This window comes from Eubalaena glacialis, chromosome 8, assembly GCF_028564815.1.
Source record: "Eubalaena glacialis isolate mEubGla1 chromosome 8, mEubGla1.1.hap2.+ XY, whole genome shotgun sequence".
Classification (NCBI taxonomy): Eukaryota; Metazoa; Chordata; class Mammalia; order Artiodactyla; family Balaenidae; genus Eubalaena; species Eubalaena glacialis.
Genome location: NC_083723.1, coordinates 95,976,724 through 96,265,081, shown reverse-complemented (window position 1 = coordinate 96,265,081; position 288,358 = coordinate 95,976,724). Strand labels below are relative to the sequence as shown.

Here is a 288,358-nt window from a genome sequence, read left to right as displayed (position 1 = left end):
TTATGGTAGTGATTCAATTCTAAACTCACAGCACTGTATACTTAAAATGGGTGCATTTTATCGTATGTGAAAATAAAGTTGAAAAAAACAAAACAAAACAACACAAACAAAAAAACAAAACAAAGCAAAAAAACAATGTATATATATATGTGTATATATATATATATGTATAACTGAATCGCTTTGCTGTACAGCAGAAATTAACACAATATTGTAAATCAACTATACTTCAATAAAAAGTAATAAATTAATTAAAAATAGAACTACTGTGTGTTCCAGCAATTCCACTTCTGGGTATGTATCTGAAGGAAATGAAAACACTAACTCAAAAAGATATCTGCACCTCCATGTTCATTGCAGCATTATTTACAATAGCTGGAAGTAACCTAAGTGCCCATCAATGGGTGAATGGATCAAGAAAATGTGGTATATACAAACAATGGAATATCATTCATCCATAAAAAAGAAAGAAATCTTGCCATTTGTGACAACATAGATGGATCTTGAGGGCATTATGTTAGATGAAATAAGTCAGAGAAGACAAATATTGTACACTGTCATTATATATATGTGGAATCTAAAAAATCAAGCTCACAGAAACAGACAAAAGATTGGTAGTTGCCAGATACAAGGGATGGGGGCTTGGGGAAATGAGTGAAGGGGGTAAAAAGGTACAAACTTCCAGTTATAATATAAATAGGCCCTGGGCATGTATTGGATTGGCCAAAAAGTTCGTTCGGTTAATGAATATGTTGTTAAGTTCTTGGTGAAAATGAAAAATGTCTTTTATTTTTACTTAAAACTGAACAAACTTTTTGGCCAACCCAACAATATACAGCATGGTACTATAGTTAACAATACTGTATTGTATATTTGAAAGTCACTAAGAGAGTAGCAACTTAAAAGTTCTTACACACACACAATGTAACTACGGAGGTGATGAATACGCTAACTAAACTTACTGTGGTAACTGTTTCACAATACATACATATATCAAATCATTGTGTTGACAATAAACTTATACAATATTGTTTGTCAATTATATCTCAAGATAGCTGGAAAAAAATCAACTCAACATTTTTTGAATATAGAAGAAAAATCATAGGATCTTCTTAATAGATTTAGAAAAGCATCTGAAAAAATTTAACACCTACTCATGACAGAAACTCTCAGGAGACAAGGAATAGAGGGAATTACCTCAACCTGTTAAAGGACATCTAGGAAAAACCTACAGCCAATATCATATTTAATGGTGAAAGACTTCATGTATTCCCCGAAAATCAAGAGAAGGCAAGGATACTCTTACCACTTTTACTGAAAATAGTCACACACAAAACAAAGGTCTACATATTGGGATGGAAGAAGTTAAACTATCATTATTTGCAGATGACATGATCATATACATAGAAAATCCTAAGGACTCTACAAAAAAGCTTCTAGAACTAATAAGTGAATTTAGTAAGGTCCAAGATATAAGGTCGGTATACAAAAATCAATTGTATTTTTATATTCTACCAATAAACAGTTGGAAAACAATGTCATTTGCCATAGCATCAAATATATGAAATATAGGAATAACTGTAACAAAATAAGTATAAATCCTATGCTGAATAATATAAAATATTGCTAAATAAACGTAGAGACACAGCATGTTAGTGGCTAGGAGCACTTAAAGTTGAGTCAATTTGTCCCAAATCTACAGATTTAGTGCAATTCTAACAAAAATCCCAGCAAAAAAAAAAAAAAAAAAAAATTAAGAAGTTGACAAGCTCTTTGAAACAGCATATCTTCCCCTTTAATCTGGAAAGTTCTGGTGTATCTGCTTGGCCCTCTGACCTAGAAACAGCACACAGATATTCAAGTCACTCTGGCTTAGAGCTGAATTCCTTCTACAATAACTGCCATTGATTTGGGGCATTTTCTCCTCTTTAGAAAGGAAAAACAGGCTGATTAAATTCACCTGGCTTCTGGGTCTCTGTGCCAAGGGGCCTAAACAATCAATGTTCTATTTTCTTCCTGACAAATCCTTCAAGGAGTGTTCAAGTCAAAATATAATAATATTTTAGCTAAAATATTTTTAAAAAGCAAAAGCAGCATGAGTTGGTCTTGTCAAACCAGTCTGTTGTTCAGATATTTCTGACAACTCCTTCACTTTAGCCTGGAACTTTCAAGACTGGCCGTGTAATGAAATAGGAACTAGTATAATATGTAGCATTTGTGTGGTATAATTTGAGAGGTGAGGCAAGCTTTGCCTGCCTTTCTCTTTCCCATTTCTAAACTGCCTTAAGATGTGATATATATTGTGTCATTTTGTGCTTTGGTCAAGAGAGCACAGGAACTGAAGTAATAAAATTTCCTGTTCTACCCTTGAGTGATCTGTGTCATCGACCTTGTGACACTTAACTTTCCTGGGCCTAGGTTTTTGATTTGGAAAGAAAGTACCTTCTAACTCCAGAAATCTTTGCTTCTATAATTTATCAAGTACCTCAAGTAACCTCAGGTTAGCTTTTTTTCTTTAATTTCTCTCAGCTGAACACTGAAGGATGGCACCAGAATCCCTGCATTTAGTTAGAAGGAAGCCATCAGATAGGATAAAGGACATGGGTCCCTCAACATCAAGTGATGCCCCAGGTGCGTGGTGCTGGAAGGGAAACAGTGAAAGACACCGTGCTGGTACAGGAAGGGAGTGAGGAGCAGAAAATCCAAGAGGAAAATACACAGAAGCTAGAAAAGTAGGTAATGAAAAAGAAACACAGGCGGAAGATTGGTGTTTTGGTGGAGAGATATTTCATCCAGCTAGTCCTAGCTGAGTCCAGGAACTCTGAATGAAAATAAAATATTGTGCCAAATATTAACACCAACCAAACACAAGGTTCTCTATCAGCTACTTGGAGGCAAAGGTCATTCATGCCTTCCTCGCTTCTTTTTACCTGTAATACTTAGTACTACCCTACAGTAGAACAATAATAGATATATAAATATTTGACAAGAACTGATAAAAATATGATGGTGATATGATGGTAGTGTCCTAGACTAACCAGGAACCCAAGTTCAGTTCAAGTTCCTCTTAAGAAAAGTTCTAAGGGCTTCTCGCCTTCGCCCTCACCTCCTCCACCACAGTAGATAACTACATGTCTTTCATTTAGGGTGTTAGAGCTCCTGTGATTGTATGCATTAGATTGATAACAGCAGGGCAAAAACCACAGAATAAGAACTGGCAGGTGGAAAATGTGAACCATCAGCTTGTAAACACCCCATCCATCCAGGTTCCTGAGCATCCAAATGGGACCTCTTGCAGTGGGCTCTTTCCTCTAGCCACTGGCTTCTCTTTCCAACCATGTTTCCTAATGAACGCCCAGTTCTTTAGACCCTGGGTTCCCCGACCCCTTCTTTGGTCTTCCTTCCCTACTTCCATCATTTCCTGCCCACCCAAGTTCTTTTCCCTTGCAGAAGAGAAGTCCTTAGTTTACTTCACAGAATTTTCATGGCCAATTAGTTTAAACTCAAAAGCTAAAAAGTATCCATCTAAAATGGCAAAGAAAAAAAGAAAAGATTATTTATCTACTAAATTAGATAATGTTTATTGATCTAAATATATTTATGCCAGCTACTGTGTTAAGTGTTACCTCATGCATTATCTCACCTAATATATTGAGAAATAGTATCATACTGTTTTGTATCATATAGTTTGCCATATGAGTTTTGGCTATGTAGACAGACTTGAGTTTGAGTAACAGCTCCTTCATTTACTAGCTGAGAATGACCTTGGGGAAATTACATACATTTCTGACTCCAAGTTCCTTATCTGAATAATGGAGATAATATTCGTACTACTTCATAGGGTTTTTATAAAGATGAATTGATGAAAAGTAAATACCACTGAGAACCTATTATATGGTCAACACATTAGAAAGTGTGATCTCTAAAATCTAGACAAATGCAGATGAGCAAACTTCTGTGGTTAAACAGATAAAATTTTATTTGCACAGATAAAATTTTTAATTATTAAACCTTAAGGGTCAATGGAGAGAACAGGGGATTCATCAGAACTTGAGAGAGATTTAATAGAGGACCTTGATTAATCCTTGGAACAATTAAATCAAGTGTCTAGGGAAGGACAGTAAAAAATTAAAGGACTATATAGATAACATTGAAAGTTTCTTTCAACCCTGACCTACCTAACTCTGTGACTCAAGGCTGTGATTTAAGTTTTTTGATGTTTTTGAAGATGGATATTGTGGACAGAAAAAAGCTATTTGGGTGATTTCATGTTTTGAAGTCTTATTTTCTATTTATATATCTAGTACATTTTAATAATCATTTTTATAAGGACCATTAACTAATTTGGGGCCTGTTACAAATTTTTTTTAACATCTTTATTGGAGTATAATTGCTTTACAATGGTGTGTTAGTTTCTGCTTTATAACAAAGTGAATCAGCTATACATATACATATATCCCCATATCTCCTCCCTCTTGTGTCTCCCTCCCACCCTTCCTATCCCACCCCTCTAGGTGGTCACAAAGCACCGAGCTGATCTCCTTGTGCTATGCGGCTGCTTCCCACTAGCTATCTATTTTACTTTTGGTAGTGTATATATGTCCATGCCACTCTCTCACTTCATCCCAGCTTACCCATCCCCCTCCCCATGTCCTCAAGTCCATTCTCTACGTCTGTGTCTTTATTCCTGTCCTGCCCCTAGGTTCTTCAGAACCATTTTTTTTTTTTTAGATTCCATATCTATGTGTTAGCATACGGTATTTGTTTTTCTCTTTCTAACTTACTTCACTCTGTATGACAGACTCTAGGTCCATGTACCTCAGTACAAATAACTCAATTTCGTTTCTTTTTATGGCTGAGTAATATCCCATTGTATATATGTGTGGGGCCTGTTATAAATTGGTCATGCACAACTCTTAGGTCCTTTTTGGTAAATACTGATAGCCACCTAAAATTATAGGTGGGTAAAGGATAACTACTTCCCTCAACTTCACTGTCAGGTGATTATGAAAGCAAGAATCTCAGATCAAATTCTGCCTCATATTCACATGTTTTTAAAAACCTTCATTAGAAATAGACACCAAGCAGTTCTCATAACTTTTTTTAAAGAAGTTTGATGAAGTCTTGGCTTTCTATCCCTTTCAGATGATCTAACATCTTGCATGAAAAGATGTCAGAATACAAGGATGTGGAACTCACCTCCTGCCACAAATACATCAAAAATACTTTTACAGATGGAACAATTCTCACAGAACACCTACTGAACACTAGCAGAAGACCTCAAACACCTGAAAGGACAAGAAAGATCTCCATATAACCAGGCTGAAAGAAAAAAAAAAGAAGAAGCAGGATAGGACCTGTGTCCCTGGGAGGGAGCTGAAAAACAGGAAAGGTTCCCGCATGCTGGGAAGCCCTCTCACTGGCAGGGAGATCAGTTGGGACAGGAAGGGAATTTCAGAGGCTCAGAGGACAGCACAACAACTGGTTTGTGGCAGGCAGAAGAGAGAGAGAGAGAGAGAGACCTGCGCAGATGATCCCTGCCACTGCCCTGCGAGCCCCAGCCTGAGACATGCATGTCCACTGGTAGGGGCCAGGGCTGGGTGCTGAGATTCATTGTTTTGAGGACAGATCCAGAGAGAGGACTGCTGTTGGATGGGCAGAGACAGCCAGAAGGGGCTGGAGCGTGGTATGGCCACAACCTGGGGTGTTCACAGCAGAAGCCCTGATCCGCCATAGAAGCGAAGAGCCATTGTTAAGTGGTGCACAAAGGGAGGGGCGGGGCTGCCATTACAGCCTCTTTCTCCATGCACCGGCCACCACCTCTGTGGGCTCCAGGAGAACACGCCCCAGCCACCGCCTGGGGGCTCCTGTCTCCATGGGCTCTCGTGCCCCAGCTGCCACCTCAGCCAGCTCAAGGAGCAGAAGCCAGTGGGCTGCCCACTCACAGAGGTGGGGCTGAAACCACAGCTGAGCCCCAGGGGCCACATGACTTAGGAAGCGGGACTGAAATCTCTCCCCACGGCTGCGCAAGCCGCAGACTTACACTTCCACTAGCAGCTTTGTAGATTCAGCGCCTGCAGGACATCTGAGTGGACAATGGGGGTTCCCACAGCTAGGATGGGTTGGGCCTTAGCAGCTGTGGGCTTTGTGGGCATGTGCACATGGGGACTGGGCCGGGTCAAAGTCTGAACTGCCTCTATAGCTCTCATAGTGGGTCCAGGTGCACAATTACTACAGTCCTGGGACCTGATTTCAGTGGATCTGTGCTGGTGGACTTGTAAAAACAATGCCTGAGGGACACCAGGGCCAACTGTTGGCATTCCCAAGGTTGACAGGGGGCCAAGGGCAGTGCCAACAACAGTGTACTTTGTGTGCCTGCACAATGGGTGACAGGTGACACAACAGAGCACACTCACTGGTGAACAGCTCTGGTAGAGAAATACTCAGTGGCTCCTCTCCCAGTGGGAGTGCTCTAATCCATCTACCTTGCACCACAGCTCAAAAACAGATCTGGGGGCTTCTACTCCAACAGGTAGGGAACAGAGCCAGCCCCTTACAGGGCAGTGGCAACCACAGAGCAAAGAGGAGGTCCTGCTCAATATCCAGTGCAGGCTCTGGTCACCACAACATCAGTGGTGTCTCCTATCAAGGGGATACTGGTCAGCATACACTGAGGAAAGAGGCAGCAGGCAAGCACACTAAAAAACAGCACTCACACCCAAAAACATTAAACCCACACAGGCTACACAGGGACGCTCCCACATAGAAATAGCCCTCCAAGACCACAGTAGAAAATTGTTTCTCCTAAAGTCATAGAGAAAGAGAGATAAGTAAAATGAAGAAGCAAAGGAACCACTCCCAATTAAAAGATCAAGAGAATTCCCCTGAAAGAACAAACAATGAAACAGACCTCTTCAGTCTAATAGACTGAGTTCAAAAAGGAGATAATGAAAATACTGAAGGAACTAAGAAAGGCTATCAACAGAAATGCAGATTGCTGTAAAAAGGAACTAGGAACTATAAAGAGAAACCAAGAAAAATTAGAACCTTCATTCACTGAGACGAAAGCTGAGCTAAAAGCAACGAATAGCAGAATGAATAATGCAGAAGAATGAATAAGTGACCTGGAAGATAGAATAATGGAAATCACTCAATCAGAACAGCAGACAGAAAGCCAAATGAAAAAAATGAAAGCAATATAAGAGACCTATGGGATAATATAAAGCACGCCAATCTATGCATAATAGGGATCCCAGAAGGAGAAGAAAGAGAAAAGGGGATTGAAAATGTATTTGAAGAAATTATGGCTGAAAACTTCCCAAACCTACAGAAGGAAACAGACATCCCAAACAATATAAACCCAAACAGACCTACACCAAGACATATTATAATAAAAATGGCAAAAGTTAAAGACAAAGAGAGAATTCTAAAGGCAGGAAGAGAAAAACAAATAGTTTATTACAAGGGAACCCCCATAAGGCCATCAGCTGATTTATCTACAGAAACGTTGCAGGCCAGAAGGAGTGGCAAGATATATGCAAAGTCCTGAAAGGGAAAAAATCTGCAACCTAGGGTACTCTAACCAGCAAGATTATCATTTAGAGTAGAGAGAGAGAAAGAGTTTCTCAGACAAGCAAAAACTAAAAGAATAAAGCAATAATAACCTATCCTAAAGGAAATACTGAAAGGTTTTCTCTAAATAGAAAATATGTAAGAATCTATAGGAAAGAGAAAAGCACAGTTGGAAAGTAATCACTTAAATAAGCCAGTACACAGATTAAAAAATAATCAAAAAATTCCTGTGAAAGCAGTGATAACCACAATCAACAGCAAAAGGATGAACATGAAGATATAAAAGAGGACATCAAAATCATAAAATATGGGAGAGGAGAGTAAGAAAATGTAGATTTTTTTTTTTCCCTAGCATGTGTTTGAGACTATATGACTACCAGTCTAAGGCAAGTAGATATAGGAAGGGGTTAATATACCTGAGAAACAGGGTAACCACAAATCAAAAACATACAGTAGATTCACAAAAACCAGAAAGAAGAGAACATAAACATAATACAAAAGAAAATCATCAAACCACAAAAGGAAAAACAAAAAGAAAAAGAAAGGGACAAAAGAAGAAATACAAAATCAATGGGAAAACAAGGTTTAAAATGGCAATAAATAAATATCTATCAATAATTACCTAAATGTCAATGGACTAAATGCTCCAATCAAAAAACATGGAGTGGCAGATTGGATAAAAAAACAAGAGCCTACAATATGCTGCCTAAAAGAGACCCACTTTAGGGCAAAGGAAACACATAGATGGAAAGTGAGGGGATGGAAAAAGATATTTCATGCAAACAGAAATGACGAGAAAGCAGAGGTCACAATACTCATATCAGACAAAATAGACTTTAAAACAAAGGTTATAAAGAAAGATAAAAAAGGACACTATATAATGATAAAAGGATCAATACAAGGAGAGGATATTACACTCGTCAACACATATACACCCAATACAGAAGCACCCAAATACATAAAACAAATACTAACAGACATAAAGGGAGAAATTGACAGGAATACAATAATAGTAGGAGACTTTAACACCCCACTCACATCAATGGACAGATCTTTGAGACAGAAAATCAATAAGGCAACAGAGATACTAAATGATACAACAGAACAGTTAGACTTGATATTTTCAGGACATTACATCAAAAAATAGCAGAATACACATTCTTTTCAAGTGCACATGGAACATCCTCTAGGATTGACCACATGCTAGGGCACAAAACAAGCCTCAACAAATTTCAGAGTACAGATATTATTTCAAGCACCTCTTCCGACCACAATGGCATAAAACTAGAAATCAACCACAGAAAAAGAAACAAGAAAAAAAACCAATTACATGGAGATTAAACAACATGCTACTAAAAAACCAATTGGTCAATGATGAAATCAAAGAAGAAATTTTAACATACCTTGAGACAAATGACAATGAAAACACAACCATACAAGATCTATGGGAGGCAGCAAAAGCAGTTCTTAGAGGGAAGTTCATAGTGATACAGGCCTTTTTTAAGAAACAAGAAAAATCTCAAATCAATAACCTAACCCACCACCTAAAAGAATTAGAAAAAGAAGAACAAACAAAACCTGAAGTCAAGAGAAGGAAGGAGATACTAAAGATCAGAGAGGAAATAAATAAAATAGAGATTAAAAAACAAGAGAAAAATATCAATAAAACCAAGAGCTGGTTCTTTGAAAGGGTAGACAATATTGACAAACCTCTGGCCAAGCTCACCAGGAAGAAAAGAGAGAAGTCCCAAGTAAAGAAAATAAGAAATGAAAGAGGAGAAATCACTAGATACTGCAGAAATACAAAAAACCATAAGAGAATACTATGAACAATTATATGCCAACAAATTTGAAAACCTAGAAGAAATGGACAACTTTCTAGAAACATACAGCCCACGAAAACTGAATCAAAAAGAGATAGATGGGGCTTCCCTGGTGGCACAGTGGTTGAGAATCTGCCTGCCAATGCAGGGGACACGGGTTCGAGCCCTGGTCTGGGAAGATCCCACATGCCGCGGAGCGGCTGGACCCGTGAGCCACAACTACTGAGCCTGCGCATCTGGAGCCTGTGCTCCACAGCAAGAGAGGCCACGATAGTGAGAGGCCTGCGCATTGCAATGAAGAGTGGCCCCCGCTTGTCACAACTAGAGAAAGCCCTCGCACAGAAATGAAGACCCAACACAGCCAAAAATAAATAAATAATAAATTAAAAAAAAAAAAGAGAGATAGATGATTTGAACAGACCAATCATTAAAAGCAAAATAGAATATGTAATTCAAAAACTCCCTACAAACAAAAGTCCAGGACCAGATGGCTTCACAGGCAAATTCTACCAAACATACAAAGAAGAACTTATACCGATGCCTCTCAAACTCTTCCAAAACACTGAAGAGGAGGGAACACTCCCAAAGACATTCTATGAAGCCACCATCACCCTGATACCAAAACCAGATAACGACACTACCAAAAAAGAAAATTACAGGCCAATATCTTTGATGAATATAGATGCAAAAATTCTCAACAAAATATTAGCAAACTCGAATCAAACAACACATAAAAAAAAAATCATACACCAGGACGAAGTTGGATTCATCCTAGGGTCACAAGGATGGTAATACATACACAAATCAGTCAATGTGATACACCACATCAAAAAAAGAAAACACAAAAACTACATGATCATCTCAATAGATGCAGAAAAACATTCGATAAAATTCAACATCCATTCATGATAAAAACTCTTACCAAAGTGGGTATAGAGGGAACATATCTCAACATAATAAAAGCTATCTATGACAAACCCACAGCCAATGTAATACTCAACAGTGAAAAGCTGAAAACCTTCCCATTAAAATCTGGAACAAGAGAAGGATGCCCACTCTTACCACTTCTCTTCAACATAGTATTAGAAGTCCTAGCCACAGCAATCATACAAGAAAAAGAAATAAACGGTATCCAAGTCAGAAGGGAAGAAGTAAAATTGTCATTATATGCAGATGACATGATACTATATATAGAAAACCTTAAAGACTCCACAAAAAAATTGCTAAAACTGACAAATGAATTCAGCAAGGTAGCAGGATACAAGATTAACATACAGAAATCGGTTGCATTTCTTTACTAATAATGAAATATCAGAAAGGGAATGCAAACAGACAATCCTTTTAAAATTGAACCCCCCAAAATAAAATACTTAGGAATAAACCTGACAAAGGAGGTGAAAGACTTATATGCTGAGAACTACAAAACATTAATAAAGGAAACTGAAGATGATTCAAAGAAATGGAAAGCTAGCCTATGTTCTTGGATTGGAAGAATTAATATTGTTGAAATGGCCATACTACCCAAAGCAATCTACAGATTTAATGTGATCCCTATAAAATTACCCATGACATTTTTCACTGAAATAGAACAAATAATTCTAAAATTTATATGGAACCATAAAAGACCCAGAATTGCCAAAGCAATCCTGAGGAGAAAGAACAAAGCAGGACGCATAACCCTCCCAGACTTCAGACAATACTACAAAGCTACAGTAATCAAAACAGCATGGTATTGGCACAAAAACAGACATATGGACCAATGGAACAGAATAGAGAGCCCAGAATTAAACCCACACACTTATGGACAATTAATCTTTGACAAACGAAGGAAGAATATACAATGGAGAAAAGACAGTCTCTTCAGCAAGTGGTGTTGGGAAAGTTGGACAGCCACATGTAAATCAATGACTTTAGAACACACCCTCACACCATACACAAAAATAAACTCAAAATCACTTAAAGACTTAAATATAAGACATGACACCATAAAGCTCCTAGAAGAGACAATAGGCAAAACATTCTCTGACACAAATCATACCAATATTTTCTTAGGTCACTCTCCCACGGCAATATAGATAAAAGCAAAAAAATAAACAAATGGGGCCTAATCAAACTCATAAGCTTTTGCACAGCAAAGGAAACCATAAACAAAACAAAAAGACAACCTACAGACTGGGAGAAAATATTTGGAAATGACGTGACCGACAAGGGATTAATTTACAAAATACACAAACAGCTCATACAACTCAATAACAAAGAAACAAAGAACCCAATCAAAAAATGAGCAGAAGATCTAAGTAGACATTTCTTTAAAGAAGACATACAGATGGCCAACAGGCACATGAAAAGATGCTCATCATTGCTAATTATCAGAGAAATGTAAATCAAAACTACAACGAGGTACCACCACACATGGGTTAGAATGGCCATCATTAAAAAGTCTACAACTATCAAATGCTGGAGAGGGTGTGGAGAAAAGGGAACCCTCTTACACTGTTGGTGGGAATGTAAATTGGTGTAGCCATTACGGAAAACAGTATGGAGGTTCCTCAAAAAACTAAAACTAGAATTACCATATGATCCAGCAATCCCACTCCTGGGCATATATCAAGACAAAACTCTAATTCAAAAAGATACATGCACCCCCATGTTCATAGCAGCACTATTCACAATAGCCAAGACATGGAAACAACCTAAGTGTCCATCAACAGATGAATGGATAAAGAAGATGTGGTACATATATACAATGGAATATTACTTAGCCATAAAAAAGACAGAAATAATGCCATTTGCAGCAACATGGATGGACCTAGAGATTATCATACTAAGCGAAGTAAGTCAGAAAGAGAAAGACAAATACCAATATGATATCACTTATATGTGGAATCTAAAATATGACACAAATGAACATATTTATGAAACAGAAACAGACTCACAGACAGAGAACAGACTTGTTGGGCTGCCAAGCAGGAGTGGAGGTAGGGGAGGGAAGGATTGGGAGTTTGGGATTAGCATATGCAAACTAGTATATATAGGATGAGTAAACACAAGGTCCTACTATATAGCACAGGGAACTATATTCAATATCCTGTGACAAACCATAATGGAAAAAATATGAAAAAGAACATATCAATATATATGTATAACCGAGTCACTTGGCTGCACAGGAGAAATTAACACAGCATTGTAAATCAACTATACTTCAATTAAAAAAAAAGTTTGCTTGAGGCAGATATATTCTTAAGGCAGATTGATTTATGTTATAGTCAGAATTGGTCAACCAGAAAAACCCTTAACCAATGACTGGATCTGGGAGCACTTAAGAGATCAAGCACTGTCCTCGAGGTGCTAGAATTTCCAAGCTGCCTATAATTTATTCTCTGTAAAGAATGTCTCCAAAATATTCTAGCCAGGTCATAAAACTTGAATACTCATTTAACCAACAAGATATTTCTAACATTCATTTAGCTAATTGACAAGTCACTAATTTCATCAGTGAAAACTTATTTCAGACATGTATTACACTAACTAGCCAAGGATCTAATGTTGATCAATGGTGAAGTTAGAAAAGGGCTTGTAGTATCTGCTTCTGTTGCCTGAGCTTCCTCTTTAGAATGCTGGCCAACCACCCCTGGGGTATGGATTTCTGGTTAGGAAAACAGCCTGAACTAAAGTGATAAAGAGAAAATCTTAAAAACAGTCAGAGAAATACAGACAAAGATAAGAACTTCCGCAGACTTATCAGAAACTATAAAAGCCAGAAGAAAATCAAATGATATTTCTAAAGTGCTAAAAAAAGTAACACTATCAACCTATGGTTTCTATATCCAGTGAAAAATTATCTTCTGAAGGTTAAAATACAGGAGAAAAAATATTGATATATAACCATTTCAATACAGGCAGAAAAACACATTAGACAAAATTCAACACCCATTCATGATAAGAACTCTCAGCTGACAAGGAAGAGAAGAGACTTCACCTGAAAAAGAGCATCTACAAAAAACAAAAACAAAACAACATGGAAGCCTTCTAAAATGGTGACACAGGAGGCTACTGAACTCCCCCCTCTTCCCATGGATGCACTGAATGAACAACTACACATGGAACAATTTCCTCCGAAAGAAATCCAGAAATTGGCTGAGCGATTCCTATACATAGGAAAACAAGAAGAAAACCCACATGGAAGTGGGTAGAGGAGGAGCCACACTCCTGCCATTAACCCCACCTCAGCACAGTGCCATACAATTGGGAGGGAACCCTCAACTCCCAGCTTCTCCGTGAGGAGCAAAGGGTTTGGACCCCAGTCTAGCACTCCAACTTTTAAGAATCCCACATGAGGGATGGGCCTCACCTACCTCTGAAAGCTAACAAAGGTTGGGTCCACAAGACCCACAAGACTCTAACGGCACAAACATTCATTGACGCTATCACCAGGGTTCGACTCAGAGCAGGCAAAAAATGCCCATTTCCCAGTCTTCCCCTGAATAAAATCTATTTGCATCCTTTAAAAGCTACTGCCTCAGGGTCAAAATTGTAATTTAGCATACACCTAGGGGCTGACTGCAATCCTTCCCAGAGATGAGAGAAGCCCGCAGACACCTCACCCACCATCTCCTCCCTGCGTGCCCCCAAGTAGCCAGTATTTTCCTGGAGGGAGCTGGTACACACATCTATACCCCACTTTTACAGCTGCCACCTAAAAGGTGGGTGCCCAGGTTACCTTAGCTCTGATCACCAATGGGGTTTCCATTCAGGAGTCCCACAGGACTGTAGGAAACAAAAACTTAAGTTTTTACTGGTTCACCTTACCCCAGCTATACACTCTGACCCCAGCACAGAGGAAGAAAATTAAAACCACAATGAGATATCACTTCACATCTGTTACAATGGCTATATTATCAAAAAGTCAAGTAAAAACAAATGTTGGAGAGGGTGTGGAGAAAAGGGAACCCTTGTGTACTGCTGGTGGGAATGTAAATTGGTGCAGCCACTATGGAAAACAGTATGAAGGTTCCTCAAAAAATTAAAAATAGAATTATCATATGATTCAGCAATTCCACTTTGGGAATCTTAAAAGAACAAATAAAATTCATGGATACAGCAAACAGATTGGTGGTTGCCAGAGGTACGGGGTAGGGCATGGGTGGGTGAAGTGGGTGAAATGGGTGAAGGTGGTCAAGAGGTACAGATTTCCAGTTACAAAACAAGTCAGTCCTGGGGATGTAATCTACAGCACAGTTACTATAATTAATAATACTTTACTATATGTCTGAAATTTACTAATAGAATAGTTCTTAAAAGTTCTCACCGAAGGAAAAGAAATCACCATCTCAAAAAGTTATCTGCACCCCCATGTTCATTGAATTATTATTTACAATAGCCAAGATAGGGAAACAACCTAAGTGACCATCAGTGAATCAATGGATAAAGAAAATGTGGCATAGATACACAATGGCATATTATTCAGCCATAAAAAAGAAGGAAATCTGCCATTTGTGACAACATGGATGGACCTTGAGGGGATTATGCTAAATGAAATAAGTCAAATAAAGAAAGACAAATACCGTATGATCTCATGTATGTGTGGGATCGTAAAAAAAACCAAAAACAAAAAACTTCCCATCAATACAGCAAACAGATTGGTGGTTGTCAGAAGCAGGGCAGGGGAGTAAAATGGGTGAAGGTGGTCAAAAGGTGGAAAATTCCAGTTATAAATTAAGCAAGCCCAGGGAATGTAATGTAGAGCATGGTGACTATAATAATTAATAATACTCTATTATATATTTATAAGTTACTAATACAATAGTTCTTAAAAGTTCTCATCAAAAGAAAAAAGGTAATTACACGTGGTGATGGGTGTTACCTAAATTTGTGGTGATCATTTCACAATATACATATACATGTATCGAATCATTATGTTGTACACCTAAAAACTAACACAATGTCAATTATATTTCAATTTTGAAAAAAAGAAAAGAGAAAAATCACTAGGAATTTCATACAGTAGCAAACGGAAATTTTAAGATACCTTATTTATAATATCAGCAAAATTAAGAAAAAGTTAGAAATACCTTCAGTAAAATAAGTATGTAAGACATGTACACTGAAAACTGTAAAACAATGTGGGAAAAAAAAAGACTCAGAAAAATGGAGAGATATACTGTGCCAGTGGATGAAGAGAGCTAGTATTTTTTAGATATCCGTTCTTCCCAAAATGACCCATAGATTCAAAGCAACCCCCGTTAAACTCCCTGCACTTTTTAAAGAAATTTACAAGCTGAATCTAAAATTTATATGGAAATAGAAAAGACAAAAAATAGCCAAACCAATTTTGAAAAGAAATTCAATGGGGAAAGGATAATCTTTACAATAAATGGTACTGACACAATTGTATATCAATATGTAAAAAACAAAAAGAAAAAAAAACCCCTCAATCCTTACTTTCATCATATATAAAAATCAACTCAAGTGGGGGTATAGACCTAAATATAAGAGCTAAAAGTATGCAACTTCTAAAAGAAACCATACGCAAAAACCCTTAACTTCAGATTAGGCACAGATTTCTCAGGATGTAAAAAGCACTAACCATTGAATCTGACTGTTGGCTACTTTCAAGCTCCACCACTCCCCTTTCCCCTTACCCACATCTGGGCAAGCTGATAAGAAAACTTGGATTCTCCTTCCTTTAGCACTGGTGAGAAGTTCAAATCATATAAGCCTCACCCATACAAAGGAATCATTACCCCAGCCCTACCACCTAACCACCATATAACCCCAAGTCCTCCCTGATTGAAGTCCACTTTTGGACTTGCGTGGGAGCCCACCCTGCTTTGTCTAGAAGACCTCATTATATAAGTAATAAAGCTTTCATACCTTTTTGGTGGGGTGTGTGTGCTCATCAGTTTTGATATCTGAACCAAATATCGGGTGGAGGGTTCCTACTCCCTCTGTGGGGTGACCACAACATCATCTTCCTTCCCTCCCTTTGAGGTGCTAATATTAATTTATACCTCACTTAATCCTGTAAATACTTATAAAGTACTTCACCTTTAAACCTAATACTTACCCAAAGTACTTGAAGAGCATTACTGTACCAACTAATCCTTCATACAAGGTTCATGACTGGGCACTCATGCCAGTCACGGAAATCTTGTGGTACATATGTACGTACGTATTTCAGTATAAGCCCAACATCCTGTTAAGCTCACATCTGCCAACTTCCCCATTCACTGGAGCATTTGCATTGCCAAGATGGACCATTATTTTGCTCCTTCTCACACCTTCCTTGACAGATGTACTTCATAACCACTTTAGACTTTTCAAAAACGTGGCCCAGATTCATGGAAGCATATACTTTGGGGTAGACCTGAGATTGAATGCCTGCTTTTTAATTTCAGATAGAGCTACATTTCCCCCTGGGAATAGTCAACCTGTAAATTGCGGAATCTGACTAGTATAGTGTCTTTAAAGAGACATCAACAGACTTATGCTTCAGGGGACACAATTTACATTGAATTCCACGCGAACGGTGCCTCCTTTGGATGTCCACCTGCCCAGAGTATCTGCCATTCATGTCCAAGCTGAGAAAAAGCCTATCCTAAATTAAAGATGTGTTGCTTTGAAGCCCCACGAGTGACTCATCTATACCAAAGCAAAAGCCAAGATGTATGTTGCCAATATAACAGACAGATGAAACGTATGAGTTTTGTTGGAATTTCTAAAAGAGTCATAATTCCTGACTTTTAATTGATATCTGAGTCTCAGTCATCTGTGGGGCACTCAAGTATTTGCATTTTTATTGAAAACTTATTTTAAAAAGTCCTTTATCACCCAAAGCTAGAACCTCTAGTTGAGAAAATTAATTCGTGTGCTACACCCAAGCATGAAGAATTTGTCTCCTCCACACCAAGGTCTTTCCCAGCTGCTCTCAATCACACCCTGAGCTAGCCTAGCTGCCAAGTTGACTATTGGTCTTGGCTCTCATCAAATATCTTAAGACCTTTCTTTTGGGCTTACTCTTTTCTCCAGCTCAATTCTGTAGTTCCTAACTTGTGATGATAGCTCCATTTTTTAAAAAAAAGCATATCAGAAGGTTCATTTATGCTAGCAACCTGACTCTATCTCGTTTTTTCTAACTGGTCCCTGCTACTTCCAAGAATTCATTCATTCTCTAAGCAACACCACAAGGCTTGATGTAAACATACAGAAAGTACTGGAAGCAACTTGATATCCAGTATGACTTCTAAATCATAAGGGATTAAACTTCTTTAAACAGACTGGAGAGTTCAACAATGAGTTAGAAACCTTGCACTCTTCTAGTTAATATTCAGTATCAAAGACAGCACACAACCTCATGACTCCAGGCAGAACCGTGCTTGCTATGGGATATATTCCATGAAAGTCATTGTACTGATTTTTATCAAAGAAACTCGGGGCTAGTCATGCCTATTTAATGCCAAAATATCTAGCCAATTCATCACTGAAATAGAATTTTAAACAGAGACCTTTAAGGACTACTTATGCAAGTCTGTAATTTTACAAAATTTGGAACCAATGTCTACAGGGTAAGTGATTTGTTCCAGGTAATAAAACTACTTAGTGGCAAATAAGACTAAAACCCAGATTTTATGACTCATACTGCAGCAGTCTTTAATCATGATCCTTTCTTTTTACTGGCCCCAAAGCCATCCCTTTGACCGCTTCGTCTGGTAACGCACCCAATTTTCCTTGGGAAACAATTCCTCCCCTTTTCTGTCAAGTGGACCAGACACAGCTGACTCCCTCTCCAATGCCAGAAGTTGGCATGTGACCCAGTTCAGGCCAATCAGAGCCAAAGACACTCAATTCTAGGACTACGTTTCTGGTTCACATAGAGGTATTCTCCCCACCACTAAGGTTGTTGAGAGGATAGATTGTACGTCTGGAGCTGCTGGCAGCCACCTTGCCACCTTAAGGAGCAAGCCTGCCTTAGAATGGAGTCAACCAAGAAAAGCAGAGGGCACAAGACTGAACCTTGGTGATAGTGTTTGAGCATCTAATCTGGCAGTACCTAAGAACCCTGGGTTCACATGAGCCAATAAATTCCCATTTTGCTTAAGCCAGTGTGAGTCAGACTTCTGTCTCTTGTGATTGGAAATTCTAAGTAATATAACTTCCAACTATACCATGCCATACATGATCACGTTTTGTAAAAAAGGAAAGAAAGCCTATCTAAAACTAATCAGACATCCTCTAATCATAGCACAGATCTCTTTTCCTTCTCAATGTTATGCTTTGATATTATGTAGAGTGCTAAAAGATATATTTTGTTCTGCCTTAATTTTGAAGTAAATGGTACATTTAGTCATGGGTGCTAATCCAACTGGAGTGCAGAGAACAGAACCCAGTGTCTGTTTCTCCACACCAAGGGACTGAAACAGGGAAATCCAAGCCAGAGAATATATTAAAAAAATTTTTTTAAATCTTCTTACAGAGCGCTATATATTTTAAAAAACCGAAAAACCAATAACTGTGAAGAGACAGAGAGTAGATTAGCAGTTGCTTAGGCCTAGGGGAGATAGAGGGGTTGAGGGAGGTGATAGCTAAAGGTGTAGGGTTTCTTTTTGAGGTGATAAAAATATCTCAAATTGATTTTTGTTATGGTTGCATAATTCTGAATACACTAAAAACCATTGAATTGTAGTGGTTTCAAATGGAAGAATTGTACGCTATCCTACCTATATATGAATTATATCTCAGTAAAGTTGTTACCAAAATAAAATAAAATAAAAAGTTGCAGTCTAAGGATTGTACTCTTTTAGGGACCACACGGAATTGTTTTCCTTTTAATGTGGCAATGATGTTGTAAAAATTTCTATAGAAAAACATAGAAAGATAATTCAGTCTCGACTCTAGCAGAGTTTTTCAAACTTTAATTATTGGTGCTTCTGGCTGTGGGCAGGATGGGCCAGATGGTCATATAGGCTAAGTCACAGTGGTCTGGCTCAGAGAGCAAAGCAGTGACTCATTCAGGTTCTTCTCCTTGGGCCAAAAACAGGATTTGATCCTGGATGAGGTCTACCAGGATCCTGGATGAGGTCTACTGGTCTGGGGTCATCAAAGCTTCTGGATAACGACACTATATCTCTTATCACATGCTATGGCTATTGTATTATCCTGCAACCACTGAGGAGAATATTTGGAGGTTTGGAATGGGTCAGTATAAGAGAACATCCATGAACTTAAGCTTCATGGTAAATTCCTTTGGCATATTTCTAACCCTAAGCCTGGAACTAGCCATTTACCTAAATTATAAAAGTCTCTAAGAGTGAGTCAGAGGAAGGGGAAAGGAAGAGGACCCAGCTACCAAGGTTTATGTTATGATGAAGTTCAGGGACCAACTTGGACATAATCCACCAATGGGCTTCAGTGGTCTATAAATTGGTCATTTTGAGACATTGACCAAGTAATCCTTTTATCACACATTATAGGTGAAAATAAGGTTGTCTAAAGGTAGGATGTCAGCCCAATGTCACAAGTAACCGAGCAGTCACAAGCAAACTTGAGAGGTGGTTGAATATTATGTGAACTTCCTACAACCATGGGTCAATTATCCATGTCTTAGATGTTTGTCAAGGCAGCATGGAAAGTGTTTGGCCTTTCCATGCTTATCTACCTGGCACTTAACACAATGAAAAGGATGGTTGTAAGCTGTTTGGAAAATATTTTGAGAAGGATTGTCAAATTCTGGTTCTAGAGGATTATTGGATCAAAGATGCAATCACTTGTTGAAATGGAGCTCTGAATGGCCTTTGTGTTCAGACCCAGATAGCCAGAGACTCTGCAGATTGAAAGCTAAAAAAGTGAGAACCTTAAATCCAAGGAGGGGCAGCTCACCTCCCCAACCCTCAAAGAATAAAATAAAGTGCAAAGAAAACACTTAGACCTATGGAGAATTAAAAAAAGAGTTTTCATATGTGTTGGAGTAGACTCTCACATGGAAGGTTCTACCACATCTAAGATAGAAGAGCAAGCCTCCCTCAGAGTCCTTTTCTCAGCTACTCTAAGGTCCTATCCAACTGCATCTTCCTTTCCTTTATGACATTAAGTTTCCAGCCTTTTCGCCAACACTAACAAACTCCACTTTTCTGAAGTAGCAACAGCCCAGCTTGCTACGTGGGAGGAAAATAGATCTTAATAACCTTAAAAGTAGATAATGTTAATACAAAAGGATTATTCAAATAAATCCACTCTGTTCTGTTGACCTTGTCAAAGTTTCCTCAAAGAAGATGTCTTTTCTTCTGAAGGAACGGAACCCTGAGAGACCAATGGTAGCTACATGACAAGCAGAAATTGGAGCTGAAATCTCGGTCCTCAGAGTTTACCTCTAAATAGAGAGCAAAATATTAACCTTCCGAAAAGATGAAAAATCACTAGTTATGAAACATCTAAGTACTGGTTATCTGAGTAAACCACCAGAAAATTCTCTTGGAGGGGCTTATCACATTGGCAAGGGCTCTATGACTTTAATTTCATTCATAACTGTTTACTGATATTTCTGTATGACATTGTGAAGCCTGGAGTGAATTAATCAAGTGTGAAGAGTCTTAAACATGTTTTCTTGACTGCAGTCTACTGTGTAGCATTAACAGTGAAGATAATGTGGCTGGGCATAGCTAGTTGATGGACTGTATTAAGCTTCATCTGAAGAACTTAGCAATAGCACTGAATAACCTCCATTCTGTACAGTAAGTACATTTCCCTCCATTCTGTAGAGTAAGTACATTCTGTACAGCAATTCATTTTTACCTTATAAGGTAGAGGCCCTGACTATACAATATTATACTTGTATCTTCCAGTAGTTTTTATCCCAAGTTACTGAGAAGACAGAAGAGGCTTATTACTGAGGGGGAAATTTTTTAAATGGTTCCACATATTATGACTAGCTGGAGTCTCAAACGTTTGGAAATGAACAAAAGGGTCCAAGTGAAGAAATGCTATAGACTGAATTTGTGTCTCCTCAAATTCTTACGTTGAAACCTAATCCCCAATGTGATGGTTTTAGGAGGTAGGGACTTAAGGAGGTGATTAGGTCATGAAGGTAGGTTTCTCCTGAATGGGATTAGTGCCCATATAAAAGAGACCACAGAGTGCTCCTTTGCCCCTTCTGCCATGTGAGGACACAGGGGAAAAAACAGTTGTCTATGAACCAGGCCCTCACCAGACATGATTCTGCCAGTGACTTGATCTTGGACTCAGCAGGCTCCAGAACTGTGAGAAATAAATTTCTGTTGTTTATAAACCACCCACTCTATGGTATTTTTGTTTTAGCAGCCCAAACAGACTAATATTCAACATTCAGGGTTAGCTTATTTACTGGTTAAGGTGAATTAGATAATATAGCGGGACTACCTCCCTCCTTTCCTCTCCAAACCCAGACCTTGACCGATTTACAGACTCATTGGCAGGTAAGATAACTAAGTGAATAACTAAGACCCTGCACCAAGACTACTACGTACCAAGTATATGTAGTTTCCTGCCCACAAAGTTATCACTGCCTAGTAGAGGGAAATACCTTGGTGCAATATGGCATGGTGCAAATGTGCAAAATTTGAAAATGTGCAGGAAGTACAAAATGCAGTAGCATCTGTTAAGCTTGGGAAATAGGGGAGAGATCCCCAAAAGCTTGTGGAGCATATGAACAACAGATTTACCCAACTGTGTTTGAAATTGGGCATATGAGACACTAGATTTAAAGAGTGACTGAGCAGTTGATTAGCAATCTAGACATGAGGCGGTCACCATTTGGCCCGGATCAAGGTCCTGAATTAGAAGATTACAAATGGGGAGAAGGGTCAGCACCTGGTGCTATTTTTAGACATTGAAGATAATAACCCTGCCACAACTCTATCCACTCTATGAGTCCAAACCCAAAGCCACCTCCACAAAGGCTTTCTTGACCTACCTACCCTCCCTACTATCTCCTGTCCAGGTGGCTCTATACCTCTTCTGAAATCCCGTAGACTTTATTTGTACCTCTCTTACGCCACCTATCATAGCCTCCCTTGTTCAAAGTTACACATTCTTTGAGGGCAGAAAACCATGTTTACATCTCCCTCTGTGTTGTATACATAGCAAGTGATATATGTATACATATATATATATATATATGTATGTATATGTATATATTTGCATTTAATTAAATGAGGGGTAACTTACTAATAACTTAAAAAGTCTCAATGTGAGTCTGCCTTGGAACCAGGGATGACATTACCAGTAAAGGGATCAGTCACAAGATCGTCTTTCTCTATTCTTACTACATTCCCTCGGGAGGAAAGCACATTTGTGCCCTGTTAGTACCACTACACATCACAGTCTTTCCATTCTCAGTGATACCTTGTGTGGCACAAAATCATTTATCTTCTCAGTTTCTGCTGTTCCAAACCTTCATCACACAAGTCCCTTCCCCAATTCTGTTCTCTCCTCTTTTTTCATTTTAGCCAGATTAAAACGTAAAGCTCCATACTTCAAAGAAAAATGAGGCTGCCAGCTGAGACTTCCCTTATCTTCCTGTTCTCATTTCTTGACATCCAAATACAGCCACAGTTGTATCAACATTTTACCATGAAAATGCACTACCCAGATTTCCTGCTGCAGCAAGCAGAATCCCTGAGGACTCCAGCTGCTGCCCCTAGGGGTCCACCCCTTCCTTGGTTTGAGGCCACACCACTGCCCATATGCTGCCCCTCAGCCAGGGAGTGAGCATGGAAGGGATACTGACCGGCCCATTCCTATGAGACATAGAACTTCTTTAACTAGAGACTTTGACATTCCATAGGCCTGGCCAAAACTTCCTTGGAACTGTGTTAGAGATGAGATACTTCCTGCCTAATCCTCCTTTCTTCCCCTTTCTTTCACAGGTGTCAGATCTCCACCGAAGTCTGAAAGCTCTCCCTACTTTCACTTGCGCCTTCTTATCCTTCACAAGTGTTTTCCCCAGTGACTCTTACACAGCCAATCACATCTTGGTGTCTGCTTCTTGGAGAACCCAAACTAACATACTTCTTATCACAAAATGAGGTTTTCCCTTTCACCTGCACAACTGCCCAGGACCTAGCTCCTTCAGTGACCTGTTTGGTCTCCTTTATCTTCCCTCATTGTAGTTCTTTCCCTTAAGCCCACATGTAAGCTCAAAAAGCCCTCATTAAAAAATGAAAAGGACCACCTCTAGCAACTGACATCTCTTCCCATGTCTTCTCAACCAGCCTTTTCCTCCCCTCCTTTATTCTTTAATCAACTAAAATGGGCTCTGTGTTCATTCTATTAGTGGAACTGCTATCCCTAAAATCACCCATGACCTTCTAACTTCCAGAACCAATGGGCAGTTCTTAAGCCTTGAGTTACTACATTTCCATGCTGTATTTGGCAATATTGATCATGCCTCTCCTTCCCCTCCTGCCTCCACCACCACGACAAAGGCTTTCTCCTTCCATGGTCCCCCCAGAACACCAAGCTCTTTCAGTCTTCTTTCTACTCCAGTGGCTGCTTCTCAGCTTCCCTCACTGGAACCTCTATCTGTTCAACTCAAAAGTTCAAGCACAACCTCCCTTTGCATTTGTTTTTCTGCTCACTAAACTTTTCCTGAAGAATCTTATCCACTCCCACGGTGTTAACAACCTATGTGCTAATGATTACCAAAAATTCATATCTGTACTGTGAGTTGTAAATACTTAGATCTGTTTGTGAAACGATGACAATTGCCTTGAAGTTGACATGGCCACATCTGAACCTACTCCTTCTTTACCTTCACATGCTTTTATTCTTGTTCCTTATCTCAGGTGTCAGGAGCATAAAGACACAAACCTGCAAGTCACCCTTACTTTTTCCCTCCAGTTAGAAACAACATGGATGATAGTTTCTAGCATAAAATGCTGAGCAGGATAGCTAGAGTGTCCTGTATATAAAAGATAGGAAGCCCAGAAAGAAGATGACAAGAGCAAAGCAGAAAAATAAAGTTGAAGACAATAAAAATTAAAATTGGAAGGGCTACCTGTTCACTTCTCTGCTTTTAGACAAATAGGGAAATAATCTTATCCCCAATTTACCAATGAATAGCTTAGACCCCGAGTGATTAACCCAAGGTCACCCAGCAAGCCTGTTGTAAAAGGGAAACTAAGACCCAGGGTTCTGGTGTATTAGTTCAGTGCACCTCATGCTACAAGATGGTGGCTGAAGGGTGACAGGGAATAAATGTACTGGAGGCCAGGTCTTTCAGCCGAGGCTGCCCTACAACAATGGGACACAGACATCTTTCAGAGAAAGCTCGCTCTCCTCACTCCATGCATCTCTGAACACAAAGCTTAACCTCAAACACTTTCTGGCAGACAATATAGCATCTGTAGAAACAGATCAAAAGGCAATTTCATCTCCTCTACTTGTTACCTGAAAAAAAAAATCAGTGTTGTCTCCTGATGATAACCCACCCCACTACCACCAAGTCTGAGAAGCCACTTGGGCAAGTCAGTCTCCTAAAATCCATGGATATCTGGGAACATCATTTCATCAGAGCAATTTCACTGGCTGCAAGAAAATCATGGTGGAGGGAGTTCTGGCTGCCCTAAACCTGACAAAACAAATTTCAGAGAATTACACACTATCTGACCAAACATGATCATTGATTTCATTGAGATGTTGGAGAACATGCTGAAGTTATTACAAATTCAATTTTTAAAAGTGTACCAAATCACAATATTGTAGAGTGGGTTCACAGCAGAGTGTAGAATTAGGACTTTTTAATGAACATTTTGCCCAGCCATGCAAATAAGCACACTAAATTCACCAATCCTTAGAAAAAGAACTTTTACACATGGGTAATAATATTGTGTACTGACATTCAACACAGGAGGCCCTGTGAACATTTCACTTGAATTAATCTTCTACAATTCTGTGAGGGTTATTACTTTTTTGCATTTGAAGAAAAGAAAGGCTGGAATTATAATTCGGGCATTTCTAACCTCAAACATCTTGCTCTTCCACTGTGTTCCAAGACTGGCTATAAAAGAATGATCCTTTGGTCAATGATCCAATCCGAGGCTTACGTTTAATTATAGCTGACCACAACCATATCCTCTTCATCTCTCACCTCCTTACACACGCACACAAAGTGCAGAAGTGACATGGGAGCTACTTTCCTCACTTAGCCAGCCCAAATATTTACCTAGCTCAGCTCTGTTGACAAATTTGTATTGTCACATTTTGGCTAGATAGCAGCTTGAGGCTAAGGCTACTATAGGATTCTAGATTAGGTACAATCCTCTCCAAATTCATCCCTATGTAAACACTATCTTTATTTTCTTCATTTGCTTACACAAACCTACTCAAATGTAGACAGGTTTTTTAGGGGTGTAATTTTTCAACTTTATTGAGAAATGACTTATGTAAAATGAACTACATTCAAAGTACAATTCCGTGAGTTTTAACGGTTGTATATACCCATGAAACCATCACTATAATTAAGACACAAAACATTTCCATCACCACACAATGGGTTTTTTAAAATCATTTTAGATTGTTATATAGTATTACACTTTCTACTTACATATTATTTCTGTAGGCCAGTCTACTACTCAAAATAATGTATTGTGGACATTTTTCTAAGTCAAATACAGATCCAACACATTCTTTTTAATAGTGGCATAGAAGTCCATCTTATATATGTACCATAATTTATTCATCCATTTCCCTGTTGATGGGCTTTATTCAGATTGTTTCAGGGTTTCTTTTTCCCCCTCATATTAAATCCTGTATTTTATCTCCTGCTGTTTGCACTAAAATCATTGGTAAGATGTGACTTTTTTTTTTTTTGGCTGCATTGGGTCTTCATTGCTGTGCACGGGCTTCTCATTTTGGTGGCTTCTCTTGGTGTGGAGTGCGGGCTCTAGGCATGCGGGCTTCAGTAGTTGCGGCCCGCGGGCTCTAGAGCGCAGGCTCAGTAGTTGTGGCACACGCGCTTAGTTGCTCCGTGGCATGTGGGATCTTCCCGGACCAGGGATCAAATCCATGTCTCCTGCATTGGCAGGCGGATTCTTAACCACTGCGCCACCAGGGAAGTCCAAGATGTGACTTCTTTTTCTTTAAAAGAAACTTGGGGTTTGAGTCATGGGTGTATTTCCCCCCACTTACTTTCTTAGGTTGCATACAAGGAAAGCATTATCATTCAATTGTTCATTTAATCATCTAATCCACAGTATTACCAGCAATCAGAACAGATTTGTAATTCATGAGCAAAGAAGAGAGATCTCGCTTCACTGAGAAAATAGACAATTTTGTGAAACATTAGCCATTTATCTGTCAAAGTGGGTCATTATACATTGAACCACAGTGAGAAGCCACTATGCAGCTTCAATTCTTTTCATTTGTGCTTTAATAAAGCTTTTTTGTTATCAGGTGTAAGTTTGATCCAAATTTTGCTATATTTCAATTTGCTTTTGACAAAACTCAGTATATGAAAATATTAATCAGGAGAATTAAAAGAATGAAGTTAGAATGCACAGTCAGCCCCAATTTTTTTAATTAAAAAAATCAATAATTGAGAAAACAGTGAAGGAGATTGTTTCAGTTTTTTGAATGTTGTTTCTACTATTATAATCAATGGCACAGTAAAATCTTTATACTCTGTATTTAAATATTAATAATTTTGTTTCTATAGGACAGATTCCTGGAAATGGTCTTGCTGTGTGAAAGGCATAGATGTTTTAGAGTTAGTTGTAATCCTTTGCAGAGGGACGTCCTCTAAATGATCATATCTCACAAACTGGTCACTCCTTCCTCTTACATTGAGGAATGCTGTGCCTTACAATGGCAGTGGGAGCCCACGTGCCACAAACAGTGACTTCAGGGGCCAGGGACAGTATCCTGTTCCTGGAAGGCAGCCACAGAGCCTCGTGTCCCCTCTGGTACTCTGAAGAAGCTCAGGAAATGAAGACAGGACCCACAGGGGCCCACCTGACGCTGCCCTGCCTCTTTCCCTTTGATTGCTACGGTGCATCTGATGGCTTCAGAGGCTGGAATCATCAAGGTTCTAGCTGTCCTTTCTTTCCTTCAACACACTGGACTTAAGGCTTTCCAATTTCTGTTCCCTCAAGGTTTTTAGAAGGCCAGCCACTTCTGGTCATTCATGTATGAGCTAAGACGTCACCCTCCTCAGGGAGACCTTGCCTGGTTACTAGCAGCCTAACAGAATTACCTTCCTGCACACCCTTCCTCTCCTTCATGCCAAGTTTACCTCACAGCACTTTTCACTATCTGAATCCCATTGGCTCTGTAGTCAAAATCCCTCCCAAACCTGAGCCCCTTTCCACCCATTACTCACACAATAGCCAAGGGAGGGGGGACTTTCCTGGTGGCGCAGTGGTAAAGAATCCGCCTGCCAATGCAGGGGACACGGGTTCAATCCCTGGCCCGGGAAAATCCCACATGCCGCAGAGCAACTAAGCCTGTGCACCACAACTACTGAGCCTGCGCTCTAGAGCCCGCGAGCCACAACTACTGAGCCCATGTACCACAACTACTGAAGCCCACACACCTAGAGCCCGTGCTCCGCAACAAGAGAAGCCACGACAATAAGTCCGTGCACCGCAACGAAGAGTAGCCCCCGCTCGCCCCAACTAGAGAAAGCCCACGCGCAGCAACAAAGACCCAACAGAGCCAAAAAAAAAAAAAAAAAAATAGCCAAGGGGGTTCCCTATCAAATCCAAGTAAATTCAAATTACTCTCCTGCTCAAAACCCTCAGACTGCTTTCCAGAGGTTTAGAGCCATAGTATCTTTCGGTGGTTTACTAGGCTCTATCTGAGCCCCAGGCTACTACTGCTCAATCCCTTTCTTTCCATTCCTTCCTGGTTGACTCCACAGTGGCCTCCTGCTGTTTCTAAATGTACCAGGAGCTTCCTTTACCTCCAGTCCCTCCCACTAGAACACTGAACTTAGACATTCAGGAGACTCATGTCCTGGCTTCCTTCAGGCTCAGAACAAAAGAACGCCCTGCACCACTTTGCCCTGCCTTTTATTTCTTCATGGCATTTATCACTAGCTAAAATTATTTTGCTTCCTTAATTTATGAATTGTTTTTCTACCAATGGAAAGTAAGTTCTATGAGGGCATGGACTTTTGCTCTTTCTTCCCCTTCTTCATCCTCAGTGACCAGCACATAGTCAGTTCTCAATATATATTGCCTGTGAGCCCAGTGAAATTATACTTGTATATCTCTCCCCCAACTAGAATGTAAGCTCCTTGAAAACAGGGACCTCGTGTCTCTGGTTCTTCACTGTCTCCCTAGTGCCCACCACTGTCTGTGGCATCTGACAGACTCTCAATAAGTATTTGTTAAATGAATGGAAGTGTGGCACTTGGGAATGTGATGGTGATTATTTCTGTCTAGGTATTTGTTTGAACCACATTTAGTTTAAAAGGATTTAGCATATTGAGAAGAATATCTTCAAGACTACTTGTACTGAGTTGAATAGTGTCTGCCCAAAATTCACTTGAACTTGCGAGTGTGACCTTATTTGGAAATAGGGTCTTGGCAGAAGTGATCACATTAAGTTGAGGATGAAGGTGGTGGCACTTAATCCAGTGCCCGGTGCCCTTATAAGAGGGAAATGCCGATACACAAAGATACGAAGGGAGAACGGCATGTGATAAAGGAGACAGAGACTAGAATGATGCATTTACAAGCTGAGAACACCAAGGATTGCTGGCACCTACCAGAAGCTAGGAAGAAGCAAGGAAGGTCCTCCCCTACAGCCTTCAGAAAACATGGCTCTGCCAACACCTTGATCTTGGACTTCTAGAACTTCTAGAACTGTGAGAGAGTAAGTTTCTGTTGTTTTAATCCACCCAGTTTGTGTTACTTTGTTTTAGCATCCCTAGGAAACTTATAATACACCATCTCTCTTTTTTAAAAAAATGTTATTAATCAAAAGATATAATGGTGTCAATATCAAAAAACAGTTAAGAGCTTGATAGTGGTTTAGAAGTTCCTCCATTTTGAATGTTGGAGATTCTACAAAAGACAAGATTGTTCAAGGTGAGAAACTAATGACGAACTGGCTTGGCCTGTTAAACATTTGCCTGAAGAAATGAGAAGCTATTTCCAGGGAAATCAGTGCTCAGTGTAACAGCTGGTGAGGTGAGCAAACACACATTGCTATTAGCTTTACTGACAGAAAGTCAAGAACACAGAAGTAGTTGAGTCATATGACTATATCCTGAGGCAGCCTCTAGGAAAGCCAAGATTTATGTAACATGTAACACACCTAGACAGCTACACACTCATTAAACAGCAGCAGTATGTAAGGAACGATGCTTACTTGGCCTACACTCATTGGGTAAAACAATCTTAACTGAAATCATCAGTTGAGGTTATAGATATATATCACTAACAATACCTGAAGGAGTTCCTTCACCCAAGTCATTAAAAAACATTGAGAAAATTAAACCTATCCTATGGAAAAATAACTCTATATATGTAGAGAAAAACACCCCCATGTCTGTCCCCACACTCCCTCTGCCCCAGCAAACATACGAGGCTTAATTAGGAGAGAAAGTTAAGGTCCATCTGGATGGAGAAGTCTGGATCCCAGGAGAGAGCAGGCATAATATTGAAGTCTCATGGGATACGTCACGATATTGTGTGACACTGCAGAGAATGAGGAAGGAAAAAACAATTCCTTGTCTCTCCTGGGAACAAAGCAAGCTTTACTCCTTACTGGGAATTTCTGCTCAAGCATATGAGAAAGGAAAAAGTGGAAATGGTCACAGTACCTCTTAGAGAAGTTTCTGATTCTCTTGTGTTAAATAATATGAAATTGTTCTTTTTGTCGGGCAAAAATGGTCAATATCAGCAATATCATATGGTTCAACTTAATGCATTCCACCTGGATTTGGGGGGGAGGTGCCTTTCTTCTCTGATCCTTTGGGTGGGAGGATTAACTTCCACATTGAAAAGTGAGGATTTTCCCAGGGTGCATCACACTATTAAACAAGTCCCCTGATGCAGAGCCTGGGCGTTTAACTCTTTCACCTTTCTATGCCACATTAGCAAAGCTCAATAATCCTTAATTTCAGGAAAAAGGATGCTTAAGTCAAACCTAGAAGATGGCATTTCTTTATATTTTTTCCCTCTAACTTGTGTATCATTTTTTTTTTTTAACATAAATTGCCAGTGCATGGTAGTATTTTAATTACAACAACCATTTGGGTTTTAAAAGTACATGAAAATAGACTCTTTATTCTCTCTGAGCTCTTCTCCAACTAAAGCCAAGTCTGAAGAGGTGTCACAGTCTACCTGGGGCTGCATTCCAAAGAGAGGCAGCCTGCCTAGGGACAGCTGATGGTCTCATATGTGCTGTTGGCCACGCTAACGTAATGTAGTGATGCACAGTCACACTGGCCATCACTGTTCATTAGAGGAAATAAAACTGGTCACTTAAGTAAGGCTGTTTTTATTATTTTTGTCTTCATAGCAAAAAAGCTTGAAAACAATAACCCATTTGTCCTGAGGGAGAGATAGAAGACAACCTCCTAGGCTCTGAGAGGATGCACTGAACAGCACCAGATGGAAATCATAAGGTAAATACCAACCAAGAAGTACCTGCAGGAGAGTTGCTTATTTCACATTTATTAAGAACATTCTGCCAACCCCTCAGCTTGGTATCAGTTAGTCCCTGAGGTACTACTTGACATGGTTACTCTAAAGAAAAACCCATCCACTATGAGAGACTGTGCACAGGCCAACTTACCTTTTCCCCGCTGCTTCCCAGATGCAAAGATCTCACTGGATCCAGGCAATAATGTTTCAAGAAGATCCATCACACATTCCTTCGGGGCCTCTTGTGTTTGTCATGGGTTCTTATAACCTAGACAGCAAGAGCCATAAAAAGAAAGTGTGGTGGGAGCTGACAAGATAATTTAATGGAAGTTTTTCCAACAAATAAGATGTGTGTTCAAATAAAAGGAAAAGAACCAAGCCCTCCGAAAACTACATGAACAACAATATAAAAGGTAAGGTCAGAAGCAGAGCCAAAAGAAAGTTTTTAAAAAATGCTGAGAAGATAAACAAAATGCCAGCTGGTTGTGTTGATTTGTCTTCCTTCATAAGGGTTTTCTCTCTTCTTGATTCAATATAAGCATTGTTCTAACCCTTTCCAAATCCAAAGAGAAAAGTAAAATGTAATCATCATGCTTTATGTGTCTTTCCTGGAGCTGTATTCAAGATTTGTGTAGAGCATGTTATTGAAATATTGGCTTTTTTCTTTACCTTAATAGACTATTATAATAAAAGACTTGGTATTGATAAACGTTAAAAAAAAAAAAACTCCTCCAAAACAAATGCAGAAAATACAAATGAAAGCCCTAAATGCCTTTTCAACTGAAATGAATTTTCATTCACTTTTTAAAAAGAGTTCAGATTTCTCAAAGGATGAAAAATAAGAGTATTTCTTACAGTTACATTGGTCTTTGCATGAGAAGCTTTCTGCAAAAATTAGCAATGATCCTTGATGCCCAGGGAACTGAGTAGTGATCATCCCTTTTCTCAACAGATTTGTCTTAAAAATTTGTAAAGACCCTTACAGTATATTCACATTATCAAGTCCTAAACCCTTTCAATGTCAGTGAACTGAAAACTTTGGCAAAATAAATTTTGTTTCCTGGCTTTGGTTAGCTTTGGTAGGTGCTGCTGGTTAATTTACTTACAGAGTTAATGACATCAGGTTGAACTTGAACCACACGTTGCTTCACTCCGAAGACAAACAACACCCAAACCTTCCTTCCATCATCTCTAACTCAGGGCCCTGAAGCCCAGGCAGAGCCCTGGCTATGAAAGTGATTGTTTACATCAAGAGGTAATTGCATTCGACTTGGAATAGCTGACTACACAAGCAACATGAGTTCACGTCATCCATGTCATCTTTGGGGTTGAAGAACAGCATTTGGACTTTCTTCTTAGACTTGCTATCCATTTATTTTGATAATGCTGTTGATTGGGTCTGAGTCAATGCCGGATACACTGAAAACCCTGCTGCAGGTAGTTAAAAATTTACCTCTGCACAGAGGCATGGGCCAGAGAAACCTTTAGGATTGCCTGGAATTCCCGTACATACAGTCGGAGAATCTTTACCACTAAAGTGTGGGAGATTGGTATCTAAACTGTCTGCTTTCTAAAAAGTGAAAATCCTGGAATGGCTTTCACTTATTCAACCTTGATCACTCAGGAGGAAATGAGAACTGAGTGCAGCAACTATGGCAACCATCGTTAAGGTCATTATATGGAGTCTATTTGAACAGCATAAAAGAAACTTATTTGGCCATAGAACCACACAAGAAAACCATTCTACATCTGTCACTGAGTCAGGCGGTGGGTATGAGCACATGCAGACAGATGGGGGAATTTCTGTGATTAATGGAAAGACCAGAGGGAGATATCAGAATCCAGTCTGGGGAGGTGAGAGGATTACCTTGCACATTTTGTTCTGTGACCAGCTGCAGGAGGAGGCTCTGAAGCCTCCAGCTGCTGTCAGGTCATGGACCCCTATTGAGGGTGATGACTCGAATGAACTCATTCCCGCCTGCGTTGTCATGGGCCATGAGTAAAGCCCAAAGCTGTTACCTGAGCCATGGTTAACTGAAGCAAGGATTAAGGCCCCTTTGGCAATGGGTGATCAACTCCCAAGAAAATGCACATAGGAACAGACTCTCATTTGGGCATATAATTCCAGGGGGGTTTGTGGAACCCCAAAGCCTCAGGTCAAAACTCCCCGATGCTAGAGAAGCTGACCTTCAAAGAGGTGAACTTTGGGGAACCATTTCTAGTTGGGGGGGCCTCACAGTGAAAAGCTGAAAGCTGACTCAGACCCTGTGGTGGGAGGGGAACAAAGAGAAGACAGTACCTCTCTTCCCTCTGATTACAGGTGAGAAATCTGTTGTGCTTCCTCATCCCAGCTCTGAGGCTCTTGGACCAGGAGGAATTGTGTAGCCAATGAGGAAATTTCCCATCCTACCCTAAGTTCTCACATATTCTGACAATAAAATCCCATCAAAGAAGGTGATATGTTATGTATAAGATTCCTTCTTGTGACCTTGAAAAGCCCAACTAATACACCTACCAAGATGTGAGGTGGGATGTTGCAGTAGGATTACTCAATTGCCTGCTGGAAGGCTGGCTTCTCTCTTCCCCACTACTTCCCTGTAGCATCACAGCCAAGATGGGACCACCCCACATGCCGGCCCTTATCCTAGATACTGATTGTCTTTATTGTTTGTCTCTTATTGTGGGCTTAGAAGAAAGTTTCTGGGTAGTTGAACTCTGAAATGAGAAATCTGGTAACTTGGAAAACAAGTGCTAACAAAAGTTGCCCAATAAAATGCTGTGAGGGAGGGGAATTGCTCCTCATTAGAATTTGGACAGACTCCTAGAATTTCCTAGCTGTCCTTCAGTGTTTTTGAGAAGAACATTAGTCAAGGTGAGTTACACCCAATGTCACCAGGACACAGGAATTGGAAACACCATGGAAGTCCACAGAGATCAGGTCTAAAGAGCATTCAGGACGCCACCACTCCCATCCTGGCAACACACACACACACACACACACACACTCACATACACTGGTATACACCCGCCCTCACCTCCAGAGCAAAGGCTCACGTCCTCATACGGAACACTAAGATGGAATGAGGGCTGCTAAAGATTTGGATCAATGTTCAAATCAGAAGGGAGACTCAAGAGGCTTTAAAAAGAGTCTTGAAGAAAATGGATCATCACTTTTCTAGAATGAATTATCTTAAGGCAGGGAATTAGACGAGATTCATTTCTCATTTCTGGAATTGATAATTGAGGAAATTTTCAAGAAAGGGTTAAGGGAAGGCCAAGCAGCTTTCTCAGCTAGATTATGAGAAAATAATTTGTCTTAGGAAAAAAATACGTTATCTGAAAAGTGACATTAGATAACCTGTAGCTGCTTAGGTAGAAAATTCTGAACGAATTTTCAGAATTGTTGTTGCTCACCAATAATCATAACAGCAGCAGTAATAGCAATACCCATCACTTCATCACCTGAACTCTCATGCCCATCACTCTACATACCCCCAATCTGATCTCATCTCTCAGATTTCCCAAACTCCCAACTCCTCAAATCGTCACATTGTACCCTCTGGAATCACAGCCCTCTCAGCAAAATCTCCTGCATCTTCAAACATGGCCAACTGTTTCTTTTTCCAAATGGTTTTAATGAAAATCTGGCTCTCTCTGAGCACAACGCTTTTCCTGGTGCCCTCAAGTGGATTGCTCTCCTTTCCACACATCTTGTACCACTAGACCCAGAGGTGGAGGATGATGGCCTCTCCGACCTCCTTATCCCACCAACACATTGTACCTCCCTCCTCCACAAATGCCCTTCTTTGAAGTTCTGACATCAGACTCTATCAGCAGACAATAGTGGCTCTTTTTCATGGTCACATATCTTTCTTTAGAGTTACTCTCCCTCACTTGTTGAAGATTTTATCTCCAGGTGCTCTGTTACCATCAGCTGGTATCACTTTTGGTGATTTTAAAATCAATGTAAATTATTCCTCTGATACCCTGACCTCTCAGCTCATCAACCTCTTCTCCTCCACCTTTCTTCAGCTACCACTCTCATGCAGTACCTTGGCTTCGTCATTACCAATATCTGCATCCCATCCATGATCAAGCATTCCGTTCTTTGATCATCTCCTTCCCTTTGGTATCCCAATTCCAAAAACCTTGAGACCCCACATAATTCACAGTCCAGTCAACCATTCACCTTTTCAATATTCCTCACCCATTCAGTGTCCTGGTCTCCCTCCTCACCTAGTTTATATTACCTGCTCCAAACTTAAGTCATTCCTTTGCATTCTCCTCAACTCCCTCATCCCCTCTCTCTTCCTGTTGTATTTGCTTGGCATAACTCCAAACCTACTTAAATCCAGTTCTCCACCTACTGTATGACTGACTATACCTGTGTAGCTGAAGATGGTTAAAAAACATACAAACATCCTGACCAGTCTCTCTTCAAATTCATGAACTCTACGGCACATGGATCCTTTCACGATACCTTGCTATCTCTTTACTCTGGTCCATTCATTCCCATATCTTTCTCCAAAGCCACACGGCAAACAGAACCAGGATGCCAGGAGATATTACTTTTGTTACCCATGTGAACATCTAGGTAGGACCTATGGCAAGCAGAAGACCTGAGCCAGTTGGCTCCTACCCCAATAAACTTGTCCAGAGCTCCAAATGCCCTCATAAATACCCAAGTGTGCCACCCAAATATTCTTACGGTTTTATGTGTGCCATGACTTTAAAAGATTAGGGAAAGTATTTTAGATAATAGTTCATACTTCCTTCTCCTTGAATCCCCAATATTTCCTTCCCAATTCTCATGCTCAACTTACGGCTTTCTCCCTATTTAATTGACAAAATTGAGTCAATCAAGAGAAAACTTTCGTAATTTCCACCCCCACATTTATCAACCTGCTTTTTCTCCATTCCTGTAAATAACATCCATCCTCTTCACTAAAGGTGATCCCTCCTCTTGTGTCCTAGGACCCTTCACTCTCTCCTACTCAAGGTATCTGGGACAACTCCCCTCTCCTCTTAGCTGCTTATTCCCACATTCAGTATACCAATAGGATGTTATTTCTCTTATCTTAAAAACAAACAAAAAACTTGACCTCACTTTCCCATCCACTTACAACCCATCTCTCTCCTTTCCTTTTAAGCAAAACTCAAAGTCTATACTTACTGTCTCTAATTGCTCTCTCCCCAGTCTCTTGAACCCTCAGCCCTTCTTTTCTATATTGATTCAGACCCCAGGTCATCTAATCCTAAAGCATCCTCAAACTTTAAAGTGCCTTAAAATCACCTGGGGATCATGGTAAAATGCCAATATCCTTTCAATAGTTCTGGGGTAGGGTCTGAGACTCTGCATTCCTAACAAGCTCCTAGGTAATGTTAATGCTGCAAGGAGCAATGATCTAGTTCACTCTCATGGCATGAAAGACAATCTACATTTTGATGACTTTCATATTTCTGGCTCTACTCTGGACCTCTCTCCTGAACTTCAGACTCATATTCAACTGCTCACTTGCCATTCCACTTGGATGTCTCAAACTTAATATATCTAAAACAAGCCCTGAATCCTGCTGTCCCTCAACCAGCTTCTCCTTCAGTCTTCCCAATCTCAGTAACTGACAATTTCATCCTTAAAACTTCTCAGACCAAAAACTTTAGCACCATCCTTGAGTACTATCCTTCTTTCCCACCTATATCCAATTCATCATCAAATTGTGTTGTTTCTTTCTTCAAGATACATGCAGAGTCCAACCACCTCTCAGCTACACCATTGTTGCCACCTCGGCCCAAGCTGTTGTGGTCTTTCACTGGGACCATGTCAACAGACTCCTAACTGGTCTCTCTGCCTTTATGTTCTTACCTCTTTCAGTCTAGTCTCAACACAGCAGCAGAGTGATGCTGCTAGAATATAACTCCAATCACTTCACTTATCACTCCAATGGTTTCCCTTACCACTTGGGGTAAAAGCCAGTGTTCTTACAGAAGACCATATCATCTCCCCTCCTACCACCCTTATCCCTATGATTCTATTTCTCTCTCTAATCTTAATAAGACACCTCATTGTTGTTCCTCCAACTTAATGAGCATCATTTTGCCTTTGCTTTTGCTCTTCCATTTGCCTCAATGACTCTTCTTCAAGACACCCACATGGCTTACTTCCCTTTAAATCTCTAGTTAGTTTTTCTCCTTAATCTACTATATTACATAGTTTAACCAATTGTTTATTTCTGTCCCCACCCAATAGAATGTAAGCTGTATGAGACTGAAGACTTTGCCTTTTTCGTTGCTGCTCTATCACTATCACCTAGAACACAGAGCTGACACTTGATAATTTGTTGAACATCTAGTTAAGAATTCTCATTTGCTGTCACTTTTTCATAAATGCTTCTGTAGTACCCTCAGGTGCCAGGCATCACGTTACTGTTCTTGTCCTAAGTTGACAAGCTTCGGTCTCCCCAGTCACTGCTGTTGTGTTCCACTGGTCTCCTAAGCATCCCAGCTCTTTCAGCCTGCTTGATTGCCCAAGCTACAGGGTCAATGGTTCTCAGCTGGCTGCACATTAGAATCACTTGTGGAGCCTTTGAGCTATCAATAACCTAACTCCATTCTCCCAAGATTCTTCTTTAATTGGTTTGAAATGGGGCTTTGTCTCCATGTTTCCTCAAGTTCTCCAGATTTTCCTAATGTTCATCCAGGTTTCACAACCACTGCTCTGATATTTATCACTCTTAGTTCAGGCTCTACAAAAAAAAATACCACCACAACAGCAATTTATTTCTTACATTTCTGGAGGCTGGGAAGTCTAAGATCAAGGTGCCGGCAGATCCGGGGTCTGGTGAGAGCGAGCTCCTCGTTCATATGCAGCCATCTTCTCACTGCGTCCTCACCGGAAAAGGACCAGAGAGCATCCTGGGATCTCTTTTATAAGGGTACTAATTCTCTTCATGAAGGCTCCACCCTCATGACCTCATCACCTCCCAAAGGCTCCACCTCCTAATACCATCACACTGAGATTAGGGTTTCAACATATGAATTTTGGGGGAATACAAACGTTCAGACCATAGCAATCATTTTGACCTTGAAAGAATAGTGTGTTTTAAAAACTTTAATGTGAATAAGAGTCACCTGGAGGGCTTGTTAAAACAGCTTCCTGGGCAAACCGCCAGTGATTCTCATCCAGTAGGTTCGGGGAGGGGTACATGCGTTTCTATATCTAATAAGTTTATAGGTAATGCATGATGCTACAGGCCTCAGGACCACACTCTGAGGACCACTGGTCTAGTCCTTTCAGGTTACTATCTCTGTGGAGAAAGTTCCAGTAGCCTTGCAGGGACTGGGTTTAGGAGCTCTCAGCAGGATAGCACTTTCTGCAATCCTGGTCATACCCTCTAGGCACCCACACCTGGGTGCCAGCAGCAAAGCCTCTTTCATTCTCTCTCTCCTCAGAGTGACTTCCCTCCCCAACAGTGAGGGCAGAACTAATTTTCCTTTTTTGGGGGAATCTTGACTTTGAATTGTGCATTGACTTGGTATTTATTTAAAGTATTTATTGGGACTTCCCTGGTGGTCCAGTGGTAAAAAAAATCTGCCTTCCAATGCAGGGGACACGGGTTCAATCCCTGGTCGGGGAACTGAGATCCCACATGCCGTGGGGCAACTAAGCCCGTACGCCACAACTACTGAGCTCGCGTGCCTCAATGAGAGAGCCCGCGCGCCCTGGAGCCCATGCACCACACTAGAGAGAAAAAACTCGCATGCCATAAGGAAGAGCCCGCGTGCCGCAATGAAAGATCCCACATGCCTCAACGAAGATCCCGTGTGCTGCAACTAAGACCTGACGCAGCCAAAAAAATAAAGAAAACAAATAAAATTAAAAAGAAAATAATTTATTAAACTCCTATTATGCACAATACACCATGCTTGCCACTGGAGGATACAGCAGGGTGTTCTCGCCATAGCAAAGTTAACCACTGGCCCCAAAGTGTTTTTCTGCATTTCTTCCAAGGGTCAACAGGTAGCCTGGGAGGTTATTCCAGAGTTCTCCAGACAGAAATGCAGATTCGGCTTCAATAGGGAGTTGGATGTGCCCTCACAGACCCTTGCAGCAACTGAACGGTTTGCGCATGTGCTCTCCCTTTAAGAGACAAAAAGTAGGTGCTCTCATCCAAAAACTAACCCTAAAGGATGGCTGGTGGAAACAGTGTTAATACGCAAATATTTTCCAGCCATTGGTAAGGATTTCCCATGCCCTTGCCTTGCTGAATAAGTGTTTTAGGCCAACCATCCTCCACACAGAATGTAAGTAGCACAAGGAAATAGAGTTGCACAGCCAAATAAGATGGGAAACATTGCACATGATATTCCACTCTTAGAGAGTTGAAAACGCACCTTTGCAAATTAAAGGCTCTGAAAAGTCCTTCAGTAACATACAACATCCCCCTAAAAGACTGAGAAACTATTGACACAGGTCCATCCAAGCCCCTTGTTAGTATACCTTTACAGACTTTGCGTTATATTAGATAGAATCACTTCAGCATTAGTAAAGACTGTTACAAATCAACAACAAAGCCGCAAACCTGAATCTTGGCAGTGCTGGGAAACATGAGCTTTCTCCAGCTGTGAGCATTCTGCTTTTCTGAAGAGATTTTCTGCAGTTTGAGACCCAGTGGGAGGGTAGAGCAGGGCTGGTAGGCTCTCTACAGAGGAAAGCATAACTAGAAAGTGGTTCTCTCTTTGTGTGGTAAACAGTCAGGTGACTTGCCTCTGATTAGAAATAAGTCTAAACTTCCAGTGGCTCAAAATCCAGGAGTCAGATGTGATTTCTGGAAAGACCTGTGACCTCTGAGCCTCACAGCTCTCTGAACATCCTTCAACAGGGATTGTGTGAGGAACAAAATGAGAACCATATATAAAAAGCACCTGGCACAAACTCAGTGGAAAAAAAAAAGAGTTAACCAGGGGGTGAAAGATCAGAAAAACTGAAAACCACAGGAATTAGTATTAAGCTGGAAGACACCTTCCAGAACCAGCAGGTGAGGAACTTGTGGACCTGCTCCCCAGTGAAACAATGGTTACTGGTAAAAATCATCAAACAACCGTTTAAAGTCTCCGGACTAAAGGCATACAGTAAATGAAGAAACATTTATTCAAGAAAATATAGTAAATCTATTAACAGCAAAAGTCCATAGCAATTCAGCCATAACCTGCTCCCATATCTCTTCCCTAGCTTGGTAGGAAAGAAGCTCTACTCTGGGATGTTGTGGCCAAGAAGATGGGGTTCCTTTTCCCCCCGTTCACAGTCTGGGACTACAGGATCTCCCTAGGGGTGCAGGCCAGCAGCATTTCGCATTCCCCCAGCCTGCAGCTCTGTGTCACAGAGGCTAAATTACAGACGAGTGCAATGGAGAGGACAGGGGCCCCCCGCCTCCCCCCAGTCCCCACTGTAGGGCGGAGGCTCATCCCAGGTGTGGCAGCCGAGAACCCTTGGGCCCTGATTGCTCTCACACTAGCTCATTCAAAGGGCAGAAGTTTTATGTCAGGAGATGCAAGCTTAGAAGACCAGACTCCACCACCCCAACTCAATACCTTGCTATAAAACTGGGGTGTCCTCCAAGGGCAGTGGGAAACTGCTTGCCCCCAGTTCTGGAACAGTGGCTCAGAGATTTTGCCCAGGTGGAGAGGCACATCATCGGGACAGAGAACTCTCCCCAAAGGAAAGGACTTTATTGGGAACAGAGTGTGGGGGAAGCTCAAGCCTGAAGGCACTTTCAGAAACAATGGAGATTTAGGTGGGAAGCAATTGAGAGCAGGCTGGTAGCTCCAGAAGAACAAGGTAGCTACAGTGCTTTGTGACCACCTAGAGGGGTGGGAGAGGGAGGGTAGGAGGGAGACGCAAGAGGGAGGAGATGTGGGGATATATATATATGTATAGCTGATTCACTTTGTTGTAAAGCAGAAACTAACACACCACTGTAAAGCAATTATACTCCAATAAAGATGTTAAAAAAAAAAAAAAAAGAACAACGAGCTAAACCAGTAGGCCGGCTAGTTTACCAGAGAGAACCAGGAAAAAAGACAGCTAAGAAAAAATAAAATAAAACAAAGGAACCTAAATGTGTCTCAAGCAGGCAGCTTAATCACACAGAAAGGAATTATTCCAAATGACTTTAAAGCACGGAAATTTTCCTGCATCTCTGGTAGAATATACCCTAAAGATTAAAAAAAAAAAATGCAAGGGAAACAGAGGAAAAGGAAATTAAACATTTTTCAGTAATCGTAGTGTTGGTATAGTATTGTACTATTATTTTGAAACTGTGAGCCAGAGAGTAATTACATAATACCCTAATTTTTATCACTGCTAGTGTTTTGAGGACTGGAATTCTTGGCATGGGAGAAAGAAAAATGCAGATAGAAGACAGAAGAAAGGTAAGTAAAAACCCTATAGTCCTGAATTTGGATTGAAAGTGATGGTATGACCTTATGACATATTTTCACTATAGTATAGAAATAGGTAGAGATATAGACATAGACATAAACATAGAAATAGACATATATAGAGATGTACCTCTTTGCTCAGTTCAAATCCATTATATATTTTATCTATATCTACTTCTTAGCTCGATCCACTGAGAAGACCATTGCAATGACCAATTCAATAGTAAGGAGCAACTCTAGTGACCAAATTTTGGTCTTCAAATACCATTTCCCACTGAGAGGAACCTGGGCTCCTTGGAGAAGTGGTGAGTTCCATGTCTGCAAGTAAGCTTAGAATATGTACAAGTAAGCTGAGATACCAAGATGCAAAGAAACTATCAAAACCTACTAGGGTGTTTCAAAAGGGTTCAACTAGAAACCTTTGGATCTAACCACTAATTAACAGGAAATAGGGAGTACAGAAACTTGTTAAACAACTCTAGGGAGAAGAAAATAGCAAAATCCAGACTGTGGAAAACTGCAAAGGAGAAAAAACCCAGTTTCTCCAACCAGTAAATTGCATGAAAAAAAGAAAGAAAAGAAAATGGAGGGAGAATCTATAAAGGAACTTAAGAGATATATAAACCAATTACAATATGTAAACCTTAATTGGATCTTGATTCAAACAAATTAGGCAGGCCTGTTTTATACCATTCAGATATGAATAAATATCTGTTACAACAGTTTAGTTAAATGATACCAGTCCCTCGGCAACATGGTTCAAATTTCAGTTGACACAGTATACTGATTGTGAATAATTGCATAAAATACAAACCTCACTACTAGCCCTTCTGTCCGTGACTCTGTGTCATCCCTCAGTATCCACAGGGACTGGTTCCAGGAGCCCCCATGGATACCAAAATCCGTGGATGCTCAAGTCCCTTATATAAAATGGCATAGTACAATGAATACAGTCGACCCTCCATGTCTGCAGGTTTTGCATCAGGCTCAGTGACCAATCATGTCACTTCTTTCAAAGTCTGTTGGTGACTGGTCTCTGTGCAACCGTTACTCAGTACACTCAAAAACAGTACGGCGGGGTGGGAGAGAGACGCAAGAGGGAGGAGATATGGGGATATATGTATATGTATAGCTGATTCACTTTGTTATACAGCAGAAATGAACATACCATTGTAAAGCAATTATACTCCAATAAGGATGTTAAAAAAAGAAACAAAACAGTACAGTGTGTGGAGTGTGTGGTGGCGGGCCTCCTGGTCTCACAGTGATAAACCCACATACTAGTTTACAAAAATGGAAAACCAAGAGGGAATTGGCCAACAAAGAGGAAAATGCAGCAGCGACAAAAAGTGATAATGCTGGAAGTGAAATTCAAATAGTATGTAAATGGAGTTATGGAAGAAACAGCTGACCATGGGAATGTTGAGCAGCTATTTAAGAGATTCTAGATATGCAGCCAGAGGGACCTGATGAAGGCAAACTTAGTGACATAAGCGAGGAAAGCGGTTGTGACAAAAAGACAAAGATGTCCCAGAGGAAGTGACATCAGCCAAAGTCTTTACATTAAACAGACTCTTGGAGATATTCCACAACATTGGAGGCACTAAGGATAAAATGTTGGAAGCTGATCCAAACAGAAAGAAGTATGACAACTTGCCAAGACATGCTCTCTTCACATCGTGAGTTACATGCCCAGAAGAAAAGCATTGCTCAAACTATTCTTGACGAGTATTTATAAAGAAATAAAACACTTTAATTCTAAATGTTTTAGAGTGTACTAAATATTAGTTTTACCAGATATTTCATTTCCTTATTTATAACCAGCAGTTTGAGAGGTTTTAATGTCCAATTGTTTAATATTTTTAAAGGTCATGGAACAATCATATTTTTCCCATTAATTATTTAAATTAATTTTGTATGGTACTTTAACATTCCTACACTATTGTGCAAAGGGAGGACTACCTATGTTTGGAAAAAAATGAGACAATGGCACTTGTACATGGAATGGATATTTCAGGATATTAGGGACTTCTTTCTTTTTAGTTGTTGCAGTGGCATTGTGGATATGGTTTTTTTTCTTTCTTTTTTTTTTTAAAACAAAAGGATAAGAGAGGAAGTCCTTGCCTTTTAGAGATACACACAGCTAAAGTTGTATGATGTCTGGGATTTGCTGAAAATTATGTAGGAGGGAAATTCAAGGGAGAACAGATGAAATAAGATTGGCTATGTGTTGATACCTATTGAAGCTCAGCAACAGGGATGTGAAGTTTATTATATTATATGCCTACTTTTATATATATTTGAAATTTCCAAAATTTTCTAAATATGCTAATTGACCAGATAATGTAAAAAGATCATCATCCAATGTTTAATTTTACTTTGTGGATCCCTGGCCACAGAATAGCCAGGCAACATTGCAAAGTTCAAGTGCAAAGCCTGGTGTGGGCTCCCAAGTAGGAAGGAAGCTTAGTCTGTGCAAGGACACTCTAGTGCCTGCTTTGCCTCCTCAAGGGCACTGGAGCATCCAAACTAAATGGGTGACAAGAGGAAATAAAAATAAAGATTTCTTCCTCACAAGAGGATTGCCTATGATCATAAGTTTGTTTATACGTTTCCGTAGAATATTAGTAAGCCCCTGGTACCTGTTGCCAGTGAAGAGGCAGAGGGGAAGAGAGATGGTTGTTTAGAAAATTGTCTTGTTTTTGTTAGCTTATAGAACTCGGACAAAAATGATGGTCAGGCAATCAACTGTGGCCAACTATTTTTTTTTACCACTGAATTTAATTTCCAGCTTTATTGAGATATAATTTACATATAGCCCTGTGTAAATTTAATGTGTTGATTTGATATACTTATGTATTACAAAATGATGACCACCATAGTGTTAGCTAATATCTCCAACACATCACATAATCACCACTTCTTTTCTGTGGTGAGAATATTAAGATGTCCTCTCTTGGCAACTTTCAAGTATATAACACAGATCATTAACTATAATCAACATGCTGCACATTACATCCCCAGACTTATTCATCTTAATGACTGGAAGTTTGTATCCTTTGACTGAAGTTTGTATCCTTTGACATCTCCCTATTTCCCTTGGCCCCTGGCAACCACCATTTTACTCTGTATTTTTTTAAAAAATAAAACAGAGAAAGCCTATTCTTTACATTATAATTTTAGGTAAATTACAACTTTAATTTCTTAGGAGTTAATTGCAAGATGGATTTCTGTATTTTTTTAGCATTTGTGTCAATTCTTGTCAATCAAAATACAATTCAGCTTTAGTTCCATTTATCAGCACATCTGTCATTGCTGTTGAAGATCATTCCTTCTATTATTCCATCAGTGCCAAAGGTGAATGGGGAAGAACATAGTTAGAGTTGTTTATACACAAAAATTATTTAAGCTTAAATTCCAATATTTACAATGGCTTCAGGAGAAAATGTATTAGAGATTCATTTAAATTAGCGTGTGAGTCTGAGTTCACTTCAGTAATTGGCATATGCGTTTTTTTGGGGAAAAGCAGTTATCCTAACAATAGAACCAAATCTCTACAAGGCAGCACTATTTGAAGGTCAATCTGTACTTTCTGTACTGATTTTGTACTTTGATGAATGGAAGATGTAAATTGTGTCAACTTTTGATCCAAGTAAATATTTATCATTGCTGCTGCATTAATTCATTTTGCTACATGAAATTAAAGGCCAGCATTAGCATATTTGCTTAAACAAAAATTTTGACCACATTTCCCAATGCGCTATATCATTTTACAGTTAGAGAAACTGAGTTATTAAAAAAGCAACTGAGTGGTCCCACTATAATGAATTAAGGATAAAGCCTAAACTTCTGCCAAGAAGTCTCCCTTCTCAGAAGGTACATAGATACTGATTCCCCAGTTTCCTGTCAACAGACAGAAAGTGACTGGGGTCTGTTTGGCTCTACACACTGGGAGCAGCTAATAATTCACCATTTATTGATTTGGAGTTCTCATGCCCAAGGCATTTGTCTTGAATTTATGGGTTTTTCTCATTGTATCTTTTAATAGGGAATTGTGATTGTCTGCACCTGTTTTAACAGGTCAAACAGGTTTTTATATTGAGCTTTTTAAACTTCATTCTACATTGTCTTCCACATAATATTTGAGGGTTCTTTCTTTAGCAAACTACTAAAATATTTACATTGGGGGTTTTATTAACCTTTCACTCTGATACACTGCAATTTCCCAACCCTGGAAGGTTCTCAGTTACTGGAAGGAAATGTACTTGTTTCAAGCCTTAGCATTTTTCTCGTAATGAGGAAGAATAAAGTGAAAGGTCTGAGAAATAAATGAAAAAAGTATGAGTCAGATGAGAGTGGGTGTAGACTGAGACAAGTAGAACCCAAAACTCCAGACTTAAATATAGAAAATAAATAGATAAAAGTAGAAGGCCTGTGGCCAGAATAATGTATTTTGAAAATGAAAAAAAAAGAGTGGAGAAAATCTGATGTGAAGAAAAGCCAAGTGGTATGATGAGCAGTGGAGCGTGGGTGAACAACGTTGACTTTCCCTTCTTGTTTCAGCGTTTTCCTTCTTAAAGTGAACTTTAGAATTAGGGTTTCTTTTGTCACATTTAGTTTGCATTTGACTCCTTCTACCTTTGCAAAGTTTTGTTTGTTTGTTTTTTACTCAGAAAGAACTAGAAAGGCTTCTGGTTTCAGATCCGGTATGTAAGGAAATTAGAAGTTGCCACTCCAACCTAACAATAAATAAAAAGTTGAACAAACTGAAAGATCAGCAACTCTTCTTAGATCTGTCAGAGAAGTAGAGTCACAGGACAAACTGCTGCTGAAGCAGGGGCTGAGACTGGGGCTAGATGAGGGTGTTCCTGGCTGCCCAGCCTTCTGTCGAGAACCTTTCCTGGGATCAGAGCTGCTGTTGCCAGGGAAAAGTGTTGTCTCCCTTGCCCCTCTAATGGGCCCCATGGTGTGATGCTGTGTCTGTGTATTCTATACAAAGGTACTTGTCCTTTACCTTTGTAAACTACATTTGACATAGATTAAACCCGTATAAACAGCTTTAACAAATTGGAGACAGACAGGTGTATACAGAGAATCACAACTTACCTGTAGAAACTACCAAGGAGAAATCTCCGTAGGAACCAGTGCTGGGATAGGACAACCTGAACTGTAACTGATGAGCTTCTAGAGGCTCAGTGTAGGCAAGCCTGAGAGATGAAAACTCCGAGGGGATGCAGTCATCAGGGGAGAGGGACCCACACCTTCATGAGTTTTACCTCCCAAAGCTCTAACAGGGTCTCACAAGAAAGATGGATGAAAATTCCCTTTTGCTTCCAGCAGAGGGAACAGAAAGGTAATCGTTTTGAAAAATACCAGAGAATTCTGTTTTTCTTATCAAGGCCTGAACTCAGAAAAAACTATTTTACCAGAGCCTAACCTATCTGGGGAAGGGAAGTACCCAATTCCAACCCACTCTAGCAATCCGGCTCCACTTAAGAGGGGCGAAAAAAGCTGAGAAGCATTGGTGAAGTTCACAGTCCAGGGGCACAGGATCACCAGAAGACTGAGACCTAGTCATAGGAGTACAGAACTCCTGTTTCCCCCAACGTATTACTACTACATAACTAACAGCCTATTTACCACAGCTCCTTTTCCCCAAAAGGAAATTTTTCACAAAAAATTTACAAGGGGCATACAAAAAGGTAAAAAACCCAGTTTAAAGAGATTGAACAAGTATCAGAACTAGAGTCAGATATGCCAGGAATTATCAGACCAGGAATGCATAAAAACTATTAATATCCTAAGGGATCTAAAAGAAAAAATAGACAAGATACAAGAACAGATAGATAATGTAAGCAAAAAGATAGAAATTCTAAGAAAGAATCAAAAAGAAATGTAGAGATCAAAAACACTGTAATAGAAATGAAGAATACCTTTGATGAGCTCATTAGTAGACTGAACATGGCTGAGGAAAGAATCTCTGAGCTTGACGATATGACAATAGAAACCTGCCAGACTGAAAAACATAGAGGAAAAAAACCTGACTATTCAAGAACTATGGGACAACTACATAAGGTGTAATATATCTGTAATAGGAATACCAGAAGAAAAAGAAAGAAATAAACAAAAGAAATATTTGAAGCAATAATGACTGAGAACTTCCCCCAAAGTAATGTCAGACACCAAACTGCAGATCCAGGAAGCTCAGTGAACACCAAGCAAGATTAATGGCCCCCCAAAGCCCCACACCTAGGCATTATATTCAAACTGCAGAAAATCAAACATAGAGAAAAAATCTTGAACGAAGAAGAAAAAATACACTATACCTATGAGGAGAAAAGACAAGAATTACATTTGACTACTGCTCAAAAACCATGCAGGCAAGAAGAGTGGGGTGAAATATTTAAAGTGTTGACAGAAAAACCCCAAAACCTAGAATTCAGTACCCTGTAAAATTATCATTCAAAAGTAAAGGAGAAATAAAGACAGTGTGAAACAAACAAAAATTGAGGGAATTTGTTGCCAGTAGACCTACCTTGAAAGAAACATTAAAAGAAGTTCTTCAGAGAGAAGGAAAATTATATAGGTCAGAAACTCAGCTTTCCATGAAAAAAGGAAGAGCATCAAAGAATGAATAAGTAAAGGTAAAATAAAATTTTTTATTTTTATTATTCTTAAATGATCTAAAATATTATAGCTTGTTCAATAAATAATAGAAACATATTTGGTTACATATAGCATGCATATAAATATGCTTACATAATAAATAAAATGAATGCCAGCAATGATATAAGAAACAGGAGAGAGGTATTAGGAATATTTTGTTATTATGAGGTACCTGTACTACTCCTGCAGTGCCATGGTGTTATTTAAAGGTTACTTAGATTAGTTGTAAATATATATTGTCAACTCTATGGCAACCACTAAAAAAGTTTGAAAAAAAAGTTTAATTGATGTGCTAAGAAAGGAGAAAAAATGGCATCATAAAATGCTCAGTTAAAGTCATAAAAGGGAGAAAAAGTGACGAGGACAAAAATAGGAACAAAGAACAAGGGCAATAAATAGAAAATAATAACAAGTATGGTAGGTATTAATTGAACTATATCAATAATCACTTTAAATTTTAATGGTCTAAACACTAGTTAAAAGAGAGAGACTGTCAGAGTGAATCAAAAAAATTAGGCCCAACTTTAAAAATGAAAAGTATGGAAAATGTTATACCATGCTAACATTAATCAAAAGAAAGTGGGAGTACCTATATTAATTCCAGACAGAGCTGACTTCACAGCAAAGAAAGTTATTAGGGATAGAGAGGGGCATTACATAATTATAAAGAGGTCAATACTACAAGAAGCCTTAACAATCCTTAATGTGTATGTGCCTAACAACTGAGGTGTGTGTACACACAAAATACATGAGGCAAAAACTGACAGAATTGCAAGGAGAAATTGCAATAGATGAATCCACTATTACGGTTGAGAGACTCTATGAATGACAGATTCAGCAGGCAGAAAATCAGTGTGGACATAGTTGAACTCAACAGCACCATTAATCACCTGGATATAACTGACATCTACAGACTTCATCCAACAACAGAAAAATACCCACTCTTTTCAACCTTGCATGGAAAATCACACTGTGGGCCATAAAAACCCTTAACAAATTTAAAAGAATGGAAATCGCATGATGTCTGCTCTCAGACCACAGTGGAATTAAACTAGAAATCAGTAACAGAAGGATAGCTGGAAAATCCCAGAATACTTGGAGATTAAACATTACATTTCTAAAGAACACAAGTCAAAGAAGCAATCTCAACATAGATAAAAATATTTTGAACTAAATGAACATAAAAAAGCAACTTATCAAAATTTGTGGCATGCAGCAAAAATCGTGCTTAGACAAAAATTTATAGCATTGAATGCATATATTAGAAAAGAAGAAAGACCTAAATTCAATCATCTAAGCTTCCACCTTAGAAATCAATAAAGAAAAGCATATTAAATCCAAATTAGGCAAAGAAAAGAAATAATAAAGAATTAAAGCAGTAATCAATGAAATTTAAAACAGGAGGTCATTCGAGAAAATAAACAAAACAAAAACTTGGTTCTTTGAAAAGATCAACAAAATAGACAAATCTCTAGCCAGGCTAGCTAAGAAAATGAAAGAGAGGACATAAATTACTAATATCAGAAATGAAAGAGGGAAAATCACTACTGATCCTATGGGCATTAAAAAGACAATAAAAGAATAATATGTAAAACTCTATGCCCATAAATTTGATAACCTAGAGGAGATGGAACCATTCCCGAAAGACACAGTCTGCTAAATCTCAGACAAGAAGAAATAGGCAATTTGAATAGACCTTTTAAAGAAATTGAAACAATAATTAATAACCTTCTGAAACAAAGCACCAGGCCCAGATGGGTTCACTGGTGAATTCTATCAAACATTTAAGGAAGAAATTCTACCAATTCTCTGCAATCTCTTTCAGAAGATAGACACAGAAGAGATACTTTCTAACTCATTCTTTGAAGCCAGCATTACCCTAATAATAAATCTGACAAAGGCTTTACAAGAAAACAAAAGACCAATATCTCTCAGGAACATAGATGCAAAATGCTGAATAAAATATTAGCAAGTCAAATACAGCAATGTGTAAAAAGAATTATACACCATGACCAAGTGGGATTATTCCTTGGTACACCAGGCTGGTTCAGCATTTGAAATCAGTTCACGTAATTCATCACAATGACAGGATAAATAAGAAAAATCACATGATCATAACAATATATGCGGAAAAAGCATTTGACAAAATCCAACACCAATTCCTGATAAAAACTCTCAGCAAAGTAGGATTAGAGGGGAACATTCTCAACTTGATAAAGAACATCTACAGAAACCCTCCAGCTAACCTACTTAATGGTGAGAAATTTGAAGCTTTCCCACTAAGATCAAGAACCCGGCAAGGATGTACCCTCTCACCACTGCTTTCAGCACCTTACCGGAAGTTCTAGCTAATTCAAAAAGAAGAGAAAATAAAATCATACAAATTGTGAAGGAAAAAATAAAACTGTCTTTGCTCATAATCACGTATGTAGAAAATCCAAAAGAATTGACAAAAAAAAAAATACACTTGAAGCTCGTAAGTGATTATTGCAAGGATGCAAGGTACAAGGTAAATATACAAAATACAATTACTTTCCTATTTCTAGTAATGAACAAGTAAAATTTGAAATTAAAAACACATTACCGGGCTTCCCTGGTGGCGCAGTGGTTGAGAATCTGCCTGCCAATGCAGGGGACACGGGTTCGAGCCCTGGTCTGGGAAGATCCCACATGCCACAGAGCAACTGGGCCTGTGAGCCACAATTACTGAGCCTGCGCATCTGGAGCCTGTGCTCCGCAACAAGAGAGGCCGTGATAGTTAGAGGCCCGCGCACCGCGATGAAGAGTGGTCCCCGCTTGCCACAACTAGAGAAAGCCCTCGCACACAAACGAAGACCCAACATAGCCATAAATAAATTAAAAAAAAAAAAACAAAACACATTACCATTTACATTAGCATCCTTCCCAAAATGAAATACTTAGGTATAAATCTAACACAATATTTCCTCTATGTGAGGAAAACTATAAAACTTGGATGAATGAAATAAAAAAGGAACTAAATAGATATTCCATATTCATGGGTAGGAAGACTCAATATTGTCAAGATATTGGTTCTTCCCAACTTATCTACAGATTCAACACAATCCCTATCAGAATCCCAACAAGTTATTTTATAGATATCAACAAACTGATTCTAAAGTTTATATGAAGAGAATAAAGACCCAAAATATCCAACTCAGTAATGAAAGAGAAGAACAAAGTCCAAGAACTGACACTACCCAACTTCAAGTTTTTCTACAAAGCTTCAAGAGACTATAGTACTGGCAAAAGAATACACAAATAGTTCAATGAAGCAGAGTAGAGAGCCCAGAAACAGACCCACATAAATATAGTCAACTTAACTGTGACAATGAGGAAAGGCAATACAATGGAGAAAAGACAGTCTTTTCAACAAATGGTGCTAGAACACCTGGACATCCTCACACCAGAAATGACTCTAGACACAGACCGTACACTTTTCACAAAACCTAACTCAAAATGGATCACAGACCTAAATATAAAATACAGAACCATAAAACTTATAGAAGATAACATAGAAAACCTACATGACCTTTGGTATGGCGATGACTTTTTATATACAACACCAAAGGGCACGATTAACGAAAGAAAAATTGATAAGTTGGACTTCATTAAAATTAAAAACCTCTGCTCTGCCTAAGGCATTGTCAGGAGCATAAGACAAGCCACACTTGCAAAAGACACATTTGATAAAGGACTGTTACCCACAATATACAAAGAACTCTTAAAACTCACCAATAAGAGAATGAACAACCCAATTAAAAAATGTGCAAAAGACCTGAACAGACATCCCATCAAAGAAGATATACAGATGGCAAATAAGCATATGAAAAGTGTTCAACATCACGTCATCAGGGAAATGCGAATTAAAACAACAATGAGATAAGAGTACACACCTATTAGAATGGCCAAATTCCCAGACACTGACACCACCAAATGCTGGTGAGGATTCAAACAGGAATTCTCATTCATTGCTGGCGGGAATGCAAAATGGTACAGTCACTTTGGAAAACAGTTTGAAGGTTTCTTACAAAATTAAATATATTCTTACCACAAGATCCTTGGTATTTACCCAAAGGATTTGAAAACTTATGTCCACACAAAAAGCTGCACAGGAATGTTTATTCATAATTGCCAGAAGTTGGACACAACCAAAATGTCCTTCAGTAGGTGAATGGATAAACAGTGGTACATCCAGACAATGGAATATTATTCTATACCAAAATGAAATGAGATAGCAAGCCATGAGAAGACAGGGCTTTCCTATCTGAAGGAGGAAACAAATGCAAATTATCAATACTAAGTAAGAGAAGTCAATCTGAAAAGGCTACTACATACTGTATGATTCCAACTACGTGACATTCCAGAAAAGGCAAAACTATGGAAACAGTAAAAAGATCTGTGGTTACCGGGGCTTAGGAAGGAGGAAGGTATGAATAAGGGTTCACCAAGAATGAAACTTAATGTAAACATTGGATTTTGGGTGATAATGATGTGTTGATCATAACAAATGTACCACTCTCGTGCGGGATGTTGAGAGTGGGGGAGGTTAGGGAGGGCTGGGATGGGGGGTGGGTTACAGGAACTCTCTTACTTTCTGCTCAGTTTTGCTGTGAACTTAAAACTGCCCTAAAAAATAAAGTTTATTAATTTAAAAACTTGAACTGGGATAACTAGAATAGAGCATGCTCTGAGACTGCCCTCTCGGGGTCACATGTGAAAATAAAAAATTTTTTCTCCCAATAAGAAAAGGGAGTGGGAGGCCTTGGCACTCAGTTGGGATCTACTGTCCATCTACCACACAATGGCACCTGCATATTTTATGAAGAAACTCTGCAAAGAAGAAAAGGGGTCCCAAGAAGCCTCATCAATTAAAAACAGGGATTTGGACAAAGAAATCCACCCAGGTTCTAGTGTAGAAATACTATTTCCCTTGATGAGATTTGCTCACTTGTCAAGATAGTGATAAAAAATAGCTACTGCTCTTTGAATAAGCTTTCAAATAAATAAATGAACCCTTGTGGAATATATATCTTTTTTATTCTATAAGTCTCCATTTTAAAATAGAAATAAGCTCAAAAGTGTCCTCATTCGTGAAAGTGGGGACACAAATAGTTATTTGTACAACCATGTTCATAAAAGCATCATCCAACATAGTCAAAAGGTGGAAGCAACCTAAGTCGTCCACTGACAAATGAATGGAGAATCAAAATGTCATATATATGTACCTGCCATGGAATATCATTCAGCCTTAAAAAGAAAATTCTGACATATGCTACAATATGATGAACCCTGAAGACATTATTAAGTGAAATAAGCCAGTCACAAAAGGACAAATACTATATGATTCCACTCATATGAGGTACACAGAGTAGTTAAATTCATAGAGACTGAAGATAGAATGGTAGTTGCCAGGAGCTGGGGGAAAGGATAAATAGGGAGTTTTATTTAATGGTTTCAGAGTTTCAGTTTTGCAAGATGAAAAAATTTCTGTGGATGGATTGTGATGATGATTATACAACAATGTGAACGTACTTAAAGCCACTGAACTGTACATTTAGAAATGGTTAAAATAGTAAATTTTAGGTTATGTATATTTTACCACAATTTAAAAAAAGAAATAATTTTTAGAGTGTCTTAATTCACATGGGATTCTCAAGAAGCTATATCTAAAGGAAAGATTCATGTTTTGTGTACCATGTTCCTTAGCGACTGAAGTAAGAGATCAATGAGACACGATTAATGAACACATCTGAAAACAGCTAAGTTTCACACAAATATATGGATTTTATTGACACACGATATTTTCCTACAGTAATAAATAGAATGCAATCTTAAGGGTTAGTTTGGAGTTGAGAAGGCAGTGTATCCTTGATAGGGGTGGTCAGATTTTGTGGTACCATTTTCTTTAGAACTGCATCTAAGAGGGAACCAGTGTACTGGCCGGGAATCACACAGGTGTATGCAACATCTGTGTGGGCCCTAATGTTTCTCTCCACACCAACAACATAATTCATAGACCCTGGCTAATATCCCCCAAGGTTTCCCCCCTCCCAGTTTTAACATATCATAAAAATAGCTAGTGCCATAAAAAGTCAACATTTCAAATATAAAAATTCTTTTATACAAATATAATTCATAATATAATCATTCTTAAAATACAGCCATTTATATGAGTTTGAAACATTATTAAAATAAATATTTCCTAGAGAAAATTTCATTTGCATCACAAAATTATAAAACAGAAGCATATAAAACTAATTCATGATTGACTCTACTTCAGTGTGTCCATTATCTCTCCTGCTCTGTATATACAGTATGAAGTGCACATAGGTAGCCTGAAAACACACCACATCACCCTCTCTATACCTAGATCTTTGAATTTCATGTATATCTACCTGGAGCGCCCACAGCCTATCTGCCTACACACTCTCTACCTGGAGCTTCTGTGTGATGAAGGGTTTTCCTGCACCAATTTGCATTAAAGCGTTTTTCCAGCCAGCCTTCAGTTCAGAAGTCTTATGAGCTTGTTACTTTCTGGAAGCAGACATCTTCACTTCCAAATCAAGGGAGCTACATCCTTGTTCCCTACATGGGACTGTAACAGCCCGTTTCCCAGATAAGGGATGTTTTCTGATTTATTTGCATTTGGGTATTGCTGAATGGTACTAACCCTGATTTCCAAGATCGGGAAGTTCTGTCTCCTGACTGATACTTAGGTGTTGTGTGGTGCACGTTTTGATGGGCTGTCTTGTGACTCTCACAGCATTCCATTACTTGCTTGGAAACGGGTGGTCTGAATCCTTAACAGACAATATAGCTGTGTTTTTAAATATCGTGGAGAAAGTGGAGAAAAAGGTATATAAACATATATAAGCTACTAAAGTTTCCAGTTATCATTACTTAATTGTATCTCTAAGTAGTATGATTACAGTTCTTCTTCAATAATACAAATGAGTAAGTTTCACTAAACAATAAGTTGAAGAATTAAGCTGGCTGACGTTTATAGCCACCTTTCCAATGACGACCAAAGGAAAAAGTTTTCAGGAAAAGCTGGCTTGCGATTACAAGTGGTAAACCTTCAAGGATTTGAAGTACCTGTCACACGGTTTGACCATTGCCAGGAAGCCATTCATCCACGGGAACATCCTTAATTCCTCTTACCCGAAGTTTTCCTTTTTTTTAAAAAACATCATTCATCCTTGTTTTCTGAGGCAGAAACTCCTTTTTTTTTCTTCAACTCCACGCGTGAATGTCCCAGGCAAACCTCTGTTCTGCTCTCTAAAGCCTTGTTTCCTGTACCTCTTCTTCCGTCTCCTCCTTCAGGGCAGCGATTTTGGACCGAGACCTCTGCTTGCTCGAGTTCCGGTGGGGGAAGAGCTTCAAGCGGACGGCGGGGCTGATCGCCTGCCGGAAGAGGCTCTTCTCGCTCAGCAGCCTCTGGATGGAGTCGTACTGCCGCACTCTATTCTCCTCTATGACCTAGGGAAGTGGCCGTTAGTGAGATCTCGGACAAGGAGGCAGGGCGGACCAAAGCAGGGCAAGAAGGGCACAGGCTCAGAGGATGAGGAAAGCCAGAAAGAACACACAGCGTCCGTCCAGAGGCTTGCAGTCTGAACAGTCAGGGGGAGCTCGTTTCACTGCTGAGTCCTCGTGCTTTACGGAGCTTCTACCATTGGTGAAATTAGCTGTAAGTTTTTACTTAGAAGCTGGGAGATTGTTTTTTTTTAAAGTGGTATAGTACTGAATGAACAATGTGCTTCTTCAGAGAACTTTAGAGGAACTAAGGGGGCTTTGAAAACAAGAACTATTCATGTTAGATCCCTTATGTATTAACCTTACAAATGAGTGTAAGTCCACAGCACCATAAAGAGTTGAACTGCGTCAACAGTGGATTTGAAGCTTAACAATTTCAAATTGGTCAGGATGTGCCTGAGTTACTGTGCCTCCTTCACATGTTCAAGCTGAGCCTGACCGTAGCTGGGCAAGAGGTTGTGAGTCGGCCCCTAACTTGTCACTCGAAGCTTAGTAATAATAATGGTAATAACAATCTTTCAGTAAGGAAAGCATTTACCTCCAGGAGCCTGAAAAGCCTTAACAGAAATGATGTGATACATCATCCTCAGGATTTCCTTGTGGCTGAACTCAAAGGAATTTGTAAACATCACTTGAGAGAATCTGTGACAGTTTTGAAACCACAATGAGAAGGTGGTTGGGAGACGCACTAAGCTGAGTTCCAAATAATAGCTAGAAAAATGAAATAAACCTTTCAACTACTGCATTAAAACCATACATCAGGTTGCAAGACAATCCAGGCCTGTCCTGGACCCCATCCATGGGAGATTTAGTTACTGAAAGCAACAGGACTTAGTCTTTTTCATGACTTGATCCTCAAATAAAAGAAGCAAAAAGTATAGATGTTCCAATTTATTAATGTAATTTAGTAATAAGCTGCTATTTTAGATTTGCTGAAATCCAACCTCAACTTGTTGCACACATCAAAGTGAGAAACTTGGGCAGGTATTTTGAGTAAAGCTGGATAGCTGTGAGCTTGTACATTGCTGTGACTTGCAGGAACCAGCACATATCAGAGTGTTATCAAGAATCAAAGGAGAGATGAGATCTTGGGTAAATTAGAAACACTCACCAAAAATCGTTGACATTCCAACATTGCCTCTATCCTGTGTTCAGAGAGGATTACTGTGCAATCAGCAAATGCTTGTTTTAGGGTTCTTCGAACGATCTGGTATGTTCTAGCAAAGGAAAAAATACCACATATAACATCACAGAACATTAATAATCTGTCTCTATCCTTGATAACATACCTATTCTTCTGTCAATTTAATTCCTTAAATTACTTATCTTTCCTTGAATCCTTTTAACAGAATGTTGCAATAGAGTCAGCCACAATCAGCTTTCCAACCACAGGGCAGATTCCAAGTTTTCATAAATAAATAGGACAAATATTTGGGAAAAAATTTCACAGTTTGAAAAAAGTTTCCCAAATAAGTATATTTTTCATTATGTAGCATCAATAATAGTTCTTTATTTTGTGCTATAAATACTTCCTATGTTATAAATGGGATAGTAAGGAAAACTCTAAGGACCCAAGTATGCCTATGTAACTAAATATTTTATCACATGTCAATAAGGGGGAAGAGTTTGTATGAAATTGCAAAATTACACTTAGAAGAGAGCACACAGCTCTTATACTAGGAAATAAGCACTTGTGCTCATGTCAAATAGTAACTGGGCAATTATTTCAAATGTAGAAGGTAGTCTTCTGCTTGCAGACATGACAGCCTGATGGAAATTTGTGTCAATATGAAGTATGTCTCAATGATTCTTTTCCCCCTGTGTTATTAAATAGCAGGAATTCTGAAACTCACATTGGATCCAAATGAGCACTGGGTTCATCAAGCAGCAGGATCTTTGCTTTACTGAGAACGGATCTGGCCAAGCACATCAGCTGCTTGTGGCCGTGGCTTAGGACACAACCCCCATCCACAAGGACAAAATCAAGCTTCCCAGGAAACTGCTCTATCACAGCTCTGAGTCCAACCTGCAGAAAAGAAAGAGGGAAAACACTGGGCTTAGGAGGGGTAGTTCACATACTACAGGGTTAAAAACGCTTAAGCGGCTGATAATCTGAAAAGACAGGAGTTCTAAAAGTTTAAATTTCATAACAACCTCCCACCATTCCTGTTATTTGGCTTTCGCTGAACAAAACACTATGTATAATCTTGGCAGCTCTAAAGCATCAGTCTACAGACTGTTTCAGCTCTGTACTTTTCCTTTCATGAGGTTTTCAGTGAGTGCCTATTCTATGCCAGGTGTCCTCCAATAGGGATTAAAGAGATGATAAATGGCCCATGGGCCCTGCAAAGCTCAGGGTTTATAAAGACATACACAGATACTTATAACACATTTGAATACATGCTAGAAAAGATAATATGTATAGAATGCAGTTACTTACTCTATCATGACAGATTCTTTTATGCTACCTTCCATTCTCTACTCTGTAATAATAGAGCATGAAGGGTAGCAATAAAAATCAACTGAGGAGCCATTTAAAACCACATATGGCAATGCACTACTCATCTCTTTAATTCATAAAAACTGACTTTAAGAAAGTCATGAAACTATGAAGTAAAAATAACTGGAGTTAAAACAGTGGTGTATTACTGGAGATTTAAAGGTGCTTAAATATTGGGGTGGAATATGAGAGTTATGTTAGGGTCAATGGCTTATTTTTTAAGCTAGATAGGAAAAATAAATAGATTGAAAAAGTAAATGAGATAGAGAAACCCATTCTTTCGAAATAAGATAAAAAATGAAACCTTGCCTCATATCACTTATTCAAATAAATGTGCATTGACATATATATTTTTGCCAAGTGTTGCTGAGTGTTTGAGACCTAAAGAGATACACAGATGATTATATCCTGCCCTTGGGAAGTCTGGGATTTAGTACTGGGAGGTAAGATATGTTCCCACCTACCTGTAATACAGGCAGAATGAGATAATGGCCTTAAGACAGACTCTCATGAGTTCAGTGATGAATTTGGAGATGGCCCACATCACTGTGTTTGTTCAATAAATATTAACTGTGCCCAGGATATGTATTGCAGCCAATACTCCTTTCCTTGAGTGGATTTCTCATTAAAGCAACCTCACTTTGTGGGAATTCATTAATGTTTGAAAAGAGTTTCTGAGATGGTAGGGAAAGTAAACATATTAGACAAGGGGGACTATTCTCATGTATCCTGGAAGACTCAAACATAAAACTAATTTTGGATCTAACCAGCTAAGAATGTGAATAAGGGCTATTGGGTGAAGAACTGGAGGACTTGTGTTCTTTCTCTCTTCAACTTTCGCTTTTTATTGGCTTCAGCCTGTGAACCTGCTACATCTCTCCCCTCTTAAAACAAAAACCCCTCACTTGCCTCCAGGTTCTCCTTTAGCTATTATTTATTTATTTAACAGATCTTTATTGGAGTATAATTGCTTCACAATACTGTGTTAGTTTCTGTTGTTCAACAAAGTGAATCAGCCATATGCATATATATGTCCCCATATCCCCTCCCTCTTGAGCCTCCCTCCCACCCTCCCTATCCCACCCCTCTAGGTCATCGCAAAGCACTGAGCTGATCTCCCTGTGCTATGCTGCTGCTTCCCACTAGCTAACCATTTTAAATTCGGTAGTGCATATATGTCGATGCTACTCTCACTTCGCTCCAGCTTCCCCCTCCCATCCCGTGTCCTCAAGTCCATTTTCTATGTCTACGTCTTTATTCCTGCCCTGCCACGAGGTTCGTCAGTACCATCTTTTTTTTTAAGAGTCCATATATATGCGTTAGCATACGGTATTTTCTCTTTCTGACTTATTTCACTCTGTATGACAGACTCTAGGTTCATCCACCTCACTACAAATAACTCAATTTCGTTTCTTCTTACGGCTGAGTAATATTCCATTGTATATATGTGCCACGTCTTTATCCATTCATCTGTCGATGGACACTTAGGTTGCTTCCATGTCCTGGCTATTGTAAATAGTGCTGCAATGAACATTGTGGTATATGTCGCTTTTTTATGGTTTTCTCAGGGTATATGCCCAGTAGTGGGATTGCTGGGTTGTATGGTAGTTCTATTTTTAGTTTTTTAAGGAACCTCCATACTGTTCTCCATAGTGGCTGTATCAATTTACATTCCCACCAACAGTGCAAGAGGATTCCCTTTTCTCCACACCCTCTCCAGCATTTGTTGTTTGTAGATTTTTTGATGATGGCCATTCTGACTGGTGTGAGGTGATACCTCATTGTAGTTTTGATTTGCATTTCTCTAATAATTAGAGATGTTGAGCATCCTTTCATGTGCTTCTTGGCCATCTGTATGTCTTCTTTGGTGAAATGTCTATTTAGGTCTTCTGCCCATTTTTTAATTGGATTGTTTGTCTTTTTGATATTGAGCTCCATGAGCTGTTTGTATATTTTGGAGATTGATCCTTTGTCCATTGCTTCATTTGCAAATATATTCTCCCATTCTGAGGGTTGTCTTTTTGTCTTGTTTATGGTTTCCTTTGCTGTGCAAAAGCTTTTAAGTTTAATTAGGTCCCATTGGTTTATTGTTGTTTTTATTTTCATTATAGGAGGTGGGTCAAAAAAGATCTTGCTGTGGTTTACATCAAAGAGTGTTTTTCCTATGTTTTCCTCTAAGAGTTTTATAGTGTCTGGTCTTACATTTAGGTCTTTAATCCATTTGGAGTTTATTTTTGTGTATGGTGTTAGGGAGTGTTCTAATTTCATTCTTTTACATGTAGCTGCCCAGTTTTTCCAGCACCACTTATTGAAGAGGCTGCCTTTTCTCCATTGTATGTTCTTGCCTCCTTTGTTGTAAATTAGGTGACCATATGTGCGCGGGTTTATCTCTGGGTTTTCTATCCTGTGCCATTGATCTATATTTCTGTTTTTGTGCCAGTACCGTACTGTCTTGATTACTGTAGCTTTGTAGTATAGTTTGACATCAGGGAGCCTGATTCCTCTAGCTCCGTTTTTCTTTCTCAAGATTGCTTTGGCTATTCGGGGTCTTTTGTATTTCCATACGAACTGTAAAATTTTTTGTTCTAATTCTGTGAAGAATGACATTGGTAGTTTGATAGGGTTGCATTGAATCTGTAGATTGCTTTGGGTAGTATAGTCATTTTCACAATATTGATTCTTCCAATCCAAGAACATGGTATATTTCTCCATCTGTTTATGTCATCTTTGATTTCTTTCATCAGTGTTTTATAGTTTTCTGAGTACAGGTCTTTCACCTCCTTAGGCAGGTTTATTCCTGGGTATTTTATTCTTTTTGCTGTGATGGTAAATGGGATTGTTTCCTTAATTTTTCTTTTTGATTTTTCGTTGTTAGTGTATAGGAATGCCAGAGATTTCTGTGCATTAATTTTGTATCCTGCAACCTTACCAAATTCATTGATTAGTTCTAGTAGTTTTCTGGTGGCATCTTTAGGATTTTCTATGTATAGTGTCATGTCATCTGCAAACAGTGACAGTTTTACTTCTTCTTTCCCAATTTGTATTCCTTTTATTTCTTTTTCTTCTCTGATTGCCGTGGCCAGGACTTCCAAAACTATGTTGAATAAGAGTGGTGAGAGTGGACATCCTTGTCTTGTTCCCGATCTTAGTGGAAATGCTTTCAGTTTTTCACCATTGAGTATGATGTTTGCTGTCGGTTTGTCATATATGGCCTTTATTATGTTGAGGTAGGTTCCCTCTATGCCCACTTTCTGGAGAGTTTTTATCGTAAATGGGTGTCGAATTTTGTCAAAAGCTTTTTCTGCATCTATTGAGATGATCATATGGTTTTTATTCCTTAATTCATTAATACGGTGTATCACATTGATTGATTTGCGTATATTGAAGAATCCTTGCATCCCGGGGATAAATCCCACTTGGTCATGGTGTATGATCGTTTTAATATGTTGTTGGATTCTGTTTGCTAGTATTTTGTTCAGGATTTTTGCATCTATGTTCATCAGTGATACTGGTCTATAATTTTCTTTTTTTGTGATATCTTTTTCTGGTTTTGGTATCAGGGTGATGGTGGCTTCATAGAATGAACTTGGGAGTGTTCCTTCCTCTGCAACTTTTTGGAAGAGTTGGAGAAGGATCGGTGTTAGCTCTTCTCTAAATGTTTGAATAGAAATCACCTGTGAAGCCATCTGGTCCTGGACTTTTGTTTGTTGGAAGACTTTAAATTACAGTTTCAATTTCATTACTTCTGCGCATGGGCTTTTTCTAGACGCAGCCAGTGGGGGCTACTCTTTATTTCAGTGCACGGGCTTCTCATTGCAGTGGCTTCTCTTGTTGCAGAGCATGGGCTCTAGGTGCACTGGCTTCAGTAGTTGTGGCATGCAGGCTCCATAGTTGTGGCTCACGGGCTTAGCTGCTCCGCGGCGTGTGGGATCTTCCCAGACCAGGGCTCAAACCCGTGTCCCCTGCATTGGCACACACATTCTTAACCACTGTGCCACCAGGGAAGCCCTAGCTATTATTTAATGTCTCCCCCTTTTCTCATCTAGAAATCTTAAATAATGAGTGTGTATCTGTTGTCTCTACTGCCTGAGACCATAGAACATTTTGTTCCCTTCTTCAAACATCTATTCCTTGCCTTATGAGAAACCACACCCTCTATGGACATTTCTTCTTATTATCACATGTAGGTAATTCTCCCTCTTCCTGTCCCTTGAATATTAGTTTTCCTCATTGCCAACTCTCCAAATGCTCCTTCTGAGATCTCATTCATGCTCAGAGTATCGACTACCACTGATAAGCGAACGATTTTTCATCTTTATCTCCAGCCCTGGACCTCTTCCAAATACTTCTTAATCTTCCATCTCCGTGCTAGCCCTATTACAACAACCCTAGGCCAGGCCATTATTATCTCTTAAGCTTCATACTGTAATCTCAAGTTGATTTGTCACCCGACAACCTCACAGGGATCCTTCTAAAGTATAGGTTTGACCCCATCATTCCTCTGTTTTAAATCCTATGGTGGCTCTCCTGCTGACAGAATAACTGAACTCTCTCACATGGCAGATAAGGCATCCAGAATCGAGCCCCCTCCACTTTTACTTCCAGCAGCACTAAACACTCAGCTTGTAGTTGCCTATACACCTTGACCTTCTCAGGTTTGTGCCATTGCTTAGCCGGGAGCACCATTCCAAATACTCCTGATCATCCTCTGGGGCAGTCAGGCACATAGTCACAGAAGCACGGGTGCAAGTTCCCCTGTTAGACTGTTGGCTTCCTGAGGGTAAAGACATGTGCTCTTTAGCTCAGTACCAATGCCAGACACACTGTCAGCCTCAACACATCCATTCATTTGTTCAACAAATGTGTACCGAGCCCCTGGAATGCTGGCCAAACAAAACAAACACAGTTTTGATGAATGACAAATAAATCCAATTTAAGGAAGAACGACAAATGGTAAATGAATGAGTGCTGGTTTTAGCTCCCCCAGTATGGAGTGTGATCTAAAACCAGTCACTTCACCTGTTGGTGTGCCTCCATTTTCTCATCTTTAAGACTCTATAAAACCCCTTAAAAACAAATTATAAAATAAGAAGTTCTTTAACACTGATAGGTCAGTATTTCCTTTCAGATCAATCAGAAATACTTGAGAATTTTTCTTAAGTCAAATTAAGCATCAAGAAAAGTACTGATGAAAGACTGGAGCTATGAAGTCACACAGAAGTGGCTTTCAGTCTGCACTCCACCACTCGTTGGCTGATGCTGTCAGATGTGTTACTGGAAGTCTCACTTAGCTCACTGGAAAAAAATGGAGAAAATCCTAGGATAGACTTAAAAGGCTTGTAATGGGGATTAAATGGGATAATTTGTGGAAAGAGCTTGCCACAGAGTGTAGCTTGTGGTAAGCACCTAATCCACCCTAACTATTAGTATTGTTAGAGCCTGGGAAATCCCAAGACATGGGCCTGGCCACTGAAACACTTCCCTGGTATGACAGTATGATTTGTAAGATTTTCCCTTTACAAGTTACCTTGGAATGCAAGTTAGCAGGAAGTGTCACGATACTAGTAATTTACATCATGCTTAGTAACAAGGTTGAGACTTTGGTAAGAATGTTGCAGCATGTAGTCTCCCTTTAGATTGCCACCAATCATACCCTAGTTTCCTAAGGCCATACGGGGAAAGCTACTTTAGTGTGTTATACTTTGTACTTTCTTGTGATAGAGAGCTGAGCAAAGCATGTGGTTCTTACCCAAATGAAACTATTTCTTAACACAAGTAAATAAGTACCTAAATATATAGCACTGTCAATATTTAGAGAAGAAAACTGTATAAAATGAGTGACAGAGACACAGACCAATCTAGGGTGCATTTTGCCACATTCCTATCTCAACTGTTTTACTCACTATCAAGTATAGTAAAAATCTTTTAAAATCATATTCACTAGAGAAAGGTCAACATAAGTTAGGAAAACTTTAAATTTGAAGTCAGTGAATATTTAACAAATGTATTAATTACCTATTTTCTGCCAGATATTGTGATAGGCTTTGGAGAGAAAATGGGAAGCAAGATAGACTAGTAATTGGTTTTTAAAATATATAAAGTTCTTGTTACCAACTCCATGTGCTGATAAGAATGGCTTAAATTAACCTCGTGATTGTTTGGGTGCTTAGTCATGTATTCCTTAATAGACTCTTAGTGAGAGTTTATTAAATTCTAGGCACTACGGCAGACCTGGGAATTCAAAGATGAATAACACAAGGCTCTGCCTTGAAGGAACTCATGGCTCAGACAGGGAGAAAAATAATAAGTGGGAAATTACTGTTAAAAGAGAAAAGAGCTATGGGGGGGGGAAAAAGACTTAAAGGGAACTTGCTACAGAGATCATCTAATTTAGTGATCTTTAACAGCAGAATTCTTTAAAAATAAATATATACATGTATATACACACATATACATATATATTCCCAATATAATGTTATTTACACTATTGTCACAAACCACTTTTCAACAGATTAAAAAAAAATACAAACTTTAGATTAGCTCTATCCAAACTAAGGTGAATTTTAATTACTGGAATCTAAACATTTCTAAGTATTTTCGTTCCAACTTAGCATTACAAATAAATCAAAGCATCAAAAGTTTGTGGATATAAAGAACTTTGGGAAGAAAGAATTTGCCAGCTCTATGAGTTTGAGCTAATAAATCATATGTATTTCCAAACTGCTATTTACAAAGAAGAAATTTTATTTTGTGACATATCAAACTAAAAAAATGTATTACAGTCTGTAAAGGACCAGGCATTTTCTTCAAAGTGTTGACTTTTGCTATTGCTGCACTCTGGAATGTTATTATAGAGCAAGAGTTTGCTCTTGTGATAAGGAAACATGAAAAAAAAAAATCAGAGAAGTGAACTGTGGTTGGACTGGGCAGTTATAAAAATAGACTCTGTCAACTACTTTAGACACTCCTTTTGCTATTCTACAGGTTTTCCAGGGCAAATTTTCACCTTAAAAGATCACTATTTCTGTTATTTTGTTTGCCCTCTAAAATAGCTTACCTGACTATCGATGTGTAAAGAAGGAAACTATTTTCTAAGTAATCTAAAAAGCAAACAATTACCAAAAAGTCTTCCTTCTAAAAGCATTCTAAACCATTCTAGAACCAACAGATGTGCTGCTTGGATGACACTGGGTAACACAGACCGTGGTGAAGGAGCCTGAGATTATGGACAACACTGGGAAAGCTCACTGTGGCGAAAGAGCCTGTGAACCAGAAATCAAGGGAGACAGCTGTTTCTGCGCCCACCACCCATCTCAGCCAAGTCCCTCAGATGTCTCAGGGCTCAGTGTCCTCATTGCTAATGGTGATACCCGTTGTGTGTCAATCACAAGGCTACCTGCATGATACATTACACATGAACCATTAATTTATTCATTTAAATAAATGAATCAGATCATTCATTCATTCATTCATCCAATCAATGTTTACTGAACACCATCCACATGCCCAACACTACTCTAAGCAAAGAAATACCACAGTGAATATCTCTGCCCTCAAGGAACTTACAAGCCGGTGGCAGACATGGACAAGTTAAGAGGTAAGTCTCTCTCCCGTGTGAAGAAAGATGTGAAACGTGTGGAGGTATAGTAGACACGTAGGAGGGGCTCCTCCCTCACACCTGGAGCATCAGGGCAGGTTTCTGGGAAGAAGCGATGTGTAAGGAGAGGCCTGGATGAGGAGGAGGAGCAGGCAGTGAAGGACTGGGGGGGGGGGGTGCCCCAGGCACAGAGCGTGTGAAGAAACCTCTGCAGAACAGAGAGCACGCTGTGCCTTAGAGGAACCAAAGGAATTCAGTGTAGCTGGATCCTGGTAAGCAGAGGCAGCTGGGGAGGGAGTTTAGAGAGGCAGGCAAAGATGAAATCATGAAGGACGTTACAAGCCACCTTGAGCAGTGTGGACTTCGTCCAATGGGCAATAAGGAGCCTTAAGAAGGGGAGAAACAAGTGCTCAGATGCAAGGTTGCAAAGAACAGAGTGAACTGCAGGCAGCCAGTACGAGAGACACCGGACAGGAGCCTGTTTCTAAAATCCACATGAGAATTAGTAGTGGTGTGAGATGGGGATGGAGAAAAGTGAGTACATTCTAGATTTTTACAGGAGACAGTCTTGACAGGGCTTGATATGTGAAGACAGGTGGAGAAATTGGGAGTCAAGGATGAGACCCAGGTCTTGGCTTTGGGCAACGAGAAGCTGGTGATGCCATCCACTGGAATTGGAAATGCAGGACACTTGTGTGGGTGGGGCAGCTAAGAGACTCACTTATGGACATGGACATACCTGTCCATGCTGAGATGTCAGGTAGGGAGCTCTGGAGACAGGCAGGTTTGGGAGTCATCAGCACAGAAGTATTAGTTAGAGCTAAGAGGATGCATGATATTTCCCAGGAAGAGTAAGTAAAGTAAGACAACAATTAGGATTCTGGCAAGCAACAACATTTAAGAGACGGCCAGGTAAAGACCTCATGAAAACATGATTATAATAGCTAACATTTACTTACTACCTATTATGTGCCAGGCCTTAGGCTGGGCCCATTATACATATTAGCCTGAAAATGTACAGCAATGCTACCAATTTATTAGACCACAATGTTAGGGTCAACTTTTTGTTTCCTCAAGATTCAGCCTCCTTTGAAATTCTCTTTGGTCTACACAGCTGGTAAAGTCAGTGCTCCTGTGGAGAAGCTATCTGGTCCTGAGTGGTTTGGGAAGGGGAAAATGAGATCTTTGTAGTTCTGGGTCTTAGAAACTCTTTCCCTCCCTTGGACTTGCTTTAAATTCATCCATAGAATTATAAGGCATACAGTGCCAAGATGAAGGTATGGGCCTAGGGCACAAAGGGTAAGGAAGCTGCTTTGGCCAGTTTTGCTTCCAAGTCTTAGAGCTTGTAACTAAGCATGTTCCTCATGGCTTCACACAATTCAGTCCAGATCTGCAAAGATAAGGTTTCACACTGGAGTGCGGGGTCCAATCCAAGGTAGGAATAGAGTGTTTCTTGGCCTGACATTGTCATCGTGCACACTTTTGATTTCCATTTCAGGGAAAGGGGAATTACAAAGAATTGGGATAAGATTCAAGTGTTTGGCTCTCTGCTGTTATTCAATTCATTTCCCTCTAGAGAAACAAGTCATACCAAGGTCACAGAGAGGACTAGATGAAATGAAATTCAATCCCAGTTTGCCCTGGCCAATCCTGGTTTACACCTTTTGTCCCATTATCCTGTCCAGGTGAGAAATTGACCCCTCCCCAAATGGTCCTGTTTGGGCAAAGTATATGATCAACCATATAGGACTGAAGTCCAGACCCCACCACTTGTAAAACAATGCCTTTTCTGCTTCTCTGGGATGTTGCTTTTTTGTCTTTGCTCCATTCTCAGGCCTCCTCAACAAAAATTTATCACTACTACTCAAACACATGACATTACTGTAAGGACAGCAGCCCATCTCTGTTTTTGAACAGCAAATTATTTTTAAAAGGATCAGTAAAAAGATACACCTAAGTATGAGTTGATCAAATAAAAATCTAAACAGGTAAAATTTCTGCATATATTGGCATTTAAAATCTTAACCATGTCTTCTAAAATTTTAGATTATTTTTATGATCCTGATTTCCTGTAAACTTTATTGTGACTTGGCAATACTTGCAGATTTTATAAAGTCTAATGTCTTCCTTTCAAAGTTTCTCTCCCACCACATTGTGTTCCTATAGTTCATTCTCTGAAGTCACATCAAAGACCTTAAAATGTGTCACTTGCAATTTAGTTAATGTTTTCTTTAAAACCCCTGTTTGTTCGGTAATAAGGAAACTTTGATAATGAAGACGGTTAATCTAAGTGCATTTTATTAGGGGCATGTTAAGGTTAGACACTCAATGGGTAAGTGTTTAACACTGACAGGCATTTCAAAGCTTCTGGCAAGATCCACTCTGAAGGGAGGAAGCAAAGGAAAGAACATTTGGGATAAACAGAATTGGGCTTTACAACAAGGACCAAATATGTCAGAGATAGTGGAATAAAGCTGTTCCCTGAGAAGACCTTTGCATCTCAACGTTCTTAGGTCCCACAATTGTACTCTGCCACCACCCAGAGCTTTGGACATAAACCTCAAGTTTAGTAAACTGGAACAATTTATGTTCTCCTTTTCTTAAATATAATGCCTGTATTTCAAGAATTATCAGTTAACACCTAGGGTGTCTGTTAAGGGAACAAAGAATCCCACTCTAGTTCTCCCCCAACCCTAAATTCCTCCATATAATGCCTTCAGTTATAATGAACCACCTGGTGGGTAAATACAGGGTATGATTTAGGAATTTAGATTCCATTTTAATCCATGTATTTCCTATGATGTCCTAATGACCTCAAGGAATAGAGTCTGCCACATCTAGGTCATGTGGTATTTTGGCTGGAGGTGCTCATAGCCAAAGCCTCTGAAGGCAGTTGATTTCTGGTGACTTCCAGAGAAGACTGTAGCCATCTGCAGGTGTTCTAGGATGATCATTAACCTTTTGTGCTAAACCTATGCTTCCCAGAGAAGTATATCATCTCAAACCAAAGCCTCCTTCTTGTGCTGGGAAAGTTTCAGAACCCAGACAGGGAGTAGATGAGAAGGTGTGGACAGATGCTCCTCTGTATCGGGAATAATCCTGGTGTGCTGTAGGTGTCTGGGTCTCTCCTAGTTCATGTCTCAGTGATGCGCATTTGGGAAGAAGGCCAAAGTATACTATCTCTGGGGCCTGATAGTTGGAGACTTACTACTGAGGAAAAGGCTAGGTCTAATCCAAAAAACTTGGTGCTCGAGGTATATTAGAGTTTTCCATTTTAAAGTTATCCACACACACATGCACATACATGCACAAAGTGTATAAAATTCTCTCAGCTGTGATAACCACTCTTGTGTGTTATGAGCAACCTTTTTCAAAATTACTTCAGTGAGCATACTTACTTCATCAGCAACTTTCCATATTTCTTGATCACTCCACTGCCCATAAGGATCCAAGTTTTTTCTAAATGTTCCATAAAAGATGAATACTTTCTATAGCAATAAAAAAAAGAGGAAAGCATGAATAACCTACACAACTTTGTATATTTCCCTCATTTTATTGTGAAATATTCCACACAGAAAAAAATATTTAAAAAAATAGCACAACAAACATCCATGCACTTACCATCCAGTTTTCTTAAATTTTTATCATATTTGCTTTGTATCTTTTTTAAGAAATAAAATATTACAGCTACATTTGAAGCCTCTTGTTAACACTTATCTAATCACAATGTCCTTAGAATAAAGAAATTGAGATCACTATAAGTTGTGGGAAATTAAAATTTTTTTATTCCTAGTAATATTCCTTACTATGAACAAATATAATATAAAATTAAAGTTAAAAATTATAAGTTTATGAGTTATAATTAACTTGTTAGAAGAAATTCCTATTTTGTTCATGTATTTTCCTTGGATTTCTTTTATGAGCCTAGCTTCCTCAGGGATTCTGAAACTATGAATTTACAGACACTCAAACACATATGTTTATATGGTCTATAAACCAAGGCACACTTCTACTTATACAACCAGACAGACACAGGAGAGTGTCACGACTTAGAAATCAGTGAAAGAACGAAAATCAAATATTTGTTTAACTGAATGCATGTCACAGAAGGGAAGGGAGGCAGATGAGCTGGATCCTGCTGAGGTGGCAAAATGACAATCAAATTTCCTGTAAGGAGCATTGCACAGCTATCACCCCTACTTGCTACATCACTGTCTACTTAGGTCTGCCTATATGAATAAAAAAAAATTTTTAAAGAAAATCAGTCTCACTGGGAAATGCTGATGCAACAATAAAAATAATATTTAGGTCTCTCTCTCTCTCTCTCTCTCTCTCTCTCTCTCTCTGTACACATGGGTGAACTGAAAAATAATTTTGACGTAACATTCAGAAAATTTTTTTCTTTACTATTTTTCTTTTGCCTTTGGTTAATAACATCCAGTCAGGAGAATTGAGAACTAAATTCTTTGAAGTTTTAGTTTTCACTAATTGCCTTAGACTAAGAGAGAATGCTCAGTGCCCAACTGGTCTGTGAGGAACTGCACAAGGTAAGTCAGCCCCAGATGAATGGTGTCTGTGCCTCTCAGGCAGAAGGAGAGTATCCTCACCATGGCAGCCAAGTTCAAGGAGAGTCACATTAGAAACCTCATTCCCCGGGGCATAATTTATGGCTTAAAGAACAAAGTTGTGGCCAGATATCACAGGAACCCTCCGGAGAAGGCAACAAGACTTATGCTGGTATTTCTTAATCTGCATCAAATCACGTTCCTAAGGGATGCTTCCATTGTTTTACAGAAGTGAACGTAAGGGCTTCCCTGGTGGCGCAGTGGTTGAGAATCTGCCTGCCAATGCAGGGGACACGGATGCGAGCCCCAGTCTGGGAGGATTCCACATGCCGCGGAGCAACTAGGCCCGTGAGCCACAACTACTGAGCCTGCGCGTCTGGAGCCTGTGCTCCGCAACAAGAGAGGCCGCGATAGTGAGAGGCCCCCGCACCGCGGTGAAGAGTGGCCCCCGCTTGCCGCAACTGGAGAAAGCCCTCGCACAGAAACGAAGACCAAACACAGCCATAAATAAATAAATAAATAAATTTTTTTTTAAAAAAGTGAATATAAGAGACAAATATATGACTCATAAGAGATGATGGATATATTTGTACATCCTCCTCCAAGCTTCCAAGTAAATGAAAGTAATGTCTAAATAAGCTAAAGTGAGCAAAGTGTGCTATCGGGAGATTCTGATAAACTAAAGAGAATTAAATAAGAAGTGGCTCTGAGAACGCCAATGTATTATTGAAGCAATTAGGTTTATTTAGTATCTAAAGTTCAAAGGCTTGCCAATGGAATTTTGCCATTTACTGTTTTTCACATGTTTTCTTTTAATATTATGTTTCTTTATATAAAAGCTTCTAGCATTATTGAGAAACATAGGAAATAACAACTGTGAGGGTTTACCAAGTATAAGCCAATGTCTTACTTCAGTCACTAAAGTTATCTCCACCGGGAACTCAGAGGCCAGAACACAGAGCTCCGGTCTATGGCAGGCTTACCATGTGCCAGGTAAGGCTCTTTACATGTGTTCTCTCTTTCTATCTTCATATCAACTTAATGAAATAGATCTTATTGTACATGAAGAAATCACAGCTGGGAGAAGTTAAGTGACTTGCCCAGGGTTACTTAGCTAGTAGTTATAGAGCTGGAATTCAAACCTAAGAGTGTTTGTCTCCAAACCTGTGCTCCTCATAACCATAGCAAAATGCCTCAAGTCCTGGGCAGACCAGTTTTTATTCCAATCTGGAGCGCAAGAAAGATTAAAGGTTGAGCAGGTGCAGCCCATTGGGTCCATAAAGAGCCCATCAGTGCTCAGCAGCATCGTCATAATCCAAGCTATCCATCCCTCTGGTCACAGGCTCAGTTCCTGCACTGGGAGTGGAGATTTTAGCTTCCTGTTCCTATTCAGGACCTGACTTGAAGGCTTTTATATGGGTTACAGTGACCTTGTAACTTTCAAAGAGACTTAACACAGCCAATGGAAGAGCACAATAGGAAATTTTACTTTGGCCAAATGGAAAAGGCCATTATTCTGAAGGACTGTGTAGAGGCCAAAGGTGTCATAACATCAAAGCAGACACAGAAGTTATAAAGGCAAGGTGCCTTGCTAAGATGCTGTGGCAATGCAGCTCTGGCCTGGTAGGTATACCTACGAACAGGAACCCAATCTCTTTGAGCCTTAGTGTTATTGTAAAATGGGGAGACGCTACCTTTCTTCTCAAATCTGCTCTAACTTTGGGCTTTCCCATTTTGATAGATGGCACCTTCGTTTTATCAATCCACAAACTTTGGAGTCATCCATGACTTATCTTTCTTCCTGATCCTCCTAAAAGGAACCAATCATCAGTCCTGTGGATTGTTTTCCCCAATATATCTCAAATCCATTTGTTTCTCTATCTCTACGGCCACCACATAGTTCAAGCCACCAGTATCTTTCTCTGAACACTGTAAGAACCTCCTCATTGGTTTCCTTCCTTTCACTCTTGCCTCCCTCCCAGTCCACTCTCATTTAGCAACCAAAGCAATCACCACAAGTGTAAGTTGCATCATGTCACTAACCTTTTAAAAAACTGTCAGTGGCCTTCCATTACATTCAGAGCAAAATGTAAAACCCTTAAGATGGCCTACAGACCCTGCACAATGCAGCCGCTTCCACTTCGCCTGTCTCATTTAGTGCCCTTGGCTACTCCACTCCCTTTTTCACTCCAGCCTCCAGCCACCTGGGTTTCTTTTACTTCCTCAGTTCACTTCACACATTCTATCCTCCCTGCCTGGGAATCTCATCCCCTACCTTCTTCCTATGGCCAACTACATCCTTCAGGTCTCAAGTTCAATGTCACTTCCTCAGAGAATCTCTCTTGATTCTTAACACGGAATAAGGTCGTCCAGTAGGATACGGCTTATAGTGAATATTAAAATTACATATGCATTTATGAGCATTTTGTTTTTAATGTCTATCTCCTCTCCTAGACCATAACTTTGCTGTGTACCCTGTCATTAGCACACAGGCTTTACATAGTATATGCTCAGTAAACGCTGCCTGAATAAATAAATGGGCTGATGTGAACATAAGAAGTAAAACTATGAAACATCATAGCCACAGTTCAGCACATACTATTTTTCTTCCTTTTGAAAGAATAGCTACCACAACCCAGAGTGTTTAAATGAATAGTACTAACAGCCCATTAAAACTTTGATGTTTGTAATTGCTTGAGAAATGGTATGCCTAACTTTTTTCACAGTAGCCTGATAATTTATACATAATAAATGTATGGCAATATACTATATATTACTCTTATTTAAAATAGATATATATTCAAAATTACAAAGGAAGAAAGTTTTTGTTGAAACTAGACATCCAAATTTTTAGATGTAGTGGATTTGATACCATTCAGAAATTCTGTAGGTCTTTTGTTTACAGTTTATTGTCTAGCATTAAAATAATACTTTAATTTTAACTTTAAAGAAAAATTAAGTGAACGAACTGGTTCAGTTAAAATTCAGTTACATACAATTAATCAAACATTCCATTCTTGTCTGACAAATAGTATCTGGCACTCATTTGCTTTGAGGGGTGCCAGTGGGTGTCCCATTGTTTTCTATACTATTGGAAGCAGTGTTTCTACAAACTCATCTCTAAAGCTGAGAGGTCCTTGGAGGTCACCTATGTCCTTTTCCTGGTGTACGATGAAACAGCCAGGGTCCTAAGAAGTTACATGGTTTGGCCAAGGAGGTACAGTCTGATTGTGCAGCAAAAAATACACTGGAAATTATATATCACAATGATCTTCTACCTCTCTTTCAAGAAACTGTTCACCGGTAGGAAAATTAGGATGTGCAAATATTTGATATTTATGTAATGTCATCATGTATGTACGCTACAAAGAACAATTCTTGGGGCTCAAGGAAGAACAAAGAGAGCACCATTGTTCGCCACCTGACTCATCTCTTCCCTGAAGCTGACTCCTCAACCGCTCAGCTCAGTGGCGATGGCTGAGCCTGTGTGGGGCGTTCAGGGCTGGCCACGCATCACAGCAAAAGGTATTATGCTTTAGCCTTGGAGGTCAGATGAAAAACAAAAAAGCATTTGTCTTCTGTGGTTATTGAGTGTAGTATAAATTAAACAAGTGGGAGGAATGACTCCTTATCCTTAAGTATATAGTGTTGTTTTGTTTTGGCTCAGAAGGGGGGAAAAATATATATATATATACACACACATATATACACAATATGTATATATATACACATACAATGTATAGTTTTATTAAAATGTGGCCCAAATGTTTATAAGCATCAAAGTGTCTGTGATCTTGCCTTTTGGCAATGTTTGCAAAACTTTATTATACATTGAATTTGTACAATAAAAATTCATCCAATATGAACAAATCGAGATCCTAAGGTTGGATTACAGAATGTCTAAAAATAAATGCTGCTTTGCTTTTAGGAACATCTAGGAACAAAAACAAGGTGAATTTTATTAGTCAAAAATGTTTAAGGTTGATAGCAACTTGAGAATAACTTTAAAATTCTGATGTACATAGCATTTATTTGTATGTAAATGACTGCATGTAACGTGTTCAGATTATTGTTTCTGTAAAGTCATTTAATGTTTCACAACCTTTTACACTACGTTTTAATACACACTTTTTCAGAAATAGCATTAAAAAATGATTTTCAGATCTGGCCAAATTATCACAAATTTCAAATGGTTAGGCTCAGAAATAGTACAATTGTGTTGCACGAATGTCCATACTAGTTATTTTTCTTTTCTCCCTTGAATTCTGCACTCCACGCCCAATGCCCACTGTCCTCTGCACTTTAGTCCAGGCTCTTACCATATCACAGCTAGAGAGTGTCTGAGCCCATCTCCCTGCTTCCCATCCTGCCTGCTCCACTGTCCACACACAGCCAGCCGCAGCATGCTCTTCGGCTGCCCTTTTACCACCCTCCTCCCAGCTCAAGAAGACTCAACCCACTCCTTGACCACTTTAGTACTAGTGAAGTCTTTCCCTCTTTCTCCTAACGCTCCCTAACAGGCGGCCTCCTCTGCCCATTTTGCCCCCACAGCTCTTTCTAGTTCCACCTCTGTAGCTATTTACAACATCCGTGTCTAGGATCCTGGAGTATCCTCTCCACAACTCCCTGCCCCCAACCCTTCTAAAACCTACACATTTTACGACCCTTTAAGGCCCACCTTCATCATCATCTTCTTTGTGAAACTGTCAATACTCATTTGTTCATTTCCAATCCAATACAAAGATGAAAGAGACATGCTTCTCTATCCTTAAGGAACTCTAAAAAATAGTAACAACCAGCATAACACAGTGTGTTGTAATTGCTACATGCCAGGGAGTAGTTTAAGTACTTCGAGTTATTTATTCCTTTACTCATTTAATCCTCATAAAACCCCAATGAAGTAGTTACTACTATTATACACATTTTACAGACAAGGAAATTGAGGCTCAGATAAATTAAATAAATTGCATAAGGTTATACGGCAAGAAAACCCAGACACTGGTAGAACCACAGCCTCTTGTAAAAGAGAGCAAGCATTTAGTGACTCAGCAGAAAAATATACATCTTGAATTCCTACCATGTAACCTACTGTATGTGCTATATAAGAGATAGAAAAATCAGTAAGGGGAAAAAAAATCTATGTTTAATTTAGCATTGCTACTCTATTCTTCTTGCTAGATTTCTTTGATTGTTGCTGATTTTGTCTTTACGTCTTGCTTCCTTAACTAGTATGTCTACAAAGTGTTTACAATACTGAGTGGAAATTAAACAAATACACAGATAATTCCAATATAAGACATAGAGAAGTACCAGGAGAGATTTGTAAACAAAGTTCTAGATCCCATCCGGGATTGGGATGTGGGAGTGGAGAGCTGGGGTTAGAGTCAGGGTTAACAGGGAAAGGGAGGGAGTCAGAAAAGGCCATCTGGCAGAATTTAACATCTGAGATGCCAAAGTGACTCCAGTGAAGGAAGATCATCTCAGACAGAGGAAGTGCGCGGACAGAGGAAATGAGTGAGAAAAGTGAGGTATATCTCACGGCACAGTAAGTCCAGCTTGACTGAAACTTAAAGGTGCCCAGGTATGAAGAGTGGTGGATCTGACTGGGCAGGTTGGGTTGGGACCAGATTATCAGGGACCTAAACCACAAATGGAAGAATCTGGATGTTATTCAGTGAAGAAAGGGGTCTCCTAGAAGGTTTTTGACTTGGCAAATCACAGAGTTGGAATGCTACTGTAAAAAGTTTAATCTGTGTGCAACATGTAATAGAGAGTTCCAAAGAATAAGGTGAGAAAAGCACAGCAGTGGGAGTAAAAGAAGGAAGGCTACAGTTCTGTGGTGGAAGTAGCAATGACAGAGCTTGGAGGTGGATTCTTGCTCATCATTACCCACGGCACTCCATCACTATACTTAATTACCTATGCTTAATTTATTATCTTGGCTTCTTCCTCTGATCTCTGACTTAAGGCAATGAGTTCCCACTGAAAGCTCATGGGTGGGATTGGGACCTCAGTATCTTTTACGTAAGTATGGAACCTATGGTACTTATTATCATTTAAAGCATATGGAAGTAGTTTAATAACTAATTATTAAATTGTTAATTATTATGAAATTGACTGTGAACTGCTGCACTCACAGTTTCATTGTTCAGCTCTACAGATACATGATTTGGCCTTATCTGATATCCCTGATAGCAAAAGATGCTCCAGCTCTGGTGGAAGTCGTATGCAGGTATGGATTATTTTCAGATCATAAAGTCTTATTACAGGAATAGGCCTAGTCATTCCCCAATTATAGTTTGCAGCCTTTCAGATTTGTAATTGAGGCTTTAAAATAAATTTAAACTTATTTTTCTGTTTTTCATGAATTAAGTGATTAACAAGATTCAAGGCGAATGAACAATTTTAAGTCTTGGTGTTCAACTGCCTAAGCCAATGGGACGCTGACTATAGGCCTCACTGTCTTCTCCACGCTCTCAGAGCTTAGAGGTAAAGTAGATCAAATTAAAGAAGGCTCCACCTTGAAATGTACACAATGTCCTGTTTTCCACGCTGGTACCTTCTCTAAGATTGCTTTCTAGCTGCAGGAGGGAAGAACACACAAACACACACACACACTGCAAGAATTTGCCGAAACTAATGACATCTTGTGATTCCACAGCTGACGTCTCGGGATCACTATGAGGGAGAGGGAAGTTTCTTGTTCAAAGTTCCTGTTTCATGTGTCTGAAAACAAGTGACTAATTGACCTAGAGATCTCTGTTATCTCAATGTCAGAGGTCTTGGGGGAACCTCTTGTAAGGTCAGAAAGATGGAAGGGAAAAAAAAAAGATGGAAAAGCAAACAAAAATAGTTCCTGGATTTTTAATTTCTTCTTTCTGCTTTTTAAAGATCAAACTCCAGGAAAGGAAAAAAATTACTTAATTTGAACTTTCAAAGGAAAGTTGGGAAAATAAAAGCAACTCTTGGTTTGGATGTTAAAAAGGTCTGAGGAGTTTACCCTCTTTCTCTCTTTCTTGGGCATTCACTTAACGTTCTCAAGATGTCACTGTACAAGAAATAGTACCTTCTGTCTATAGACATCCTTGTGATACCGGAAGACAGTCCCAGAAACCAGGGTCATAAGCATGTACAATGAGAAGCATTTTTATTAGCACGATTACACAGTTTTAAAGGCGTAGCTCAAAGTATTTCTTGTTTAGTTTATAAAAAACTTGATGCCATAGAAGAGGGAAAAGGCAAGTTTGGAAGATTCATGTTGGCAGAGAGGCAAGATAAAGAATTTTCATAATTCTAGCCCACTTGGTTTTCCTCTATGTTTTGCATATTTGGGTTCCTAAATAGAACATACAATAAAACAAAAATCTTTTCATCACATGGCAGATAAACTAAAGGATTCTCAATGAAACTGAAATTATTTCTTAGAGCTTTGCTTATTCTAATGGGCAAATTTGTATAAACAAGAACAACAAAAAAGAACAAAAGTTTCACTACTGTAGTTTAAAATGGGATCAGGAAACAGAGTCAACTGAACGGCAATGCTTCTCGGAAAACCAAATTCTATCCCATGCTCTTCAACATTGTTATCTTGCCTAATGCTGTCACCTTGGGATACTTGTATTCCCAGTGTTTCTTTATCTTCAGACCCTCTGACAATCCCTTTTTTCTTTCTGAAGAAACAATACTGTTTTTCAAAAGTTCAACCAAAGCTGAACTTTTGAAAAAGCTTTTGATGAAGCTTCTGGCAACATGACAAAGTTTAGACAAATGAATTAAAAGCATCAGTCTAGCAGTTACAATATTTAGTGCCTCATTAGATGAAAGGAGCAAATGTTCCACAGAGGTAATCTATTAAGAAATACAAGCTGTTTTCTCAGGCTAGATTTGCAGCCTGTAGCATCTACCTGGAGATGCTCCTGGCATTTAAATTTTGTGTTAAAAGTAGAGAATTGTTAGCACCATGGTAGTAGAAAGGATTCAGTGCCCATTAGTACAAGGGGAACAAAGATATTAAAACAGCAACTATATCCATAGAGATGAGAACGAACACCAGTAGATATACAGCCCATGCCTTTCAGATTTGGTCCTAGTAAAGACATTCCTTGGTTTCCATTAAGATCATTTAAAAATGGAACTGTTGGGCTTCCCTGGTGGCACAGTGGTTGAGAATCTGCCTGCCAATGCAGGGGACACGGGTTCGAGCCCTGGTCTGGGAGGATCCCACATACCGCGGAGCAACTAGGCCCGTGAGCCACAACTACTGAGCCTGCGCGTCTGGAGCCTGTGCTCCGCAACAAGAGAGGCCGCGATAGTGAGAGGCCCACGCACCGCAATGAAGAGTGGCCCCCGCTTGCCACAACTAGAGGAAGCCCTTGCACAGAAACGAAGACCCAACACAGCCATAAAAATAAAAAAATAAAAATAAAAATAAATAAAAAGGAGGCACCTGATGTGTTAAAATTAAAAAAAAAAAATGGAACTGTTGCTATTTCTCTCATAATTATAAAGTCCTCTTGCACAATAACACAGATAGAATATACTAAGCCAGTGAGGCTGAAGATCCTTTGTGACCCAAATAAAAGAGTGACATTAAAAAAAAAAAAAAAAAAAGCTACAGATTACTCTGACATGGTTCATTCTATTCAAAGAACAAAAAAAAAACAATCATTACACTTTTTATTTTCAATTCCACTACTTCATGCTTCCAAGTGTTTGTTATTTCAGCAGCATCTTTTATATCTTGCAAAGCATTTCTCAACCTGCTGTGATTGCTAACTTGGAGCTCAGACCACTGAAGCAGAAAATAAAAAGTTGATAAAAACAAAAGCCCCATGCTCCTGCTGTGGTTTATGTCTTCTGGAAAAAGCTATCAAAACTATTAATAGTTCAATAACTGTATGTCAGAGAATTCCAAACTTCTAGAGGTAGTTTTTCTCCCTTTGAAAAGGCTGCATTGCAGAAAAAAAAGACAGTGATACATAGGGAATATATTTTGCAGGGAAATGTGAATTTGAGTGCAAGTGGCAAATAAAGGGAAAAATGTACTTAGTCATTTTTTTACTAGCTAAGTCTTTCTGGCTTACCTGTGGTATGACTCCAAAGGCTTTCCTCCACTGTTGCAAAGTTACTGAATCCCAAGACACACCATCTATTTGGATTTCTCCTTTGGTGTTCAGCAGTCTCAAAAAAGCCAGTAACAAAGTGCTCTTCCCTGATCCAGTTCTTCCCAAGAGGCCCACCTAGAATATAAGTGATGGAATTACTCGTGTGACAGACAGATACAATACCATAAATGTAATCTGGTATTAAACGTTAATAAAAAACCCCAGTGGAACCATTTTCTTGTTGCTGTTGTTGTTGTTGTTTGTTTTTTAAATCATCACCAGGGGAAGTTTCACTTATTCATTCAAACCTTTTTGCACACTTCAAATTCTGACCAAAATTGATCTGGAACAGAGCAACCCTGGAAGACAATATAGAAACTGGCCATAACGAATTGGACCCCTGATGCTGGGTTCATTTATCACTGACCTTTACTAATGGCAAAAAGGTTGAAAATGCCCATTTTGCATCGAAGAAAACAAAGATAGAGTGTCATAATGCACATAATTTTTGAGAATGGGCTCAAGCCAGAAGCAGAGACCTATAGCTTGATCTAGTTCCAAACATGAATATGAGTTTGAAAATTAATAAATCTGCAACAGTTCTAATATTTAGATACTGCCATAATAAAATAAGCGAGCATCAAGTTTAGGCCTAAAATAAAGAATAAGTTCACATTCTCACGGAAGGCAGGTTCGGCCTCGCCACTCCTCAGTGGATAAACACGTGGACAGTTGTCAAATCAACTTCTTATATCCATTCTGATTGGCAAGAAGAGAATTTTAGGAAGCAAAAGGGATATTAAGGAAAAGAAAAAACTATTCTTGTTCCTTAAAGACTGTAAGAACACAGCATGGAAGTGAGAAGGCTGTGTACTGCAAGGAGAGGACAGGTGCCTCATGTGCCCCACAGGGAGCTGACTCTGTGTTCTGATGCCAGCTCAGACCCAGCTCTTAGAGGAAGATGCTGTGAGTGGGTCAGAACATTTCTGCAGTCATTAACTAAACCCTGAATAAACTGCTCGACATTTAGTGGCACTGAATGTTTCTTTCTTTGCCCTTACATTATTGTTATTTCTTTTTTATCATTTAGCCTTTTTACAAGAGAGCTGAACAAATGGTCTTGTAAATCGTGCTTTTTACACTATTTGTGGTAAAGGACCGTTTTGCTTTGTGTTTTAGTTTCCAATCCACCACCAGTACTTTAAAAAGTAGAAAATAAAAATGAATTTCGAAATGCTTACTCTCAATTTCTATACTTATTACAGACTAGTAACAGTTTCTAAACCGGAACTAGTTACAGACCACAATAAATGCTTGAGAGCGTACAGAAACCCACAATAATAATAACTTATTGAATACTGATTAGGAACCTGGTAGTAAACTAGGCCTTTAGGTAAGCTGATAAACAAAAGTGACACAATTGTCTTTCTGTCTATCATAAGAGCCCTATAATGGGACTTTCACACGTTTGTTTTCTGAGACAACTGAGAAAAATCAGATAAACAACATGTTATACATAACACCCTGTTGAGGTTCTTCATACTACTAATCACAATTGGTAATTATTTTATTTATTCTTTCCTTGATTATTGCTTGTATTCACCCAAAGAATATAAGTTCAAAAAGGTCAGGGTAATCTATCTTGTTTTCCACTGAATTCTCAGCACCTGGCATAGTGGTTGGCTCACATAAATACTCAATAAAAACTTATTTGGATTGACTGAGAGACAGTCAGATGGAAGGATGAATGGATGGATGGACAGACAGACAGGTGGGTGAGCAGGTGGGTAGATAGATGGAAGGAAGGAAGGAAGGAAGGAAGGGAGGAAGGGAGGGAGGGCAGATGAATGAATAAACTTATTTAGTAGATCTAATAAATAAATGGATATAGTCAATTTTGGTCAATTACCAGATCAACTCTTAATTTAAAAATCTTGTGGAATTTCATATGCACACTTCTATTTCTGAATGAGCCCATGTTGTACAAACACATTCACCATACATCATGATTTTCCAAACATAACAGTAAGGCTTTGTATAAGCAATCTGAGTATGCCCTGTGTAGATGAGGCATGAGGAAAGAGAAGCGAAGGCAAGTTCAGGAGCAGGAAGTGATCTGCTCTAAAGTCATATCAAGCACTTTTGATGAAAAGTTCCTTGAGTTTCAGACTCTTAAATCATTAGCCAGGATTCTAATGATTAGGATAAATAACTACATTCCCTTTCCTTAAGAAGCAAACATTGAATGTTTAGAGAACACAGGTTTTATGTTGGGATAAAACTGGATTAAGACGCAATTTGTAAATCTTTAGCTTTAAAGTTTTTAGCTATCACTCTGGTTTCCTTATATTGTTGAACTGCTGGCATTGCATTATGTCACACACGGTTTTCAACAGCACGGAATCTAATTGGTTCATACATAACAAAGTCTTCTGTTGTTTATATAATTGGCACATAATAATTCTTTTCCAGGATTTGTTTTTCCAGGCTTCTCAGTGATCTGTTGAATAAGGCCAGAGTACTTCCCGCAAATAAGCTTTTAAGATAGATCTTAATTCCAAGTCAATGTTTTCTAGTAACTTCAGTGTACCTCCTCTTTGAGAACTTTGGATCAAGATAAATCAAAATGTTATGTGGAAAGTTAAACAGTGTTGAGTTTGGTGCTAGCTGTAATTGCATTGTACCATGACTAGAACAGTCTCAGTACATTCTTTTCAGAGTGTCTTATTCGCCATTTTAATACTGCAACAGATTGAAACCTGTTGTAATTATTTTTCACCCCCTTTAGTCTCCAGAAATCAAGATGCCAAATCAAATGAAATTTGGATCCCCAGAGTTATACTAATTGTAACTTTTATATGTTGATTATTAATCTGTTTATTATTAATAAAACATAATTCCTAACATAATAAGTTCTTGAGACTATGCTCCTTATAAAACCAGTATAAGACAGAATTCCATATGTGTTTAACAAATCAAATAGATACTAGGCACTTATGCTGCTATGATCTGAGCCCCTGATATTGTGTGAATTGTTTGTGGCATCTTAGTATTTTAAAGAGACTACACATGGAGAAAGCAGATAAGCTCACCCAAAAGAACAGACCTTGAAGTCTGATTCAATATCTATTTAATCAGAGGACTGTCCAGTACTGTAATATATACAATATATCATCTGAGGCATTTTGTTAAATCTAGGTTTATCATGAAAGACTTAGCTCCAAATTAAAATCACAGCCTGTATTTTGAGAGGTAAGAGAAAAGGAAAAAAAGGAAGAGATATTCTAGTTAGGGGAAGGTGATGTTAAAAATTTAGGCAAAAATCAAAAGCTTTTAAGAAAAAACTATTTGAGACTGAAAAGAAAAATAAGTTTTTTTTTAAGTTACTGTTTTTAAGTTAAAGTTATGAAATACTTGCTACATTTCTCATGCGTTGAAAATAAAATTTAAAGCACAGGTTCTGTGAAGTAAAGGCCTAAATTAAGAGCCCAGAAAGTAATAGGACATCTCTTCACTAAAGTAATTTCTGTGAACAAAGTGTTTTAATATGAAGATTGAATCATTTTTCTGCACAAAATATTGATTTTTTCATATTTTCACCATGCTATAGGCTGAATATTTGTGTCTCTCCTAAATTCATATGTTGAAATTCTAACCCTCAATGTGACAGTATTAGGAGGTAGGGCCATTGGGAGGTGATTTGGTCACGAAGGTGGAGCCTTCATGAATGGGATTAGTGCCCTTATAAAAGACGCCCCAGAGAAATCCCTTGTCCCTTCCACCATGTGAGGTTACAGTGAGAAGACAGACACCTATGATGAAGTGGGCTCTCATCAGACACTGAACCTGTGGTGCCATGATCTTGGACTTCCCAGACTCCAGAATTGTGAGAAATAAATTTCTGTTGTTTATAAGTCACGAAGCCTATGATATTTTGTTATAGCACCCTGAATGGACTCAGACACACCATAGAACCAAGAATACCGAAATTCATTAAAAATTAAACAAGAAATGCCCATTTAAGTCCTTTTCAAATGTTTTCTCTCTCTCTTTTAAGAAGATGAATTAGACCACAGTTAAGCTTGCAGGATTTTTGGATAATAGAAATAATATACAGATGGTCCCTGACTTAAGATGGTTTGACTTACAATTTTCTGACTTTACAATGATGTGAAAGCAATATGCATTCAGTAGAAACTGTACTTTGAATTTTGATCTTTTCCTGGGCTAGTGATATGTGGTACGATACTCTCTCATGATGCTGGATAGCAGCAGTGAGCTGCAGCTCCCAGTCAGCCATGCGATTATGAGGGTAAACAACTAATACACTCACAACCTTTCCATAACCATACAACCATTCTGTTTTCACTCAGTATAATATTCAATAAATTACATGAGATATTAAACACATTATTATAAAATAGGCTTTGTGTAAGATAACTTTGCCCAACTGTAGGCTAACGTAAGTGTTCTGAGCTTGTTTAAGGTAGGCCAGGCTAAGCTATGATGTTCAGTAGATTAAGTGTATTAAATGCATTTTTGACTTAATATTTTCAACTTATGATGGGTTCAACAGGACATAACCCCATCATAAGTCAAGGAAGATCCATACTAAACTTGAGCCTACTTCTTAATCACCATGCAAGAAGTTTTTTGGGGGGCATCTTGTTACAGTTTGCAAGATGTTGTTAAAGGTTCTAAGGGCAAAGCAGTAGAAATTACATTCTTAAGAGAGTTGCTCAGAATAACATTTTAAGAATCAATTCCTACTGTAATCAATCATATGACCTAGAAGTAGGTATAATCCATTCATTCATTCATGCATTTAACATATAGTAAGCTAGGCAATGTGCCAGGCAAAGGGACCAAAAAATTGAAAAACAAGACTTCTAGTTTCTGGTCCAGCATATAAGGAATTTGGGTGTCATCACTCTATCTTAACAACAAGTGAAAAGCTGAGCAAACTGAAAATCAAAACTCTTCTTAGATCCTTCAGAAAATGAAGTCACAGGGCAAATCATTGCCACCACAAGTGGAGAGACGGACAGAATCACAACTTACTGGAGCAGAAACCCATGATCAGAAACCTCCATAGCAACTTGAGCAAGGGTAGAGAAATCTAAACTGTAACCAACAAATTGCTGGAGGCTCAGTGTGGTCAAGTCTGAGAGTAAAAACGTCCCAGGGAAGTCATTCATAGAGAGGTCCCCACACTTTTGTAAGTATTACCTCCAGGAGCTCAATCACAGTTCATCTCACAGTGAAGTACACAGAAATACCCTCTGGTGCATCCAGCAGGAAGATGTGGGAAACCACAATTTCATAATATTACAGAACATTCTGTTTTTCTTAACAAGGCCTCCTTCAAGAGAAACTATTTTACCAGAACCTAACCTACTGGGTTTTTTATTAGAACCTAACTGATCGAAGAAAGGAGAATACTCAACTCCAGCCCACACAAGTGTACTGTTGCACCTAAGGGGGAGAAGAATCTGAGAAGCACTTGTGAAGTTCACTGCTCAAGGGCACAGTCTCAATAAAAGACTGAGACTTAATTATAGAACAATAGAACACTTCCCTTTTCCCCAGACCTTACACCACTAAAGGTCTAATTATCAGTTTCTTTTATCCAGTAAATCATGCCCACCTTTCAACAAAAAATCACAAAGTAGGGAATTCCCTGGCGGTCCAGTGGTTAAGACTTCACCTTCCAATGCAGGGGGTACAGGTTCGATCCCTGGTGAGGGAGCTAAGATCCCATATGCCTCGTGGCCAAAAAACCAAAACACAAAACAGAAGCAATATTGTAACAAATTCAATAAAGACTTTAAAAATGGTCCATGTCAAAACAAAAAAATCTTTAAAAAAAAATTACAAGGTACACTAAAGGCAAAAAACACAGTATGAAGAGATTGAGCAAGCATCAGAACCAGAGTCAGATATGCCAGAAATGTTGGTATTATCAGTCTAGGAATTTAAACCAACTATGAATAATATGCTAAGAGCTCTAATGGAAAAAGTAGAAAACATGCAAGAACAGATAGTGTAAGCAGAGAGAATGAAATTTTAATAAAATTAAAAAAGAAATGCAAGAGATAAAAAACAACAACAACACTTTAACAGAAATGAAGAATGGCTATGATGGGCACAGCAGACTGAACATGGCTAAGAAAAAAAACCTGTGAGCTTGAGGCTATGACAACAGAAACCTCCAAACCAAAAAACAAAGAGAAAAAGACTAAACAAAAAAAACCCCCAGAATATCCAAGAACTGTGGGACAATTACAAAAGGTATAATATACCACTAATGGAAATACCAGAAGGAGAAGAAAGAGAGAAAGGAACAAAAATATTTGAAACAATAATGACTCAGAACTTCCCCAAATTAATGTCAAAAACTAAACCACAGGTCCAGGAAGTTCACCGAACACCAAGCAGGATAAATGCCAAAAAACTACATGTAGGTATATCATATTCAAACTACAGAAAATCAGAGATAAAGAAAAAATCTTGAAAGAAGCCAGAGGGAAAAAAACCACCTTACTTATAGAGGAACAAAGAAAAGAACTAAATTCAACTATTCTTCAGAAAACATGCAAGCAAAAAAAGAATGGAGTGAAATATTTAAAGTGTTGAGAGAAAAGGACCACCAAGCTAGAATTCTGTACCTTGTGAAATTATCCTTCAAAAGATAAGGGAGAAATAAAGACTTTCTCAAACAAAAATCAAGGGAATTTGATGCCAGTAGATCAGCTTTGCAATAAATGTTTTAAAAAGTTCTTCAGGAAAATTAAGTCAGAAATTCTGATCTACGTAAAGAAAGGAAGAGCATCAGAGAATGAATAAGTGAAGGCAAAATAAGAAATATTATTTTTCTTATTCTTAATTGATCTGACAGGTAGTAGTGTGTTCAAAATAATAATAGCAACAATGTATTCAATTATGTATGTTTATATATATGCTTCTGTATAAGTGAAATGAATGGCAGCAATAATACAAAGGACAAAGAGGGAGGAAGTGGGAATACAGTTGACCCTTGAACAACACAGGTTTGAACTGTGCAAGTCCACTTACACGCAGATTATTTTCAATAGTAAACACTACAGTGCTACAATATCCAGAGTTGGTTGAATTAGATGATGCAGAACTGCGGATAAAGAGGGACCATGTGTACAGAGCAATCTCGGATAAACAGAGAAGATATTTTCGACTGTGCAGAGGGTGGGCACCCCCTACCTCCACCCTGTTCAGGGGTAACTGTATTTTGTTATAATAACATACTTCCACGACCTGTGAGGCACTATAGTGTTGTTTAAAGGTGACCTGGATTAGTTGAAAACATATATTGCAAATTTTAGGGCAACTACAAAAAGTTTTAATCTCTCTCACCTATTTCTCTCATCCTCCCAGTGCCCACCCCTCTGGCAACCACTTGTTCTCTGTATCTATGAATCTCTGTTTTGTTATATTTGTTCATTTTTTTTGTTTTTAGAGTTCATGTATAAGTGAAGCCAGATGGTATTTGTCTTTCCCTGACTAATTTCACTTTAAAGAAATAAACCCACTTTAAATGTAAAGGCATATATAAATAGATTAAAAGTACAGAAAAAGATATACCATGTTAACACTAATTAAAGAAAGTTGTAGTAACTAATTTTACACAGAGCAGATATCAAAGCAAGAGAAATTTTCAGATAAGGGGTACCATATAATGATAAAGGGGCCAATACTCCAGAAAGACATAATTTTTAATGTGTATATGCCTAACAATATTGTGTCAAAATAACATGAGGCAAAAACTGACAGAATTGCAAAGAGAAATAGATGAATCCACTATTACAGTTGGAGACTTCAATATTCCTCTATCAAAAATGGACAGACACAGAAGTTAGAAAATCAGTAAGGATATAGTTGAACTCTACACAATCATCAGTCAATTGGATATAATTAACACCTATAGACTACTTCATCCAACAACAGCAAAATAACATTCTTCTCAAGCTCACAGGGAACATTCACCAAGATAAATCACATTATGGGTCATAAAACACAATTTAACGAATTCAAGAGAATGCAACTCATACAATGTATGCTCTCAGACCACGATGGAATTAAACCAGAAATCAATAACAGAAAGACAGCTGGAAAATCCCCAAATACTTGAACATTAAACAACACATAGGGTAAAAAAGAAATCTCAAGGGAAAAAAAGATTTCAAATAAATGAAAATAAAAAAGAAATTTATCAGATTTTGTGGTATGCAGCAAAAGCAGTACAGAGGGAAATTTATAATATTAAATGCTATAGAAAAGAAGAAATATCTAATATATCTCATACAAAATAAACATATATCTGTAGTATAATATAAATATCTTGTATAGAAAAGAATATGTAATACAAAAAAGAATAACTAAAATCAATAATCTAAGCTTCCATCTTAGGAAACCAGATAAAGAAGAGTAAATTAAATCAAAATTAGGCAGAAGAAAAATAAATAAATAACAATTACAGTAGAATCAACCAATTGAAAACAGGAAATTGGTAGGGAAAATCAATGAAACTAAAAACTGGTTCTCTGAAAAGATCATTAAATTTTATAAGTTTCTAGCCAGGCTAACTAAGAAAATAAGAGAGATGACACAAATTACTAACATCAAAAATGAAAGAATATTTACCTTATTTAGCATAAGGAATGTGGTTAATATTGTAATAACTTTGTATGGGGATGGATGGTTACTAGACTTATTGTGGTGACCATTTCATAATGTATGCAGATGTCAAATCACTATGTAGTACACCTGAACCTTACATAATATTGTATGTCAACTATATTTCAATTAAAATTTTTTTAAAGAAATGAAAGAGGGAAACTCACTACATCTCTTAATACATATTATTAATAGCAAAGAAATACTACGAAAAACTCTATGCCACTAGTTTGATAACTTAGATGAAATGAACAAATTCCTTAAAAGATACAATCTGCCAAAACTCATAAGAAGAAATAGACAATCTGAATAGGCATATACTTTTTAAAGAAATTGAATTGATAATTAATAACCTTCCAAATCAGAAAGCACCAATCCCAGATAGATTCACTGGTGAATTCTACAAGTCACCTAAAGTAGAAATTCTACCAATTTTCTACAATCTCATTCAGAAGATAGAAGCAAAAGGGATACATCCTAAATCATTCTATGAGACCAGCATTGCCATAATACCAAAACTAAAGATATTACAGATCAATATTTCTCATGAACATAGATGCAAAATGCTTTAAAAAATTAACAAATGAAATCCAACAATGTATAAAGAGAATTATACACCATGACCAAGTGGGATTTATCCCAGATATGCAGGGTTGGTTCAACATTTGAAAATCAATGAATACAATCCATCATATCAACAGGCAAGAAAAATAATACGGCCATATCAACAGATGCAGAAAAAGCCTTTGACAAAATCCACCACCAATGCCTGATAAAAACTCTTAGCAAAGTAGGAATAGAGGGGAAGGTCATCAACTTGATAAAGAACCTCTACAAAAATCCTACAGCTATTATTACTGAATGATGAAAAACGTGAAGCTTTCCCACTAAGATCAACATCAAGGCAAGAATGCTCCCCTCTTACAACTGCTTTCAGCATCCTAATCTTAGCTAATGCAACAAGACAAGAAAAGGAAATAAAAGGCATACAGATTGAGAAGAACAAAGTAAAACTGTTTTTGTTCGCAGATGACATTATCATCTATGTAGAAAGTACAAAAGAATCAACACTAAAACTCCTGAAACTAATAAGTGACTATAGCAAGATTGCAGGATACAAGGTTAATATACAGAAGTCAACTGCTTTCCTACATACCAGCAATGAACAAGTGGAATTTTAAATTAAAAACAAAATACAATTTACATTAGCACTCCCCAAAATGAAATACTTAGGTATAAATCTAAGAAAATATACACAAGATCAGGATGAGAAAAACTACAAAAGTGATGAATTAAATCAAAGAAAAATTAAACAAATGGAGAGATATTCCATGGTCATGGATAGGAAGACTCAATATTGTCAAGATGTTGGTTCTTCTCAACTTGATCTATAGATTCAGTGCAATCCCAGTCAAAATCCCAGCAAGTTATTTTGTGTATATGGCAAACTGATTCTAAAGTTTATATGGAGATGCAAAAGAACAGTCAACACATTATTGAAGGAGAAGAACAAAATCAGAGGACTGACACTACTCAACTTCAATGATTTTGGAAGTTGACTTAAAATATTAAGGCAGCCTAATAAGAACACCTTCAGTTTTCCAGCTTTTTGCTCAATGATTCTCTTTAACTCCACTTCTCTTTAACTCCACTTATCTCCTTTCCTCCTGTCTCAAGAAACAAAACAAAACAAACAAACAAAAAAACTCCCAACTACTCCTACAGAACAAAGGCAAATCCCTCTATATACCCATCCTCTTAGACAGATGTTCTTGCTTTCTCTCTCCCACCACCAACATTGGTGTTCTATATAACCCCTCAATTTAGGACTCACCCATTCCCTAAGCCTTTACAGTTGGAATTCTACCCTCACTCTTCTACATCACTCCTCTACACCTAACGACTCTCTTAAATATGGGTTCTCACAAGTAGATGGGCACGTATCAGCACCACCTGGAAGGTGTGATAAAACACAGACCACTGTCCCCACCCCTTGGGCAGTAGGGCTCAGTGAGGCTCAAAAATATGCATTTCTCGCGAGTTTTCAAGTGACGCAGATGATGCTGGTGCAGGAACCACACTTTGAGAACCACTGCTCTCAAAGACCATGTGGTAGCAAAATCAATTAGGATTTTCTGAGTTATCACCTCCCTTTATTGCTTTGGCTCTCAAGATCCATAATCTGCACCAACTTGCACCAATCTTGGATCCAATTACATCCTTTATGCATCCTCCAGTCATCGAATGACTGAACCAGTCATTGTTTTCCGTACATGCTCCATGCCTCATGTTTTTCCCTCTGCCTACAGCACCCTTCTTCACCCACCTTAATTATTCAAATCACAGTTTAAGTCTTGAGCCTCATTCTAAATGCCACTTCCTGTGGAAAACCTTCCCTGAATAGCCCAACTCCCAGCCAAATGATAATAACTGCTTCCTCGTCTGAATTACCTTAGCATTTTATCTATATATCTCTTATTCAAGGGTATAATTTTTTGGGGTGGGGAGGGGAGCTCTTTTCAAGAATAAAGATTTCAAAATTATAAACACAAAATTATGTACAGGGCCTTGAAAGGGGCTCAGGCAAGTGAAGTTCTTTGAAACCTCAGCCTTGTTAGCTTCAGAGTAATTCTGCTTTAGCTGTTACTGGATTTCACATTTCCCCTTTTAGATTGACATCTTCTGTGACAGATCTCTCTCTCTTTTTCTGTCTTCTTTCTTCTGCTCCTTCTTTTTCTTCTTTTAAGAGAAGCATGTAAAAAAGGACTTTGAGGTCAGACAGATCTGAGTTTGAGATCCCTGCTACTTCACTCACTTAACTGATTGTTAGTTTCTTCCACTATGCGCAAAAAGGGTAATAACATCTACCTTTGGAGTTATAATAAGATCAAATGTGATAGCAAATAAAGGTCTTTAAACAGTGCTTAGGACATGATAAGTGCTCTATAAACATCTATAGCCTTATGTGAGTAATTTTCAATTCTCCCAAAGCACCTAGGGAGTGTCTTGCAAAGACACATCGCCTGCTTCCTGTATAAAGGTTCAGAGAAGACGGAATGCCTGAGCATATTGCTTCTTCTCATTTTACAGCGTCTCTGATTACTACTCTCACATCAAGGAAACTACCTACAAAAATGAGGACTCTGAAACTCTGTCACTCTACTAGGACTTGTTTGTATTTAATTTAGCGGGCAAGTGAGCATTGGAAAAGCAAATGGATGGGAGAATGTCAGGAGGAGGGAAAGCAAATAATTTACCAAATCTATTCCTCCTGTGGATCAACCTATCTGTTGCTGTTGTTATAACTTCACAGCGCTTTTGGCATCCATCCTGGTGACCTTCAGCTGCCTATGGCATTCATTGACGTATGAAGTAAGAAAGAGTAATTAATTATGCTTTTCTCAATGGAAGGGAAGAATGAAGGCAAACCATTAATTTTACTTAGTTCCAAAGCATAACTTTAGACAACCTCATTCTAATATTAGGGGAAAATTCAGTCTAAAACCTAGTCTTTCCATTTATGCCCATTTATACTTTTCTCTCAGGAAAAAACAAATCTCATTCTTGATGAGCATAAATATAATAAAGAGCTAATTTTAGTAGTATGTGAATATATGTTTCCTAACTAGACTAAAAGGTAAGTCAAAATTTCCAGTGTGCAATTTCAAGCCATTTAGCATAAGATGTAGAAAATTTTTGCTCACTCTATACTTTTTTCTTATCAGAACTTTGCCTAATACATCCAATTATCAAACATTCCTAAACCCATGGGCAAAAGCAAGTGAAAACAGTCTGTTTCTGTGTTGGTGACAGTGATGATGGCCTAACAAACCTTACTGACCATTATCTCCCCAGTTAAAAAAAAAAATCTGTTTGAAATTAAACCACAGAGAGATGAAGTTTTAAAATTCAGTTTTCAGGGAATTCGTTGGTGGCACAGTGGTTAAGACTTCGTGCTCCCAATGCAGGGGGCCCGGGTTCGATCCCTGGTCAGGGAACTAGATCCCAAATGCATGCCACAACTAAGGAGCTGGTGAGCCGCAACTAAGACTGGCGCAACCCAATAAATATTTTTAAAAATAAAATAAAATAAAATTCAGTTTTCATAAGAAGTGGCCCTATTGTATTCTATCTCAATTTAAATGGAAAAGAAAGCAATCAAAACAATATAATACTCCTGCTAGATTTACAGAGTGGCCCAGAATAAGGAATCTGGAGAGAATATAAAATCACATTTACAGAGCATAAAATGTAGGGAGAATGACCATCCCCTTCTCTAAGAATCAGTTCCAGAATCCGTATATTTGAGTAACTTCTGTGAATTCAGCCCAGTGCTGGGATCCATAAAAAACACTTCAAAATAGTACAAGGTTATTTTTGCTTATTAAATAATAAAAAATTATTGCTTCATAAATAATTATAGCTTAGTACATTATTGGGAAAAAAATTTAACAATCCATACCTTGATGAAAACTCCAACTAAACAAGCAAATTGAAAAAAGCTAAGAAAAAAAGTACCACTTGTTTGAAAGAGTGTCAATTAGGTAAAATTTAAGAAAACTTTAGATGGAATCAGCAACAAAATATTTCCCTCACCTGAAATGGAAGATAGTTTCAAGATGCAAAATCTAAAACATGTTATAATTTTTGTTTATTTTACAGCTTCTTTAGTTGGTAAGGTAGCAATCAATTAGATATTCTGCAAGTAGAATCACATTTAAAATGGTCCCAGGGCTCCCCTGGTGGCGCAGTGGTTGAGAATCCGCCTGCCAATGCAGTTCGATTCCTGGTCCAGGAAGATCCCACATGCCACAGAGCAACTAAGCCTGTGCGCCACAACTACAGAGCCTGTGCTCTAGAGCCCGTGAGCCACAACTATTGAGCCTGCATGCCGCAACCACTGAAGCCCACGTGCCTAAAGCCCGTGCTCCACAACAAGAGAAGCCACCGCAATGAGAAGCCTGCGCACCGCAACAAAGAGTAGCCCCTGCTCACCGCAACTAGAGAAAGAATGCACACAGCAACAAAGACCCAACTCAGCCAAAAATAAATAAATAAAATAAATAAACTAAAAAAAAAAAAAAAAAAGGTCCCATTATATGCCCAGGAGTGGGATTGCTGGATCATATGGTAGCTCTATTTTTAGTTTTTTAAGGAACCTCCATACTGTTCTCCATAGTGAGTGCACCAATTTACATTCCCACCAACAGTGTAGGAGGGTTCCTTTTGCTCCACACCATCTCCAGCACTTAATTATTTGTAGACTTTTTGATGACAGTCATTCTGACCAGTGTGAGGTGATATCTCACTGTAGTTCTGATTTGCATTTCTCTAATAATTAGTGATGTCTAGCATCTTTTCATGTGTTTTTTGGCCATGTGTATGTCTTCTTTGGAGAAATGTCTATTTAGATCTTCTACCCATTTTCTGATTGGGTTGTTTGTTTTTTGATATTGAGCTGCAAGAGCTGTTTGTATAAGCAACCTAAATGTCCATCGACAGAGGAATGGATAAAGAAGATGTGGCATATATATATATATATATATAAAATGGAATATTACTCAGCCATAAAAGGAACAAAATAATGTCATTTCCAGCAACATGGATGGACCCAGAGATGGTCATACAGAGTGAAGTAAGTTAGAAAGAGAAAGACAAATATCATATAATATTGCTTATATGTGGAACCTAGAAAAATGGTACAGATGAACTTACTTGCAAAGCAGAAATAGAATCACAGATGTAGAAAACAAACTCATGGTTACCAAGGGGGAAAGAGGTGGGTGGGATGAATTGGGGGATTAGGACTGACATATATACACTACTATGTATAAAATAGATAACTAATGAGCACCTACTGTATAGCACAGGGAGCGCTACTCAGTGCTCTGTGGTGACCTAAATAGGAATGGAATCTAAAAAAGAGTGCATATATGTATATATATAACTGATTCACTTTGATGTACAGCAGAAACTAACACAACATTGTAAAGTAACTATACTCCAATAAAAATTAATACAAAAATAAAATAAAATGGAATAAAATGGTTCCATTATATAGATTCAGGACTTTGCAAAGTATATTTCACATGAAACAATGACTTCATATAATAACTTGAAAATATTTGTGTTCAATATTGGTCCTAGTCTACAATAACAGTGTTACAAATGGATTCTACTAACACATTGCTTTAGGCTACTGAGATTCACTTACTGAACACAGGTTTAACAAAGCAAGCAATGTTTAAATCTCACCCTCTGGCCAGGACTTATTGAGAAGGAAATGTTCTCTAATACGGCATTCCCACCGTCTGTATACTTCACTGTGAGGTCTTTGACGGTCATTCGGCCCCCTGAGGGCCAGATGTCATCTTTCTTCACATGTTGATTCTTGATAATCATAACTTTCGAGAGCTGGTCATCCTTGGATGGTTTCAATGACTTGTTAGGTTTACCGTCTTCTGTTGGCATATCAATAAACTTAAAGACTCGGTGCACAGATCGCATCTGAAATAAAAATAATTTTTAATTTTTGTTTAAGAGCTGCAGGCAAAGTCATAATTAGTTTGGTGTTTCCTAAAAAATAACTTGTAAGATGTGATGCTAGCTAGTCGTCACTTGGTTATTTGTTAGGTTTTTCAATGAACTAACAGGAAATAATTGGATGTAATTAAAAGCTTAACCAAGAGAATTAACTAGGATTTCTATAAATGCGCTCTGTATAAAACTGCTTATTTTTGTGATCAGTTAATTCTCAGTTATGCAAGCCACACATAAATAGCCAAACTCTACTCAAGGGAATAGATGATGTCAAGGGGAAAACTTTTTTCTACCATGAGTAGTACTACACAATGTTTTACAACTGGTATATTATAATAAAATGTTTCACACCTCTAAACCACTACATAAGAGTCTTGCCTTACTCTCACAGTACATTAATAACTATCAACAATTCTATGTCAGCTGGGTGGTAAGTGGACTCTTGAAGCTTAGTAAATTTTGAATAACTTCACAATAATCTTCAAACAAATTTAAGTCACTGGCATATATCTGTAGTTAAATATTACATTTTTAATCTGAATTACTTAAAGATCAATTTCCATTGCTGAGCAAAATGTGACTGTGTATAAGGGCTGTATTTAAAATTCAACCATTTTTAAAATTAATTTATTTTTTAAAATTTATTTTATTGAAGCATAGTTGATTTACAATGTTGTGTTAGTTTCTGGTGTACAGCAAAGTGATTCAGTTATGCATATGTATATAAATTCTTTTTCATATTCTTTTCCCTTATGGTTTATCACAGGATATTGAATATAGTTCCCTTGCAACAGTAGGACCTTGTTGTTTATCCATTCTATATATAATAGTTTGCATCTGCTAACCTCAAACTCCCAATCCATCCCCCCCCACTGCCTACCCCCCTTGGCAACCACAAGTCCATTCTCTATGTCTGTGAGTCTGTTTCTGTTTTGTAAATAAGTTCATTTGTGTCATATTTTAGATTCTACATATAAGTGATATCATATAGTATTTGTCTTTCTCCTTCTGACTTACTTCACTTAGTATGATAATCTCCAGTTGCATCCATGTTGATGCAAATGGCATTATGAAATTCATCTATTTTTCAAAGGTGCTTAAATTCTTTAGCGAGAACATATTTTTCTGAACAATTATAATTTATTGGAATTTGGAATGTGATTTTTAAAATAGCCTGGTATATAATAAGCATCCAATAAATATTTGAAAAAATTTTAAGTGAATAAAGGGATAAATATGTGAATGATTAAATATATAAATAAATAAATGAATAAGAAGAAAGAGTTGGAGACTTCGAATTCACTCAATTTCTATTTTTAAAAGATATCATCCTTGATTCTATGGCTTAGTCCTTCACAGGTGTTAACAGCTTACTAGACAGAAATTTTTTTGTCTTAAAAGTAATTGTTGATTCTGGCTTTACCCAGTCAAGAATTTAACCTTCTCTTTTACAATGTTCTAATCATCGTATTTATAGTTAAGGTTTAGATTATTAGAAATGATTCTTTTTGCAAAAAAAATGGTGGGAAGAAATGGGAAGAATTCTTCACCTTTAGTATGAAATGACTGGTAGATGAATCAGAGAAGTTTAGATATTGATCCTTAACTGAACATTAAAAGTTCCATCTTAGCAAATCTAATATCGTTGCCTGTTTTCACATGCACTGATCAAGCCTGCTGTTTATAAAGAGCTTTCTTCCATCTAGTAATTGTGTGCTTCAATTTCCTTCATCTTGAAAATACCTTCGAATTATCTTCAATAATTATTTGAAATTCAAAAAGGGAATCCTTTTAAGCCAAACCCACTATAAATGGAAGTGAAAAGTATCCAAAGCCCACATCCATCATAAATAACTCTAGAGGAAATGAAAGGCATATTATAACTAGTCCTCTGACATAGTATTTTAAATTCCAAATTATGGGTGATTTTCAGGGTTTGTTAAACCCTGATTCAGTTATTTTTTATTAATTTTGAATTAAAGTAAACTGTTGACATTTCTGCATGTCAATGCTGTGAAGAATTCTAAACTAGTCTTTGTTAGGTGCTTTAGTATGTCAAGAAAGGTACTGTATAACAAAAATCCATCATATTTTCATACTTCCAAGCAATCAAAAAAACATGTAAATATTGCTATCTAAACTACTCAAAATTGTATGTGGTGTTATTAGAAAATGACATTCAAAACTACTATTTTGGTAGCACTAAAATGTAGTGGATAAGCTTTCTGTGTAAGGATTTGTGTTTGAGTACAGCAAATTACATTCTCCATTAGCAAGGGTGAATCCAGAACTTCTTGTTTGCTTGTTTGTTTTTTTGTTTGTTTTTTGAATGCAGAACTTCTAATGTCAGCTATGATAGATGGAATGTACCTATCAAATTTAGAAAACAATTTTCAACTTGTCACCTTTCATATAGTCTAATTGCATAAAGTGACCCCAAGACAGGCTATTATAGTTACTCACAGCATGGTCAAATATCCCTGACCAAGAACTAGTTCACCTTAACAATGGGCACTCATCCACAACACATGAACATTCACTCAACTCAATGGGTTAGAATATTTTCTGATGGGAAGAAAAGGTGGCTAGTGCAGACACCTGCATTATGGTCAGTTTCTCAGCCACTGAAATGCCATTACTGAATAGATGATGTGGCCAGATAATGTTATGAATTGCTAACTAATTCCTTGTGCCTCGCAGGCTCTCCAATTTGCACATTCTACTTTCACTGCCTCTCAAAGGAGAAGCTACATCAGAACCAGAGCACAGAAAATCATTTCTGGTCTTGCAAGTTGCAAAAAATTGCCTTTGTAGTCAGAGATTGACAGTTTGAAAATTTTGAGCCACATGAATATTGCCTTTTAAGCTTCAAAAACCAAAGCCTGAAGGACACAAAGCACAGTGTTTATGTAAAAAACAGTAGTCATGGATGAAATTCTGATGGATGAGAAATAGCCTCTCTCCTCACTGCACAATCCAACTCATGAATGGGCTGAGACACCAGTTCCTCTTAAAAGAAGCAGTGCCTTGCAACCGAACTCTGGTTCTCTCCTCAAGTAGATTTGAGGGATTTTAGAACATAGGAAGCCTATGCCTCATTTCTAAGGTGGTGTCAGGAATGAGGAGGGCCTTAGAGAAGCTTCCAGTGCCCGGCATGGCACAGGAGCAATAGAGTGGACACGGATGCTTGGCATGTCTAGACATAGATAACTTGACGTAGCTTCAGATTTTCTTGTATTTCCAGAATGGTGCTGAATGGAAGCCAAAGAATCCCAATGCTTTGATCCCTCAGGGTCTTCCCTTCCTCAGAGACATGGAAGCAGCTGAGACAGAGAGAGCTCACCTAGGGAGAGCTCATAATCAGGACCAGAAGGACAAAGACCCAATATACCTGGACTGTACACCTCTAGGTCAGAGATAGTCTCAGAGACAGCAAGCACAACAAGGGACAACCTCGGGCCAGACGCCCCCTCCCTCAGTGTCTTGGTATCCTGTAAACTCCACTCACAATTTATTATAGATTCACTTCTAGGAAGATCTCTGTATTTGCTGAGGTTGTTTCTTCCACTCGGCGGAAGGCATGTTCAAATAGAAAATAAATTTGACTAGAGCACAAGTAGTCATATTTCTCGTACACTTGATTTCACAGCCAAAGATTCATACCTGCAATCAGGGATGGATCCAGGTTTGGTGGAACCTGAAACTTAAGTAATTTAGGGGACTTTTCCTAAGAAAAAGACTATATATACAATGAAATCTTAGCCATAAAAAGGACGAAATATTGCCATTTGCAGCAACATTGATGGATCTAGAGAATATCATACCAAGTGAAGCAAGTCAGACAGAGAAAGATAAATATTATATGATATCACTTATATGTGAAATCTAAAAAATAATACTAATGAATCTATCTACAAAACAGAAACAGACTCACAGATACAGAAAACAAACTTATGGTTACTAAGGGGGAATAAATTAGGAGTATGGGATTAACAGATGCACACTACTATAAATAAAATAGATAAGCAACAAGGATTTACTGTATAACAACAAGGATTTACAGGGAACAATATTCAAAAAGAGGGAAGAAAGAAAGAGAATTAAAATTCTGCATAGAAAATTAAGTACAGGGCCTTCAAAGGGTTCCATGCAAGTGAGAGAACGTGAAGCTTACATCTCATGGGCTTCAGTTAAATCCACTGTGGCTATTACAGTAAACTTATTCAAGCATTGTTTGTTGTATCTTCCCCATCTAGTGTTTACCATCATGCAGTCCCTTAATAAATCTTTGTTCGTAATGAATTAATGCATTGTTCTACCTCATATGCAGAAAGCAGTTTCTGAGCAGGGAGAATGACAGTGCTGTGGGGACCTTAGCAGGAAATCCAGGCTGCGGTTGTAGCCTCGGCCTCTCAGCCTGAAAATATACATTGCTATTTGGATTAGAAGGAAGTTGTAACATACCAAACTATTTTTAGTCTCATAATTTGTCTTCATTGAGATTTTCAAACTAACGTAATCCTGTCTCTAATTTGGAATGTCTAAACATTTTCAGGTGATATGTAAAAACTGCTACGCCATTGTCCAGCTATGTAGATGGAGCTGGATGGAAATTCAGATTTGGCAATTTTCAGAGCTCTGTAGACGGAGTCGGGCAAACTCCTTAACCTTAAGCTGCTGCTTCAGTGCATAGAAAAGTGTTTCCCGAAGAGGAATGAGGGGGAGGCTCTGTCTAGCCCACTGACAGCAAAGTCTCAACGTAGCCATTACCAGCTTAGGTGGGAGAATGTGTCTTAGATTTTAAGAAGTAAATGATGAAGCCAAAATGAAACTCAGGCACTGAAACATCAAACCTTTCCTCACATGAAGAGGAAAACTTGATATAATTTGCACAGACTTCTATAAAATCGGAGTTTAACTAAAATGAAGAGGGATTTTTGCTTGAGTAGCATCTGCTTTAAATTTTTGGCTTGGTTATTTAAATTTATTATGCTCAAAAAATTCTCCTGAGTCAATCTTTAAAACTGAATCTCATTATCTTTATGATAGCATCTGAATCAGGGGTCCCCAACCCACAGTCTGCGGACCTCTACAGTTCTGCGGCCCATTAGGAACAGGGCCGCACAACAGGAGGTGAGTGGTGGGCCAGTGAGCAAAGCTTCATCTGACGCTCCCCATCGCTCACAGTACCGCCTGAACCAACCCCCCCAACCCCCCGTCTGTGGAAAAATTGTTTTCCACGAAACCGGTCCCTGGTGTCAAAAAGGTTGGGGACCGCTGGTCTAAATTACTAATCTAAGCATCAGGAGAACAGAGTCTTTTGGGAAAAGACAGCTCCACAGCCTCATCTCAACTTTGTAACAGATATATTTAGTGAAAAAGAAAATGATTCCTGATTTTCCTTTCCACCTTTTGTTAACAAAGAGGGAAGAAAAGGCTTAAAGATCTATTCTAGGGGAAGTCAGGAAGCCAGACTCCTCTCCCTCGCAAAATATTGCTCTTTTTCCTTTCATCCTTTTGGTTATTTGGAAACCAATACATCAAAATTGTGCATTAACACCTAAACTACATGCTGTAATACCCCAAAAGCCATGATGATAGAAAATATATTTCATAAGCCTGAGATCTGGCTGGCAACACTGTAAAGAGTTTTCATAACTGGTTGTTATAGGAAGATTATAAGAAATAAATGTGAAGAGAATCATCTAGAAGAGTGACATGTGAAAAACCACACATTTTGCAAGGGAAATTTTCAAAACGTGAAGTACATGAAAGGGAGGATTAAAGTGTTTTAAATCATAGATTCTTCCTGGTAGGCCCAAACTAAATGCTTTTCAGAATCAACTAACTAGAGACCTGAGGCCCAAGACCACGTTAGAGTCATTGGCATAAACTTTAAGCCATGCATATAGACTTAAGAGATAATGGTTGTCATGGAAACAGACTCTCTGCCCAAAACATATTCTTGAAACTCTGGTCTGTCGGTCTGCGCCTATTACTTATGCTCCTAGAGCACTTAAAAAGTCAATCAGAACTGTATTGTTATAAATCATTAACAGCATAAATGAGTTACTTATAGTATACTATAAATTCTAACCCTTTGGAAATTATTATAGCTTGCTATTTAACTTGTGGCAAATCACATGGCAAGTCAATGTCACTTTTTCTGACTGCAAGAAGTGAGAAAGAGAAAGAAAACACATTACAACGAATGACAAAAGACATATCCTAAATAAACGTAGAGGTATCAAATATGTTGTGCCTATTTCAATAATTAAGAGCTTCAATAATCAAGGTACTAAGTGTCAATAGGCAAAGGAAGACTCTCAAATTTACCTGTCTGAAAAGGTCTGATATCACTTATTGAATCTACTACTCAAACTTGAACTCTTTCTGGTGTTACGTTTTTTAAAAGCACATGATAGGCCATCAGTAAGTGCTTGGTGAATGCAATTGGGTCTATGTGGTATCCATTAAACATACTTCAAAGGAAATCTCAAGAAGAGAAGATTTACTAAAAAACAAAATCCAGAACAACAAATCAAAATATTTTCCCAAGGTTTTGATTTTCTCTAAGCATCTTAATTTTGAGATAGTGCAACTTCCCCAAGTTCTCTATCATTAAGCACCATCCTTTATATGTCTTATACAGAATTATATGCGTCATTGGTTGATATACAGGACAAAAATAATTTGCTGATGGTCTATCAGTTCCAAAGTAAATTCTATCCCATAGACCAGAGGTCAGCAAAACTATGGCCCAATGGCCAGATCCAGCCACATCCATTTGTTTACATTAGCTTTGCCCTACAAAGGCTGAGTTGAATAATTGTCATAGAGACCACATAGCTCACAAGGCTGAAAAAAGTACTATCTAACCCTTTATAGACAAAGTTTTCTGACTCCGTGCCATGACTCACAGAAAACTGGAGTGAAAATGAATCTTAGAGACCATCTAATCCAGTGATTCACAAGTCTAGATATACCAGAATCACCTGGAACACTTTTTAAAAGACAGACGTCATGCCTGGTCACCTTGCCCCCAACCAAGAGAACTGCTTTAACTAATCTTAGAGGACCCTGAGTAATCTCTATCTTTATAAAGTTTCCACATGCGCTGTCAGGTTGAGAACCTCTGTTCTAATCCATTCCTTCTTGGTAAAATGAAAAATTCTAAACCCAGGAAGTTAAAGTGACAGGCACAAAGCTCAACAAATTTTCCAAACTTTTCCACACTCCCGCAATCCCTTCAGGTTCTCATAAGCCTCTCCTACTAATTCAAGACCCAAGAACATCTTAATGGTGCTTTCTTTGTCTTTGTTGGTTCTAGTAACACACTGGTTCAGAGTTCTTTATCAGCTCTGACAACTGCAGTGGTGAATGACCTAATCATTGGACATGAGCATTCGGGGACAGTGGCAGATACGTGTGATTCCTGTGAGCACCTGGAATAGTGCCTGCATACATGCCAATCAAGACTTGAAATCTTTCATAGGTTCAGAAGAGAATGTCAGAGATAACAGAAGCTTAAAAAATTTCCAACCAAACTGTTTCATTTACAAAAGAGAAAAGTGAAGCCCTCAAGTGGGTTATGACCTGCCTAAGGCCACACAACTTCTTGGTGGTAAGGCCAGAGTGGAACACAGAATAGAAAGTCACTTTGCAGGATGGAAATAGAAAGGCTGGGTGGAAAGAAGTCTTGGGACAGAGGTCATAAGTGGAAACTACACCACAAAGACTCATGAGAACAGAAAAACAAAGAAAGGTGTTATCAAGAGGACATTAAAAGGAGGCTAAAAAAAACAGAAGGAGTGAATCCTCCCCTCAGATTCTCATGGCAGAAACTACTGTCAATGCAATAGAATTAGGCATCAGGAGCATTGAAGAAAAGGCAGGTTCCCCACTTCTCCTCCCATCAGGTTTCTTGTTGGTCATTGTACAATCAGTCACTTGATCTTTACTGGAACCCAAAATAAACACGGTCAATAAAAGGACAAAGGAGAAACAGAGGGAGTTTCTATTGACAGAAAACTCTTCTCAGATTACATCAATCTTGCAAGAACTTTCTGGAAACTCATTAACTGGAATCTAACTGTGAACCGTACAGAGGCACAGTCTTCCCTGCTCATCCCGGCGGCTTCCACACTCCTGTGTTATTAGGAACGCACTCTATAACAGGGATGGCTTATCTGCTGCTGCAACTGGTGAATTAAGGCAGTGGATACTATTCATATGCTCAGATCTTTTAGCTGTGCCCACTAGGATGTAGACAGCCCTGAAAACAGATGAATTGTCAACTGCCTCATTCAAACAATGAGACTATGAGTGTGGGCAATTCACTAGTCACCAAACGGCTTGATAACCACTAAGTCTGAAACATCACCTCATCACCTTTCATCCTTTCTACCTCTTATTTATTTATTTAATTTTCACTCATTCATGGAGGCAAAAATCTAGGTATGCACAGCCTATTTAAGATATATAATGTTTAAGTAGCTAACAATAGGAGACAGAGAAGCTTTATGGTACTAAAAATGGCAGGCATCTTGTGAATCCAAATAAAATAAATAAGTACAAAGCTTTGTTAATTAAGAACACAAAAATTTTAAGATAATAGCTTTAGCAATAACACCTATAACCCATATAGTACGTGAGGAATGGAGCTAAAAAGAATTAACACTTCTCTTTTCATCCCATCTACAGAATAGTATGAGATACACAATTGAAATGAATAGAGACATACATGCTATTCATGTTAAAATGAAGAGTGAATTAGAAATAATAGTTTTTAAAACACTGTGGTATCAATTGAAATAATTGGAAATCCCTTAACATGGAGGTTTCTAGTGGGAATTATTAAGTTGGACTCTGATAATTTTACTATTTTACAAATTTCTGGGGTTATTCACAATCTATTACGCTATGCTGTTCATAAGGTGACAATGTTCAGATGATTTTTTTTCCAAACTGCTATATAAAACTAGACAAACTAGTAGGTATAAGTTTTGTTCACTTTTAATGGTCTCTTGATACTGCAAGCATATTTTGAGGAGATTCCAAACAAGAACTTATGCCCTAAAATGTCAAGTCTACTGGAAGACATTCTATCACTGTGTTTCATAAACACCGGGAGGTGTCAAGTTAGTAGTTGGATATATATTTAGAGGGCAGGGGAGTGGTCTAAATTAGAGATATGAATGTGCAATGCATTGAGAGATGATTTCTGAAGCATGGAGTTAGATAACAGCTAGAGAAAGTGTAGATAGAGGAGGGCTGGAATACAGCTGATGTTTAGAGCTCTGCAAGAAGATGAGAGGCCAGCAAAGAGAACTAAGGAGGAACCAGAGAGGCAGCGGAAAACGAGGTGGGAGTAGCATCACCCTATCGAGAGAAGAAAGGATCACAAGAAGGATGTGTCCATGGCATAAGTAACTGCTGAGAGGTTGAGAGAAACAAAGATGCTGGCTCTGGAAAGATGTTGGTCATGAGTGCTGGGGATGATGGAAATGAAATGAAGCAGGTTATGTAAAGAATGAGGGGGGTGGAAATGGAGTCAGGCACTCTTTTAAGAATTTTTGCTGAAAACTGGTCAAAGAAATGGAGTGCTAGCTGGAGATCAAGGGATGGCAGTTTTTTTTTTTTTAATATATATATCTTTATTGGAGTATAATTGCTTTACAGTGTTGTGTTAGTTTCTGCTGTACAACAAACTGAATCAGCTATATGTATACCTATATCCCCATATCCCCTCCCTCTTGAGCCTCCCTCCCACCCTCCTTATCCCACCCCTCTAGATCGTCACAAAGCATTAAGCTGATCTCCCTGTGCTATGCAGCAGCTTCCCAGGATGGTAGTTTTATGCTAGGGAGAAAGGTCCCACAAAGAGGGGTTGATCGCATATCACTGGCCTTTATACAGGAGCGAAGACACAGAGGGCACTGGAGCATATGAGTAGTGGTGCAGAAGGGTGGTGGAGAGAAAGGAGGGAATTCTTTCTGGTTGCATGTTTTTTTCTATATAGTATGTAGCAAGGTCGTTGGCTGAGAATGCAGGGGGTGGAATTATTGGAGCACCTGAGAAGGGACAAGAAGGTGGGAAAGAACCATCTTAGGGAATAAAATAGAGAATTTATTAGGAAAATGTAATAAAAGCGTTGTTGACCAGTTCTGAGTGCCAACATCTGAGATGTGCAGTCAGTCATAAATGCAAAGATACCTGAGGTTGTGATGAGGAAGTGTTATCCTCCAAATATTACCTCTACTGTTTGAAAGCTAATGAAAGCTAGGCACCTGGGTTAAGCAATGGATGAGCAGTAGAAGAAAAGTCACATTGCCATTTTTATAACTTCATATTTCTGTTGACGGTTGACTCTTTGTTCATGCCTAAACCCAGCCAGATGCGTAAATGAAATATTCTTTCCAAGTCTAAAGACATTTTTTTCTGAGTACCTTTGTACTGAAAAACTAAAAGTGTGTGTCAAACAAAACACCTTGTTTACTGCATTTTAAACTCAGGTCTAAATTCATTTCAGAACTCAATAAAGTAAAGTGAGTTTTTACTTCAGAGGTCACAAGGACCTTTAGTGTTAACATATATGTAAACATGAAATTTGAGGGCAGAGCTCTCTCGCCTTCTACTTTCAACATATGCTAGGTGAAAACCAACAGATTACTGGACAACTTCAGCAGTTGCAGGGGTGGAAGCAGCAAGATGGGAATTAATAACTAGATAAAGGCCCAGGAAAGACCAGTTGTGCTGTTTGGCAGGGAAATGAAAACTAACATGATCACTTTGATATTCAAAGAAAAGAAAACGACTTTAAAAAATATGATGAAATGCAAATATTGATACTTTCCATAGACTGTATTAGAACATAATAGTTTTTTGCAAAGATCCTTTTATGCCAGGAGGTGAAACAATGTCAAAGCACAGGTCACAAAGCCCAGGATGACCATGTGAAAAACTAGAGAAATAAAAATGCCTGAAAGAAATTTTAATGGAGATTAGACATGCAAAACAGACACCAAACAAAGAGAGGCTGTAGAGGCTGTTACATAAACCAAGCAAATTAATGTGACAAAGAGAAAGGAATTGTGCATATACGAGCTAAAGAGATGCTTTCAGATAAAGAAAACGATGTGAAGTGCATGAGGATTTTAATCGTAAAGTCAAAGTTGTAGAAAGTTTGAACAAAGAATTAAATAGATGCCAGCACAATATTTACTTACTATCTTCCTGCTATCTTCCAACAGAAACATTTTAAAGTACGTTTACAAGACTCAACTCCAGAAGCATAAGAGCTAAGTGAGGAGATGAATGGCGTCACTAAAAAGAGCTGGTCAAACTCACAAAAAAAATGATGTTGAAGGAAAAGAAAAAATCCCTGCTATAAATCAGGTTAAGGTTAAATTACATTTCAATGAATTACTACAGTGCTTTGGTTAAATAAAATATTAAGTCACATAGACAAGAAGAGGGAATGAAAAGGTTTGGTTTTTCCCTATAGAAGTATTTTTTATAACGATACTTGTTCTGACAGGAACTGATTATACAAATTTCACAGCTGAATGAATGTGTGCATTTTGAGAACATGCCAACTGTCTCAGAGAATAAGAAAAAGAACCTAAGCCAAAAGGGTAATAACAAGTGTTATATAGTCATTCCCAACATGGGTTTCTAGACCGTCCACAAATACAGTATTGGATGTCTGATTTTGAATACAGTACTCCAGCTAGACTAATAGAAGTTGATGATGAAGCTATCCAGACCAACTATACCATCTGATGAAAATTATGCATTTGTTTTTTAAATAAAAAGAGGAAATATGCCTTGATTCCATTTATCTCTCACTCTTGCTGCCATGGGATTTGTGCCCTGGACACAGTGTTACCTCACATACATTACTGCAGGCTCTGCACTCCAAGGAACCAAAACAAGAGAAATCACAAAACCAAAATATGGTCTTTGTACACACTAATAAATTACATAAATATGTGACAATATTGACCAAGCAAAAAGAGAAGGCAATGATAAACACTTAAGAATGAGAAAGGAGGGCTTCCCTGGTGGCGCAGTGGTTGAGAATCTGCCTGCCAATGCAGGGGACACGGGTTTGAGCCCTGGTCTGGGAAGATCCCACATGCCGCGGAGTAACTAAGCCTGTGAGCCACAACTACTGAGCCTGCGCGTCTGGAGCCTGTGCCTCGCAACAAGAGAGGCGGCGATGGTGAAAGGCCCGCGCACCGCGATGAAGAGTGGCCCCCACTTGCCGCAACTAGAGAAAGCCCTCGCACAGAAACGAAGACCCAATGCAGCCAAAAATAAATAAATAAATAATAAATAAATTTATTTAAAAAAAAAAAAAAAAAAGAATGAGAAAGGAGCTACCACCAAAAAAAAAAAAAAAAAAAAAAAAAACTGTGGAAATTTTAAATATGAAAAATATTATGAAAAATGTAATGCTGATAAATTTGAAAACCCAAGACAGGGGAGGATTTCTTAAAAAGATACCAAAAGCACAAAACATAAAGGAAAATATTGAAAAATTTAACTTCATTAAACTTAAAAGTTTCTTTCCATCAAAAGATACTATAAGCCAAGCCACTGACTGGAGGACCATGTTTGAAATGTACACAAGTGACAACTGATTCAGAATTCATAAACTCCAACAAATGAATTAAGAAAAAAACCAATCTACTTGAAAAATGAGCAATCGAAATGAACAAGCAATTAACAGACAAGGAATCTCAAATGGCCAATAAATATGTATTAAGCTGCCCTATCTCCTCAGCATTCACTTCACACCCATCAGATTTCCAAAATTAAAAAGTCTGACAAGAATGGCTATCATCAGAAAGTCTACAAATAATAAATGCTGGAGAGGTTGTGGAGAAAAGAGAACCCTCTTACACTACTGGTGGGAATGTAAATTTGTGCAGCCACTATGGAAAACAGTATGGGGAGGTTCCTTAAAAAAAATTAAAAATAGAGCTACCATTTGATCTAGCAATCCCATTCCTGGGCATATGTCTGGAAAAGTTAAAAACTAATTCGAAAAGATACATGTACCCCAGTGTTCACAGCAGCACTGTTTACAATAGCCAAGACATGGAAGCAACCTAAGTGTCCATCGACAGATGAATGGATAAAGAAGATGTGGTACATATATACAATGGAATGCTACTCAGCCATAAAAAAGAATGAAATAATGCCATTTGCAGCAACATGGATGGACCTAGAGAATATCATACTAAGTGAGTAAGTCAGACAGAGAAATACAGATGCTATACATTATCACTTATATGTGGAATCTAAAAAGTAATACAAATGAATCTACATACAAAACAGAAACAGACTCACAGACATAGAAAACAAACTTATGGTTACCAAAGGGGAAAGGGAGGGGCGGAGGGATAAATTAGGAGTATAGGATTAGCAGATATAAACTACTATATATAAAATAGATAAGCAACAAGGATTTACTGTATCCACAGGGAACTATATTCAATATCTTGTAATAACCTATAATGGAAAATAATCTGAAAAATATATATATAACTGAATCACTTCGCTGTACACCTGAAACTAACACAATATTGTAAATCAACTATACTTCAATTAAACCAAAGTCCGACAATATCAAGTGTTGCATGTCATAGCTATGGACCTCTGAGAATTCTTATACTCTCTTGATGGGAGGTTAAACTGGTACAACAGATCTTAGAATAATTTGGCACCATCTAGTAAAGTTGAACGTGGGTGAATTCTGTGGCCTACCAATACCACTCCTGGATGGCTATCCTAGAAAAATCCTGGGCAAGGAGACTGCAAGAATGTTCACCGTAGCACCAGATCTTGATTATGGTTATTTATGTGGAGGAAAGAAGAGTTATGGGTTTAATGAGAGATAGATAGTGACCTTCAATTTATCCGCAGTGTTTTATTTCTTAAGCTGGATCTGGGTATATAGTCATCCCTTATGTTACTACCTATACTTTTTGGTTCATCTGAATTTTTTTTCATAAAATATAAAAAAAATAATACTTACCAAGCTATCCACATCTATGCTAGAGTTTACGGCCCACTGTAGTGTACTCATGATATTCATGGCTAAAGTTAGAATAATCCCAGCGCTTCCCTCTCCTTCACCTATAGGTGGAAAAAAGATATAAACAAACTTTATGCTATTTCTCTCTTCTGTGAACCACTTTATGTATTCCTAGAAGAGGGCACATATTAAAGTTACATTTTGATTCTGTGCCAGTTTTAACCATTTTTCATCTCAGATTCCCCACAGCATGTATCACTAGTAATAATATGCCCTGTATATAATAAGTATTCAACCAACATTTTAAATCAAAGAGTGATTGACTATTAGGAAAGAGTTGCCCTTTTTTAAGTGCTTCAGATATTGAAGGGGATGTTGGTGTTGGGTAAATATCACTTTTATCCCTTCTACTATCACTCCCTAAGTAATAATACCTTCAAAGACTACAATGGACAATGGAAAAAAAGTCCTGTGTCTGTCTGAATAAGCTCCTCTACAAAGAAGTCAAAAGTAGGAGAGATATGTGTGTGAGCAGCATCCAGAAGATGTTTAGATGTGCTTCATGCCTTTGTGAGGCGGACTTTCTCTGCCAATCAGATGCTGTTGGGAAGAAAGAACTTCGAGGTTCATGGGGAAGTCAGAACTCATGGGTCTGCCATTTGGAAAAAGAGAAGACTGCTCTTTATGTTAAAAAAAATTGACTCGTTCACCCAGGAAGAACAATACTTAAATGTCTAATTAGAGTAAATAGTTTTTAAGGGCTAGAGGGGACCACTAATTAAAGTTCATAAATACTCTCTATTAATGGCCCTAAAATTTTTCTAATAGGAATGTTCTTAAATTATTATAAATTTAGGTTATCAAGTCTCAATTGAGAGTCAGTCCTTGCATCTGTAATGCATGATAAAACTGCCATAGGGTTCTAAAATTGGGAGAAATAATTCATCCCATTATTATGAATTGAAATTTTTGCTTCTACAATTCCTCTAACAGAAGACAAACCATAGACAGCAGGTATGTGCTTTTAATACTAAATCATTTATTCTAAATAGGTGAGATTTATCCAGGGCCCCAATATATTACTCATTCTGAAGATTAAGATGAGAGTAAGATAAAATTTTTAAAATAATAACAATAATAAGTAATATAAGATTTTCAGGTGCTTACTATGGACCAGGCACTACACTAAGTGTTTTGTACAAATTATCACATTTAATACTCACCACAAACTTATGGGATAGGTACTATTATTATGTTTATTTACACATGAGGAAAATGAGGGCTTTAGAGAAGTTAATTAAAGTGTACAAGTTACCACAGCTGAAGACCAGCAGAGGCAGGGTTGTTATTAGCTGTGTGGCTAACATTCACTCTGGCTGGGCATCTGATTTAATGGATAGGTCCTGAACTATACTGATTGCTAAATGCTTTGACTATCATGCCTGGTAAATCGGGACTCAATCAGATCCTTAACCATTATGTTATAGCACATGATATATTGGTTTGAATTCACTGTTAACAAATCCTGTTCACTCAGCCCTCTTGGATCCCATTTCAAATAACTTAATTAAAGGCAAAATTTTTTAAAAATTCTGAACCACAAAAGAAATTTTATTTTGTTTTAAAGTTGCCCCAAATTACTGTACTGCTAAGGATTTAGTTAATTTGCCTGGCCCCTTATATTCCTTTCATAGAGTCATTTCCCATCGCCCTAGGCTGAGAGAACAGTGAAGGCGGGGAATCCACTAGTCTCACGGCACCTATGTGGACGGCAGGTGGACCCTTCAGCCAAAATGAGCCTGTTTTCAGTTCTTGCCCATACTTGGTAACTGGACAGAGGGAAGTCAGCTGTTCATTCAAAGGGCCTGAATGGAGATGCCATATAAGGTCACTGTAGCACAGCTCTGGGACATCAGGGAAACCAGTCTTCAGAGAAAGAGAAATGAATGAAGTAGCCAGAGGAAGGAATGGGCACGGCCAGCATCCAGTCTCTGGAGACGGGAAGCTCTGACTCTGACTCTCCACGCCTGTCCCATTTTCCCTGGAGGCTCTGTGTGCCTCCCGCCCTGTGCTCCACGAGGTCCTCCTATAATTCTCCAACACGCGCTTCATTTTGTTTGATCCGGATTCTATTCTTAGAACCAAACGACCCCTCAGATTTGGCAGTCACTCTGAATCTCTGTCCACAGTCACTTATATAAGATATTTCAACCTTTCTTATAGCTCAGTAATTCACCTTTTTTAATTAGAAGAGCTCACTTGTCTATATATTTCAACCTTTCTTACAGCTCAGTAATTCACCTTTTTTAATTAGAAGAGCTCACTTGTCTATATAGGTTTTCATTTTACTTACGATGAAATATTTTACGTTTTTCACCCAAAGATCCTAAAACTCAGAACATTTGTATTTGAAAAATATGGCACTTTCACCTAAGTTATTTCACTTCTATGGCAGTTTTTCACCATGCAAAGTTCACATTAGGATGACAAATTGCACCAACAGGTGGTTAAAAGAACAAAACTTACCAGGGAGGGGGATTTTGTGTGTATCTGTATATAAATTTGGATGTTTCTTTTCCCCTATTCAGAGAGTTCTTTAATAAAGAGATCTATTACTTTTGAAGCCAAGATCCTTTATCAAAATGAGAGTCATGAGATGGTTTTTTTCTTTGAATCACAGATTTGTTATCTGACACTCCTTGTATCTCAGTTTTTCAACTGCATACATCTCTAATTCAAAGAAATCATTCATTCAACAATAAACAAATTTTTTGATCAATAAACTCTCAAAAAATTGATTTAAAGATATCTAAAATTTTTAACCTATAAGAATGTAGCATTTTATTGGTTGGCAAAGCTTTAAATTAAATGCTTAGCTAAATAGTTAAGGAGTTCACAGTACCTGTTGTTAAAATGGAAATGAAGGTAACAGCAATGAAGAAGAGGACAAAAATCATTTCTACTCTCATTTGGAACCAGCGCAGTGCTGATAGATACAAGAACCAGTTGGCAGTATGTAAATTCAGAGCTTTGTGGAACAAAGTTTCAAAGTAAGGCTGCCGTCCAAAGGCACGAAGTGTCCATAGTCCCTTTAAGCTCGTAACAAGATGAGTGAAAATTGGACTTCTGCCTGTGAAATATTCCATAGAAAACAATGCAAGTCATGTAAACACATAATGCAAATTCTTACTTTAAAAAGAGTGGCTTAAAGAATAACCAAACAACAAATGTCATTGGTTAAAAAGGCTTTTCATTCTGGTGCCCTACTTTGAATAGATGCAATCTGTTATTTTTTTAATGAGTTACCCTCTTTTTTACTTGGTTACCATGGATGGGAACTTATTATAAAATCACTGCCATTATTTATTCATATTCCTTGGCTACCACTGGGCATTGTTTATCTGACTAATCCTAAATTAATCAGAGAAAATGTTTTTCTTTTGAGACAATTTATTCCAGGCCTCAATTAAGAAAGTTTATGTGACTTAATTTAGCAAATAACCTTCAATGCAGAAACACACTGGAAATATATCCCCTGAAAATGCACCCAAACAAAGGCTGTTACTGAACAATGTGCTTCCCAAAGAGCTCAAGCAGTGTTTGGGGGCACACGAAAAGGCAGACCCCCAGGAGAGAAAGGAAAGGTGTCTGAAAACAAGCCAGAGGGAAGAATTTTGTCCAGTATCATTTGGGAACACAGACAAACATTTAGTAATAGTAGCACTATCTTTTCAAATTTTAGTTTATATGATTATGAATGGATATCATATACATCAAGCCTCCTAAGACTCTATATACTTGTTTTAAAATCAAAATGAAGTCACATGGTCATTAATTAATAAAAACAATCTATGTGTGCTTTATAATTTACTGTTTCCTTTTTCTACTTATACTTTTTTGGGGGGGGGATAGTTCGTGGTTTAACATTATATTTTAAATCTGAAAGAAGACAAAGGTCAAATTCTCAATAATAATACTTAAGATCTAATGAATAACAAAAGTATGAGACCCAAGAGAGTTATATATGATGAGAATGTACAGAGACGGCCTGGATCACAGTTGAAATAGATGTTTTTAAAAGTCATTGTCATATAATGCAAGAGATTAAAAATGGGAAAAAAATTTTGGAAAGGTACATAAATCACAGATAAATATCCACGAATAGCTCTTGTGATATTTTCCCAGGTGAGCGTTGCACAGGCTGCATCATACCTTCAGATTCCAGCTGTTTGAGTTGCTGTGAGGTGCAGAGGAAGTAGGCTCTCAACAGAATAAAAGCCACTACTACTGGCACTGTAGCTAGGAAGATGTAGGGTTGTAAAACTGAGACTACGGCCACAGCCCCAATCACAATTAATAACAACTGTGGGATCAAAGAAAATACACTGGTAAGTAAATAGTTCCATGTTGCAAAGTGGACAAGGTATGTTAGCAACATCTTTCTAAATAGGGTCTTCATACTCTGTTCCATTCTTAATATGGGGCAGGTATCTTCCTACTGGGAAGGCAGCCACCTCAAAGTACATTTTTCATAAGTTCTATCAAAATTCCAAAAATTGTTTAGGTTGCTCATAATAATATTTTGAAGTTTAGAAAACACGGTATTCTTGCATCTTAGTATATACTCACTTCCTATACACTTTAAAGTGCTGTATGATAAATAAATTTTAAATGAACATAATTGTTTTCTAGCCTGGGCTTCTTTTAAAAGACACTTTCTATTTTAAAATAATTTTAGTATGAATGTGAAATTTTAGGATTTATTTTGTTCAGACAATTTCTGAAAATTGGGCATTCACCTTGGAGCCTTTTGAGTCAGAAAAATCTGGTAGGCTTGGTCATCTAGGCAAGCTACTTAATTTCTCCAAACCTAGTTGATTAACATTTAAGATTGAAAAAAAAAAGTATACTTAATAAATTTCATTCCCCTTCCTGTTTTTGTTCCTGTTCCTTAAAACAATCGAAGATGACCTAGAGGCTCAAAAAAAAAGAAAAAAGAAGATTTTGGGGGTATGGCTGATTTAATTTGAAATTAGGCCACTTTTCTCTCATATATTGTCAAATGAATTTTGTGTTTCAGTCAAGCCCATTCTTTAGAGACATATCTTCACATTATCCACCCCCAAAACTGGATCCTTGTGGGCAGTCTCAGAAATAAGTTAACCATATTGGTGTTCTTCAGATCAAGTTCAAGGCTTAAATTCTATATTTCCAAAGGACACTAAATCCATACATATTGAAAAAAAATCTGCTAACATTTGTTCCACAATACCCCATGTGAATAAAGTATAAATAAAGTAACTGTCACAACAAGGGTTGAAAAATAAACCTATCATAACATCTATCTGATAATCACTGAGCCAGTTGTCTACCAACTGCCATGGGTGACACATGCACTTTCCAACCAATACAGAAATACAGAACATTTTGGTAGATGAAAACATGAATAAGCGTGTAACTAAGATCTGCATAAATCTTCTTTGAATGGGTTGTTATGTTCATCTAAAGCTTCGGATGATCATATCTCAATGATACTTTTCTAGGGAAAATGCCTCTAAGGTGTCCATCATCAAATTCTACAATAAGCCCTTCACTCATTCTCGTTCAACAAATACTCAGATAAATACAGAGCCAAACACTGGACTAAGTACATATGATGACTCAATAATCTAAAGAAAGTCTTCTCTATTCTGTTCTTGCCCTACAAGTTCCACCAGTACAATGAGAAAGCCTCAAACGCCCTAGTTACTACATGACAAGACTTCATCAATGGCAAAGGACTCAGTTTTTTAACTGAGGGTATTTATTTCTCAGAAATAGGATCTTTTGAAAAAAAGAGAAAAATTAACTTCCAAGCATTATTTACTAGGAAATACAATTTAATTTAAATGGGCCACCATATTAAATACCAGTATGTCTGAAAGACAAATGCTATTGCATTGGCAACATGGAAACGTTCAGCTATTCCATTAGAATCAGGGTTGTTTTTTGTTTGTTGTTGACAGTTGTAAACAGCACTGTGTTCATTTGTCTTGTGCTATTTTTACCATGTAATTCCAATCTGGAGCTGTTGGATTATAACAATGGGTGGGGAAAGTGATCATTGTTTTTTCTTTGTTTTTTTTTTCTGTTTTTTTTCCTTGTTTTTTTTAACATCTTTATTGGAGTATAATTGCTTTACAATGGTGTGTTAGTTTCTGCTTTATAGCAAAGTGAATCAGTTATACATATACATATGTCCCCATATCTCTTCCCTCTTGCGTCTCTCTCCCTCCCACCCTCCCTACCCCACCCCTCTAGGTGGTCACAAAGCACCGAGCTCATCTCCCTGTGCTATGCGGCTGTTTCCCACTAGCTACCTATTTTACGTTTGGTAGTGTATATATGTCCATGCCACTGTCTCACTTTGTCCCAGCTTACCCTTCCCCCTCCCCGTATCCTCAAGTCCATTCTCTAGTAGGTCTGCACCTTTATTCCCGTCTTGCCCCTAGGTTCTTCATGACCATTTTTCTTTTTTTTTTTAGATTCCATATATATGTGTTAGCATACGGTATTTGTTTTTCTCTTTCTAACTTAATTATTGCTGATATGGTAGAGATTCTTAGGAATGACAATGTAACTATGTTACAATAGAACAGGAAGAGTTGTGCAGCCAACCCTACCAAGATATCACATAGGGTTTGAGAAGAATGGAGAAGGTGGGTAAAACTGGAAATGGTGAAATATTCACAAGGTAGATTTCCAGCAATTAAAATTATCCAGAATACAGCCCAAACTGAGAAGTGAACAGTAAATCTAAGCTTTGAGGAAAACAACTCTATTTGCTTTATAAGGAGCCATCCTTAGGCATTGAGGTCAGAAGCTAATAATTTAGCACTTGTGCAAAACTAAAGGCACTGGTTTAATATGTTTGATATTCTAATTATACAAAGAAACTTTAAATTCTGTCCTAGTTTTTAATTCACAGTGAATAAGAAACAAGTCATTTCAGACCAGGTATATTAGTGAGAGGACAACAAAATAAATAAATAGAGGGACTTCAATACAAGACGGAAATGTGAGTACAGATTCTAATTCCCATTCATCCTTACCCAAATCCTAAAATTCTAGGGGAAAAAAATCAACAGACTATAAAACCTGCAAGGCACCAGATGATAAGAATGAAGGATCACTTTGAAATCATTTAGAAGGTTAATTAATTAATTGATTGATCAATAAATAGATAATAAATACCTATTTAAAACCAGGCAATGAACACCAGATCTGGAATTTAATTCATAATTGATAGTCCTTGAGAATTTTTAAGCCGGGGATTAATGGGATTAATAGAATGAATAAGGGAGGAAAAATGATGTAAAAGACATAGTAAAGATCAAAGTGGTGGGACTCACTGTGTATTCATATATTAGGGTAAGACAGAAAGAATCAAAAAAACCTAAAGGTTTTGAGGCTGACAAGAGAAGATTTGCAATTTTAAAACACGGAGGCTTCTGTTTTGTGAAAAAAATCAGTCACTGAAGCATAGAGATAAGTAGGACACCAGGATAGTTCTTTTTCTGTGTGGCTTCAAGTTCAAATTTGTCATGTATGGTCCACTTCCAGTATGCCAATCTGAAGCATACGAGTTTAATACTGAAAGTGGCCATCATCAGACTTATCTTCCTCATTTGAGAAACCTGAGACTCTTAGAGATTAAGTATCTAGCGCAAGGTAAAATAAGTAGTGGTATCTGCAGAATAGAATCTGGATCTTTCATTTTCACCATACAATGTTCCAATCCAGAAAGTAAATTGCCCAGAATATTATCAAATGTTAAGAACTAGAGTTAATAGAAATAACAATTTTTTAAAAAAAGGAAATTTACAGGTGTGCCTCATTCTGTGAAAAAATCTGTTTCTGAAATGTGACTAAAAAGAAATTTAACTAATCTGAACCTAAGTATAACCAAAGGGGTTCACAATTTAAAGGACCCCTCTGATGCATTTTTTAATAAAATCAAAATTAATCAGATTTTTACTGTATTTGATTGTCACGTGTCATGCTTCCTTAATGTGAGACCTCCTTGTAAATAAAATAGGGAAATCAAAATAAAAAAGCCCTGCCCAATCACTTATGAAACAACTAGTGAGCTGCAACAACCTTAGAAGTTGAGCAGAAACTACTGAAATTGCCGTAAGAGAAAGGATGAGAACCATCACGTGTGTCAAGACGTGTTAATTCATAAAATAAATGTTCAAAACTGCACTCTCCCAAAGGATTCCTGAAGTGAGCCTTACACTGATTCAGAAAATACTCAGCAGACTACAAAAGGTTTTTTAAAAAAAATTATCAAGGGCTAACATTCGCGAATTCTTTTGCAATCATGTCAAGATGTCCATGTTCCAGTTTGTACCTGATTTAATAATATTACAGTTGAGACCAGTCATTTACAATCCTAGAACAAGGAAGAAATGTCCAGAAATTAAAGAAAGACATGGGAAACATTCCTTCACATGCATAAACTCAAAGCATCGGTTAAAGAATTCCAGCAGCGGCTGCTGAGTTATATCCCTAAACAGAGTAACCGAAGGAAACTCAAAATACTAAAGTTCACCTGGAACAGTTAATGTGTTTGACTGTGCCAATCACTTCAGATGAGGCAAACTGGCAATCTGGTTTTTGTGCACCTGCCAATGTCAGTTGTGTATACACACAAATGTGATAGCCCTTATTTTATTTTATTTCATAGGTTCTCAGTGGCGGGGGTGGCGAACAACTCATCCTGAGATGGGCAGCATCCTGTTCCAAGTGTCTCTCCAAGGAGGTCATTGAGACTGCGTCATTTACTCTCTGAAGCTCAACCTAAGCCAGACAGTAAGCTGTTTTCAAACCTCGTTCAACAGCCAAGGTTATTAACTCACAACACTCAAGTTCTGTCACTTAGGAAGTCTTGATGCGGTATCCCCTAGGTCACCTTCATCTCCAACCCCTTCTTCCCTTCTCCACTTTCACCATCAATCACCCCACTCCAAGGCCACATGCTCAGAGTCAGGCTGCCCTGCAGGTGTCTTCAGATCTGTCACTCAGGGATAGTCCTGACTAGTCCTGAATTTTTCCTTCCTCTCTCACCTGCTTGAAAACTTACCTGTACTTCTGTCCCTGCATTATGGTCCTTACTGTGAGATTGCTAACTAGCTAATCTTTGCCAAAGTGTTCATGGATGAGACCGGTTGAAACTGTAGTCCACCAGGAAACTGACTGATCTTCATTTTAACACGGGTCCTCTGGAGGTAGGTGACTTCTATCAAATAGTGATGCCAATGTCAAAAATGTCACACTTCACGTACAGTGATTTGGGGGAAAACGGTCTGCTATGCATCTTAAATCACTCCCAAGTAGACAGCTATTATATCTAAATGAGGAATTGCCTTAGGTTTTGGTCAGGTAAACAGTTCTGACTTACTACTGAATTTACTAAATTTATGACTATTTTGAAGATTTTTTTTTAATATTGAAAAGATTTATACAATATACAGGCTTCAACTCTTAATCGAATGAAAAGTAAGCAAGAACTAATTTACTACATTTTCTAATTAGTTTTAAAAAGTGCAACAAAGCAAAGTCACTTAATAGTACTTATTTTTACAAACCTGAATGAAGTCAAATATGGTAAGAGGCAGAAGATCATCCAAAACTGCTGTATCTTTGGAGAATCTATTAAGAATTCCACCTATAATGTGAAGAAAAATTCTTCAAAAACTAGTAGTCTTAAAAATACGTATCAATATTTGATGAATTTGATAAATTTGGATCACAGCAGAAGCATTCAGAACTCAAATACAAATGAGTACATAATCATATATATATACATATATATATATATAAAATGACGTAGACAATTTTAGTACAAGGATTCTAAGTAACTTGTACGAAGATTCTAAATAACTCTGTGTTCAAGTTATTGTCTACTACTTTTAAACTTTTATAAAATACAGATTGCTGTAAGATTCAGGCAAAAACCAAGGTCTTTAATAGAGCCCTATCACAAATTATGTCAGGAATAGGCACCCATCCTACTACTACAGTCTCCCATTTACAAGCCTGAGTTTAGTAATAATTTTCTGGATATGCTCTCATCATTCCCTTGTATCTGTATTTTGTAATATAGAGCCTCCCTATCCTTCAACTTCCACACCTTTCTAAAACATACCTCAGCAGAACCCGTGGCTGCTCTCAACCCCTTCCTGCCCACCATGTGGACCTCCTTTGCCCTGTCCTCCTTTTCTACCCTCTTCACTGGCAATCTAAGCTTCAGTCTGTCTTCTAAATTAACAGACTCACATTTGTATGTCTGATCATTTTTTCCTTCAATGAAGAAAAGTTACACATGGAGTGTCTACTAGGTGTCAGGCACAATGCTAGGCACTGAGATAACAGAGGTGAATAAGCCTTGCTCCTTGCCCTTGAGGAATACATTGTCTAGGGGTGAGTTAAACCTATAATTAGATAAAATACAACATAATACTGTACAAACAAAGTGATATTGAATCTTATCATTTACCCCCCGCCATTTATTGCAGGATAAAGTCTAAAATTCTTAGTTTAATATTTAATATCTTCCATGATTTGGCCTTAAACTACCCTAGGTACAAGCTTCCTCTTCTCAAACATTGTTTCAAACTGGCTTATTGTTTAAATACACCTTATACTCTCCTACCTCCTTGACTTTTCCATGTAGCTCCTCTGCCTGAAAACCCTTTCCTCTCATGTCTACATGTTAAAATCTATGTCTCCTTCCTGGCCCAACTCAAATGCCTCTGTGCAAGGAAGCATCAATTTTTGCACCACCTCAAATTAATCCCTACTTCCTCCGGACACACTTAATACCTTTAATACATCTTTACAGCACTTCTGTGTTATAATAATTATATCCATGTTGTACAGTCTCTTGTATACATGTCTTACCTCTTTTTTCTAGATTGTAAATTTCTAGAGGTCATTGGACCATGCCACATTTATTTTGTATCACTCTGAGCCCTCGGCAAAAAGCCTTATGTAGGAAGAATTCAATGCTTATTTTTTTCTTTGTCACTATCTCCTTGCCCTTACTAATGATATTTTATTTAGCATATTTAATTAAACATATTTGTATATCTTTTCATAAATGAATCAAAAATTGAAAAAAAAAGTAGCGTATGGTATTTATTCTGTGTAGAAAATGAAAGTTGCTTTGGTAAAAAAAAAAAAAATATATATATATATATCATTCTGGTGCTTAGTATACTTCAAATGGGAAACAATAGAAAGGGAACAACAGTGGGGAACTGGCATTTATTTCATGTTGGCTATGTAACAGGCTAGTAGATGATGACTTTTTTTCATTCTCACAATGATCCTCTGAGATAATTATTCCTTTCCCCATTTTACAGATGTGGATGCAAAGTCTCAGAAGAGTAACTTGCCCATGATCATCACTCTTATGAGGACAAGCCAGACCTCAAACAATTCCCATGCTCCTTTCATTATATCTCATTGCCCATTTCTCACTGCTAGAATCCTGGGCAAATCCCCTACCTACTCTGGATGTCAGTTTTCCCATTTAAAAAAATGAAGTCATTGGATCAAGGTAATTGGGCATTCTCTTTTAGGTCTAAAATTTCTTAGCTCTAAAACAGAAGCGTGGTGATGAATATATCCAAATGAGGTAAGGCTTTGGTGATACACAAGGGCTTAAAAGAGTAAATATAAGGAAGATCTTCTTGAATACTAACACTGAAATGTTTTACCCAGAAAAAAATGATGGATAATTCTTATCTTGAGATTTTTAGATACAAATCACTCTAAAAATCTCGGTCTTGGAATTTATTCTTTCCTTTATAATCAAATGTTCCTGTGTCTACCTCCTCTCCCTTGTCTGGATTCTTCCAGGGCAAGAACTGTGCCTTATTCATCTTTTCATACCAGTCCCTGGCTTAGTGCCATAGAAAGTAAGTGCTCAACAGATTTCTCTAAGAATAAACTTGGGAGATTCCTTATTAACCTCAGATTCTTTAAATGTGAATTTGTCTAAAGGGGAATCAATAAAATTGATTACTTTCAAAGTACCTTATTGTCCTTAGTTTTTAAAATCTTTGGTCCCTTTATTTCACTACTCTTACTTTCTGTGGCCTTAATTATTTTTGTTGAGGTATAATTGACAAAAAAAGTTGTAAGATATTTAAAGTATACAACGTGATGATTTAATATATGTATACATTGTGAAAGGATTCCTCTCACTGAGTTCATTAACACATTCACCCCCTTTCATAGTTACCTTTGTGTGTGTGTGAGAGAACATTTAAGTTTTATTCTCTCAGCAAATTTCAATTATACAGGACAGTGTTATCAATTATAGTCACCACATTATACATTAGATCTTCAGACCTTACTCATCTTATAACTGCCAGCTTGTACTCTTTTATTAACCTCTATGATAGTGTCAAAAATACTTTTAAAATACATTTGGGATCCGCCCAACCCATTTAAAACAACCCTGAATGAATTTATGGGATCATCTTTGAACAGTTACATGAAACTAGATTACTCTACCTCATCAAAACACTTTATTAGTAAAAGAATCTTAGAATTGTTTTGATCACTTCAAATCTTCTCTTTTAAACAACAATATACATTGGCAGCAAGATGCCTAGAAGGGGGCTAGATCCAATATCTGAAGAGAGAAGGACAGCTGACTCAGAAGGCCCTGCTTCTGCTGCTACAGTCCCATCAGCATCATGTCCTAACAAACTGAGCTACTCTAATTAACTGATACAGAAATATGAGGAGTGACGGTATCTGAGAGCCTATAATACCTGTCTCGGAAGCTCAACAAAGGGTAGATGCCTGCATGCAAAAGCCAGTGCTACTACTAGAAAACCAACCAACTCACAGGCCCTGTTTGTGGAGGAGCAGCAGCTTCATTTTGTACACCTAGTCAAGTACCTGCTTTCAACGTGTTGAGGGTTGACATAGGGGCTTGAAGAACAGACTGTAACATTTTGTGGTGTAGTATTTTTGACACTGTGATTAGAGTATGCACCAGTGGTAAACCTCTGAAGAGTCCCAGAGCAAGTAAAGTGTCAGCTACTCCCACATAAATGTAGAAAACATAATACGAGCTGGTGCTGGTGATGATCACTGCATAACTGTTATTTGCACTCTTAGTACTATTCCCTTTGTCTTGAGGAGATGGTCTGTAAAGCAAAAGGAAATTGTTATCAGGCAACCAAACTTTCCCATTGAATTTCCAATACATGTAAATGATGCTGAATTTGAGTCTAAAGAAACACAACATATTTCATTAGCAGAGCTTATGCCTTTAACCTGAAGGACTTACTATTGCAAGAAAGTAGATTAAGTTTTTAACCATTGAAATAGATAAAATTTCAAATACTCAGAGAAAATACTAAGTGTGCAAGGTTGTTTTAAATATTGTTATTGCATTTTATGGAAACTAAGCACAACTAAATCCTTTAAAAATTGGTAAAGAGCTGCAGGAACTGCATACGCTCACAATTTTAAACAAAAGAACTCAATTTTCCACTACAGTACTGTGGGGAAATGAAGCAGAGTGGATATTACAATAATTAATAAGACCCAAATAATCAATAGAAACAAAATACAATCCACAATAGGACATGGAATACTCACTTTGGAAGCAACCACAACACAGCCAAAGAAGCAGCCACCTGGAATGGAACAATACACACTTGGTTTTTTTCCAGCATCTTCTCCTATTTTTCCCACACCCACTTCTAATTCCACCATGACTAACATTGAAATATATACAATTTCATTTTCCTTTGCTTTACTTTCCCGGGTCCAGCAGCCGCAATAATTGTTCTAAGAACCACTATTTGAGGTGAGAACATGTTAAGTTAATGGAATTCAAATTTCACTGAATAAAATACTTTTCCATTTCTCTCCTTCATTCAACAGGAATTGTTCATAGAACCTCACAGCAGAGCTAATATTGCAGTTAAACATTTTAAATAATAAAGTTTGTTTCGTATGAAGAGATTACTCTCAGCCTGCTGGCAGATAATTTATCTGGTTGGTGGCTATAAATAATTTCATTTGTCATACAATGATTATGAGGGACATAACTATTAGACCAATTAATTACTGGAAAAGATGAGATATATATTTATGAAAACCAGTTAAAATCTCAAAAGTGTAAAAATTCATGGTTTTTTGGGGGGGTGGTAGTGGGATGAATTGGGAGATTGGGATTGACAGATATACACTAATATGTATAAAACAGATAACTAATAATAACCTGCTGTATAAAAAATAAATAAATAAAATAAAATTCAAAATAAATAGATAAATTCATGGTTTTTGAATAAAGATAAGGTGCATTCAGGTTAAAACATACACTATTGGGCTTCCCTGGTGGCGCAGTGGTTGAGAATCTGCCTGCCAATGCAGGGGACACGGGTTCGAGCCCTGGTCTGGGAAGATCCCACATGCCGCGGAGCAACTGGGCCCGTGAGCCACAACTACTGAGCCTGCGCGTCTGGAGCCTGTGCTCCACAACAAGAGAGGCCGCGACAGTGAGAGGCCCGCGCACCGTGATGAAGAGTGGCCCCCACTTGCTGCAACTAGAGAAAGCCCTCGCACAGAAACGAAGACCCAACACAGCCATAAATAAATAAATAAATAAATAAAATTTAAAAAAACAAAACAAAAAAAACATACACTATTGGCACTATTCGGGCTTTCTCAAGGTGGAAACTTTTGGTTGAAGAACAAATGTTCTATACCATAACTAAACCAAAAAAAAAAAAATGTTTAACAACCATGATTTTTTTTTTTAGTTTCTGTGTTATTTAAATGATCTGTACTCTGTTCTATTTCAATTTGGCATTCCAGTCTCCTAAATGCTGTGGGAAAACAATCTTGTGATGATACCAACACAATTATAACACCAGAAATATTTACACAATTATAAGACTGAAATTATACAATTAGCCCGATAATAACTTTAACAAAGAATCAAATAGAAAAAAAGGAGAAATTGTAAGTAAAATAATTTGAAAATGAACACAGAATAAAAATAAATAGGGGAGAAACAAATACGCTTGGTATAAGAAATCTATCTCTTATTTCATAATCAATTTATCTTAAGTATTTAACAGTACCATATAAAAATTATGGAGAATAATTAGCATTAATTAAGAAATTACATTATGAAGTTCTATACTTAAAATAGTTTATAATTTTAGGTAAATTTGCATATCAGATAGGAGTATAATAATGAAAAATCTAATAGCATCATTCTCACTTTCCTACTTTTTTTTATTATACACATAGCCTATATGAACCATATTAATAAAAAAAAAACCACCTTTGTTTCCTTGAAATTCAAGTGAATTCAAAATGACAAGAAACACAGCAATAATCTAGCTATTTCAAAAGTCTTTGTTCCAGTGCAAATGTTTTCCGATTTCCTAAGACTAATCAAATTACTCAAGAACCTAGATAAGGGTATATTTCTGAGTGACTCTTTGGTTATTATAGTCCCTCTTTGTTCCAGTGAAAGAAGTGTCAATAATGTTGGCATTCCAACCTTCTCTGAATGTAAGTAAATCCCAGAAATAAATATTTTATAATATTTACAGTAACCAAAGCAGTTGTTCAAAGACACTGGTCTAATCAGTGTAATATAAAGTTATTTCTTGGCTCTTGTGAATAGAGACCACTTGCAGAAGAGACCACTTGTGGAACCACCAACCCAAACTACTTTTATTGACTGGAACAAAAACATTTCCAAGGACTTGACATAATGACTTTAATGAAAATGTCTGGGGCATATAGAAACAATTAAGCAAGCAAGTTCTAACATTTAATTTCCAAAATGTCTGAGGTTATAAAGTTCATACAGTTTGTGATAGAGTGACAGTCCTGAAAGATTAGAGGAAAAGCAAAAAGGTCATTATTTTCAGCTCTTTCAGGGTTTTAAACATCATTCCATATCACATAGAAAATGGTCCCATCTAGATCAGCACTGTCCAAGAGAAATTTCTACAAAAATAGAAATGTTCAATATCTGCACTGTTCAGTATCATTGCCACTTAATACACATGGCACTTGATCACTTGAAATGTGGCCAGTGTGGGTGACTGAGGAACTGAATTTTACATTGTGTTTCATTTTAAATAATTTCATTTAATTTACGTGGTCATACATGGCTGGTGGGTGGCTACTGTACTGGACAGTGCATGAATAGACTAAAACTGTTAGTTAGATAGGAGTGTAGCCAGAGTATTTATTATATACCCATGCTAGGTATCAGTAGTCTGATGATGGTGTTCTCTAAGGATAGATCCATGAACAGTCAACATGATGATTCACGAACTTTGCAAATGACCCCAAATGAAAAAGAAGTAGCCAGTATTTAGAAGCTAGGTCACAATTTAAATTATATAGATAATTTGTCTCTATGATTTAAAAAATAATGGCATGTTGGGGATAGAATATACAGCATATACATACGGAAAGAGAAATTAAGTGCCTCTTTCTGAAAGACTTATTTGCTAAATGAACTAGTAAACATCTTCGGAGACGTGATAGATGAAGGTTGATCATCTATATAGTAAAACACCAACAGTATGATTTCAAAAATAAGATGTGATGGAGAACTAGAGCAAGAATATATTCAAGACTTAGGAGGAACCCTACCATGACATAACCTGGCTAGGTACAAGTTTGATACTCACAACGAAAGAAAATAGCCATGAAAAGAGAAGAAAACTGCCAAGGCCAGGTATGGAAAAGGTTCAAAAACGTGAATACAACCAAATGAGGTATAACGGTCCAATATTCTATCATGAAGAACTTTAATGAACTACAAAAAAGACACTCCTAAATACTTCACTGTGGAATATCTTCAGAAGCCTTTAAATATGACTTAAAGGTTCTAAACACTCTGGATGCTGAGCCTAGTTAATAACAGCAATCCCTTCCTGTCATAACAGATGTTCCGGCCTCCCTTCGTGTCCCCATCCAATCCATTTTCCATATAGCAGACAGAGTGATCTTTTTTAAAGCATAAAAAAGTCATATCATACCCTGAATGAAGCCTTTCAAAGGCTTCCTGTTGCATTTAAAATAAAAACTAAATTCTTTACTTCAGCCAATGGTTCTGCAAACCTGTTTCTGGCCTACTTTTCCAATGTCACCACATGACATGCCACTCACTTCTCTCTCCTACTGTTCCAATTGTGCTGGCCTCCTCTCAGCTTCCATAATTTACCAAACTTTTCCAAGACCTTTGCATTTGCCCCAGTTTCTGCGTGTCTGAGTCCTTCTTATCTTTTGGGTGTCAATTAAATGTCATTTCGTCAGGAAGCCTTCCCTGTCTACCCTCCTTTGCCCAGCTTTATATTAGCTCACTGTTTATTTCCTTCTGGCACTTATTACACTCTGTGATTATTTCCATCAAAATGTATTTATCCTCTGTCCTCTTTCCTATTGTAGCCTTAGTGTCTAAAACAACACCCGGTAAACAGTAGGCATTTGGTAAATCTGTACTTAATAAATAAAGGAAGGGACAAATAAGAGTATACTTAAATAAAAAATACAGGGACTTCCCTGGTGGCACGGTGGTTGGGACTCTGCACTCCCAATGCGGGGGGCCTGGGTTCAATCCCTGGTCAGGGAACTAGATCCCACATGCATGCCACATCTAAGAGTTCGCCTGCCACAACTAAGACCCAGTGCAACCAAATAAATAATAAATAAATATTTTTTTAAAAAAATTAAAAATACCAATGTCAACAGAGAGAAATTATATACTAATCACATAGAAAACATTTAAAAAAGCATAACATATCATGATATGTTATGTAGGATAAAGATAAAGAACCAGAACCAATTCATTCTATAAGTTCTGTACAAATGCAGAATTCAGAGCTCTTCCCAAGTCACACAAGGAGATCTGTGTGTAAATGACTACCATTAAAATAGTATTGGCATTTTGAGTTTTCACCAAAGGAGCACAGCATTATGAATGTTCTAACATAAGTACATTAGTGTATTCTATCTGTACATTCTGTTCTTCATGGTATACACAGCATATAGAATTATGCCTGACACACTGAAAGAACTAAAAAAATACGTGTTGAATGAGTAAGTGGCTGAATGAATGACTGGCAGTAATAGTAAAGTGACACCTTGTTATGACTTAATCGTAGATTTCAATGCTTTGCAGGTTAAATCACGCCCTAAAACATAGACACTTGCTAAGTAATGCTGCCTGAAAAGTACTACTATCAATAAAGGTATAACGATCATTAAGGTATTATGGGAGCATATATTGCGTATACTAATAATGTAAAGCCACCTAGTGATTCCTCATTAGCAAACAGAAGGGAAATCATAAGGGAATAGTATATAGCAGTTCTCTGACACTTTTCTTAAAACTCTCAGGAATAAAAGGACTAAACTGGATCTTTAGATACTCCAGGCAACAATAATACCCTCTGGTTGTTGTAAAAGGAAGGAGGAAACTGCTTCCTACTGTATAATTTGCGTTTCTTCTCTATCTAGTCAATGCTGTACTGCCAAGTTAGAGCACTAGAGAGACCAACATAATAGAAATTTAAAAGCCTATATCCCTGGTGCTAATATCTAAGAACTTAACAGAAGATATTGTTCTATGGTAAAGAAAACAGTACAAAAATATAAGGTAGACTGACTCCTTTATCAAAATGACACTCTAATGATAATTGGTAACAAACTGAGTAGACCAAAGTAATTTTTTCAGTTTAGCACTTTGAAGAAATAAAAAAAGTTATTACTTTCATACTCTAAAAGGGAAGTTTATTGAACTTACTCTATAAAATTATAAAATTTAGATTGAAGTATGGCCCCTATGAAAACTAAAAATGGGTACATCACTTTCACAAAGGAAGAAATGTATCTTAACTTTTCTTTAGGTTCTCTGATCATGTTGAGTATGAGGCTCTAAATAAAGTTTAAAAGACCTAAACTATCTTCCTGGATTAGCACTTGTACCATGATGCAAAGCACATACGAGATATTTCAATGGTAATGAGAAGAGGCACATTGGTATTAAGAAAGGAGCTTAGTCTAAAAGTAAAATTATGTAAATTTTGATTCAAAGATGTGACAGAATTGTGAACATCTGAATGATTTGTTTAGCTGTATAACTGTGCACATGATGAAAACAATTACTGTTTTTCTACTATCACCAAGTTTTTGTTATTCAAAATTTTGAGAACCAGTCAATTGGCAATGCCTTCAGGATATTGGGCCAAAAAAGGCTCATAAGTTTTTATATTATTTCTTGCCTAGAAAATGACATTACTGTTTTTTTTGTCCATTGAAAAGAAAAGTTTTTACAATAATTGTGAGAGCTCAACTAATAATGGGAAGTTATACAACATTTACATCCTCTGTTGTAGTTTGGTTTCTAGCCTAAAGACAAAGGACCACTGTCTTCTTGAGTAAGTGAGCTAATAATATTGTACACATGTTCAGTGGCTCAATGCTCAGTCTCTAATTAATTAACTATACACTGTGTTGAAAGGCACGTAAGTTCAGCTCTACAGCTCTACATGGGACAAGGGTCCTGTAAGTGAACATAAATCACCACCACATTCAGATAGGACCATTTTTTCTCATAAAACTAAACTGAAGACAGTCAAGTAATGTTGATCTTTCAATGAAGAGGTTCAAATCATTAACAGTGACAAAGGGCTCGTTTGAGATTAACTGTGGCACAGGACTGAGTTTCATTCACATTAATGTTGGTCATTTGGCATGATTGGCAGAGATTAATGAGGTAAATTAAAAATACATTTCAATGCAATTTTCATTATCTCATGTGAGAGTCTCAAGTTACTCAACCCTATAGTTTTGTCAAACTGTAAAAGGAATTATTGAAATTTTCACTATATCTCTGTCATGGACTTGTCCACCTCAAACTAGCTTGAGCTTTATAATGATGATAGACATTAAGGATATTAGTAAGAATAGCAATTAGCATTGCTCATTATATGCCAAGCCCTACAGTAAGTGCTTTATAATCATGATATTTCTTAACACACAAAAATGACCTTTGAAATTGGTACTATTACAACCTCCATTTTATAGATGAGGAAACTGAGGCTCAGAGAGGTTAACTAACTTGTTCAGTGTCATAGTGTTAATAACACCAAATTAGAATTCACAGCCAGATCAGTCTGAGTCCCGAGGTGGCACTATGCAATACTGCATCTCACATTCAGCCTCCATTTGTTTCATTAATTTAAAATAGTAGTAGAGCAAAAGAAGAGATATCATCAAAACTCAAAGATCAAATGGAAACCAACACTTTATAGGTGAAGTGGTATGTACAACTTTTGGTACATACCTTTAATATTTTACACTACTTTACTTGGTCAAGGAGGAGTGATAATATTTTATGTAGACTTCTTAACTGAGGTTAGAAACAGCCTAATAAGACAATGATGTAGTTTTAAGTTTGGGTTTCAGGTATGTATATAATTGTACTCCCTCAGGAGAGGCAGTACTTCACCTGGGTCATTTCTCCCCTGAAGGCAGCCTGGGCCTTTATGTTGGATTCAGGCTGTATATTAGGACACATCCAGCAGTATCCTCCGAGATAAATATCTAGAGTAGTCATTCACAGGCTGAATCCAATCCACAGATGTGTTTTTTTGTACCCACGTAGTGTTCATTTGTTTGTTTTACTTTAACCAACTATCCACACTTGAAAATGGGAAATTTTTACAGAAAAAAATCTGTATTTTCATCTTATGTTGAAAAATAAGAAGGTTTAGCGAAACTGATCCCAAAACCCCTCATGGGAAGTCCTTGGCTGGTGTTGAGTTACGACTGCCCCCGTTCGACAATTGGAGGGCAAATATTCTCCATCCAGCCTCAAAGCCACTTCACTCCTAGACATCCTCTGCCAAGCCTCTTTTCGCATTTAAGTGGCTGCTCCTGATCTAGAAAAAAACCTCATTCACCAACCAGCTTCAGAAACCTCTTACCTTAATGCAGAACTGAACTTGTGACCTACTGCCCCCCTCTTTTATTTTAACCTGGTGATGTGAAGGACAGCAGCAGCATGGTAAAGAGACCATGATGGTGGCATTGAAGACAAAAGAATTCTGTAAGCAAATGGGTGATTTGAATCTCTGAAAGGCTTGTTTAAAATGATTTCTAAGCCACTAATATATATTTATTTTATTTTGTGAGGAAATAGTCTTTTAAAGGTGGTGATTCATCACTGGCATATTTAATAATGCAATATCTAGAGTCAAATGAATTTAATATTTAGTACAGAATAATTTTCATTGTTTAAATTCAGTTCATATAAAGACATTCTACTTTGAGGTTTTGAATGTCTCAATTAAAAACTCTTCATATAGGAGATATGTGCTTAAGTATATTTTATATGCTATGTATGAAGTAATAAAATATCAATAGAAGAACTATACATATCATTATATGATATAAAATTTCATATATACATATACACTTATATTTATGTATATATATACATTTATACATGTGTGTGTGTATATATATATATATATATATATATATATCCTTCCAAACTATTCTTAATTTAACTTTAAATCACATTAATGTTTAATAACAGAAAATTCTTACCTCAGCTAGAAAAATGACTAAGCACCAAATTAGCACAAAAATTAAGCTCTTGTGGACAGTAATATATCGAAGGTATGTGTTCCATGTAGTCACTGATGGTATGTTCTCCACATCATCAAAAAAGCACTCCTGAAAAAAAGAATCATGGTTATTACAATGAGACAATACAGGTTCACACCAGCACTGTGGTTTTATTTTGAATGTGTGGAAATAAAGGAATATTACTATTTGAAACTAAGTGAATTTCAACAAATATAAACCATTATGAATGACACATGTGATGTCACTCCACAGCCAATATAATGTCCACTGGAGCAACATAGCTTTTTGAAAAATGAGAAACACTGCGATTCTTCAAACTCTGAATGTAATATTGCTGATAAAACAACTGTACTGTTTTTGAACAATTTTACCATTTTAATGCTTAACAGTGTCACACATTTTATCAAATAAATGGTACCAGCAAACTGAAGCTTCCCAGAACCGTCCTTGACTTAACTTTGAGAGCTATAGTTCAATAATTTGAAAGAGAGAAAATCCAGATATTTCAAAGGGAAAGGATAGTTTTGTTTCTTATAAAGTCAACAAAATTCACAGAAGAAGCACTAGAACATCAAAGAAAGGGTCCTAGGAAATTGGAATATGACACACTGGTTAGATGTAAAAATTTTTGAAGTCAAGTAAACCTGCATTTGAATCTGGACTCTATCATTGACTTCCTAGGAGCTGCTTGAATTCAGGCAGCTGAACTTCTCTAAAATTTAGTTTCCTTATCTATAAATGAGAATAATGAGAGGTACCTTCTAAGAATATGCTCATGACACTAGAAGCAATCAATAAATACTATTATCAGTCGAAGTGATCGTTCTTTACAATTAAACTTATAGAATCAGGTTTGAGAAATTCATTCGGATTGGTATTAAAACCATACAGATAAATTATCTTTTAGGAAACCTTTTTTAAAATTATAGAAACACTGAAAGTATGTATTTTAGAGATCATCTATTCTGTTCCCTCATTTTACAAACAAAGAAACTTTGGCCCAGAGACATTAAATGACATGTGACTTGCCAAAGGTCACACTACTCTTAATTGATCTATGCTATTAAACGTATCAATTTATTACAACACTGTTTCATCCAAGGCACTTAAGGAATTTTTCTAGTTTAAAAAAAAAACCCTCCTCTTTTCTATTGCCTCCTATTTTAAGAATAAAAGCATTTTATTCTTCAGAACTTAATATAAAAGACTTTCTACCTGAACGTTGGCACTAGTATATGTTGAATTTCACATACCTTCTTTAGAAGAAACCTGCCCAGGGCTTCCCTGGTGGCGCAGTGGTTGAGAATCTGCCTGCCAATGCAGGGGACACGGGTTCGAGCCCTGGTCTGGGAAGATCCCACATGCCGCGGAGCAGCTGGGCCCGTGAGCCACAATTACTGAGCCTGCGCATCTGGAGCCTGTGCTCCGCAACAAGAGAGGCTGCGATAGTGAGAGGCCCGCGCACTGCGATGAAGAGTGGCCCCCACTTGCCGCAACTAGAGAAAGCCCTCGCACAGAAACGAAGACCCAACACAGCCATAAATAAATAAAATAAATAAATAAAATTAAAAAAAAAAAGAGAGTTCCTACTCAAAAAAAAAAAAGAAGAAACCTGCCCAGAAATCCTATGTATAATGCAAATTTAAACGATAAAAAAGCTCACATTAACTAAATTCAGGCAAGACTGATGTATAAGCCAGAATGTTAGTCCTGTTGAGAGACTAGATGTTTATATACCTTATAGAGGCTACCTGCATACAGCAACATTTCTTTGTCTCTCAATAACTGAAGCTATTACTTGTTTATATATTTGTTTTCACTCCACCTCTTCCCACAGAGGTTTTAGGAGGGGAATGAAACAGATTTATAATAATTCATAATTTTTCTCATTAATAATAATGATTATCACTGCTTCGTAAAGGACTCAATATTAGTCCTTGCTTTGACTTACAATACATCTTACGGTAAGAGACATCACAAAAGGAAATAGTTGATTCTTTCACATTTCGAAGTTGCTTACATAATTTACATACTTTGGACTTTGGGAATCTTAAAAATAAACCTCATCCTAAACTCAAATTTGAGTAAGTTTTGCTACATAGTATGTATTACATCCCACTCTTTGTGGCCAAAAGAAAAAAAAGAAAGGAAAAAACGGAAACACCACACTGATTACTTATACACACCCTTAAATCTTCTTCATTAATTTCTTCACTTATTTCCAAGCCAGTATCTTGAGATAACCGTCTTGAATATATATCTATTTCAGTTAAGCTCGCCTGAGGGGCCAATGACATTTTTCGTGTGGATGTTGCTGTCTTTCGGTGAATGCTTTGACCTTGGTTCACTGAGGAGCAGGTCATAAGGTTCAGGACTGACTGCCTCCTTCGTCCCTGAAATGTGGGACCAGCATTGATCATGTTGCTCCGAGGCAGGATCGCCTCTCCCAGTTCAGAACCGGGAACTAAAGATAGTCTTCTCTCTAAAGGCTCAACAGAATCTTCTTCGATGCCATTCATTTGTAATGGAGCCTTCTGTACAATTGAAAATTTCCTCATAGAGCTGATTGAATTGAGAATGGAGTTCTTCCTTTTTTCACCAAACTCTCCAGTCTGTTTAAAAGATTGCTTTTTCGTTTCATTCCAGGACACAGAAGTATCTCCTTCTATTGAGAAACGCCGTAAAGTCTCAGTTATGATTGAATTTCTTCGTTCTGCAGTAAACTGGTCAAAAGTGTCATGTCCCATGAGCTTGGAGCTGAAGTCGGGCCGTTGATTTTGTAACTCAGAAAATGTCCCATAAAAATAGCTGCTACCTTCATGTAAAATTAATATTTTGTCAGCTTTCTTTAAATGTTCCATTTTAGAAGTGACCAAAATCCTAGTTTTGTTAGCCATCAATTTACAGACACAGCTTTAAGAATATAAAAATATATAAATATTAATTTTATAAACAATTTATTACAATAGTATATATATTGCATTTTAACATTTTATTAACCTATTCTTATATAAAACCTCTATCATACAATGTTATAATACTTAAAATAATTTTAAAAGTAAATATTCAATAGTAACTAATTTGCACTTCTTGAATTATTATGGCATGCAATACTGTATTATTGAATTATTATAGTATGCTACATTATAAAGTTGAGTGTTAACAGACCTAGAATGAAATTAAATATCTGATATTAAATAAACATTTGACTTTGAACGAACTGGTTACCCTCTGGGTCATGGCTGATTCATCTAGAAAATGAGGGAATCATTAGATGACCTTAAGATTCCTTAGGGTTTATATTTCTACGTGTCTTCTAAAATGTCAGAGCTTTCTTGTTCTTTAAATTTTCTACTCATTTCCTTTTATATTTTAAGTTGACCACCAGTTTTGTCCTCAAGAGCTTATATTAAGACTAATTTGATTTGTTAAACACACAACAACGATAAACCTGAGAATTGGATAATAAATTTGATCCTCCTCCAACAAAACTTCCCTCTAAGTCTAGAAGTAAATTCTGACTAGAACCATCTAAGGGAGACCAATTTCTTTTTGGCATTAAAACATTTTATATTATATACTGATAGAAAGAGGCATCATTCTAGTCTATACTCTAACATACTAACATAACTAGCAAAGTTTATATTGGTAAGAAGGTACTTATAGTTACAGGATTATAAAAATAGTATCATAGGCATTAAATTTTGCTAAATTCTAGGAAAGGTGCTTCTAGGAATAATATGGCCATTTTATACACACACAGTCTACATCCTTATTGATTAAAATGAATCATGATAATTCTCTTAATAAACTACTTTATAGTCTATGAAATCATTTTGAAACCTTAAAATCAAGTTATATAACTAACTGTTCCTGTTAGGAACTTCACATACGTTGAGCCCTAATGGGAGCTCCAATGAAATGTATACCCTGAGCTTTGTGTGACTGAGGAGAAGGTTCTGAAGGAGGTATTGAGGTAGATGAATAGTCTGAGCATTCACCTATATTAAAACATTAAAACATTCAGTTTCTCTGGCTCCTTAAGAAGTTTACTACCTAAGGAGGAGATAAGATAAAATACTAACACGAAAAATGTGAATGAAAAATTTAAGTATAATAATCAATTAAAATAATATAAGCTATGTCACAAGACAATAATACTATAAAAACTACATAAATAGTGATTGTTAAAGTAATAATGGGAAAAATTGGTTCAGCATAAGGTGGACAGAAAAGTGGACGTGATCTTTAATCTTGACCGTGGAGGGAAGATCAGATTTGAATAAGTGGCTACATTACATTCTGCCATTCTGAGTCACAATGATGGTGGACATATTTCCCAAGGAATAATATGCAGCCTATGGTGGTATAGTTGTTCTTTCTTGTCTTTTAGCATGAATATGTTATTCAAAGAACATACCTTTCAAATATTTCTTTCTCTGTTAACACATCTAGGTATCCAAAAGGAGAGTCTAATAGGTACAAATCAGCATCTCTGTATACTGCTCTAAAAAGAAAATGGAAATGAAATTAGATTCCTTCAATATTTCCCATGTCTTCTGGTATAGATGATTTTAAGTGAAGAACAAAAAGATAAGTCATATGTGATTTTTATGGCTTTTCACAATACTCCAAAAACTGCTGAAGTGGTTTTGCTAAATATAAGTGACATACACTTGAAGTTACAAAAGTTACAAACTGAATCACACCACACATACAATTTTAAGTATTACCTTAAAAAAGAAAAAGAAAACCTTTTAACAATAGTCTCTATTTACAGCCAAGCACTATGCCACACGCTGGGAATACAATGGTAAAAATTACACAAGCTCTGCCCTCAAAGGTCTTGCATTTTGGTGGGAAACAAAGAAGAATAGACTGTTTCAAACCTGTAAAATGTCAGAGACAGCACCTAAATTGCAGCACTTATGTGAAATTATTTTTTTAATATTTTTCCAGTGTTGACTGTTACCGACAAATTGATAGCAGTGTTGTTACGGCTGTATGATTGATATTGCTCTTTGGTCCTTATAGTCTTAGTTTCTGGACCATACTCTTAAAAATTCCACACAAGTGAAGGATGAAAAATTTGCAATGAAAATGTATACCCATATTGTTTTATATTATAAAATTTTAGAAAATTTTACTATTTTCTAAGTTAAAAAATAAAATTTTATGAGCAAGTAAAATCTTCATTAAGTTGATCTTAGGACAGTAATAAGAAGAAGATATGGTCCCATATGAACGGAAGTGAGGCAACTTCTTCATAACATTTAAATGTTTTCAGCTGTGGTTGTTAGTACCCTATGCCTGTGCCAGTCACATAGCATTCAGTGTTTATGTATAATTCTGTAAAAAAGGAAACTGTGTTTAGTCAGCAGGTAACTAAGAGAAGTAATAATAATAATAATAATTAAAAAACAGAAATGACAAAAAGTCAAAGTGAAAATCTAGAAGAACCTTTGCAGTGTAAATTATTTTTGAAGATAACACGTAAGAACTAGACAAAAGTCCCCCATCGAAATGTACCCTTGAGGGCTTCCTTCCCTTACTCAGCTCTTCTCTCTCTCCTACGCATCTATGACCACAGTTTCTCAAGAGATCAGAAATAACATATTCATCACCCCCAAATGGACAACATATGACACATTCAGATCAGAATAGCAATAAACAATTATTTTCTTTAATGCCTCAAACTGTGTGCATTTTATAATAAAACTGAATCTTCAACTGGTAAATACAAACTCAATTCTATACTGAATGCCTGAAGCCATAGAGCATATCCTACCTAAATTTGAAATGAAACGTTTAAGACAAGTCTTACTTTGGCTCACAGATTAATCAACTTTCAGTTATTTAGAAACTATTATTTTGTCTGTGAATTATCCATATCTATTGATTTATTACTTGACATTGTAATCCCAAGATCAAGGCGTGGTTTAATGTAGAGTCAAGACGACCTGGTTCAAACTGTAACCCTAGAATTTCCCAGTGTGGATTTTGGCAAGTTAAGATCTAACCTTCTCATTTATCTCATTATCTCTTCTATAAACTGGGGAGAACAATCCTTTTTTAGCAGAGTGATATGGGGATTAAGTAAAATTACACATGTACTCATGCACACCCAACCCAGAATAGTACTAGGCAACTGTACGTGCTCAGTGAGTTAGTTTCCTGTCCCAGCTTTTGAAAGCACAAGAAAGTAAGGGAAATAAGCCAAAATATCAATAGGTCAAGGTGATTTCTTGCTAACAACTTCGGCAACACAGTAAGAAGAATTTTGTTCATATAAAACTGGAGTAACATTTGCCATACCACATCACCAATAATTTTTTAAACTGACAGTTACAATTTAACCACAAAGGTTTCTTCTTGACACAAATTAACTATACATATATATACACTTCCCTTTGACACTTCAAAATGCTTAGACCAAGAATGTCTCCACCAAGGGACCACCATAGCCCTCACTATATTAGATGTGCTTGTCCTACTTATTTTTCTTTAAAGATTACAGACTTTAAGCTAAGTGACATCATTTGCCCTGCTATTTCTGTCATGAGATTAATTAGTTATGTTGAAAATTTTGAAAATTTATGTTTATCTAAACCAAGAAGCATAAACAGAAGCCTAGAGCAGGTGTGTACATTTTGGGATGGGGCAAGCAAGGAACTGTATGAAGGACCAAATAAAAATTTACATCTTCTCTTTCACTCTGCTAGGCAGAGTGCCAGGGTTTTCCATTTGTAGTAAATCATATCATGAGGCAAACAAACACACACACCAACATAAGGCTATGCATTTTTAAAAAGCCATCAGCTTTATCAGACGTGAATACTATATCATTAACTATAGTTCTTAAAGGTTATTCTTAACCTGTTACCTATAAGATCCCGGGCACTTTTCAATTCCGGAAACAGAATATAAAGAAATAGAGAATCATCTATAATTTTTTACATGCATGATATTTACAACAAATGCTCGCTGGACCAATAATCAGATATTCACCTTGCTAAAGAAATTCTTGCTTGCTGCCCTCCACTCAATGTGATTCCACCATCTCCAAGAACTATGTTGTCTTTCTCTGCAAATTTGGAGATGTCCTGTTATCAAAAATAGACAGAGAGGAATTGTCAGTATGTTGGATCTGAATTTGAAAGGTACATTTTCCTTCAAATGCAATCGTATATCAGACTTCTGCTTTAACCACAGCAGAAATTGTGAACACCGCATCTCAGTTATTTTAAATGCATTTCAATTGCTCAAAATGTTGTTGAAATTTTATAAAGAAAACTTTCTTTAATTTTTCAAATGTTATTTATGATAATTAAATAAGAATTGGAAAATATCAGAAAGTAAAGCATATGCATATTTATGATACGTAAAGACGTGTGTATATCATCCATTGACCATTTTACAAACCCAAGTGCTATTAATGTGCTAAAGTGCACTTCCTTTCAATTTATATTCACTCCTTTAAAAGGAAATCCCCAAAGATGAATAAACCTCCTAATAAGAGAAACTAAAAGAATACCATTTACAGCTCCCTGCAGTATCTAAGCATATTCAGTGACCAGGGGCACAAGGCACCTCTTTTCCACACTTCTCTCACCTACCCACCCAAACAACACAGCTTTCTCCCTCATCCATCCTCCCACCTCATTCTTATGTCCTCTCCCCATCCGCTCTGTCTCTCCTGTCACCTCCCTGCCACACGTGTCCTGTCATCCCTTCTCCAGTTAACGAACTCTGTGGCAACAACCATGCTAGACATTGTAAAAGATTAGAATTTATAAAAAATAATCTTCAAATTGCAGTCATTGTAAGTCTAACTTGGAAAATAAGCCATAATCCTGGAGAAAGCTAAAAACCATCCCAAAGAATCAATTAACCATTTTAAGAGAATAAAACAATATGCAATTAATTGGCAAATTAATTGTTCAGAATATAGAAGTATTGTAAAGTAGATAGAAAATGCTATAAGGCGTTCTGGAATAGGTGAGGTTTGCCCTGAGACTTGAGAATGTGACGAGTTGGATGGATAGGATTCTCTCTTTAATTCAAAACAAGTTCTTTGTCTTTTCTTTTCTCACCCCCATACATCTTCTCTTTTCTTTTGTTACCACCTTCTTCTCTCTCCCTCTATTAAAAATACTCTTCCGAGGGAGATTAACCAAGATGGCGGAGTAGAAGGACGTGCTCTCACTCCCTCTTGCAAGAGCACCAGAATCACAACTGGCTGCTGGACAATCATCAACAGGAAGACACTGGACTTCACCAAGGAGGATACCCCACGTCCAAGGACAGAGGAGAAGCCACAGTGAGACGGTAGGAGGGGCGCAATCAGAGTAAAATCAAATCCCATAACTGCTGGGTGGGTGACTCACAGACTGGCGAGCACTTATACCACAGAAGTCCACCCACTGGAGTGAACGTTCTGAGCCCCACGTCAGGCTTCCCAACCTGGGGGTCCGGCAATGGGAGGAGGAATTCATAGAGAATCAGACTTTGAAGCCTAGTGGGAATTGATTGCAGGACTTCGACAGGACTGGGGGAAACAGAGACCCCACTCTTGGAGGGCGCACACAAAATAGTGTGTGCATCGGGACCCAGGGGAAGGAGCAGTGACCCTGGGGGAGACTGAACCAGACATACCTGCTGGTGTTGGGGGGTCTCCTGCAGAGGCGGGGGCTGGCTCTGTTTCACCGTGGGGACAAGGACACTGGCAGCGGAGGTTCTGGGAAGTACTCCTTGGCGTGAGCCCTCCAAGAGTCTGCCATTAGCCCCACCAAAGAGACCCCGTAGGCTCCAGTGTTGGGTTGCCTCAGGCAAAACAACCAACAGGGAGGGAACCCAGCCCCACCCATCAACAGTCAAGTGCATTAAAGTTTTACGGAGCTCTGACCGCCACAGCAACAGTCAGCTCTACCCACCTCCAGAGCCTCCCATCAAGCCTCTTAGATAGCCTCAACCACCAGAGGGCAGACAGCAGAAGCAAGAAAAACTACAGTCCTGCAGCCTGTGGAACAGAAACCACATTTACAGAAAGATAGACAAGATGAAAAGGCAGAGGGCTATATACCAGATGAAGGAACAAGAAAAAACCCCAGAAAAACAACTAAATGAAGTGGAGATAGGCAACCTTCCAGAAAAAGAATTCAGAGTAATGATAGTGAAGATGATCCAGGACCTTGGAATAAGAATGGAGGCAAAGATTGAGAAGATGCAAGAAATGATTAACAAAGACCTAGAAGAGTTAAAGAACAAGCAAACAGAGATGACCAATACAATAACTGAAATGAAAACTACACTAGAAGGAATCCATATCAGAATAACTGAGGCAGAAGAACGGATAAGTGACCTGGAAGACAGAATGGTGGAATTCACTGCTGTGGAACAGACTAAAGAAAAAAGAATGAAAAGAAATGAAGACAGCCTAAGAGACCTCTGGGACAACATTAAACGCAACAACATTCGCATTATAGGGGTCACAGAAGGAGAAGAGAGAGAGAAAGGACCAGAGAAAATATTTGAAGAGATTATAGTCGAAAACTTCCCTAACATGGGAAAGGAAATAGCCACCCAAGTCCAGGAAGTGCAGAGAGTCCCATACAGGATAAACCCAAGGAGAAGCACGCAGAGACACATAGTAATCAAAGTGGCAAAAATTAAAGACAAAGAAAAATTATTGAAAGCAGCAAGGGAAAAACGACAAGTAACATACAAGGGAATTCCCATAAGGTGAACAGCTGATTTCTCAGCAGAAACTCTACAAGCCAGAAGGGAGTGGCATGATATACTTAAAGTGATGAAAGGGAAGAACCTACAACCAAGATTACTCTACCCGGCAAGGATCTCATTTAGATTTGATGGAGAAATCAAAAGTTTTACAGACAAGCAAAAGCTAAGAGAATTCAGCACCACCAAACCAGCTCTACAACAAATGTTAAAGGAACTTCTCTAAGTGGGAAACACAAGAGAAGAAAAGGACCTACAAAAACAAACCCAAAACGATTAAGAAAATGGTCATAGGAACATACATATTGATAATTACCTTAAACGTGAATGGATTAAATGCTCCAACCAAAAGACACAGGCTTGCTGAATGGATACAAAAACAAGACCCATATATATGCTGTCTACAAGAGACCCACTTCAGACCTAGGGACCCATACAGACTGAAAGTGAGGGGATGGAAAAAGATATTCCATGCAAATGGAAATCAAAAGAAAGCTGGAGTAGCTATACTCATATCAGATAAAATAGATTTTAAAATAAAGAATGTTACAAGAGACAAGGAAGGACACTATGTAATGATCAAGGGATCAATCCAAGAAGAAGATATAACAATTATAAATATATATGCACCCAACATAGGAGCACCTCAATACATAAGGCAACTGCTAACAGCTATAAAAGAGGAAATTGATAGTAACACAATAATAGTGGGGGACTTTAACACCTCACTTACACCAATGGACAGATCATCCAAAATGAAAATAAATAAGGAAACAGAAGCTTTAAATGACACAATAGACCAGATAGATTTAATTGATATTTATAGGACATTCCATCCAAAAACAGCAGATTACACGTTCTTCTCAAGTGCGCACGGAACATTCTCCAGGATAGATCACATCTTGGGTCACAAATCAAGCCTCAGTAAATTTAAGAAAATTGAAATCATATCAAGCATCTTTTCTGACCACAACGCTATGAGATTAGAAATGAATTACAGGGGAAAAAACGTAAAAAACACAAACACATGGAGGCTAAACAATACGTTACTAAATAACCAAGAGATCACTGAAGAAATCAAAGAGGAAATCAAAAAATATCTAGAGACAAATGACAATGAAAACACAACCATCCAAAACCTATGGGATGCAGCAAAAGCAGTTCTAGGAGGGAAGTTTATAGCTATACAAGCCTACCTAAAGAAACAAGAAAAATCTCAAGTAAACAAGCTAACCTTACACCTAAAGAAACTAGAGAAAGAAGAACAAACAAAACCCAAAGTTAGCAGAAGGAAAGAAATCATAAAGATCAGAGCGGAAATAAATGAAATAGAAACAAAGAAAACAATAGCAAAGATCAATAAAACTAAAAGCTGGTTCTTTGAGAAGATAAACAAAATTGGTAAGCCATTAGCCAGACTCATCAAGAAAAAGAGGGAGAGGACTCAAATCAATAAAATCAGAAATGAAAAAGGAGAAGTTACAACAGACACCGCAGAAATACAAAGCATCCTAAGAGACTACTACAAGCAACTTTATGCCAATAAAATGGACAACCTGGAAGAAATGGACAAATTCTTAGAAAGGTATAACCTTCCAAGACTGAACCAGGAAGAAGTAGAAAATATGAACAGACCAATCACAAGTAATGAAATTGAAACTGTGATTAAAAATCTTCCAACAAACAAAAGTCCAGGACCAGATGGCTTCACAGGTGAATTCTATCAAACATTTAGAGAAGAGCTAACACCTATCCTTCTCAAACTCTTCCAAAAAATTGCAGAGGAAGGAACACTCCCAAATTCATTCTATGAGGCCACCATCACCCTGATACCAAAACCAGACAAAGACACTACAAAAAAAGAAAATTACAGACCAATATCACTGATGAATATAGATGCAAAAATCCTCAACAAAATACTAGCAAACAGAATCCAACAACACATTAAAAGGATCATACACCATGATCAAGTGGGAGTTATCCCAGGGATGCAAGGATTCTTCAATATACGCAAATCAATCAATGTGATACACCATATTAACAAATTGAAGAATAAAAACCATATGATCATCTCAATAGATGCAGAAAAAGCTTTTGACAAAATTCAACACCCATTTATGATAAAAACTCTCCAGAAAGTGGGCATAGAGGGAACCTACCTCAACATAATAAAGGCCATATATGACAAACCCACAGCAAACATCATTCTCAACGGTGAAAAACTGAAAGCATTTCCTCTAAGATCAGGAACGAGACAAGGATGTCCACTCTCACCACTATTATTCAACATAGTTCTGGAAGTCCTAGCCACGGCAATCAGAGAAGAAAAAGAAATAAAAGGAATACAAATTGGAAAAGAAGAAGTAAAACTGTCACTGTTTGCAGATGACATGATACTATACATAGAGAATCCTAAAACTGCCACCAGAAAACTGCTAGAGCTAATTAATGAATATAGTAATGTTGCAGGATACAAAATTAATGCACAGAAATCTCTTGCATTCCTATACACTAATGATGAAAAATCTGAAAGAGAAATTATGGAAACACTCCCATTTTCCATTGCAACAAAAAGAATAAAATACCTAGGAATAAACCTACCTAGGGAGACAAAAGACCTGTATGCAGAAAACTATAAGACACTGATGAAAGAAATTAAAGATGATACCAACAGATGGAGAGATATACCATGTTCTTGGAGTGGAAGAATCAACATTGTGAAAATGACTATACTACCCAAAGCAATCTACAGATTCAATGCAATCCCTATCAAATTACCAATGGCATTTTTTACGGAGCTAGAACAAATCATCTTAAAATTTGTATGGAGACACAAAAGACCCCGAATAGCCAAAGCAGTCTTGAGGGAAAAAAACGGAGCTGGAGGAATCAGGCTCCCTGACTTCAGACTATACTACAAAGCAACAGTAATCAAGACAATATGGTACTGGCACAAAAACAGAAACATAGATCAATGGAACAAGATAGAAACCCAGAGATAAACCCACGCACCTATGGTCAACTAATCTATGACAAAGGAGGCAAAGATATACAATGGAGAAAAGACAGTCTCTTCAATAAGTGGTGCTGGGAGAACTGGACAGCTACATGTAAAAGAATGAAATTAGAATACTCCCTAACACCATACACAAAAATAAACTCAAAATGGATTAGAGACCTAAATGTAAGACTGGACACTATAAAACTCTTAGAGGAAAACATAGGAAGAACACTCTTTGACATAAATCAGAGCAAGATCTTTTTTGATCCACCTCCTAGAGTAATGGAAATAAAAACAAAAATAAACAAATGGGACCTAATGAAACTTCAAAGCTTTTGCACAGCAAAGGAAACCATAAACAAGACGAAAAGACAACCCTCAGAATGGGAGAAAATATTTGCAAACGAATCAACGGACAAAGGATTAATCTCCAAAATATATAAACAGCTCATTCAGCTCAATATTAAAGAAACAAACACCCCTATCCAAAAATGGGCAGAAGACCTAAATAGACATTTCTCCAAAGAAGACATACAGACGGCCACGAAGCACATGAAAAGATGCTCAACATCACTAATTATTAGAGAAATGCAAATCAAAACTACAATGAGGTATCACCTCACACCAGTTAGAATGGGCATCATCAGAAAATCTACAAACAACAAATGCTGGAGAGGGTGTGGAGAAAAGGGAACCCTCTTGCACTGTTGGTGGGAATGTAAATTGATACAGCCACTATGGAGAACAATATGGAGGTTCCTTAAAAAACCAAAAATAGAATTACCGTATGACCCAGCAATCCCACTACTGGGCATATACCCAGAGAAAACCATAATTCAAAAAGTCACATGCACCCAAATGTTCATTGCAGCACTATTTACAATAGCCAGGTCATGGAAGCAACCTAAATGCCCATCAACAGACGAATGGATAAAAAAGTTGTGGTACATATATACAATGGAATATTACTCAGCCATAAAAAGGAACGAAATTGAGTCATTTGTTGAGATGTGGATGGATCTAGAGACTGTCATACAGAGTGAAGTAAGTCAGAAAGAGAAAAACAAATATCGTATATTAACGCATGTATGTGGAACCTAGAAAAATGGTACAGATGAGCCGGTTTGCAGGGCAGAAGTTGAGACACAGATGTAGAGAACAGACATATGGACACCAAGGGGGGAAAACTGCGGTGGGGTGGGGATGGTGGTGTGCTGAATTGGGCGATTGGGATTGACATGTATACACTGATGTGTATAAAATTGATGACTAATAAGAACCTGCAGTATAAACAAACAAACAAACAAAACAACTAATACTAAACTTTCATTGGGTTATTTGTATGGAAATATGTTAATATAAATGTTTCAGACATTACATGAAATTTCTAAAAATCTTATATGTTCTGGTATAATGTTATAAGTCATAATCCTAGTTATTACTTTAAAATGTATATCTCAGAAATAACTAATTTTCTTGTCAACTGCATTATTATGAACTTTCATCAAATCTCTTACCGTGGTCATTTTTAAGTCTTTTGTCATTTACAGACAGTTCTGGGTGTACTCTGATGCTTTTGTAAATATGTTCCTATAAAAGGGTTTCATCTTCAGGAAATTCATGGAAAAGACTCTGACAAGTACAGGTTTCTGGTACCTGACTGTACTGCTGAACTGAATGAATAAGCATTTTCAGAACTCTAATGAAAAACTGATGAGCTCATAAAAGTGCTAACAAAAGATCAAGATGAAAAAAAAATTAATTACATGGGACTGAGTGAACTGATGAGGATGAGTATAATTTTTGTGACTTTCTGTTTGAATTTAAAAAAAGAAAAAATCCCACAAGGATTCAGAGGCAAAGAATATACAAATCAATTTTCACTGCAAAGTAAAGGAGCTGTTACAGTGGAGGATTACTGGACTGAATGTCAATATTATGACATAGTATGAGTGTGTTTCATGTTTGGTAATTGCAATCATTGTTGCTTTTGTTGTGGTCATCCATGTACAATGCTTGGTGTCAGTCTATTTATCTCTTGTAAAAATAAAATACAGTGTGTGTGAAAAAAAAATAATGAATATATACACACAAAAGTTAAAAAAAAAAAAATACTCTTCCACTCTATTCCTCCTTTTTCTTTCACAATCTAGAAGCAGCACATCAGCTCTCCTTGACCTGACATGAACATTACCTGTATTTAAATTGTCAAAATGGTTACTTATATTGTCCATTTGTTTCTGTTATCCACCATATGAAAGTCAAATAGAACTTCATACACAAAACTGTAAACTCACAAAGCTGGTAAATTAGTACATGATCATTCATATTAAGAGCTAGTTGGCAGCTCCTGTAGGCTTAGAACCATGCCAGCCACTGCTCCCAAGGAATGGCTGCTGTCAATACTCCTGAGCTAAGGGGACCAAAAAGTATCAAAAATGTGGCTTAAAAAATGCTGACATGTTGGAGGAGATACAGCAGGACCCAGTGGAGCCAGCTACTCAGGCACTGGAGAAATACAACACAGAGAGGTCATTGAGACCCATATAGCACTGTGATGTGGAGGACCTTCTGTAGTTATGACACACGTGAAACGAAGTGCTTCATTTCTTTCCACTGGACTGAATTTTTTTGTTCAACTCATGGACCAGGCCACATAACCAGGATTCCATCCAAATAACAAGGACTACAGCTAAATTCCACACCCGAGGTCTTAAATCTCAGTCTTGCTAAGGGAGCATGTCCAGGAGCACCTCAGCCTTTAAGCCTTTAGTGAGCAGTTCTATGCAGCACAACCTCTGTACTCAATTTAGAGCAATTAGTAAAATGGCTCACATGTGTATTTCTTCTCTGCTGCACCATATTTTCCTTCCCCATATCCCATTCCCTTTTAAAAAAATTAAATCTTTTAGAGGAAAAGAAAGAATAATTTATCTTATATGAATAGATTGAGTTCAGGCTTTTGTAAAGGAGGCACATTTTCTAACACAATCTTTTTTTTTTTTTTTTGGCTGTGTTGGGTCTTTGTTGCTGTGCGCGGGCTCTCTCTAGTTGCAGCGAGCGGGGGATACTGCTTGTTGGGGTGCACGGGCTTATTGCAGTGGCTTCTCTTGTTGCGGAGCACGGGCTATAGGTGTGCAGGCTTCAGTAGTTGTGGCTCGCGGGCTCAGTAGTAGTGGCTCGCGGGATCTAGAGCACAGGCTCAGTAGTTGTGGCACACGGGCTTAGTTGCTCCTCGGTATGTGGGATCTTCCCGGACCAGGGCTTGAACCCGTGTCCCCGGCACTGGCAGGTGGATTCTTAACCACTGTGCCACCAGGGAAGCCCTCTGACACAATCTTAAAAAACCAGAGGTTGCTGGAATTATTGGAGTTTTTTTTTTTTTCAAATTTGAATTCAATACAGTATCAGTTAAATCAGTTAAAATTTCTATTTTTTTTTAAGTTTAGAAATATCAGTGGTTATTTTGATGGTACGCTTATAACACTGTTACACTTAGGGGATTATAGATTTGGAGGGTGTAGAATCCTAGCCCAGTGCAAGAGTTTAACAAAGATTTGTGGAATGAAGGAAGAAAAAAGGAGAGAATGGATGAAGGAAAGGTAAACAAACATTAAGTGACAAAGAAACAGGTGCATATAAGAAAATAAGAAAGGTGTACAGCATAGAAAAAGAAAGAAAATGGGAAAAGGAATAATTGTCAGAAGAAGTAGACATCTGTAGGAAAAAGCAGGAAGATACTGGCAGCATAAAGAGACAAGAAAAGTGAAGGGAAAGATTGGAAATGATAGAAGACAAGGAACTATAATTGACACTTTAGCAAATATCCCTAGTGAATGTAAATGTCCAAAGAATACAAATGCAATTTATTTCAATAATTTTCTTTTCTTAAGACAGAATAAATAAGAGGCTGTTTTAGCCAAATTTCTCTCACAGGAGCCTGTAATATTCATCCTTTAAACAAGCCAAGGAAATAGGAGGGAGAAGGAAAAAGAAAATTCTCTTCCTTCTTTCCCATATGAGTAGGCTGAAACATAATATTAGAGAAAGAAATTGGAAGATCCTCAAGTGAGCGTAGGCTTTACATGTTCAGATTGAATGGAAAACCATCAATTTCCTCCAAAAAAGACCAGAAATAGCCATTCCTTTGAGTATCACTCCTCAAATCCTGACCTGGAACTGGTCCAGGGAAAGGAGAAAAATACATTAAGAAAATGAGGGATTCAAGGAAGGAATTGCTTAGATGGTTTCTTGGTACCAAGTTAATCTATTTCAATTATAACCACAAGCTACTCTGTTTCATTTTTATTTTCAGAACGCTATTAATTTTGAAGTCCTATGATAATGTACTCTGCCCCGTGCCTGGTCTATTCAGCACGTTTAGTCAGAAGCCACGCCTGCATCCCTGGGGTGCCCCAGGCCTGCCTGGCATGATGCCTGGTAAGTGACTGGTCATCTTCTTTGGCCTGCCTTAGACAGAATGGGATTTCTCAGTGTGAAATTTCCCCTCATACTTGGGAGAATTTCCAGGTTGGGTGTACCCTGGGAAAATGCCATGATGAACTGAATCTAAGCGTCTCTGCTCCCAGGTCACTGGTGAGCTGAAATCTGAATTATGTTTGCAGTGCCCATTTAGAGAGCTGTTGGGATGTCATGTAAACTATGCTAATGGTGATGGTTCAGTAAGTAACAAAGCTGGAATACTGAACTGCATAGCATGGGGCCCAGGATTTGAACCCTGCTCTGCAGGCTTATTGTGAAATCTCAGTTTCCTAACAGCTTTGTAACTTAATTCTCCTAACCATAAGCTAGGTGCAATTATAGTCCGTCTCTTATAAAGGGTGCTCAGTATAAGAATTAAGAATATGTCATATACAAAGCAATTCAATAAATATAAATCAATGAAATGAAATGTGCCAATCCAAGTAGAATATTTTTAATTCTAAAATAAAGTTTAAAACAAAATAGAGAACATTAATGGCAACATTGACCAGAGAGCACAATGACTTATTTTCTAGCTCTGTTTCCGCTAATAACTGGATAAGTAGCTTTGGGCAAGTCTATTCTGGCCTTCAGTTCTCCCTCTGTAAATGGGGGTAATAGTACCTTCCTTTAACAGTTGCAAAAATTTGAAGTAACTTCATATAAAGAGCTTGGCCCATAATGCACACTCAAACTTTGGTGATTTGCAATTTTAGAATGATATATTTACCAACAATCTGTGTACATCATTCATTTCCATTTGGCCTTGAGTAGAATGCTTACCTGATGTAATACTCTGCCCCATTCTCCTATTAAAGGAAAGGCAGATTCTTATTAAGGCCTGAAAATATAGCCTTTATTAGCATATGGTTGTAAGAAACGTACAAGGGATAATGTATCGGAAAAGAATCAGACTTAGAATTGGAAGCCGTGCATTCAAGTCCCAAGTTCACGTGCCTTTACCAGATGTACTTTTGTTGAGGATGCTATGTATGTAGTCACATGTTTTGAAACTAAAAGTCAAGGTTCTTAAGGGTGACACCATATTCCCAGACAAGATCTAGATACCTTCCAAATGCTACCTCTCTAGAGATGGTTAATTTTATTTAACATTTTAGCCATGGTAAATTGTGCTATGATATTTTTATTCATCTTATTATCTTCTCATTATAAAAGAATCAAGGAGGGTAGGGAATGCCAGTTCTCTACCTTCTTTTTTCTGAGAAACTTTTTCATGTTTTTGGGATGATTCTGTAGTATTTGATTTGAAATTTCCACTAGAATATGTTTCAGCAGTACAAACAAATAAGAAGGCTATTTTTAAATCCCCACACTTTCTGCTAATTGACTGACGTACTACTGAATGAAGAACACCTAGTTAGACAAATAAATATTTTAGCAATCAACATCACAGTAACCTTCTTGATGAGTCAACATCAGAATTCTATAATAAGAAAGCAGCTTGATGCAAGTTCCTTTCAGGAAGCTCTGTGCTTGAATTCACTGGTCCACATTTACTTGCAGTCTGGACTAGACTGGACTGGAAGTGTAACATTTTGTATTTCAAAATACATAGCTCCGGGCTTCCCTGGGGGCGCAGTGGTTAAGAATCCGCCTGCCAATGCAGGGGACACGGGTTCGAGCCCTGGTCCGGGAAGATCGCACATGCCATGGAACAACTAAGTCCATGCGCCACAACTACTGAGCCTGCGCTCTAGAGCCGGCGCTCCGCAACAAGGGAGGCCACCGCAATGAGAAGCCAGTGCACCGCAGCAAAGAGTAGCCCCCGCTGGCCTCAACTAGAGAAAGCCCGGGTGCAGCAACAGAGACCCAGTGCAGCCAAAAAAAAAAAAAAAAAAAAAAAACATAGCTCTGTCAGATGCTCTGTGATCTTCCCTGGCATTTGCTACCAAAAAAAAAAAAAGTCTACTTATAACACCATTGTACATAAATCATTGAGCTTTTGTGATTTTATTTCTATAAGATATATTCTCATGAATGAGACAGCATGGTCACAGGTATGTGTCTTCTTTCTTTTTAAAAGATACTGCTGCCAGAATCCTTTACAAAACAACTCTTAAAAGTAACAGTTCCAGGGCTTCCCTGGTGGCGCAGTGGTTGAGAATCCATCTGCCAATGCAGGGGACACAGGTTCAGGCCCTGGTCCCGGAAGATCCCACATGCCTCGGAGCAACTAAGCCTGTCCGCCACAACTACTGAGCCTGCACTCTATAGCCCGTGAGCCACAAGTATTAGAGGCCACGTGCCTAGAGCTCCTGCTCCGCAATGAGAAGCCACCGCAGTGAGAAGCCCGCGCACCGCAACAAAGAGTAGCCCCGCTTACCGCAACTAGAGAAAGCCCACGCGCAGCAACGAAAACCCAACGCAGCCAAAAATAAATAAATAAATTTACTTTTAAAAAAAGTAACAGTTCCATCAGCAAGATTTGATGGAATTGTTACTTTTCTTCACATCATCACCAACAATAGGTATCATCACATTTTAATTTTTGCTAACTTGTCGTTTTAATTTGCATTTTCCTTAATAATGGTGAAATTTTAAATATTTATTGGTAACGTGGGTTTTGTCTTCTGTGAAATGCCTGTTTCTACCAGATTTTTGTCCTTTTCTTATCAATTCATTTTTCATTGTAAGGTATAGATATTAACAACGTTTTCTTTAATATTTTTAAAACATTTTCCCTGTTTCTATTTTCACTGTGTATGTACCATCTGTCATATGCAAAATTTAAATTTTTCATGAAGTCAATATATCTACCTGCAATTAGTATATTGGTTAAAAAATACTACTGCACTTTCAGGTTATACAGATAGTATACTAAATTTTCTTTTAAAATGTTTATTACTCTTTAAATTAAAGAATTTATTCAAGGTATGATTTATGTTTATACATGGTGTGAGATAAGAATGTAGTCTTATTTTCTTTTAGTTGGATAGTAGACATAATTTATTAAATGATGTTTCCACTCAATTTGTATATCATCTATCATAGTCTCATATTTCCAAAGGTCTATTTCTGGGCTCTCTGTTTGGTTCCTCTGATCCATTCTCTATTCCTACACTAATATTCTGCTGAGTTTTTGGTGTTTAGGTTTTTTAATGGCTTTAAGTATGATTTAATACCTGACAAAGCACAATTCTTCTTCATAAATTTTTGTCTCTTTTTGCTCACTTAGTCTTCTATATAATAACAATATTAACAACAATAATATAAATAATAATACTAATAATAGCTAATGGATATTGAGTGCTTATTATGCACCAGGCACTATTTTAAGCATTTTACAAGTATTAACTTCTTTAATACTCATCACAACCCTATCCCCATTATAAATATGAGAAAACTGAAAGTTAGAAAAGGTTAATATCATTCCAAAGATAACACAGCCAATAAACAATAGAGCAAGAATTCAAACCAAGGCAGTTTGTCTACAAAGTGTGTACTCTTAACTACTTTTTATATTTCCTCCCACATGAAATTTAAGTTCAGTTTAATAAAATTCCAAAAACAATCTCATTCAGATGTATTGTGATTTTATTAAATGTATACATAAGTTTGGATGTGATTCGCATCTTAGGATGCTAAATCTTATTAAAAATCATATCTTTCCATTAATTCAGTTGTTTTAGATCCTTCGATAAGACTTTGCAATCTTCTTCATATACGTCCTGTAAATTTCCTGTTAGATTTATCCTTAAGTATTTTATGGTTTTCTACTATTGTGAATTGAATAGCTTTTTATTTCCACTTCTAGATTGCTATTGCCAGTGTAAAGAAAAGCTGATTATTTTTGTACGCTCATCTACTATTCAGCCATCTTACCATAGTCCCTTATTAATTCTTGCAGGGTTTTGCTCTCCGTTTGCTTTTGCTAGAATCACTTGGGGGTTTTTCTAACTGAACAATTTTTTCACGAACATGTAATATTATTCTTATTTTAAGATAAATGGCATTAACCTTTCACCACTTAAAATAATGCTAGGACTTCCCTGGTGACGCAGTGGTTAAGAATCCACCTGCCAATGCAGGGCACACGGGTTCAAGCCCTGATCCGGGAAGATCCCACATGCCACGGAGCAACTAAGCCCATGTGCCACAACTACGGAGCCTGTACTCTAGAGCCCGCGAGCCACAACTACTGAAGCCCGTGAGCCTAGAGCCCGTGCTCCACAACAAGAGAAGCCACCGCAATGAGAAGCCCGCGCCCCGCAACGAAGAGTAGCCCCCGCTCACGGCAACTAGAGAAAGCCCACGTGCGGCAACAAAGACCCAACACAGCCAAAAATAAATAAATAAATAAAGTTTAAATAAATAAATAAAAAAATAAAATAATGCTTACTTTGGATTGTTTGGTTAAAAAAAGGTACGAAGCTCTTTAATGAAGTTTTCTTCTACTATTCTTACTTTGAATTTTTATTAGAAATAACTGCTGAATTTTACGTAAGACCCCTTTAGCATGTACTGACCCTATTATATGGTTTTCTTCCTTGTCAATGTAACAAATTATATTGTATTTATAGATTGTTTATATTGAAGCACCCTTGTATTCCTATTCATGAATCTTGCCTGATATTTTATTTTTTATACCATACTGAATTCTATTTAGTAGTATTTTATTTAAATATCTATATTCATAAGTATGATTTATTACAGTTTTCTTTTTTATATAATTTTTCATATTTTGGTACAAAGACTATTCTGGCTTTAGAAAATGAAGAGTTTTTCATTTTTTTCTATGATTTGGTATAGTTTAAATAATATTGGAAGTTATATTATTAAAGGTAAAATAGAATCCAGCTATGCAATTATCTAGTGATAGTACCTTTTAATTTTTATTAATCAACATTGAACCATCTTTACAATGGTAATCTGTCTATTCAAGTTTTCTTATGCTTCTTTCCTCAATTTTGATCATTTGTATTTTGCTAGTAAATCATCCAGTTCCTCTAGGTTTTTAATTTTTTCAACAGATTTGCATTAATTTTTAATAATAATTTTAATCTTGTCCATATTTTTGCTTAAGCTTCTTTGTCATTCCTAATATTTTAAGTCTTTTCCTTACTAAAGATAAGGATAGATTTAACTATTTTACTGGTCTTTTCAAAGAACTGGCTTTGAGGAATTATTATATCTTTCGTTTATCTGTTTGTTTCCTACTTCATTAAATTTTTATCCTTACTTATTCCCTCCTTTAACTTTTTATTATTTGGTTGCTTTTTTAAAATTCTCAAGAAAAATATGAATTTTGTGTATTTTTAGGCTTGCTTCTTAACAATAAAAGCATTTAAAGCCATAAATTTCCCACTGAGTACAGCCATGTTCTGTAGATTTTTATATGAAGTGTTCACTCTTTCAATGTATTCTAGATTTTAAACAATTTACACTCAGTCAGGAGATTTTACCTCTCAAAGTATGTATTTTTCAACTTAACTAGCTTAATCATATCTAAACAAATGTTATCTTTTACCAAGCATAGGCAACATGTTTAGTCAGACATTTTCATTAGAAACTCCGAACTATGACTTAAGAAGAAGCTAAGAAACGATTTTTAAAAAAAGAAAGAAAAGAAAAGAAAGAAAGAAAAGGAAAAAGTTTGAGTGGAAGAAGAGTGCTATTAGAAGGGCTTACATGTATTTCCTAAAATTTGAATGGATTTTTACAGACATTCATTAGCCAAACTTAAAAAACTGGGGTTTGGGCTAAATTTAGCTTAAGACATCTTCAAAATTACTTGCAAAAGATCTAAACTGGTATGAAATTTAAGGGTTTTGATCGTTTGTTTCTTTTTTAGGGAATTGAAGATGTTTTAAGTGTTAGATAAGACTTTATCCGCTAGCAGAGGAGCTTCAAGATGACGGAGGAGTAAGACACGGAGATCACCTTCCTCCCCACAAATAGATCAGAAATACATCCACATGTGGCACAACTCCTACAGAACACCCACTGAACGCTGGCAGATGACCTCAGACCTCCCAAAAGGCAAGAAACTCCCCACGTACCTGGGTAGGGCAAAAGAAAAAAGAAAAACAGAGACAAAAGAATAGGGATGGGACCTGCACCTCTGCAAGGGAGCTGTGAAGGAGGAAAGGTTTCCACACACTAGGAAGCCCCTTCACTGGTGGAGATGGGGGCTGGCAGGGGGGCGGGGGGGAGGAGCTTCGTAGCCACAGAAGAGAGCTCAGCAACAGGGGTGCGGAGGGCAAAGCGGAGAGATTCCCGCACAGAGGATCAGTGCCGACCAGCACTCACCAGCCTGAGAGGCTTGTGTGCTCACCCGCCGGGGTGGGCGGGGGCTGGGAGCTGAGGCTCGGGCTTCGGTTGGATCCCAGGGAGAGGACTGGGGTTGGCTGCATGAACACAGCCTGAAGGGGTTAGTGCGCCACAGCTAGCCGGGAGGGAGTCCGGGAAAAGGTCTGCAGCTGCCGAAGAGACAAGAGACTTTTTCTTGCCTCTCTGTTTCCTGGTGCGCGAGGAGAGGGGATTCAGAGCGCCGCCTAAACGAACTCCAGAGACGGGCGCGAGCCGCGGCTATCAGCGCGGACCCCAGATACAGGTATGAGACGCTAAGGCTGCTGCTGCCGCCACCAAGAAGCCTGTGTGCAAGCACAGGTCACTCTCCACACCGCCCCTCCCGGGAGCCTGTGCAGCCCGCCACTGCCAGGGTCCCGTGATTCGGGGACAACTTCCCCGGGAGAACGCACGGCGCGCCTCAGGCCGGTGCAACGTCACGCCGGCCTCTGCCGCCGCAGGCTCGCCCCGCATCCGTACCCCTCCCTCCCCGCGGCCTGAGTGAGCCAGAGCCCCCGAAGCAGCTGCTCCTTTAACCCCGTCCTGTCTGAGCGAAGAACAGACGCCCTCAGGCGACCTACACGCAGAAGCGGGTCCAAATCCAAAGCTGAACCCCGGGAGCTGTGCGAACAAAGAAGAGAAAGGGAAATCTCTCCCAGTAGCCTCAGGAGGAGCGGATTAAATCTCCACAATCAACTTGATGTACCCTGCATCTGTGGAATACCTGAATAGACAACGAATCATCCCAAATTGAGGAGGTGGACTTTGGGAGCAATGATATATATATATTTTTTCCGTTTTTCTCTTTTTGTGAGTGTGTATGTGTATGCTTCTGTGTGTGATTTTGTCTGTATAGCTATGCTTTTACAATTTGCCCTAGGGTTCTGTCTGTCCTTTTTTTTTTGTTTTTTGTTTTTTTAGTATAGTTTTCAGTGCTTGTTATCATTGGTGGATGTGTTTTTTGGTTTGGTTGTTTTCTTCTTTCTTTCTTTCTTTTTATTAAATTACTTAAAAAATTTTTTGAATAACTATTTTTTGTTCTTTACTTTAATAACTTTTAAATTTTATTTTATTTTACTTTATTTTATCTTTATCTTTCTTTCCTTTTTTCTCCCTTTTATTCTGAGCTGTGTGGATGACAGGCTTTTGGTGCTCCAGCCAGGCGTCAGGGCTGTGCCTCTGAGGTGGGAGAGCCAAGTTCAGGACATTGGTCCACCAGAGACCTCCCAGCTCCACATTATATCAAACGGCGAAAATCTCCCACAGATCTCCATCTCAACGCCAAGACCCAGCTCCACTCAACGACCAGCAAGCTCCAGTGCTGGACACCCTATGCCAAACAACTAGCAAGACAGGAACACAACCCCATCCATTAGCAGAGAGGCTGCCTAAAATCATAATAAGGTCACAGACACCCCAAAACACACCACCGGACATAGTCCTGCCCACCACAAAGACAAGATCCAGCCTCATCCACCAGAACACAGGCACTAGTCCCCTTCACCAGGAAGCCTACACAACCCACTGAACCAACCTTAGCCACTGGGGGCACACACCAAAAACAACGGGAACTACGAACCTGCAGCTTGCATAAAGGAGACCCCAAACACAGTAAGTCAAGCAAAATGAGAAGACAAAGAAACACACAGCAGTTGAAGGAGCAAGGTAAAAACCCACCAGACCTACCAAATGAAGAGGAGAATGGTGAAAATACAAGAGACGTTTAACAAGGGCCTAGAAGAACTAAAGAGCAAACAAACAATCATGAACAACACAATAAATGAAATTAAAAATTCTCTAGAAGGGATCAGTAGCAGAATAAATGAGGCAGAAGAACAGATAAGTGACCTGAAAGATAAAATAGTGGAAATAACTACCGCAGAGCAGAATAAAGAAAAAGAAAAGAAAAGAATTGAGGAGACTCTCAGAGACCTCTGGGACAATATTAAACGCACCAACATTCGAATTATAGGGGTCCCAGAAGAAGAAGAGAAAAAGAAAGGGACTGAGAAAATATTTGAAGAGATTATAGTTGAAAACTTCCCTAATATGGGAAAGGAAATAGTTAATCAAGTCCAGGAAGCACAGAGAGTCCCATACAGGATACATCCAAGGAGAAACACACCAAGACACAAATTAATCAAACTATTCAAAAATTAAATACAAAGAAAAAATATTAAAAGCAGCAAGGGAAAAACAACAAATAACACACAAGGGAATCCCCATAAGGCTAACAGCTGATCTTTCAGCAGAAACTCTGGAAGCCAGAAGGGAGTGGCAGGACATATTTAAAGTGATGAAAGGGAAAAACCTACAACCAAGATTACTCTACCCAGCAAGGATCTCATTCAGATTTGAAGGAGAAATTAAAACCTTTACAGACAAGCAAAAGCTAAGAGAATTCAGCACCATCAAACCAGCTATACAACAAATGCTAAAGGCACTTCTCTAGGCAGGAAACACAAGAGAAGGAAAAGACCTACAATAACAAACCCAAAACAATTAAGAAAATGGTAATAGGAACACACATTTTGATAATTACCTTAAATGTAAATGGATTAAATGCTCCAACCAAAAGACACAGACTGGCTGAATGGATACAAAAACAAGACCCGTATATATGCTGTCTACAAGAAACCCACTTCAGACCTAGGGACACATACAGACTGAAAGTGAGGGGATGGAAAAAGATATTCCATGCAAATGGAAATCAAAAGAAAGCTGAAGTAGCAATTCTCATATCAGACAAAATAGACTTTAAAACAAAGACTATTACAAGAGACAAAGAAGGACATTACATAATGATCAAGAGATCAATCCAAGATGAAGATATAACAATTGTAAATATTTATGCACCCAACATAGGAGCACCTCAGTACATAAGGTAAATACTAACAGCCATAAAAGGGGAAATCGACAGTAACACAATCATAGTAGGGGACTTTAACAGCCCACTTTCACCAATGGGCAGATCACCCAAAATGAAAATAAATAAGGAAACACAAGCTTTAAATGATACATTAAACAAGATGGACTTAATTGATATTTATAGGACATTCCATCCAAAAACAGCAGAACACACTTTCTTCTCAAGTGCTCATAGAACATTCTCCAGGATAGATCATATCTTGGGTCACAAATCAAGCCTTGGTAAATTTAAGAAAATTGAAATTGTATCAAGTATCTTTTCTGACCACAACACTATGAGACTAGATATCAATTACAGGAAAAAATCTGTAAAAAATACAAATACATGAAGGCTAAACAATACACTAGTTAATAACCAAGAGATCACTGAAGAAATCAAAGAGGAAATCAAAAAATACCTAGAAAAAAATGACAATGAAAACACGACGACCCAAAACCTATGGGATGCAGCAAAAGCAGTTCTAAGAGGGAAGTTTATAGCAATACTATCCTACCTTAAGAAACAGGAAACGTCCCAAATAAACAACCTATCCTTACACTTAAAGCAATTAGAGAAAGAAGAATTAAAAAAACCCCAAAGTTAGCAGAAGAAAAGAAATCATAAAGATCAGATCAGAAATAAATGAAAAATAAATGAAGAAAACAGTAGCAAAGATCAATAAAACTAAAAGCTGGTTCTTTGAGAAGATAAACAAAATTGATAAACCATTAGCCAGACTCATCAAAAAAAAAAAAGGGAGAAGACTCAAATCAATAGAATTAGAAATGAAAAAGGAGAAGTAACAACTGACACTGCAGAAATACAAAGGATCATGAGAGATTACTACAAGCAACTATATGTCAATAAAATGGACAACCTGGACAAAATGGACAAGTTCTTAGAAAAGCACAACCTTCTGAGACTGAACCAGGAAGAAATAGAAAGTATGAACAGACCAATGACAAGCACTGAAATTGAAACTGTGATTAAAAATCTTCCAACAAACAAAAGCCCAGGACCAGATGGCTTCACAGCCGAATTCTACCAAACATTTAGAGAAGAGCTAACACCTATCCTTCTCAAACTCTTCCAAAATACAGCAGAGAGAGGAACACTCCCAAACTCATTCTACGAGGCCACCATCACCCTGATAACAAAACCAGACAAAGATGGCACAAAAAAAGAAAACTACAGACCAATATCACTGATGAACATGGATGCAAAAATCCTCAACAAAATACTATCAAACAGAATCCAACAGCACATTAAAAGGATCATACACCATGATCAAGTAGGGTTTATCCCAGGAATGCAAGGATTCTTCAATATATGCAAATCAATCAATGTGACACACCATATTAACACTGAAGGAGAAAAACCATATGATCATCTCAACAGATGCAGAGATAGCTTTCGACAAAATTCAACACTCGCTTCTGATAAAAACCCTCCGGAAAGTAGGCCTACAGGGAACTTACCTCAACATAATAAAGGCCATATATGACAAACCCACAGCCAACATCATCCTCAATGGTGAAAAACTGAACCCATTTCCACTAAGATCAGGGAACAAGACAAGGTTCCCACTCTCACCACTATTACTCACCATAGTTTTGGAAGTTTTAGCCACAGCAATCAGAGAAGAAAAAGAAATAAAAGGAATCCAAATCGGAAAAGAAGAGGTGAAACTGTCACTGTTTGCAGATGACATGATACTATACATAGAGAATCCTAAAGATGCCACCAGAAAACTACTAGAGCTAATCAATGAATTTGGTAAAGTAGCAGGATACAAAATTAATGCACAGAAATCTCTTGCATTCCTATACACTAATGATGAAAAATCTGAAAGTGAAATTAAGAAAACACTCCCATTTACCACTGCAACAAAAAGAATAAAATATCCAGGAATAAACCTACCTAAGGAGACAAAAGACCTGTATGCAGAAAATTATAAGACACTGATGAAAGAAATTACAGATGATACAAACAGATGGAGAGATATACCATGTTCTTGGATTGGAAGAATCAACATTGTGAAAATGACTATACTACCTAAAGCAATCTACAGATTCAATGCAATCCCTATCAAACTACCAATGGCATTTTTCACAGAACTAGAACAAAAAATTTCACAATTTGTGTGGAAACATAAAAGACCTCGAATAGCCAAAGCAATCTTGAGAAAGAAAAATGGAGCTGGAGGAATCAGGCTCCCAGACCTCAGACTATAGTACAAAGCTACAGTAATCAAGACAGTTTGGTACTGGCACAAAAACAGAAATATAGATCAATGGAATAGGATAGAAAGCCCAGAGATATACCCACGCACATATGGTCACCTTGTCTTTGATAAAGGAGGCAAGAATACACAATGGAGAAGAGACAGCCTCTTCGGTAAGTGGTTCTGGGAAAACTGGACAGCTACAGGTAAAACAATGAAATTAGAACACTCCCTAACACCATACACAAAAGTAAACTCAAAATGGATTAGAGACCTAAATGTAAGGCCAGACACTATCAAACTCTTAGAGGAAAACATAGGCAGAACACTCTATGACATAAATCACAGCAAGATCCTTTTGGACCCACCTCCTAGAGAAATGGAAATAAAAACAAAAATAAACAAATGGGACCTAATGAAACTTAAAAGCTTTTGCACAGCAAAGGAAACCATAAACAAGACCAAAAGACAACCCTCAGAATGGGAGAAAATATTTGCAAATGAAGCAACTGACAATGGATTAATGTCCAAAATTTACAAGCAGCTCATGCAGCTCAATATCAAAAAAACAAACAACCCAATCCAAAAATGGGCAGAAGACCTAAACAGACATTTCTCCAGAGAAGATATACAGATTGCCAACAAACACATGAAAGAATGCTCAACATCATTAATCGTTAGAGGAATGCAAATCAAAACCACAATGCAATATCATCTCACACCAGTCGGAATGGCCATCATCAAAAAATCTACAAACAATAAATGCTGGAGAGGGTGTGGAGAAAAGGGAACCCTCATACACTGTTGGTGGGAATGTAAATTGATACAGCCACTATGGAGAACAGTATGGAGGTTCCTTAAAAAACTAAAAATAGAACTACCATATGACCCAGCAATCCCACTACTGGGCATATACCCTGAGAAAACCATAATTCAAAAAGAGACGTGTACCACAATGTTCATTGCAGCTCTATCTACAATAGCCAGGACAGGGAAGCAACTTAAGTGTCCATCGACAGATGAATGGATAAAGAAGATGTGGCACATATATACAATGGAATATTACTCAGCCATAAAAAGAAACGAAATTGAGTTATTTGTAGTGAGGTGGATGGACCTAGAGTCTGTCGTACAGAGTGAAGTAAGTCAGAGAGAGAAAAACAAATACCGTATGCTAACACATATATATGGCATCTAAAAAAGAAAAAAAAAAATGGTCATGAAGAACCTAGGGGCAAGACGGGAATAAAGACGCAGACCTACTAGAGAATAGACTTGAGGACAAGGGGAGGGGGACGCGTAAGCTGGGACAAAGTGAGAGAGTGGCAGTGTATGTATGGACATATATACACTACCAAATGTAAAATAGATAGCTACTGGGAAGCAGTCGCGTAACACAGGGAGATCAGTTCGGTGCTTTGTGACCAGCTAGAAGGGTGGGATAGGGAGGGTGGGAGGGAGGGAGACGCAAGAGGGAGGAGATATGGGGATATATGTATATGTATAACTGATTCACTTTTTTATAAAGGAGAAACTAACACACCATTGTAAAGCAATTATACTCCAATAAAAATGTTTTTAAAAATTAAATAAATAAATAATAAAAATTAAAAAAAGACTTTATCCGGTAGCAATACTTTCCTCAATAATATTTTAATGGTGTATAAAGTATTTTCTTTGGTAACTATAGTATATCTAACCAGAGGTTATCACAACTGCTATCCAAAATACTCATTGTAGTGACTGGGGTATAGACACACATACATTTGAATATACATACATATATATACACATATAGATTGCATTTTTATACATCTGTATATATGTACATAGATGTGTGTATACATATATTATTTACACGTATATGTATGGTATACATACATATATGCATGTGTTTATTCAGCTTGATCTCTATCATCCACTATTATGGTGCTAAGCAAGTGAATTCTGCATACGTAAAAGGGGATGTTTATTGATATTTTCCTTCTGAACTAGGTTACTAGTTCTCTTATCAAAAAACAAAAATAAAACATATGTGGAAGATATGGAGTTCTTAAGTATCAAGTTGTCTCACTTTCCAAAGGTTTATCCTCTTCAATCCTGTTAACATAACATAATGAGAGCTGATTCATGGGATATGATGATATCCCATGACCCTAAAATATAGGAGAAGTCATATTTTTTCTCAGCTGGTAGAGGATAGCTTGGCCAAAGAACGTATGATCCACATTACTTTAAACAATTCAAATTCATTCAATCAAACTGATCATGTCACACCCCTGCTTAAAACAAAACATCATAAAACAAACAACCAAAAATATATTGGATCCTTGTGAACTCCAGAATAAAATCCAAACTTTAAAAGATGGCATACAGGGACTTCCTTGGTGGCGCAGTGGTTAAGAATCCACCTGCCAAAGCAGGGGACACGGGTTTGAGCCCTGGTCCAGGAAGATCCTACATGCCACGGAGCAACTAAGCCTCTGTGCCACAACTGCTGAGCCTGCGCTCTGGAGCCCATGAGCCACAACTGCTGAGGCCCGCACGCCTAGAGCCCGTGCTCTGCAGCAGGAGAAGCCACCGCAATAAGAAGCCTGTGCACCTCAACGAGGAGTAGCCCCTGCTCACGGCAACTAGAGGGAAAGCCCGTGCGCAGCAACGAAGACCCCATGCAGCCAAAAAATAAATTAATTAATTAAAAAAATAAAAATAGAAAGATGGCATACAAAACTCTTCCCAGCTCACGTCTTCAGACTCGCCTCCCAGCACTCTTCCAAATACGTCTTGACCCTTAGCCACACGAAAGTTTTATTGTTCTCCAAATTTACCATATCTTTCACTATTTGCACCTGCCGGTCCTTCTATCTAGAATGGCTTTCCTCTACTTCTTTATCTGGCAAATTCCTTTAAAATCAATAAAAATTTAATATCCTCCATAAAGTCTTCCATGACTTCTTTGACAACTAGTCATGACTTTTCTGTTCCTATGTATTATAAGAGCTTTCATCTCTTTTCTTATTAATTGTCTGTTTACCCTCAAAGACTGTGAGCTTCTCAAGGGCAAGGGCAGGGTTATAATTTGCTCTATGCTTTGGGAACCAGGACAGGTTTAAATTATTATAGGCATATGTTCCAAACAGTGAGCAAGTATTTTAGGCAACTTAGAGATGGTTAAGATTAATCCCCTGCATTCGGGAGCTTACAATCTATAATCTATCAAGGACAACTTAATGAAAGAGCTGGATTTTGAGCTGAGATGTGGCTTCATGCCTGGGAGAACGTTTGTGTCTTCCTCTTTGAACCTAACCAAGTCTGCCCCCAACTTATCTCTCTGGCCAGCTTGAGATACTGGGATATGTCACCAGAGCACACTCGTTAACCCAAAATAATAAATAAAGTTAAATGGTAAAGCTACCGTCATTTGAAAAGTAGATTCTGGGGGCTTCCCTGGTGGCTCAGTGGTTGAGAATCTGCCTGCTAATGCAGGGGACACAGGTTCGAGCCCTGGTCTGGGAAGATCCCACATGCTGCGGAGCAACTAGGCCCGTGAGCCACAACTACTGAGCCTGCGCGTCTGGAGCCTGTGCTCCGCAACAAGAGAGGCCACGATAGTGAGAGGCCCGCGCACCGCGATGAAGAGTGGCCTCCACTCGCCGCAACTAGAGAAAGCCCTAGCACAGAAACGAACACCCAACATAGCAATCAATCAATCAATCAATCTTTAAAAAAAAAAAAAAAAGAAAAGTAGATTCTGATGGAGAATAAACAGACAGATGAACGGAACAGAATATTCCACAAACAAACAAACAAACCCGCACATAGATCAGAACCTAGCATAAAAGTGTTAGAATGACAGTTTATAGGGAAAGGAGAAACTGCTCAAAAAATTATCTCGTGACATATGGATCCCCATTTGGAAGATAAAATTAGACCCCTAGCTCATACCAAATACAAAAATTAATTCCAATGGTTTGTAGTCCTGAATGCAAAAAATGAAACTTTAAGAATATTGAGAATACATAAGAATATATTTTTATTATTTGTATTAGAAAGATTGTCTTAAAGATAAAGAACAAACCATAAAAGACAATATAGATATAATTCATTATATGAAAATCAAAAAACTCTCTATAACAAAAGATTCTAGAACAAAACATACATTGCATTACCTCCCATCCCTAAAGGACAGTAATGCAATGTATATAACTGTTTTAGTCCAGTCCCTCCAAGCTGCAGATACCAAGAAAGTATTGAACATGAAATTATCTTATTATGGGAAATACTTGTATAAAAGAAAACAGGAAAGGAGGCAAGGAAGGCTGGGAGAGCTGTCAGACCTCAATGCAGTTCCAACCCAAGTGAAGGAGAGAAGGACAGAAGGTTAGATGGAAAGATATTAGAACACTTTGCAATCTAAGCAAGGTTTGACAGAGCCATCTGGGAGTCTCTGAGCCAAAATCCGTTAATAAATAAGTCCCATGTCTTTCAGACACAAATCTGCTTCAGTATCCCTGCCACACTCAATCATTTGTGGGAAGGTGTAGTCTCAAGACAAACTCTGAAAGTGAAGGATTTTAACTCATAGCAGTGGGCCCTCATTCAATTACATTCCCTACGACAGAGGTGTATAAGGCACATATCACAGCTACCACAATCTTACCAAAAAAATTGGCAAAGGATACGTAGTCAAATGGCTAACAAATATAATCTCACAAGCAATCAGGGAACTGCAAATTAGAACAGTAAAGAGATAGGACTTCTTACAACTTAGAATGGCAAAAATTAAACTCTCTGTCAATAACAAGAGTTTTCAAAGATTGAGGAAATGGTAACGCTCATAAATTACTGGTGGTAGTGTAAATCGGTACAGCTACTTTAAAATACAATTTGGCAGCATCTAGTGATACTGGAAATGTACATACATATCCTAGGACACCACAATTCATCTGTTTACACCGGAGAAACTCTTACACATGTGCAAAGAGAAATATTCCAAGATTGTCATTGCAGTGCTAAGTAAAATCTTAGAACAATCTAAATATTCATCAATAGCAGAGTAAATAAAATGTTACACAAAAGCACCATACAGCAGTTTAAAAGAATGAAATAAATTTCTACATCTAAGTAGCATAGCTATACCTCAAAAAGGTAATTGGGGCAAAGAAAGCAAATTGAAGAATTATGTGTACAAATTATACCATTTATGTAAATTTTAAAGCCACACAAAACTATTAAGTATTGTTTATAGACAAATATATATGGTGTAAATTCATTTAAATGGATTGGAAAAGTACATATCACATTTGTAACAGTGATTGCCTGAAGCTTGGGGTTTATGGAAGAATCATGGTGAGAAGGATTTGGTGAAATGTTCTTTTTTTTTTTTAACATCTTTATTGGAGTATAATTGCTTTACAATGGTGTGTTAGTTTCTGCTTTATAACAATGTGAATCAGCTATACATGTACATATATCCCCATATCTCCTCCCTCTTGCGTCTCTCTCCCTCCCACCCTCCCTATCCCACCCCTCTAGGTGGTCACAAAGCACAGAGCTGATCTCCCTGTGCTATGCAGCTGCTTCCCACTAGCTATTGGTTTTACATTTGGTAGTGTATATATGTCCATGCCACTCTCTCACTTTGTCCCAGCTTACCCTTCCCCCTCCCCAGGCAGGATGGGAATAAAGACGCAGACCTACTAGAGAATGGACTTGAGGATTTGGTGAAATGTTCTTACAATTCGACTAGGGCTCTAACAATATAGTTAAGAAAACAGGGATGTTGTCATATGAATGTTTCCTATCTGGAATAGATGCTAGTGATGCAGATTACCTTGAAAAAGCACGAAAATAAGAGATTCCTGCATCTGAAAAAGATTTGATGTTCTGAACCAATGCACTTGGCCTCCTTTTCTGGACTGAAACCATTTATGAAGAGAAATGTGTCAATATGGATAATTTAACAAGTATCTCAAAGATCATAATTACTAGAACGCTGCCGAGATTGAAGTGAAACAAAATAGTAGGGGTAGGCTGAAGAGAATTGTGAATAAGCCCATTATTTTAAGATCAGATGCATTAATAACACCAATATCCTGCTGCTAATGTGAGTACTTGTTCTGATTACTGTATTGTTCATTTGGAGATTTCTTTATTAGTATTTAGCTTCTATTTGATTTAACATAAAACACTTTGTTTTGTATACACTGTTAAATATTTATCTTTGCTGATTACTAAGGGCACTCCAATCTGGTGCTATATTTATCTTAAGGGTGTTGGTTTTCAGCCTTGGTGCTATCATGAGTTTAAAAAGCAGCGTAAGAGCATGTGCTGCTCAGAGAAGCTTTGCACCCAGAGACAAATTTGATTTCTCTTTACTTGCACTGCAACTTCTCTTGAGTTCTCTTGGAGTTACCCATAAAAATTATTGGAGGAAATCATTTATTGGAATTAAGATACTGGGCATGATTTGATTTCTAATATAAAAATTAACTACTGAGATTTTTCTAAACCTAAATCTTAAAATAAATCAAATATAAACTTTTAAAAATTGTGATCAGTTAATTTTCCTGTTGAAGGAGACCCTGAAAAATCTTTCTTTGTAACCACCCTACACTGCCATTTCAGTTTTTAATAATTTTCTCATCACAGTTTATTTACAGATAAAATCAAATATCTGGATCATTGGTTTTCAAAGTGTGATCCCTGGACCAAGTATTTCAGAATCACCTGGGGAGCTTGTTTAAAAATGCTACACCTATTCTTACTCAGAAGAATTAGGGCAGAGCGCAGGAATCTGCATTTTAACCTGTGATTTTTATGCCTGTTTGAATAGATACCTGTTCTTTTGGCTAACTTCCTTTACAACATGCTGGTCAGAAAGGCAAATGTCAACTTCAAAGGATTCTGTGCACAAAATACATTAAGTCTGTTTGAGATTGTAAAGCACTTGAAAATACTTAGATAAAGAGTACCAGAGAGGGTCAAAGTAATATTATAATAAATGTTCAATAAAGATTAACTTATTTTATTATTAAAAAGTATATAATATACCCAATGTTATGAACACACTTTTCACACAAATGTGTACCACTTTACTTTTTTAAAATGCACCTAAATTTCATCACCCTGATATTATTCAACTGAGCCAGACAAACCAGAAGCTGTTAAAGAGGAACTGCTAATACAAAGCTCACCAACTCTGACTTGAACATAGAGGAATGGTATAGGGTATTACTATATTGAGAGAGAGAGAACTTTAAAGAAAGGGTGGAGTGTTACATTTAATGGTCCTATGTAATTATGCAATATTTGCTGAGTACATTTGAGCTTCCTGCGACTCTGTAGATAGGAAAATACCATAAACCTTGTTTTATGGCTGTCTTATCCCTCTTCAGAACAACCTTGATGATACAGCTGCTTGTGGTAAGGGAGGACGGTGAGAAGCTTGGGTTGAGGGAACATGAACTTCAGAAGTAATGCCATTCAATAAGGCACGTCTTTAACAGTGAATCATTAGACAGTTAACGCCACTGTTGTTAATGTTTAATAATTACTAAGCACTTGTATTATGCTTTATGCACAAGGAAACTAGGCAAGAAGGAGGAAGGAGAAAAGAAGTGTTGGGGGAACAGAGGGAAGGGGAAGGGAGAAGAGAGGAAGAAGAGAATGTGAGAAAGCCAAGAGAGTACTGTATAGAGAGAAAAAATGAATTAACCATTTTTGCACACAGCTGTTGTAACTGTGGATGTAGCTCTGTATGATATGTATCCACAGAGGGAGGTTAACTTCTAAAGCAGGGAATATACATGAATGAATTCTATAAATTAAAAATTGGAGTTCTGTTCATTAGGGAAGATAGTCTGTTGGCCTAAGTCAAACTTGATTACAAATAGCTGTACCTACAAATATTGGCTAAAAATTAATCCTTGCTAGAAAGCTTAAGAAGTGAGAACGTTCTATCAACTTGAAAAATAAAAACTCTTCTTTCACTGGGCTTTGGTACTGACCAATTCATAGCAGAAAACTCGAATTCCAATATATTCATTATTGGACCCAACAAACGTACAAAAAGCACTATTATAATAGATATTACGGTCTTTTGTCGTCAATATTAAACTATTGTTTAATATTCATATATATATATATATATATATACATACATGGTTTTATGTATGAACTTGTGAGTATATATGTAATTCTATTCATAGCTCGAAGAGCTGTAAAATGCAGTGCTTTAATGTATCTTGGGATAAGTGTCCCCAAGGAAGTTAGAAAAGATACTTGAGACAAAGAATCTTATTTATTGTGTTCTAGCTCTACATTAGACTCATTTAACGACAGATTTCTGGACTCCAGATTTCAGATTCTCTGAAATGATTCTTAACGATCTATTTTTTAAAAGCTCTCTAGATGATTTTAATTCAGTTGGTCTAAGAATTGGCACTTAAGAACCTACTCATTCCTTAACTATCTTTTCTAGGTCTACCCACCCAAGATGCTGGGACAAATCCAGCATCCAGAAAGTACTCCTTTCTCAGAGCTTCACTGGCACATTACTGTGTTATCTCGCACTTGATCCTGCTCTGGAGTTCCTCGCAGGTCTCCCAGGTCCCTAGTAACCAGGGCTCCTCAGGAGATGGGCTTCAATACGTCCTCACCTATCACCTCTGAAGTAATCCTACCAATATCCTTATTCTCTCAAGAGCTCATTTTAGAAAACCAGCTGCTCAACTTACCCTGAGAAGGCTTCCTTCCCTGAGCTGACTGCCCACCTACTTGGACCTCTATATTTTAAATTTGAGGTCATAAGGCATGAAGAAGAGATTCTGCCCCAAGGTGAGAAGAAAAGAAGATAATTTGGGAGAAGATATGGGAAGAAATGTCCTGACATTTAAATTTCAAGTGTGTTAGTATAGATGGTCTTCCCAAGATCCAGGAGTACGGAATTTAGGAGTATGGTAGCTTGATATGTCAATTATATGAAAATAAATATCTTGCAAAGACTTTTCAAAACTATGTCATGAAATTTTCAGTGCCGTTAGTTCACAAGTCTTTGTTATCATAACCTTCTCTTTCACAAATGGCAGACTTATAATCCCAATGGTTTAATAATACTGTTACAATCATAGTGACATTAACCAGCCTGAAGTCCTAACTCAAAGTCTGCAATGTTCAATGCATAAGTCGTAGGAGTTTCTAATAGGCAACAACCCTAATCGAGTATAGCAAAAAAGAGAAGAAGTCAGAAGGTTTGGATTCTCTTGCTGGTCCCATCAATTATGAGACGTGATCTTCAACAAGTCTCTCAAACTTTCACTTCTTACACTTTAAAATGTGCATAACAATATTTCATAAATGTCTATCCACATCTCCATTATCCCCCTCCAGTTTGCATGTTACACTGGATAAATCTTCCTAAAATATTGTTTTTATTATGGCACTCCCTCCAGTGAAGAAAAGCAACCACGGAGGACCCGCCTGCTCCCCTCCCAAGGGGCCTGTGCTCCCACTAAGCACCACGTTTTGCCGACTCCTCTTGCAGCTAAACCACTGCATGAGAACTGGATTTCCCCAGGTATATGAAACATGAAAGTGAAGTGTGGATGACTCTCCCTTTCTGCCTCTTTTGGCTGTTTGTGGGGAGACAGAAACCACGATCTGATTGTTTTCTCCCAGTTCAGCTCTCATCATATACCCCTTCCTTTCCAGGTCCCAGCTTCGCTGCACTACCTAGAGCTCCCCTGAAAGTGCAGTGCTCTCACTTGACTCCAGCCCATTTCATCCTACACCCCAGCCACACACAACTGACCATAGCTCCTCAAAGGTACAATGTTCTCTGTTGGCTCCCAGCTTTATACATTGTGTTCTCTTTCTGGAATGTTCTCCCTGTTCTTCATTCAAATGATTCCTACTCATCCATCATCTCTCACCTTAGATGTCACTTCCTTCAGGGAAACCTCACCTGACCTTCTAAGACCAGATTAAGTGCTGCTTCTCTATACCATATAAGCACCCGGTATTAACCAATATCATAGAATTTAACAAACTGCACTGGTTTTACTTGTTCATCTCCACCAGGATGAAAGACCTTTGAGGACAGGGATTGTGCCTTTTTCACCAGTAATTCCCAGAGTTTGATGCAGTCCCTAGTTTAATGTTTGCACTCACAAATATTTACTACATGAGTGAATATATATATTCATATATATGTGTGTGTATATATATATATATATATATATATATATATATATATACACATATTTTCCCCCCCAAAAAATCTGTAAGTCAAAAACTCATTACAGACAGGACCCTTGTTATACTTGCAGGCAGCATTCAGAGTACCTAACATATACTGTGTCCATAGCAGAAACTCAACAAATGCTTATTGAAATCAATTTTTTAATTTATGAAATTTGAATCAAGGGTAATTAAACCTTCTAAATAAAAATTAGGTATTATAGACTTGGTTCTGAAATATATTCATGGTAATATAATTGCCATTTCAAGGGCTATTTTTGTCTAGAGAACACTTATACTCAATTTTTAGAAAACCCAAGTTTCCCTTCCTGGAAAGGAATTTATCAACATTACCAAGTTCTAAGGTTCTATTAAAGTCTAAAGTTCTATTAAAATATAAGTGTAAAGTCTTCTCTTGATCTTGTTTAATTAGCCATCACTACAAAATGGAAAATTCCAAGAGTGTGGGGTCCAGTATCCCAGTTCTTCAAAAGGGATGAAACATCAGGCCTATATATAATGATACAGCATGGCTTTGACCTTTGGAAAACTTAATGATTTGTTGTTTTTTAATATGAAGGCCTGGCCTAAATATCTTAATTTCATTATCTATTCATGAGATAGCTTGGTCCCAGACAGTTATAATTCAACTTTTATACTACTGTTCTGTTGATCTGCCCACATCTTAGGAAGAGGGGCAGTCTTAGGGTTATTCAGGTTTTAGAGATATAAGAACTCCCATTTGTTTAAGCTAATAATTAGTTCCAGAATTGTAATCTTAATTGCTAAACCCTAGTTCACACGTTTAGAATTCAGCACATTTTCATTTTGATTGCAAACTCTAGGGAAAGTGGTCACTAGATAACTAGAAAGTGAGAATTCAATGGACCAAGGTGTGCAAAACTGCTTAGCAGAGCAATGCTGACTTATGCCCTCCCAATGGATGTTAGCTAGTATTTATTTTTAAGTTCCAGGGCTCAAATTAAGTGAAATAATAGTCTAGTTCAGGAAACGCTATGGTGTTCCTGTTTGGTTCCATAGTTTTATTAAATAAATGTACTTGCTTCATATTATAATAAATAAATGGGAGTGCTTTCAAACTTAATTACCTATCAGTAGAAAATGACAGGTGGTTCAAGGTACAGTCACTTAGTGTGGTTTATTCTGGTTTAGGGGACATAGTTCAGTGTGTTTCGAATATCTGTTTTGGATGTCTATTATATCTTGGCTACTACTGAATGCAAATGTTAATTTGTGTGGCACCATTTTATTTACAGAACTCACAACTGAACATTCCTGAATTCTCCTACAACGGTGGATTGACCACCCAAAGGTTAAGTCTGTTCAATGCAGGTTAGTTTTGGCCAGATCTGAAGATCCAGGGGTCAAATTCAAATTTAATTAGTCTTGTGGTATCTGCATGATGGAATTTATTTTCCAGCACAGTTGTTAACTCATTTCCTTGCTTACTTCCCTCCCAAGTTTTTCATACTTCTTGCCAGTTTCCCTCCCAAGATTTCTTTCTCTTAGTAATTTCTTGCCAAGTTCCTCCCAATTTTTTTTTTCTTCTAGTGACTAAATATGAAAACTGTCTAGTGGAATAGAAAACACAAACAGATTTTACTTCTTCAACTTACACAGTAAATATTTTTATTACAATGTGTATGTAATGAATGGCCGTGACAAATATTTACCTAATGACGACCATTTTGTGGTTACAGAAGGACTGCAACAGCTTTGTGAAAACCAATTACATATCCTAAGCCTCGGACCTCTTCTCACATCCCCCACCCCACCTCCCACCATGCACTATTACAAAAGCCAATCACTGCTCCAAACCATGTCCTTTTACAAGAGAGTGAGTCACTGAAGAAAGACAGTCCAATTACTTGGTACCCAAACACTAGTCTGCCTGGGATCCGTTGCTGTCAGTTGTGAGCCAGTGTCATAGGATAAGATATTGGAGAATGGCAAAGGAGCGGTATTCTGGAAAGTTTTACAAGGCAAGAGGACAGTGAAACCTGTCACTCTTTCAATGACAAAATACGATTATAATCTCCTTACGGGATAAGTAAATTAACGGGGGCCCAATTATATTAATTCCTCTTTTTGAGCTAGCAAAATCTTCAGTGCTGGTTACAAAAGTCACAAATATTTAGGAGGATTCTAAGGGTAGTTTGGGAACGTGGAAAGAAAACATTGGAGGATAAGTTAATGGGCACAAGGATACAAAATGGTATTTTTAAGAATTAACTATTAATTTGTCTAGAAATCCATTCTACTATAATCTAGATCCAAAGTAGGACATATAAGCAAGACATGGAGAAGTTCCTGAAAGAGGAGACCTAAAGGTGAAGAGTCTGAACAGGACTTGCGTTCTCGTGTCTGCTTGTTACAATTTATTCTATCAGCATAGCACTGTCTCCATGCCCTTCCCTGTGATAAAGTCTTCACTCAATCCCACTGGCTGAATAGTTTTCAACCACAGACTGAAATCAGAAAACTATGTGAACTATGTTGTGCATGCTTTTTCCTATCCAAGCAAATTTGCACCTACCTGCCTACTCCTATGACACCAGGCATCATTACACACTCAAGTGCTTTGTAGATATCAAAGTTGAATAAAAACGCAAAAATGACAAAGAAAATATTCCGCCTCATCTACAGTTCCAAGTCTAGATGTAGTACATTAAGAAACAGATCAGCATTGGCAGTCAAAATGAAAACCTATTGAATCATGAATATTTGTATTTGGTGATAGGGGCCACAGAGAGAACACGCTGAGGGAGTGTTGGGCTGACACCAGGTGTTAACCCTCAAGGATTCTGTAGGTATTTTGTGTTCCTGTGCTCAAAACTCCTCCATCAAATGCTTAAAAAAATAAAACCTTCATTTTGGAAGGTTCTCACTGGCCTCTTTCAAAGGTGGGAACAGTTGTTTAACAACAACAAAAATCGGAAACTCTAAAGTCACTGAAAATAGGGGAAACTTGATTTTGACTGCCAGGATAGTCTAGCACTTTTAATTATTTTTATTTGTCACTCCCAGCAAAAACTTTCTGTTGTATAATTGTCTCCTCAAACTCTGAGACTGTGAGGCTCAGAAAAGAACATTTTCTGAGCAAAATTCTTGCAACTGACATGCCTACTTCAAAATATTTCTGAAACAGTCATCCAACAAGAATTTATCCTTCTCACTATCAATGTGCTTGGTGGAGTATCCCAAAATAAAATTTTTAGAATCACTATTCTCAAGGAATTTACCATGTAGTTGGATAGATAATAGCATACAGGAAACATTCAGTAAAGAGAAGAGAAAATCATATACTAATGTACTCATTGTACTTACTACATTTGCCAGTTTAAAGTACAGGAATTTAGGAGATGCTGGATGGTTTCGCCTATCATAAGATGACTAGGAAGACCTAAGTCAGTTGCAAAAGTCAGCAGGACAGAAAGGAGCAGGGACTCAGGGACTATTAAAAATAAAAAGCTAAGTGTTTTATTTGCTATTTTAAGGCAAAGAGGATGAAGAGTGAATTGTACAATAAAAAAACAAAAAACACCATCATTATTAAAATCCATCTAGTGGTGTCCTCCACTGGTACTTTGTTAGCAAGACCTGTGATCCCTCTGCTTGATCAGACATCTTAGCCATCTTAAGATCAGACATCTTAACTGACCTCCACATCCTTCTTTGCTAAACCCATAGCATCTCTACCTGTACCTCTTTCCAGTTCCTGTTATGCAAGGAATCCTTAATCCTAAACCAATTTCTCTTCTCTTCTAATTTCTTGAGGAAAAAATTATTCACCTTTTCCCAAAGGCTCATTTTTCCTGATGCCCCTTCCTAAGGATGCAAATATTGAAGAGTACACAAATAAGGGATTCCTTATCTTCTCATAATTACTCTGATACTTTTGTCTCTTCTTGTCCATCATTGACATTATCTGGATTACTGAAATACCTTCCTATTAGTCTTCCTCCTTCTAATCAGAATAGCAAAAAGTACTACTACTACTAATAATAATAATCGCTGTTTTATTTATTAAGTGCTTTCTATGTGCCAGAAGAATCCACAAAACCCTATAAAATAGGTAATATTATCCTTATATTGCAGAGGATAAAACTTAGTATACAGCAAGGTTAAATAACTTTCTTCAGTAGCCCAGCTCTATTAGGTTTCAAAATCTCTGTTCTTTCTGCTAATCCACAAAGGTTCGAATCACGTCCACCTTAATTCTGCTTCTCATATCACAGCCAAAGAGATATATCTGAATTGCAAAGCTGATTACATCACTTCCCTGATTAAAGCTCTCCAAGACCAAATTCCTGAGACTGGTTTTCAAGGCTCCCAGGACATGGCTCTCCGGCTTCATTCCTCCCCACTCACTGTCCCCCAATAACACTCTCGTTCTATCAAGATGCTTGTGGTTCCCTGAGCAAACCAAGTGGTTTCATGTCTGGTTTTTCTGCTCATGCAGTTTCCTCTGTCCAGAATATATTTTCCATTTTTACTTATCCTTCAAGGTGTCTGTTTTTAGAGAAAGCCTCCCTGAGAAGCTCCCTCAACTGGGCTTCTGTAGTGCCTGAGAGTACTTCTAGCCCAACGCTTGCTATATTATATTGAAATGGTCTCTTTGCATATGTTTTCTTTGAGTAAAGGAATAATAAGGTTTTCATTTTGTACCCACCCTGCCTCCACTACAGTGAACGGTGTCTGGTAATCACAGAAGTCATGTTGTGGGGTTTGAAAGGGACAGAGAAACTAGAACCACCTCCCAACCCTGTGGCCATTTCTGGAGCATGGAACCAATATGCCTACATGCCAGACCTTCAGGATCGTATGCCAACTGTTTTCTTCCACAGACCACTCCAACTTTTGTTGATTGGGTCATGTAGACCAGTTATAGATGACCACTTCTATAATTTTCTTTTAAAACTGCTTTTGTCAGCATCAAAATTGATATTGATGATTTTTCATGGTTCTCTTCAATTACGCCAAACCCCACCTTTTTCCACAGTACTCACCAACAAGAACAGGCTCTCAGACACATTTATCTTACGTCATGCTCTCTAGCAGTATTCTCCACCTCCAAAGGAAATAGAAATGAGCTACTGTTTACTGAGTGGCTAATTTGTACCAGATGTTGTGTTAGGCACCTTCTATTTATCTCATTTAATTTTCTCAACAATCCAGGGAACATCACTCATCAATCTTCACTTCTTCATATCAACCTAATCTTCTCTACTTTATTGGCAGCTCTAATGTTCTTAATCAAAAAAATTCCTCCAATGCCATAAGTTTCACTCTTGTCACCATTCGAATTCCACAGGGAATCATTCCATCAGAGGACATCAGCCTTGTGCCTCCTCTGGAGATTATTCCTTACATTAGCAGACTCAGCTTCATCCTTTTACTCCTATAGAAATGCCTCTTTTCTTCCTATTAGAGCAGCCATTATGTTCTTTATTGATTTTTTTTTCCTACTGGCCCATGAACTTCCACAGTATATAGATCTTGCTCTATTCATGTTTTCATAAAATACAGCAAGTCTCAATAAATGTTTTCAAAATTAAGACTCCCTATTTTCTTATAGTTTAAAAGTTCATTTAGGCACAGAAAACCATATATTGTATGATTCTAATTATGTGAAATATCTAGAATAGGAATATTTTAAAGACAAAAGTTTGCTTAGGGCTGGGTGGATGAGTTAGGTATGAGAGAATGTAAATTGATTGCTAACCAGGATTTCTTTTAGAGGAGTTGAAAATGTGGTGATGGTTGTACAACCTTGAGAATATACTAAAAAAAAAAAAAAAAGGATTATACACTTTAAAAATAATTTTAAGGCTGGCCATGGAATCAGAAAAAAAAGGAATAATATGTTTTTACTCTTATCCTCTTTCCTTCATTATTTTAACAGTTTTTTCAAGATATAATTCACATACCATACAACCATTCATTAAAACACAGGTCACTTTACTATGCACTCTTTAGAAAATAGACCACATCTTATTCAACTTGGCATTCTCAGGACCTAGCACAGTATTCAGAAGATAGTAAATGCTTATCCTATGAATTAGGTACCTATACCTCTGAATTTACTACTACTAATATAGCTATGCCATATTTGGGTTAAATATACTTTCATAGGTTTACTTGGGGGAATCAAGACACCATTTATAAAACCATTTCTATGGGAAAAGATATATTCAAAGCAAAAAATAAAACCTACCAGAAACCTGCCAACACCTTGCCACTAATAAACAAAGAGAGCCCATGATTTATCTTGCAGGGCACTCACTATCAGTCCTACATCCTAGCCCCCTCCTAGACAAATATCTGTATTCTCTAGAAACACGCAGATTCTATATAACAAATTTAATGAGTGTTCCAACCTCTAGGTTGTGAAATACTATCCCTGGAAGAAGAGCTTTTGAGGAATGAAGAATATTTTCTTCAAGGTAAATCCAGTATTTTTCAGGATAGCTTTCATTTTTATTATGCTTTCAGAGTGTATGAAAAATAAGAGAATGGAGCTTTTAAAAACTACTGTTGAATGAGTCAGTATATACATAAAAAGCCATTTGTTCAAGGATGTAGCCCTCTTTTGTAAGGACTGCAGTTTCTATCTAATCCACAATTAACCTTTTTTCTATTTTTCTTGCACTGCATTTTAAGCTTCATTTTATTCCACTGCAATTTTTTTTCATAAAAGTTGATTTAAAGGAATCTACTAATGTCAAATGCCATTTACCAAGGATAGTGATTTTGAATCAAGATCACTACTCAGGCAATACTACTAATAAACCTCATAATGTGATATTTTCCCTGCTGATAAACCTCATAATGATATATTCCCTACCATTAACATTGATAATTATTGAACCCTTTATCATGCAATTTATGTATTGAATAGTACAAGATCCATGTACTGACTTCACTTGGAATGCTTTCTGTATTTCCAGATGATTAGCTCATTCCTCGATATTGTTACGAAGTGATTCATCGTAATTTTGCCTCTGTTTCAGAGAATTAGTCACTAAAGGTTGTATGGTTACATGTTCAAGGCCAAAGGATGAGATATAATCACAATTTAATCGTTGATTCCCTACCGGAGGTCAATGTTTGTTTCATTAGGCTATGGTGTTATTAAAATAATTAAAATCCTCTTATGTAATTTTGAAGTACCTTTTAAAAAATATATGCTATATAAATGTCCATGGAGGACATCTGTCTCACTAATAAGTGTACAAAATTCTTACCATTCATAGAGTTTTTATTGTAACCAAGCCAGACCACCATTTTAAAAATAAATTGTGGGCTTCCCTGGTGGCGCAGTGGTTGAGAATCAGCCTGCTAATGCAGGGGACACGGGTTCGAGCCCTGGTCTGGGAAGATCCCACATGCCGCGGAGCAACTAGGCCCGTGAGCCACAACTACTGAGCCTGCGCGTCTGGAGCCTGTGCTCCGCAACAAGAGAGGCCGCGATAGTGAGAGGCCCGCACACCACGATGAAGAGTGGCCCCCACTTGCCGCAACTAGAGAAAGCCCTCGCACAGAAACGAAGACCCAATATAGCCAAAAATAAATAAATAAATTTAAAAAAAATAAATAAATAAATTGTAACTTCTTTATGTTTCTGCAAGCTTCTTACAGCAGGGGTCATATATTTTATTAATTAATTTACTCACAGTTTACCCATTGTGGAAATGTGATTAATATATACAGATTGAGGGCTTCCCTGGTGGCGCAGTGGTTGAGAATCTGCCTGCCAATGCAGGGCACACGGGTTCGAGCCCTGGTCTGGGAAGATCCCACATGCCGTAGAGCGGCTGGGCCCATGAGCCACGGTTATTGAGCCTGCGCGTCTGGAGCCTGTGCTCCGCAACAAGAGAGGCTGCGATAGTGAGAGGCCCGCGCACCGCGATGAAGAGTGGCCCCCGCTTGCCACAACTAGAGAAAGCCCTCGCGCAGAAACGAAGACCCAGCACAGCCATAAATAAATAAATAAATAAATAAATGAAATTTAAAAATAAAAATAAAAAATATATATACAGATTGATTAAGTAAAAAGTTAAATATATAGTTTGAAGGTTTCATATGCATAATCAGATATTTTTCACATAATTACTTACCTCTTCTAGTTGGCACGCTTTGATGACACTCCTATATCTATACTCATCATAGGAAACACCAAAGATGATGTTATCTTTAATGGTGCCAGGCAGGATCCAGGAAAACTGAGAGCAGAATGAAATTCTTCCACTGTGCTTAATTTTACCCTCTGAAGGCTCCAGTTCTCCCATAATCATCATTAGAAGTGAAGTCTGGAAATAAACCCATTGTTATTAAGTTAAATCACTTGATCAAATCACTCTCAGGATGCACATGCCTCCAACTGTCATCCTAAGCAGAAGTATCCTAATTTTTAAAGATTCTATATTAATTTATTCAATTCAAAAAATTTTAAGCACTTCCTGTTCTAGGTATACTGCTATGCACAAAAGATACAAAGGGGAATAAAAGAGACAATTACAATGGAGTGTGATAAGTGCTACAATAGAGGCTCACAGAGATGGGGCACCTAATTCAGATTGTTGGGATGGGTTTGGAAGAGGTCAGGGAAAGATTAGTAACAGCTGACATTTATTGACAGCTCATTTATTTTCTCACATGCCTTTTTCAATCTATCTAATGCCGTTGTACCTTTCTTGGAAACACGTTCAGAATCTGGGGGCTTCTTCCACTACTACCTGGATTAAGCTAATATCATCTCTTGCCAGAATAAATACAATAGCCTTCTAACTTATCTCCTTGCTCTGCCCTTGTCTTCCTATAATCTATTCTCAAAGTGGCCCTGTCAAAATGTAAGTCTGATCATGTTACTTTTCTACTGAAAACCCTCCAAAGGTTTCTAATGTCTTCAGAACAAAAGCCTAACTCCTCACAAGGCCCTTTGTAAGTCCCTCAGAGCCTTTTTACAAGATCCCAAGTAATGGTGTGGCTCCCATTACTTCTCTGACAGCTCTACTCTCCATGGCTCACCGTGCCAACCCCACCGACCTCCTTGCTGCTGTGTGAACTAGACAGACACAGTCCCATTTCACAGGTTTGCTCCACCCCCTACCTGGAAGACTTCCCCAGAGAGCCACATGACCTAATCTCTCACCTCCTTCAAGTTTTTGCTCAAATGTTACCTTTCAATGAGGCCTTCCTTATCTCCACTGCTTAAAATCACACCCCTATCACCAATCTTCCTTTCTGTTTTATCTTCATAGCATTTACTATCATATGACATACATACACACACACACACACACACACACACACACACACACATATATATATATATATATATATATATATATATATGTATATATATATATATATATATGTATATCTCCCACTAGAATGTGAGCCTCTTGGGTTGAGGAAGAGGGTATGTTGTGGGTTTTGTTCACTACTATATCCTCAGGGCCTAGAATGGTACCTGGCACAAAGTAGCTACTCAATATAATTGCTAAATGACATTGTATTTTACTCAATAATTTAATGATATGATACATTATATTAAATTAGAAGGGCTCAATAACTTTAAACAGTGTATTACTGGTACATAAATATAGAAACCAATGGAAGGGAATTAAAACTACACAAACAGATCCAAATGCACAAAAGAACTAGTGTTTGATAAAGATGGCATCTAAAATCAGTGGAGAAAAATAGACTATTCAGTATATGGTGCTGAACAACTGAACAGCCAACTGGAGGTCAAACAAAAAAACTGTAGCCGTATATCACACCATATGCATGATGAACTCCAAACAGTCCAAAGAATAAGTATAAAAATAAGACCATAAAATACTTGAAGAAAACATTGAAGGATGCCTAAATTAAAAAAAAAAAGAAAGAAAGAAAAAAAAATGGAGTAAGAAAGCCTTTCTATGACTCAAAATCCAGAAGCCATAAAATAAAAGATAAATTAAATCACGTTAAAAAAAATCTTGTGCACAGAAAACGAAAGGAAAAAATGTCAAGCTGAAGTAAATATTTGCAAGTTATATCACTCAAAGGAATAATTTCCCGCTTAAGTGATCTTAAAATCAAAAGGAAAAATACCAACATCCCATTAGAAAATTGTGCAAAGTATACAAACAGATATTTTACCAAAAATTAAAATAGAAGTGGCCTTTAAACATATGACAAGATATTGTACTTTATTCATAATAAGAGAAGTGCAAATTGAAAAAAACACTGACATATGACTTCACCCAATGAGACTAGAAATAATTCAAAAATAAGATGCCGTCTGCTGGGGATGCTGTGGGGGAATAAATCTGCAATCTTATATGGACTGTATGGCATGTGAATAAATCGATGCAGCCTTCAGGAAGTCTGACAGATATACAAATGCTTTACCATTTCTAGGAAGCTACATTGCAGAAATACTTGTAGACGTGCTAAATGGCATATATGCAAGATTAGTCATAGCATCATTCTTTGTGTTAGCTAAGCACTGGAAATAACCCAAATGTCAATCGATAGGTGACTCATTACATTACAGACCTCTATCCAAACAATAAAATACTATGCAGCGATATATATAATATATATACATTCAAAAAATTAACAAGAGTAGCTGCCTGGGTTGGGAGAAAGAATGGTGGAAAGTGGCAAATAAGCAGAGGAGAAACAGAAGTGAGAGGGAAAATTTTCAACTTTTTATACATTTTAATTTTCCAGAATTTTAAATTTTGAATTAAATTTTAATAAATAATAATATCACCTAAAATATATTAGGAAGAAAGGAGGGACAAGAGACGACATCTTTGTGATATCTAGTTCAGTAAATTTTAAAATTCTTATTGTATAGGGAAAAAAAATCCAAAATTCCTTATTTCTACATAAAATTCTTCTATATAAAAATTAAAACTAGAAGTGTTATTTTCATATAGAACAGCTTTATAAATCCCAACAATGGAATGGATCAGATTATATATGGATTACATATCTATATATATAATATATAGATATATATATGTGTAGGCATATAATATTATATGTGTATATATACATATATATGTATACATATATATGCACACAATATACAGGTTAAATATAGGTTTGTATATATTAAATAAAAAGGTTAAATATATATTTAACAATATTTATCTATATAAACTTATATAGATAAATATATAATATTTATCAATATAAACATTTATCAATAGTTTGGTATTTTGAGAGATGTGAAGTTAAATATAAACATCATTGAATATAATATACATATAAAATACCAAATATTGATAAAACTTGGCAGACTTTGTATTTTATTTAAAAAGTAAGCAAAAACAGAAGCCAACAGCCATTCCACACATCTGATGCTCAGTTATTAGCAGAGCAAGCTAAGAGTTCCAGAGCAAGGCCAGCCAGGGCAGAAGACAGAGACTATGTGGTGTCAGGGGTTGTCAGCAAGGCCACAGACCTGCTTCAGTTGTGTAGACAACAGAAGAACTCAAAATCCCCACACCCTGGGGGCGATGCCATAAGCCAGCCTTTAGTTGGGGATACCCAGGAGTGTAGACTCTTACACCAATACTGCTTAATTAAAATAATTCAAGGAAGTTTCATAAATGAAAGATATTGAATATAGATTAGAACCCCCCCCAAAATTCATTTTCCCAAAGACATTCAGTTAAATAAATTTATATCAAGCACCTATTACATGCTAGGTACTATGATAGTCCTTGGAATATAAAAACAAAGAAGACATGGTTCCCCTACAGTCTAGACATTAATAACAAGGGAGAGTGATAAAATTAAACCTGACCTTACTGGTTTTTTTAAAGAGACTAAGACGTGTGTTTTATTCAAAAATTAAACAGTCCAATAAAAATTAGGTTTTAAAATCTGTAAACTCTTTGACTCTGCAATCCTAGTCTTAGAAACGGATCATTAGAAAATTATGAAATGCACAAAGATACAGATCAATCGATTTACAAATAATAGAGAATGCCATCACAACATCATTTATACAAAAATAACTTGGCAATAATCTGAATATTCAACAAAAACATGTAATGCTGTGCAGCCATTGCGAATGACAGTGCTCTGCAGATAAATCTTTGTGATGTGTTTGATTTCTATCTGAGTGAAATTGGTTACAATACAGTATTAGAGAATAATCCTATTTTGGTTTTTATAAACACATATATATAGGAAAATGTCTAGAATAAAAATATTTCAAAATATTTACCTGATTATGCCTAAGAGGTGAAATTAGGAATAATGTGCATTTTTTCCCTGATATTTTTTGTTCTATCTGCATTTTCTTGCTTTTCTACAAAGTTTTAACAACAGTATAAACAACTACCATTTATTAAGCATGTACTTTGTTCCAAGTACTGCATCAAGGGCTTTCTGTACATTTGCTTATCTAATCCTTATACCTGACCTTATTGTATTTTATCTCTCTGGATTTCCAGAGAGATAAAATACAACCAAAATCTCAGAGATAGCTACTTGATCCATAATGTCCTTCTGGACACAAGTATACACATATATATGCTTTTATAAAATGCAGATCATAATGTACATATTATTTTATAACCTGTTGTCTTTCTTCACTTAAGAGTATCTTCAGAGTCATTTTTTAACATCCCTTAGCCTGACTGAATAACATGCCATTATATAACTACACCAAAATTTATCTAATCAGTCCCCTATTGTTAGATATTTAGGGCTTCCCCCAATTTTGGGCTACTGAAACAATGTTGTGATGAATATATAAAATCTCTGCAAACATACTAGGATAAGTCATAGAAATTGACAAGTTATTTGGTTATTTTTAAGGCTTTGGATATACAAATTACCAAATTGAGTGGTGCAGGATTTATCTTGAAATGTGAATATTTTCAATTATTCTATCGTATATTTCAGCTAGATATTTTATCTAATAAGATTATAAAATGCTCCATTCCTATACTATGAAAGGACATCCTCCTAGACTGAGTTGCCAAGTTGTTTCTCGGAGGGGTTTAATTATTCCTAAGGGGCCACTGCCTCCATCTGACTCCATCTTCATATCTACTTCCCAGAAGATGCAACTGTAACTCCAGCCAGCAATTATCTGCTCATCAGTTCTTAATAGAGTTGCCTGAAATTTAATTGCTGGTTAAGTCTTGTAATCTGTAATCCCAAAGCTATTTGTTTACACCTTTAAAGAAGTAATTTTAAACACCTAAACAAAATTAATTTTAAAAATTCTGTGAAATACTATTACTGTCTGCTCACAAGCAATCATTCTTGTTTAGATCATCTGTGACTTGTTTATTAGCAACTCCTCCTATGGTATCATTTTCTTTTAATAGTGATAATTGCTAGTAATACTATACAAGAAATAGAAGGAAAAAGTAGCACTTGAAGAAGAAACACATTTTTCTAAGAAGAAAATGCACAACAACTACTTTATTGAAAGGCCTGTTTCTCATGTGGGAAACCGTACCTGGAGAGAGAAATAAGCAAACTGTATATCACTAGCACTATGAACACTAAATTCAATGACTAGAAATTTTCTGTGGCATTTTGTTTCCCACGTCTCAGACTAAATTCTTCAAAATATGGTTCTTCCTATATTAGACATTAATAAATAACTGTCTTTCAGGAGTATTTCTATTTTTATTTACATTTTTATCTTATAGCAGCATTGCTCCTTCCTTCCTCCCTCCCTTCCTCCCTCCCTCCCTTCTTCCCTCCCTCCCTCCCTTCCTTCCTTCCTTTTCTTTCATCAAAGCTAAAATTATAGTCAAATGGGATGAAGAACCTATTTTTAATAGACTTTCAAAGCAAATACCTATTATCCTTAGTAGCCCATTCCAAAGCCAGGAGGCCCTTTCTTATCCCTGATTTTATTCCTTCATGCCCTTTAAATTTATTTCCTAGATAAAGACAACAAGTGTTTATAATTATCTGAACAATAACTCAGCTCTTTGAAGATCACTATAAAGTCTTCTTCTGACCATAAAGTTTGACCCTTTAGCTTTCTAACCTATTAATTTTTGTCAGATATATCTCCAAATATCCATGGTTTATAATTAGTTGGGGTGGGGGGGGGTGTTGAGGCTGACCAGCACTGAATAAATTAACATTCCTATGTATTGCCTTCAAAAAACTGTCCCAACTCAATAATTTTTCCTCATAATAAATCATAAGCAAGTCTGAGTCCATTCTCCAAAATTCTAATGTCAACAAAATGGGGACCTTTTACATGAGGCTATTGAAGTAAAATCTAAGCCATGATTTTCCTGGACCAGCTCTGAGAAAATGTCTGTACCACAGACTGGTAAAAATGGATGCTTCATTTGTTCAATAAAGTTATTGAATGCTCATCCTGTATGTGCATGATGCTGTGCTGAGTGGTGTCCAAAATATAAAGATATAAAAGAAAAAGTCACTGAAAATAATAGGAAGAAATAAAAGGCTAGAGGATGCTATCAGTGGAATAACTTATATTATAAGGAACTCTATACAAGTATTCTCCTAATACCAATGTAAGAATTTCTCCAAAACACCTTATTACATTACAGACAAACTAGAAAAAGAAAGGAGAAAATCATGTCAAGTTAAGATCTTCATAATGAGGTATAAATGAGACTACCTTGCCTGCTCCAGTAGATCCAGCGACGGCCAACAACTGTCCTCTTTCTATCTTGAAACTGATATCTTTCAGGACAGGAGCACCGAGAAGTGAGAAGTTACTGAAGAAGAGGCTGTTATCACCATTGGAAATTTTTCTATTGTTATTATTTTGTTTTGCTTTCTCAAATAATTTCCCAAATCCCTGTAAAAAAAAAACAAAAAAAAAACGTTTTTCAGATATTTTCAATAGCTATTTGCATTATGTATGATTAGTTTGAAAATCACATGGCACATGACCCATACTTTACAGCACACAATTGATAGCACATGATTTCTAGAGCACATGATCCAAAACATCTGAAAATTATAATAATAATTTCAATTTCTCAGATTGTTGCTCACCACCAAATTTAATTAAAGATATCTATCTACATATATAAAGGTATCTATCTATATATATGTGTGCGTGTATATATATATATGTGTGTATGTAAATATATACACACACATAAATATATATCCTCCCCTATAGGCTGGGTACATGAACATAATTATTTAATCTTCAGCAGAATAACAATATATGAGGTAGATTTTATAATCCTTCTCTTTCAAAGCTGTAGACTGTGACTCAAAGAGGTTAAGCAACTAAAGTCACGTAAGTAGTAGGCCTGAGTAGAATTACAACCCAAATCTTCTGCTCTATCATGCTGGTAGTACCTTCCTCTGAGAAGCTCAAAGCATTTCTTTAATTAGCTATTATTAAGTATAAATGTGATGATACTGCCATGTGATTTGAATGAATTCCATTTTTGTAAGAGTAGCTGGGAGAAGGAATTCTCTTTTGAAAGTGCCCTGCTTCTATACTGCCCCATGGGAAGCTTTAGGGTAGTGGTCTTCAAACCAAAGTAAACAGCACTACAGATTATCAGGAGGGAGGTAGTGCACACAGTTTTAACGGAATGTATTCCCACATCCTCAACATGCAAAAGTACTCCTTCCTAAAGTTAATCTGCCTGAGAATTTGCCTGCTGTTTGTCATTTCTCTTTCCCACTTCCTGCTCACAATTGTCCTTCCCTCACTTTACACAGAAGAGGCAGCCTTCTCACCAGCCTTAAGTTTAGCTACGTTGCACTTTCTGGAGTGTAAAAAGCACAATAATACAAACAAGGGGACCGTAAGAGAATGATTTTCTCCTGAAAGGTGATCCCATAAAAGCAAAGCCAGAAATACTGAAGGAGGTAACATCTTATTTCACCCAAGTTTCAAACTGATGGCAATCTATGTGTCTTATCATCTCAGAATCATATTTCAGAAATGAATTGAGAAATAAGATATTTTAATTAACTTATTGTTTAATTATTTAATTTTAATGAGTTAATAAATTAATACAAATTATTATCTGCATTTTAAAGTCAAGTCACACTTTCCTGACATAAAGCAAGTCACATTTAGCTGATCGGCTTGACAATGAGACCTGACTTCATAAATTCATTTATTCATTTATTTCCCATGAAATTGCACTGAAACTGCAGCTCCCAAGTTTTGAAAAAAATTATTTAACATATGAAGACAATATACAATAGACAAGAATTACATTCTTTGCCACCACTTAAACCTATGTTGAAAAATTAGTCTTTAAGTTGAAAAGTCAACTTAAAGTGTATCAGATATACATAGTTTTTCAGAACTATTTTAGGGCATACATAAGCAATTAAGCTTGAAGACCACTGCTTGAATTCTTATGATATGAACGGCTAACATCCCTTTCAGTCAACAGATAACTAAAAGCAAAGCTTTTAATAAGTGGGCAATGAAAAGTCTTTAAATGAGACAAAGGCATCTGTTATTCCTTTATTCATTTATTTATCTAATAGACATTTATTGAGCATCACCTCTGTATTAAAGACCACTTCAGGGACTTCCCTGGTGGTGCAGTGGTTAACACTCCATGCTCCCAATGCAGGGGGCCTGGGTTCGATCCCTGGTCAGGGAATTAGATCCCACTTGCCACAACTAAGAGTCCGCATGCCGCAACTAAAGATCCCCGAAGATCCCACGTGCCGCAACTAAGACTTGGCACAACCAAATAAACAAATAAATATTTTTTAAAAAGACCACTTCAAAAATCCCACATAGGAGAATAACATATGGATAGATATTAATACTGCAATGTGTTTAGTGCTACAACTGAAAATTCACACCAAGTCCTATAGGAGCGCATTAGAGAAAGCAACTGACTCAGTCTGGAATTTGACCAAGTAAATGACACAGTACTAGGCTACGAAGAATGTAAGTGGTTATTTCACAAGAGCAAGAAATAGTCTAGGTGTTCCAGGAAGAAAGATCTGGATGCACAACATTTTAGGCTTAAAAGAACAAAATAGATCTCAGGAATGGTGAGTGGCTAGGTGAGATGTATATGGTAAGATAACAAAGGGTATCCTTGGTAAGGTGGGCAGTGCAGGCAATTAAGGGGCCCATGTGCCATGCTTAGAAATAGGACTTTTATCCAATAAGCCCTTGGACCAATGGAAGGTTGTTTTTACTAATAACTTTAATTTCTGAGTACAGAAGTAAAACACTTATTTCAGGAAATTTGGTAAACAGAGGAAAGCAGCAAGAAGAAAAAAATAATCACCTGTAATCCTACCACTGAAAAGAAACCATGTTTAACATTTTAATGATACCCCTCCACTCCTTCACATATATATACAAAATCATATATATGATATTTTACAACATTAAGGAAAAATTATACATAAGGTTTGTGACCTGCTTTTTCTGACTTATAATAAATCATAAATATTTTCACATACCATTAAACATTCTTTTAAATATAATTTTAAGTTGCAGGATAGTATCCAAGAGTATGGATAAACTATAAATAGTTCTCTATTTTTGACATTATATGGTTTTCTTTTTAACTTAATAATTCTGTGATGCATGTACTTTGCTATAAATCTTGGCGCAAATCTCTTTTTTTTTTTTTTTTTTAAGTATAAATTCCCGCACATGGGATTTCCAGGGCAAAAGGTATAGCAAAAATTCTAAGTCTTTTGAAAAGTAGTTCCAAATTTTCCTCCATTAAGGTATGAGAGTGCTAGATTTGAGGAACCATTATCAACACTGTTGCTTTCTGGTTTGGGATTTATTTTGTTTTGTTTTGTTCTGTTTTTTGTGTTTTATAGGTGAAAATGGAATCTCACTATTGATCTTATTTTTATTTGATCCCTAGTAAAGTTGAACATGTTCCATGTTTACAAGTCCCCTGTGGTTGTCAGAGGAAGGATTATGATACCCTTTGTCTTTACTTCAGTCTCTGTCTCATCTTCTCAACCAGCTGGGTAATAAATCATGACATTCTGAACTTCAGTCTCCTGAGTTGTTGAGGGTTTTAAATGAGATAATATATATGAAAGTATTTTGTATACAGTAAAGCATTAGTCCACTTTTTTTAATTAGAGGCAGAGAAACTTAGGCTGACCTTTTGGCTCTCTCCCAACCAGTTGTATAACCTTGTTCGAGTTACTTAAACTCCCTAAAGCTCAGCTTCCTAATACATAAATAGAAACTGTACCTACTCACAGGTGTGGTGTGAGTGAGGAGTCACATATAACTCATCAGGGACTTGCCTCTTGAGTAACTGGGTGAACAGTGACATCATCAAACGCGTGGAGAAGACACTGGAAGGAGCAGGTTTATGAAGCTTGGGGAGTGATGACTGTGGGTGCTTGAGGAGCTTGCAGGGAATTTAGAAATGATGTATGAAGTTCAGGAAAGAAACTGGGGCTAGAGATTTGCCTTTGAGAGTCATCAGCACATTGATGTCAGTTGAGCCTGAGTCACCCAGAAAGCATGAAATGCCTGAAGGAAGCCTAGGTGCAGATGCAGTGGCCCATCACCATTGAAGAGGCAGACAGGGAAGACTTAGAAGTCATGGTCAGAATATAAGATGACATGGAAAGAGTGGTTCACTAAAGCTAATTTAAATAAGTAGTTTTAAAAGAACAGTTTTAATGTATTGGTAAGGGCAGAATCCAGATTGCAGCAGGGAAAAGTCATAAAAGATGACGAAGCAAGAACAGCTTTGATGGCAAAAGGAAGCAGAATGATAAAGCTTGGAGGATGAGGCTGGGTGGGCAAAAGTCAGAGAAGAAATTTTTTTAACTTGAAAATATTTAAATGTGAAAAGGAGTCAGTTGAAAAAAAGATGTTGAAACTTGTAGAGAGAGACTAATTCCTGGCCCCATGTCCTGAGAAGATGAAGCAAGATGATAACAGTTTAGTCAAAGGCAGGAGGAAGCATACATCTTTCACTTAGACAAGAAAGAGAAGAAAAAAATAATCCCAAGGGTGAAGAAAGAAGTTATAAGCATTCACACATGATGCTGCATATTTTATAGCATCTATATATTTTCTCTATATCTTACAGAAGTCAAGGCCATCTGCTGGGGGTGAGCAGAACCTGGGAGAGGTTGGGAGTTTCAGGAAAGTGGTAAAAATCTGGAAAAGCTTTTAGAGAAATGGTAAAGAAAATTAACTACATATAAATGAAAATATTTCTCAAGAAAGTTTATAGGCCCATTTGAAGTTGAAACAATAACTGTATAAAACTTATAACTGACTAGAGTATATGATTTTCCCAGATAGCACCTCCTTCGTCAAAGATATCAAGTGAATGTTTTGTAGCAAAAGATTCAGTGAAAGGAAAAGGGAATTGAGGGTGCTGCTGGGAGAAGAACTGAAGTGACTGGTGTTGTCATTGGTGGAGGTTAAACCAGGAGTCGTCCAAAAGGGAGAACTAAGGAGTCTAGAAATCTTCATGAAATTGGAAGGCAGTAAAGGTGGGATGAAGAGACTGAGAGAGTTAAGGTTAGGAAATTCTGAACTAAGAAAGAGATTCCAGAGTGCGACATTTCCAAAGTGGAGTAAGTCTAGGTGCTCACCAAGCTCAGCATGTGACCATGAAAGGAAGCTTCTGAACTAACTGTAAAATGTAAGTTCTGAGGACAGTACTGGAAGGATTTCTCATGTGGGTGCTGAAGTCTCAGACGTGATGGCAGAGATTTAACAAGCACCACTATCCTGGGTAAATATCATCAAGGAGTGTCCAGAATTTGATAGCTGACAGAGTCTGGAGGATGAGGATACAGCCAGACGGAAGGTTCACTGAAAGAGTTGTAGACTGTGACATTGGGGTCCAAAACCTAACTTCAGCCCTTGCCTGTTCTGTGAGCTGAGCCAGGTTCTGTAACCTTCCTAAGCCTCCCTTCCCTTATCAGCAAAATGGAAACATTAAGATTTCATCATAGGAATGTTATGAGAAATAAGACAAAACATATAAAGTGCTTATCTAGTACCTGGCAGATTGTAAGGGCTCAAGCATGCTACCTATTTTATTAGATGAAAGCAGAGTGAAATGGAGATTAGAAAAACAATTGTCTGTAAGTACTGTCAAACTTCTTATTTTTCTTCATGCCTAGAAGGGCATTTGAAATTCCTAAAATCAAAGAAGTAAAATCAATCTGATCCACACACCTCTCCACAATTTTTCTGGGCAGATAAAGAATTATTCTCTTACTTATAGCTAAAAAAAATGAAGTATAGTAAAGCCCTTGAGGTCAGGTTACTTATATAAATAAAACCAATTTAAGATATTGTGAAATATGTAGAAATGGGACATTGGTTTCATAACTCCTATGTTTACTCAACATAAAAAAGTGATAAGGAAAGAGGAACTCAACAGGTAGTCTCAATAATCAAATATGACTTCTTTAGAAGCTGAAAAATCATTGATAATATTTTTTCTGACCATGAGAAATATGAGAGAATTTTTAGTAGTGAATTAAAATAAGTAAAAATAGTAAAAAACAATACATTGGTCTATTTCTCATACATCTTTATGGTGACTGGTGTATGTAAATTGCATTGGATTGGAACTTGAGATCAGAGAGGGTAGCATTTACTGAGGAACTATTATGTGCATGGTACTACGCTGAATACTTTCCATAAGTTATCTCAGTCAATCCTCACAACAAACTTGCAAGGTATATATTAATATTCCCATTTTATAGATGAAGAATGAGAGGCTCCACAAAGTTCAGTAACTTGGTGTAGATTACACAGATAGTAAATGGCAGAACCAGGATTCAAAGCCAGCTCTATCTGGCTCCAAAACCTATGAGCTTTGTATTACTTCCTAATTTGTTATGTGAAACAAATTACATGACTTAGAAAAAAATGACGAGGCTTGTCTATCGTATTTAATATTCCTGGGCCTCTACCTCTTAATCTATAAAATAAGTTCTATCATCATTCTAACTTTATTGCCCATTCGGATGAAAACCAGAACCACAAACAAGCAAAGCTTAAATATTTAGAACAAACAAAAACAAAAAATATCTGACCTCCTCCCAGAAGGCTGTTACATTCTCCATCACTACTTCTGTAGTTGTTAAGTTATATTCCAGTGTCTTATATTCTTGTTTTTGTAAGAAATCCTGTTTGCAAAAGAGAGCAAAAACATACTGCAGAACCAGGATACCATTAATACATTATTACATCTATTTTACACTCTAATAGTGATGCATTCTGTACCTGGATTTTATGAATTATATTAGAAATTGTTTCTTAATAAAATAATTTTATAAGTGTTCTAAAGTTAATTTGCCAAGTACTAGAATTCATCATTTTGAAATGTAATATTTCATAAAACTGTTTTTATACATTAGATTTTTAACATACCACTGATTCATCCTTGCACTATTACATGTTAACCTTAGTGATGAATTTATAAAGCACACCTGAATTACCCACCAATTGCCTCAATTCAACATTGAGAGAGAGAAAACTATTATCTTCATCTTCATAGCACCCTCCTTATTAGAGGCATCATTAGCATCACTTCTCTGGGTTAAGTAAAGGTGTGAAGATCTGATCTAACTGATTTTAGGGTATCAAACCTTGATTCTAAAAGAAGGGCTCTATTAGCGAATCAGAATCACAGTGCTCCTAGAGATGGTGGGAGCATGAGGAAGAATTAAGTTTATGCATCCTGAAGTCTTCTTCATAGGAGGTAGTTTTAAAAGTCTGGTCCTTGCTCACTTTTTCCCTTCTCGCCTCTTCAATTCACTCACTATCTCTATTTTGGTTTCCCTCTTTTTCTCCCAGTTTTGTTTTTAAGATCTGTTTCTCTGTCTGTATTCCTGTTTAGTGAATCTGTTTCTCTGATGCATTCTCTTTGGGTCTCTATGTCTGTTTCTCTCTCTCTCTCTTTCTCTATCTCCCCACCACCTCCCACATGGCTGTGATGGACTAACAGAAGAAATAAGACTAGTCCAAAAGCTGCCATGGTTCTGAGCTACATTCACCAATCTGTCTAAATTGCAGATCTCAAACTCACATATTTTCAAGATGATAAAACTAAGGAAGGTGGCTAAGTAGAGATTGTGATGAACTGCAGAGGGCAGACCCTCTCTGAGGGGGGAGCTGCCACAGCTTGTAAGGGAAGAGGACCCAGTTTACTGTATACTTCAAATTTTCAAAAGAGGCTGAAGACATGATTTGTTGTATATGTGACAGCACACAATTTTTAAATGCTGCCAACTAATTCAAATGCGTTGTTTTAGGTTTTTTTGTTTTGTTCTGTTTTTTAATGTAAAGGTCAAATAAAACAGGTCAAGGGCCAAAATTAAGTCCATGGGCCACCATTTGCAAACTCTGGCCTAGGCTAAATAATGGCAGAACTATCTAAAAGTGGCTCACCCTTCAGCCTCTTTTTTAAAATTTATGTCACAATGATTTATTTTCTGGGTTAAATATTTAAATGGATATCAAACAAGTATAATAAAACATTTTGAACTGTATATTAATTATAAAAATAATAACCACACCCAAGGTTATGGTGCTGATTCTGTTAGCTTTGCATTAATTGAGTCTCATTACCTGAGGACTTTAGAACCTCTCTTCAAAATTACCAGCTACATCAGCTTGCTGAGATTTTAAGGTAATTAATGTGTCATAAAATGCCACTGTCATCCATCATACAGTCCAGAAAAACACTTGGAAAAGTTTAAGGTGAACATTCCTAGTGTTAGCTGGAAAATCTTATAACTCCCGGATGAATCTGCCACCATCATTTTGCACATTTGCCAAGTTCATTAGAACTGCTCTATTGATTGATTACTTGAATAAAAATCTCCAGAATACAGAAACAATATTTTCTCCAATTTCTCTGACTTAAGAGAATTTCACAGGCCTTCATTTTATTTCACTAGGCTTTCATTACAAGGGCTCATTAGACCACATACAGACATCAAGAGAGGAAATACTGTGCATCAAACAGGCCCAAGGCCAAGAATACCTCTCCAGAGAGTTTGCTCATGAATAAAGTTCTAAACTGTTCTAAATTCACTGTGATGATGCCCCATTTTGGTACATTACCTGTATTTTGTTTATTGCTCCAAGAGAATCATACCAAGTTTGTACAGCCCAGGGGAATTGCCGAGTGACTGCCATGCGCAGAACAATGCAGAATGAGATGGTTGTGAATATTTTTCGAAGGCCGATTCCTTTAAGCAGTGCATAAGGAAGCACAGATAAAAACACTACAAAGAACCCTGAGAAGAAGAAGGTTGAGCTATTGAGGTATCTCACATAGGCTGCCTTCCGGGTCAGTTTCAGTTCTGTTCTATAAAAAAAAAATAAGATTTGGGATGCTTATTTACTTTTCAAATATCAGGCATCTTGGAATTAAAAATCTGAACATAGACTCTCAAATCTTTCTCTCTGTGTTCTGATCCTCATTCTACCCTGCATGAGCTGTGTGACCTTGTGCAAGTTATTTAACCTCTCTGGGCCTCAGTTACCTTATCTGAAAGGGAGATGGATCATAATGAATGTACCAGTGTCTTGCATGTAATACCTGTAAATATTATTTTTAAATTACAATAATCTTAATAATTATTACTATAATTATTATATTATTTTTATATCTTTATTCACTTCTTTATTAATTTTTAAGATTAATGACACTGATAATTTTTTGTTTGTTTGTTGGTTGGTGTTTTAAGTAATTAAGTGTGGATATGAGAATAATGTTGAAAGACTTATAAAGGAAAAAGACAATTCTGGGATTCCCTAATGGATTGTTAACATTTTAGAAGTTCTAGCTTGGCTTTGGGGAACCTTGAAAATAACATATAAGCCATAGAGGAGTGGTTCTCAAGCCTTAGCATGAGTAAAAATCACCTGAGAAACCTGTTAAAATGCAGAGTTTCAGGCCCACCACTCAGAGATACTGACTGAGTCTGCAGTAGGCCTCCAGAATCTGCATTTTAAAAAGGAACCCAAATGGGGCTTCCCTGATGGCACAGTAGTTAAGAGTCCGCCTGCCAATGCAGGGGACACGGGTTCGAGCCCTGGTCTGGGAAGATCCCACATGCCGCGGAGCAACTAAGCCTGTGCACCACAACTACTGAGCCTGCGCTCTAGAGCCTGCAAGCCACAACTACTGAGCCCGTGTGCCACAACTACTGAAGCCCATGTGCCTAGAGCCCATACTCAACAAAAGAAGCCACCGCAATGAGAAGCCTGCGCACTGCAAGAAAGTAGCCCCTGCTCGCCACAACCAGAGAAAAGCCCGCGCTCAGCAACAAAGGTCCAACACAGACAAAAATAAATAAATAATTAATTTTAAAAAAGAACCCAAGTGATTCTGTTACAGGTAATTCTTGAAAAATTATAAGTGAGTAGATGCTGCATCATCCCTGTCTCTCTCCTTTCAGTATAATTATTTGCAATCATACTTCTGATCCTTTAGTCTGAACTACAAATGTGAACTATTTTTTTAACACACACAGAAGAGGTTTAAATGCACCAATAAGCAGAAAACAGGGAGTGCAGAGGCTGGCAAGAAGAGAGGACAATGCTGCCTTCAATCTCTGTCCTACTCTTCCAGGACCATCAAAACTAGAGTCACTTGTGATCCTCCTATTCAGCTCTTGCAAGGGAAAGAGCAGAGATAAAACAGACAAGTAGAGAGTGCTGGTGGGAAGGAGCAATAGCTGCGCCTGGCATTTAGTTCCACATGCTTGTACAACTCAGAAAAGTTCTCATTCTCAAGTTGTAGAATTCAGAGGAAATCTTTTTTTTTTAAGTCTGAAAAAAAATGTAATCCTGAGCACTCTGATGAAGAAAACGAAGTTCAATGTTCCCAATCTACATTGTGACTCCCAGTCTAATGCGGCCTAGCCTACCTATTTTAATTATTTGGTATTGAAGGCAGATTATGATTTGGGAATCTCACTGGGGTGTGACTCTCAGCTCTCCTGGTTATAGCTATGCCATCTTAAGCAAGTTTCCCTTCCCTCTGACCCTATAGAATCCACATCTACAGAAGAGAAACATAATATCTCCCTTGTGGAGTTGCTGCCAAGATAAATGACAGCACAGCACAGGGCCTTGCACTTAGAATCTACACGTGTGTCTCTAATCTTCAACAGAAAGAAGAATACTATTGGCTAGGCTTATATGTTTTTAATGTTAGAAAATACTGTTTACAAAAAGGTTAATACATTTGTCAAAATTGTTGTGTATTATAAACAGTTGAGGAAAATGAAAGAAGTGGTACTGTAAGAATAATGGACTCAAGAACATCTATAAGAGAAGGAGTACTTCCCAGAACTTCTGCTGCCAGTGTCCTTGTCCTCACGGTGAGACACAGCCACCCCCCACCTCTGCAGGAGACCCTCCAACACTAGCAGAAACTGCAGCTCAGCAAGCAATCTGCTGCCAACAATCAAATCAATTTTGTGATATTTAAAACTTTTACTGAGAGGGCAGACAGCAGAAGCAAGAAGAACTACAATCCTGCAGCCTGTGGAACAAAAACCACATTCACAGAAAGATACAGAAGATGAAAAGGCAGAGGGCTATGTACCAGATGAAGGAACAAGATAAAACCACAGAGAAACAACTAAATGAAGTGGAGATAGGCAACCTTCCAGAAAAAGAATTCAGAATAATGATAGTGAACATGATTCAGGACCTCGGAAAAAGAATGGAGGCAAAGATGGAGAAGTTGCAAGAAATGTTTAACAAACACCTAGAAGAATTAAAGAACAAACAGACAGAGATGAACAATACAATAACTGAAATGAAAACTACACTAGAAGGAATCAATAGCAGAATAACTGAGGCAGAAGAATGGATAAGTGACCTGGAAGACAGAATGGTGGAATTCACTGCTGCGGAACAGACTAAAGAAAAAAGAATGAAAAGAAATGAAGACAGCCTAAGAGACCTCTGGGACAACATTAAACGCAACAACATTCACATTATAGGGGTCCCAGAAGGAGAAGAGAGAGAGAAAGGACCAGAGAAAATATTTAAAGAGACTATAGTCGAAAATTTCCCTAACATGGGAAAGGAAATAGCCATCCAAGTCCAGGAAGTGCAGAGAGTCCCATACAGGATAAACCCAAGGAGAAACACGCCAAGACACATAGTAATCAAATTGGCAAAAATTAAAGACAAAGAAAAATTATTGAAAGCAGCAAGGGAAAAATGACAAATAACATACAAGGGAAGTCCCATAACGTTAACAGATGATCTCTCAGCAGAAACTCTACAAGCCAGAGGGAGTGGCATGATATACTTAAAGTGATGAAAGGGAAGAACCTACAATGAAGATTACTCTACCCGGCAAGGATCTCATTCAGATTCGATGGAGAAATCAAAAGCTTAACAGACAAGCAAAAGCTAAGAGAATTCAGCACCACCAAACCAGCTCTACAACAAATGCTCAAGGAACTTCTCTAAGTGGGAAACACAAGAGAAGAAAAGGACCTACAAAAACAAACCCAAAACGATTAAGAAAATGGTCATAGGAACATACATATTGATAATTACCTTAAACGTGAATGGATTAAATGCTCCAACCAAAAGACACAGGCTTGCTGAATGGATACAAAAACAAGACCCATATATATGCTGTCTACAAGAGACCCACTTTAGACCTAGGGACACATACAGACTGAAAGTGAGGGGATGGAAAAAGATATTCCATGCAAATGGAAATCAAAAGAAAGCTGCAGTAGCAATCCTCATATCAGATAAAATAGACTTTAAAATAAAGAATGTTACAAGAGACAAGGAAGGACACTACATAATGATCAAGGGATCAAGCCAAGAAGAAGATATAACAATTATAAATATACATGCACCCAACATAGGAGCACCTCAATACATAAGGCAACTACTAACAGCTATAAAAGAGGAAATTGACAGTAACACAATAATAGTGGGGGACTTTAACACCTCACTTACACCAATGGACAGATCATCCAAAATGAAAATAAATAAGGAAACAGAAGCTTTAAATGACACAATAGACCAGATAGATTTAATTGATATTTATAGGACATTCCATCCAAAAACAGAAGATTACACTTTCTTCTCAAGTGCGCAAGGAACATTCTCCAGGATAGATCACATCCTGGGTCACAAATCAAGCCTCAGTAAATTTAAGAGAACTGAAATCATATCAAGCATCTTTTCTGACCAGAACGCTATGAGATTAGAAATGAATGACAGGGAAAAAAACGTAAAAAACACAAACACAGGGAAGCTAAACAATATGTTACTAAATAACCAAGAGATCACTGAAGAAATCAAAGAGGAAATCAAAAATACCTAGAGACAAATGAAAACAATGAAGACAATGAAAACACGATGATCCAAAACCTATGGGATGCAGCAAAAGCAGTTCTAAGATGGAAGTTTATAGCTATACAAGCCTAACTCAAGAAACAAGAAAAATCTCAAAGAAACAATTTAACCTTACACCTAAAGGAACTAGAGAAAGAAGAACAAACAAAACCCAAAGTTAGCAGAAGGAAGGAAATCTAAAGATCAGAGAAGAAATAAATGAAACAGAAACAAAGAAAACAATAGCAAAGATCAATAAAACTATAAGCTGGTTCTTTGAGAAGATAAACAAAATTGATACACCATTCGCCAGACTCATCAAGAATAAGAGGGAGAGGACTCAAGTCAAAACAATTAGAAATGAAAAAGGAGAAGTTACAACAGACACTGCAGAAATACAAAGCATCCTAAGAGACTACTACAAGCAACTCTATGCCAATAAAATGGACAACCTGGAAGAAATGGACAAATTCTTAGAAAGGTATAACCTTCCAAGGCTGAACCAGGAAGAAACAGAAAATATGAACAGACCAATCACAAGTAATGAAATTGTAAATGTGATTAAAAATCTTCCAACAAACAAAAGTCCAGGACCAGATGGCGTCACAGGTGAATTCTATCAAACATTTAGAGAAGAGCTAACTCCCATCCTTCTCAAACTCTTCCAAAAAATTGCATAGGAAGGAACACTCCCAAACTCATTCTATGAGGCCACCATCACCCTGATACGAAAACCAGACAAAGATACTACAAAAAAAGAAAATTACAGACCAATATCACTGATGAATATAGATGCAAAAATCCTCAACAAAATACTAGCAATCAGAATCCAACAGCACATTAAATGGATCATACACCATGCTCAAGTGGAGTTTATCCCAGGAATGCAAGGATTCTTCAGTATATGCAAATCAATCAATGTGATACACCATTTTAACAAATTGAAGAATGAAAACCATATGATCATCTCAATAGATGCAGAAAAAGCTTTCGACAAAATTCAACACCCATTTACGATAAAAACTCTCCAGGAAGTGGGCATAAAGGGAACCTACCTCAACATAATAAAGGCCATATATGACAAACCCACAGCAAACATCATTCTCAATGGTGAAAAACTGAAAACATTTCCTTTAAGATCAGGAACGAGACAAGGTTGTCCACTCTCACCACTATTATTCAACATAGTTTTGGAAGTCCTAGCCACAGCAATCAGAGAAGAAAAAGAAATACAAATCGGAAAAGAAGAAGTAAAATTGTCACTGTTTGCAGATGACATGATACTATACATAGAGAATCCTAAAGATGCCACCAGAAAACTAGTAGAGCTAATCAATCAACTTGGTAAAGTTGCAGGATACAAAATTAATGCACAGAAATCTCTTGCATTCCTATACATTAATGATGAAAAACCTGAAAGAGAAATTAAGGAAACATTCCCATTTACCACTGCAACACAAAGAAAAAAATACCTAGGAATAAACCTACCTAGGGGGACAAAAGACCTGTATGCAGAAAACTATAAGACACTGGTGAAAGAAATTAAAGATGATACCAACAGATGGAGGGATATAACATGTTCTTGGATTGGAAGAATCAACATTGTGAAAATGACTATACTACCCAAAGCAATCTACAGATTCAATGCAATCCCCATCAAATTACCAATGGCATTTTTTACGGAACTAGAACGAAAAATCTTAAAATTTGTATGGAGACACAAAAGACCCCGAATAGCCAAAGCAGTCTTGAGGGAAAAAAACAGAGCTGGAGGAATCAGACTCCCTGACTTCAGACTATACTATAAAGCTACAGTAATCAAGACAATATGGTACCGGCACAAAAACAGAAACATAGATCAATGGAACAGGATAGAAAGCCCAGAGATAAACCCACACACCTATGGCCAACTAATCTATGACAAAGGAGGCAAGGATATATAATGGAGAAAAGACAGTCTCTTCAATAAGTAGTGCTGGGAAAACTGGACAGCTACATGTAAAGGAATGAAATTAGAACACTCCTTAACACCATACACAAAAATAAACTCAAAATGGAATCGAGGGGCTTCCCTGGTGGCACAGTGGTTGAGAATCTGCCTGCCAATGCAGGGGACACGGGTTCGAGCCCTGGTCTGGGAAGATCCCATGTGCCGCGGAGCAGCTGGGCCCGTGAGCCAACATTACTGAGCTTGTGCGTCTGGAGCCTGTGCTCCACACCAAGAGAGGCCGCGATAGTGAGAGGCACGCGCACCGCGATGAAGAGTGGCCCCCGCTTGCCACAACTAGAGAAAGCCCTTGCACAGAAACGAAGACCCAACACAGCCATAAATAAATAAATAAACAAATACTTAAAAAAAAAAAAATGCAATCGAGACCTAAATGTAAGACTGGACACTATAAAACTCTTAGAGGAAAACATAGGAAGAACACTCTTTGACATAAATCACAGCAAGATCTTTTTTGATCCACCTCCTAGAGTAATGGAAATAAAAACAAAAATAAACAAATGGGACCTAATGAAACTTCAAAGCTTTTGCACAGCAAAGGAAACCATAAACAAGATGAAAAGACAACCCTCAGAATGGGAGAAAATATTTGCAAACAAATCAACAGACAAAGGATTAATCTCCAAAATATATAAACAGCTCATGCAGCTCAATATTAAAAAAGCAAACAACCCAATCCAAAAATGGGCAGAAGACCTAGATAGACATTTCTCCAAAGAAGACATACAGATGGCCAAGAAGCACATGAAAAGCTGCTCAACATCACTCATCATTAGAGTAATGCAAATCAAAACCACAATGAGGTATCACCTCACACCAGTAAGAATGGGCATCCTCAGAAAATCTACAGACAACAAATGCTGGAGAGGGTGTGGAGAAAAGGGAACCCTCTTGCACTGTTGGTGGGAATGTAAATTGATACAGCCACTATGGAGAACAGTATGGAGGTTCCTTAAAAATGAAAAACAGAATTACCATATGATCCAGCAATCCCACTACTGGGCATATACCCAGAGAAAACCATAATTCAAAAAGACACATGCACCCCAATGTTCATTGCATCACTGTTTACAATAGCCAGGTCATGGAAGCAACCTAAATGCCCATCCACAGACGAATGGATAAAGAAGATGTGGTACATATATACAATGGAATATTACTCAGCCATAAAAAGGAACGAAATTGGGTCATTTGTTGAGACGTGGATGGATCTAGAGACTGTCATACAGAGTGAAGTAAGTCAGAAAGAGAAAAACAAATTTCGTATATGAACGCATATATGTGGAACGTAGAAAAATGGTACAGATGAACCCGTTTGCAGGGCAGAAGTTGAGACACAGATGTAGAGAACAAACGCATGGACACCAAGGGGGGAAAGCGGCAGAGGGTGGGGGTGGTGGTGTGATGAATTGGGAGATTGGGATTGACGTGTATACATTGATGTGTATAAAAATGATGACTAATAAGAACCTGCTGTATTAAAAAATAAATAAAATTTAAAAATTAAAAAAAAAAGAGGTTAGTGAGAGCATGTCCTTCTACTCTGCCATCTTGACTCAATCTCCCTATGACTTTAGTCTTGCTAATTAGAATACATCATTAGAATGCTTAATTGTATACCCTGATCCGGACATTTACAAATAAAAATAAATAATTGCTCCTGAGTGAAATAAAAGACTTGGAGTTTCTTAAAAAAAAAAGAACATATATAAGAATCACCTAGAAAGCAGTACTCACCATAATAAAATCACTAACACTATATGAGTCATAAAAATATTTTATCTTATAAAAAAAATTGAAAGTGACTTTATTACCAGAGAGCAATAAAGAAGTAGATTTTCAGGGAGTGTTACACAGCCTTTTGCCCAGTGCAGCAGTGGCCCAGGCTGAGGTCATCCCTTTGCAGCGCATCCTGCCAATCTCTTCCAGAACATTCTATTTGCTCTTTTGAGTAGAAGCAATTCTTGCTTTCCCATATTTACGTCAGCACTTTGCAGCCTTTTCAGGTAACAATTTCATACCAGATTAAGGAACCAGATTATACAAGTTAAAACCAAACATTTGCTATTAGAATTGGTTAAACAGAAATACAGAATAGGAAGGATGGATTTCATCTTTTGAGGAAGAGGGGAAAAAAAACCCAAAGTCAAGAAAAGTCAGCACCTAGAATGATCTGACCAGGAGTTTACCCTGAAGCTTGAGAAAACCAAATTCTCTGATAATCTCCTCATCATTCTGGTTATGCCTGTGCCTATAGGCATTTAAGAGTGACCCAGGGGCAAGTGTGATGGAAAACTCACTTGTTAATGAGAAAAACCTTCAACCAACTAAACAAGATCTTTAAGGATGTTTCTGGAAAGAAAATATAATTTCTTTCCTGGATTTGTCTTGAAAGGCATAATAAAAACAGGTGACCAATTATGTTTGGGCAATAAATATGCTTTTACTCTTTCTATTTACACCGCAAAGGACTTAACATTTCAGCATTTCTTTTGTTGTTCCAATCACACACCTGCAGCTCAGTTACCACTGTCTACTGGAATCAGCAGCCTGAATCCCTGATAACCCATATTCACAGCATCCAAAATGGGACTCTTCCCTTTAGTACCTTTTTTCCCCATGAAACTCTCATGAGCTAATTCATCCTGAAATTATTTGCCCTTTAACAGAAGATCTATGCCCACTGAATCTCAGAGAGCCTTTTTTGTTTTTTGTTTTTTTTTGGATTGCAATTTGTAGAACATGGAACTTGACTAAAGAAAAATGGTCACAGCTATAGAAATGCCCTAGTTTATATTTTGTCCAAAATTTTCTCAGTAACAGTATCTCAGTCTGTGCTGTACTTTTTTGCTGGCTATAATCTTTACTAATCAGTGAGAGAAAGGTTATCTGAGGTAAAACAAGACTGGAGATGTAGACGGTTGCCAAGTACTGATTCTACTTCAGGTGGCGGCTTTCATTACTTGAACTGATTTCTCAAGTGGAGGGTTTATAGAAACACAATTTATAGATATTACCCTGCATTACTCTTAAGTTGAGGAAGAACAAACATATTTTAAACAAACAGAAGGGTTTGTTTTTTGTTTGTTTTTCGTGAGCCATAACATATAAATTAAGGAAGCTATAATAGTAGAGAATCATTTATTTGGTTCAGAATCATATCCTTATTACTCTAGCAGTTCCATTTAAGGTTTCAATCAGTCTCTAGAATCATGATCATTATTTTAGTCAATAAGTATATTAAGCAGCTATAAGCACATATAGGCAATTCTTTCATAAGGGATACATATCCTTGTAGTGCAAAATAGCACACTTGATCACCTATGTAAAATGATAGCCCCATGAAAATGGCATTAAGCCACTAACACATGAATATTGATATAACTTAATACAACTGTTTGGTTGTCAGAAATTTCATATATGAGCTGAAGTCCACTCTGACATACTCATTTTTAATATGTTAAACCTTAATTGGCTAATTCAATTGATACTGAAATTATCAGAATGACTTACTGTCGTAGGTTTTCAATTATTTTTTCCATTGCTTCTTCCCAGCAGTATGCCTTAACCGACTGGATATTTTCAATCATTTCTGACGTGATCACCAGTCTTTCATTAATCTTTCCAGCTCTCTGATCTCTGTAAATTAATCCATCCACCAATCAAATACTTAGTAAAAACAAGTCAAAATGTCCACTAAGAACTGCCCAAGCTTTTAAGAAAAGCCACATTTCTTTTATTAAACAGATGGATGTTTATTTTATTATCAAATATATAGTAACAAAAATAGTAACTGTCATTTAGTAAATGCCTCCCATGTGCCAGACACTGTATTAGATGCATGTCATACATTATGCCTAATCCTTCTGGCAACCTAACAGAGGTGATTACCTCCATTTTAAAGACGAAAAAAACCAGAAACACAGCGGCTGAAGCAGCTTGACACAGGTCATGTAACTAGTAAGCATGCAATCTGGGATTCAAACTAAGAGCTATTTGACTCCAAAATTTGTACACTTTCTATCATACTCTAGCTGGCAAACTAGAAGTCCTCTTTCATAAGCAGTGACTGGTGTCACTGATTCATTCTGTAATAAAAAGCAACTAAGCCTGTGGTGTGATGATTCACAAACCAGGGTAGAAAAAGCCTATAAACTCCCCCCAAAATATATGCATTCCCTCCCATTCACATAAATGTTTTATCCATTGTACCTAAATCTCTGATGTGCAAAAAGTGAACTGGATGGTAACATATTTATAAAGAAATTCTATAGACTGACAAGCAAAAAAATGTCCCCTTGATATAGTAAGTATTATGTCATGAAAATAATTCCTTTTTTGTGACACCTAGCAAGATCACGGTTCAGTGCATAGAGAAGTTCTGGTTTTATTAGAGTGGGCTTTTGGAAAACCTAATTTAAAACCCTTTCAAACTATGTAAATAAGAGTGCTACCTGTACTTCATCATCATTTTCCCTAATCCGGCTTGAAGAAGGGCAAGGACTATGAGGAAAGCAAGTCCACAGAAGGCGAAGGCCTGTAACAACTCCCAGAGCAGCCCCATCAGCAGCGTCACTTGCAAAGGAGCAATCCACACGAAATGCGCCAGTGCAAGTCCCTGAAAAATAAAATCACAGTGAAAACCACTGACATTTTATCCTCCACCCCCAAAACAAAGGAAAAAACAAGCAAAGAAGAAAGAAATCAAGCACAGTGAGCTCATACAATCAAACACTTCATGGTTCTGAACACACTAAAATCTAGGTATTCACTACATGGAACACATAGCAATGTGCTTAAACATTCTACGCATAGGATTTCCCCAAAAACAAACTTCAAGTCACTCTGATCTTTTTCCAGTGGAATTGCATGGTGATTGAAGAATTTATTTTAAATAACTTACTTCTGTGTGGATAAAGCAAGAGCCATGACACAGAACATGAGAGAACAAAAGACTCTTCGGAAGTTCAACCTACACAACGGTACAACCTTATCACCTGACAATATATTCAGAACACATGCATGCTCAATTCAACAGTAATTTATTTAGCACCTGCTAAGGGTTTGATACCATGTAAAATACTAGAAATGCAAAGATAAATAAAACCATCTGTCCGCAAGGACCTTGAATTTTATTGTGACAGAAGACAGCACTGAACAAGAATTGCTCAGAGTATCATACTCAGCCAAAGTAAAGAACTGATTTAAAGTATTAAAAGGAAACAAGATCTGATAGGGACTGAATTTTAAAAAAACCTCGTAAATACAAAGCAAGCTGAGGTGCCCTTGAGTTGGGTGGTTCCGTGAGACCCCAAAATGGCACTCTGCTACACAACTTAGCCTTATCAGTTTTCAGAAATAGGGAAGGTAGGGATGCTTATGACTTAACCACTTATTACTGTTATCTGACCCAGAAAACCTTTGGGGTTGTATGAGTTATAATAAAGATGCATAAAAGATTAAATCAGTAGGTACATACTTCATCAAATTTGTTCAGGTTGTTGGAAAGGAGACTAACAAGTTGTCCAATGCTTATTTTATCTAGAACACGGCTTGACAGCTTCAAAGTCTACAAGGAAAATGGGAAGTTAGATGTTGTCAATGAACAGTAGACAAATATATTTATAAGTAATGTTACAATACAGCTGAGGAATTAGGCAACTATGCACGCATTTTTAAGTTAAGGTAGTGAAAATTATTTTACGTTCACCTAACTCAGTATCTTCTCAGATTTATAAATATTTCTCTTTACAACAAATATTACACTGGCATGCCTCTTCTTATTTTATTTTACAGTATCCAGAGAGTAGTAACTATTTTTTCTAATCCAAAATGGGAACAATATTGTACTTAAATATTCATTTATATACTGTAGAGGGTTTTTTTTTTTTTTTTTTTGCTTTTGTTTGTTTTTATAAAAGATGGAACCAAAGGCAGTGAAATATGAGATTAATACCTCGGCCTTACAGGGAACTATATTCAATATCTTGTAATAACCTATAATGGAAAAGAATTGAAAAAATATATATATAGATATATATATCTATATCACTTTGCTGTACACTTGAAACTAACACAATATTGTAAACCAACTATACGTCAATAAAAAAAATTTTTTTAATAAAATCTTGGCCTTAAATTTTTCATGCGATTTTATAGTAACTCTGTTGAATAAAATTACTGTTAAAGTCAATAAAATTATATTACAAATAATTTAATCATTAACAATTTTGTGAGATTACATTAATAAAAAATTCTTACATTTTACAAAGAAAAATATATCCATATATACAAAATAGAATTTTATGTAGATAAATTGTTATTATGAAAGATAAGTCGTACTTTGCCTATAAACTTTAATAAGAATTGATTTGCCATTAGATGGCTTTGACTGAAGAGTACCTATCTAATATTTGCTTCAACTGAATCCCTCATATATGTATTGAGCACTTAGTAGATACAAATCACTATATTCAAGGCTTCAGGTATTATTGCTAAGATTTCTTAAACATAATTCTTGCCTCAGGATAACTTAGTACATACATAACTAAATATGATAAATTAGTTAAAGGGAGTAGATAGAATAAAATAGGGTGATTAAGAGAAAGTTCCCATATCTGGTTATAAAAATCTGCAAATATTTTATTGAGGTTGAATTTTAAGATGGGTGTGGAATAATGAATAGCATTTAGATAAGCACAGATGAATAAGGAATAAAGCAGTTAATTTCAAAATGCTATTAGAGCAATACGGGGCAGGGGCAGGGGGGAATCCATTGAGCTGGATGACGCATGACTTGGTAACATGCTCAGTCTCAGGTAACTTGAGACTGGGCTTAACATGGAGTTTATGTGTACAATAAACAGTGAATACCTGTTCACTCTAGTTAACTTTATCTTCTTGAAATTCACAGGCAAAGCTCAATCTAGTTTGTATTTAGATTCATTATTTAAAATATAATTTGAATGTATCATGGTTACAGATTTTGGAACAAAGAAAACTATGCTCTACTACAAAATCTGGAACAATGTGGGAAGAATTAGTGGCTGCCTGCTACATGGATGAAACTGGTCAAATATGGTACCAGTTTATTTTAGGGACCAAACCACAGACACATGGAGATGAAATTGTATTCTTTGGTGATGATGTCAATGCAGGTCAATAGGCGTGGCTAGAGGGGTAAAGAAAATGTGTAAGAACACAGATAATCAATGTTGAAAAAGGACAGGCACAACTTCTAACTTTTTATTAATGCATTCTGGGTCTGAAAGCACATATATCGTTGTATTTGTGCTAAACATTCTATATGAACTTATTCACAAACTAACCTGCTCCTTCTTTGATCTCCCCTCCCCTTAGCCCAGAGCACTTCATGTTTCTCTCTGCCTATATAACACAATTTGACTTGCTATATTATTTCAGTACTTATTTTATGTTCTCTAATAGTTGGAAAACCCTCCACTTTAAGGATTGTGACTTACCCATTTTAGAAATTTTGACGCAGTTCTTGTACAATGTTTTATAACTTTTAGGTCTTAGCTTCTCAAAATATTTTATCCATAAAATAGGGATAATAGTTTCTACCATATGGAGTTTTGGTCAAATGAAATGATATACCTAAAAATCACTTAGAAGCTTGTCATGTACATCCTTAGCTATTAGTTACCATTATGATAAAATCACTTTTATAAATATTTTTAAACTGGATTCAACTTTCTTTGATATGCGTTCTGTGTAAATTCTACCCTCCAAATGATACCTAATAATTTCTTCACTTACATATAATTTCTGGATCAAGATAAAATTTTTATTGATTTATCACCCATGCTTTCCTGGTACTTGTGAACTGATGAGACTGTGGCTGAGGTGATTTGATTAAACTGTAGACTCGGTTTTTCCCTTGTGCCTCCACAGAAGGCTTTTTTGAACAATAAAGTATGGCTATCAAGGTTTTACAACACCACTGACCTTGCATGTATATTATGGAAGTGTTACGGGTTATTTGCTAGAGGGAATTTCAGGTCCGTGTCCCTTATAAGCCAAGTATATAAAGTTTTTACATTGGGGTAAGAAAAAAGAGAAGGATAAAGCAATATCCAAATGATTCAACCAAACAGGTTTCTATAATCACTTGGTAGATCAAAGGGTCACACATGAATCAGGCTGGTGAAAGCACATGTCATTGAGATGACCTTAAATTGTGTTTGTAAGGTAAGGAAGTCGTAATCTGAATTCACCCAAAGCACACATCAGCAACTTGGGCTCTTAACTGGACAATGCATACAGAAAAGCAGAGAAGGTTCTTATGGTTGCCATGCATGTGCTATTCGAAAAATTTTTAACTTGCAGAACTTAGGATGACAAAAATCTAACTCAAAATAAGGCAGTGGATACCACCACTGTGTCACAACTAGTTAAGGTAGACATTTCTATTGCTTGGGTTATTGTTAACAATTTCTTGTTACTGAACGTAAAGATACATGGCAGTTTACAATAAGATGATATTTTGTCAATGACTTTTAGGCAGATAGTAAGAATCATTTCAATGGGGAGCCATGGATTCCAAAAAATGGTATATGACTAGTGAAAAAACAAATGAAATCTAAAATATAGGCAGTTTATAGAAGGCACTCAATAATTATTAGTTGAAGTGAAGTGAATTATCAAGGAAAATTAGAAATATTCATTATTGCTGCCAGTTATTTCACAGGTATCCAAAACTGATTTCAGCATTTACCCCTTATTTGTATCAGCATGGCATTTAAAACATGATGCCACTAACACGTAGCATGGAGACTGCGCAAGGAAGTATTACCTTCTTATAAATCAAACTAAACATAGCTATTCTCATCTGCATTCCAATGCGGTGGAGGCCAAAAATGGCTGGATGAAGGAGCAGCATCCTCACGATAAAGAGAAGGCATAAGCCTATGCCTAGGTAGATCGCAATGGCGCGTTCTACCTTGTTATCTGGATCATAGGAAGCTATGATTCTTCCCAGTAAGAGAGGCTGTACTGCTTTGGTGACTTCCTGCAGAAGAGGGAAAACAGAGAAATGAAATTTTATTTTTCTTTCATAAAATGCCCTCACAATTTCAACACAAGAAGTTTCATCTTTACAGGAGATGAAAGAGGGCCATGCCATACATGAAACTCTGGATGTCCTTTGTAATATCTTTACACTTTGAAATAAGATTTTATTTTAGGTTATAGCAAAAGTCATTTGGAGACGTTTATGTATGAGGTATTTTTTACTAAAAACTGAATAGCGGCCATAAAGCAAAGGTGTAATTTCTGGAATAGTGTGTTAATTGGTAACATCTACATGGCACTTAACAATTTATAAAATATTTTTCATTTGATTTTTATGACAACTTTAGGAGTCAGAGTAAGCATTAATATTTTCACATTGCAGATGAAGAAACTGAGGCCAAAGAGACCAAGTGATTTGATGTGATTTCAAAATAGAACTTTCAAAAGCACTTTGAGTGATGGAATTATTACCAGAATGAACAGTTTCTTGAAGCAACCACATAAAGGGGAACTGGCAACAGGAGGGAGGAGCGTAAAGGCACTGATGGTATTTAAAGTCCAGTGCCACACCCTTCGTAGTCTGGGGTAGGTGGGGATTTTAGGAAAAAAGTGTGTCAGAAGACTTCAGCCTCAGGCCAGTTTCCAACAATTCATCAAGTCTTCAAAGGCCTATGAGTTAACAAGGGAAGACCAAAGTTGTGTTTTCCAAATCTTCCTCATCAGATCTTCAATTGATCACTAAATCAAATTGTTCATCAAATTCATTACCATTTTGCCTGAATATGTAAGAATAGATCTGAACACATGGATTTGAACCCGGAAGGTCTAAGTCTTAACCATCTTGCTAATTTGCCTTCGAAAGAGAAAGACATGTAATCCTGTTTTGTTTTATGATGGCCTAGTGAAATGGGGATCTGAGGCTAAACCCTTCTGGGAAATAATATTATGCTAATTGATTCCATTTCAAATGTATATTTTCAAGCCAGACTGCCCTTCCCCCCAGTATTGCTCAGCATTACTTTCTGGCAACCCATAATATGCTTTTTTTTTTTTTCCATTTTCTACTATGTCTTTTCTAAACCTCAGTGCCCAATCCCACCAGCCCTCTCACTCTCAATAAATGAAAATGCTTTCCTATAACAACTTCATCCCCACAAGGAATCCTAAGCTATAGCACCATCATTGATTGACCACTAGCTTTGGGTAGCTGCTCACTCTATAGCTGGTTGGTATTCAGTACCTCATTTCAAATTAACTGTGTAGACCAAGGATCTGAATGTAGGAAAAGATTCAAACCTTTAAAAAAAAGTTTCCAAACTAATCACAAACATGGAATATTAGAGTTCTCTCATCTCACATAGCCATATTTTAATATAAGTTTGAATTACAGCAAACAGATAGACAGGTGCTGAAAAGAAAATCATTAACTACCTACCCAGATATACCATGTTAATAGTTGGCCAATATCAACTGAAGAGCACTTTTTTTTTTTTGAACTTCATATAATCTTTATTTTTTTTAACATCTTTATTGGGGTATAATTGCTTTACAATGGTGTGTTAGTTTCTGCTTTATAACAAAGTGAATCAGTTATGCATATACATACATCCCCATATCTCCTCCCTCTTGCATCTCCCTCCCACCCTCTCTATCCCACCCCTCTAGGTGGTCACAAAGCACGGAGGAGCTAATCTCCCTGTGCTATGTGGCTGCTTTCCACTAGCTAGCTGTTTTACATTTGGTAGTGTATATATGTCCATGCCACTCTCTCACTTCATCCCAGCTTACCCTTCCCCCTCTCCATGTCCTCAGGTCCATTCTCTATGTCTGCGTCTTTATTCCTGTCCTGCCCCTAGGTTCATCAGAACCTTTTTTTTTTTTTTTTTTTTAGATTCCATATATATGTGTTAGCCGGCACTTGTTTTTTAAAATGTAAATAAGTGAACAATTACTGCTTGTTGGCATGTGTCATTTTATGCATGCTTTGTACTTTTGTTACACATGTATCCATTTTTAGAATGTGTAGAATTGTTTTTGAGGTTTTAAATTTTATATAAATGGTATCATATTGTGCTTCTTGCAACTTTTTTTTAACTTAAAAGTTGTGTTTCTGACATTTAGTCTCATTGATACTTGTATATCTACCTCATTTATTCTGAGTGCTGTTTAACATGACATCCTGTGAATAAATCAGGCTATTTGCCCCACTGCCCTATGTTGGAGAAGATGGGTTGTTCCCATTCTTAACCTATTACAATCTGTGCAAGTGTTGCACTCACTGTTTTCATTCAATTCTATAGATCCATGCCAAACTTTCTCTAGAGTAGATAATTTTATTTCAAAATAACTCCTTAAACTAGGAAAATGTAGTTAAGATAAACCTTGGATTTTAAATTATATGTATAAATATATCTGCAATACAAATATAATTTTTCATAGTATGTTTATAGTGGCAATATTTCATCCTCAAAATTATTTTTAGATCAATATTTTATCCTAGAATTTTTCAATATTATGTTGTACTTCCTAGACAAATGTCAATGCCACATCTACTTTGATTTACTTTTCCATTAATAGTGGGTTTGCACTTGGCTAAAATGCTCTCAAGTTGCAGTCAAGGGCATTGGATTCATGTGTGCCACCCATGCTGGAGATATTGTGTGTGGCCACAAAGCAGAGAATAAGTAAGGAGCTTGGATGTTTACCAGGCATACCAGATAAAACATAATTTCTTGTTCATTATAAGACAATAATCAGAAGACTATGATCTGTGACTGCTTCTCATGAATCCAACTGCTTATATCGTAATTAACATAATCACCTTTCTCCTTTTTCCAGAACTCATATATATATAATCTCCTAATAGATAATATTATCAAATATAGAACCACTGATAAAGACCACAATACATATTTCTAAGGAGTAACTCCTATCTATGGAATGCTAAAAGGAGCATTCTGAGGAAAAAGAGAAATATTTTAGTAATTGAGCTGTACACAGAATTTTTAGAGTTAGAAATGTACAGGCTTGCATAAGTTTTCTCCTATCGAGTAATCTGAACTAAAGTCCCTGCCATTGTATCACCATTATATTTTTTCCAGAACCTGTCACCTCTATCACAATAGACCCATTTGCTGAATTTATTTTGATTTATAACAAAATAAATAAAATTGTGTCAATCCGATTCAGACACCTATTCTGCAGGTTGCATAACTGAATTAATTAGTTGTCTTCTTGCCTCAAGCAAAAGAGGACATACTCGTCCTCTGAACAATAACAGCTATTCCACAATGACACTGGTAGCATTACTGTGGGAGGGTACCTGTTCATAGAAAAAAAATGCAGTTTATTTCTGGTAGAGAAAATTCCAATAATTGGACCATCTGCCAACAGCAAAACAACATAAACCTCACCACAACATGGAACTGTCAACATTCAAGGACAAAATCAGCACTCCAGACCCCTCCCTCCTATATTTTCCCCTACTGTTTTAAGCAGCATGTTCTCTAATATTTATAATGAACGCATTTACAGACATCACCTGATTTTATAATTTGGGAGGGAAAACAATGGTAACTGATACCTAGCTTAATCTAGGTATGCAGTCCTTTACAAAAATCATCCCTGTAATGACTGGGAGAAACGCAGTCCTCTATTCTTGATATGTGAAAGCTGTGTGAACCCTGTTGCCAGTATAGTTTCAGTTACACAAGAAATTTCCCAATTTGCCACCATGTAAAATAGTGTAAGCAGACTGAGGCTTGAATGTAATGAGTCGGAATGTAAATTAATTTGAAAATTTGATAAAATATTTTATTAATTTTTAATTAGACACAAATCAAGATGAAATTAAGGGTTCACTTAGCTAATGGAAGAAGCCTGATACCAATCTTTAAGTCAGCATGACAGGGAAATGAACACTGAATTCAGAGTCATGAAACCCAAGTTTTTATCCCAGCATGTTACCTACACTCTCTGTGTCACCTTAGTCACTTCCCTTCTCTTGACAGTTTCCTCACTGATAAAATGAGTGGTGGAGCAAGCTTATCTTAAAGTTGCCCTCCAGAGCTAATATCTCAGATTATATGATCTGAGTCTGGGGAGTCCTGTGGCAGAGGCTGATGATTCTTGGGCAAATGTCCTGGCACACATCCTGACATCACTATGGGTGTTTTCTACTCAGAGGGATGCAGGTCTGAATAGGATGAGTTCAGAATGCCATCTGGGTAGAGGGGGTCAGGTTAGAGAACAACACAAGTGACTACATTCCTGCTGGGAATAATCATGAATCTCAATTTAGATCAGCCTCCCAGGGGAAAATTAGGAAGCCTGAAAATACCTCCTGGGAAATACATCTGGTCTCTCATGGGATCCCCCAGACCAGAACTTAAAGTCACTGTAGATGAGTCTGAATCCTTTAACCATTTTGTTCTACCTGCATACCTAGGACAGGGTCAGATGTTTCTAGAGATGGGGATGTCAGCTGGATATTCAGACCAAGAAAGAAAGTTCAGGTGAAAATAAAAAACTTAGTTCAAGCTTGCAATTACATTAAATTAATTAATCCCAAAATAACTTTACTTTAAAAATTACAATTCCAAATCCAAAGCATAGTTGTTTCGAATACGGGAAGAATCAACATTGAAGAACTTCTAAGGTTACATTGTTTTCTATTGTGTGTAGTCAGTAAAATCATCATCATCATCATCATCATCTCAACTTGCTTTAAATATATTTTATATATCTTAATCCCAGAAATACAGAAATAAGAAAATAGAAATAATAGAAAATAAGAAAATAGATTCCTAGATACCAAGCATAATAATCAATTAAATAAGTATCCCAATTATAGTAATGATACAAAAGATACTTTGTAAATACCAATAATTAATATATACATATCTTAAAATGTATTCTAAAAAACATTACTAAGACATATTTTTTAAGTGTCAAATAAATGGAGAGACTTTAAAACTTTCCATAAAAAAATCTGAATATTGCAAAGATTACATTCTCCTCCAAGTTATTTTATAAGATTAATACAATCTTCATCAGAATTCCAAGTGGATTTTTTGGATGTGAACCATAAGAGCAGGGACTGTCTTAGTTTTTGCAACAATCTCAACATCATGCACAACGCCTAGCACAGAATATCCACTCAGCAGATACTTGTTGAATCAATGGATAAAATGATTCTAAATTTCATTTGGAAAAAAAATGAGAGACTAATCAAAAACATGTGAGGAATAAGAATAACGTGTGAGAAGGTTTACATTACTGGATATTAGATTATATTATACAGCCAGAATAGTATGTGGCATGAGAAAGAAATAGACTAACTTATCTGGAATGTTCAAGAACAGGTCCAAGTACATGTAGCCATTTTATATATAATAAAATACGGCATTTTAATTCAGTGGAGAAAATGCAATAATCAATGGAGAAACTGGATACTCATTTTTTAAAAATTAGATTTCTATCTCATACATACATCCAAATAAATTCAAGTGGATTCAATAGTTACATGTAAAAGATGAAATAATAAAAACATAGATATGTGTTTACACAATATTGGGGTAGAGAGGACTTTTTAAAATGTCAAATGCCAGAAACAGAAAACAAAAACAAAAAAACTATAGATACTGGCAACAAATTTTTAAAAATTGAAACTTCTGATTGTCAAGAAAATTAAAAATTAACATAACTCACTAGAAACAAATGACAGTCACCTCATACCAGTCAGAATGGCCATCATCAAAAAATCTACAAACAATAAATGCTGGAGGGGGTGTGGAGAAAAGGGAACCTTCTTGCACTGTTGGTGGGAATGTAAATTGATACAGCCACTATGGAGAACAGTATAGAGGTTCCTTAAAAAACTAAAAATAGAACTACCATACGACCCAGCAATTCCACTACTGGGCATATACCCTGAGAAAGCCGTAATTCAAAAAGAGTCACGTACCACAATGTTCACTGCAGCACTATTTACAATAGCCAGGACATGGAAGCAACCTAAGTATCCATTGACAGATGAATGGATAAAGAAAATGTGACATATATACAATGGAATATTACTCAGCCATAAAAAGAAACGAAATTGAGTTATTTGTAGTGGGGTGGATGAACCTAGAGTCTGTCATACGGAGTGAAGTAAGTCAGAAAGAGAAAAACAAATACCATATGCTAACACATATATATGGAGTCTAAAAAAAAAAAATGGTTCTTACGAACTTAGGTGCAGGATAGGAATAAAGACGCAGAGGTAGAGAATGGACTTGAGGACACGGGGAGGGGGAAGTGTAAGCTGGGACAAAGTGAGAGAGTGGCAGGGACATATATACACTACCAAATGTAGAATAGATAGCTAGTGGGAAGTAGCTGCATGGCCCAGGGAGATCAGTTCAGTGCTTTGTCACCACCTAGAGGGGTGGGAGAGGGAGAGAGGGAGGGAGACGCAAGAGGGAGGGAGACGCAAGAGGGAGGGGATATGGGGATATATATGTATACATATAGCTGACTCACTTTGTTTACAGCAGAAACTAACACAACATTGTAAAGCAATTAGACTCCAATAAAGATGTTAAAAAAAATTTTTTTTTAATTTAAAAAAAAAAAGAAACAAATGACAGGCTGAGGAAAATAGTCTCTCATAGATCAATAAGAAAGAGACAAACACACCAAAATAAAAGTAGACAAAGAATATGAAAAGGCAATTTGCACCCCACAAAAAATATGCATAATTAATACATAAAAACAGTTTAAACTCACTAGGAACCAAAAGTAATGCAAACACAAATGATAATATACTGTTTTTCACTTAGCAATTTGGAAACATTTTTTAAATGATAATAAGTATTGTTAGTGAGGGCTGAATTTCATACTTTAGTATCAGGAAAGTAAATTAATACATCTTTTCTGGAAGGCAACTGGAATATCTACTAAAATTTAGCTTTTAAAGAGATGTGCATTGAAGAATTATTTATGACAGTGAAAAATAGGAGGCTATCTAAATATTCAACAATGAGGAACTAATGAACTATGGAACAGCCACATGAGTCATTAAACATTAAAATGATTAGGAAGAGAATTATCTAATGATATGAAAAGGCATTCACAAAACATTAAGAGGAGAAGTAGATTTATGACACATATGTAAAGTAATGATCCACCTCCCTTCATTAAGTATATATTCTCATGGGAAAAAATTGGAAAGATAAACATCAAATTTATCAATAATTATCTGATTATTTTCATAATCATAAAAGAATATTTAAAAGATAAAATAAATAATAAAATATTGGATAGAAAATTGTATATAACTTATGACAACAAATAAATGATAAAAAGAAAACATGCATACAAAAAAATAGAACAGAGTAAACACACATGCAGGCATACACCCAGAATTTATCATAAAATACGAAGAGTACTGGCTTATATACCAAAGCAAAGGCTTAAGATTCTGCCTTTGACATGGTAAACAAGAGTGTCAAATTTTTGTTTATCTTGATACACTAGAGTCTTATGGAAATTTTTGGCTTTATACAATTGCTAAATGAAAAAATTTTCCATATTCAGCATAGAAAATAAAACCTATCCAATGCCCCAACTGTATGTAGTTTTTACAAAAATGTATGTATACCATACCACAGGGGTCTCCAACCCCCAGAACTGGGCCACACAGCAGGAGGGGAGTGGCAGGCGAGTGAGCAAAGCTTCATCTGCATTTACAGCTGCTCCCCATCGCTCGCATTACCTCTTGAGCTCCGTCTCCTGTCAGATCATCGGCGGCATTAGATTCTCATCGGAGCAAGAACTCTACTGTGAACTGTGCATGCGAGGCATGTAGGTTGCACGCTCCTTACGAGAATCTAATGCCTGATGATCTGAGGTGGAGCTGAGGTGGTGATGCTAGCACTGGAGAGCGGCTGCAAATACAGATTATCATTAGCAGAGAGGTTTGACTGCACAGAGACCATAATAAATCAATTGCTTGTAGACTCATATCAAAACCCTATCAGTGAGTGGCAAGTGACAATTAAGCTGCATCTTATGGAGTAGACTGGACATAAGCAACACACGGGTGTCACTGTCTCCCATCGCCCCCAGATGGGACCATCCAGTTGCAGGAAAACAAGCTCAGGGCTCCCACTGATCCTGCATTATGGTGAGTTGTATAATTATTTCATTATATATTACAATGTAATAATAATAGAAATAAAATGCACAATAAATGTAATGCGCTTGAATAATCCCGAAACCTTCCCCCCTCCTCCGAGTCCATGGAAAAATTGTCTTCCACGCAACTGATCCCTGGTCCCAAAAAGGTTGGGAACCGCTGCCATACCAAGAACAGAATCTCAAAAATATTATTATAGTATCTGTCTACCCTGAATCATGTTTTTAGATTTGGTGCCTAATTTAAAATGTTTTGCTTTTGGTATTTTCCTTTGAGTGTTCATTGATTTATTAACTATTACCAGCAATGTCTTCACTAGAAATCTAAGCTCTGTTCTTCATGTTTTGTAAGAAAACAATCCTAGACTTGCTGATATAGCAGCAAAAGTAGGTTTAATCCAGAAAATGCAATAATGGAAGACATGTTAAAATATTAATTTTAATTTCTGAAGTAATGCTTAGAATCTAGGTATCATTTTTAAACATTAGCAAAATATTTTCCTGTGCCCTATAAAAATGAAATTGGTACTTTAAGACTTGCTTATAGCATATATAGAGAAACAAGTAAATGCAAATAATAGGAGTATTTGTGAAGTTAGGTAGAGATTGTATTTAATGCTACAGTAACAGGTAACATTTATAAAGCACTTGCTATGTACCAGGATCTATTCTACATGCTTAACTTGTTTAATTCTCACAATAATTCTATGAAATACGTGCTATTATTGTCTCCATCTCACAATCAAAGAAACTGAGACAAAGAGAATTTAAATAACTTTCCCAGTATCAGACAGCTAGCAAGTGGTAAAACTAGGATTTGAACCAGATAGTTTGACTCCAGAGCCCCCCCATCTTATTCATAACCTTAAATAGAAAAGACAATGTTATAATATGACCTGGCAGTTGATCAATTCAAGCATTGTGACTAGTTCAGTATCAACCTACCAAATAAAGTTACAACTTAATATCACTGTAATTTAAGATAAAGCCATTTCTCTAGGCCCCGTATCATAGACACATAATTTAAAAGGTGGAAGGGATCATAGAAACTGTGCACTTTCACCACATCACACTCATTAGTCACCATAGGATACTGGTTAACTACAGGAAGTAAAGAGGCACCATGTTCACGCCAAGAATGAGGAAACTGGGCCCCCTCATCTCTAGTTTAAGTTGAAAGTACAAGATCACAGACAATTCCTAATTTACAAATCGATTTTGTTCTAAAATTTCACACGTGAGAACAGACGCATTTTGCCCTGGATACAATATCCTACCAGACATGGTGTTGGATTCCTGGGTTCGCCTTCAAAAGCACATATAATGGTAAATGCTCTTGGAGCACCTCTGAGTTCAATAGTACTGTAAAAGCCTAACCAACCTGCATAACAATGTTTTTACAGAAAGAGATGGATCATCTCCTCCGTGCAGTCTTGGAAGAGAAACATAGTCCCTCCTAGCTATACCTTGGCCCTCTCCACGCACACAGTCATCTACTCCTCTCCAGCAGAGTCTTGAGAGAGAGTGCCGGAGGAAGATGCAGAAAGTTAACAGTTAACGTTGGGACACTGCAGTAAACCCTCAGCCACATTTAATCTCAGTGGGATTCTTGTCGCTTCTATTCAGGGGCTCCTTGGCCATGGTTAGTTCACCTACTTCTCTTTTCACAATAACTGTAACCTCTAACTAGGCTTTCTCTTCTTTCATGACCCTGTAAATCCTTGCTACTCAAAGCATGGTGCTAGGGCAAACAGGATCTTCACCTGGGAGCTTTTAGAAATGCAGAATCTCAGGTTCCACCCAAAATCTGCATTTTAGCCGGATGGGAGGGGGCAGTGGTTGGTATGCATATAAAAGTTTGAGAAACACTGTCCTTCTGTCATTAAAGGACTTAATATTTATTTTTTGTCTAAAATTTTTTTGATATTATCATTTTAAAAAAATCAAACTAAAAAATTCCATGTGTACCACCCCCCAATACCCTCACCTTAGATTCTAGTGAAAGTCAGATGCCTTCAGTGATAACGTTTCTGCTTGTCTACCTCAATCAGAATCACCTGGGGAACTTTAGCCCCGAGCTCATCCCAAACCAATTAAGTCACATTATCTGGGGTTGGGCTGCTGGTTACTCTAAAGTAAAAATTCTGTTTCAAAGAAATCTAAACCCCATGATTTTCCAAACCTTGACACAGGAACTGGGTAGTACACTGTGGGTAGCACAGGAAGTACAGCATGTGTGTTACAGATGGGGGTTCTAGTAGAGGGTAGAAATATTCAGGATGTAGGGTGAGTGTAGGCAATGTAGCATTCAAGTCCCTGCTGGGGTTAGAGAAGCAGCTAGATATGGGGGGATGGGAGAGGAAGCTGAGAAAAGAGTTCTCCATGACAGGCATCTAGAAAATTTGCTGGAGGTAGGTGACCTTAGGTGAAAGGGACATAAGTAAGTCAAAGTGCCTAAGCCAGAGACTACCTGTGTGCAGAATTCCCCAAAACACTCTCTTAGTTAGCAGTTTGCTTGAATTCAACACCTACCCAATGTCTCTGTCAAAACATAAGGGACAAAGATCTTTTGCAAGGTAGACTGTGGGACTTGAAAACTCTAACAGCCTAAGTCCTAAGACTTCTTTATGACCTTAAACTTCTTGGGGTTTAAGAAATTTAAATAATAAAAGTAGTTTGACTCAAGTTGCACTGACATTTGTCTCAATTTGATGATGGAAATATGCCCAGAGCTGCCTAGGAGTCAAGAATATAGTTGAGTGAATGCTTGTAAATTTCTTATCATAATAAAGGTATTGTGATAACCATATTCTCTCAGCAATCTGCTTACAGGACTCCCTTCCCTTGGCTTCCCTCTGACTGTCCTTAATTGACTTGCACACTCAATTCTTCAACGGCCAGTTTTTCCTTTATGCTGGGAGTCTTAAATGTTAAAGGCAATGTTATATCTGGCTGCTGAGTCAAATGGAGAAAAAACAAGTACATAGTTAATCATGAGAGGCCATAGCTAATATGATTTTAAATTACATCAGTATTGCAGAGAGACAAACTCTTTCATGATGGCATTTCCTTTTCTTCTTAACCTTTCACAGTCAACAGCTTTTTTTTTTTTTTTTTTTGGCCACACCAGCATGGCATGTGGGATCTTAGTTCCCTGACCAGGGATCAAACCCGTGCCCCCTGCAGTGGAAGCTTGGAGTTTTAACCACTGGAATGCCAGGAAAGTCCCAACAGCAAATTTTATAGTACTTTTTCTATCAGTCCTGAAACCAGTCAAATATTCTTTATACCACAATTATCCTGGTTTAGAGGGATTAAGAACACACAGAATATCTTGAAAGTACGTCCACCTTTTACCAAGAGTAGTGTTAAGCAACTTCAAGAATCCCTGCTCATTTAATGGAAATTAAAACATTATCAAGATGACACACACAGAATAAAGAAGGAATCCCCAGAAAGAATACGATAAATACTAAGGCATTGGTATAAGTTGTTTAAAAGGATAGAGGTCTTATTATAACAGCGAAATTTTCTCCCCTTCTTTTCTTCCTGTAACAGACAGAAAGGATGGAGTAGAGAGATCAGATGCTCTGAAAAACTACACTCATCTTAATGACCACCATATAAGTTCTTAAAGACTTAACAGTTTTCAACATTTTTACTACTTAAAACTGCACGGTGAGGCCGTGAAGCCTTTACTCTGTGACAAGGGTGAGAAACCCACAGCCTCACCACACCTGTGCCATTGCCAATGTAAATTTCCTCTCCATGCCTTCTCACCATACACATTTCAGCTGCTTTCCCCATCGGTTCTTTTCCTCACCCATTTTCTGCTGGTTATCAGTAGAAGTTGAGCTGATGGAAATCACCTTTGCCCTTTAAACATGCTGTCAGTTCCAGACCAGTGGCCCTGGGCTCAGCTTAGATCAGTGGCACCACTCACTCCCCTCAATCCCACCCCTGGGTAATTAATTAATACACCAAGAAAGGCTTTAAGATTCCTTTTGCTGGGATATTTTTAAGCTCGAGAAGTTTAAGAATAAGTTAGTCCTTCTCCACATCCACTCCATTCTTCTACCCTTAATTTTTTCTATATGTTTGACTCTTAGCACTGCTGGCTCTTGGGTGGATTTCACACAGTTCCTTCCCAAGTATAAGTGGAAAGATTCCAGTTGGTTCTCCTGTCCTGCCACCTGCTCTGAACTTTCTTCAGATTTGCCCCTGAGGTGACCCTGGAAGAATCCTCAACATTCAAGCTTTTAACCTATATCTCCTGAGCAGATGCAAAGAAGCTCAGCAGACCCAAGACTGATTACTACAGTCACAATTCTATTGAGTACCTACATACAATCATTACAAATATAGTTACATAGCAATTATAATCTGATCTAATGCAAGGGTCATAGGTTTTGGAACCAAAGAGACCTGGCTATCACTCAAATTTACCACATGCATAACGTTGGAAAAGTTACTTAATTCCCTGCATCTCAATTTCCTTTTCTATATATTTGAGATACTAATGTCTGCTCCATGGAGTTGCTAGGAGAATTACCTAAAATAATCTGTATAAAGGGCTTAATGCTGAACCTGGAACAGAGTAGGTACTCAATAAATATTAAACTATATTTTGTTTATTTTTTGATCTGTGTGTACCAGACCAAAAATAAATTTTATAAATATGTTCATGTATCATCTAAATTTTCATGTTTAGGTGACTGCTTTGGTTCACATGAAACTTCTATGCTGGTGGAATCTAGAGGAATAAATTATCTCACAAGTCAGGCAGAGCATAAAAGGGACTTAATACTTCAGCCTCTCTCCCAGCTTCTACTCAGTTGTGCTTATGTTAATTGATGGAAGCAGCATGTGATGGAGAACATGAAGAGAAAATTTTGCGTTTCTACACAATCTTAGTTATGACATAACAATTATTTGAAATATCATTCACTTCAATCCAAGGATGACTTATTAAGAATGTTGCATTCTCGGGACTTCCCTGGTGGCACAGTGGTTAAGAATCCGCCTGCCAATGCAGGGGACACGGGTTCTATCCCTGGACCGGGAAGATCCCACATACCGGGGAGCAACTAAGCCCATGCACCACAACTACTGAGCCTGTGCTCTACGGCCCGCGAGCCACAACTACTGAAGCCCGCGTGCCTAGAGCCCGTGCTCTGCAACAAGAGAAGCCACCGCAATGAGAAGCCCACACATCGCAACGAAGAGTAGCCCCCGCTCACCGCAACTAGAGAAAGCCCACGTGCAGCAACGAAGACCCAACACAGCCAAATAAATAAATAAATAAATAAATAAATAAAATGGGTGACATAGATTAGTGGCTATATTAGTACAATACTAGAAAAATAACTCAGTGCTGAACATATATTTTTAAAAAAAGAATGTTGTATTCTTATATGTTATGGGCAGAGTAAACTGTACTTCTATACACTGATTCAAATGCAGAGAGTACAGTCATTAAGGCAAACAACAAAACATTTTAAAACATTAAGTCAAATGGAGCCAGAGCTATGGATAAAATTTTTCCCCCAAACTGGGACTTACCTGGTTGGTACAGTGGTTAAGAATCCGCCTGCAAATGCAGGGGACACGGGTTCAATCCCTGGTGTGGGAAGACCCCACATGCCACGGAGCAACTAAGCGCGTGTGCCACAACTACTGAAGCCCGCGCGCCTAGAGCCCGTGCTCTGCAACAAGAGAAGCCACCACAATGAGAAGCCCGTGCACTGCAACGAAGAGTAGTCCCCGCTCGCCGCAGCTAGAGAAAGCCCGCGCACAGCAACGAAGACCCAACGCAGCCAAAAAATAAATAAAATTTAAAAAATAAATAAATAAAATTAAAAAAAAAAAATTGTTTCCCAAAGCTCTGGCTGCTCTCATTAAGAAAAATCACCTCAAAGATATCTTAAAAGATAGTTCATTCTTCAGCTACCTTATTCATATTTACAGATAAAATATTTTCACCCCCAAACTGCTGCAGGTTTCTATAGAGATAGATAGATAAATAGATAGATAGATAGACAGATAGACAGACAGATAGACGGACATCAATAGACAGATAACTTCAAAAGCCAGAGCATTTCTCCCAGGAGGTAATCAAGAGCATTACAAAACATTGGGGACCTAAATGTGGTCATCTTTGTCAAAATAAATGTGTAAATGTATTTATTTGCTGTGTATTAAGTACAAGTTCTTAAAGCAATGCAACTTGCATAGCATCTCTTCGGGAGACACTATGGCAACCCTCACTCCCAAAGGCATGAAGACCAATATAATTACAACACAAATCCATCCAACCGGTACCTAACCTCCCAAAGCAAATATTGTGCACAGCCTTTACTTGAAGACTAAATAAGTTTTCAACTTGCCATCAGTTTTACAGGTTACAGTCAAGGATTCCAAATGATGCTCTGGTGAGGTAAAAAATAATAGATCAGAGTCATATTTGACAACAGCTGGGGAACATCCCAGACTGCACTTAAACACCATAAAGCCTGGGATCTTCACGCATTGAGCTCTCTCCACAATGAGGAAGACATAGGAGACTAAGAAAATATACTGCAGGAGTACCTCACTGTCATATTTTAAATTTTTGCTATTTTTTTCTTGAAACCATTCAGCATGCAGATATGATTTCAAAATATTACAAACACTCATATATGTAATTGGCTGAATTTTACCTAATTCTCCTCCTGACATTGTCTCCTGACTTTCTCCTGTTGAATACAGGAAAATAAAATCATCAGCAATCTCATATAACAGTAATATAATGTGATTTGGGATCATAAGAGAAAATAACTTTTTAAAAGAAATTTATTTTACTGAACCCATTTGAAATTATAAATGGCCACCTGCGTTCCAGGACATCCTAGTTCCAATGCATTTTTTACTTGTCTCCACTAGAGTTTTAGTGGTTTCTTTGTATTCAGAGTTAGCCTTTTACCTGTGTACCAGATTACCCTAGTCCTCCTATAATCATAAAAATGAATATAGGGACTTCCCTGGTGATGCAGTGGTTAAGAATCCGCCTCCCAAGGCAGGGGACACGGGTTCGAGCCCTGGTCCGGGAAGATCCCACATGCCGCGGAGCAACTAAGCCCGTGTGCCACAACTACTGAGCCTGCGCTCCAGAGCCTGCGAGCCACAACTATTAAGCCCACGTGCCACAGCTACTGAAGCCTGTGCACCTAGAGCCCATGCACTGCAACAAAGAGTGGCCCCTGCTCACCGCAACTAGAGGAAGCCCACACGCAGCAATGAAGACCCAACGAAGCCAAAAATAAATAAATAAATAAAAATGAATAAAATTATTTTATCCATAATGAATTTACAAATGAGATCCTTACCCCTAAATATAATATGATTCCATAGAACATAAATCTCCAGAAAAAGCATCGCCGAAGGGCATTAATGAGTTTGGGATTTTTCTTTGAGGCCAGTTCTCTATCCCATTCTCTGCAAAAGAATACAAAATGGGACCAGTAAGTTGCATGTGCAAATATCTGAGTTCTCTTTTCCCTTAACATAGTTTTATTCACACAAGTACATTCAAGGAGATTAACCCAAGTGACTAAAGAGACAAAACCTTGGGGGGACCTTCCAACACCAACGCTCAGGCAGATGTTTGGCAGAATTCAATGCTCCGCCAAATATCAATTTTCGAGGAGTTGACTTCATGAAAAGGCCACTCTATATGTGTTAAAGAAAGGTTCTGGGCTTCTAAAAAGCAACGAATGCAAGAGGTGGACAAATAAAATATGACTCTTATGAATACACATTGCTGTGCTTAGAACAAGGTGAAAAATAAATATTTAATTTTTTTCCCTTCACCTCTTGATCTTTACCTGTTTAGAATTGTAATGGATTTTACAAAATCTAACTGTCAAACCGAAAACAAGATTAAAAGTCAGGTGGATTTTTCTGTGATTTAACATTAGAAAAACTTGTTGTTTTTAAATGTAGGGGTATGAAACAAGTATCATCAACTTTGATTTTCAAATACTAAAGTCATTCTTTACAATAAAAATCTTTGGAAAATTAGAACAGAATCAAATTCTATATTTTCTGGCAGGAATAGAAATTAAATAAGTCTGAAAAATGGTTGGTGTCAAATAAATGTTTTTGTTTTCTTTTAAATACTATACATTCATCAGCCGATTATATTTACATTTTTGCCACTACTTTCTGTTCATAAAAACCTTCTTTCTCTTCCCAAGTGGATAAAATATATCCCTAAATGTTACCCTCATCTTCATTGTTAAACTGTACAGAGATGAAGTTTCACAGGAAAGAACTATATAAAGACTTTATATTTTATCAACAGCTATTCTCATTACTATCCATCTACCATTATTAGAGGTGGTTCTAAGTTACTCCAAAGGAAGACCACACAACTGAGATTTGAGGGCAGGTTTGGCAGTCATGGGCATTGTGCATGGACACTGGCTTCCCTGAGAAGCTTACTATCTATCATGCCTAATTACGCTATGCCATCCATCTACCTGCTCACACTCTTCCCACTCTTTCACTCACACACATGCCTCCCATCCATGTCATTTGGTGATTCACAATGGGGTAAGAAGCTAAATATGGAGACAGATTCTGCCTCTCTTTCAAAGGAAGAATGAGTCAGATGAGAAAGCCAGGAAGAGATGTGGTACATAAACCAAAGAAATGATTTTAAGTTGGGAAGAAGTGGTCAACTCTTAAGTCGTGGTAGGAAGATGTCATTATATTTGACATTAAGAGACCTCTGATGACCCTAGTCAATGTCATTTTAGGAATATGGTAGACACAGAAACCATATTTCAGGGAGCTGAGACGTAAAGGAAAGGAGAAGTAGAGAGATGAGAGCACAGAGATATTAGCTGTGGGAAAAAAAAAATGAATGAGGTAGCAATCTGAGGGGAAGGCAAAGCTGGGGAATTTTTCAGAGGATGGGTCTTGAACTACTGGACCCTGAGGGAAGGAATCAGCAGCGAGAGTAGATGGGGTGGTTCCCGCAACACCACGACAGACCCAGTAAGCATTCCAAGCACCAAGAGTTGAATCATAATGGAAGAAATTTTATACTTATCAAGTTTGTAGCTTAGCTACAATCATGGAATGGATGTGCGGTCTGCATACAGGAGTAATGCACAGGGTTCAAATCCACGGCCACAAACTGAGCCAGATGGGCCAAGGTACCTGAACCACATGGTAACCACCTAGGGCCTTTGTCACATGTCATCATTGAAATCTGCGGCCAGGGTCACTTTCCAAGGGTGCAGAGATACAAAATACTATAAGTGGTATTTCACTCTTTCAAAATATTTCAGTAAATTCTAAATAACAATTTTTATAAAAAAGAAATAACAGAGTGAAGAAGAGATACCCCAAAAAAGACAAAAATTAAAGATAAAGTCTATGGACTTATGCTGGCACAGTGTTGTTGGATTGAAACAAAATAGGTACATTTTAAACACTGAATTGATATGGAGACACAATGAAAACTGAGGAGAACAAAATGATAGGCCAGATAATCCTACAAATTCAGGTTATGTCCTCTATTTGGCCATAAGTAAAAATAAATCTGGAGTACGCAGGTTTTGATTAACCTAGTCCTACTCTGATTAATCTTTCCCTCAGCATCCATTTAGAACTCAGATATTCATTATCTACTATATTATTTTGAACTTGCTGATATACCTACAATATACCATGTTTATATATTTTATCTCTGCAGAAGTGTTACAGGTTTTTACATAATGCTAGCCATTTCACATTCAATCATCATTCATTCATTCAACAAATATTTACTGAGCACCTACTACAGTCAGCCCTTCATGTCTGCGGGTTCCTCATCCTCAGATTCAACCAACTGGGGATGGAAAATACTCAGCAAAAAAAATTCCAGAAAGTTCCAAACAGCAAAACTTGGATTTGTCATGTGCCAGCAACAATTTACATAGCATTTACATTGTATTAGGTATCATAAGTAATCTAGAGATGATTTAAAATATACAAGAGGATATGTGTAGGTTATATGCATTTTGTATAAGGGACTTGAGCATCCATAGATTTTTATATCCAGGGGGAATCTAGCAAGGGACAACTGTATATACCAGACCCTATTCTAGACCCTATTCCAGGCACATCATAAACTGAACAAATCAAACAAAAACAAGACAAAACAAAAAAATGTATCCCTGCCCTCATGGCACGTACACACACTAAGTACTCAATATTAGGAGCTGGACCTTGAACTTGGAAATGTGAACCTGCTACTCCCACTAGCCTAATTCTTTGAATAAAATCAAGAAAAAGTAAGGCTGAATATCTTATTTGCCTTGAAATTTCAAAAGAAATTCAATGAATTTCATGAAAATAAGGTAAACAAATTGCAAATCTACTCAACTATTTTATTTTGGTGCAGTAAAAAGTAGCTACTTCTTTTTCTTTTTCTTTTTCTTTTTTCTGTCAACTCCCTCTCCCCTTTCCCCTTCATCTGGTATCAGACCCTGTACTGCTGGCACAAGACCCAGTCTAGCTCATTCATAGATTGTTGTTGGTCCAAGGAGTGAGCTTGTGACTCAAAAGTTTCTGGGATTTTTCACATTTGGCCACAGAGAAAGGACTCTTTCCTCTGTGGTCTATAAAAATATGAGCAAAGAGTTCTGAGGACCGACTGCATGGAGGAAGCTGGTCTGAGAGAATAAAACCAGTCCCTGGTTCCACTGAGTCCCTCAGGCCAATTCTCTACCTAGGCCTTCACACAGGTAGACTACATGAGCCAATAAATTCCCTCTTAAATAAATTCACTGGCAACCAAAAGGATTATAACCAATACTCTTAGAAAGGGAGACTTCTTTACAACGGGAAACACTGTTCCTGGGGAGGCCAGGAGTATAGAGCTGGGTTTGAACCACAGCTCAATCAATTATTAGCTGGAAAATTACATCATCTCTCTGAGCCTCAGTTTGCTCTTCTGTAAGACAGAGATAATGATGCTTTCCTTCCAGAGTGGCTGAGAGGAGATACTACACTTGGCATTCAACGTATACTCAAAAATATGAAATTTTTACATTTCTTTGACATCCAACAGCCTTCACCCTAAGATTTCCAAGTATGTACATTTGTATTCACACATTAAGATTTTGGAGGCAAATGTACACAACTTGCTTCATAAAGATGTTATTCCAGTCTTCACAAAATCCACATAATAGTCTTTAAAGACAGGTAGCTTCTCAGAATTCAAATATGTGTTTTTCAAAAAAAGGTCCTATCTCAGGAAAATTTTTTTTTTCTTTCATCCTTTCATTGTTTAATTCTTAACTAATCAAGACTTCATCAAGAAAATAGGATGTTCCTATTATAAATATGCCATTTTAAGAATAAAACCCTCTCATGTCAGTTCTCTAGTCTCTAAATAATAATATTAATTTCTCTCTCCAATAAACAATGTGCATGAACATACCTTTCCAATTTTTCAGATAGATTGTCAGCAGAATCAGAAGAAGAGATATGGTATATGTCTGACAATTCCAGGTGCTGTCTGTACCCTTTCTTCAAAATTGGTCTGGTCCAGCTAAAATAAAGAGAGGAGAGACAGATATAAATGTTAACTTGATTTGATCTGCAATGTAGACTTGGAATCAGATACAGTTTCAAATTTTCTAGCATGTGGAAAATGCTGGTAGTGCATAAATACGAGAATAAAATAAGTCAACTTATATGAATGCCAGGGAGTCATATCTTACAGAACACAACTCTATAAAACAGCATCACCTCTGAACTGATGTGACTATAGCTTTGTCTGCAAGGATCGGGGATGATGGTAGAATCATCATCTTTCCCAGAGGAAAAAAACAAACTGCTAAACATTCTATACTAAAAGTATTCTTCAAGAAAAAAAAAAAAGAAAATTCCCCAAAATAACCAGATACTAGGAGTTTATAGTTTGCTGAAGTCCAGTCTCTACCACTTCAAATACAAAATGATCTGTGAATAAGAAGACAGACCCTCAAACAACACCCTTATATAATTTTGTTAACCATAGCTCACAGTACTCAGCAATGAGCTATTTGTTGAATGAACTGACTGTAGCTGGAGTATCAATTTGTTGACTTAATCATCACCCCTGAATGAGGGTGGGGATCATAATTTTCTTATGTTTTGTCTCCTCACCCCATAGCAGTTACGCACATCTGCCCGCTACGCATCTAATAAATAACAATTTATGATGGAAGCTAGGGAAGCTGGCATAGTAAATACTTATGCAGGATACTCCAGTTATTTTCAAATACATTGTTTCTAACTACTGTGAATAAGGCAAAATAGTCTTCACAGAGATAAGAAAATCTAAAAAGAAGTCAAAGACAAGGGAAAACAAAGAGGAAGGAGAGAGGGGCAGGAGAATTGTAAAACAAAGAAATCACGTACAAAGAGAAACTTCTAAATGAAATTTGAGCAAATGAGACCTTTCTCATGTGAAATTTCATACATTTATATTTTTTTAACATCTTTATTGGAGTATAATTGCTTTACAATGGTGTGTTAGTTTCTGCTGTATAAGAAAGTGAATCAGCTATACATATACATATATCCCCATATCTCCTCCCTCTTGCGTCTCCCTCCCACCCTCCCTATCCCACCCCTCTAGGTGGTCACAAAGCACCGAGCTGATCTCCCTGTGCTATGTGTCATATATTTATTAAAGAAAGGAATTGAACTTGGAATCAGTGATTCCCAACATATGCTTTTACCCTTACCATCTTTCTTTTCTTCAGAAAGTCCTAAAATTTGGTGTCATTGAGACTTTGGTAGTACATCAAAATTCATGTTACCCACCAAAAATCAATAGGGAGTGTTTTAGCAATATCTGAGAAGCAAAATAAACTTATACTAGGAAAAATATTCTAGCAAAGCCATTCAGAATTAAAAGAGGAAATGCTATGCCAAATGCAAACATTTTGACATTGTTTCAGGGCAAAACTTTGCAGAAGGCTCTCATGTCCATCTTCACCACTCCCACCCCAAGAGTCCAGATTCTTGTTTACACTTCCCTTGTCTCCACCTCCTTCAGTCAGCCACCCCCCTGTGTTCCTGATGTCTCTACAACTTGTTCTTCCTTAAAATTTAACTGAATTAAGACCCAGCTCAAGGACTTCGCTGGTGGTCCAGCAGTTAAGACTCCATGCTCCCAATGCAGGAGGCCCGGGTTCGATCTCTGGTCAGGGAACTAGACCCCACATGCCACAACTAAAGACCCCGCATGCTGTAACTAAAGATCCAGCATGCCACAACTAAGACCCGGCACAGCCAAATAAATAAATAAATATTAAAAAAAAAAAAGACCCTGCTCAAAGGCTCAGTAGTTTCACCAACCATTTCTGACCAAGATATCAACGAGTGACAATGGCTTAATATGTCAGTTTCTTCCATTAACTTGCAATATTTGCATCTTAACAAGACCCTTCAAACCTCAGCAAAGGGTGATAATTGTTTTATCTTTATTGCCCAGTGTGATCCATTGGCAATTTCTCCTGGAGAACAAGAAGGAAAATAGTTAAGGACAGTCTGAACACAGCAGTTAAAGAAGTGCTGTGATCATGCAGCATCTGCATTGGGCATCGTCTTTGAGAGTGCTGGCACACCCGCCTGGCACTCACAATCCAGTAGCCAACATAAGCACTTTGTAAGCACATTTGCCAATACAGGGAGCAGTAAGGGTGTGAAAAATCTGGGACAGCAATTTAGGATATAAACTCCATTCTGTTGGTTATAAGCCTTTGTAAACTTAAGAAGTGAAAAGGTGAAGCAAGTGTTTACTACTAATAAAAAAATTATGTGTATATAGCACTTTCACATACACTAGCATATTGTGATTTTAATTTGAAAATCTTGATAGGTAGGTAGAACAAGAAGAGATCATTGCCCTACTTTAAGGATAAAGAAATGGAGGCTCAAAGATGCTAAATTTGTCTGTTACTAAATGCCAAATACTAGCTTTTTACCACATTCTTCTGATGTCATTCCTTCCTTTACCATGTTCAGCTCTTATGTTTAGGAAAATTAAGCTTGGTGGGTTATTCTAGACATAGTGCTGGAATGCGGGTCTGGAAGCAGGGAGACCAGAAGTTAGCAGACTGCAGGCAGTGGTGTGGTGTGGTGTACTGACAAATCTTTAACCATGCCTTCTCCAGGAAAACAAAAAACAAAAAGTGACTTATGGTATTTGCCAATTTCTGTGGTGTAAATACTCCCACCATGACCAGTTTCAAGTCACCAAATGTGAAGTCACTGAACACAGAGTTGGGAAGAGATACACAGCTGCATATTATAAGATAGTGTGATTACCATTCAGATACAATCAATATAACCTCAATACATAAATAATAATTATGTAGTGATAACTTTTCAATTACTACCTTTGTTTTAATATAATTTATTTAAGTGTAAATCAATTAATTTTTAATACTAGTTGTACTTAACAACCAGCTCACAAAGTTCCTGAAAATTTAACAATCAGCTCAGCCAGAAAGGGCCAACTGCAATAGATCACTGACTGCCAGATGGTTGGAAGACTCAGAACAAGGGTAATAGCATTGAGAATGGAAAGGAAGGGGCCTATGGAAAATTTAGAAGAGAAAAATATACTCCACCTATTAATAAACCTTTCATTTTCAGTATGTTTGAAATTGTTAAAACATGAAATTAAATTTACAAATAAAGAGAAGTTCACTATCTGTAAATATTACAATACCAAAGACATTTGCAGGAAATTTAAAAACAAATCTTTTCTTTCTTTTAAAAACTAAATAAACATACATCTTTTGGTCCATATCTAAGACCTGATCACCATTTCCATTAATGAGTTTCTAGCTTATTTTTAAAATACTTTAAGTAACACTTACACTTATAAAAAGCTTCCTGCATTATCCATGCCCATTTTAATATATATGTTATACCAAGACATCTAGTTTTGATTATCAAGAGTTCCATAGCCCAGCATCATCAAATCAAACACATTCAGTAGTAGTAAAAGTTAGCCATTTATAATTATTAATATAATTTAGTGTTTCTGACAGATTCACTACAGTCAACTTATATTTGTAACCTGAAATAGAAACAACTTAAGGTAAATTATGAGAACTAAAATCAATTAACCTTAGGCTGCCTGGCAATCACCAGAGTTATCTGAAAGAATTTATTTCGTGAGATTAAACCAAAAAGAAAATTGAATGAAATTTCTGCCCCATCAAGGAGGTCTCCATGACTACCTCAAGCCAGTCACAGAAATACAAAAAAAAACAAAACAAACAAAAAACTCCCCAGATATCTACACTTAGACATTCAGTGCAATATTAGTTACTGTAAAACTCCAGCCACCTCTTTTATTGAATGAGCTTGAGTATGTTAAACATACTTGGATAGAATTTAGAAATGCCAACTCAGGATTTCTACTTCAGTATTTCTTCCATTAAATATTAATGAGTACCCAGGTGTTTCATTAGCAAGGCAGGTACACCTGGAATAACCAAAAGCAATAAACACTATTCTTCCTCCTTATCCTCAAATTTGCTCCCACCCACCCTTCCTCTCACCTCTAACTGATCTTACCCTTCTCCTTCATTCATAGCCTGTCACTGTATATTGAAAGTGGACTTATAAATTGATCTACTTAGAAACTGTGACAGTTTCCAAAGTTCTCGTTATTTCTAACAGAAACTAGCTAATCATTAATTACAAGGTAGCAGACAGAGATCCTTTAGCTATATAGTTCTTTATAACCTAAAGTTTTGGGACTTCCCTGGTAGCGCAGTGGTTAAGAATCCGCCTGCCAGTGCAGGGGACATGGGTTCGAGCCCTGGTCCGGGAAGATCCCACATGCCACGGAGCAACTAAGCCCGTGTGCCACAACTACTGAGGCTGCGAGCCACAACTACTGAAGCCCGCATGCCTAGAGCCCATGCTCCGCAACAAGAGAAGCCACTGCTCACAGCAACTAGAGAAAGCCCGCGGGCTGCAACGAAGACCCAACGCAGCCAAAAATAATAATAACAATAAATAAATAAATTTATTTAAAATATATATATATATATATATCCTAAAGTTTTCAACGAACTTAAAAAAAGTCTAGTACCCAGACACACTGTGCACTTAACGATAAGAGTCTTCAGGTTTTATTAAGGAAAAATGCTATCACTTGATTTTTTTTAATACACACACACACACACACACACACACACACACACACACACACACACACACAATGAAACTGTATTTAGTTTCTTTCCTTAGGACAAAATTTCCGATTTCTACATAAATTTAGAGTGACTTTTAATTCCTTATGATGAAAAGAATTTTCCAATTATAGACACTATTAAAGCCTTGATTTTCATGAAACCTATCCCCGTAAAACCACATAATTAAAGCTTATAATCATTTTCCCATTTGACATTTGGCTTTTATTAATCCAACAGAGGCATCTGACATTTTCATCTGCTAGAATTTAAGATGAAGGTCAGGTATCAGATCTTTTCAGTTTCAAATGATTTTGTTTGTATAAAACAATCATGCCTCCACATTATTTAACATTACTTTTGATTTAACTAGCCAGATAAAATGAAATGAAATAGCAAATTCAAACCCATGGTTGCATGACACATCTCCCAAATACTGACAAATTGATACACTCAAATGACTAAGTCTTTGTCCTTTTTGCATGAAATAATACTTGAGGAACTAGGTAGGAATTACTCTAAACTGCTCAGTATGGACAAACTTAAATACGCTAGAGGTTTTCTCATCATCCAATATATTTACCATGAGTTTGAAATAGCGCAAATAAGCTGGATAGTCCTAACTAAAGAAAATGTTGAAGTTCAGGCTGAGGAAAGAGGGGGAATCATTTGAACAGACTGTGACAACAAATCTCAAATTCCTGCAGCATATTCTGCCAGTTTGCTTTAGGTTTTTTGATAAATGGCTATGATGGGAAGAATTGATTTGAGACCAGAAGTCATTTCATCTCTAAAAGGATGTTTCTTTTCTAATTCATATAAATAACACTTCAAATGTCACAGTTATTTTATCAACTTAGATCTGGTTTTATCTTATAGTTGGATATGTTTTTTCACAATGAATTTTAGTAAAAATAAAACTGGAGAAAGTAGTGGCATCTAGCTCTCAAAAGTCCTGTATAAAACTTGTAGGCTTCAAGAATGCACCCCAAAGTCACAGCATTGGGATGAGGGTCAAGTCGGTGAGTCTCTGTCCTCTCATCCCACAAGGTAATCAAACAGTGTTTGCTGCTTACCCATAAAATGGTAAATTTATAATAAATAACCACTTTAGTCAGCTCAATCACCTTTTTGCTTGCTAAAGATGAGCTATTTTTGTGTTTGAGAGTTAATTTCTCATGAGGCTCCTAGTTTACCAAGAGAACTGTAGAAGTTCTTTTTCTTTCTGTACATGAGTAAACAGTAAATGTAGTCAATGAATTTTAGAAGATTTGGAAAGATAATTATTTGCTGCTCAACAAAACACTACAAACCAATTCTGAAAAACCTTCCGGAGGCCCAGAATTTAAAACCATAACATAAATTAACTTCATGCTTAATGAACCTAAACATTAAATAGGAAATCGATCTGCCCATTTTAAAAGATGCTCCCAAATATAAATGTATTTGGAATGTAAGCATATTAAGAAAACTTCAGGAAAGATATTTTCTTTTTTGTTTATCTATATTCACTAATGTTTAACTATGAGCATGTATAACTTTGGAAATAAGGAGGAAGTTCTTTTTAATTAAAGAAGAACTTACATATTATAATTGGTACTTGCTATGGCTAGCTATGCACATAAACTTTCTAGTCAAATATGTTTTAACTCCATGATTTTCATATAATGCTCACTATTAATTTTCATTTCCCATAAAATTGCTTTCTTTTCTTTCCTGATATGATTGTCTGAGGTAAAACTTTATCATGAAGACTACAGAACTCCAGTCACCTAACTTCTACTACGAATCTGTTACTGAAAAAACTGAATTAGTGATTTTAAGAAAGCTCTAGGTTTTAACTTTGTCTCTGTCATTTTCCAGTCATGTGACCTTGGAAATAGCTCTTCTTAAGCTCTCTCAGCTGCAGCTCCTGCTGGAAATAATAACTACTATGACTACCTGGTTTTCATGGGGGCCAAATTCAATGTTGCCTATAAAATATTACAGCTGTACGTTATTGCATTGCTTCTTCATAGAAACTACTTGGCTTTAGTTTAATTTTCAGAGCACTAGAGTTTATTATTATTGGGATTATAACAAAAGTACTAGCTAACCTTAATAGACTATTCCTATAATTCTCTAAAATTCTAAGTATTTCACATACGTTATTTCATCTGACCCCTACTACAATTCAAGAGATAAGCCCTAATATTATCTCCATCTTACAGATGAGTAACTGAGGCTGAGAGAGCTTAAATAATTTATTCAAGGCAGAGTTAGAATTTCAAAACAGGACTGTGATACCAAAGCCTACACTTGTACCAAATTTGCCATATTAGGACTAATTTTAGAAGGAAAAAAAAAAAAAACAGCACACAGATAAGTATAATATGAAAAGCATAAACAACAATAGAAAAAATAGATAAATTAGACATCATCAAATTATAAAACTTTTATGCCTCAAAGCAGACCATCAATAAAGTAGAAAAATAACCCAGAGAATGGGGGAAAATTTTTGCAAATCATATATCTGATAAGAGACCTGTATCTGGAACATACAAGGGACTCTTACAACTCAGTAATAAAAAGACAACCCAATTTAGAAATTGGCAAAGGATCTGAATAGACATTTCTCCAAAGAAGATATACAAACACCCCAAAACATATGAAAAGATGTTCAACCTCATTAGCCATTAGAGAAATGCAAATCAAAACCACAGTGAAATTCTACTACACACCCACTAGAAAGGCCATAATCAAAAAGACAGGTAACAATAAGTGTTGACATAGATGTGGAAAATAATATTAGAGTCCTTATACCCTGCTGGTGGGGATGTAAAATGATGCAGCCACTTTGGAAAACAATCTGAAAGGTACTCAAAATATTAAACAGAAAGTTCCCATATGACCCAGCAATTCCACTCCTTGGTGTATGCCCAAGAGAAATGAAAATATATGTCCACATGAAAACTTGTACACAAGTGTTTATAACAGCATTTTTTATAATAAGCAAAAAATAGAAACAATCCAAATATCTACCAACTGCTGAATGGATAAATGTATAATCCTACAACTTAAATATTATTTAGCGATAAAAAAGAATGACATACTGATACATGCTACAACTTGGATGAATCTTGAAAACATTATGCTAAGTGAAAGAAGCTAGTCACAAAAGACCACATTGTTTCATTTATATGAAATGTCCAGAACTGGCACACCCATGGAGAAAGTGGATTAGTAGTTGTCCAGGGTGGAGGTGAAGGAGGGAATGGGGAATGACTGCTTATGGGTATGGAGTTTCTTTTTGGGGTGATGCAAGTGTTCTAAAATTGGTTGTAGTGATAGTTACACATCTCTTGTATACTTTAAGTAAGTAAATTTTTTGGTATGTGAATTATATCTCAAAAAAGCTGGTATTACGACAAACAGCATAAAGAAATCAATTGTTAGCATGGATTTTAGAAACTTTTCCCAAATGTTTGATTTTCCCTCCTAGAGTTGGTGAAATGCATATTTTTATTATGGTGACTTTGACACTCTAAACCCTTTCATATATGTCAGTGCCTGGGTAGCTGCTACAAGTGATTAAGACTCTGTGCAAAGCCCACGAAAGGATCCAAGGATTGATGACATGAAACATGAGTCATATAAATTGTTTATTCCTGGCCCCCCACAAGCAAAGCCCTTAATTGCTGGAACTACTATGAATACAGAAAAAATAAGAATGGTAAGGGAGTAGCATTGGCATAAAAAGACCACTTCTAACAGCTATACTTAATCCATTCACATGTATTAGATTTCAGGGACTCAAGCAATTGAGAGATAATAAGCAATGCTACAAAAAATAGCCCAAGTCCGTGTACTTTAGAAAAGCAGCCTCAGAGCATTGTTTCATGGTTTTAGTTTGATTTTTATTCTATCTGGGCATGAAGCCACGAATAAGAGACACGAAATTGATTATAGATGGAACAACTGGCTAGAAAGATAGGATGATTAACTACCAATAAAATTGCTTCATCTTGTATGAGTTCACTTTTAGGAGCTCTTTACTAACCAAGAAAGACAAGTGATAACATTGCTCTCTAACTTCTGATTTTTATTTCCATTGGCAATAAGAAATATATCTGAAACCAAGAAAATAAGGAAGAGGGGAAATGGATTGGCCTTCTGATTTTATGGTAGAAATGCCACTGGGTTACTGGCTGGCATTTGTAAAAGCTTACAGAGAGAAACTTGTGTGACTATCAGAAAATCACCACTATTACTATTATTTTAGACAATTCCATACTAGCAACAGAGCAGAGAAGCAGTTTCAAGCATGCCCAGTGGTAGCTGAAAGGAAAAGAAGGGAAACAAGTTCTACGTGATCTTTTAAGGTAGGAACAAAACATACTTCACATGAGTGATGTAAGGATATCTCCCACATGATATATTGATTTAACTGGTATTTGTTTTATAATTAACCCACTTATTCCCTCACTTTTTTATAGAACTCTGAATCCCTTATTGAAGCTCTTTGTTCACCTAGTTTGTTGAGACACCATCACTAGGACCCAAAGTAAACACTCTCTAACAGGCTTCTTCATCCTTCGGCAATGAAATCCCCATGTCCTTCGGAGTCAGGGTTGCCATTCTAGAATTAACTCAACATCTGGAGTCAAGGCCACTTGATATTTCTCTGCTAAAGTCTTTCTCGCAATATGGAGATAGCTCTCCCCTCTTGGGGACAGAAATCCTCTGAGAAGCTCTGGGCTGTGGAGTCAGTGATCTGTTTGGTATGAGCTGTAATAGGCAAATCACATGCTAGACTCTCATGACCTTCAACCTCCAAATGACTTAATGACCCCTCACCATGTGTACAAAAAAAATCACTACTTATTAAATCCTCTGTGACACCTGCTTTCCAGTTACTGCCTCAAAGCAACTTTTCCCAAAATTAAAAAAAAAAAAAAAAAAAGCAGTCTAAGTCCACCTAACATAGTTTATTTGAGGATGTTCACTTGTTTATTTTGCTTGATAGATGGAATGGTAAAATGGAGGTTGGAGACAACCTCAGAAATGTTTTAAGATGAAGATAGTTAAGAATGAATCTTCCAAGGGTAACATTCAAACATGATGCATCAGGAAGACAAAGCTGATGATTTTTTAAATTTAGGCATGATAAATCTAGTCTCTAGGGTTCTGCTTGGAATCCTCTAGCCAGATAAACGATCAGTCAAATTCTAGAATTTTACTCATTTATCTTAACTTTCTCTTTACTCTAACTTGTATATGCTGTATGTTCTGTTATACTGTTATCCTGCTGTTACTCATGATTATTTCTCAGGATTCAAAGAGCCTTATGGCATTGTATTCAGACTTCTCAGCTGCAGATAATTCCCCATCTTCAAACTATATACGGAATTTGGTCATTGGTTGCATTTTAACCCTTTTTTATCTTCCATTTTATTAGTTCACCCTCTAGAAAACACATCACGAATTATAGCATTAAAAGGTAAATTTAGCATCTTCTTTATTTCTCCCTGCTTTGGCAAGGTGAGGAGTGTTTGTAGACACATTGTATGACTCAGGATTTAAGTTTCAGATCCTGTTCCTGAGGTTCTGGAGCAATGCTAATGCTATTTTTCATTTTCTTGGAGACTTGATATCACTGAGAGGGACACTGACAGTAAAACTCCTATGAGATGTAAGGGGAGGAGAACAGTAGTGGCTGAACCCTCACTCATCCCCAGTGTGAATCCCAGGAAAAAAAGGAGCCTGACAGAAGCAGGGAATGGAGACAGCCATTGGTTCAAGGTTTATCATGGAAATAAGACTTCACTGCAAGAGCCTTACTTTAAATCCTCTTCACTTAATTTCTACATCTTTTTTTCATATAGGCAACATATAAGTAAATAAAGATCCACAAAGTAACCTAAGTTAATTTTTCCCCCAATAGCAAAACACGCAATAATGGATGACTGAATCATTAGATCCTAACAAGCAATTTAAAAGTTCAGAACAGTCACCTTTGCAATCAGGTCCTTAAAAACAGAAATCATTAACACAAATGATGATAGTTTAGTGCAAATCATTTTTACAGGCATTTAAGAATTATTTTTACTTCAAAATGTCATAATCTCTTGCTTGCATATACATGTTAGGAAAAAGAACTTTAAAGGAAACATCAAGCCAGATTCTCTTCCTTTTAAACTCTGCAGGAGCTCTCACTGGATGAAACCATTGATAATAAGATGGCTCTTAATTTTTTAAAGGATTCTCCTATTCGTATCATTTGATACAGCATTTTTTTGGTTTTGTTCCAACACCAGCCAAATGCCAGGTCACACTGAAGAAAAATTAATAACTTCCTCAAAATAAAACCTGACCTCTATTTCCCAAAAATCTCAAATGCATTGAAATAGTTTCATATGAATTATGTGTGTCTCTCTACAATCTAGGTTTAATTTTCCTCCCATGCGCTCCATTCTCTCCTGTACTTCCTCCACCTGAGCTGTCACTACTAACTGTCTATTTGCTTGTCTGCCAAACCCCCGTGTTTCCAAACATGCCAGACTATAAACTCCCAAAGGGCAAATACCTTAGAGATTTTTTTTACTGCTGTATTCCCTGCCTACCACAGAGCATAGCACATAACTGTCACTCAATTATTTTTTAAACTGTTAAATTTATGTTACCACATTATACTTTGCTAGTTTATTTCCCTCATAAGATTAACTTCCTGAGGACAATGTAGTTGTAATATATATCTTTATATCTCCATTGTCTGGTCCAGTGTCTGAGGCAGTGTAAAAGCTGAATGAATTAAAGTGTTAACTAATTAATTACTCAAACCTGATATGTTTATAGCCCATGTGAGAACACTGATATGATGGCAAATAGGTATTGCCCAGCCATTACTCTTGATCAAATGTATTAAAAGCAAAAAAAAAAAAAAAAAAGTGAAAATATTGTTCAAGTCAATGGTAAATGCAATGCAAATGTGAGGGTGCCTATACTTTTCCAGGGACCACTCTTTATTAACAGTTATGCCCCTTTTCTGAGTCATAAGTTAAAGCCAATAATTCTAAAACTTCCAGCCAAAATTATTTAATTCTCCTCAATAAAATGTTTTCATTTTTAACACTCTTCATTACCAAAACGTTCTAATGTCTGGCCTTCAAGCTATTTATTCTCAGTGGAGATGTACCAAAATTTCGTAAATGGAAAGTTGTTCTTCAGTCTACTCAAGAACAACTGGACCCTTTTATTTTGACCCTTCTTGACCGTTCCCATGTCATGTCACCTGACGTACTTGACATTGTCTCCATGTTACCTGTGTACCATTACAGATGAGGTAAACACAGCTTTTTAAAAAATTTCATAAATTAGTGTAACCCTCTGTATGTATTATACTTTAGAGTTTCAAATTGCTTCCATAGCTCATCAGCTCCTGAAAACTATTACTATTCTCGGTTGAATTGTGCTCCTCTCAAAAAAGATATATTTTAATTCTAACACCAAGTACCTCAGAACGTGATCTTTACGGAGGTGACCAAGTTAAAATGAGTTCATTAGAGTGGGCCCTACACCTATGTGACTGGTGTCCTTAGAAAAAAAAGGAAATGTGGACACAGAGACAGGCACACAGGGAAAATCCCACGTGAAGATGAAGGCAGAGACCAAAGTGAGGTGTCTATAAGTCAAAGAGTACCAGCAAATCACCAGAAGCTGGGGGAGAACATGGAACAGATTGTCTCTCAGAGCCTCAGCGGAAACCAAACCGGCTGACACCTTGGTCTCAGACACATCTAGCCTTCAGAACTGTGAGACATTACATTTCTGTTGTGTAAGCCGCCCAGATTTTGGTACTTTGTTACAGCAGCCCTAGCAAACTAATGCACTGGCTTATAAGAGCATGATGGTAAGAGGGTGTTTTTGGATGAGACTTACATTTAAATTGGTGGATGTTGGACAAAACAGATTGCCCTCCATAACGTGGGTGGGCCTTATCCAATCAACTGAACTCCTGAATAGAACAAAAATGCAGGCCTGACCAAACAAGAGAGAATTCTCCAGGAGACTGCCTTCAGAATAAAACTGGAACATCAGCTCTCCTGGGTCTCCAGCCTACCAGCCTATGCTGCAGATTTGGGACTTGCCAGCCTTCATAATCATGTGAGCCAATTCCTTGTAATAAATCCTTTTATATACATATATATGTATATACATACATATATATATATATATATATATATATATATATATCTCCTATTGGTTTCATTTCTCTGGAGAACGCTAATACGCATATTAAACACTCAATGAATATTAGGTCTCATAATAATGCTGAGCTGTGTTAAGAGGAGGAGAACTCATTGCACTGATGAGCATGACATCATCATCAAAGTTAAGTAAATTACCCAAGATCATATTGTTGTTAAGTCACAGCGCAAGGATTCCAGCCAGGTCTGTCTGATTCCAAAGTACAAGTTTCTTCCCCTATATATTGCTACTTAAGAGTTGACAATAAGGATAGAGACAAAGTCAAATGTGAGATCATTTTCTAAGAGTATAGGATGGATGAAATGAGGACTCAAGGGAAGGTCGAGACCAACGAATATGGGGGAAAAACTAGTTCAGTGGCTTTCAAACTATGGACCCCAACACCTAGTGTTCCCCTGAGATACTTCCTAGAGTTCACCAACTTTTGATTTGAAATGTCAATATTTTAAAGTATGTTTTGTTATTCTAAAAATAAGAATAAAAAACATCACACATTCGCAAAACTGTTATATGAAAATTTTAACACACTGGAGCCATCCAAACATTATCCTGGACTTCAAGGCTAACTCATTTAGTGTCCACTGTGTAGGAAAGCTTCCCCTGACATCTCTTTGAACCTATTTAAACATATTGCAATCTGTCATTGGTTATATCCACACTGCATAAGTGAGCATATTCACTATAAACCAAGTGAACACGGTCTATAGTGAACATGCACCAAGACATGCATATATAGACGTGCACCAAGCTCAATTAACAGCCCATCATATCTCTGGCATACCTGCTCATACAAGGTTTCATTCCAGCATAACAGAGAGTTGTGCAATCCCCAGGGAATGATAACAAGAAGCATACGATATTATCTTAGTTTTACAATATTTTACCATGCTTACTCAACAGTAAGGTGACGTTGATTACAAGACTCATCATCAGTGTAATAATGGCCTTTCCTAAAAAGCCCCTCTAAATTAAATATACACAGTTAAAAAATTTTTTTTTCCAGTATTATATACTTATTCACACAATTACACACCACTTCCTTCTTCAGTGTCATAATTAAAGTTTTCTTCTAAGCCTTCTTCACATTCAGGTCAAAAGTATACTTTTGGATTATTCTTGGTATTCACAGTTATGAATAGGGTTACAAGTGACAAGTTGCATTCACACCACCTTCACCTGTAGGACAGGCAGTATAATTTCAAAGTAAAGCAAAGTGCTGAGCTTGGGCAACTTCTACCTTAATTACAGTGCTTGGTATGCCAGACAAACTTCAGACTAAATAATTACTGTTCTTTCAAAACTAGATCACAGAATAATCTTTCTCAAGAAATTTCAAGCAAGAAACTAAATTTAAGTTAAAAGTCAACCTTGTGGGGTACAACCAATGCAAATGATTCAACTGAAGTTACAGGAAGATATACCTTCTATGAACTGCTAAGTTCCCATATTTCAAGTTATTCCTGGGCCTGATGGCTGACAGGTTTCTTTTGACATCAATTATAAGAGTCATCTCAATTTCAGAAGCATAATGTGAAAAACGTAAGCATGTAGGACCAAGAAAAGAGCACGTAAATGTTATATAGTCATTTCAGCCCTTATCTGGGGGCAGGAGATTACCTATATCTTTGTATTTACGGAGGACTTACTGTCTTTTATTGTCACTTTTATTTGCGTATATCGCAGTTCCATGGAAGATTTCCTTTGGATTCTGGATTCACTGATAAAAATATTGTTTTTAAAAAATTGTAAAAACCACTGCACTAGGAATATCCAAGATTTATACATACAAAGAGTCAAACATCAAGTTGAAGAACCATCTGCGAGGTGACTCTGCCTCTTCCTTCAGCCCCAAGAAATACAGTAAGAGTAAACATAAAGAAACAAATGACATGAGTGATGAACAACCAGGGACTGGTGATCAGAACAGGACACCAAAGAGGGTGGATGGTGGTGAGAGGAACACTGAAGTGACTGAACCTGGAACTCAGCGGAGGGGATTAAGTTGGTAAGGTAAGAAGAATGGATACAAAAACGCAACAGAAAGCCTAGCTCAGTAGGTTTGAGAAAGTGGAAGAAGGCAGGAAGCTAGATTTAGAAAATGAAAAAGATGAAGGGAGATTATTAGTACCTGGATGGAACAAATAAGGATAAGAAGTGCAGTCTGGGTCAAGTTTTGTGAAACTGAGCTGTGTCCATGTAACAATGGTTGGCTAATGGCATGCTTTTGGCTGATCACATCTCTCACTCTTCAACTGGACATTTAGAATTTTAAAGACCTCATTAACCAAGACAAGACCCTTCCCTTCCCCTCCCCATCCTTCCCTCTTCACCTCTCTCCACCTCAAGTAGTTTGTCATATGGATCCATGCAAAACACTGTAAGAGGGCATGCTCCTGGCACTTCCAAGAAGAACAGAGTCTAATGCCTTATTTAAATAATATTATTTATAATACATGTATCAAAAATAAATTTCAGAGACAAGAAAATTAAGAAAACCTATATACAAAATTAAGTGAAATTATATAATTTACCAATTCCATTCTAGATTGTTGGATAGTGTGATACACTGGTTAAGAGTTCTAGAGATCAATGTAAGTTCATGTCTTGACTTCACAGTAATTAGCTGGGTGGCCTTGCATAAGCTCTTTAATCTTTCTAAACTACATATTTCTTACATGTAGACTCTATCTAAAATTATTTGAAGAATTCACTGAGATAATACGTATAATCCCTGGTACATAGAAAGTGCTTAGTAAATGTTAGGAGATACTGGAGGCAAAACTGCAGATTTCAAGAACTATTTAAGAGGAAATTTTGAATTCTGTGGCAAGTTGAACAATATCTATATTTCTATTGTTAATTTACTAAAAAAAATTGTGAACTTTCTAAATTCTCTTCCTTGGATCCTAAGATTTAAAAAGAAGAATGTTAGGATTCAACTAGAGATTATCATACCAAGTGAAGTAAGTCAGAAAAAGAAGGACAAATACTATATGATATCACTTATACGTGGAATCTAAAATATGGCACAAATGAACCTATCTACAAAACAGAAACAGACTCATAGACATAGAGAACAGACTTGTGGTTGCCAAGGGAGAGGGATGCACTGGGAGTTTGGGGTTAGTAGATGCAAACTATTGCATTTAGAATGGATAAACAACAAGGTCCTAATGTATAGCACAGGGAACTGTATTCAATATCCTGTGATAAGTCACAATGGAAAAGAATATAAAAAAAGAATGTCTGTATGTATATAACTGAGTCACTTTGCTGTACAGCAGAGACTGGCACAACATTGTAAATCAACTATACTGCAATAAAAAAAAATTTTTTTTAAAAAGAAGAATGTTAGGAAAGACAGCTTTAGTGGAGCTGGGAAAAGATGGAATCACCTCCATATTCCACATTTTATGATTATGTGGTAGAATCCTGTTTTTTGTCCTCAAATCTGCAGTTTCCCAATCTTTCATTAAGGTTGAAAAGCACTAGTTGGGCCATTTAAACCCACTTTCTTAAGATTAACTTAATGGCTCTTAGACTTTAGTATGCAAAAAGAAACACCTGAAATGTAAAAAACAAACAAACAGAAAACAAAAAATCAAGATTATAGTTGCACTCTCCCAGAGATTCTGGATTTAGTTGGTATGGAGTGGGACCTAGGAATCTGCATATTTAACGTAAGATATATTATAGATAGATAGATCTATCTTAATATATTTTTTGAGCAGGTGACTGGCAATTTGAGAAGCACTTATCTAAAGCTATAGAAAATACTGATATTTGTGAAGGGCTTCTAATTTTAAGAGCATAAGTATTTACCTAAAGAATTTCTTGGGACTTCCCTGGTGGCGCAGTGGTTAAGAATCTGCCTCCCAGTGCAGGGGACACGGGTTCGAGCCCTGGTCTGGGAAGATCCCACATGACGCAGAGCAACTAAGCCGGTGCGCCACAACTACGGAGCCTGCGCTCTAGAGCCCGCGAGCCACAACTACTGAGCCTGTGTGCCACAACTACTGAAGTCCGCACGCCTGTGCTCCACGACAAGAGAAGCCAACGCAGTGAGAAGCCTGCACGCCGCAACAAAGAGTAGCCGCAACTAGAGAAAGCCCACGCGCAGCAACAAAGACCCAATGCAGCCAAAAGAAAAAAAAAAGAATTTCTTAATCCTGTTTCTAGCTAGATTTCTTTTCCAACAGAATAACTAAACTTTGATCAAATTTTCATTGATAGGAAATTTGGCAACTCATTGTTTTTTAATAATAACATACGTGTCTACTAACCCCAGAACCTGACTCTACTTTGCAGTAATAGTGGCTGGAGTGACAGACCGTGACTCAAGAAAGACAAGAGTTGTGTGGCTACCCTTGGCAGAAACAGAAACAATTGAATCAGCAAAACCTTGTATGAGAGTTCAAAAAGGCTGCCAAGTTACAAGTTAACACCTCAGTGGATCCAAAGACTGTGTTCAAGGACTAAATCCAATATACATTTCTAAATGTAATGATCTTATCTTTACATTTCATAGGAAGTATTTTAAAAGATTTTAAATACATCAAACAATATTTGCTGTCAAGGAATTATACTGTTGACTTTAGAAAAGTTTATTATGTGAGATGACCTTTATTCAGTCATTTGGTAAATCAATAAAAAAATTTAGGCCCCCTTCATTAAATGGAGTAAGGGAAAATCTATAAATATATACGATGGCCTTTGCTCCAAAGAGAAATAACATTGCCTCATTAAAAATATCAATGTGAAAATTCCAGTAAAAGAATAATTAGAATGTATAATAGGTTTTGATATGTGGCCTAAGCCTTCAAACTGCTATATCCTGGAATATATCAGAGATTCAACATTTATACTGAATAAAGGCATGCATGCATGAATAAATGAATGAATAAAAATCACATTAGTATTTCAAAAATTACTTTTACATTAATGAGTTCATTTTACAGTGGTTGTCTTTCTAGCTAATAAAATTGCATAAAAACTTAGCTCTGGGGCTTCCCTGGTGGCGCAGAGGTTGAGAATCTGCCTGCCAATGCAGGGGACACAGGTTCGAGCCCTGGTCCAGGAAGATCCCACATGCCACGGAGCAACTGGGCCCGTGAGCCACAACTACTGAGCCTGCACGTCTGGAGCCTGTGCTCCACAACAAGAGAGGCCGCGATAGTGAGAGGCCCGCGCACCGCGATGAAGAGTGGCCCCCACTTGCCGCAACTAGAGAAAGCCCTCGTGCAGAAACGAAGACCCAACATAGCCATAAATAAATAAAAAATAAATAAATTAAAAAAAAAAAAACTTAGCTCTGATGTTATTGGGATGGCTAAATTGGAGCTTTAATTTCATCAGTCTTATAAACTCTTAATACAGTGAATAAAATTTTGGATCTCATTGTCATTGTATATTTTATGCTCTGATTTATGAAACTGATTTATGAAAATACCTATTGTTTAATTATATTAATGATGTTGAGCCAAGTTTGCTCCATAATCAAATTAATCCGTAGGGGATTTATTTGTGCACTTTTGTTCACAGTCCATATATACAAGATATACATTCACTTTTATGGATAGGAGAGATTAACTCTAATAGATCTCAGATGAAAAGCGGTGGAAAAGAGGCTAATGTGAGTTTCAGAAGCCAACCCTATCTTTGATTGAAAGGAGACGTTCTTTTGGTAATAAATGTTTCATCAGCTTATTTATTATTTTGAAAAATGTATTCAGAGGTCCAAGACGAAAATGAGTTTAAGGTCTTTTTTTTTTTTAAGACTAGATTGTGGTATATACATTTAGGAAGAAATTCTGGAAATAATCATTTAAATAATCTGTTTTAAAATTAAACTGTCAGGCACCCAGAATACTCACATGGTATTTGAAGGGAAAAAACATTTCAGGTGGAAAGCTCATCTTTAGCAAAGCATTGATCTTCTGAAGAAAAATAATAGTGTACTAACTTAACCTGGAATTTTCCTAGAAAGTCCTTGTAACCCACACAAGAAAGCAAACCATAGAAACAAATTTTCCTATTTTGTTATACTTTAGAATTCATGGATTTGGTAAAGCAACTAATATTTTTATTCAAAATTGATATTTTATCTTCAGAAAAGTCAAATGGAAAGTTTTTTAAATTTCATATTTATAAGTAAATTTTTACATTTCCATCAAAAATTAAATTTTAGAAGCATAAACATAAACTGAATTAGTCAAGTTTTATTCATTCAACAAGTATATTTTAAAGGCCTACTATTCACCAGGGAGTCAGACAGGTGCTGGAACCAAAAGATGGATAAGATAGAGCCTATACCTTAAAGGACGCATCAAAAAAAATGTGTATGCAAAAAAGAAGCAAAGAAGAAATGGTCAGTAGGTTCCTATAAGACAAAACTATTCTGAGAAGTTAATATCTAATCTAATGTTAAACTACTGTTCCCTCTTCTGAAAAGTCCACTTTGCATGTCTAAGTGTTTCACTTACTTTTAAAATTACTCAATTATTGAATACACTAATGTTAATTACAAATGAGCCCTGAAATTTTTTCTAGATCTTTATTTAAAACTAAGTAATTTTAAAGCTGCAAATTCTGAAGCTTATTGCAATAGACTTTTAAAAAAAAATATTATATGAAATTCAATTTTCAGTGCCCATAAATAAGGTTTTATTGGAACGCAGCCATGCCCATTTGTTTGCATCCTGTCTATGGCTGCTTTCGTACAATGGCAGAGACTACGTGGCCCACAACATTGAAAATATTTACTATCTGGCCCTTTACAGAAAAAGTTTGCCGACCCCTGATCTAAAGGATAGCAATGGATTTTGGCTGAAAAAAGTACAGCTTTGTTGTTGTTGCTCTATTTTCCAGAGTTCGTAGAGATATTTAAAATAAATAAAATGTGCAAAGAGAGCTTCTTATAAAGTTTCTCCAGTATGCTGCCTCTATGAGGACTGCTAATCCTGGCCAGCAGTGGCTTCATTTTCTTGCTGCTCCCATAGCCAATACTGGGCTCCAAGGTCTGGCCTTGAATCTCCTCGAAACACAGGTGTCAGCACCTCTAGGATTCTGCCTATTAAGCTTAATTTTCACATAATGGTCTGACTTGTAACAGATGAAACTCCTGGGTCCCTTTTTGAAGTTAAGAACTTCAGTTAAGAATTTCACTAGGTGTTGGGGGTGGGTGTGAAGTTGGGTAGAAGGTAGCTGCACCTATGTAGGCAATGCTAAGAAAGCTCTGTGTGCTTTAACAGGTTCAAAGTTTTAACATAAAACAATGATACGTAATCTTTTCAAGAGTATGAGAATCTTTTTTTTTTCAGATTAACAAAATTTAATAGTGGTATTAGGTATTAAATTAGAGTTTAAAATATATATTGAAACCACAGTGTTACCCATGGGCTTACACATTCTACATTATATATTTCTGTAACTTTGAAATACCTTTTTGCTAATGATCATGCATTACCTTTTTCAGTTATATTTTTTTCAGATTGTATTCCAGAAAATCTTTTTTTCAATCACCGCAGACAATACCTGAAGCACCAGTGAATTTTCATACGTCCTTCTTAAACGTCTATGATCGTAGAAATCAGCTGTGTAAAAACTGCTGTTTAAATGTGTGAAGTTATGGTGGGGTGGGGACCCTTCATATATCAGTTGGTGGGTTTGCAGGGGAGGGTATTGGGAGGGTGCTAAGTAGAATTTCTAGGTAGAACTTAACCAGTGCTGTCCCTAGTATACCGCTGCTTTTTTTCTGACACACTCGCAGGTGACTCCATATCACAATAAAGCCCAGAAAGTCAGCACTTTAAATTATTACCTAGATACCACCCCGGACTTTACTGAACAGTGTGAGGGATGTATTTACAATTCTGACTGTCACCTCTGACATCTAAATCTCTCTCACCTAAAGCTCTAAGTCACTTCAATGTGTTTTCAAATAATCATATTACCTGGCCTTGAGCCATATGCATCATTTCCTTTTTCATCTTAAAAAGAAGTTGAGAGTCTGCATAAGCCTCCACCTTCCCCCCAAGATGCCTCCTCCAACTGAAACCTCTGCCCTCAGCAAGCGTCACCATCACCCACTGTTACCCATGTCAGCAAATCTAGACAGCATCCTTGATTCTTCTCTCTTCTTCACTTTCCACATCTAATCAATTACCAGACCTGTTGATTTTACCTCCTAATGTCTTTCAGATCCATCTTTCTCTCTATCCCAACTGCTACTCTTTCAGTTCATCCGTTTTTTGCAAAACTGCAACAGCTTTGAACTGGACACATTGCTCCCCTGCTAGAAAGCCACGGCTTTTCGCTTCCAGTATGATAAAGCCCAGACAAAGTTCACCAAGCCCCTTATGATCTGGTCCTCGCTAGAGTTCCAGACCCAGCTCCCACAAATCTTTGTCACACATCTTATGCTCCAGTTACAGGGAACTTCTTTGACTCTTTTGAAGGTGCTATGCTCGCTTTTGCTGTCAGTCCTACACACAGTCTGCCGCTTCTGTGTTTAAATTTTTCCTAACCCAGCCCTACCCTTTTTGTCTGGATAGGTGCCAACTCAAGAGTCACTCCTGCAGCAAGCCTTCCTTAACCGGTCTAAGACTGGATTAGATGCCCAGGGAGAGTTACTATAAGCCCTTGAAAATCTGGGTTTCAGAGAACTCATTCCATGAAGGCAGCACCAATTTCTTCCTTGTCCACCTCAACCTTCAAAATGCCTTTCATAGAATACAGAAGGCGGTAAATTAATGAATTAAGGTATCCTCCAAGCTGCCCTGAATCATAACCTACAAAGTCAGTATTGCTCTGACTCAGTTCTCTGAAGCAACCTATGGGAGAATTCTCTGATTATATCAGAGTAAAGCCCAGTTGTCCAGTTTCAGAGCTAAGAATCCTAACCATAAGGACTTAGCAGAAATCTTCAAATCACTTCTTGACCCCATGAGCAAGGAATTAGCAAGCAGGCCTTCCCGCAAGGCAAAGGCCTGGCTATAAAGGAAGATAAGAAATATTTCATGGAATAATTACTCTAAGTATTAGAAAATCTGTCCAGGGTCCTGCTTGCTTTGACCTCTCTTTATCAGAATAATGCTGTATCACAGGACTGTTGAATGTCAGCAGTCTACAATATCCATAAATCTCCATGGATCACCATGGAATTATCATCATCACAAAGAAATATTTAGTAAACTGTTGCATGCAGGAGTCTTGAAATGGTCTGAATACTAAACAAGTCATAGAAGGCCCTGACATCCAGGGCTTTACAATTTGAAAGAGTCATTGATGTCAAAAGATAGTAATAAGCTAACAGAGCTGCACAAAGAATAGCAAACTTGACAAGTCTTGCGACTTGGATACAGCTGTGAAAACAGATCATTCAGAGCTCTGTAAGAATATGTTCGTTCTCTACATCAAGCAACCTAATTGAATTTTTACAGGTTTCTTGCAAAAAGAAGCCTAAACTCTTAGGCTCAATAGCAAAGCCACTTTGTAATGCTAATTTTACTTTCAAACGACCACAAGGTAAAATCTTAGGAGCTGAAGAGAAGCACCTGAAATAGTAATGTTAACATATTTATAAAGTAAGCCTTCAGTCAGGGTTCCCAAACAACCAGACCTCTATCATAATCTGTTTTCTCCTCTTGACATCATTGCATCACAGGGATTTTGCTCCAGGGAAGAGCCCTACACAGATGCGTCAGGAATCACTGGAATCAAAATTGCCAAAATTGCTGCTGAGTCAGAGCTGTTTTTAAAGTTTTGATAAACAACATATAGCTGCATGCTAAACGGTTAACACCCTTCCCTGATGGTTTTGCAATCCTATACTCATATTGTAGCTCTATCACTGAAATTATAGGTTCCTGTGAAGCGACACTGACAATAATAATACATTTTATACTGGGGATCATTCAAGGGCCTTTTAGACAAGTTTTAACATTTATGCATTGAATATTATCACACTAACTCCTACTTCTTCCCATGAAACATAAATGGAAAACTGAAAAACCATGATTTCCCTAGTGTATCAGCTGGCTCTAGAGGATATTTTGACTGTCACATCAAACATAAAATATTAATGAACCAGTTAAGAAAACTGATTCCACTTCTCTCTTTAGCAAGGGATGGAATATTACAGTTACACTGTATGGTATGTGTTATAAGTATATAAATATCTTCCCAGAGGGTTAAGTGAGTAATAATTTGAACCAGCATATAAAAATTATTGGAATACACTTCATAACCAAGGAGGAAGTTTTTAAACTTGCAAAATGAACTAAAAGAAACTTAATTATATATACACATATATTTTATATAATAAAATATATATAATTACAATTTTAGTAATACCATGCAGAGGAGGTACTTTTAGAACTCTGAGAGTTAAATCAATCAAAATTGGCACATATCCCAAGTTGAAAATCTGAACTGTATCATAAAAATCATGATTAGCAAAAGACAGATGGGTAGAAAGGAATTTTAAGGGACTGGTGTAGGGAGTCAACATTTGTCAGTGTTCAGGCAACACTGTTCCAGAGGGGCCCCTGTCCCAAAAGTGGCCTCCTCCAATTCCTACAAGAGACAAAGCCAAGGGAATGTATGGGAACCCTGGGCTGTCCTCACTGGATGGCATCTGCCCACTGACTGACTAAATGAACTCATGCTATTGAGGGACCCTTGGCAGCTGTACATCTCAATACGAATTGTGCAACTCATACTGGCATTTTGTTTTATGCATCTATTTCTTTTGATTTGGATCGTCTAAGCCTTGTCTGAGAGACGAACCTGAGATACAATATGTGTATTGATCAGGATAGGAACAGGCCCTTGTTTGAGTGGTCATATGATCTCCCTTGGCAACATTTCTATAAATACCCCCGACAAACTGCAAAAATACTTATGGCTCTGCCATAACTTTAGATTTCCTCACACCTTGCAAAAAGTAAATAAAATGTAAATATAAAGTCATTGTGATGGATTTTTTTGTTTACATATACTGTAATTTATATAACCAAATTAGTGTGGTCCTCTTCAAAATTGTCATCTTTATGGGTCTTTCATTACATACTTGTTGTAATCATCTTCTGTTGCTCAAAGCACTTATGTTTCTCTTCATTAAGAAATGTCTTTAAAGTTTGCAATACATTTTTGGAATGATAATACCTAAACTTAAGTAGCACTTGGCTGTTAACAAAGCAAATTATGATGAAAAATCTTTATACTTTCTTGAGCTACAATCAAAAGTCATTTAGAAGCAAGTCCAAGTGATCGGTCTGGGTAATATAACTTTTAATCCAAAGCAAGCTATGACTATAAAATAATGGCTAAAAGGTAATGAAGCTACTTATGAGAATAAATTTATATACTGTTTTAAAGTTAATTCCATTAAAAGAATCCAAAAATATTCTGATCAAAGGCAGAATTTCACTGGTAGCTACTTTGATCCACCACACCCATCCTGATGTAGAAATTCTAGTGTCTTTATTTAAAAATCTCTCATTACTTCGTATTTAATGATTACTAAAGTAACTTAAATTATCTTATTATTAACCTGAGACTTACAATATGCGACTCTTTGCTGAATTTCCACGTTAGAGCCTAACCTTGTTTACTTTTTGGTCTTACTTGAGACTTACCTGTGGAACTTATTGGGGGCCCCTATATGCAGTCTTGTAAGAAATCTGTGGCATTGTACACATGGATTCTGTGGGGCTCTGACAATTCCTCAAGTATAGATCTAGACTTCTGGTATGAAAACCATGACCAAAATTCAAGCTGTGTCATCTGACACATGGTTTGGTACACAATCTAACATCTAAAGAGAATATGGGAAATTCAGGGCATGAGAGAAGACAGAGAACAAACTGAATAACCACCTTTAAAAGTTAGAAAATGTAAACTTGACAAATTGCTCAAAAATGAAAAACCTAATCTCTCTTGGTAAAACATTTGTAAATCAATTGCACTGGTATATAAATTATAAATTCTATGCAAATATATCACCTCTAGTTTAAAAACATCTTTGTATTTCATAAAAGCTTTAAGTTAATGTAACTTGGTCTCCATGATACACACTATTTGAATTTTTGTGGTGAAATTCTCTTTTAGGTTATGTTTATAATATTGATATTATTTTAAGCATTATGACACCTCAGATATCTTTCAAATTTCATACTTGATGTGAAACTCATGCAAAATTAAGAAAGTACTTAAATTTTTCCTAAACAGTATTAGTTTTCCCAGTAACAAAATCTAGACAATAAAAGAGATATTTAATATAATCTATAAAGCAGACCAAACAGCTTTACTCTTTTATGACTCTGAAACTGAATGGATCATACTCAGAAAGTTAAATTCTAAGGCATTTAACAACATATGATACAAGCATATGACTTTTTTCCTGTATATCTGGTAATGCCATGTTGGACGAGATCTTTCCTAAATTAAATTCTCATCTAGGCCCATCCATTGCACATACAGATGGATAGTCACAAAATTATATTCAACAAAGATGAATTGAATATTTTATATAAACAAGGTATGTGGTATTGTAAAGAATGTAAAAATATGGTAATTAATAATAATAATAGTGGCAGCTAACATTTACTAGGCTAACGACTTTACATGCATTTTCTCAACAGATTAACCCCTAAGACATAGGTCCTACTAGTGTCCAAGTTTTAAAGGTCAAGTCGTACAAACAGAGATGTTAAGGGACTTGCCTCAGGTCACAGAGCTACTAAGTAGCAGATCCAGGATCTGAATCAAAACAATATGAATCCAAAGCCTAAAACCCTGGACCACTAAGCAGGACTACTGTCTAATCCGAAGACAGAAAATACGTTTCTTACCCTTTCAGAATTACAACCCAGAAGGAAGTTTATAATCACTGGTACTTTAGGTGATTGTCAGTTTCTATAAATAGTAGGAACTTAACTTTTAAAAATATACCTATTCTTAGAGCAACTTATTATAAAGTAGTTTGAAGAGCAGGACTGAGTATGCTTGTCACACATTTAGTAGCCATTATAATATTTATTTTTTAACAAATCCACCTGAGAGCATTATTAAAACTATACTAAAATGTATAAGGTGATCTGTTTTAAAAAAAGAAAAAAATACTTTGATAGACCAACAATGATATAATTTAAATCAACAATGAGCTCATTTAAAGTTCCTCAGTATTATACTTAGACGTAGCCATGGGATATGTATTCTTCTGAAAACTGCATTTTTTTTAAAACTGCATTTTTAGACAGAATGGCATTTAGGTTCCTCCAAGTGCTCTAGTAGAAAGGCTACAATTTATGCCAATTAGCATTCTGATTTTGTAAATAACAGGAAAACAGATCAACAGACAATCCCATTTGTATAGATGGAGTAACAAAAGGTGCTGAAAACACCCACCCAAGAGGCAATTCCAAACAGTAAAGTCCTTCTCTCCCATCCACAGGGAGGAGCTCTCCTTCTATGGCCTATGCCCTCTCCTTAGCACCTGAGTTCCAGGTTTGCTGCACATTCAGAGAATAAAACATTAGAAAGATGTGAAAGCCAAGCTCCTTCCCCCCACACACATATGAGCATATTTATAATGTATTTGGCTTTTCTGATACCTAAGTATGCTGATTCATTAGATAATTATGAATTAAGTAATATCCCATGAGAGAGCTGAACCTATTCATTCATTCATACAAGTATAACAGAAATAAAGTAGATACAGTATCCAAAGAACACTTCAAATATGAAATGCTACATCTAACTACACTTTGCCTAAGACTCTGAACTTAGACTCCATTTTTAAAAATCTCATTAGATGAAGTTCACAAGCTTTTATGGCTCATCACATGTAAAGTAGGATAAGAGTACAATTTATTAAATGTCAGTTGGTTTAACTTCAGCATCTATTCCCATGGTTTCACATTTCCATGGTAATTCTGACCCCTCTTTTAAAATGTATAGCTTGTAGAATTGGCTTTTTTTAAAACGGATATTTCGAAGGATTTGCTTTCATTCTTAAAAGAAAGAATAATGGAATTGCGGCAAATACTTGTTAGATATACTCAGTATCATAACAATAAAAACTTTAAGCACATATTACCCACTTTATACTTCTCCCCTATAAACGTTCAAAATTCAGTCAAGTGTTTTCTGAGCACCTACTACATGCAGGCATGGCACTTGTAGTACATGAGCCAAGAAGACTTCTAAGTTTCCAAGGCATGAAGGGGGGAAAAATAAGGGCCAAACGTAAGTATTTGTTATTAACAAGTTTATAATTCACAAGTTTCTTAGAAGAATCTAAGAAGACAATTGCACAGTAGCACATTTGGGTCTTGAGAGTGATTTTCAGTTGCAAGTAGTTAAAACTTCAGGGTTAAGCTAAGGCTCTTTATTCACACAATCGGCTTCAGTTTATTCTTTTATCTCTTCCTAATGTTTTCTATCTTATTCCACAAAATCCTCGTTCTCCTCCATAACAATGAATGACAGCGCATCTTTTTAAAAAAACTCTTCCACTTTCCCCAAAATCCAGCCCATACACGCGTCCTCCTCTTTCCTGGGCACGTGTGCTTCCAAAGCTCAGCTGGACACCCTCTCACCTGAAAAAAAGTTTGGAGACGACGCTGGCCTTTTCCAGAGGCGACCTCTGCATGGTCTCTGGGAGCACCGGGGTCCCTGCCGGGCACGAGCTCCTAGTGCCAAATGCCCTACTCTTCTCGGTGACTGCCGCTCGCCCCTTTTTCTCTGACCTGCTGTGATGTCATTTGCTTCCAACTCCCCCCACCCACCCCTGCCCCACACACCTCCCCTCTCCTTTCGCTCCTTCCCCCGCCTCCACTGCCCAGGTTAAAAGCTGGACGCTGCCTGGCCCGGCCCCAAATTTGCTTTAGCGGCTTTCCCCACCCCGTCCGCCCCCAGCGCCCGCTCCTTCGTTCTCGCCTCCTTCCCTCCCTCGCTGCTCCGCGCCACCCTTTCCCGGTTCTGACTCCCAGCCTTCCCTCCCTCGCGCGCGCTCCTTCCAGGTCCGCGTCCCTACCTACCTTCCGGCCCCAGCCCAGCCCGCAGGCGGGGGACCGTCGCGGCCGCTCTCCAGGTACAGTCTCCGACGCTGGAAGACAGAAGGAGCCACCAGCGGGAGCAGAGCCGCTCAGTCCGCCGGGAGCCTCCTGGACCCTCCTGCGCGCCAGGCTCCGCGAGACCCAGGGCACGCCGCGGCCAACTTCCCCGAGCCTTCTTCCTCCTCCCTTTTTCCGAGATCCTAGCCGGGTTCGTGTTACGTTTGTACGGTGCCTTTTGAAAGGGGAACAAAAAGATGTCTCTCCTGTATCAGACTGCAGCCTCGGAGAGCTGCAAAGTTCCGCGGCAGCGTCTGATGTGTTCGCCTTAGCGCTTCCCTTGAGTGTCAGAGGGAAAAACCAAGCTTGTTCGTTTCAGGCTTAGGTGAGCTGCAAGTGTGGCCCCTTAGGAGATGTACTTCAGGTGGAGGGAATCCCTATAAGGACGTAAGAGGAATTGCCGCTTTGTCCATTACCCGCCCAGGATTTGTTCATTGTCTACGTTTTTCAGTCCGGCTTGCATTTTCCAAGAAGGCTTTTGTGTGTGTTAGCGACTACGATGATGACAAGAGGACAGTATGTAGACTCACCCGCCATCCTATAGTTCCTAGTCTCGGTCAGCAAAACATCTTGACTAATAACACTGAAAGGAATCCAAACAATCTTTGAAGCGAAGGTAGCATGTTAACGCTGACCTGCCTCAGAGAAACGCCATCTTCAACTCTTGAAGGGCATCTAAGCTTTCCCAGGTGTGGGCGCCCTAGCTTCCCCGAGTTTTTGCTGCGTGTATTGTGTGCCTGTTTGATGGTTTTTAAAGAGCCAAAGCTTTCGTTCCTGAATCCTGTTGTGTAAAAGCAAGGGCACATTGAGTTTAAATTGAAAAATTCAAATGGAAGTAAAAAGTTTGGTCTGATTACGTTAATGCCTCTACACCTAAAGCAAGGGCGTTTACTTGTGAATTGCTTATTGTTGATTTGTGGTCACCCAGATACAGTACAAATGAAACTGCACTTCATAATAACAGAAAGAAAGGAACACGTATTTAAATTAATAAATGTGTTCAAATCAGGTCTTTATAGCTCCCCTTTGCATTTCCATGCCACCTTTTTTTTTAATCTTAAAGTGGGTTTTATAAACATTTAAATTTTATTATCCTAAATTTTAACAGTAGAGAAAATAACACCAAAGAGATAGACAAATTGCATAAAGTTAGATACCAGGAGAAAACTTAATTTCTAACTCATGATCTCTTGCTTCAAATCCTGTGCCTGTGTTTTCCTCTCTCCCGTATGGCATGCAAATCTAGGCTCTGCCTTCATTATTGACTTTTCCCAGGTATGTGATTGAACTCACTTCATCCACTTTCCCACCCCCCACTCTACTGTTTGCTTTATAACTGCTAATGTAACCCATCAAATGTAATACACACATTTTGAAAGGAAGCGGTAATCAGTTCCTCTTTGTTCTCAAAGAGCAGGTGACAATAAAGAGATTAAGAATTGAGTTCCAAAGAAGATCACAGAAGCTGACCAAGTGATATGCCTCAGAGACCCCAAATATTTGTCAATCAATCTGTTTCCTCTGGCAAGAATAGATAAAATAGTGACTAGTTCTTGATTTCTTACTATTTGCCAGGCATCATCTCATGGGAATCTAACAACAACCATGTAAATAGGTGTTATTCTCCCCAGTTTTCAGTAGAGGAAACAGAAAAGAGAAGTAAATGCCTGTAATGATAGAGCTAACATTTAAACTCATGTCTGATTTCAAAGCATCACTCCTATCAGTGTATAATATTGCTTCTAATCAAATCATCCCTCATGCATTTATGTACTATCACTTACACTGGTATAACCAGTCTTTCTTCTCATATTAGTTTCATGCAATTGTAACTGCTAGACTTGTTCAAGAATGAGGCAAGAAAGCAGAAATCTGCAAACCAAGTAGCTACTGGAGTTCACACTTTTAAAAGATGACATCTAGGGGCTTCCCTGGTGGCGCAGTGGTTGAGAATCTGCCTGCCAATGCAGGGGACACGGGTTCGAGCCCCGGTCTGGGAAGATCCCACATGCCGCGGAGCGACTGGGCCCGTGAGCCACAATTACTGAGCCTGCGCGTCTGGAGCCTGTGCTCCGCAACAAGAGAGGCCGTGATAGTGAGAGGCCCGTGCACCGCGATGAAGAGTGGCCCCCGCCTGCCACAACTAGAGAAAGCCCTCGCACAGAAACAAAGACCCAACACAGCCATAAATAAATAAACAACTAAATAAATAAAATTTTTAAAAAAAGATGACATCTAACTATAATATTCCATTTTAAGTGTGTGTACACGCACACATACCTAGGAAGACCCTAGATTTTTATCATGAAAGGTTACATCCCAAGTTTGTTCTTGGCATAAGTAAGACTTCACCATTACTTAGAACATTAACACGGTTAGCTGACATAAACAAATGAACTAATTGAGACGTGATATTCAAGGCTTGCATCTAGGTACAAACGTAATGTGGGAATGTAGATTTATGCACCAGGAAAATGTTCAAATATGGCTGAAGGTCATGACTGAAATCCTAAATGTGTCTTTGAGATGTCAGGAATAGGAAAGAGATTAAAGGGCCAGGATGAAAATAAAAGGTGGTAGTAAGAAACAATGAAACTCTTCTCTCCAAGCTGCTCAAATATCAGCTCACAAAATTTTATAAGAATAGCTTATATATGTTAAGCACTTACCATGTATGTAAGGTGCCATGCTAAATACACAGAATGCTTTGCCTTTTTTTAATCCTTATGACACCTTCATGAGATATTACCTTCTTCATTGTCTATATATTATAGGTGAAGAAACTGAGGTATAAAAAGTTTAGTAATTTTCCCAAGCAAGTTTCCTAGTAAAAAGTAACAGAGAAAACTGAGATTTGAACCTAAACAGTCTATTGCCTGAGCACAAGCATTTAACCACTACTCATACTTCCCCCACAGAATTTCCTAACATTTTAAGCAGAACTGACCTTCAATATAGAAGATTAGGTGGCCATTTGTATGGGTTTTTTAAATTGTAGAATACATATAAAATTTGCTAACTTACGCCTTTTTTGAGTGTACAGTCCAGTAACACGTTCACGTTGTTGTGCAATCACCACCATCACAGGAACCCTTTTATCTTGTAAAGCTGAAACTCTATACACATTACACAATAACTCCCCATTCTCCCTTCCCCCCAGCCCCTGGCAACCACCATTGTATCAATTCTTTCTTGTTTTTTATGATTTTGACTCTACCTCACATACGGGGAATCACACAGTATTTGTCTTTTTGTGACTGGCTTATTTCACTTAGCATAATGTCCTCAAGGTTTATCCACGTTGTAGCATAGTGCAGGATTTCTTTCCTTTTTAAGGCTGAATAATATTGCATTGTACGTATATATCACAGTTGGCTTATCCACTCATTTTTTGGTGGGCACTTGGGTTTCAGCTATTGTGAATAATGCTGCTGTGAACATGGGTGTAATGGTGAGGCATCATTTTAAAGGTATATTAAAAAGAAGCAAGAAGAAGAGAAGAAGGAGAAGGAAAGAAAGTCAATGTTTATTTAGTACCTACTATGTGTTCAGCAATGTGCCATGTGCTTCCTCAAATGATCTCAATATATGAAAGCTTGAGATAACCTTCCTCTCGTATGTTCCTGTCATACATTACTCACTCCGCCATCAGATGATGGCTGAAGTTTCATCATTACATATCACCAGAGTGCAACTGCACTATACTTTACTTATCCATTATGTTCAATTTAATATGATTGTGTTCCTCAGACTCTCTCCTGAGAACAGGCCTTAATAGTGATAAGTAGGTCATGACCATGAGTGCACTAAAACCTGGAAAAGTAGAAGGAAAAAGGAAAAAGTCACAAAACAAGAGAAGGGCAAATTCTTGTCAGCTTCATGTGCATAGGCTGGCTCTGCATATAAATGTATCTAAGCCAGAAGCGTAAGAGCAGCTGAGGCTCTCCCACAGTGTGCCACAGTGTTGGCCAAGGATGCGAGTACACATCATAGTCTTACAAAGATGTTTCAGACCCAGAGAGAGGTGTCCTGGTACATGACTAAGCCAGATTATCATTTATTTTTACCACTTCCAACATTCTGTTTGGTCTGAAAATTCTGTTTATAAACACACATGCACACATACTTCTGTTTATATACATACATAACCTTTCTTCCCCACAACCTCCTTGGAGACAAGAATTGTGTCTTCTGTTTTCCTTTCAACTCATCTCTTATTTAGTAATACTGTGTACAATCAAACAATTTTCTCTCGGGGTTACTGACCTAATAGTTGAAATGTCATCCTAAAGGGGGAATCTGAAGATGCTCAAGAGATAAATCATTGCCATTAATCTCTCAGCAAGCAAGAGCTCAGTGCTAAGGCAGGAGTACGGAATAAAAGAGGATCTCCACCCTCCAAAACTCAGAATCTACCCATGGTCATCAAAATTCCCTGAAGAGGGTAGCAGAGTGTAGTGGAAAGAGCTTGGGCTTTGAGGCAATAAAGAGCTGGTTTTTCAATCTTGATACCACTACTTACTTAGCTGTGTGGTCTTGGGTAAGTTACTTAACCTTTCTGTATCTCAGTTCCCTTTTCTGAAAATGAGGTTAGTAATACCCACTTCCAAGTGTTGTTGAATGTATTCAGTCATGGTCTTTCTACCTCAGCACTATTGACGTTTGGGGCTGAATAACTCTTTGATGTGGGCGGACTGTCCTGTGCATTGTAGGAGGTTTAGCAGCATCTCTAGCTTCTACCCCTTGGATGCCAGTAGAACTACCCCCTCCCCCAAGATGTGACAACCAAAACTGTCTCCAGAGATTGCCAAATACCCTCTGGGTGGCAAAATTGCTCCCGTTATGAATCACTGGATGAAATTATTTAAAGGTGATGCATACAACAGCCATAAAGGGCTTAGAACCTAATAAGGAGTCCACAAACTTTAGAATTTATTGTTACGTATCACTAGTGATAAATCAGAAATCAGTGTAGCATTGCAAAATGGATGGCTACAGAAAACGGAACTCCCTAACAGCTATCAGAATTCTCAGGAACACTGGGTTCTCTCATCCCCTCTGAAGTTATTTGTTTGTATTCAGATTAGATAAAAGGCGGAAATTCAGGTACGCTTCCAATTGTAAGCTAATTTTGATTTAGAGGCAGAACTATGTTTTTATACTGTGGAAACATTCATACTACTTTTGCATTGAAATGACATTTGAAAGCTCTATTTTTCAGTTCCTCTCATTTTCAGCTCATCACCAGTGGTATATTCTTAACAACTGTATCCAGATGGAATTTGGCACCCTGAGGGTCTTCTGTAACTTAAAAGTACTTCCTTGTAAGGGAAGCCTTAAGGATCCTCAATCTGTACAAAACAGGAGCTTATTAATGCTACTAATGAACTGGAACGATTGTGAACAATATTTAAAATACAACTTTGGGGCTTCCCCGGTGGCGCAGTGGTTAAGAATCCGCCTGCTAATGCAGGGGACACAGGTTCGAGCCCTGGTCCAGGAAAATCCCACATGCCGCGGAGCAACTAAGTCCGTGAGCCACAACTACTGAGCCCACGTGCCACAACTACTGAGGCCTGTGCGCCTAGAGCCTGTGCTCCGCAATAAGAGAAGCCACCGCAATGAGAGGCCCGTGCATCACAATGAAGAGTAGCCCCCACTCTCCACAACTAGCGAAAGCCCGCGCGCAGCAACGAAGACCCATCACAGCCAAAAATAAAATAAATAAAAAGTAAAAAAAATAAAATACAACTTTTTCATGAATGTAAAAGCTAATAAATCTGGGATTTTCTAAAACTCCTTTTTATAAAATGTATCGTTGTTTACATTGGTGCTTTCTCATTTTTCCTACTGAAGCTTTTTTAGAAACAAGAGAATGTATAACACCAGATTAAATTTTCATTGATGATATCATCTTGAAAGCCAGATGTTCTCTATAGAATTAAAATCGTGGTTTAATATATTTAAACCCTAAGAAAAATTTTCCTCAGGTGAATTCTATACTAATCTATGTGCTTCATAGAAGAGTTACATTTAGAAAGGCAGTAGAGAGACTTCCCTGGTGGCCCAGTGGGTAGGACTCCATGCTCCCAACGCAGGGGGCCTGGATTCGATCCCTGATTGGGAAACTAGATCCTGCATGCATGCGGAAACAGAAATCCCGCATACCACATCCAACATGCCACAACGAAGATCCTGCGTGCTGCAGCTAAGACCTGGAACATCCTAAATAAATAAATCTTAAAAAAAAAAAAAAAAAAAGAAAGTAGAGCGCAGTAAGTAGAATAGTAGGTTATTTACTTATTTGTAACTATTTCCCCCCAAATAGATAATTTATAATAAAAACCTATAAATCAGGAGAATGTTTGAAATAAAAAATAAGAGAGACTAGGTGGGAAATTGTTATTGTATCTGGGAACTAAAAGTAATTCTGAATATCTTGGTTGTCAAAGTCCAAAAGGTTGTATTATTCTCATAGTCTGATACCTGACAGAAGTCGATATGCAAGTTCACCTGGGGAAAAAAAAAATCCTCCCTCCACCCCAATCTTGGAAGTGTTTGTCATTCAAAGACTTATAGAATTATTACTAAATGACATCATGGTCATTATTTTCAGCAATAACTTTTTCAGAAACATCTATTTGATGGTCATTTCTTATACCAATTCATAATTAAAGCCAAGGACACAACAAGAAGTCAGTTACTCAAGGAAGGCTGTTCAGCCTGGGAAACTAGAATAGAAGAATTCCCAGGTTCAGAGTTTCCTTTCTGTTTTGCTTTAACTTACCCTATATAGACAAAGTCTATGAGATCTTGTTGTTTTAGACACTATGCTGGCTACTTACTGATCTACGAGTTCAATGTGATTGGTGAAACTATGGTGATTAATCTGTATGGTCAAAAGGACAACCAATTCCTGGTTCAGTGACTCTGGCTCATTGGCCTCCGCAGCCTGCATCCCAGTGTCTCCCAGTGTGACTGGAACCTCCTTACTTCAAAGACTGCTGAGAGGCAGCACTGATGAAATGATGGCAAAACACTTTGGAATTCTTATTTACTTGTGCAAGAATTATGTTTAGCAATATGTATGAAAATCATCTAAATCCTTTCTAGAATAAAGTGAATCATGCTAACTAAAGAAAATCAAACTGACAAATACGTATCAGAGTTTTCATCTAAACAAATTAGTCATAAAGTTTTACCTAAAACTAATTGAAATTTTTTATAACAAATTAAGTTTAGCATGATCCTGTTTTACAAGAAAAAAATTATATGTTGTATATATTTATTTGCTGCATAAATAATATTACACACCTCAGAAAAACCCTATAAAGTTGGTATATTTTATTTTCATCGTTGTTCCATTTTACAAATGAAGAAACTGAGGTACAGAAGGTTAAAGACCATGTCCAAATTCAAGAAATAGAGCTAGAATTTGAACAAACCTATTGGTTTGGTTCTGGAGCTGAGCATTTAATCATGGTGCCCTGTGTGTAACTGGACCATATAGAACGGTTTTGTTTGTTTAACTAAAAGGAGCTGCTTTTTACAATTTATCCACTTGCTTCTCTGTTTAGGTGAAAACAGGGGCTTATTACAAAGGAGATGTTTCTTTCTCCTTTTTCTTCATTTCTTCAGAATCCATTGAGTGGTCTCTTCATTATAGGATTATAAAGTAGGTAGGTATCCAAGGGGAGAAAGGTGGAAACAAAATCTTTTTTCTTTTTCTTTTTTTTAAAATTTATTTATTTATTTATTTATTTATTTTTGGCTGCATTAGTTCTCCATTGCTGCAGACGGGCTTTCTCTAGTTGTGTCGAGCGGGGGCTACTCTTTGTTGCGGTGCGTGGGCTTCTCATTGCGGTGGCTTCTCTTGTTGCGGAGCATGGGCTCTAGGCGTGTGGGCTTCAGTAGTTGTGGCACGTGGGCTCAGTAGTTGTGGCTTGCGGGCTCTAGAGCACAGGCTCAGTAGTTGTGGCGCACGGGCTTATTAGTTGCTCCGCAGCATGTGGGATCTTCCCAGGCCGAGGCTCAAACCCATGTCCCCTGCATTGGCAGGCGGATTCTTAACCACTGCGCCACCAGGGAGGCCCTTCTTTTTCTTTTGAGGTTCAACATAGAATCTATTTGATGAATTGAGATGACCCCAACTGAAATGCTCAAATATGGACACCAAGGGTCCCCATGGAGAGCCAGATATACCATGAGAGGAAAAGTTTAATGTCAATGTCTTCAGTTTGGTGGGAGATGGGCCACTTTGCAGCTGAAACTGGAAGGTGGCCTTTTCCTACCCATCATGGGATGCTGGGCGGGCCTTGCCAACTACTGGAGAAATGTTAAAAGTCCAATTATAATGTACTACTGGCTGAGACTAAGGTGGGGGAGTGAGCTTCATCTTCCTCTAGGAACTGCTATGACCTGTGCAGAGATCTGTTCCAACAGGGTGATGATCGTAGCAGTGCGCCAGGGTGCATCGGACTCTGTGGGAGGACCTTTTTTCACCAGTAACACAATGTTGTGGTGACAGAGGCTCCTGCAGCAGAAAATGAGGTGGGGCATGCGACAGCAGCCTGGTCAGGTCCTCCATATTCTCCATCTCTCTGGTGTTTGGAAACAGAAATAACCCCTTCGGATGATGAAAACCCTGGGGTTTCTGGACAGTTGGGGGATGGAGGAAGAAATGCATCCTGTGAAGTAAAGTGACTTTCTGATTCCATTCCACAAATGTTTTTGGAAAGCCTATAGCACTGCAGCTCTATGTCAGGAAGGGGGAAAAGATGGAATTCTGCTACAACCTTCAAAGGGCTTCATAGATCTAATTTGTTACTTAAACTGACAAAACAAAGCATTAGTTACCTGAGCCCAAAGGAAATTACCAGGGTCCATGTCTCTTTCATTCATTCTGGATTCTGCAAAATCTACAGCAACTCCCTAAATCTTCTTCAGCAACCTTTCTTTTGCCCCACCCCAGGGCTGCATTGTTTCCCCATTCCTGGTTTTAGGATACAGTTACAAAGACGCCCTGTCAAGAGTAGCAGAAAAATACTTCCATCAAGTAACTTTAAACATATGACCCATAACCAGCTTCCTCTACCTGTTCGTCAGAAGTTAATATTCTTAAATAAATCCTATGAGTGTTACGTGTCTTATGTAAGTGCCACAGTTATACAGCATTTCATTTTGTGCAGGTTAAGAGCAATAATTTTTTAAATGTAGAAATGCAAGATAAGACAATTTTTAGAACTCTAATTTGGCAATTTTTTTCTTAAAAAAACAAAAAAACACCAGAAGCCTCCAGAATGGAAGTGTCTCAGTCCTGTTTCTGCGGAGGACCCTGCAAACTCGCCACTCCTCTCAGAGGCCAGGCTAAGGAAGGCATTGGAGGCTCAGCAGTTCTCACACCCCTGTCAACACAGAGCTCTCCCCCGAGACAGAGCAGAAGCTCCACTCCCCATGCCCCTCAGGGCCCTAGGGGGAACAGAAACCTTGAACCTTTCTGCACCTGCCGAGCGCTTGGCACTGTGGGAACCCAGCAACTGACAGCTCCCTGGAGGGGAGCCAGGCCGAGTGGGACACCCAGTCCCACGCTGCGGGCTCCTGGCCAGCTCAGAGCCAGCCGCCAGCTGAGATTGCACTGCTATGTTTTTCAAGACCCAATTTGGTCATGAGTCTAATTGTCTTTAGGAATTCTTTTTGTTCTCAACCCAAACAAATTTGAGGCTTGTAACAATCTGGATAATTCAAGAAAAATGGACTTTCTTCTGGAATCTGTTTCTATGTTCACTGATAATTAAATTTAAAATATACTTTCATTTGGCTGTGTAATAAAATAAACTTTAGATCATCTCTTTTTAAAGTTCAGAGCTTCTTCACTGGGAACTGAGATTTCCTCATTTGTAAAACGGGTGAAACAAGAGCTTTCATTACATAGGGGTTGTTGTGAGGATTAAATGAGTTGATATAAGTAAAAAATGTAACAGATTGTCTGACATAGGATAAGCACTCAATAAATAGCGTGTGTGTGTGTGTGTGCGTGTGTGTGTTTCAAATTTCACATCCTTACATTAGTGATTCACTGAAGGCTGAAGTGGTTCTTCCACGTTTTTTTTTTTTTAACACGGAAGAACGAAATGAGCATGGGATAGTTCTTTCAATGCACATCTTCTCACCAAGTTTTACTTTTTGTTCATTTACTTCCTTCAAAAATAAGGGAAAATAAAACTCAACAATAAGAAAACAAACAACCCAATTTAAAAAACAAGCCAAACATCTGAACAGACACTGCACCAAAAAAGATATACAGATGGCAAATAAGCATATGAAAAGATGCTCATCATCATTTGTCATTAGGGAATTGCAAATGAAAACAACAATGAGACACCACTGCTCACCCTTTAGAGTGGCTAAAATCCAAAAAACTGACAATACCATATCCTGATGAGGATTGATTGTGGGATTGCAAAATAGTACAACCACTTTGGAATACAATTTGGCAGTTTCTTGCAAAGCTAAGTATAGTCTTACTAGACAATCTAGCAATCACACTTCTAGGTATTTATCCAACTGGTTTGAAAACTTACATCCACACAGAAATCTGCATGCCAATGTTTATAGTCGTTTTATTCATAATTGCCAAAACCTGAAGTAAACAAGATATATTTCAGTCGGCAAATGTATAAACAAACTGTGGTCCATCTCAACAGCGGAATACTACTCAGTAATAAAAAGGAATGAACTATCAAGCCACGAAAAGACATGGATGAATCTTAATTGCGTATTGTTAGTGAAAGAAGCCAGTGGGGAAAGTCTACATATGGTATGATTTCAATTATATGCATTCTGGAAAAGGTACAACTATTCAGAGATGTTACATGGATCACTGGTTGCCAGGACTTTGGGGTAAGGAGAGGGTTACATTAATGGGGCACAAGGAATACTTTTAGGGCAGTGAAACTATTCATTATAATACTGCAATGGTGGATACATGATATTATGCATTTCTCAAAACCCATAGAACTTTACAGCACAAAGAGTGAACCTTAATGTCTGTGAATTTTTAAAAAATCATTTAGGTGATCAGGAATGGGGGGATCTCCAGGTTGGAACACAGAATATGACAGAAGAATCTCACTGTATTACAAATATATGAAACAACCTCACTGAAAGGAATTGGGGGAGAAGTGTTGTGGGAGAAGCTTCTGGTCTAAGTAACTTGGAAATAGTGGAGTCTGTAAAACTAAAGGTAAAAGTCTACATAAGCACTCCTCTAGATGATAAAGTTTTATCCCACGGGGGAACAGGTTAACAATTCTGAAACCACTATACATGTATACTGGAAACGAATGAGTAAGTAAATAGATAGTGGATACTGGAAGTCAGGTTTCTCACTATTAGAGTGGGAAGCTACAGATAAGGAAGAGGAAGAGATTAGAATGATCCATACTGTAAAGAATTAGAATTAGAGACACCAGTATTAACTCACTATTAGTTTAATAAAGATATAGATGGTTATATTTTGAATTATTTATAGACATGTATACACTACATACACACGTATATTTTCTTGCTCTGTCAGCTGAGATAGCCTAGAAACTATGACACCTCAATAGCAGCCATACACCCTAACACCCAGATCTTGGTATTAAATACTGTTCCTCAATAAAAGGAACCAGGATTCCTTTTAGGACTGGGGCAGAAAATATACAAAAGGAGCCTAGAAAATCTTATAGTGCCAGAAAGTAAAGAAGTGCTAAAACAAAACAAAAATAAAATTTGGGGTATTTTAAAGGGAAGAGAGCACGCCAGTGGTCAAAGCTGGAAAAATTTGAGCAATAAAATAATCACAACCCAGTTCAATTATAACCCAAGTCTAAAATAAATATCCACAAGTCCATAGTGGCAAAAATAAATGATTTAATAAATTAATGGTAGAGAATAGACAAATTTGCAGCACAGAAGAATTTCACTTAGATTATGTAGATACTTCACTCTCAAGGAGGTGGAGCTCAACTCCCCACTCCAGTGTGGGCTGTGCATAATGACTTCCTTCCAAAGAGTACAGTATCAAGGGGAGAAAAGGGTAACTTCATAGAGAAGGAACCTGACAAACACTATTTCAGCCAGGTGATCAAGGTCAACATCAACAGTGACAGGTCATGTTGACAGTATGTACCCTTGATATTATGTGATGAAGATGGCACTTTACCTCTGTGGTCCTTCTCCCTAAAACTCATAACCCTAGTCTTACTATGAAAAAACATCAGACAAATCCTAAACTGTCAAGGTCATCAAAAATAAGGAAAATCTGAGACGTTGTCACAGCCAAGAGGAGACTAATAAAACATGAGGATTAAATATAATGTGTTAACCTGGATGAGATCTCGGAACAGAAAAAGAATTCTGGGGAATTCTGACTAAGGTATGGACTTCAGTTAATAATGTATCAATATTGGTTCATTAATTGTGACAAATGTACCCTACTAATGTATGATGTTAACAATAGGGGAAACTGAGTGTGGGATGTATGGGACCTCTCTGTAGTACCTTCACAATATTTCTGTAAATCTAAAACTATTTTAAAATAAAATTTTTATTTAGAAAACAAGGAAAAAAATTGTATTGATTTTTGGCACATTTCCATGCAACCACAAATTACTAACAGTTTAGACTTTTAATACTCTTTGATATTTAATAACAATATCTCAAGCCCAGTCAGATCCTTTTATCTCATATTTAGCATTTTCAAAATTAATACTTTTGTACTTACTTTTATTAATTATTTCTCTTGCAAGGGTGAGCATAGGATCTAGGACTTAGAGCATGAACCACGTAAGTCTGGAAAATTGGCTTCAAATTGGGTTACTCAATGACCTTAAAAAAACCTTTCTAGTCCCAGTGGGAAATAAATCATGTAAAAAACAATAGTCAACAAGTATTTCTTAAAACTAATTTTTAAAAAACTAATAAATTCATTGATTCCAAAAAACTCACAAGAAAAATAAAGTCTTCATGTTCTAATGTCAACTCGGGACCATCAAATTGGCCTGCAATTATTCCATAATCTGTAGCTATTGTTAAGAAATTATTAAGAAAATGGAAGTCATCTCTCATGCCAAAGTTTCAAGGTAATATTAACTACTCACTATGACGTTCATATGACTTAAAAATAAAGGTGAGTTTGGCCACAGAGTGGTGACAAATTTCTACTCACATTGTATTATGTAAAAAACATTTGGATTCTAGAAGAATATTGGATTCAACTTTAAGGTGCTATTGTTTATTTTCTCTAGGAAAATACTTCACGGAAATAATTATATTGTATCTGTGTGATTCCATCTGTCCATGCACTCTGTTCTCTCTTTCTTCTGTAGTTAACATTACTGACTTTCAGCTTTAAATTTTATGTGAGATTGCTATGAATTAACAGAGTTGTCACATTTCACTCAAAAAAAAAAAAAAAAAAAAAAGGAAAAAGTATTTTAGAAGTAGTTGAAGTTGTCCAGCCATAGTTTTTACATCTCTGTTGGAAAATGTGTAGTAAAACATGCTTTGAAAATAAAATATTTTTCTTTGGGGAACAACTAATGTTTTAAGACATTGCGGCATAAAATATGCATCTTTGTTCCTCACTTGATCCTGTCTCATTTTCAAATCTGAATCAAACCCACTGTGTATCCAGGATAAATGAAATGCAGGAAATTAATTAGTATTGAGTTTCTAATGTACTAAGCCTTTCATTTGTTTTCCCCCCATTTAACTCTCTCAGTATCCTTATGAGATGATTACTATTATACCGTTTTACTCTTGAGGAAAATACAATTCAAAAGAATCCTTACCATACGTATCTAGAGCCTTCTATCTAGTAGAGGTAGTCCTGGATTATATCCCAAGACCACTCTCTGACTACACTGTTGTGGGGTAAAATGTCGCTCAGTGAACTAAAATCATTGAGAATAGGAAATTGTTGAAGTAATGCCCAATACATTTTTAACAAGAGATCTTCACGAATAAAAAAATTTAAGTTTTTACCGTGTAATATCAGCAAAATAATTTGTTCTGGAAAATTCATCTGGCTTCTTAACATCACACAGATTTTTGGCATTTGGAAGAGGGGACTCTATGGTTGTTCCCTTGAGTCTCAAGAGGTCCACTTTACAGAGCAAAGGGCAAGGAAGGAGAGAATTACAAAGCAATACTCTCTTTTTACCCTTCCCACACTTAGAAGAAGTCAGTTGATGGGACACCTCTCATTCAACAGTTCAAGCCAGAGCTCAAACCAATGTCCAGGGCCTGTGGTTGGCAGAAGAGGTTAAGGTTAAATTATGTGTTTGGAGAGTAATATAAGTTTTGTTGCATTTGAACATGGAATTCCATGGGTTATCTGTAAATAAAGACACATACTGAGTTTTGTTTTGTAACACTGCACAGAAATATTTAAACTTACAGTTTTTTAAAATGAGACAAATTTTAAATTCTTGTTGGAACCTTTGAAATGGTTGGGACTACACTGAGTGTTTCACAACTACATAATTAACAGAGTTTTGCACACAAATAAATGTTTATTTTCAGATACCTGTTGGCCACATATATGCTTACTCAACTGGAAAGTGCTGGTCATTAGGTCATCATGAGAGCTATCCTTCAGATATATTTTTGTATGTGCAAACTGTCCTCTTGATATTTGTCCTTAGTCGTTAAAAAACTATCTTCACTTTTTTCCATAAAATTCTACATTGATAGCATTTGCATACTAATAGTTTTCCTAAGTTTAAGTTATATTGGGAATTATCTTAAATACCTTCATGTGCTATACTTAAAAACAAATTGTAGGTTAGCAAAATGCTTTTAACTTTTGGTAAATTTAAAAATTTATAGGTAAAAAATGAGAATATGAGACATGTATGGATATGGGTTATTCATATTGCAATTTACTTCAAGTCATTAAAAAACCTTTAGTGTTCTTATAGATTTTTAAATGTTTTTAATGCATAATAAAGTTTAAATAAGTGTAAGTTAATGTATTTAAAATAAATTTATCAATAAACTTGACAAATAAGTTTAACTTTCAAGTTTTCATATATTTAATTATCTATCTCTTAGGAATGATTCTTGTGGTGGACATATCAGAATCACTTGCATTTAATAAAACTTAATTGATTCTAACTTCACCACTCCTTGGTTCCCAATCCTTCTCCACTCCTACTTCTTGAACCCCTGATATTTATGGGCATATGTCAAATCCCTCAGGTATATAGGAGTAGGATAAAAGGTTTATACCTAATGCTTAAATAACCAAATTTTCTTTCTTACTACTGAATTATCACAAGCAACTGGGTCCTCTTCATTTCTTCTTTTCCTTTTCATTATAAAATAATTTTCTAGAAAAGGATGGGTTCATATTAATTTAGCAAAATAGGGCTTGAAACACATCATTCTACTAATTAGTCTAAGAGAGAGAGATTATATCAGAAAAGAATACCTAAATGCATACATTTCAAAAAATAAACAATGGTAATTCTAATAATGAGTCCATGCTTCCAATTGTGCCTGATTTCTATGCACTGTATTAGAAGGAGAATCACAGAGAGTCTCATTATTTTTCATCCCTAGCCTAGTTTTAAGAAATAAATTATGCTAATTCTCATCAGGTGTTCATTTTTGATACTAAGGAGAGTCACGGAGAACACAGTTCTCTTTGTGTGCCTCATAGTACAGGGAAATATGCACTTAGTCACTCAATCAGTAAGAATGAGTACTTTTTAAGCTTCCCAGTGTCTAGTTCTTTGATCTGACAAGTGTAAAACAAGTAAAAGTTAAATTATAGGCATTAAATTTGAAGTTAATATTAACTTTCAATTTTATTTCTGAATAATATTCTGATCAAATTAAAAATAGGAATTAATGCAGTATATTTATATACAGCACCTTTTTTGGCATATAATTAAATTTAACTCATTTCAGTGAATATTTATCAGGGCCCCTCACACAGGAAGCCGGAGGGTCCTTTAGCCCAGGCCTCAGATGATGCACAGTCCCAGGGATACCCTGGCAAGACTGAAAGAAGATAGTTGCTATACAAGGTTAAACTTGAGTCCAGTTACTAGACCACATCAGCTGAAGTGTACTATGAGTTAAATGTTTTAAAAATCCTATGATTATCTCATGAACATCACAATTACTTTGGGGATTATTGTGGGCATTCATATGTTTTAATTGCATCCATTTATCAATATAACATTTTAAATACACCACAATTTTGTAACCCTGGCATTTTTAATATACTGAGGGCCTCAAAAATGCAAATGGCCCTAGCCTCTCTGAATATCTGACAGGTTCTGCCAGCTGCAAGGCACCATGCTGTTCTCTGGGGACAAGAAGACATAGTCCTTGCTCTCAACAAGCTTACTGTCAGCAGAAAAAAAGAATCAAATACAAAAATACCTATTATAGTTAATAGAATAAGATAAGGGCCATTCTAGAGATGCAAATAGTCATGAGATTCAATGGCACCAAAGTCCATTTCCAGTTAAGAATTAGAATATCTTTAAGAGGAGGTGTCATTGAAGATGGATCTTGAAAAACAAGGCGCTATTGACAGTCACAGATGAGTGAGAAAGACATGAATGGAGAGGGACATCTTTAGAACAGCACCGTTTGGTTGGTGTGTAAAAAGTAGAGGAGGAAGTGAACGTGGAATATCAGATTGGGACCAGGTAGTTCAGAGTCACAAATGGCAGGGTAAGGAGTCCCACTCCTACTCTCATTGGCAAAAGAAAGTGAGTATGGGGTTTTCAACAAGGAAGTAACATCATCATGCTGCCTTTTAGGAAGATAAAACTGGAATAAATACACACAGTGGCCTAGTGAATCAGGAAAAGATGGTATGGGAAATCAGTGTGGAGGTTGGCATGCAACCCTCAGCCTGAAGATTCATCACTCTTTGCCTAACCCGAAGAACTTCCTTTTTCCTCAGTCTTGAAGACCCTTTCTTATATTCTCCCTCCACCTAAGCTATAAGCTTACGTACAGGGGGTGATCAGAAGACGTTCTCTTTTGTTCAGTGTTTTGAGACACTCCTTATTAAGACCAGGGGGATTTCTCATCAAAGGTAAGATTTTCTTCCTCACCCAGCTTGGTTCCCTTAAAAGAAGTAGATCTTATCCTATTATATATTTATTGTGCATAGTCAGGAAATTCAATACCAATTCACAATACCAGGAAGCATTTAGTCCAAGACAACTAAGTGACAAACATTACTTCTCCCATTTGCTCAATAAAGTTAGTGTCAAGAGTCACTCAAGTCCAAGTTTTGTTTTTTTTTTTTCCATCGAATAAATGAAGAATAGAACTGGCCTTTCCAAGAATGAGATTATTTTTCTAGTTTTTCCTTTTACTGAAGAATCAATTTTTTTCAACTGTACATGATCCCCTAGCCTAGTTCAATAAATGGATTAAATTTAGGATGTCTAGGACTTTGTAATTATCACTAACACTTATAAAGCACTCACTATGTGCCGGTAGTGTTCTAAGCACTGTATATAACTTCGATTGACAGTTTAAAAAAAAAAAAAGAAGAAGATTCTTACAGATGAGTTTCACAGAGGAGGAAAGAAGGAATTCCTAGCACTTGGAATAAGTAGTATGGAGATTTCTCTTCCCAATGGTAGAACTTATTCAGTTTCTTCCTGCTCCTGTACTTCCAGAAAAATGGTATAATTCAAACAGAGAAGGCAAAAATCCAAGCTGCCACTTGACTTCTGATTTAACAAAGGTTACATGGAAGCTGTCCTGAGCTGTTGAATTACATAGTTTATCATACCATCTAATGTTTTGAAAAGGATGTTTTATTATTTATTAAACAAATTTAAAGTTGCAAGAGAAAACATCTTAATATACCTACAAAAACTATATTTAAACGTTCCCATGATGTACACTACTACAAGAAAGAGAAAAAAACCTCTACTGCATTGCGCTTGAGTTTCCTTCAATTTTGTTTTATTTTATTTTATTTTTAAAACATCTTTATTGGAGTATAATTGCTTTACAATGGTGTGTTAGTTTCTGCTTTATAACAAAGTGAATCAGCTATAGCTATACATATATCCCCATATCTCCTCCCTCTTGCGTCTCCCTCCCACCTTCCCTATCCCACCCCTCTAGGTGGTCACAAAGCACCTAGCTGATCTCCCTGTGCTATGCGGCTGCTTCCCACTAGCTGTGTATTTTACATTTGGTAGTGTATATATGTCCATGCCACTCTCTCACTTCATCCCAGCTTACCGTTCCCCCTCCCTGTGTCCTCAAGTCCATTCTCTACATCTGCGTCTTTATTCCTGTCCTGTCCCTAGGTTCTTCAGAACAATTTTTTTCTTCAATTTTGTTTTAAAAGACACATTAGTTGATTGAAAAAACTACAAACTATGCTTAACAACCCTGCATATTGAAGTAATGACCAAATAACTGTATTAAGATACATATGTAAAATATACACATAAACATATCCATAATTGAATTAGAAAATCAAAATAAAAGAGGTTTAACTAATCAGCATTAGCCAAAATAAGGAGCATTGTGGACATATAACCTGAAAATGCAAATTAATTCCTATTTTTCAATATAATCACTGATTTATAAACTTAAAAATTCAAATAATTTCATTTGAAATTCATTAATTAAGCCAAATATATCTATAAAGAGTAAAATTTATACTTAAATATCTTTCAAAATAGAATAACCAAAGAGAAAGCAAAATAACCTGCTTTGTAAACATTTCAGAAAAGTGTTTAAATAGTTTGAATCAAGACCAGGAAGAGATACCTATATTTTCTTCTCTCTTCCTCGCCTGCCCTCTGCTGGCAAAAAAGAGAAAAGTGAAAAGTAAAGAAGCCTCACACAACATACTGAAAAAGTATTATTTTTAAACAAGAAATGTACTATAGAGTTATATATATAATTTTCCGTAAGATTAATTTGCCATCATATTATCTCACCACTCATATGTGAGTTAATATTGGAATAAAAAAATAATGTTTGGAACTTGGAAATATTTCACTATTTAACATAGTTCAGATAAATGACCGTCTTAAAATAAGAATATAAACATAAAAACATGTCAGAGTGAGAGATACTTTATGTCATTTACATCCTTACATCCTTACTGACAAATTAAACATGGACTATGTGAGTTTCATTAGCAGCACTCATAACTGTTTGAATGACCTTATCCAAAAGGGTCTGATTACTGGATCACTGTGAGTCAGGACAGAGGGTGGTCCTGCAGGGCTTTTTCTCTGGTCCTCCCTAAGTAGCATTCCCATTAATGTTGAGAATGAAGAATAGTGAATCCCAATCTATAAAGATCTCAACTAACTGGACATTGAACCAATTCTACCACAGTAAAATAAAACAGGAATTATTACATTGGTCCACAAGTTGCACAAGCATGAGGTTCATAGTGGTACCATTTGTGAAAGAGACTTGCACATTTTAGATATTAGCAAAGTTAAAATAAGTCTACAGTGTGATACAAGTTTTCCCCCAAAAGTTAACAATGTGTTTTCACTGAGTGCTTACTGTGTACCAGAACCACATTAAGCTCGTCACATATTTCATAAAACCCCAGAGTAATAATGCAAATTTGGGTTTGTGATTGGCTCGTTTATTGCTCAGCTCTCACTCTCAAAAAAAAAAAAAAAAAAAGGAGCTAGAATTCTTTTTCTGGGGGAGGAGGATCAGGAAATGACAGTCTCTCGATATTTTCAGACTTTCTCAACACAAAATTAAGTTTGTTGTGTGCAGCAGAAAATTCCATCTTTACTATTGTGCTTACTATGAAAATTCTGACTCATTAATTGCACAGTAAGACAGCCCTGCATTTTAGGTAACTGGAATTTTTAGACCTATTTATGGCCATTTTTTCCCTTTAAAGTTAACTTTTTGAAATTTAATATACATACAGAAAAGTGCATAATTCGATACGTACAGTTTGATGATTTTTTACAGAGTGAATAAACCCAAGTAATTATTACCAGATCAAGAAATAGAATATACCAGCAAAACAGAACGTCCCCTCTGGTCACCTCTCAATCTTACCTCCTCCCCAAAGAAACTACTATTCTAACTTCTGTCACCATAGGTTTGTTTTGCCTGTTTTGAATTTCACATAAGTGGAACTCTACAGTCTGTTCTCTTTAGAGTCTGGCTTCTTTCTCTCAAATTATGTTTGTGGGATTCATCCATACTGTTGTATGTAAAAGTAGTGCACTCATTTTCATTGCTATATAGTATCCCATCATATGTATATACTTGATATGTTTATCCATTCTATTCTTAATGAATGTTTGGATTTTACAGTTTTTGCACTTCTTTTAGGATATCTAGGAGTAGAAAATCTGGGTCATGGGTTTTACATATGCTCAATTTTAGTAGAAATCTCCATAGTTTTCCAAGTGTTATATCATTTCATAATTTACGCTCTACCAACAGCAGTTCTAGTTGTTGGGAGTTCTAGTTGTTCTGCATCTAAGATAACACTTGGCATAACCAGGGTTTTTTCCTTTTTTAATTTTAGTCATTTTGGTGAGTAGTGGTATCTCATTGTGGGTTTTGATTATTAATAATTTTGAGTCCATTTTTATATGTTTATTGACCAACTGAATGTGTTCACTTGTGAAACACTTGTTCAACACATCTGCTCATTTTTCCACTAGATTATGTGTTCTCTCTCTCTCTGTTATTGATTGTTGGAAGTTCTTCATATACCTGGATATAAGTTCTTCATCTGATATAACATATTGCAAATATCCTCTTCCCTTTGGTGGGTTTACTTTTCACTCTCTTAATGATATCATCTGATGAAAGAAGTACCGAATTTTTTAAAAATAAATTTATTTATTTAATTTATTTATTTATGGCTGCATTGAGTCTTCGTTGCTGAGCATGGGCTTTCTCTAGTTGCAGCGAGCTGGGGCTACACTTCGTTGCAGTGCGCGGGCTTCTCATTAGGGTGGCTTCTCTTGTTACGGAGCAGGGGCTCTAGGCGCACGGGCTTCAGTAGTTGTGGCACACAGGCTCAGTAGTTGTGGCTCGTAGGCTCTAGAGCGCAGGCTCAGTAGTTGTGGCACACAGGCTTAGTTGCTCTGTGGCATGTGGGATCTTCCCGGGCCAGGGATCGAACCTGTGTCCCCTGCATTAGGGATTCTTAACCATTGTGCCACCAGGGAAGTCCCAAGTAGTACCTAATTTTAATGAAGTCCTTCATTAATCTTTTCCTTTATAGTTGAGTACTTTTGTATTCTGCTAGAAATATACAAGTGTCTTTTGGGCAAAATCCAGGTTTACTTCTCCAAGCATTTTGGCCTCTCAAGTCCTGGCTGCTAATCATATTAAGCAGGGAAGGGAAGGGGTAGGAAATACACAATATTGTCTTCAAATATTTGAAAGGCTATCATAGGGATGAAAACATTAGATTTGCCTTGCATAGTGTCCTGAAAGAAATAAGAACTTAGGTTGGAAAGTAACAACATAAAATTGTATATCTGACTAGCCCAATAATGAAAAGAGATTGTACTTTCTCCCTGTCACTGGACGTGTTGAAGTACAAGCTGATGCATAGTTTTCTAGAAACATACATTCTAATAGATAACGTTTAAGCCAATCCATGTGACTTTAAGAGTGTGGTTATAGCATGTGATGTAGAACAGAATAGTTGCCCTATATGCCACCAGCTTAAGGAAATTAGGGTTGAACTTCCATAATATCCTAATTTAACTCCTAATAGAATTCACAAATCTTTATAAATTCTTACTTGCAACTATTTATATTTTCAGTCTCTATGACCTCCACTTTTTAAAATAGTATAGTAATTCCCTTCACCTTAAATTTTCATTTTGAAAGTTTTTAAGGGAAAATCTCTACCTCTAATATTCCAGGATTTGTCAGATAAGATTCTATTTATCCTAAGCATAGGCTTCAGAATTTAACTCCAGTCCTTTTCCCTTTCTACCTTCATCTATACAGAAGAAAAAAATTTTCTGTTAACTGATAACATGGCAGTAAATGTCCTTCAATTCTTTGTTTATTCTAAAATGCATTCTCCAGCATATCCTCCATACATTCTCCTATAGCTCTATGTATTCCTTGAAGTTCAGTATCAAAAATATATAAATATTACAAGAGAGAACATACTACTAAGATAGCACTGTACTGTCTTGCTTAAGTGATTGGACCCTAGAGATAGACAGGCCTAGTTCAGATTCTATCCCTACCATATTCTAAACCATGTTACTTAAACTTTCTAGGCCCCAGTGTTCTCATCCATAAACTGGAGATAATAATATTACCTACCCCATTGGTTGTTGTGAGGATTAAATGAGATATTGCCCATAAAATTTAACATAGTGCGTGACTGACGGCATACTCTTTCCTTTAAAAAAAGTATATGCAATGGAATATTATTCAGCCGTAAAAAGAATGACATTCTGATACATGCTACAACTTGGATGAATCTTGAAAACATTATGCTAAGTGAAATAAGTCAGACACAAAATGATAGATATTGTATGATTCCACTTATAGAAGATATCTGGAATAGGGAAATTCATAGAAACAGAAAGTAGAATACAGGTTACCAGGGGCTGGAGGGAAAAGGAAATAGGGAGTTATTGTTTAATGGATACAGCGCTTCTATTTGGGATGATAAAAAATTTATGGAAACGGATGATAGGTATGGTTGCACATTGTGAATGTACGTAGTGCCACTGAATTATACCATTAAAAATGGTTTAAATGGTACATTTTATGGTATGTATATTTTACCAGAATAAAACAAATTAATTAGTTTAAAATTTTTTAATGAGCCATCATTTTTAACTTCCCAAAATCTCTAAGGAAGGTCTACAGTGACTCTCATAAGATCATGTCCCTACAATGATAATTTGGATTCTTTCTAGGCTTAGATTATATCTTATACTTAGCCATACCAAAGTTTAACTCTCTTCTTTCTGTCCTCCCTCCCATAATTCCAGACTTTAAAAATCTCTTTCTTAAGTTTTTCCACATCTATAAAGCATTTATTATGTGATTGTGAACTTAGACATTTAATATAAGTGCCTCATCTATAAAATTTTTAAACTAACATCAGCACTTCTTACGGGTAGAGCCAACTACCAAACTTTACTTTTTAAATAAGTAACTGCCCTGACTCTTTGTTACTGGTCTCTAAATCAGTTCCTAAACAAAGCAAATCTTTCCCTCCAACCCTATAGCAACCCTATAGTGGGTGTCTTAAGAAATAGTTTCTGGGGTGTTTGTGTATGTGTATGTGTGTGTGTGTGTGTGTGTGTGTTGGGATGTGTGAGGGGAATGGGGGGAGCACAGCAAGGAGAAGGAAGACTTTGTCAAAGGTATTTTTTCTAACGTTAATAAGTTATATCTATTTGTTCCTCTTTTTTCAGATAGTTATTTAATCATTCCACTCAACTCAACTTGATTGGGTGGCATGATTTCCCATTACGTAAATCATACAGTTCATCTGCAAATAGACTGTGTTTGCTTAAATGTTCAACAATTATACCATTCATTACAAATTCTACCAGCTTCCCTGCCCTTGAAGTAAAAGTAAGCAATCTGTAATCAAAAAGGACCTCCACTGGAATGCTTTGTGTAGATCGATTACACACTAGTTATTTGTAATGATAAGATATACACTTAGTCAGCTAATAGTAGTAGATTAATATGTGCTTGGAAAAATGAAGTCCTTCATGAGCACCACCTAGCCAAATTATTTCATTTCCTAATCTTTGTATTATTTCCTATTCCTAGTCAGATATTTTATAATATATCCTTATTATTATATACACATTTAAAAATCCTGGATGGACATGGAATTTGCTCCACAAAAACTATATATTACTACTAGTACTTAATAGGTACCTGAAAAACTAGAAGCAAAAACTTGTAATACTCTAGAATAGAAAAAAAATATGCTCTTCCACTAATCCTAGTTTTCTGTTATCAGAAAGTATTCTAATTTTGCTTTTACTGATGTAACTTTCATTAACAGAAAAAATGCAAAATAGTAAATCTAATTTTAGCCAGAGGATTACATTCTCAAATTTCTACTGGACATCCTTGGGCTGGCAGCAGCCCAAGCAGTGATTACAAAAATTTATCTATGTTCAGCTTTAAAATACTCTCAGTAAAAAGAACACAGTATAAGAGCTACTGAGCCGTATCACAAGATGTGTTCATCATGGGGATTCAATCTATTGTCCTATCCATTTACATGAGCAATCAAGGAACCTTCTGGGAGAGAATTTATACTAAGGAAAGAGAGAACTGAGTAAACTCTCTTGGTACAAAAAAAAAAAAAAAGCAGTGTATTGTGGTGGTTAGAAAATGGGATTAGGGGTCTTAGGTCAGGTTCCCTAGAAGGGCCTGAGATGAGTTTTATTAGGGTGTACTCTCAAAAGTGAAGGATAGGACAGGTCAGGAGAAGCAAGAGAGGGGCCCAGATAGAGACTAGTTTCAGTTTGACCCAACAGGAAAGCTCCAGAGCACAAATTGCACCACAGAATTATCTTTACCTTGAGGCAAGTGGTCAGACCTTTGTAACCCTTATAATCTAGTCATTGGTCAAGAGCTACTGGTAGGGATAGGAGGAATCAGTCTTCCAGGAGAGAGTAACTTGCTGAGTTAGCAGCCCACAGTCATATCAGCTGAGGATGGGATGGCCAGCAGGGTAAAGTGGATCCAGTTGCAGCATCAACATCTACTGCAGGGTCCAAATGATCAGGCTTTGAGTCCCACCACGTAGCTATTAGCTATACAACATTTGGGAACTATTTAGGCTTTCTGAACTTGGGTTCTTCACCTATAAAACTGGAGAGAATAACACTTACCTCTCAAGGTTGTTTTGAAAACTTTAAAAATGTATATATAGTACTTGGGCTGGTACTGATCAAAGTGCTCAATAAATAAATGCTTTTAAAACTGCTAAGTAGCTAGAAGGCAAGAGTGATTGAAAGAATAGCATGGTTTCTTTCAAATGAATATGGTGCTTGGCAAAGCTCTACAAGTAAGAAAATATTTTGGGGTGCCCTTCCAACAGAGCATTGCACAATAAAGGTATTCTTGCCTGTTTTTACAAATGTCTGTGTAATCACCAAGTCTCCAGTGACTCAGCGGTAGCACGCAGTGAAAGAGACAAAGTGGTGCGGTGAATGGTGTGATTCTCATGAGAGCAACAGCCTTGCCCAAAAGGCATAGAATAGTCAGCAGAAGTCGCAGCATCCAGCAGAAAGGAAATAGAATAGGAAGAAAAAATGGTTGAACCTATGCCATAGCTGACCAAACTTGTTAGGACATAAGAGATACAGGGTGGAGGGGGATGCCTAGCACAAGGCTCAGTAGCAAGGGTGATGATGGTAAGAGTTAACCAAAGAAGAATAGCACTAGATCTCTAGGGGGCACTGCTCTGTCATATTTATTGATGTAGGACATGGTTGACTAGCTTACAGCTACCGGGTCAGCGAAAATATTTGTGATTGGCAAAAACTTCAGTAGGCTTGCCTTCAGCACTATTCTAGGGTCTTAAGATACATCAGGGAATAAAACACAGATGCCCGCTATAGGAGCTTATACTCTGGCAGGGAATAAACATAATAAATAAGCAAATAATATATACTGTAGTATGTTAGAAGGTGGTAACTGCTATGGAATAAAAAAAAAAACATGGAGTACGGCAAGGCATGTCAGAGGGTGAAGGAGCAGGTTGGAGTACTGAACAGAGTGATCATGTAATGTATAGCATGGAATACAGTTAACAGTACTGTATTGTATATTTGAAAGTTGCTAAGAGAGTAGATCAAAATTTCCCATCAAAAGAAAAAAAATTGTAACTACATATGTGTGGTGAGGGATGTGAACTAAACTTATTGCAGTAATCATTTCTTAATATATATATGTCATATGTTATACATCTAAAACTAATTCAATGTTATATGTCAATTATACCTCAATTTAAAAAATATAGGGTGGTCATAATAGGCCTTAAGGAGACGGTAAAACTTGAGCAAAGACATAAAGGAACTGAAAATATTAGTTTAGTAGATATCTTGGGAGAGCGTTTCAGACAGAAGAAACAGCCGCAGCAAAGAACTTTAAGTCAGAAGAGACTAGTGTGTTTACGGAAAAACACGAGAAGAATAAGCAAGGAGGAGAGTGATATGAAATGAGGTCACAAGGGTAAGAGGAAGAAGCAACATGTGCAGCAGTGGATTCAAAGTGGAGGGACAGATCGGGGGAGACCTTCAAGACGGAGGAAGAGTAAGACGCGGAGATCACCTTCCTCCCCACAAATACACCAGAAATACATCTACATGTGGAACAGCTCCTACAGGACACCTACTGAACACTGGCAGATGACCTCAGACTTCCCAAAAGGCAAGAAACTCCCCCACGTACCTGGGTAGGGCAAAAGAAAAAAGGAAAAACAAAGACAAAAGAATAGGGATGGGACCTGCACCTCTGGGAGGGAGCTGTGAAGGAGGAAAGGTTTCCACACACTAGGAAGCCCCTTCGCGGGCGGAGACGGCGGGTGGCAGAAGGGTGAAGCTTCAGAGCCATGGAGGAGAGCGCAGCAACAGGGGTGCGGAGCAACAGGGGTGCGGAGGGCAAAGCGGAGAGATTCCCGCACAGAGGATCGGTGCCGACCAGCACTCACTAGCCCAAGAGGCTTGTCTGCTCACCCGCCGGGGCGAGCGGGGGCTGGGAGCTGAGGCTCGGGGGCTTCGGAGGTCAGATCCCAGGGAGAGGACTGGGGTTGGCTGCGTGAACACAGCCTGAAGGGGGCTAGTGTGCCACAGCTAGCTGGGAGGTGGTCTGGGAAAAAGTCTGGAGCTGCCTAAGAGGCAAGAGACCATTGTTTTGGGGTGTGCGAGGGGAGGGGATTCAGAGCACGGCCCAAACAAGCTCCAGAGACATGCACAAGACGCGGCTACCAGCGCGGACACCAGAGGCAGGCATGAGACACTAAGCCTGCCGCTGCAGCCACCAAGAAGCCTGTGTGCAAGCACAGGTCACTATCCACACCTCCCCTCCCGGGAGCCTGTGCAGCCCGCCACTGCCAGGGTCCCATGATCCAGGGACAACTTCCCCGGGAGAACACAGGCGCGCCTCAGGCTGGTGCAACGTCATGCCGGGCTCTGCCGCTGCAGGCTCACCCCGCATTCCGTACCACTCCCTCCCATGGGCCTGAGTGAGCCAGAGCCCCCTAATCAGCTGCTCCTTTAACCCCGTCCTGAGCAAAGAACAGACGCCCTCAGGTGACCTACACTCAGAAGCGGGGCCAAATCCAAAGCTGAACCCCAAGAGCTGTGTGAACAAAGGAGAGAAAGGGAAATCTCTCCCAACAGCCTCAGGAGCAGTGGATTAAATCTCCACAATCAACTTGATGTACCCTGCATCTGTGGAATACCTGAAAAGAAAACGGGTCATCCTAAAATTGAGGCAGTGGACTTTGGGAGCAATGATATATATATATTTTTCCTTTTTCTCTTTTTGTGAGTGTGTATGTGTATGCTTTTTTTTGGTGATTTTTTCTGTATAGCTTTGCTTTTACCATTTGTCCTAGGGTTCTGACTGTCCATTATTTTTTTTATCTGTTTTCTTTTTTAACATAGTTTTTAGTGCTTGTTATAATTGGTGGATTTGTTTTTTGGTTTGGTTGCTCGCTTCTTTCTTTCCTTCTATTTTTTTTCTTGTTTTTAAATTACTTTTTAATATTTTTATTTTTAATAATTATATTTTATTTTTTATTTTAATAACTTTATTTTCTTTTTTTCTTTCTTTCTTTCTTTTTTCTTCCCTTTTCTTCTGAGCCATGTGGCTGACACGGTCTTGGTACTGTGGCCAGGTGTCAGGCCTGTGCCTCTAAGGTGGAAGAGCCAAGTTCAGGATAATGGTCCACAAAAGACCTCCCGGCTCCACGTAACATCAAATGGTGAAAGCTAACCAGAGACCTCCATCGCAACGCTAAGACCCAGCTCCACTCAACAACCAGCAAGCTACAGTGCTGGACACCCTATGCCAAACAACTAGCAAGATAGGAACACAAACCCACCCATTAGCAGAGAGGATGCCTAAAATCATAATAAGGCCACAGACACCCCAAAACACACCACCGGATGTGGTACTGCCCACCACAAAGACAAGATCCAGCCTCATCCACCAGAACACAGGCACTAGTCCCCTCCAGCAAGAAGCCTGCACAACCCACTGAACCAACCTTAGCCATTGGGGGCACACACCAAAAACAACGGGAACTAAGAACCTGCACCCTGCAAAAAGGAGACCCCAAACACAGTAAGTTGAGCAAAATGAGAAGACAGAGAAACACACAGCAGATGAAGGAGCAAGGTTAAAACCCACCAGACCAAACAAATCTAGGAAATAGGAAGTCTACCTGAAAAAGAATTTAGAGTAATAATAGTAAACATGATCCAAAATCTTGGAAATAGAATGGAGAAAATACAAGAAACGTTTAACAAGGACCTAGGAGAACTAAAGTGCAAACAAACAATCATGAACAACACAATAAATGAAATTTAAAATTCTCTAGAAGGAATCAATAGCAGAATAACTGAGGCAGAAGAACGGATAAGTGACCTGGAAGGTAAAATAGTGGAAATAACTACCACAGAGCAGAAAAAAGAAAAAAGAATGAAAATAATTGAGGACAGTCTCAGGGACCTCTGGGACAACATTAAATGCACCAACATTCGAATTATAGGGATCTCGGAAGAAGAAGAGAAAAAGAAAAGGACTGAGAAAATATTTGAAGAGATTATAGTTGAAAACTTCCCTAATATGGGAAAGGAAATAGTTAATCAAGTCCAGGAAGCACAGAGAGTCCCATACAGGATACATCCAAGGAGAAACACACCGAGACACATATTAATCAAACTATCAAAAATTAAATACGAAGAAAAAATATTAAAACCAGCAAGGGAAAAGCAACAAATAACATACAAGGGAATCCCCATAAGGTTAACAGCTGAGCTTTCAGCAGAAACTCTGCAACCCAGAAGGGAATGGCAGGACATATTTAAAGTGATGAAAGGGAAAAATCTACAACCAAGATTACTCTACCAAGCAAGGATCTCATTCACATTTGACGGAGAAATTTAAAGGTTTACAGACAAGCAAAAGCTAAGAGAATTCAGCACCACCAAACCAGCTTTACAACAAATGCTAAAGGAACTTCTCTAGGCAGGAAACACAAGAGAAGGAAAAGACCTACAATAACAAACCCAAAACAATTAAGAAAATGGTAATAGGAACATACATATCAATAATTACCTTAAATGTAAATGGATTAAATGCTCCAATCCAAAGACATAGACTGGCTGAATGGATACAAAAGCAAGATCCATATATATGCTGTCTACAAGAGACCCACTTCAGACCTAGGGACACATACAGACTGAAAGTGAGGGGATGGAAAAAGATGTTCCGTGCAAATGGACATCAAAAGAAAGCTGGAGTAGCAATTCAAATATCAGACAAAATAGACTTTAAAATAGACTATTACAAGAGACAAAGAAGGACACTACATAATGATCAAGAGATCAATCCAAGAAGAAGATACAACAATTATAAATATTTATGCACCCAACATAGGAGCAACTCAATACATAAGGCAAATGCTAACAGCCATAAAAGGGGAAATCGACAGTAGCACAACCATAGTAGGGGACTTTATTAGCCCACTTTCACCAATGGACAGATCATCCAAAATGAAAATAAATAAGGAAACACAAGTTTTAAATGACACATTAGACAAGATGGACTTAATTGATATTTATAGGACATTCCATCCAAAAACAACAGAATACACTTTCTTCTCAAGTGCTCATGGAACATTCTCCAGGATAGATCATATCTTGGGTCACAAATCAAGCCTTGGTAAATTTAAGAAAATTGAAATCGTATCAAGTATATTTTCCGACCACAACCCTATGAGACTAGATATCAATTACAGGAAAAAAATCTGTAAAAAATAAGAAGACGTGGAGGCTAAACAATACACTACTTAATAACGAAGAGATCACTGAAGAAATCAAACAGGAACTCAAAAACTACCTAGAAACAAATGACAATGAAAACACGATGACCCAAAACCTACGGGATCCCAGTTCTAAGAGGAAAGTTTATAGCAATACAATCCTACCTCAAGAAAAAAGAAACATCTCAAATAAACAACCTAACCTTACACCTAAAGCAATTAGAGAAAGAAGAACAAAAAAAAACCAGTTAGCAGAAGGAAAGAAATCATAATGAACAGATCGGAAATAAAGGAAAAAGAAATGGAGGAAACAGTAGCAAAGATCAATAAAACTAAAAGCTGGTTCTTTGAGAAGATAAGCAAAATTGATAAACCATTAGCCAGACTCAACAAGAAAAAAAGGGAGAAGACTCAAATCAATGGAAATAGAAATGAAAAAGGAGAAGTAACAACTGACACTGCAGAAATACAAAGGATCATGAGAGATTACTACAAGCAACTCTATGCCAATAAAATGGACAACCTGGAAGAAATGGACAAATTCTTAGAAATGCACAAACTTCAGAGACTGAACCAGGAATAAATAGAAAATATAAACAGACCAATCACAAGCACTGAAATTGAAACTGTGATTAAAAATCTTCCAACAAACAAAAGCCTAGAACCAGATGGCTTCACAGGGGAATTTTATCAAACATTTAGAGAAGAGCTAACACCTATCCATCTCAAACTGTTTCAAAATATAGCAGAGGGAGGAACACTCCTCAACTCATTCTATGAGGCCACCATCACCCTGATACCAAAACCAGACAAAGATGTCACAAAGAAAGAAGACTAGAGGCCTATATCACTGATGAACATAGATGTAAAACTCCTCAACAAAATACTAGCAAACAGAATCCAACAGCACATTAAATGGATCATAGACCATGATCAAGTGGGGTTTATCCCAGGAATGCAAGGATTCTTCAATATATGCAAATCAATCAATGTGATACACCGTATTAACAAATTGAAGGATAAAAACCATATGATCATCTCAATAGATGAGGAAAAAGCTTTTGACAAAATTCAACACCCATTTATGATAAAAACCCTCCAGAAACTAGACATAGAGGGAACTTACCTCAACATAATAAAGGCCATAAATGACAAATCCACAGCCAACATCATTCTCAATGGTGAATAACTGAAAGGATTTCCACTAGGATCAGGAACAAGACAAGGTTGCCCACACTCACCACTATTATTCACCATAGTTTTGGAAGTTTTAGCCACAGCAATCAGAGAAGAAAAAGAAATAAAAGGAATCCAAATTGGAAAAGAAGAAGTAAAGCTGTCACTGTTTGCAGATGACAAGATACTATACATAGAGAATCCTAAAGATGCTACCAGAAAACTACTAGAGCTAATCAACGAATTTGGTAAAACAGCAGGATACAAAATTAATGCACAGAAATCTCTTGCATTTCTATACACTAATGATGAAAAATGTGAAAGAGAAATTAAGGAAACAACCCCATTACCATTGCAACAAAAAGAATGAAATACCTAGGAATAAACCTACCTAGGGAGACAAAAGACCTGTATGCAGAAAACTATAAGACACTGATGAAAGAAATTAAAGATGATACCAACAGATGGAGAGATATACCATGTTCTTGGATTGGAAGAATCAATATTGTGAAAATGACTATACTACCCAAAGCAATCTACAGATTCAGTGCAATCCCTATCAAATTACCAATGGCATTTTTTACAGAACTAGAACAAAAAATCTTAAAATTTGTATGGAGACACAAAAGACCCCAAATAGCCAAAGCAGTCTTGAGGGGAAAAATTGGAGCTGGAGGAATCAGACTCCTTGACTTCAGACTATACTACAAAGCTACAGTAATCAAGACAATATGGTACTGGCACAAAAACAGAAATATAGATCAATGGAACAGGATAGAAAGCCCAGAGGTAAACCCACGCACCTATGGTCAACTAATCTATGACAAAGGAGGCAAGGATATACAATGGAGAAAAGACATTCTCTTCAATAAGTGGTGCTGGGAAAATTGGACACCTACGTGTAAAAGAATGAAATTAGAACACTCCCTAAAACCATACACAAAAATAAACTCAAAATGGATTAGAGACTTAAATGTAAGACCAGACACTATAAAACTCTTAGAGGAACACATAGGGAGAACACTCTTTGACATAAATCACAGCAAGATCTTTTTTGATCCACCTCCTAGAGTAATGGAAATAAAAACAAAAATAAACAAATGGGACCTAATGAAACTTCAAAGCTTTTGCAAAGCAAAGCAAACTACAAACAAGATGAAAAGACAACCCTCAAAATGGGAGAAATTATTTGCAAACAAATCAACGGACAAAGCATTAATCTCCAAAATATATAAACAGCTCATGCAGCTCAATATTAAAAAAACAAACAACCCAATCCAAAAATGGGCAGAAGACCTAAATAGACCTTTCTCTAAAGAAGACATACAGATGGCCAAGAAGCACATGAAAAGCTGCTCAACATCACTAATCATTAGAGAAATGCAAATCAAAACTACAATGAGGTATCACCTCACACCAGTTAGAATGGGCATCATCAGAAAATCTACAAACAACAAATGCTGGAGAGGGTGTGGAGAAAAGGGAACCCTCTTGCACTGTTGGTGGGAATGTAAATTGATGCAGCCCCTATGGAGAACAGTATGGAGGTTCCTTAAAAAATGAAAAATAGAATTACCACATGACCCAG

The 288,358-nt window shown here is 37.4% G+C and overlaps 1 protein-coding gene across 1 annotated transcript; it reads right to left on the bottom strand.

The window, feature by feature from the left end:
* Positions 1 to 55,423: 55,423 nt before the first annotated feature.
* CFTR (CF transmembrane conductance regulator) lies at positions 55,424 to 255,067 on the bottom strand. Its single transcript, XM_061198249.1, has 27 exons — positions 255,015 to 255,067; positions 227,397 to 227,555; positions 223,288 to 223,396; positions 207,525 to 207,740; positions 204,189 to 204,278; positions 203,164 to 203,327; positions 202,223 to 202,348; positions 192,436 to 192,682; positions 190,401 to 190,493; positions 184,012 to 184,194; positions 177,491 to 177,682; positions 137,457 to 137,551; positions 134,869 to 134,955; positions 132,635 to 133,361; positions 130,407 to 130,535; positions 122,409 to 122,446; positions 121,701 to 121,951; positions 118,370 to 118,449; positions 112,953 to 113,103; positions 111,643 to 111,870; positions 108,741 to 108,841; positions 94,409 to 94,660; positions 79,424 to 79,579; positions 69,174 to 69,263; positions 57,532 to 57,704; positions 56,790 to 56,895; positions 55,424 to 55,624 (listed from the first exon to the last, which is right to left on the bottom strand). The coding sequence occupies exons 1-27, from the start codon at positions 255,065 to 255,067 to the stop codon at positions 55,424 to 55,426; spliced, it is 4,497 nt and encodes a 1,498-aa protein (XP_061054232.1).
* Positions 255,068 to 288,358: the final 33,291 nt, after the last annotated feature.

What these genes read in the sequence shown, in the direction of transcription:
- CFTR (XM_061198249.1), bottom strand. Translation starts at nt 255,067, where the DNA reads ATGCAGAGGTCGCCTCTGGAAAAGGCCAGCGTCGTCTCCAAACTTTTT. An exon ending in ACCTGAACAAATTTGATGAA is followed by an intron (nt 203,328 to 204,188) that starts GTATGTACCTAC and finishes TTTATTTTTCAG; the next exon opens with GGACTTGCACTGGCGCATTT. An exon ending in TGGAATGTCAACGATTTTTG is followed by an intron (nt 55,625 to 56,789) that starts GTGAGTGTTTCT and finishes CCACTTCCCTAG; the next exon opens with GTCATAGAGGAGAATAGAGT.